Genomic DNA, 264,756 nt, shown 5'->3' on the forward strand with positions numbered 1-264,756 from the left:
CCAAATGCTTCATTGCACTTAGAGGCTAACTTCCCTTCTGTTGAATTACAGATTTGGCATAGGACATTTAATTATTGGCTCTGCCTAAATTTAAACCCCACTGGTCTACTACCACTAGTATCATAAGATTGTCATGAGAGTGCTTGGACTAAAATTGTCAACCAAAAGCTTTACTTTTCTGGTTTATCAGCAGTTATTAACACTGGGCTTCAGTAAAGCAGTAAAGCAAATAGTTTAATTAGACAGCGCCTATATGATATCGAGTGACAGAATAATCTGGCCACAAGAAGCAAATTTTGTCCATGGTATGATTATTTTTCACCTAGTCATTTTGACACTTTGGCACCCTACCTCAGGTTAAGTACTTAATTCGTTCCGGAGGTCCGTACTTAACCTGAAACTGTTCTTAACCTGAAGCACCACTTTAACCAATGGGGCCTCCTGCTGCCGCCGTGCCACCAGAGCATGATTTCTGTTCTCATCCTGAAGCAAAGTTCTTAACCCGAGGTACTATTTCTGGGTTAGCGGAGTCTGTAACCTGAAGTGTATGTAACCCGAGGTACAACTGTATTTGCAAAATTTAACAATTCCAAAATACAGAATGCTTTCACAAGATTGAATATACTGCCTTCAGCTGTACTTGAGGGTCAATTTCAAAAAAATTCACTGGAAACACGGTGATGTCCCTGTGGAGATAGCAGAATCGAGTCAGTGGCTCATGTGCTTCTGGCTTGCACTCTTTATAAAGATTTGAGGAGTGAGGTTATCACCCCTCTATTATTGTCCATGCCGGGTTGCTCAACCATTGCTACTGTGTCCTTTCTTCTAGCAGATCAAGATGATCAGATGACAGCAAAAACTGCAAGGTTTTTAGTGGGGGCAATGAGAATAAGATCTATTATTTGCTTATTGATGTAAACACCCAAAACATATTTTCTATAGTTAAGCTTTTACCTCTATCTTCAGTACATTTTATTTTATTGCTATGGCTAGTGGCTGATGCAAATAAAGATTCTTCTGATTCTGCACTGTAAGAAGGAGTCATTTCTTTTGCCTGCCTAGAATCTTGGGGCATTCAGCTTCATTAGATGGCCCTGAAAACTACTCTTATGGTGTGGGGGACTTCTCCCTATCCAACTTCTCCACACTACGCCTTCCATCTCCTCAGCCAGCCTTGGACACAGCTCTGCCTCCAGGCCAGTAGCCCTGCCAGGCTGGGGAAGGAATATCCTCAGATCAGATTATGACATGACCAAAGAGTGTGCTTTTGCCTGTTGGCTATTGCTCAGCTCACCTGTCTAGTCACCTGAAGGCAGGATAAAATGGACACAGTAAGGGAGAAATGTCCCTGCTACCCTGAGCTCTTGGAGAAAAGGTGGGATATAAATGTAAAAGTGGTTGACTGACTGAATAAAGGACCTGTGGGATAACTGACATATAAGAGCATAAGGCAAGCCCTGCTGGATCAGTGAGAGGGGACTCACCCTGTCCAGTACCCTGTCCCAGCAGTGGCCAACTAGGTGCTTCTGAAAGCCTGCAAACAGGACCTGAGTGCAATAGCAGCCCCCTCAACAGGTAGAGGTTGTGCATGGCCATCAGGACTAGTAGCCATTGAGAGTCTCATCCTTCCTGGACTGATCTCATTGCTTTTATCTTGTAGTCATCCCCCCACAGCCATTCTTTTTACAGTGGCATAGCCTCCCTCTACCTATTGTCAGGTGAACTATCCTTTGCAGTTTTGGAAGCAAAAGCATTTTTGTGTTCCAGGGTGTCTGTACCATCCTCTACACTGAACTCACATTATGCTGGGGAATTTGACTGATAACCTGGCAGGACTGTAAGACTCTCCAGGTCTGGGTCTTTTTTCAGAAGTCTCCTGCCAATGTGATGGCCTTGAATGGCCCCAATTAACCTGTGCTATTAGACCATTTAAGGCCATGGGTGTCTCCCTTAGGGAGCTTTTCATGCCATCTCCCTCCACAAACCCCATCATGTCTTCCTGTTGGGTGCTTCCCTCTCATCCTCCTTTCTTCCTAATAAGCTTCAAGTTTGGAGAAGCCTCAAGGAAAAGGGGACCCCCACCAAGCCACCCCAGTCTGTGGCCCACTTTCTGCTGTTCTGTTGTTATATAATACAGTCTCCCCTGATGTTTTATGGATTCTGGCTAGGATGCCCCACATTCACCCCCAACCCCTTTGCAGGTCCAGTTCTTTCCCAAGGGTGCTAGAGGACATCCTTCCAACTGGGAAAGGGAATTGGGAGTTGACACTTTCCCCCCAGCCATCAATCTCCTTCCTTCCTTCCTTCCTTCCTTCCTTCCTTCCTTCCTTCCTCACCTCCCTGCCTCTGACTCCCTCCAGTCAAGCGAGACACACGCAGCGGAACCTCTTCCAGCGGGGAAGGTTTAAATAAATGATCTTTCTCTCCCTCCCTCATTTTAAAAAATTGGTGTGTGTAGACGTGGTGACCTGCGAGATCCGTTTCCCCTTCAAACAGTGTCGCTCTCCCATTAAGGTTAATGAGGGAGGGGAGAAGGAGGAGGAGGAAGAGGAGGAGGGACTGAAGACCCCCCCCCCCGCTTCCCGCCTGGTAGGATCTCGGAGCACAAATCGCCCAGCCCGGGGAGGGCGGTGTGCTTTGGGCCGGGGACGCTGGCAGGCGAGTCCGGATTCGCCCGTGCCTGTCGTTAGGGCAGGGGGAGCGTCGGGGGCGCCTCCATCCTTTCTCTCGCTGCCTCCCCTGGATGGAGCTGCCTGGCTGATGGTGGAGGAGGCGGCCCACTGGCGGCACGTTTGCACTTTGCAGGGACCCAGCGGCTCCTCCAGCCACCGCCGCCGCCGCCACCAGCAGCACCATCAGGAGCGGGAACAGGAGCTGCTCGGCCGCGTCTCTCTGGCTTCTCCTCCGCGGAGCCGAGCTGCCTCACGCCGCCTCCCAGAAACTTTCTCCGGGCCCAGGAAGAGAGATCAGCCCGGCCTCGGGAGCCCCAAGTCGGCGCTGCCCTTCTGCTGCCGCCGAGAGAAGCCAGCCATGGACCGGGAAGCGGCGGCAGCGGCGGCGGCGCGGAGCTGTCCGTGGTGCTGAAATGTCCGCGCCGGGTCCGGGAGCCTGGCGGGGCTCCTCGGCGTCCCTCTGATCGGAGGCGGCCGCCAAGAGGAGCCGAAGGGGCACCCTCTTTCTCTCTCTCTCGCTCTTTGCCTGCCTCCCTCCCTCCCCATGTTGGATCGGGACCTCTGGGGCTGAAACAGCCATTCCCATGTGGATGCAGGATGGACCCGCTCTGGAGGATGGATCAACTGCTTCTCTACATCAATGCAGCCCTCCTGGTTTATTTCAGCTGTGCCGGCTTCTGTCTGGCGGATGCAGGTAAGCGGGGAAGCAGTTCCTTGGTGGGGTATTAAGAATGGGTACTGGTAGTAGGCACTCTTCCCTCCACACACCCCTCCTCCGTTCTCTGGGTTTGTGTGCTCCATTCCTTAAGGGTGTCATTCGCTTCTTGGAAAAGAAATCCTCCTCAACTTCCCAGACCTGTTGTATTCTCATGCAACGTTTGAACATCCCTTCATAAATGGCTTCACCATCCAATGACAGAAGAGTTGAGGAGGATCAACAAAGGAAAGGGGGGATGTGTGCTTAACATGTGGAACTCATTGTTACATGATTAAGGAAAGGTGAAGAAAGCACCTCTGAGAGTTCTGTTAAGATATTTGCTTTAAAGAGAGGGATCAGTGCAGGGCAGTGTAGTTTTTACTGGCTGTTAGTCACGCTCAGAGTCTCAAGGAGCCCCTACTTGTTGCAGTAAGATGGAATCATAGACTTGACCTCCAGCCTCCTATTCCTTTTGTCCAACTGTGCTTGAGAAAAAGGAGCCAGTAGGTAGCCGAAGTGACCTCCCTTTCTTATAATTCAAATGATTTGTGATGATCATATGGAACCAGCTCATGCGGCACCAGGCATGCGGCTTGTTACTCTTAGAATTTGATTCCTGAACTACATGGGCCTTGTTCTGTCCCATGTTTGGTTCTTCAGAGCCTTAGTTTGTGAGTCTTCTTATTTATGGGGGCAGGGGGAGAGACCTATGCAGGACTAGGGAGGGTCCTGAAATGTGTGGAGAGACAAGATGGAGAATTCCACATAATAGCTGCTTCTATTCAAAATTGCCCTCCTGTAAAGCATCCTTGATAGGTTAGTGTCCAGATACCATAGTAGACAAGGTAATATGGGGATCAGCCAAATCTGGCCACCAAAAACCACCAGCTGGATCCTCAACCCACAGATAGAAGAGCTATGCGTATGGAATATTGGCTGTGAAGATTGAACTTGTGAGAGAACCCATCTCAGAGTTGCTCTTCCCTAAGGCTAAGTTACTTTCTAGGAGAGAGGAGCAGACCATTAAACAAGCACAGTTTAATAGGTCTTGTGAAAAGAACAGGTATTTGACTTGTAATTTCATAGCTTGCCTCTGGCTTTAAGAAATTCTCCAATGGGAGAACATCAGGGCCTCGGAAGGGTGCTCAGCAGCAGCCTCACTAACAGATGCATAGACTGAGAAATGTTGTTGGAAAGACCTGAGCTGTCCTGTGGATGCTGATAGCTCATGTGATGATGCGTTGTAGACCACAAGGTCAAGTTTTCTGCTAACTCCATTATTTCTGGAGGACTACAAATTGTGACATCTCAGAAAAGGGAGCTTGTCAAATAACAGACCAAGAAAATTTCCAGCTTTGAAAATTTGGGGCTCTTGTTACTTTGTTTAGTGGATGTGTTTCTGTTACTCTTCTCCAGGTAAAAAATCTCTCCGTGGCTAACATTTTTGAAAAATGAAACAAAAACACAGTACTGTAACAACAATACTTAGCAGCAGCAACTAGGAACCAGATTAAAATGGTTTAAAGTGCTATATTTTTTAAATGGTCTTTCTCCAAATGCCATCCAGTTCAGTGCTTGGCGAGTCCTCCTGGAGAGAGTACATCCCAGAGCCAGGGACCCAAAGGTGACAAGAAGGCCCTCTCAGGCTGACCATGTACCTTGCCCCTGTAGGTGCAGAAACCTGAAGGAGATCCTTGAAGAAGATCTCAGTGCAAGTTTGTAAGGGATAGGGTGGCCTTTGAGGTAACCTGACCCCAAGTTCCATAGGACCATATTGGTTAAAATCAGCACCTTGTACTGAGCCTAGAAATGGCTTGCCTTATTATAGGCAGTTTTGTGTGTGCAGGCACACACACACTGACATTTGTATCCCACCTTTTTTCCATAATGAATCCAAGGAAGAGACGTTTCCCAGGCAGTCGTGCATTCAAGCGCTGACCAGCCCTAGACCTGCTTAGCTTCAGCAAGGTGGGAGCCTCCTGTGCCTTTATATGTGACCCCGGGACCAGAGGAATGGTCAGGTAGTGTGAAGGTTTGAGAAGACACTGTAGAGCAGGGATGGTCACTTGGTAGCCCACAATACAGATCTGGTCCCTGAGCCACAGTGGCCCTACTAAATTTTTGCCAAGGTTTGCTCCCAGCTTTGTTGATAAGGAAAATGAAACCTTGGAAAAGTTGTAAACAACAGTGATATTCCACAAGTTAATGCTCCATCTCTCATTTTGGCTGTGTACGTTCTGCTAAGGCAGGTGCTGTATTACTGCAGAGCCTCTCCTGCTCTCTGCTGCCAGAGTTGTTATGGAATCTGACCTCAATGAATGGATCTGTTTGTGGGGTAAAACACCATCCCAATCTCTGGTGTCAGAGCCCAGCAAGGCAAGCAGCTTGCATTGTCCATGGCAGGCAGAGGTCAAGTCCAAAAGTGGCACCTGAGACTCTGAAGAACCAGGGGCAGGTGAGCAAAGCTGATGGTTGACTTCCAGAGCAGCTGTGGCACTTGAAAAAGAATTCAGGGGTGGCAGTATGGAAGGGGGAAAGTATATTTCTAGGTGGGTGAGATACCATATGTTAATGACAGGATTTCAGAAATGCAGTATAAGCTCCTTATTGGGGGAGTGCCTGCCCCCCGTCGCCACCCCCATATTGCCTATGCTCCAGAGTAGGCAGACCAATCTCAGAGGCACAGAGGCAGATGATGCAGCTCCAGACAAGCACATAGCCTTTGGTTTCCGCAAGGCCCCAGAGCCTTTGCGGCTTCTTTAGTTACCAGGCCTGTCAGAGCCTACTGGAGCTACTGACAGTCACTGACATCACTTTCTCATTTTTCCTCCTTTTTCTATGCATTGGGCACACAGAAGCAAAGTAAAGCCCTGGCTGAGGCTTCAGACACCCACCAGCTGCATTTCTCCAGGATGCCATCTGGGCCATTCTGTCTCAGGGCCCAGATGCATTCTGGGGGAAAGAAGACGGTGAGTGGCTGCAGCCTTGGCCAGCAGTGAGCCTTCTGCAATCAAAGAAACATAGAGGGCCCACTGCTTCATTTACTTTACCTGGCAGCAGCCCCTGCCTATGAATGTTCTTGCAACAGAGCCCCTGTTGGTGTCTTGGGCCACCTGATTGCTTGGGGCTGATCAGCTGCAGTCTTCCTTCCTGCCACTATACAGGTAGTGCTCAGCCATTCCCTCTCCTTGCAAGCTGTCCTGGTGGTGCAGATAAGAGAGATCTGCTGTCAGAGTCCCTTGCACTGGGACGTTAAAACTGAACTGCTGTCAGGATACAGAAGTTCCCTGTCTTGGCATAGAGCACATCAGTGTCTCTGCCCAGGAGCACCCTTGTTACCTGGTACTTTAGGCAGGGCTGCAAGCTGGCCCATGGTGTGTGCTCTTCCTTTTATCCTGCAATGACCCTAAAGCTTGGAAGGTATTGTCATGGCTGGGTGATCTTTGGTGGATGAAAGCATCTAACTCAGGGGATCATGGATATCTGGATCAATTGGATTCTGTGAGCCGATACAGCAATGAACAGGCACAGGAATAATAGAATCATAGAACTGTAAAGTTGGAAGGGGCTGTGAGGGTCATCTAGTTCCCTGCAATGCAAGAATCTTTTTGCCCAAGGTGGGGCCTGAACCTGCAGATTAAGAGTCTCCTGCTCTACATAGAAAGCTGCCTGCCCTACTGAGCTAAACTCATTGGTCCATCTAGCTCAGTGTAGTCTACACTGACTGGCAGGGGCTCTCCAGAGTTTCTGGCAGGGGTCATTCTTAGACCTACCTGAAGATGCCAGGGATTAAACCTTGGACCTTCTTCACACAACGGAGGTGCTCTGCCAGTGAGCTGTGGACCTCTCCCCCACCCCCCAGCATGCCCACACAGCAAACTTGAGAGCAGTGTGACTAGGGTCTCCCAAGCATTACAACACAGTATTTCCATAAGGATCACTGGCAAAGAGTTCTTAGCCCCTTCCTGATTTGGAGGATGGGGATGGGGAAGGAATTCATGACATTCAAGTCAGTTTCAAAACTCCTGAAATTGGAAGTGCATTAAATAAGGTGCAGGTCTGTTTGCATCCCATGCCCATCACACCACAATGGAATCCAAAATTTTAACAGAAGAGTTTTGGGTCCTGGAATCTAAACAAATCACGTTCTCTAGCAAGTTTCTAGTCATCATAGATTCACTGAAAATATATTTTGCAATCAGAATAGTGAAGTTGTGTCATATAATTTTGCATAATATAGTATGCAAATGAACCATACTTCTATAACCACAAGTTAGAATTAGGGGGTGTTGGCACAAATTGGGGTGAGTTGGATGTCTCTGCTAACTGATTTTATGTCTGTGAGGATGTAACACATGGAGAGCTTCATGCAACTAGAACTTGCTTGAAGAAGTTGCCTCAGATACAGTCTCCATTCTGCATGTGACTGTTTCAGTTCCACAGTGAGGCCTATGAATGCAATTCCCCAAATATTCTGACTCAAGTTTAGTTCCTAAACAGACAGGTCACATGATCATTACACATTTTTTCCTGTGCTACCCTTCTCCCCAATTCTAGACAGGTGGCATCTGGTTCTTTAATCAGTATTAGGAAAAGCACTCTGCACATGCTTCCTCTTCTCTTATGTTGCTTCACACATTCCAGGTTCCGAAGCTAAACAGGGTCTCAAGCAGAATAAGTCCGGTTCTGATAAATGCTGCCCAGTGACCAGCAATTTCCTACCCAAAAGTCCAACCCAAAGGATTTTTCCTGTTCATGCAAAAATGCATTTTGCTCATGTTCTAACTGCAAAGAAATGGCAGCCTCAAAGCAATGCAGATGGCAAGCATGTCTCATGCTGCTGGATGCCGCCCCTAGTTTAATGGGGTGACATGCTCTCTCCAGGCAGAGCACATCCCCCCCACCCCCGGCAATGCCCATCTGCTTTGCTTCTTGCTGCCCATGCTGAAGTAGACGTAACAGACACACGGTTGTCCTTGACTGCTTCTGTTGTGAAGGAGCAAGGGACTCCGGAAGTCACTTTGTCTGGGAGGCACTGCTGGAGATTTATGAAGGTGTCCTTAAAATGGTGACTGTGGGTAAGATGTGGCACACACACCCTCTCCCAAAAGTCCTTTGTAATTCTAATAGCCACCCATTTCTCCTTTTTCATACCAACGCCATGGCCTCCTCCTCCTCCTCCTCTCACCTTATCCTTAGTTCACCTCAGATTCAAGCAGCTGAGATTGAATAAAGGAATGGGATGAAATAAAGGACTCAGTTTTTAGCTGATTTCCTCTTCTCCTCTGTGCCCTCCTGGACACACATACAAACCCTCCACAAACATTTTACTGTGTACATTATGAACTCATCCAAATGGCATTCTCTCCCCCGCCTGCCCCCTGCTTCCCAATTAACATGTAGCACAAGCCAGCAGGAACTTATCCCACATCAGCACCATTCATAGTGTGCAAAATCCATCCCTTCAGGATGGCTGCTCTCCTTCTGCCTAACCATAGGGCCACCTCCATGTGCCATTCAAAAATCCTGCTACCTAAGAGGGATAGGAATGTGGCTCTGTGCAGACACCCTTCTTCCAGCATGTCACCCTCATTCACCATTTTTTTAATAAAGCAGATAGGAACAAACCTTTCATAATGAAAGTTACCTCTGCCCATGTACCTCTCCCTCAGCACTGGGCAGCTACAGGGTAACCCTGCTCTCTTAGAATTCAGGAGCAAGATTTCAGTCCAAAGCACATGCCAAGGACTGAACCCCAGAACCTTTCTGTTTCTCAAAATTAAGCACTGCCCCCAACCTCCGATAACACTTGCACCCCACTATGCTGAGGGCAACCCGTTAGCCATCTGTTGTAGCCTGCCAGCCAGCCAGGTGCTTGACAATCCCCTTCTTTCTGCAGTTCCAGGACAGACAGCAAAACAGGAAGCTTATGGAGCTCCCAGTGGGCATTTAGCTGGGTGGGTGACACTGTGCAGCTCTACGATGGCATGCAAAGCCCAACGGCAGGGCTGAGAGTGTGTTCTATGAGTCTGTGGGGAGAGGGAAAGAACAAGGTGCAAAATTTGATATTGTGTTCAGAAACCAGCAAGCAGGTTCTTAGTCCTTACTGTTGTGAAGATGAGCCAGAAGTGACACGGGCAAAATCTTTTTAAATCCCAAGAGTTGGAAGAAGCTGAGTTCAATGGTCAGGGGTGTGGCTTTGGTGCTGTACGTGTAGATCCATGTCCCTTTCTTTCATTTCCATAATTTATACAGAACCCAGCTTTACTTTACAAATGTGTGTTAACTTGGGACAGAAATCCCAATGTTTTGAGGATGCCCATGTTTCCTCCTTCACAGAGGGCAGTCCTCTAATTTGAAAGTGCCCTCTGCATTTTGGGTGTGGGTGTCCAGTTTGGTCCAGTTTGGTCCAAGTCCATTTTATATATAAAGAAGCATAAGGGCAGGGGCCTTGAAGGAGAGAGAGCAGGGGAGGCCGTGAAGCTGTCTGCCAACAGTACTGACAGCAAACTGAACTGGACACAGACTTTCCCACTTGCATTTCTATCTAAATTGCAGATTATTATTTTCTTAATGTGCATATATTAACATATGCCCATTTTATGCAAATCTGTGTCCTTCTTCTGACAATTTATCTCCACTTCCTTGGTGATGTGTAAGTGGCCACCTTAAAGTGTTTTATTTCAAATCTTCCTTCCCAGCAGTTAATCAAGCCCAGGGATCATTGCCCAGGTTTCAGACATTGGTTGCTGACGGCAACAGTTACAGCCAACACAGTGCAAACCTGTTGTTGGCTTGAGTGATTTGTGCAAACACGGAAGGATGCAAATGGTCTTCATACGGATGGTCTACGATTTAGTTTCCCTGTGGTGACTTTAGCAATCTGGGTGCACAACGTGATCGCCTTCTTCCTCACTCCCCGAGGTGTTCATAACCCATCTTTTGGCAAATGGCACACGGCTAATTTGCACCACTTTATTGGCCCTATCCATAAGCTAAGATCAAAGAACAGAAGAGCAGGATTCATTTAACAAGGGGTGTGCAGATGCCAGAAGGGAATGAAAAAGTTAATTTGGCAGCTGGCTCCGTAGGGAAAAGACTCATCCTGCCAGAGAACTTGCAGGTTTTGACTGGAGCAGAAGCCTCATTGGAAAAGTCCTTCTCCCCACCTCCCCTAATTTCTATTGTCTGCTCAAGGCAATGGCCAAGATAATATTTAAGTCATTTTTACAGCTTGGAAATGTGATTTAGCTCTGTAATAACACCAGGCCTGAGGCCTCTGTGGTGAGCCCTGGCTTGGTCCCTTAAGCCGCTGTGGAAGTGCTGCCCATTACTCAGATGCTGATGAAAGAGGGAACTGAACTGTGCACAATCTTTAAAGGCTCTAGAGTAGTGGTGTAGCAAATGGGCCCTAGGGCAGGTAAAGTGAAATGGACTTATCCTTACAGCACAAAACATGTGCTTCCACCGGAGGTGATTAGCAGCAAGGCTTTCAGACCGTTATATTTTCACATGTGCCCACATCAGAGGCATTTTTGATTATGGTGCTATCCACAATTGTTATGGTCACAGAGATGTCACATTTGAACGGCAGTCAAGGGGAGGGGTGTCCTGCATTTGGGCTGTGAGTCTTTATTAAAGCTGAGTTTTAATGGAAATGTTTGGTCCCATTTTACCAAATCTCCAGTCTAAATCTCCAGATCTATTTGACTGTCATTGTTGAGGTTTGAAGACTTGCCCAAGGAAAGTTCAGCTGGCTAGAGACACTGAGATGGGGAGCCATGGAGGGGCTGAATTTGCGGGAGGTAGTTGGTACTCAGTTCAGATCTTACCTCAGCCATGGACTCACTAGCCACTCTCAGTTAGCCTCCTTCCCCCAATTTGTTGTTGTTTAGTCGTTTAGTTGTGTCCGACTCTTCGTGACCCCATGGACCAGAGCATGCCAGGCACTCCTGTCTTCCACTGCCTCCTGCAGCTTGGTCAAACTCATGCTGGTAGCTTCGAGAACACTATCCAACCATCTCGTCCTCTGTCGTCCCCTCCTCCTTGTGCCCTCCATCTTTCCCAACATCAGGGTCTTTTCCAGGGAGTCTTCTCTTCTCATGAGGTGGCCAAAGTATTGGAGCCTCAGCTTCACGATCTGTCCTTCCAGGGCTGATTTCCTTCAGAATGGATAGGTTTGATTTTCTTGCAGTCCATGGGACTCTCAAGAGTCTCCTCCAGCACCATAATTCAAAAGCACCAATTCTTTGGCGATCAGCCTTCTTTATGGTCCAGCTCTTACTTCCATACATCACTTCTGGGAAATCCATGGCTTTAACTATATGGACATTTGTTGGCAAGGTGATGTCTCTGCTTTTAAGGATGCTGTCTAGGTTTGTCATTGCTTTTCTCCCAAGAAGCAGGTGTCTTTTAATTTCCCCAATACTTTCCCCCAATACCTCATCCTAGATTATAAGAGTTGGGACTAAGGCCATTCCCTCCCTCCAGTGTCCCAGAGGTGAAGACAGGGACATTTTTTTTGAGGGCTTGTAACATCCTCACACCCGTTATCGCTTCCTGCCCCTTCGTTTCACATTCCTGACAAGATGGGCCCTGGATCTTTTTCTAAGCGCCCCAAATGTTTCTGGTGGACTATTGAGTGGGGAGGGGAATTGAACTGAGGAAACATTTGGGTTACCCAGTCGGATTGAATTTGGGGAAATAAATGAATTTTAGATGTTTTAATCTAGAGATGATTTGAAGGGTAACAGATATGGATAATTGAAGGGGAATTGAATTGATTTGAAATGGGATCTGTTGGGACCTTAACTGGGATAAATGAAATGAAGAAGAGCTGGTTTTTAGTGATTTGGGGCAAATTAACTGAGGGATTTATCTGGGAAGTTAGTTGCCTTATCTCAGTATCATTCCAGGGTAACTACACTTATGTACACTTCCTTTGCAGTAAGTCCCTCTGGACTGAGCAGGCTTGCTCCACCTTCAAAGGCAAAATAAAGACAATTGAATGAGGACATTAGTGTGGGAATGTTCAGGGTGGCAGGAGAGGATATATTGCTTATTAATATCCTTCCTAACTTGAGCTAGCAAGTTCCTTTACTTAGCGGAATGCATTCCCCTTTACACAGCAGAAAACTAGTTACAAACTCATGTGAGTTTCTTAAGACAATACACAATTCAATCTGGCCTTTAGCCATGGCCCCTTGAATGTTGCAAGACTATAGCTCCCAACAGTGCCAGCCAGCATGGCCAATGGCCAGGGATAATGGGAGTTGTAGTCTGAAAACATCTGGAGGGTGGTTTTGCTTGTGGAGACAGAAGAAAAAGAAGGCAATTTCTGCCTTTCCCAACCTGGTGCCCTCCAGATGTTTTGGACTACAACTCCAATCAGCTCCAGTCAGCTCTGGTAGCTGAGGCTGATGGAGGTCGGGGGGTCTAAAACATCTGGAGGACACCACATTGCCCAAAACTATTTTATTTAGTTATTCAGAGAGCCAGTGTGGTGTAGTGGTTAAGAGCGGTGGACTTGTAATCTGGGGAACCGGGTTCGCTTCCCCGCTCCTCCACATGCAGCTGCTGGGTGACCTTGGGCTAGTCACACTTCTCTGAAGTCTCTCAGCCCCACTCACCTCACAGAGTGTTTGTTGTGGGGGAGAAAGGGAAAGGAGAATGTTAGCCGCTTTGAGACTCCTTAAAGGGAGTGAAAGGCGGGATATCAAATCCAAACTCTTCTTCTTCTTCTTCTTACTCACTCTGAGATGAACCTGCTTAAGACTGGAGCAAATAGAAACAGGACAAGATTCATTAGCAGTGATTTCTCTTGTTCAGGAACAGGGATGATTGATTTTTAGTTCCTGGGCCAGAAAGTAGACATTCTAGTAAGAGAATCTATTTTATAAGTGCCATTTCAGACAAATTAGCAATTTTTTGCCAAATACTTTGTTAGAAGCTACTCCCCTGAGGGTGATGGACTGATTCCTTTAATTAGAGCTGAACATGCAAGCTGATGCAAAGCTTGTTAATGTGGGTGGAAAGCGGGCCTCTGAGCCAGCAGGCAACAGCCTCCCAACCAAAACAGAAGGACGTCAACAGTGAGTGGTGGGTGCAGAGTCCAAGAGTGGCACCCTGCTGGAAAAATGGCCCTTTGCAAAGTGACATGGGTAAACTGACAGATTGCTGCCCCGAGGACCTTGCAATCTGGAAATGTGACAGTGGAGGAGGCAATGAAGGAAGGCAAGCAAAGTCTGGGGGAAGCAGCAGCAACCGGGAGCTAGCGGAGTTACATGCAGAGGAAGGAGCTTTGTGCATACTGGGGAGGAGAGTTTAAAAGGAGGCATTTATTTTTTAAAAAAAGATATTTATTAAAATTTTCCAATTTAATACAAAAAGAAAAACAACAGACAAAAAAGCAAAAATACACAGTTAAAACAAAACAAAACAAATATAATTCCCATTTCTTATTTCCATTACTTTATATCCCGCACCTCCTCTCACCTCCCCCTTTTGTATTCCAATTCAAATTCTTAATTCAGCAAATCCTTATTATAACTTAATATAACTTATTTTAGCTTGTTGTTCAACCTTTACATTACAGCTGGTAACCATTTAATTTCTGTCCAACATCATTCTAACATTCGTTAATTTTGCAGTATTTCTGTAAATAGTCTTTAAATTTCCTCCAATCCTCTTCCGCCGACTCTTTTCCCTGGTCTCGGATTCTGCCGGTCATTTCTGCCAATCCCATGTAATCGATCATCTTCATCTGCCATTCCTCCAGAGTGGGTAAATCTTGTGTCTTCCAATATTTTGCGATAAGAATTCTTGCTGCAGTTGTCGCGTACATAAAGAAAGTTCTGTCCTTCTTTGGTAAAAGGAGGCATTTAAACGGCGTCTGTTCTGGGAAGAGCCGGCAGGATCACCAAAGGGAGCAGGGCATGGCTGGGTGCCTTAGAGGGGGAGAGGGGGGAGGTGGCAACACTGTGCCACAAATTGCCCTAAGCCAGGCAGTGGGGAAGGCAGACACTCTCATCAGGGTGCCTACCTATTTCTTCCTGCTCAGTGTGTGTGTGTGTGTGTGTGTGTGTGTGTGTAAACTGATATAGCATAAGGTGCTATCAGTCTCCAGCATGCACACTCGCTCTCCCCCTCTCTCAGAAATAGGGATGCATGAAAGCTGGTTTCTCTCGGGTTCTCATTTTTCTACCCTTTCACTTCAAGTCTCTGTATTTCCATATCAGTTTGCATTTTTTAAAAAAAATAAAATAAACAACCCTCATGAAAATCAACCAGCATTTTTTAGTGCCCATTTCCTCTGATATACACATTTTCCTATGCAATTTTGCATAATATACACAATTTTGCAAAGTGATTTCCTCTGAGAGAATCCATTTTTGAATCTTATTTTCTCTTACATTTTGAATGCACACTCTGTGCTGCTATATGCATTTTTGTCCACTTTGCTCAGCTGGAGAACGGCACCACAACATTTGGAGAAGTGCAAATTTCGAAGGGTGGCTGCATTTCAGTTTGCATATTGTTTGGGAAAGTGTGGATTAGGGTAGGTTCACCTTTAAATGTGAACTGCATCAAATTCCTCCACCAAACCTAGGGCTCAGAAGTAAAAGACAAGGCTGCTTCTACAATGCCCTACTCCCCCCCCCCCCCACGAACTCTGGAGCCTTTAAAATCTCTGTGCTTGGTGCTTTCCTCTTTTAGAAATCAACTTCTTGGGAAAGGGGTGGAGTGCGTTCTAAACCCCCCACCACCTTGGCTGCTGGCTCCAGCTACACCCACCCATGGCTTGCTGGAGGCCTAAGATTATGGTGCCCCTGGCCCCATTTGCTGCTCAGTGGTTTTCAGAGCAGTTTCCTCTGTCCTTTCGAGAACAAAAGGCCAGGCTGCCAGGGGGGCTTTGTCCTCTCAAAGTGGCAGGGGGACAAGGTGGTTCAGCATCCATCCCCATCCATCATTCCTTCCCACGGTCTCTGCATGACTCCAGGTCCAAATAAATGGCAGAGGTGGACCCAGGATTTTTGTGTGTACCTTTGTCACTAAGGCACTCTGGAGAGTGCTTTCAGTCCTTGCTAAAAAACCCATAAAGTTGGCACGCTATTATTCTCCATGTGGGAGCCCCACAGAGAGGAGTGCAAAAAAGAATTCTCTGAATAGCAAAGTGCACAAGGAAGGCGGGAAACCCTTTTATATCCACACCTCCACTTCCAAGAAGAAAACAAGGACCCCCACAGCCCTGAGAGGAGGAAAGAGAATGAGAGCAAGAGAGGGGTGGTCAGGTTCCAGCTCTTGAGCGAGTGAGCAAGTGAATAGAGATCAGAAAACTTAGCAACAGAACTGCAGGTCATGTTCTTACGCCTCTCATTTCTGCAGAAAAGGTCACAGCACAGGGAACAGAAAGCTGCCACGATGGCATCTTGACATTTAGAGCTTCCTGACAGGTTCCACTAAGCGATGCCTGGAAGTAGACAAAGGCAGCCCAGCCCAGTCCACTTAGCTATAGCTTCAAATGGCTGGAGGGACATCCAGGCCAGGGGCCCAGCCTAGAGGTGGTGGCACTTTGGCACAGGAGCTTGGTCTTTGCAGCCAAACTGGTGAAGAATCATCCCCACCTCGGTGTGGAATTGCCACCTGTTTCTTTGATAGCTCCAGAACTGGGCATCTCGCCATGTCTATGGAACATCTGTAAGCAGGCTCGTCGTTCAGATTGGGAAGTGGTAACTAGCAGGGCAGCAGGGCACCTCTGATTTGAGGTTCCTTTGGCTAATCTGTATTAAGCCATTGAAAAGTCCTCCCTGAATTTCCCCAGTTGGTAAGTGTGTGAGCTGATGCAGGATCCCTGGGTTCAAATCTCATCTTAAACTTCGGTGCCCTTATCTAAGGCCCTGTTTCCTCAAGTTCCCCCAGATCTGGACACTCTTCACCCTCACAGGTCTCTTGCAAGGATGACTACATATGGGAAGCACTTTGAACCCACAGCAAATGGTGTGTGTGTGTGTTCAAAATAAATGTAAGCTTTTAGGGTGCTTCCTATGGCTGCCTAGAACCATGAATGAATGCATAGTATGCCTGTTCATTTGCAGAAAAAAATGGAAAACAAAAGGCAGGAATCTGGAGACTGCAGGCTTTGAAACCTCCAAATCTCTTGGGTGGGAGGGCTTTTGACTTCTCTCTTGGACTGCGTGGGTGCTAGTGTGTGTTCGCATGAGTGTTGTGTGTTTGTATGAATAGAGTGTGTGGGAAGGTGAAGTGCAAATGGGCGCAACGCAAGTTCCACAATGAGTGCGCCACCATCCGTGACTCTCACTTGCTGCTAAAACGCTTTTAGTATCCCTTGACCTTTCTGGAAAGGCTCTGCAGTCTTTTAGCTTTTTACAATGTCGGGGGTGCACCCTGCAGAACGGGAACAAAGTGACCTACAAACTCCTCACTGCCTGGCCTTGATACAAATTCCGCTGTGCTCCCTTGCTGCTTTTACCGTAAGTGCAGCTTAGGAAGCCCCAGAGCTCAAAGGCTCTCAACTGCAGCCAGGAAGGTTGCTGCTTTTTGGCCCTTCAGAGCGGCCAGCGGGGATGGGAGCTGAGCTCCAGTGCTGGTTGCCCTTGGGAGAGCTCAGCTGCAACAGCAGGATGCAGCTGCAGTCATGCCGAGACTGCAAGACTGTGCCCGCTTGACCTGGGAGGAGTAAGCCCCGCTGAACTCATTGGGACTTACTCAGAGTAGGCATGTGCAGGATTGTGCTGTGAATCCCTTTTGTCTGCTTTTTGCATGCCAAAGGAGCAGCTGCTAAATTGGCACCCATCCATCTAGTGGCTGTTCAGAGAAGACTTAAGTTCTAATCCATGATTATTTATTTTTAAAAGTAATGCTTTAAAAGTAAAGCTTAAGGCAGTGATGAGACAGCTGTAGCAGAAATGGACATGCGCATCTTATAACTAGATATGTGCTTTCTTTTTTCTTTTTCTAAGAACCTTGTATTCCTCCCGAATCCCAAAGAGTAGCTATGATCAAAAACAGTGACAGGCTCTAGGTAAGCGAATGGGCCACTTGCTAATTTCTTGCTGGTCTCCTCACACCTGCTGGGAATCTTGCAGACCCTGTTAAGTAACAGGCTCCAAATTTACTGGCTTGCTTTTCACTTGGGATTGGGCTTTCCAATGGCAACTAAATATCTTGCTCCAGTATACGGTAATTTTGGAATTAGAGCAATGCAGTTAGTGAGAGAGAGGGGAAGAAGATACCTTCTTACTTGCTTCCCTTTGCCCACCCCCTCATGTGAGATTTCTCAAGAGAGTTTTCCTGTCTCCAGGCGAATTCACTTGTCTCTCTACATCTCAGCACCCACCCATATCTCATCCTTATGCATATTGTGAATCCCTTGTGCCTCCTTGCCCGTGTGACATTCTTATCCAGCTACTGCTGTCCCACACTTTCTCTTCACTAAATCCAGAGATCCCCTTTGCTTTGAAAATTCATATAGGAGAGCTGCATCAATTGCATATAGGGAATCTCTGGATATATGGAGGGGAAAGTTTGGGACAGTAACAGTTAGAGGGGAGCACCACATAGACGAAATCCACAGTAAGATGAGGTATGGAAAGCCCATAGTCTTACCTATTTCTTAGGACCATTGTGAGGCTAAATGTACACAAAACAGCCTTTGCCTGCATTCCCTCCTTTCCCTAGGGCATATTCTAATGTGTTAAACTAGTGTGTTTTTCCTAGCGCCTATCTGGTTAGGGGCTTATCTGTGCTGCATATGTAGATCCATGCACACACATGGCAGAGTCTTCATTACCATTATTCCTGCATAATTCTTCTTTTCATTCAAAGCATGCTGCCTACATTCTCCCAATCTTTTAAGGGTTGTTGTAAGACTGGGAGGGGTCTGTGCAGGAGAAGGCTAATGGATCCAGAGGTCTTGCTGGAGTGTCTCTTAACAGTCCTGGGCAAAGTTGCCAGATGCATTATTTATTAGGGAGACTACAGGTGATGTGTTTCCATGGGAGTTAATTGTTCAGTGATTGCTTCTTGATACAGATCCACTGCTACTGGCCAGAAGCATTGCAATGCATGGCCTCTGAATACAGTACTAAGGTTCCATTTAGCTGTAAGGGCTACTAGCTATCCAGACATGTTGCCTCCACAAATTTAACTTCTGCATTTATCCAAACCACCCCAGTATGAGCAACCATCAGCTCTTCTTCAGGTGGGAGTGAGTGCCTAATAATAATACTGCCCTTCAGCAAAGGAACACAGGGTGGTTTATAACATAAAAACACAAAAATGCTCAACATAGTAACAAAAAAAAGCAATAACCCCCCCGCAGTTTAAAAAGCCATAGATTGTTGTTATTATTTATTATGTTTTTTCTGTCAGTCAATTCCATTAGCTAATCATGTGTGGTGTGAATAAGTCCTTCCAGCTTCCTTCTCTCTTGCTAAGCATCTTCTCCATTCATGTGATGTGAATCTCCCTCTCCTTGCAGACAGCCCCTCCGCTCCAGTCAATGTCACAGTCAAGCTCCTGAAAGCCAACTCAGCTGTTGTGACCTGGGACGTCCTGGAAGAAGAGGTGGTCATAGGATTTGCCATCTCCCAGCAGGTAGGTGGCAAAGTCCCTTCCCGTAAAACTGGACTTTTTGCAAGATCAGAATGGAGGTTCAATAAACAGCCAGTGTTGTCTAACCTATCAGCAACTTTGTGCAGTTGAATCAGTAAAGAGGTTGTCTGGAAGCAACCTCAGATTCAGAATTGTTTCTTTGCATCTAGTCATCAGATCTTAAAATAAGAATTTAACAATGGAATCTACGTATCCTTATGAAAGTAGCACTAGTTGACAAAAAAATAAAATAAATAATATTCTGACTATCCCTGGCAAATCACAGCATTTGCTTTCAGTTCCTATTTTTAACAGATGTAAAAATAAAAGATATACACAAACCTAAATAAATTTATATGAAACCTGAACAAACTGTTACAGTAATTAAGAGGCTGATGCAACTCACTGCCTAAAGAATTTCCTTGTCAATCAAATTTCAGAAAGATGCAATGACTCTCTCTTCCCTCCTTCCATTCAGACATTCCCCTGTCATCAGAATTTAAAGGTCTTCTGACACCTTGTCCTGTGAGCAAAAACAAGTTATTTCAAAGCAGCAAGCAAATGATTGGGACCAGTGGCATAGGAAGGGGTGTGCGGTGGGGCGGTTCGCTCTGGGTGCCACAAATGAGGGAGCTGACAAACTGGAGAAAATAAGTATTTTTAAAATAAACTTATTGTAGCACCTCTCCGAGAGGTTGGCAGGGCTCCCCGGGTCCCAGATGCCTTGGGACCTTTGTCCAGCCCACAAACCAGCCGGCCAATTGGCTGTGGCTGGGGGCAGGGCAAAGGCAAGGAAAGGGCTGGTGCTGCCAAGGCCAGCTTCCTTAGCCTCCTGCCGGCAGCAGTTGGGTTTTTTGGGCCACTGCCGCGGCCTCCGCAGGCTGCTGCTTCATGTTTCAACCACCCTGATAAGAGGAGAGGAGAGTGATTAAAAGCAGTCACTAAACTGTGTCTCAGTGAGCTCTTGCAAAAACATGGGAACCAAAAGCAGCTGGGAGGCAGGTCCCTGAACCAGTGGCCTTAGCACCTGCCAACAGCGGTTGGGCTCTGGGGCGCGTGGGCACTGCAAACGACCTCCTGGGCCGCTAAGCCAAAGCTGTTTATGCTCACAATGTTTAGTAAATGAACCAGAAAATAACACTTGCGACTCTAAGTATCTTAATTTTCTTTCTTTTAATAATTTGAATGTGTGTGTGGTGGTGGGGGGGTTGATAAGGAATTTTCCGCACTGGGTGCCACCTGGCCTTGCTATGCCTCTGATTGGGACAGGCTCTGGTTTAAACCATGGGACCTCCTGCTGCCATTTCTCATTTGGCCCTTTGGAATATGTGGGTGTTTTGCTTTCTCCCCCTGCAGAAGAAGGATGTCAGGATGCTGCGCTTCATCCAGGAGGTGAACACCACCACCCGCTCGTGCTCCCTCTGGGACCTGGAAGAGGACACCGAGTACATTGTGCACGTCCAGTCCATCAGCATCCAAGGCCAGAGTCCAGCCAGCGAACCAGTCCACTTCAAGACCCCCCGGGAAGCGGAGAAACTAGCTTCCAAAAACAAAGGCAAGTCAGGAGGAGGCTGTGGGCCCCGGGAGGTGGGAGACAAGGGACACTGTTTGCAGGAGGGCAGCAAAGTGGAGCTGCAAGAAGTGGCAAAGGGACCCCACTGAGCCACTGCTGTCAGCTGGGATGGAGTACCAGAAGAAGGTAAGAGCCAGCAGGAGATAATTCTCATTTTGCGCACCCTGCCTCTTCCAGGGGGAGGGTGTCCACTGCTGTGGCCCCTTCCTCCAGGGCCCTCTAGCTGGTCAGATGAACATCCTTCTTTCAGCACAGCTGGGAAGTGGAAGCAAGCAGCTGGAAGGCCTAAACTGGGGCTGTGCAACATTTGCTGCTGCTGCCAACACCTCTGCCCAAGAGGGAATGCATCAGCCCTGCCTTGCGACCTGCCAGGCGCACGATACAGCCCTTGGGTTACTGGGCCTTTTCAAGCACCTGCCCAGCTGGAAGAAAAGGCGAATCTTCTGTGTGTGTATTGGGGGGTGGGCTCTGCATTGTGCGGATTTGTGCAAAAGGGCTAGGGAGGTATACACCCACATCAGGCACCACAGCAGCCTTTCCAGGTTTGCAAAAATCAGTTTAGTGGCTGGGAAAACAGCAGGGAGGAACAGAATAGTGGGGGGGCAGGGGTGGGGGGGGGGACAACAACGACTGACCTAGCACCCAGCAAGGCAGAAGGGGGTAGAAGTTGCTCATCACTCAAGTGTGAGAAAACCTTGAACATTCTGAAATCCTCTGGGTTGTACCAAAATGAGGTTTACTCAGTGCAGACCCAGTAAAATGAAAGGATATGACTGACGTAGGGCCAGTAAGGGGTCTACTCTGAGTTAGGACAGGATGACCACTTACACATCACTAAAAAAGAGGACACAGGTCTGCTTTTGTTTGTTTATACACATGTAGAAATAATAACTATGAATTAAATAGAAGCACAGCATATCTTCTCATAGCTGGGGAGACCTTGACCAGGTCCCTTGTGAGGGAGGGGCTGAGGGTGCCATGGTTTGTTTCTCCAAGCTGAGAGGTGTCTATCTAAAAAGCCTCTGCAATGCCACAGGATGCTGCTGCCTGGGGCTGATGGAAGGTGTGGTCCAAAATGCCTGGACACCACCAGGTTGGCAAAGGCTGCTATCAGAGACTCTGAGGTACATTGGGGGAAGCCACATGGTCCTCTCACCTAGGGATACCTTGCATACTTGAAAGCCGTGCTTCACAAGTCAACTCTTTGCCCAATTCTTTGCTTAGGGTAACAAAAATCTGTGAGGGTAAGTTTGGAATGGAGCTAAGGTCCGCCTGCCATCTCTCTCTCTCTCTCTCTCTCTTCCCCCATCCTGTGCAGATGAGGTGACGATGAAGGAGATGGGAGAGAAAAACCAGCAGCTGCGAGCCGGGGAGATCCTCATCATTGTCGTGGTCTTGTTCATGTGGGCAGGTCAGTAGGAGTCCCTTAAATGCATGCAAAATAAATGCATGTATTGGGGGTTTTTGGACAGAGAATTTTGTGCACACAAAAAGACCATGAAGACACATGCGCAGGTGGTCATAACTGGGCAGTTGTTTTCACAATATCCCCGCCTGTGTGAGTTGGATGCTTTAAAAAGTACAAGAGGAGAGGCTGCTGCCCCAATTATGTTTCCAAACCGAACACAGATCAACCAGCAGAGGAAAGAGGGCAGAGGGAGGAATGAATGTGGAAGAATATGCAGTTATTTGGGTTGCATGTGCTTGGGTTTGACTATAATCAAGTATGGAGATTATTAGAATTTTACCAACTTTAGCCCAGCTTGCACACATGTATGGTTGTTATCTTTCTAGATTTTGTTTTGTTTCCAATGTGCTCTTATCCAGCTTGTTTCCTGGGGTGGATCTAAACACAGGGGGGAAAACGCTATAAAAAAAGTCAGAAGTTAGATTGTTAAAACAAAAGTGTCAGAGCTGCCCAAGGTCCCAGCTCACAAAGGACCAAAGCCAGGTCGTCATTATATACAAAAGTCTTTATTGAAGTTCAGTTTCCATTCCAAAGCCGTAGCGCGCAGCTCTACATCTTAAACCTTAGACCGCCGAAGTTCCGTCTGAATCTCCTCCCCCCTGACACCAGTTTAAGATTCTCGCCCTGCTCTACCTCTTCCTCTGCTCTCTTCTCCTCTGGGTCCTCCTGTCCGCTGGGGCATTCCCCTTTCTGGACTCTTCTGACGCTGAGTCCCCTGACTCCTCCCCCTGTCTCCGGCGGGCTTTAGGACCCGGCTCCCAATCCTTGTTCTCTGCTGCCCCGCGCGCCTGTACTTTTGAACTTGGCTCTCGCGCCAACCCAGTGACCTTCCTCCTGACCGTTGCACTGCTTCTGTCACTGCTTCCCTCTTCCGGGATGCTAGCCGGACCTGACCTCCCCTCCGTTGCCTGACTCTCCGATGGAGGCGTGGTCAGCCCTGACTCCTCTTCTCTCCCTGCTGGGGGAGACGCTACCCCCGATACCTGGGACTCTTCCCCCCCACTATGCTCAGGTGGGGAAGCTGGTCCTGATCTCCAACTGCTGCTCTGGGAGTCCCCGCTGGTCCCTTGCTTCTGGAGTGTCCCCCTTGGGACCCCCCTTGCCCTGGCCACCGGCGCCCCCTTCTGTGAATCTTCCGATTCACTGGAGAGGCTCATGGAATCTCTCGGGCCACTGTCATCTTCTCCTACGCTGCCCTCAGATTCTTCCCCTTCGCTCTCCATCTCCCCTCTTCCCTTTGCTTCTGCTCCTGAGCCCCTGACAAAAAGAAAAAAATATCTATGGAAAATTGCGTTTTAAAATTTCCTGCTCTCTGTCGCCATCTGGTGCACATTCAAATAGCTATTTCTTTAGCTGAGAAACAGCTGAGTCCCTAGGGATGGGACTTGTTAGGAACTGAAATAACTTCAAAATAGCCACTCGCCTCCCTGGATAGTCCCCAGTGCCACAAGACTCTTTTGCCTTTATTTGTCCCATCAGAGGCTTGTAAATTGCCAGCCAGTCAAGATTTCTCACTATGTGCCTTCTCTGAAATTCTGAAGAAGTCTAAACAGACAAATCAAGTGTAAATTGTCACCCTGTGCCTGCCTTGCAATCCGCTCCTGTTTCTCTGTGTTATTAGTATTTTTTACTAGAGTGCCTGTTTAACTACCCCCTGTTAAAATGACAGAATTGTTAAAACAATAAATGGCCTGAAGCATTATTTGAGCATAAACCAGCAGAATGGCAGTAAGCCCCAATCCTCTTAAAATCTACTACCAGGAATCGAGGGGCAGGGCAGGCGTGGAGAGACAAAAAGAAAACTTTCCTGTAAGCAAAACTGCTCCCTCTGTGATAGAATCATAGAACTGTAGGTGTTGATGTGTGACCAGTTTATGAGGAAACAAGGATCCACACCGTACATTCACAGCACATCTAACACACATTTAAAACACAGAACATCCCACAAAGAACCATGGGAATTTGATAAGGAGGGAATCACAGGTCTGCAAGGGGGAACCACACTTCCCAGGTTTGAGGAAAGCGATGTGCTTTAAATGTGTGTTGAATCTAAGGTCTGCTTTTGGAATTAAGGTTAACCTGCAATACTGGGCTTTTCTTTTTAGACTTCTTAAGAGATGTCATAAGGAAAGACTACAGATGGAAGAGTTAGAGGGGCAACTCCCCACCATCCCATAATGGTTCCTGCTCTGTCAAAATAAATAAAAGTGTGCTAGTTTATAGTCTCCATAAATATTCAAGCCCCTTCTGCTATAATTCTGCAAGTTTGCCAGCGGGTTGTTGCCAGTGTGAGTCATTTGTAAAAACAGAAGGCTTGGACGTGCGTTGAACTCATATCCTCACATTTTTACGCCCTATAAACCCAGATGTGTGGTGTAGGTGAGGAAGCCTGTACTTTCTGCACATGCCCAGAGACTCCTGTTCTTTATTGTTTCTCTTCTTCCATCTATATCGACTGCTCTGTATATTTAGGTGTATTTGCACATATTGACATATAATTCCCCGAGCCAATGCAGAGTAGTGTCTAAGGCTGTTTCCCATACAGTCACTGTTTACTGGTGGGATTCAGTCACATCAGGCTGCACAATTAAAACTGATCTGGAGCTCTTGTGAAACAATACCTCTCCTCCACCTGGAAAGATTGGACGGGATAAGGAACATGATAGGAAATGCACTGGAAAGAGGAGGATAACAAGGTGGATTATCATTCAATAGCTGCCGCCGCCTAATCTCTCTGCACACAAGCCAGGCTGAATGCTCATTAAGCAGGTTGCATGGAACCGACTTAAGGGGGTGAGCGATAAGCCCCCAGTTTAAATACTGCCTTGGCCATGAACAAATTCGGTAGCCTCAGGCATCTCTCTCTCTCAACATCAGCCCACCTTCCATCTGCAGAATGGGCATAAATATAAGCAGTGCTTTTCTCCAGGGGATACTCAAAGGTACCGGCACTTTTCCCCATTGTTGTTAAAACGCGTGACACATACTGTAACAACTTCGTGGTGAGTACCAGCACCTATTTTTCTAGGGAAAAAGCACTGAATACCAGGCTGTTTTACCTCCTTAGCCAAAAATAAATAAATGTTCCCTGAGCAAAACAGCTTACAAAGATCAATCATAAAAAGTCCTATTATTATTATTATTATTATTATTATTATTATTATTATTATTTACATTTCTATCCCACCTTTCCTTCTAAGGAGCTCAAGGTGGTGGTGTCCATGGTTCTCCTTCTCCTCAATTAATTCCCACAACAACTTTGTGAGGTAGGTTAGGCCAAGAGGTGGTGACCAGCCTAAGGTCCCTAGTGAGCTTCATGGCTGAGTGGGGATTTGAACCCTGGCCAATCTCCAAGCAGCAAGAGACTCCAGGGGTGCCTGCACTTACCCAGGGTGCAATAAGGTCATTGGAGACTGCAGTGTCTTTAGGATATATGGTTTTATTTACATATATATACAACCTGAGTACAGTGGTACTTCAGGTTACATACGCTTCAGGTTACATATGCTTCAGGTTACAGACTCCGCTAACCCAGAAATATTACCTCAGGTTAAGAACTTTGCTTCAGGATGAGAACAGAAATCGTGCTCCGGCGGCGCGGGAGCAGCAGGAGGCCCCATTAGCTAAAGTGGTGCTTCAGGTTAAGAACAGTTTCAGGTTAAGTACAGACCTCCGGAACAAATTAAGTACTTAACCTGCGGTACCACTGTCAAAACAAAATAAAAAAATTCCTTCCAGTAGCACCTTAAAGACCAACTAAGTTAGTTCTTGGTATGAGCTTTCGTGTGCATTCCTGTAAGACCTATTGCAGTCGTTAAGAGTCGTCAACAGGCTCATCACAGCTATCTGCCAATCACCCAATCCCACCACCCTTCTGAGTAATACCCCTCCCCACCTTCTCACTATATAGAAGGGTCTGGTGACTTCTGTTTCAGTGTATCTGAAGAAGTGTACAGCTTCTGGGTCATGTGGCCAGCATGACTAAGCTGCTTCTGGCGAACCAGAGCAGTGCACGGAAACGCCGTTTACCTTCCCGCTGGAGTGGTACCTATTTATCTACTTGCACCTTGACGTGCTTTCAAACTGCTAGGTTGGCAGGAGCAGGGACCGAGCAACGGGAGCTCACCCCATCACAGGGATTCGAACCACCGACCTTCTGATCGGCAAGTCCTAGGCTCTGTGGTTTAACCCACAGCGCCACCTGCGTCCCTCTGTGGGTGATCTTGTGTATGAGAGACTAAAATCTCTAAGAGGAAACCTGTCAGACCAGTTTGTTTGTCAAGATGATGGCCTGGGCTGCTCAGCCAAGTGCCCATCATCTGTATCTCAACAATGAGCTCTGTTGCCATGGAGACAAGTGGGGGGCTTTCCCCTCCCTCACTGGGCTGGATGTCACATCACCCTAGGATGAGAGGGGTAGGGTTGCATGTAACAATAAATTGGTCAGCTCGGTAAGATAGTCCAATGTGATTATTTTCATCCTCTCCCCAGTATTGCAGAGGTTGAGGACAAGAGAGAGGAAGAGGTGTTTGGACCCACAGTGCTCTCACTCCCAGTTGTAGTACAGCAACCCAGCTCCCTGCTCGCTTCACCTGTCCCTGGCATTTTGAAAGCAAGCTCTGAAGTGGCTCCTCTTCATGCCGCTTCTGCATTGCCTTCTCCTGCCAGCTGGGACTTGCCAAGCACAAGCTAATGCAAAAGGCAGCTCAGGCTTGTTTGCTTTCTGTGCTCAGCCCCCTAGCTCCATCGACAGCTGCTTTTGCCCCTTCTGCAGTATGAAACATTTATGAAAAGCAGAAACACTCTGCCAGGGAGCTTTGCAATTGCTTTCGCTGGAAGCACGGGGGAAGGAGGGCCGTTTCAGGTGAAGCAAGCAGGCCAGCAAATCAATGAGACAGCAAACGGGATAATTTACGTCCTTCTCTGGGGACGAATTTTGCCTCTCCCTTCCTACTCTCCAGCTTCCTGGCCAAAGGACTTTCTGGTTTCTTGTAGACAAGATGTGCACAGAGGGGTACAAAACAAAGCTGTTGAACAGCCAGCCCTACAAAAGTAGCTTTGCAAGCTGACATATTCTGCAATAACTTATTAATTGCTTTATGTTGAGAGCTTAGGCAGAAGGAACAAATCTAAGGCTCCCCCTTCCATTCCTATCAGCCTTCCATTGATTTGGTATTATAGGGGTTTCCAAATCAGATGGTCTGGCTTCCAGGCCAGCTCGCCATCACTTCAATCCAGAGCTGATAGGCATCTGCATAAATTTCATGGGCGGGAACATGCTTATTGGAGTGGAATACTTCCTTGGATAGCTCAGCTGGTAGAACACAAGACTCTTAATCTCAGGGTTGTGGGTTTGAGCCCCATGTTGGGCAAAAAGACTCCTGCATTGCAGGGGTTGGACCAGATGACCCTCGTGGTCCCTTCCAATGTTAGGATTCTCTGATTCTCTGAACACAATACTCCACTTTTGCAGGGATGTTTTGAGCTGATCCTACACAGTCTTGGTGCAACCTGGTCTTGGACTACAGCTCCCATCTGTCCTAGCATCATGTGATGCCTGTTGGGACTGATGGGAATTGTAGGCCAAAACCTCTGACCTGATGCAGCAGGGTGAGGAAGGCTGCTCTATCACCTGAACTGAGTTGCAGGGCTGATGATTTGGCCATGTTAATCTCTCCAAAAAAGCCTTCCTCAAAGAGGAGAACCAGCACCAAGGCCTCGGTTACAAGCACAAGGCAGCATTTCCTCTTGAATCTAATCTTTACCAAGAGCGTAGAAATGTGTCCTCTTTTCGGAGCGTGTTACGGGGACAGAGATGGGTCATTTGCACTGCTGCCCTTTCCTGCTACAGCCGTCACATCGTGTTTGCAACGCGCAAGCAGAAAGCCTGCCAATTCAAGCACACTAAAGCACAGAGGCAGTTGTGGGAAATGCTGCCATCCCCTCCGTTTGTCACCGGTGCCCAGCCTGGATTCTGAGATGAAGGAATTTTCCACTGCCCTCCTCTTCCCCACCACCCTTGTGTGTGTGCCCTGCCAAACAAACACCTGCTTTTTGCTTGCTAGCAGACAGGGCTGCCTTCCAGCCCCTTCGCACAAGTGACGCTCCAAAACTACTTTGCTTAAAACAGAATTGTGTAATCTTTGAGGTCAGCCAGCCCACCCTTTGACTTGCCACCTGAAATAATTCCTCAGGAGGTTATAACGTATAACAGGTAGGCAGTGGACTACAACTCCCATCATTCCCAGAAAGCATGGCCTATAATCAGGGGTGGCTAGGAGGGCAAACATATTGGCTACTACTAGTCTATCCCGATGGGCAACTCACTGGTGCAAGCTGAGCAACTATAGGTAAAGGTAAAGGGACCCCTGACCATTAGGTCCAGTCGTGGCCGACTCTGGGGTTGTGGCACTCATCTCGCTTTATTGGCCGAGGGAACCGGCGTACAGCTTCCGGGTCATGTGGCCAGCATGACTAAGCCGCTTCTGGCGAACCAGAGCAGCACACGGAAATGCCGTTTACCTTCCCGCCGGAGCGGTACCTATTTATTTACTTGCACTTTGACGTGCTTTCGAACTGCTAGGTTAGCAGGAGCAGGGACCGAGCAATGGGAGCTCATGCCGTTGCGGGGATTCGAACTGCCGACCTTCTGATTGGCAAGTCCTAGGCTCTGTGGTTTAACCCACAGGCGCCACCTGAGCAACTATAGATATTAGTTATTTGGAGAGCCTTTGCTGTATTATCCTTGTGGCCATGAAGCCTCTGGTGCTATTGGTTGAGCTGCTGTGAGGCCATGGAACGTTCATATTTGCTGTGTTTTGGTTGGTTTTAATCTGCCAATAATTAACTTTATCAGAAATGTTGACAGAACCCTAAAGACTCCACAAAACATTTTTTTTTCCAAATAATATTTATTCAAATTAAAAAAAAAAAAATTACGAAAAGGAACACAGAATACAGAAACACAACATATCCAAAAGAAAAGTAAAATAAAAAGATAAAAAGCAAAAAACAGCCAAAAAGAAAAAAAGAAGAAGAAAATACAATCAAAAAAACCAACTTTAATATAGTTCCCTTTCTTAACTTATTTCCTTGACCTCCTCATACCCCCCCTCTTTGTATTCTACTTCAAATAGATATTTCAGCAAATCCTTCATCCTTGTTTTTATCCTTATAACTTATCTTAACATACTGTAATTTTCCATTCTGTCTTTTACCAATTAACCACTTTTACTTTATTTAATCTTATTTCTCATTTAAAACTTATATATCTGAACTTATTCTCTTAAGACGTTTCCCCTGAGATCATAGAAATTCCATTCCACGATTTTCCCATCTCTCATTAAAAGAAAAAAAGAAAGAAAAAAGATATACACTTTAGATTCCCAATTTTTCTTTCACCAACTCCCCTCCCCGGTCTCGGCCCCTACCAACAGTTCCATCAATAAAAGTCCATCAACCCAGAGATCTTAAGTCCGAGGCTCTTAGCTCTCTTTCATGTCCCCTCTGCCGATCTTTTTGATAGTCTTTGGTGTTAAAAGACAAATCTCGGGGGAGCTCCAACCCAACAGTAGTCATATTCCTTATTAGCAAGTTTGCCAGGCTTCCATAGTTGAAGGTAGGGCCCATAGAATATTCCGAATCTTGTTTCACACTCCTGCCAAATCCAAAGGCCCCAAAGACTCCAATCTCCACCTGGCTCAGATTCACATCCCAAAAGTTACCCGATCCCCACATAGGGTGATCTCTCCATCCCTCATTTTCCACCCCAAGCCAGGCTCTCACCTCCAAAGACTGGCTTCTCCAAAACAGCCTGAGATAGAGGGAGTGAATAGTTTCCCTCATATTCACTCCCTCTAATGCGGCTGATATTTTATAACACTTCCGTCACCATCATGCCTGTCCCAGTTATTTTGTTTTCAGTTGGCGGGGAGGAATAATGTTTGTTTCTTCAGTTGTGATATAAAAATATGTACAAATGCCAATAATAGACCTTGACAGAATAACACCAAAGAGACAGCCAGAGAAGGTCTAAAGCAGCCTTCGCCAACCTTGTGCCCTCCCAATGTTTTGGACTACAGTCCCCTTCAGCCCTAGCATCATATGGCTGTGCTGCTGTGGCTGCTGGGAGTTGTAGTTCAAAACATCTGGTGGGCACCAGGTTGGGGGAGATAGGTCTACATTTTTAATGAGGAGACAACTAAGGAGTGACATGGAGCATTCTGCACAAATACAGTTCCATGTAGTTAAACTTCATGTCGGATTGGGGTGAGATGGGAGCTGGCAGGCGCTACCTTTTTATTTCCAGCTGCACTCCCTTGCAGACCTTGGCCTGGTTAAGGGAGCTGAGTCAGCCACAGCTCCTTGGTCAGGGCCCCAGGCGGTTCACGGTTTGCCGCAGGAACAAATGGTGTTCAGGCGATACTCCTGGTTGCCCTTCTGGAAGGCAGAGGGACCTGTGATGCTTTTTCTCCCCCTCAGGGGTGATCGCCCTGTTCTGCAGGCAGTACGACATCATCAAAGACAACGAACCAAATAACAACAAGGAGAAAACCAAGAGCACCTCAGAAAACAGCACCCCCGAACACCAGAGCGGGGGCCTCCTGCGTAGCAAGGTGAGAAGGGCCAGGAATTGGGGAGGGAGAGGCAAGGCAACCAACCTCTCTAAAAGTAGCCTTTGCTTTGACTGGAGCTGAAAGTCCATGTTCTGCCTCTGAACACACAACCAGCCCAGTGACAGCCATGGGCACCATGGCAGCCTCAAAAAATACCCTGGTGGCTGCCAAGGTGCCATGCCCCTCCTGGTTTTTTTTATTTTAAATTGAGTTTAAAGTTTTACTTTTAAATTGAGATGTATGCGCCTTGGGTGTGTGTGTCTGCTTCCTACTTTTTTCTCTCTGTTTAATTTGCTTGGGGCGATAGTGGCACCATGTGAGATCTCAATATCTTGTGAGATTTCAGTGAGATCTCTCAAGATCTTTCTGGAAATCGACACCAATGTTGGCAGAGGTGGTGGAGCGAGCAGTGTGCCCACAGGGGAGCTGCTTCAGGGGTTTCTGCCACCCGAGGTGGCTCCTTTACCCTGCCTCATGGGTGAGCTGGACCTACCGTATTTTTCGCTCTATAACACGCACCCGACCATAACACGCACGTAGTTTTTAGAGGAGGAAAATCCGTAGGCATGCCGCCCGTAGGCATTCGCTCCATAACACGCACAGACATTTCCCCTTACTTTCTAGGAGGAAAAAAGTGAGTGTTATGGTGCAAAAAATACAGTAAGTCACAGCAAAACCTTACCAGGGAGTGATCCACCCATAACAACCAGGTGATAATCAACAGCCCCCCCCCAAAAAAAATCCTGTTGGATCCTTCTCCATCTCGCTAAAGTAAAAACCAGATTTAGAATATGACTTGCAATATGTCAAGTGCATGAGGGGTTGAGACAGCCCCCTGGTTGTCACAGCAGCCATCAAGTCCTGAGCTAGCCCAGACAAGGCAGTATTGACATGGATATTGAAGACCCCCAAAGCTAGTGTCCTGGGATTCTCCACACCACACCAGAGACCACCTCTGGCAGCTCAGTCAGGGAGGCAGCTGGGTGGACACCAGCAAGACCACTGTCCTGTCCCTGCAGCCCAACACAATATACAAACCCTCACATCCAGCTCCTAGGTGGACTGGCCAATATGTGCCAAGTCAGTTATCTCAGTTCAGTGCTTCTGTAGGCACTGGCCAGAACCCTGGAGGGGTTAACATTTCCCTGAGCAATCAGTTCAAAGGCTTCTGGCACCGTTTCCATTTTATTTCTGGAAAGAACAGAGCTAGAGAGACACTCAGGTTTTCAAAAACAGAAAGCGAGACTCAAGGAAGGAGCTTGGAATATCCACCAGGTAGGGTGGGGGATGCTGTCAAAGGCCAACTAAGGGTTAGGGTTTGCCTCTAATGGACCAAACTTCATAAAATCTTCTTCACCTCTACTAATTGTGGTGATGCTTCCAGCTTCCCTGTGCCGTAGCCATTTGCCCTTGCCAGCCATGACCCTGCATCAACTTTTGACAAACCTCCTTCATGTTCTGCTAACTCTGCTGTTGAAGGAATTATTCATGCCACAGTGACAGCCTCTTCAGTAGCAGAAAAAGTCACTTAAGGACACATAAGGGCCCCCCACCATGTTGGAAAACCTCAGTGTGTTAATCAAAGGGACAATGACAATTGCACAACTCCAGGTGTTTCCAAAGGAAGTCAGGAAGGGAGATACTTTCTCACGGCAGCTCCAAGGGGGGTCACATGAATGCCCCATTGACACAACTGGTGAGCTTCACCCAGTCTTTCTGGTCTGGTGCTAAAATGCTGAATCAAGAGTTTTTTTATTGATGGCATTTTGCTTTGGCTTGACTGTATGTTGTAAAGCTGCCCTGGGAAAGAAAAATCTTTAGAACAGAAGGGTATAAATCTATTAACAAATAACACTTATAAGCCTTTGGAAGAGTATCTCTCTCTCTCTCTCTCTCTCTCTCTCTCTCTCTCTCTCCCCCCCCCCCCCCCCCAAGAGAGAAATAGGGGAAATGCTCCTTCAAAGATGGTGCCTGCTGAGGTGCATGCAACATCCCAAAACAAAAGAAACACATTTTCTTCAGAATTATAGTTACTAACTATAGTGGCATTCTCCAGTTAATTTTGGACCACAACTTCCATCAGAATTGCTGGAGGGCACCAGGCTGGCAAACACTGATTTATACAGATTTAGTGTGAAAGGTGGATTGTATTTCAGATGGAAGTGAAATACACACCATCTGTTTAATCCTAGCTTCACCTCCAGCCCTCAGACTACAGATTCTCCATTTTCCCCAGGGTGTATTGACTTCACATTCCTGGGTACCTTATAATTCTCTCTTTTTCTCTCTTTCTCTCTCCTCTAGTTTCCAAAAAACAAGCCCTCAGTGAATATCATTGAAGCATGACAGCCTGATGGATGGACTCCGTTTCTCCTTCTCTGTCTCTTTCCCTCCCTCCCTCCAAGATTTGGCAACTGGGGAAGTGAAAGGTTTTCAGAGCTGTTTGAAAAGAGTTCTGTTCAGCTGCTGCAGACTGTAGCACAAGCCTTTCCTTCCATACCCTGGAGGAAAAAAACCAACAAGCCCATCTCCATGTGGGATAGAAAAGAAACTCGGTAATGTACTGAGCTACAGTGTACTTTGAACTAGGCTGTGTCCCACACACCAACAAATGGGCATTTGCTGGTGGGGCTAGGAGGAGCGTCATCTTTCACCTTGACCGTCTGTCTCTGTCTTGTCCTGAAACATTCGTCTCTTGGGAAATGCTCCAGCTCATTCCTGGTTTGCTTTCTTCTTACCACAGCTCAGTTTTTCAGTAGGAAATGCTATTCTGGATTCCAGACACGACTGCCTCCATCTCTTCGTGACAACGCTGGAGAACGCTCTGTCCCCTCTGACCACAGACCAAACCAATGACTTTGGCTAGAAATCCCACCCAGACGTCTTGCCATTTGTGCTTTAAGTAGAAACAACTGTTTGCAGGCATTCAATTTTGTGTCTTTAATACAGTCTCTGGCAATCTGGTGCCTACCAGCTATTTTGGACTACAAGTCCCATCAGTCCCAGCTAGCCAACAAAGTGAGCTGTCGTCCCAAACAGCTGGTGGGCATTAGGTTAGCGAAGGCTGCTTTAAACAAAGAGACAAAGAAACCAGAAGCACACATTTTTCCACCTGGACTCTCAGGACTCCGCTAGCTGCTTATTATAAGTTACTTTGAGCAGTTGTGAGTTTCTTATTTCCCCCCAAGTTTTGGTGTACGGTATATTTAATGTTGTTTCTCCAACTGGATAACCAACAGAGAATGCAAAAAAGAAAAAAAAACCACACACACACAAAAAAACCCCTAACCCCAAATCTTCCAGTTCTGTAGAACAGCAAAGAAATCTGACGACGACTATAGACAAGAATGGTGGAAACATCTGGTGTTTTTTCCCCAGGGTGAGCCCCATCTAGGCTGCAAACTTGTTTTGGTTTTATTCCACTTTATTGTCATGGCTTTTCCAAAGAATCCTGAGAATACTAGTTTGGTGAGGAGCTGGAGATTATACAAATTCAGAAGAACCTTGCTGAGCCAGGCCTGAGGTGTGGTCTTGGGAGTGGGGAACCTGTGGCCCTCTAGATGCTACTGACTACAACTCCCACCATCCCTGACGGATGGCCAGGCTGGCTGCAGGGGCTGATGGGATCTGCCATCAGCCAACAGGTCCCAAGTCCCTGGGCTACCTAGTTGGGAATTCATTTTCCAGTTGTGGGCAGCCCGGAGCCAATTAAGAAGCCCACAAGCAGGGCACAACTGTGGTGGTGGCCCTCCTCTCTTGCTGGCCCCTTGTAGCTAGTCCTGCCTGTGGACATGGGGGATTGATTTTATGCCTGTAAAGCTAATCACCAGTGACAGCTTGGCCCCTCCATGGATTCCCCCAGTCCTTAACTAAGGGGATGAAAGCTGGTGACCACCATTAGCAGATGCCTGGAGGGAATTATCCTCTGTGTGAAGAAGCCCTGCTTTCTTTCCCCTCTGCTAAAATCACTGTCACTTTTATTGGATGACCCTCTAGTTTTAGTGCAGGGAATTATCTGTTGCCGATGCCAAGGCCCATCATCACCAAAATTGATAGATGTCAACTACGATTCCCAGGGGTTCCCTGGAAAACAGGAAATGGCTGTGAAACCTGTTGTAATCTGCTCTTTGGATCTGTGCTTATCAAACCATTTCTTCTTAGCCAGGCCTGATGTAATCTGCCCACAGTGTGCCAAAGCAGCTACACTTCGATCCTTGAAAACAAACAAACACACCAATTTAATTCGCATTGTGCCAAGATTGCTTGATGCAAAGTCAAGCACCTTTGTATAGGGGAGCCTCGCACCAACATGGGATGGCTGCTCTGCAAGTCATCCCAGCAACTTTGTCAGTGCAGGGGTGGATTTGGGGCTCTCAAATTTCAGTGGCACCCTGTGCAATGCTAAAATTTGGCACACCCCCCCCCCCGCCTCTTGCACTCATTTCTATGGTACTGTTGTGGCATCCCTTGAAGTGCAGTGTCCAGGGCGACTGCACTGCTTTTCAGTGCATGAGAGGCCACAGAGGCCAAAGCCTCTCAGACAGGAGCTGAAATTGGTTGGAGAGGGGAAAACTCCATGTAGAAACTCACTCCAACTAGCCAGCAAAAGCTCAAGGTGGTTCATCCTCCTTTATGGATGCTGTTGGATTTAGGGGGTGGGCTGTGGTTGTTTTTAATGGGGCTGTAAATTATGAATTTTGTCATTACTTAGCATCACTGCCTTATTGTGTCTTATCAACGAGACTTACTTTTTTTAATCCCTTAAAAATGTCTTCTACAAAATCAAAATGTGAGAATCATCAATTTGGTTCAGTTACTTGAACCTGACCTTTCCTTTCTCAGAGCAATATTTTGGCCTCACAACAACCCTGTGAGGTAGGTTAAGCTGTGACACACCCAAGGCCTCCAAGTATCCTTCATTGCTGAGCAAGGATTTGAATGTGATATGCACCAGGAATATGTGCATGATCAATGCATGTAGCAGGGGGAGCTAGACTAAAAAAACCAGGCACAGTTCTTGTGTGTAGGAAGCCAGACGTGTTCACCAACTGGAATTTCAAAAAACTTGCCTCATTCTGAGTTGGAGTTCTGACCCCAAACCCATCTGGTGTGCTGTAGGGTAGTCATCTCACCCACAGTATAATAAGGGCAAGGCATATCCTAGATTCTCTTTTCCATTATTTCTTTCTTGCCCCTAGGGTTAATCAAATTGCCAGATTCCTGCCTTGGTCTTTCCAGACAGAAAGGTGGGAGAAGTGGTGGACAATTTTCGGCAATTAATAAGTTTTTCATGGCTGAAAGTGGACAGATCTGTGCATGTGGCAATGCTGTGGAAGGTGATAAGGGAGGAGCAGGAGGAAGATTCCCTTGTTGTGCTTCAGTATTAAGCCCTCTGCATGTTGCTCCAGGAAGCCTTGCATCCACGCTGGGAGAAGAGATGGGCTTCTGATTGCTCATTCAAAATGCCAAGTTGGCTTGGTCTGAGGTTTAATTCCTCCTCTGCTGAGCTCAATAACTGGCCTATCAGGGGAGTTCGGTTCCACGGTTGGCCTGGTTCACACATAACACTAAGCCACAATTTATTAAACTATACATTATTAACCATGGTTTTTGCTTGACCATCCTAATCTTGCCAAGCAACTTAATGATGGTCAACTACCAGCAAATCATGGGGGTTGGCTTACAAGCCTTGAATAGTTTTAACCATGGCTTTGGTGTTATGTGCATACTCAGGACCCGTCCTTAATCATGGTTTGCTTTGCCCCATCACTCAGACATGTGGCAAGTTACATGTGGCAAGTGGCAAGTTACAAAGGTGTGAGGCAAGAGCGGGTGGAAAACATACTAAACTTTGAAGAAACAAACAAAGGATTAGTGTTTTATGTGCAAACTAGCCGGGAGGGAGGGAGAAGGGCTTGTATGCATAGTGATTACCAGACAGAGCTGTGACTACAGGTTGGGATGCCACTGTCTTCCCTGACCCTGCTCCTGTGCATGTAACAATAACCCTGCCCACACTCCGCGTTCCCAAATTAATAAGGGATGTATTATTTCTTGGCACACTGATAAAGCCATGGAATCCATTCCACTTGCTAAATGTCTGCATGTCAGGCTCAAGGCACAGGAGACAAGGAAGAAGAAAGGAAGAAAAAGGAGTCAGTCAGACTCAGATCTCTGCTTCAGATTTTTCTTCAGTCACAAAACTCTGTGTCTGGCCTGAACAAGACACTAGCAGCTAGCTCACTATCCTTCCCCTCAACATCTAATTGGTTGCCTAGGGATAATACTGGCCTTTTAGTGGAGGATAAATCAGGAATCCCCATGTTGAGACTGTGTGCATCACTTAATGCCCGTTTGTCAGAGGAAAGAGAGAGAGGCTGTTCTGCTCATACCCTTCTTTGGGGCTTCTTTGGGGCCTTTTGCTGGCTCACAGTGAGAGTTAGGCTGCTGGCCTGGATGGACACACCCTGGAACCATCCAGCAAGGCTCTTCAAGCCCACTTTGCAGGGTTGCTGTAAGGACTGTGGAGATAACAAGTCTGACAAAGTGCTTTGGTCTCTCTAAAGCATGGTATCAATGCTAGGTAGTGTTCCTAGAGATGATGTATCCATGATGACATGACCGCCTCCTTTTTTGCATTGCTGTGTTTTTCCTGCTTCCAGGCCCTCCTCAGTCCCCCTCATCTCTGCCTTCACTGAGCTCAGGAAGGGCCTGCTCATCTGCAGGTGGAGAAGTCTAGTTGCTTCAGTTTCTGTCATAGTGTTAATGTGCCTCTTCAAAATTGTGTCTCTTCTCATCGGTGACTAAGTCAGCGCCTGCTCTAAAGCTTCCAACATCCACGCAAAGCCACTTGCAACCAGCCCCTCCCATCGACTTCCACACAAGGTGCCGGCAGATGGCATCCCGCACCATCCTGGTGCTTTCCAGAGGTTTTGGACTACAATTTCCATCATGCTGGCTGTAGAGTGCTGAGGATGCTGGGGACGCAGCTGGGCTGACAGGGGCTAATGGGAGTTGTTGTCCAGAACCACCTAATTAACAGCTACTCACAACGTGTTGCAAAACAGAGGAAAGGCCTAACTCCCCTCAGTTCTTGCCAAAACAATGGCCGAGAGCAGATTGTCTGCCTTGTTAGACACAGAAAGGTTGTTACCTGTGATAACAGTTTTGAGCAATAAACCATGTTTTTAAATGTACAGTGACAGGAACATCTCCTTTGAGTGTAAAGAGATCGATATTTCGAAAGGTCGCTGATCCTCAGTCTGGCCTTGTGAAAAACATGATATATTGGGGTTTGGGGTTTTTTGCATGGGGAGATGGGAGCTTTCTTAGCCAGATTTCGAAGGGTTCATTTTCTGAAATGGCAGATTCATGGGATGAGACTTTCCCAAAATAAGCACACAGTAACACCTTGTACAGGAGTTCTTCGGATCGTACAGTTTGAGTTAGCAAGTAGCAAGGGAGGCTTCCTGCAGTAAAACAAAAACAACTCCCTGCACATAGAAATGTAGCTTTTCAGGGCTAGCCTAGAACTTCGCTCTCTGATATGTTCACTTCCCACAGAGGCACAATTTTTGAGATGGGGAAGCATTTCAAACATACCCATAATCTGAACTCCATCCCGAGTGATTTATCTCCCCATGTAAGACATTCCCCACAGGTTTGATATTGCTCTAGTTATTAGGATACTACAGTTTGCTCCCATGATACTCAGCTGTTTCTCAGGCCCCACCCGCAGAGGGAGTGAAAGTAGTTTGGGACTGTGGTTTGATTTAGCACTCCATATTTGGCTGCCAAAGGAAAGCCTCCTTCCAGCTGGACTCCTGAGCAAGCAGTGGACATTCAACCAAATTTGGCTACTTCTCTGTGCTCTATTTGTGGTACCGAGTTTCCACTGGTGTGTGTGCCCCTTGTGTTCCAAGGGCTGCACAGCGACTTCCCCGATCACATCCTTTCATGGCCATTGCCAGGTGTTGGTTGGGTCAGACAGAGGCCAGTAGAGGGCCCGCCAACAGCCATCTTAATTTCCTGCTTGTCTGCCAAAAAGGCTGCGAGCAGGGCTACAAAGCAAGAGCTCACCTCTCACTTCCTCTACACCCCAAAGGGGAGCTGGAGAAAGGGGCACAGGGTTGTGACTTCACTCAGAGGCCCCAGAAGCTAGGAGTAGCACAAAAGAGACAAGACGCTGTCTCTGATCTTCCCAGTACCATGGCTTCCCCCCACCTCTTTTAGGACATACTGTGGAAGGGGGAGGGCAGGATCTCCCATGGCTCATTGGGAACAGGTGAAGGCAGGAGGGGGAGAAAATAAAGAGTGGCAAGGGGGATGCTGAGGCAAACCTGTGGTCCTCCAGGTGTCATTGGGCTACATCACCCATCAACCCCAGACAGCATGGCCAATGGTTAAGAATGATGGCATCTGGTCCTGCAACATCTGGTGGTCAAAGGTTAGCCACAGCAGCTAGGGCAGTGATGGCCAAACTTGGCCCTCCAGCTGTTTTGGGACTACAACTCCCAACATCCCTAGCTAACAGGACCAGTGGTCAGGGATGATGGGAACTGTAGTCCCAAAACAGCTGGAGGGCCAAGTTTGGCCATCACTGAGCTAGTGGGTCCACTGATGGGTCTTACTTCCAGACCTCCTAGAGTATGCCCTCCATATTACAGTGTTTCCGTCCCCCTGGACAGCATAGTATGGCTTGGGAAGTCCCAATCTGGCACATCATCCACCACATGCCTTTTGGACTTCTTGTCAGGACTTCTGCACAGGTCTGACACACCTTAAAGCAGTACAGCTTCCCCTCCCACAACTAGAACCTAAAGTGGGAAAATGGATGTCGAGACTCACCTACCCTTTCCACGTTCAGCATCCAAATTGGCATCCTGCGAGTGGTAAAGTGTTGGGGTGTGCATATTATCCCCTGTAATTGCAGCCTTTTAAAATGTGCGGCAATAAATGCCATTAGCGAGAGAAGAAACAAACACAGGCTGAAAGCAATTCCACGCTTCAGAGAGATGACTGTCAAGCGATCAAAAAGCACCCTCAGAGATCTTTAAAGCAGAGACGCAATCAGAACATGCTGTAGGATACAACAGAGCTGGCTGTATGTGGGGAGATTTCAGGAGGACAGAGATAAAATGCATTAAAATGAGATCCAAGGTGGTACTGCATTATTTGAGAAGAGTATGGACTGAACCACAGGAATGGTTTGTAAGGGATCATGGCAGAGGACTTGCACCATACGTGGAATGTCCCAGGTTCAGTCTCCAAGTAGAGTCTAAAGACCCCTGCCTCAAACCCTTGGGATCCGCTGTCGATTGTTGTTCGAATAAGGGTCTATGTACCAGATTGACTACAACATAACACTCCATGGAAAATGGTAATCTCTCTCCGCTGCCCCGCATTTGTTTCCAACAATTGCCAAGCTCCAGTTCAGAATGGACATCCAATTAAATGTCTTGGCAGGTGGAAAATCCAGATTTCAGCTGTGAGTGATTTTCTGTCCCAGTTCCAGCTGTAGTGCAAATTACATCATTAGAATTCGCCGCCTACTTCCAGCTTTAGGAGTGCATGTGAATGCAATGAAGGAGTGAACTCGCACAATACGGGGACTTCATTTGCAAGCTGGTGCCTCATTTACTGCTTTTAACCATCGGTTTGCAATAACTCAAAGATGCAAAGCTCAATTTTCCTGCCCAGAGAGCTGTGCTGACATGAAAGATAGACACCTCTTGTTAACCTGTGTAGGGCCCAGTGGTGGCCAAAATGCACTTAGGATGTACACAGGGGCATTCAGTATTGCAGGTGTTCTGTGGTTCTACTCTGGCACTCATATGTGGGGACCCAAATGCTTAATTATTGTTATTATTTTATTATTTATATGACGCCCATTTGACTAGGTTGCCCCAACCACTCTGGGCAACTCCCAGCAAAATATACTTAAGAGTACCCACACACCAAGAGTGGGCCCTGATGCACTCTCAATTGATTCAGGCTTTATGCAATTGATTCCAAAAGGACTCAAGAAGATGCTTTGCCATACAGCACAGTAATAGCTTCACAGACTGTTTGCAGGGAGCGGGGGGGGGGGGGGGGAGAGAGACTAATTTCTAGCAATTAGACTGTGACAGTTGCCCTAGAAATATCCCAAGGTGTTTGAAAACACACACAGTCCTCCTTAGAAGCTTTTTGTCAGAGGATGACTGAAGTTCAGCACCTCTGCCTTTGTTCCTTAAAAGGACAATTGACTTCCAGGTCTCCTCCTGCACAAGGCACTACTTGCAAAACTGTCACAGCAGTGGCAGTTTTGGGCAGAGCAACAAACTACTCTCTTTCACACTCCCTCATTGCAATTATTTTTTCCTGCTCCTTCATCCTGTACTTTAAAAAGTCACATTACCTTTTGATATTGGAGGTAGAAAAGTCAAAACACCTTCTCTGTCTCCCCCCTTCCTCATTATGAAGGGGCATTACTTGCAAAGCTATAGTGGCTATTAGCTACCATATTAGCTATTAGCTGTCCAGCACTTTTAAAAAACAAGCTTCAGAGTTGCTCAGTGATACAAAAGGCCAGCACACCGCACACACCTACAAAGTGTCCCATGAGTTGAACCTGAAACAAAATCTTGCAGGAGGTGCTTGTCTTCAGCGTTCAAGCCAGTCTGGAACAGTGATCTTGTTCAGGCCGAGGTGCGTGGGAGGGCATGAGTCTTGGGGATTGACAACTTTAGAAGCAGGGAAGGCAAAAGGGACATTTCCCCCCTTATACCTCCCATTCCCTGGTGACGATTTACCCTTCACTCGAAACCTGTACTTGCTGGAGAGAGGTGAGTCTCATCCAAAGCTCCCTGAAGCTCTGAAAAGGATGAAAACATGCATTTCTCCTACTCCAAAGCTTCCTGTATGACAGAAAAGATCCCATCTCTTCCTCTTGCTCCTTAGCAAGCAGAGAGGGGTACAGGGAGAGGTGGGATCTTGCCTCGAAGACCGGAGTAGCAGGAACACATGCGGTTTCTTTTTTTAGCTAAAATTATTGCACAAGTGAGAGTCTGCCTGAGAGTGGTGGCGGCATTCTCTTTCTGGGGGCAGCAAGCAGTCACACTGGTGTGGTAGTGAGCAGATAACTGATGCTTGCCTCCAAATGTACAGAAATCACTACCTTATTTTTGGGAGGCTCTGTTTTGCTTCCAAATTGATATGTGATAAACCACACAGGTTCCCTCTTTAAGGGAATGATGCAGCACTGAAGGACGTTGATTTGTTCTGAGCCCATCTGTAAGACCCATTTCACAGACAGGAAGAATAATACCTCTCATTCACCCCTAAAGGTCCTCTCCATCTCTCACTACTTGAGGTCTTGGCAACTGAATGTGTAAGCTGCCACGATTACAAAACTCTTGTGTGTAATGTGAAATGAATGCTTTGCCTGTAACCCTTCATGTCTTAATTCACCTCCAGACTTCTAAAAACGGTACAGAAACATATAACTGAGCTGCACATGCAAACCAGTCAATCACCCACTGGGAGGCAGGGAGGAAGAAAGAGAACACACTGCAAGATATTTCAAAGGCACAAGCATTTATAAATATTGCCACAGCATACAGTATCAAACTGCTTGGTGAAACATCAAAATGCCAAAAATATATAAAACATTTGGTAGAGGACAAGTTCAAGATGAACAAAAAATTCTAACAAAAACAAATTATAAACTGGCCTTAACTTAAAAACTGAAATTAATAATAATAATAATAATAATGAAGCTGACAATCAACTTTGAAGCGCAGATAAAAGACAACTTAATTTCAATGGTGAGACACTTCTAGCTTGGGATAGGGCTGCGCCTGAAGCGATCAGGGACACTCTCAAAACGACGGAGGTTGCGATTGTTCCTATCGACCCACTGGTCAAGGGAACATCTGTGGGCTGTATTCTTAGCTCGCTGTGCATAGTTCCTGCAGGTTAGGGGTAGAACAACAATAAGTATAAATCAATGTAAAGCAAGTGCAAATGCAAAGGAGGCACCCCATCCCACCCACCCTGAATCCCATCTGTCCTTTGGAAGATTTTCTTCTACTACACTTTGCTGAATCAGTCAGTATGTAGACCAGCACTGTTTCCGACAGAGGTAAGCCAGGGGCATCTGGGAAGCCCCCAACCAGGACACAAAAGCAATAGTCCTCCCCTGTTTCATACACCTACGACTGTGGTTGCAAATTACCATTCTGCATTTCTCTCCTATTTCAATGCTGTTTGACCCCAATGTTTGCTATTCCCACCCCCCAAACAGGTAACTGTGACTTAATGCATCTGAAGAGGACTCTAGTGCACAAAAGCTTCTAACAATTGCATCAGTCTTTAAAGTGCCACAAGACTCTTCGTTCAGCAGCTTTTTTACCTTATTGAAAACAGTTTTAAGCAAGTTATTCTGTTTCTTAAGGAGGTAAACCTGCCTCTGGGGTTCTGCTGCCCTTGCCTTCATGAAGAGTGACACAGTACCTTACAGTCAGGTCTGTTGGGTGCGCAAATCTGGGTTCCCCGTAGCGGTTTTCAGCAGTCACGGTCCACATCAGCTGCTGCAACTCATTGACTTCATCTGAAATTTGGCAGAGCAAGGCAATGCAACCCAGTGTGTTTGCATCAGGTACCACAGGGGTAGGTAATGCAATGCCCTCTAGATGTTGTTGGAATTCTGTTCCTATTAGCTCCAGCCACTATGGCCAATGGCTAGGGATGATGGAAGCTGCTGTAGAGGGTACCACATAGGCCACCCCTGAGGTTCAATAAAGTTAAAAGATGCATCTTTGGCACTAGCCACATTCTAGGTCAGCTTTCCCCAACTGGGTGCCCTCTGGCTCTCAACTCCAGACAGCTGAACCATGTATGGCTGAGGCTACTGGGTGCTGGTAGTCCAAAACACGTGGAGGACACCAGACTGGGGAACACTATGCTAGGCAGTATTACACAGAGGAAATCAAATATGTAAAGATCCTATGGTGATGGTCTAAACATGCATGTTGAGATTTGGGGAAGAAATGGCTACTGTGGAAGCACAAATTAAGTTTCCTATGAAATACTGAAACAAACTGTTATTTAGAATGGATCTTCCAAATAAGGATGAGTCATACCAACTCAGGATAAGGGAGGCCTCAGAAGTGTTCTGGACAGCAGGTTGTAGATGCACTGTTTGAAATGCCCCATTATGCTGCTAATGACCTGTAAAAGCTAATTTCCTGAGCGGAGAATTTCAGTCAGGGAAAGGCAGGAAGTAAGAAATCTTTCCACAAACCTATACCCTGCTCTTCCCTGGCTCACTGGAGCAAACAATATCTTCAACACCAGTGATGATTTAGTTGCCTAAAGGCTGTGCAGAAGCGGAGGGTGTCTAGTGTTACTTGCAAAGAGTTGCTAGCAACGGGAGTTTGCCTCCCCATCACAAGCTGGGATATTGAAATAGCTTCCAATGTTTACATTCACCAGCATTTAAAAAGCCCCATAACCGATTCAATGCACCCATGCATGAAGTAAGCCCTAACCTTTAATGTACCCATGTTTTAAAAACCAAGTCAAGGCTCAACTGGAAGACTGGTGAGGTCACTGCCACCCCCCTACTGTCCCCAGAAGCCAGTGAAAGCTGCATGCCCAGGGTAACAACAACAGGTTAACAGGCCCAGTCAGCCACAGTCAAGTCATTCTCTGGCTGCATTCCGGCTGTGCTCTACTTCCTCCACTGTGTTCTGGCACCACCTGCTGGCAAGAAGCAGGAATGACTTTGGCCTTGCATTGTGTTCTCACATATGTGGACACATACCATGGGAGAAGTGCAACATCTATGGTCATAACCCAACCCGCACATACAAGAGGCAATCCTTTGTCCTTGCTTATTTTCCCAGGCTCTCTGCCAGGAGAGCCACACAGCAGCCTAAGTTCTGACTTGTAAGAGGGGCCTCTTTTAGGAGTTAAACCCATCACTCAGCTGTTTTCTGCCTGTCCTTACCAGGCAGTGGCACAAGAAAGGGTCCCCCCTCCTAGTTCCCTCTCCCATTTAGCATTTACTGGTGCACTGTGCCACAGGGAAACTGCTCTCAAGCCATCTCCAGGCTCAAGTGCTTGGAGTGCCCCTGGACCTCCATGACAGATGCAGCCAGAAGATGGTTAAGGGTGCCTCAGGTGTTTGTTCTGCAGAGTGATCAAGGCAAAAATCACACACCAACATAAAGCCTACAGGAAAAATCAGAAGAATGTGGGACTGTTATAGCAAAACTCAGAGCTACTTAAAGAGTCCCCTTTTTGAGCAGCAGCCAAGAGCCTTGATTCCTGCTCTGGCCTAGGATTGCCTCTCCTTCCCATGCCATACCACCAATTCTATGCCTAAAGCTACCCAAGATAATACATGTTTGTGCTAATAAACAAACAGCTTGTGCACATTACACGAAGCATTCATGAGCAATTTTGGTGTGACGTGCCAGAACTCTGAATGTACACGTTGCATATTAATTTGAAAGGCACAGTGAAAAAAGAAAAATAGGATCCTAATTAGAGTTTTCCTTCTGCCCACGTGATTTGTCCTCAATCCATACACTGGAAGCAGCCCAGCATCTTGTTAGTATTGCATGTGCAGAGAGACAGACAGACAGACAGACTGAATGAGTTTGGGCAAGAAGCAGCATAACTGGTCTTCCTGAAAAGGTCTCTTCATTTGCCCCCGAAGAAACCAATAAATAAACCACCATTGGAAGATAGGGGGCAGAGGGGGCTGCCTTCCTCTTTACAACTCCAGGGAGAGTGTCTCGAAGAATCTAAAGGCCAACTAGAACAACCTGTGTCCTTCCCTTGACCTCCATCCTGCCCACCACTAATTTACAATGCAGTGCACACTGGCAGAAAGAACTGGCATCCAGCATCACAAAAGTGCTGCTGAACAAAATGGCCATATGATATTTTGGCAAGAAAGGCAAGTTGCCTGCCCCAGGAGAGTCAGGACACTGTAGCTAGAATTGGGGGGGACGGACTTATGGGATGTGGGTTCAAACCCTTGATCAGCCACAAAGACTTCTCAGACTTTCAGCTCGTTCTTAAGTAAAACTATCTCACAGAGTTTTTTGCAGTAATAAGATGAGTTAATCCCCTGAAAGCCAGGATAAGGGAAAGACATATAAATGCAATAAATAAATATGAGGGAAGGTCAGGTGAAAAACTCCTGTCTCATCCCAATTAGGTTGAGAGGCAGGTACAAAAGCAAAAATTACTGTATTTTTTGCCCTATAGGACACACTTTTTCTCCTCCAAAAATGAAGGGGAAATCTGTGTGCGTCCTATGGGGTGAATGCAGGCTTTCACTGGAGCCTGGAGAGCAAGAGGGGTCGGTGCACACCAACCCCTCTCACTCTCCAGGCTTCAGGAAGCTATCGGCAAGCCTGCAGAGCCCGGCAGGAACTCCCGCGGGCTCCGAAGGCTTGTGGAAAGCTGCCTGCAGCCCGAAGCCCGGGGAGCGCGGCACTGTGCACCCCGGGCTTAGGGCAGCTATCCGCAAGCCTGCAACACCCGGCGGGAGTTCCCACCAGGCACCGCGCTCCCCGGGCTTCGGATAGCAGCAAGCTCCAGGAGCGATGGCGAGGTTGAGCGCAACCTCGCCATCGCTCCCGGACCCCCAGCCCCGAGGCTAAAAACGAAGCCAAGACAGCGAGCGGGATCCATCCCGCTTGCTGTCATGGCTTCTTTGCTCTTTGGGGCTCAGGCGGGGGGGAAATAATTTTTTTCCTTTATTTCTCCCCCCCAAAATAAGTGCACCCTATGGGCCGGTGCGCCCTATAGGGCAAAAAATATGGTAATTGCACAAAATTCCATGCCACCAGGTCTTCAGCTCCAGCAGAGAGAGAAGGGGGGGGGGGAACACTTTCTGAATCAACCCTTACCCAATGGCAACATTTTACGCCAGCAGAAAAAAGGAACCCCAGAAAAAGTTTGATTCCACCTCCAGCTTACCTATGAGTTCAGCATTTTGAGCATGGGCAAGGACAGCATTGATGTATTTTTTCTTGCTGGACTCAAGTTTTGCCTCTTCAATGTATATCCGACTTCGGGGCCTTACAGGACTGGAGGATGGGGGAGAAAATGACAAAACTGCTAAGAATTGCAAAGCCATCTGCTAGACAAATATGATGTGTTACTGAGAGAATTTAAGCACACTAACACTAGAGGGCATGATTTTAGAGGTTGTTCCTTACACCTTGCAATAACTAAGGGGTACTTTCAATCCATAATTTAGCATAAATATACTTTTAGCTATTGATTTTATTCATCTGGCTTTTCATAAACTTGTTTTTAACATTAAATTTTGTTTACTATTTTAATGCATATCTTTTGGAGTCCATTTACAGGTTTAATTTACTGTTCAGCAGCACATACTTTTTAAATTGAACAAATGAAAAATTGTTCCAAGCTTGGGAGGGTATACTTTTTGAAAAATTAAATCTCCCACAATGGTTTTCACAAAAATTAAAAACCCCCATGTAAAGTTTGGTGAAAATCTGTTAAACAACAAAATTATGTGGGGAAGAGGCAATGCTTAGCTCATCTTCAAGAATAAAAAAATTATATCATAAATAAACTATTAAATAAGGCAGAATCAGTTTATACACAAGGCAGCATTACATGGATGCCATAATCTAAATAAGACACATTTCCACAACTCTCTCCATTTGCAAGATGTAAGGCATCATAAGACTGTAGGCATCATGTACCACCAAGATCTCTTGAGAATATTAAATTCCTGGTTTTGAGGAAAGGTTTCTAGCCCTCATTACTGTCAAAGATCTCAGCAAGTGGGCAACACCTTCCATGGTTTGGAATTCCATGTTTCTGCAGGAAAACTGGAAACAGAGCATTGCAGCAGAAGGAAGAAGGGAGAAAGGTGGAAATGGAAGAATATAAACAGAACAATCTGTGTGGTGAACAAGAAACAAGTTTGTCAAGCGGTTTCAGAACCACACTGGTTCTCCTGAAAACTTGGGACATATAAACAACACAAGAAACCCTTTCAGCAGTTAATTGTGTGCTTGCTACTATCTAGTGCAGGCATCCCCAAACTCGGACCTCCAGATGTTTTGGGACTACAACTCCCATCACCCCTAGCTAGCAGGACCAGTGGTCAGGGATGATGGGAATTGTAGTCCCAAAACATCTGGTGGGCCAAGTTTGGGGATGCCTGATCTAGTACAAGGCAAAGGGATACATTATTATTATTATTATTATTATTATTATTATTATAATAATTATAAATGACACATGAAAAGCCCCATCAGGCTTTAGTATTCTTGTGCACATACAAACATCAAACACAACCCCCTCCCACCTAGGGTGCAGAGCTGCACAACAGATGCAGAGGAGAAAGCAGAGCATAGCACACCAAGACTCAAGAAAGCAAGCCTAGCTGTAGACACCAGGAAAAGCGGTGCTGACCAATTTGGCTCTTTGATGCTGGGACCTTCCATATATGCCTTTCTTTGATCACCGATGGATGTGGAACAGGATGATGCAGCTTCTTCATGCAAGCCAGCAGAATCCAAATCTCCTTCAACCTCTTGAGGTAGGCTGTTTGCACTCTCTTCTCCTAGGTCATTTTGATTTAGGGAAGCCGGTTCCTTGCAGGGCCCTTCAGCTCTCTCAGGTTTTGCCATGAGCTGTCTCACTCTTTCCGAGTTATCGTCTACCACTGCCTGAGCAGCTTCTTTATCCAATATCCCAGACACATTGTCATCTTTTTGCAGATTCAAGGCAGCTGTTGCAACTGGCACAGCTTCTGGAAGAACAGAACTGTTTGAATCCAAACCAAATCCAGCTTGGTTTTGAGACCCTGTGCTCAAGTCACTCCCACTTTCTTCTGGACTTTCAGAGTCATTTCTGCAAGCACTTGAACAGACTAAAGGGTCAGCTGGAGACAGTGGCTCTGTTTTTCTAGACTCTAGATCTAGAGTACCAGAAGGTTTAGAAGATCCTAATGAACAAAAAATTCTAACATGTTCTGCATCTGGTTCAAATGCTACGGAATTCGAGGTCTCCGAGCAGCGTGGTTGACTATCTGACAAAAGTTCATCTTCAGCTTCAGAAGTGAGTCCAGTGGAAAAGTCTGAGAGCTCCCCATCTGAAGGATCCAGTAAGCTGTCATCTAGTATGTCATCTGTGTTGCTATTATCAGGCTGTCCATTGGTGGTCACAGAACACACTGCAGAAACTGCTATTCCATTGCTTGATGAGGAAGGATCTGCAAGTGCACCAAAAGGCAAGCAGGAGAGTTTGTGTCTCTTTGTGTCTGGTTGCTCCTCCTCTTGAAAATCTTCGAAGGACCGCTTGCTCCTGGAAACTAAATCATTTAAGAAAGTGACTTTTAGATTTAAACGGGAGCGGAAAGTGCTACTTGCCATGATGCTGTTTGCACTGATTCTTTCTTTCTTTCCTTTTTAAAAGTAACCCTTTGCTACCATGTTCACTCCAGACTAGAAGAAGCCAAGCAAGGGAAATCTATACTCAAGGCTTCCCTTCAGCCAAAGTGGTTCTCAGTTGCCTGTAAGAAAGAACAGGACAAAATAGAAGCTAGTTGAAGAAATCTCATGCTCTCCTTCCCCTGCAACTGCATCTGTGCTAGAAGAAATCTACTCCACTGCAATTGCTCTTCTCCTCTGAAGACTACACTACCTAACAAATGTCTCACTCAGATTCATTACAGCTGTTCTAATAAAACATTATTTAACTCACATACAAATAAGAAAAGCTGACTAAAAAATGAAACAAAGAATTTTTCATAGAGATAGTTAAATGGTATTTTTTTTTCTTACACATACTCCAAAGTTTACATTTTATAAATGTAAATTTAAGAGCCAACATGGGCCAGTGCTAAAGAGTTGGAGATGCTAGATCAGAGATGAGTTCAAAAAGAACTCTATTTTACAATCACCTGTAAATAGGAATACTAGTTATCTACCTTTACATGGTTCTTTGAACCCTTTGCAAAATTAAGGTTTCAGCTTTAAGTACATTTATTTGAAAGCAAGTGTTACTGCTCTCTATGAGGATTGCTTCCAAGTGAGGCAAAAAAACATTGTAAGCAACTGATCAGTCACCTTGCTCTTCCCCACTCCTGCATTATTGAGATCTAAGATACAGCTCACATCCAAACACGATTATATCGGAATTCTGGCTTGTGATTTGTTTGGAACTACTAAACCAATGTTCAGACACAACCCTAGTAGCTCCCAGTAGCACTGCAGGTGCAAGGAGGAGCAATGTTGCCTCATTTGTCTCCCTGTGCACTTGCAGACTGCATATTCACTTTTGTTTTAATACCTGATGTTAGCAGCCCTGAGCCCAGTCTTGGCCAGGGAGAGGGGGGTATAAATAAATTTTTTTATTATTATTAATTTATTATTATTAAAGTGCAAACAAGGCCACTGTCCAATAACAATCAAGTATTTTTAAAACATTAAATTGGAACAAGAAGAAAATTCAGTCACTTTCAGATTTGATACTTTTACAGTTTACAAACACACCAAGATACCGTATTTTTTGCTCTATAAGACTCACTTTTTCCCTCCTAAAAAGTAAGGGGAAATGTGTGTGCGTCTTATGGAGCAAATGCAGGCTGCGCAGCTATCCCAGAAGCCAGAACAGCAAGAGGGATTGCTGCTTTCACTGCGCAGCGATCCTTCTTGCTGTTCTGGCTTCTGAGATTCAGAATATTTTTTTTCTTGTTTTCCTTCTCCAAAAACTAGGTGCGTCTTGTGGTCTGGTGCATCTTATAGAGCGACAAATACGGTAACTTTTAACTTTGTTACAAAGGAACAGAGGAACCTGCCTTAAATGACCAGTTCAGCCAGTTTGTCCCTCAAGCTCAGTATTGTTTACTCTGGCTGGCAGAGACTCTCTAGGGAAGTCTACTTTGAGATTTAAAGTTTCCACAGCATGTACCAGGAAATCTGCACCTCACCAGCTTATGAACAAATGAGCTACTGTTACACTAATCTTTCATGTTACTTTGTATCTGTGGGCAAAACAAGATAGCAACTCTAGACTAAAATGAAGATGTGCTTTAGAATTCATTAAAGCCTGTTGGGGCAACACAACTCTGCTGAATTCTGCTATTTAGGTGATGGGAAATGACCATAATTCAGTGATAGAGCACCACCCCTTTTCTCAGCCTGGCACAGGGACCCCTTAAGGGGAGATGGAGCAAGCTTGTCTTCTGCTGCTCCAGAAGGCAGGACCCGAACCAACTGATTCTAATTGCAAGAAAGGAGATTCTGACTAAACGCTAAGAACTCGCGGATGGTAACAGCTGCTTGACATTGGAATGGACTGCCTGGGAAGCTGGTGGGTTTTCCTTCAATGGAGGTTTTTAAGCAGAGGTTGGGTGGCCATCCTTGCTGAGGGTTGGACTAGATCAGTGTTTCCCAACCTTGTGCCTCCAGCTGTTTTTGGACTACAATTCCCATCATCCCTTGCCACTGGTCTTGCTAGTCAGGGATGATGGGAGTTATAGTTCAAAAACAGCTGGAGGCACAAGGTGAAACACTGGAGTAGATGACCCTTGAGACCCCTGCCAACTCTACAGATCTATGGCCCTTTGTGGAGAGGGTGCAGCACCTGGAAAGACGGGCTAGGGGATAATTGGGGCGGCCGCCTTAGGCACACCAGAAGCGAATCACGTCCTGGGCTACAAAAACAAACCCAACTCCTGCCTCGTTTTTTGCAGTTTCTGCAAAGCGAGGGAGTCTCCCCGCCTCCCTTCCTCGGTGCCTCCCCGCCCCTGCTCCCCACTACGGGTCTCCCCTGCACTTGGCCAGGCCGCCTCGAACCTCCTTCCTTTCCCAGAGCAGTGGCTCAGAGCGCCTCCTTGCACCGCAAGTGCAGCGGGGAGGGAGCGGAAGCCCAGACCAGCCCCCTCCCCACTTAGTCCGCCCCCTCAAACCTTCCCAAAAGAAGAGGTCTGCATTCTACAACGTCACCCCCCAGCGGGGCCCCCTTTATTCCCGGTGAGAGGAGGGCGGCGGCGGCGGCGGAGGGAAAGAGCTGCTTCCCACACTCACCCGCCGCCATCTTGACTTCCCGCAATGAGCCGGATGCGGCGCCTAAGCTCCCTGCCGTCGCTTCTCCGCCTCCTCTACTTTGCACAAGGCTTCAAGGTCGCCGGCCGATTCATCCACCGGCCGCTCTTTCAAGCCCACTCGGAATGAGTCGAGTGAGCCAAAGGCGCAGCCGCAGTGGAAGCCCCGCCCCCTCCCTTCCAGTCTCGGGGCGGGGAAGAGGCCACCAGGCTGGCAAGCAGAGCGCCGAGAGCGAGGAAGCTGATGCAACGCGGAGGCAGACCCCGGCTGGCGTGTGTCAGAGAGAGATAGGAAAGGTGAGGGAGCGGAGGTAGGGAGGGGGGCATTGGGAGCCCCCCGGTGCCCAAGGAGGGGTAGGTGGGGGGAGGGGAGATAACGAGGGATGGCGTGGAAGGCCCCGAGTTAGTATATGGGACTCGCTGCCACCATATGGGCTGATGACTCTTTGAAGGGGATTTGAAGCGGGGTGGGGTGGGGGGGGGGACCCAGGGCCTGATTTTGCTGCTTCTTTTTCCATCTCCCTCCTCAGTTCTTTTTCCTTTCTTTCCGTTTCGTTCAGATTGCAACCCAGGGGTTAGGGCCTGCTAGCTGCCCTGAGAGACTTTTTTTTCTTTAGAGGAGAGCGGGATAAAAGCACTGCTTTACATAATAGAGGTGATACTAATAATAAATCAGACAAATTCATGGATGAGGGTGGCAAATGATCGTGGCATTTTCAGTTGCTTTAATCGTAAATCACCTTGAGACTGATCGGGATCTATCTATAGGCTTAATTGACGCTTTCAAAGAACTCTTAATAGATTCCCGAAATAGACTTACCCTTGCAGTAGCCATTCTGTTTTTGCTGGGTAATTTTATATTCAACAGTACTTTCTACCAGTGAGCCCAGAACGGAAATTTAACTAACTGGCCTGTCATTTCCAGGATCCCCCACCTTGTTTGTTTTTGGTTGTTGTTTTTTAAGCGTATTTGATTCAAGTGGGGATCAGCAGCCTCTGCTTTACACAGGCAATATGTATGAATTCCTAGGGATTCTCTTTTACCAAGACCACCCCATTAAATAGGGGGGGGGGGACCATGCACAAAGAGGCTTCTGGTTCAGCTGTTATGTGGTGCTTTCTGATTCCCTTCTCCTGCCTTGAGGGGACATGAAATTGTATCAGACTCTGCTGGCTTGTTCTCTTCCCCTAACCTTCTGCCATTGGGAGAGGAGAAATTTGGCTTGTGTTGGGAATGCCTGGTGAGGAAGCTGGAGACCTCCTTGATGCTTACTCCTGTTTTTCTTTGATTGCCTAACATGCATTTCTTTTTCCAATTTCAGCTCATAAGGGTGGGTGAGCAACTGCTGGCACAATGGGGCATGAACTGACAGCACAGGAGAAGTATCACTTGATCACCCGAAATTTGCAGGTACTTCTGTAGGAATGGTTGAAAATGAGGCTTTTTAAAAAATATTCCACATATGGGTGCAAAAGTAGTTTGAATAAGCATCAAAGGTTTGCCCCACTCTGTTCTTCAAAATAAGTTTTTTATTACACCCCCCCCCCCAATTATTTTCTTTTGTTATAAATAAACGTAAGGATTGGGAACATTTCCTTCCTGAAATAAGCCTTTTTCCACCCCAAATTATTCACACTGGGAGCCTCTCCCGTATGAAATGCCCTAGCCTCATATCTGGATGGAATTTCTCTGGGCAGAGAATTAGAAATTTCAAAACTTGAGTGCAGTTTGTGTGAAAACAAAGCTTTGGGCTGGGCACAACACTAAGATTTCTAGGGCAGTGTTTCCCAACCTTGGGCCTCCAGCTGTTTTTGAACTACAATTCCCATCATCCCAGACCACTGGTCTTGCTAGCTAGGGATGATGGGAGTTGTAGGCCAAAAACATCTGGAGGCCCAAGGTTGGGAAACACTGTTCTAGGGGACAGTCTTCTGGTGCTTGTTGCCTCCCCATTGGCACACTAGGCATATACAAATACAAAGCTATATCTGAGTTACTACAAATAAGGAATTCTGACAGCTGTGTGGGCTGGAGGACTTTTTGCTGTTGATAAAGGGGTCTGAATCCCATAGAATATCATCCAGCCATCTTTGAGTAGATCTTGATCTGCCACAGTACCTTATTCCTAATCTGGATTTTTTACATTGTACCTTGTTGACTCATATGTCTGGTAACTAAGGCTGAGCAATATCTGGTTTTCAGCATCATGATATATCACTAGCTAAACATCGCAATATACTGATATATCACGATTTCTGAAATCAGGATGGAGCTATGTAGAGGCATTGGTTGGCTTCATGGCTTCTCCCACATTGTGATTTTTTGCATAGCACACACATCATGATTCATGATATATTGTCAGATCAAAAATTATGAAACCGATACCACAATATGGACTTCAATCCAGTTTGGGACAATATATTGATATATCACCCAGCTCTACTGGTAACCTGAAAATTCTGGATGATTCATAGGTCCCATGTACAAATAAGGTTTTCCAGCAAATCACAGAAGTGCTTGTCTACACTAGAAGAACTGGGTTATTAATATCTTACTCCAGTCTTTGAAACATGTATGGTAATGAGGATTAGAAACCAGATGTCTTAACTGTTTCCTGTGGTTGTGGAGCTGGGTTGCTGTTTGACCTTGGTTTATTGCTTTTTCACTTGGGTTTGCCACTTGTGATGGTATCTCATGAGGTTTTAATGTGTTAGCAATAGGGCTTTCCCTGCAATTTGCACTGCTACATGTCTGCTCAATCTGAGCATTAAAAGAAAGAGAGGAATGCAGAACAGGTAATGGGAAAAGCCTGTCATTTTGTTAGGATCATCTGTAGAAGCAAGCTGTTGAGTCACACAAGACTCACTTTGTAACTCCTAATTGAAAGGACAAACATTACCCAACCATAACTGCAAACTTTCCTCTACTATAATGGATGACTCCCATATTTAAATCACTCATTGCCCAAAGCAATGCACCTGCCTCTCCTGAGAGCAAGTGATTGAATGACTGTGATACGCCCAATGTAGTGTTGGGGGCAGGATTATCTGTCCCCAGTAGAGGCTCATTGGAAGAGGCAGTGTCAGAGAATAAGCCATGCCTACTCTATTAGTGGATCTTTTGGGCTCTCAAGAGACTTTAATTATTTATGTTTCATGCTCTGCACTTTGAGAATTGCTGATCTAGTGCTTTACCTGCCCCCTATTGTTCAATATGATTTTATATTTTTCTACTGTGGGTGTTACAGTGGTACCTCTGGTTACATACGCTTCAGGTTACAGACTCCGCTAACCCAGAAATAATACCTCGGTTAAGAACTTTGCTTCAGGGTGAGAACAGAAATTGGGCGGCGGCAGCACAGCAGCAGTGGGAGGCCTCATTAGCTAAAGTGGTGCTTCAGGTCAAGAACAGTTTCAGGTTAAGAGCAGACCTCCAGAACGAATTAAGTACGTAACCAGAGGTACCACTGTATATTGATGTTTTGAGTTATTCTGGTTTTAATATATATCATTTATTATATTTTGTAAACCACCCTAGAATCTGATAATAAAAGGTGGAATATAAATGTTTTAAATAAAAATATATCCCCTTGCATCGCAGGGTTTTGGCTTCCCTAGCTCTCCCTTCTCGCTTGCTTCTTGCTTTTCCAGCTGAGATGCTGAACACATCTCTCGTTTGCTTGCAGGAAGTTCTCGGAGAGGATAAGCTGAAGGCCATCTTAAAAGAACGGGAGGTGAAGATATACTGGGGGACAGCAACGACGGGCAAGCCTCATATAGCCTATTTTGTACCCATGACCAAAATAGCGGACTTCCTCAAGGCTGGATGTGAGGTGAGACTGGGCTCTGCTTTAGATTTGGTCTGTTGGCTGCTTTCAAGTAGTAATGGGGCAGTCATCCCTAGTGGGGAGGATCTGCTGCCTTTCAAAGACCTCTGGAAGGCAATTTTCCCCTGAACGCCATTCATGCCTTCTCCAACCTGGCACCCAGCCAGCATGGCTGAATTATGTTGGGGTTGATGGGAGTTGTAGTCCAAAGTATTTAGACAGTTCAGGATTGGGGATGGTTGATCTAGGTGTGCAGGCATTGGGTCTGAGCTCCTGTTGGTTCTCAAAGTGCATATAGAGGAAGGGTTAGGGTTAAGGCCAAGGCACTCCTGCTTGATATGCCCCTTCTCTCTCAGGTAACAATTCTGTTTGCTGACCTCCATGGATACCTTGACAATATGAAGGCACCATGGGAGCTTCTGGAACTGCGCACCCAATATTATGAGAACGTGATCAAGGCAATGCTGGAGAGCATAGGTGTGCCTCTGGAAAAGCTCAAGTTCATCCGGGGGACTGACTATCAGCTCAGCAAGTAAGTTTCTCTTGAGGCAGTGTGGAGCTGCAGAACAACAAATGGGAACTTCCTTGGTCAGAGGGATTAGCATCCGTAAGAACTCCGCAGGTGGTTTTAAAGTTTTCACTTAGAAAAGTTCCTAAACCTGCTAAGGTTTAATTGGATGCCAGTTGGATGATTTGGAAGGGGAGATTTGCCAGAGTCCCATAGGTGGCTTAGGAGAAACTGAGGGTGCCGCACATTCTCTTTTAAAATGCCACATGTCTGCTGATTCTCTGAACTCATCAAGAGAGGCCCCGCTGCATATCCCACCACTATGTGGGGCTTATTTGGTGCCTTCTCTGTTGTGCTGTCTAGGATTAGGAATGCCTTCCCCAAGAAATACTCCATCTTGATATTTAGCTCTAGACTGAATATTTTATTTGTCTGGCAGTCCTTTGGCCAATTTAATGTTGGGATTTGGATGTAAAGCATTGGGCTTGTGTGGTCCCCACTCCTCTGGCACAGCCGCAAGGTGAAGATGGAGAGCTTTTGCTTCAGTTTTCAACTAACTGCCATAGTTAAGGCTAACCACAGTCTGACTGGGTTCAGGCATAAACTGTTCAGGTTAGTTAAAACAAAATGAGATTGTGGAAGCTCCCAAAGGGCCTCTGCATACTGAGTGAATGGGCAGCAGAACGTCCAATGCAGTTCAGTGCAAACTGGAGTAAAGTGATACACATTGGGGCAAAGAAATATTCATTTCATGTATGACTCATGATGCCAACCCAGCTGTGAAAAAGCTGTGAAATTCCATTCTAGGGATCATTATGAAGGGAACTGAAAACAAAACTGCCAATAGCATAATGCAATTATACAGATCAACGGTGTGGCCACATTTGGAATAATGTGTACCGTTCTCATTGTCTCACCTCATAAAGGATATTCTAGGGTTAGAAAACTTTCAGAAAATAATCAGGGTGACTCCCCTGTGAAGAAAAGTTGTGCCAGTAAAAGGAGACGGCATAGAGACATATAAAATTATGCATAAACGAGAGAGATGCATAGAGATTCCCCCCCCCCATCTCCACAGGGTGGGTAGAGGAGAGACAGAGACCAGATTCTCTCCCACAAGAGGCAGTCAGAGCTACCAACTTGATTAGTTTTAGGAAAGGACTGGACACATTCATGGAGGAGAAGACTGTCAGTGACTACTAACCCTGATGGCTGTGTTCTGCCCCCACTGTCGGAGGCAGCATGCCCCCTGAATGCCAGTTGCTGGGAAACATACACAGTGTTGCTGTGCTAGGTCCCTCTTCTGGGCTCCCCACTGGGGCCTCTGTCTGGCCACTGTGAGAACAGGAAGCTGGACTAGATGGGCCCCCTTCATCCTGATCCAGCAGCCAACCTCATATTATGTCCTTAACATTACATCTGATCCACCTGCAAGTGGTAAGGCTCCTAAGCTGCTTGTAGTTTTGGAAAGGGAAGGACATTCCACCATACTATCTCCCTGCCTTTTCTATTTAGAGAATACACGCTGGATGTTTACCGCCTGTCCTCTGTCGTCACCCAACATGATGCCAAGAAAGCTGGGGCAGAAGTAGTCAAGCAGGTGGAGCATCCGTTGCTCAGTGGCCTCCTCTATCCAGGACTGCAGGTACCTGTTTAACGTCATCATGGAGGAGGCGGGGGGAAGAGATGTGGGCTTCTTTTGCTCTTGGCTAACATAGCTCAAGGGACATGGGTGACGCTGTGGGTTAAACCACAGAGCCTAGGGCTTGCCAATCAGAAGGTCGGCAGTTTGAATCCCTGTGATGGGGTGAGCCCCCGTTGCTCAGTCCCTGCTCCTGCAAACCTATGAGTTTGAAAGCACATTGAAGTGCAAGTAGATAAATAGGTACCGCTCCGGCGGGAAGGTAAATGGCGTTTCCGTGTGCTGCTCTGGTTTGCCAGAAGCGGCTTAGTCATGCTGGCCACATGGCCCAGAAGCTGTACGCCGGCTCCCTCGGTCAATAAAGTGAGATGAGCGCCACAACCCCAAAGTCATCCTGAAGCACGTGAAATATAGTGGTACCCACTTAGGGTGAAACAAGGATCAGACAGACACAGCAATTTGGAAAAAAAGAAGGTGAGCAATAATGGACCCAGTTGGAATCCTTTCCAAAAGACTGGGACCCCGAAGCATACAAGTCCTGAGGTTATATACTTGAGCAAATCACAGATCATGAGACAATCATGAGACAGTCACGAACGCCAGCAAAAAATAACCAATAGCGTGCATCTCCCATGCTCCTGGCCCTATGCAGAGTTCACTCCCCAACTTCTGCTTTCCATTGTCTTGTACAATGATTTACAGTCTGACCTTTTCCCTACTTCTGACAGAACAAGAAAATGAGACTCAGGGAGAGAATCTCCTGGCGCTACCTCCCCCTATGCATTCTGCTTCATGTAGGGAGTTTTTGTGGTTTGGCCCTTCCTGTTTCGTGGACCATTTTGGCCTGGATTTGAGGGGGAGATTTGTACCAGTGCCTTCTGATTCATGGCTTCCCTTTTCCTCTAGGGTGCAAGGATGTTACTAGGTAAAAGGTCGGTTCTGGACTTGCGGTTCCAAGCAGTTTGCAGTTAGCTTAGGCAAAAGCTTTTCTTGATTCAAATGGATTTATAAAATTACTGTAAGCCCTGTTATGTGTGAGCATATGTGAATATATTGATTACTGATAACTGATTATATGAATAGCATAAGGGTAGCCCCCCTTTTCTTGCTTTAGTCCACGACTGGACCTAAGGGGTCCCTTTACCTACCATAGCTCAGAATGAATATCCTCACATGCCCAAGGCCATACAGTGGTACCTTGGTTTATGAACTTAATCCATTCCAGAAGTCTGTTCTTAAACCAAGGCGTGCTTTCCCGTAGCAGTGCGGGACTCAATTTACAAATGGAACACACTCAACAGGAAGCGAAACATGTTCTGCTTCCATGGTAAAGTTCACAAACCAAAACACCTACTTCCGGGTTTGCAGCATTCATAATCCAAGTTGTTCATAAACTAAGCTGTTCTTAAACCAAGATACCACTGTATGTGTGTTTCCATAAGTTGTACTATTCTTCCACTTATGAAAAGGGGTGGGGAGGAAGAAAGTAAAAGATCCAGTAAGTATGGATGGTTCTATTTGTGGAGATGCCATGCCTCATGAAGGTTGGGGTGCACCTGTTTGGTGGCAGGTATTTTTATGAACATAGTTCTGAAGTCTCTTGCTATGTGAAGTATCAATTTGCCAAGATCAATATGCTTCAGGACCAGACTAGTAGAGGACCTAAGAGGATCCCAGGTGCTTGCTTCACTCACCCTGAAGCCTGTGGAATAAAATCCTAATCTGGGAAATGGGTTGTGTTTGGACCAGAGGTGGAATTCTTGTTTTCTTCACAGTTTGTCTCTGGCTCCCTCAGCCACAAGAGATGCTAGTGCCCAGGGGTATCCCTGGGGCAGGAAAGAAGCAACCAGTCTGCCCAAATCAGTGGGGTCTGCAGGGAGTTATTGATGCTTGTGTGTCCCCGCAGGCACTGGATGAAGAATACCTCAAAGTCGATGCGCAGTTTGGAGGAGTGGATCAGAGGAAAATCTTCACTTTTGCAGAGAAGGTGAGAAGAATGAGACACTTGCCTGGCTGCCTCTTTGGAGCACTGTGCTATTGGTGCTGAAGGCCCCTGGATGGTTCAGCTAGCTAAACCTGTGTTCCCTTTGATCACATGCTGCGCCCCCAGGGTAAGCTAGGTGTGGATATTTTGGGTCTTGAGGTGGAAAATGCAAAAGGCACCTCCTTTCTCTCCCTGTTTCCCCCTGGCTGGTTAACATGTGGGCAGAACCTACTAGGATATGGAAAACGTGTTGTGTAAGAACACAGTGTAAACTGCAGTCCACAGAGAAGGTATTGGGTTTCAGGGAGGCAGATAATACACTTGAACATCCCACTTTCCCTCCATCTTCAGCCTTTGTTTTAAATCCCTGAATGTTTGTTTCTCTCTAGTACCTCCCCTCCTTGGGCTATGCCAAGCGCATCCACCTGATGAACCCCATGGTGCCAGGACTGACAGGCAGCAAGATGAGTTCTTCAGAAGAGGTGGGTTCTTCAGCTTGACTCTTGCCCTTGGCAGCCAAATCCTGCAAGGAGGAGTTCTTAAAATGTGCAGGGATGCCTTGCCGACAGTCCTCGTTGGCAGGGTTCTTTTTTCTAGTCTTTGAAATATTTCAGCATTACGGAAAGGAAATAGGAAATCGGATAAAACATCCAAAAGCAATATTCTGCCTTTGGTAGTAAAAGATTCAATTTGAAAATTAAGTAACTGGTGACCAGTTCGTCATAAAGAGATCCTAAAGCACCACCTAAGTTATTTCCTACTTGGCAGTTTTGAGCATCACACACTGGTTGGGAGCCCAGGGGTTAAGAGGGGTGGGGAGGGAGCAGCAGGCATCTGTGTTGAGGATGCCCTGCTTGAGAAAAAACTAGGAACAGGGTGGTGATACAATGACTGCTGCAATCCATGCAAGATAATATCACCAAGGCAGCTATCTGTAAACAAGCAATGAATGTCCATTAAAATGACAAAAGTAGTTTCTTATCTTAAACAATAGCAGACACAGTAAATAAAGTGTTCACTTGTAATATATCAGTGGTTCAGTGCTCATTTCCTCTCTTTCCAAAATAGTTTTTATCATGAACAATTACAAAAGCAGTAATAAAGAGTCCACTTGTGATATACAGTAGTTCAGTGCTCAGACGTTGTTCCTGTAATCCAGCGTTTTGTCGCTAAAGAGCGTAGTCATCGAGCTGTCAAAATCAATTGTAACAGAATTGCACTGAATTATCTAGTGTCAATTGAGAAAAAACTAGAACACAATATTCCAAGGTGATGTTCACGCTTCATGGTTTTCGCAAATCCGTCTTTGCCACCTTGGTGCCTTCTGCTCTTAGATGCTTGGGACTACAATTTCCATCAGCCCCAGCCAGCACATAGATGAGAGTTATTGTCTGAAGCATCTGGAGGGCACCAGATTGGTGAAGTCTGTTGCGTTTATGTAAAAATGGAAAACCTGCTGTTCAGTTAATCCAGTTAAATCCTTTAACTCAAAAGGATTTGCTCTAGCAGATAGGTGGGCTAAAACTTGTAGCTGTGGTCCCAGGCTCTTTCCATCTCAGGATTATTCCTCCATCTGTGAAAAACTGACTAGTCCCAGTTCACTTCTGTGGCCTGCTGTGCCTGGGAGCTAATTCATGGAGCATCCCCTCCCCTCCCTCATCCAGGAGTCCAAGATTGATCTCTTGGATCGAAAGGAGGATGTGAAGAAGAAGCTCAAGAAGGCATTTTGTGAGCCAGGGAATGTGGAGAACAATGGGGTCTTGTCCTTCATCAAGCATGTGCTCTTCCCACTCAGATCAGGTAAGTGTCTCCAAGCAGCAAGAAAGGGGAGGAGCTAGAGGATTTTATTATGGGGAGTAGCAGGCAACCTGATTGGCTGAAAGGTCAATCTAGAGGTGAAGGGCTGAGTCACATCCCTTCCTCTTCCACCTGTGTCCCCTCCCTGCTTACCTGAAGCCCCAAGTATGTAGCAGAGCCTGAATATTAGGGCGTTATTTTAGGGGCTGAAACTTTTTTTTTTTTTCAAATTTCTTCAATGAGGGATTTTAAAACTCTGTTCTTGGTATAAGGAATTCAAATCTATTCTTTTTAGCTTGGTAAGTACGTTTGACAAAGAAGCACTTAAACTGTTTTTGGAAAACCAAAGAATTTTTAATTTTACCTCCTGAAAACGTCAGGTAATGTTTAATAATAATAACAGCGAGTAGATTGGCCATCATTTTTAATGATTTCTATGCAATTTTACATACATTTTATGTACCAAGCAAAACTAAATTCTATTCATTTAACCAAAATATCTTTTGAATTCCCAAGTCGTGTTACAATATTTTAGCACCCTTCCTTTTAGCAAATTCCTTTTTTGAATTTGAAAGTTGAAAAATTCAGCATGCCCTGCTGTTTATGTCTGGCAGTTTCCCTTCTCTCCTGGCTGGGATGGAAAGGCTCCCTTTTAATCACTAAAAGGGCATTTTAGTGGCACCACAGAGGGTCTGTGTGGTGCTTGCATGCAGGCCAGTTCCTTTTCTGTGAAGGGAAGCCGTAGCATCACAGAGCTGGAGGGGACCGTGGATGCTAGCTAGTCCACTCCCCGCTCCATACCAGAATGTCCAAGCTAGACAGATGGCCGGCCCACTTCTGCCTGAAGACCTCTTGGCCAGGGAAATCCCACCCATCCCTCTCACTCATTGGCTCCATTGTCAAAATGCTCTTTATCCTAGCATGTTACCCAAACCCTCTCCTCCTGCAACATGAGCTCTGGCTTCTGGGCAGCAGCAAAGAACAGGCCTTTGCCTCTGCTCTGTATGTGTGAGAGAAATACACCGTAGGTGTTTGAAAGTGCTGTCGCATCCCCACTCAGTCTCCTCCAGGCTAAACATACCCAGGGTTTCTTTGCCCTTTCCTTGTAGGGCTTGTCTTCCCTGCCCATGACCATCTTCCCTACCCTCCTAAGAGCCCATACCAGTTTGTTTTCCTGAACATGAATCATCCAGAACTGGAACGTACATGAGGGTTACCAGTCCAGCCTGACGCTTGGGGCCTCAAACCCTTTCTAGACCCGCTTATACTTGGGAGTAAGTCAGCCAGACAGAGGATCCATTAACTTCACCATCAGCTCCTTTGAAATACCTTTTGTGGGCATGTGCCCAGGGAAGAACAGGGATTTGCCTTGCTGCTGCTACAGGGGAGGGCAGGGAAGGGAACATGACGCCCTTGGTCTTGGTCCTCCTTCGCCATCATCAGTGTATCCCCTGCAACCTGAAGGGCTTTGAAGCTTTTTTAAAAACTGACATTTTGAGGACCTTGGATACGAACCCCCCACACCTGCAGTGTTCTTGTGACTCCTCAAATGTACACCACTCTGTTAATGCGGATCTTCAAATCTTTCTTTTTCCCCGCTGCAGAGTTTGTGATTCTTCGAGATGAGAAGTGGGGAGGGAATAAAACTTACACCCACTACGGAGACCTCGAGAAAGACTTTGCTGACCAGGTGACACACTGGGATGCGGGTGGGGTAGGGAAGTGGCCAGCTGCCAGGGGTGGGGTGGGGGGCTCCTGGGGTCCTTGTTGTTGCTTTGTATGTGGGAAGAACCTCCTCGTGGAACGGCTCTGCTGGACTTGCATGAAGGGCTTGGGCTATCCTGCCAGGCAGACTCTGAGACCTGGCAGCAGTTGTGTGTTGATGGTGGGAGACCCTGACCTTTTGCTCTGCATGCCCACCTGGGGGGGGGGGTTGCATCAGAGGCCCGCAAGGGGAAGCTGAGTCACAGGGAGGGGCTCTAGACTGACAAAGAATTGTGTTGCACATCCCCTAAAGCAACAACTCTGCAGTCGTAATGATTGCAAACCAGACATTCTCACAGAATTTGCATAGGTCAGATGTACAGAAACACTGCTGTTCTGCATAAATCAGACTCTCTGCCCCTTTTAATTTCTGTCTTACCAGCTGAGCAATATGTGGAATGTTTTTCCAGTGAAGCCCCATTGGCTTTCATTTTACACCACTCATCCATTCCACTGCCTCCTGCCCACCAGATTGTGCTTTGTGATTTGCGCCCACTGTTAGGAACGGCGCTGGGGACTGATGGGAACCCTCTAGGGAGAGCAGGACTAACTGGGTCTCCATCTTCTTCCATGGGTGCAGGTTGTCCACCCTGGCGACTTGAAGAACTCTGTGGAGGTGGCCTTGAACAAGCTCCTTGAGCCCATCAGAGAGAAGTTCAACAGCTCACAAATGAAGAAACTGGCCAGCTCTGCGTATCCTGATCCTTCCAAAGCAAGTAAGGGCTGAAAGGCATCTGCTGTTGGTCCATCTAGTTCAGTACTGTTGACCCTGGCTGGCAGAGGCTTTCCAGGGTTTTAAGCAGGGGGCATTCCCAGCCCTTCCTGGAGGAGATGCTGCTTGGGATTGAACCTGGGACTTCTCCATGCAAAGCAGAGGCTCCACCCCTGAGGCTCCAGAGCTTCCCACAGATGCTCCTGCACTCTCTGAGACCAAGAGCCCTGCAAGTTCTTTCTGGCAGGCTGATGCAGATGCCGGTCTGCCCCCACAAGGCTCTGCCCGGGTCTGGAAGATCTGACTTGCCTCCTTCACTGTCTGCAAAGCAATTGGACCTGCTAAGCGCCTCCCCTGTGGTGTGGCTCCTTCCTGGGTTCACTTTGATTGGCCAGACCCCATGTCTGTCTTGGTCCTTTTTGGCATACGCAAACACTGGGCATGAGTCTGGGTTGTTCTCTCTGGGTTGTTCTCTCTGAGACTCCTGCTCAGTTACTTGGGTCGTTTGCACCACTCTGTTTCCCATGCCTTCCCGTTGCTTTAATTCTCCTCTCCATCCCATCCTCATCTCCTCTTGCTCATGCAAGAGAATACCAGCATCTTTTTTAAAAAATCAATTTTTATTGCAAGTTTCCCACATAAAATACAATAAAAGCCAAGCTAATCTAAAGAGAAAAGATTTTTTTAAAAAAAGACTAAGGAAGAAAATAAAGAGGTAAAAGTAAATAAAAAAGCCCTGTCACAACTGGATCCTACCCCATATTCTACCCACAAAAGAGTGAACCCTCCTAGGTCTGACCTGGGAGCTTCCCCCTCTTCTCCCAGCCTCACACACCAGGAGATCCTCTCTACCCTGCTTCTGTCACAGGGCCCTTCATTTCCCATCTATCAGTCTCCTGTCCAGCACCATTTTTGAGGCCTAGTCTCTCCAGGCTGCTGCCAGTCTTTGCAACTGCAGCTCTCCTAAAAACCTCCCTTCCCTGTCTGCAGAGCCTTCAGCGAAAGGCCCCACGAAGAACTCTGACCCGGAGGAAGTAGTGCCATCTCGGGTGGACCTTCGTGTTGGCAGAGTGCTCAGCGTGGAGAAGGTAAGCCTGCCAGGGGGCTTCCTAGAGGCAATTGGTTGACAGAAGGGTGCTGGCATCAGGACTCTTGAGAGCGTGTGCAGAGGTCTCCATCACACTCCCTGGGCCTCTGTACTGGGCTTGGGGTGCGTGGGAGATTGCAGGGTGCCTGCAACCCTGGAGGGGGCCATTCAACTTTTCACAACCGGGCTGTGACGCCGCCCTTCTCCCTTCGCAGCATCCTGATGCCAACACACTGTACGTGGAGAAGATTGATGTGGGGGAGCCTGAGCCGCGGACGGTGGTCAGTGGCCTGGTGGAGCACGTGCCCAAAGAGGAGCTGCAGGACAGGCTGGTGGTCTTGGTGTGCAACCTGAAGCCTCAGAAGATGCGGGGACTGGAGTCCCAGGCCATGGTGCTCTGCGCTTGCAGGTGTGTGCAGTGGAAGGTGGGGCAGGCAGACTTTGGCTCATGCAGAGGGGCTGCAAATGGATCCACTTATTGGGGGCATAAGCAGGCATTTGTTATCCCTTGGCTATGTTTTCCTGTTAGGCGAAGCGAGAGACCGACTGAAGCCTGCTTGCCGCTAACATGATTATCCTCTTCTTCCAGTGCTGGGGAGCCCTGCCAAATAGAGCCCCTGGACCCCCCGGCTGGCTCCTGCCCCGGTGAGCGGGTGTTTGTGGAGGGCTACGAAGAAGGCCAGCCTGATGAGGAGCTGAAACCCAAGAAGAAGGTCTTTGAGAAGCTGCAGGTGAGCGGGGAAGAGGCTCCTCCAAGTGGCAGGTGGCTCCATATTGGGCAGCTGAGCAACCGTGTGCCCTCCAGGTGTTTTGGGGACTACTCCTCCTGTTGGCCCCAACCAGCATGAGGCACACTGGCTTAAAGCAAAGCCAGACATTCCTTAGTCCAGGAATTGCTCTGCAATCCTAAGTGACTGCCCTTGCAGGAGGGCAGTTTCTGCCGCAGGGCAGGTAGAAAGGGCTTCAGAGCTGTGTGCTGCGCCTGCAGAGGGTCATCTCGTACTAGTAGAGAGCAGCAGATTCTGCAAAAAGGGCAAGTTGACCCTGATCTGCTTAAATATGGAGAACTGAGCCTCCCAACTGGTGCAAAATTTGGGGGCTCTGAATAAACCTATTCCTGCAACTTATTTTCGGAAAACAAAACACTCGTGCCCTATTAGGCATTTTTAAACTGGAGGGAGAATCTAATAAATTTTTTAAAATGTAAGAATAAAAGCAGTCCCAAGCAGTTAGTAAGGGAGAGGGTGGTGTGTTGGTTAGCTTGATAGAGTATGGTTGTATGTGACTAAGGTACACAAGCCTGTGTGAACCTGGTGCCCTCCAGTTGTTTTGAACTACAACTTCCCTCAGCTGCCTGGAACTGTTGTAGTCTGGAACATCTGAAGAGCAGCAGGCCAGCCAAAGCTGATGTCAACATAGGAGGCTGTTCCTGCTGCTGCTCCTATTGTATAAAAGATTTGGTCCATCCTACTCAGTATTGCCTATGCTGGCCTACAGCAGTTCTGCAGGATTTCTGATTAGAAGGTTTTTTTGAACCTGCCAGGGATTGAACCTGGGACCTTCTGCATTGTCAAGTATTCTGCCACAGAGCTGTGGCCTCTCAGCATGACAGGACTGGAGAAATCACCCTGCCTGTTCTTTCTCTTCTCAGGCAGACTTCCAGATTTCTGAGGCTTCTGTGGCCCAGTGGAAGGGGAAGAACTTAATGACCAAACTGGGGAACCTCACCTGCAAAACTCTGAAAAGCGGCAGCATCCGCTAGCTGCCTCTGCCTCGCACTTTCAGCTTATGCGTGCCAGTTATTGCCCGACAAACATCCTCCATACTTACATTGCACTCCCAGCCATGAGATTCCAACCCAGCTGGACCTGACCCATGAAAAAATTGACATGGCTTCCATCTTTTGACATGGACAGAATGGGGAAGGGCACCTAGAAGCAGGAGGCCAGTGCAGTGAGGCCCCTCTCTCCAGGCACGTCTTATTTATACTGAGGAGGAAAGAGCCAGTGGCCTCGCCCTTCTGACTTCTGGTGGTGACGGAAACCTCTCCAGATGTTGTAGAAGAGGAAATGCTGCTAGCACAGATCTGCCCTCTTATGATGGTTTGGTCCACATGCCTTCCAGGATGTTTGTCATACTCTGCTTAAAACAGAAGGTCTATGATGTTGAGCTCGGACTCAGGCTGGCAAAATTTGGAGAGGATCTCTTACCAGATTGGTAACGGTTAGGTCCATCAGGCATAAACACTGAATTCCAAATCATCTGTCATTTCCCCAAATAAAATGGTCACACCATCTGGTTCCTGGTGCTTTTCTGTGGTAGCTGCATTCAGCCCAAGATGACTGCTTTCTAACATGCTTGGTAACAGATCAAATAGTTCTTTCTTTTTCACAGGGAAATGGCACAACATAGTAAAAACCCCATGTAGTTCCAGTTACTGGTTATTTAACTAGCAGAGGGATGTGCATGTTTTCTGGCTAAGAGTCTTGTAGTACTTTAAATCAGACTCCCCCATCCTGGTGCCTCTAGATGTTTTAGACAATTTTGATTGGGCTGATGGGTGTTGTAGGTTAGAATATCTGCAGGTTACCAGGTTGACGAAGGCTGATAGCGTGTGTGAGAGAAGGACGTGAGGAGCTGGAGCAGCTGCCATAAAAAGCAAACCAGGAACACTTTTTTCCTGGTAGAAGTGTCCAAACTCAAGACCATCTGTCTCTACCTTTTACCATTAATCCTTGCACAAGGGGAACATTTTGTGCATGTAGGTTATAGAAGCTTATTCCATAAGAAATATTTACTGTGGTAGCACTCGGAGACTTTGCTTTTATTGTGAGTGAGCCTGTACATGCTTAATGAGAGGGATTTGAGCAAACCTCCGTTTGCTGTAACTGGCACACTTGTATTTTTTATGCTTACGGAGGTTTGTTCTGGACTACAACCACCATTAGCTCCAGCCTGCATGATGTGCACTCATGCACTCAGCTGCAAAGTCTGTTCCCTTGGGTGGGGTAACATTGCTTGGACTGGAATAGGCTGCAAAGCCGCCTTCCCATCCCCACCAGATGGAAGACAGAGAAACTTCTGCTTGATCAGGCAGGATGGCCGGCAAGTGGGTTGATCACTTGCGGATGGTTGCACACACTTACTGCATCTCCTCTGCCTCAGGCCTCTGGAGGGTGTGATGGTTAGACTAAGGTTACCAGGCATTCCCCTTTCCTGGGGACAGTCCCTGGATTTACACATCAGTCCCCTGACAAAATCCATCTATTTAGTAGGAAGTTGAAAAGTGTCCTCAGATTCACTGGGTGGGGGGGGGGGAATCTGGTAACCTTAGGTTAGACCTCACTTGCCCTGGCTGCTCTTGGGATTCCTCCATTGGACCCCAGCACCTTCCGCACCCACACACTCCAGACTCTTCCCTTTTTCTTGTCGGTAATAAAATCTCTCATCCTCCCACAGCAAATATATTCACACCACAGCGAAAAGGTAAGAGAGACAGCAAGCAAGCAAGCAAGCTTTAATTTATCTTTACAAAGACAGTCTTTAAAAATGTATTTCACCATCTTTCCCCCCCCCCTCTCATCCCTTTCTCAAAGGTAGCTCCCTCCCCCACTCCTGTTTTACAATCATGAGGGAAAAAATCAAAAGCAAATGACCCAGGATTTTCTTCTTCTTCAAAAGTCTATATAAATCATTTGTCTAATGTTCCTAAAGAATAGAAAACAAAGGCATTGAGGATGGGGGACAAATTCAGGTGCTTGGTGTCATTTCTAAATGCTGTACCCAGCCCCACTGGGGCACCCCCACCCCCACCAAACTCCCCTTCTGATTTGTCTGTTCTCCTGCCTTCAAAGTGCTGTGTTGGCTCTTGGCAGAACAATCTGGGAGGAGACTGCAGCCTTGGGGTAAAAGTAACTTGAGGTTCAGAGGGAAATTACGATATTCCCACCCCCACATCCCTCTTGAGGGGTGAGAAGGAAAGCCTCTTAGCTAGGCGTGAGCTCCTGACAGCTGATGTAGCCTGGAGAAGATGTTCAGGGGAGGGGGGGTCTCCAGCAGAGGAAAAGAGTGACTCCTGGGAGAGGCTCACTGCTGGGGTTTATAACATCAGGCACACATGGTCGTAAGTACAGCACCAGGAAAAGGAGGCAGGTTGGTGGGGGCAGGAGGGGGGGTTTCGGTATGGTGGCAACACACAGCTGAGTCTCCCAGTCAGGGTGCCACCTTGCCACCTAATAATGGCCCTAGGCTTCGGGGGGTGCAAAATGAATGAACAGCCAGAAGTTTGGGGTGCCTAAAAACCATCACCTGCCATTACATTTCAGACCAGGGCTTTTCAAACACAGGCAACTATTTCAGACCATGTTGCCTGGCCAGCTCAGTGCTCTATTCCAGCCCTTTCCTAACTCATATTCTGGGTGTTTTGGATGACGATTCCCAGCAGCAGAAGCTGTTGCTCTGGCAGGGGCTGGTGGGAGTTGCCATTCCTGAACATCTGGAAGGAAGCAACTTGGCAAAGATGGCTCGGTCTACCCTGGCCAGCAACAACCATCCAATGCCCTTTTGCCATCAGAGATTATGTGCACTCAGAGCACTTACGTCACCCTACAAACCCTTTGAATGAATTATTGTGTTCCTCAGAGGTTTAGTAGTGACCCTGGGATGCCCAGCCCTTCTTGGTAGCTTCATGTAGCAACTGGGAGTAGAGGGGTTCTGCCCTGCCCCTTGCACCGCTTGCAGTTTGCACCTTTCCGTGGCCAACATCAGGGCAACATGCCACCGACGACGAGAGGGAGGCAACCATATCCACTTCAACACACTATTTGCCTGCAGCAGGCGGTGTGCCTTGGGTGAAGCTGGACTCTGCAAGCCAGTGGGCTTCTAGCAAGGGATGCACACACACCCCTGACCCAGGCTGGCTCTCAAAGCTGCCTTAATACTTACCTGATGACCTCCTGCCATCCCTTCCCCTCCAGGAAGTTTCAAATTCACCAAAGAAAATGATACTGCCAAAGCCAGAATCACACCACATCCACCATGCTGAATGGGAAGGAGGAGGAGAGCTTTGCTTGCCGAATGGAAGAGCCTTTGCCCACCCTACCCCACCCCGAATCACCCATTCAATCCCCTTGCTCCAAGGTAGGATGCTCTAGGCCTGGAATGTTTTGCTGCAAAATGCCCCGGACCTTTAGCGTTTTGGCAGTGAAGAACTAAGCTCCAAGGGGCTCTGGCTGCCCCTCCCGCCAAGTCTCCCCCCCACCCCAAGCTGTTTGCTAAAGGCACCAACCAGCTAGCCCAGCACACACCTCTTGCACATGCCCTGCTAGGCAATTCAGGTCTTATGAGCCTCTCAAAAGGTTTCTCGTACCTGGACCCTCAAGGAGACGACCCGCCCTTGGGGGACAGTTCTAGGCACAAAGAAGGTAACATAAGTGGCGTCTGAAAAAGGAGAAAGAGTAGAACAATTATGTGTCCCTATTTGTGCTATGGTGGAATTATACTAGGTCCCCTCCTAGCTGTCTCCCACAGGAAGGGTGCAGCTCACCCTCCACCCAGAATCAGCTGTTGCCTGATAGGGACCAGTTTGCACCAAGGAACCCTACCTGGGCTAGCCAGGTACATCACCACATGGCCCGTCACTACAACAGCAAGGCTAACTTGCAGGGTCCCTTCAGTGCAATCTCTTCGCAGGAGCACACAGGAGAGAAGCAGAAAGGATCTGGGCCCCAGCAGCATTTGGGAAGCCTACGCAGCTCTCCATAAACAGCCGTCCTTGCAGTCTCCAGCCTCGATTTGAGAAAGTGCTTGTTTTGTACAATTCCAGGGGTGCAAAAGCAGGCGATGCTCCCAACCCCACCACAAAAAGAAAAGAAGGGAGGGGGCTCTTCTGGGACGGGGACACACACACACACACACACACACACACACACACACACACACACAGAGCCTAGGTTGGTTCGACTCTGCTGGCTTCTCCTTGGGATGGGGCAGGGGGAGCAAGAAGCGCAAACTGTCCTCATTGTCCATTGTTCTTAAAAGCCATTTTCCTTATGCACAAAAAAACAACCACCCCACAATGGGAAAAGTAAAACCCCAGCTGAGAAAAGCTGCCCCATTGAGGGAGGAGGCGGCAGCAAGGAAGGGTGTTGTGCTACTTTTGTCTCTGTATGTAAAATAAAGCCGTATTACTGAAGAAAAAGTGAAACCAACACAATTTTTGCATAAATATCAAGGCCATCAGAGGCTAAGGCTGTTTTGTTTTCCTTTTCGTCGCATCCAGGACCTCCTCTGGCCTGCTCAGGTCCCTGAGATTTTTTTTTCCTGTGTATGTTAATTATTTTCAATTCCTGTATTTCAGGGGCAACCACGCTGCAGGGTCTCCCTTCACGCCATCTCCTCCTGTAAATCTGCAAGGAGAAAAGCAGAGGCAATGGGTTTCAGAGCTGGAATCCAGCGCCTTGCGACGGGACTGCCCACCCCCCAAGCCTACAACCCTCCCTCAACCCTCAGTTCCTCAGCTATGGAGAAAGGAAGCAAGAGAGCTATGTAGAATCAACACCAGAGACAAAAACTTAAAAGCTCTCTGCCTTGTTTGGGGGTAGGGGTAAATGCTACTAGGTGTGTTGTTTTACATATATGCGCCACCCCCAGAACATAACCCCTGTGCAAGATGAAATTGTACTATATTTTAAGATGGATAACACTGTAACAAACAGCAGTAATGCTGCACTTACATCACTGGGCAACTGTAAAACAAAATACATAATTAGATTTTTTTTAAATTCTCCAGCATAGCATTCTTTTTCCTATTACTAGGAGCCCCCAAGCAGGGCAAGATGGCAACCCACCCCCTCCTGTTATTGCCCAGAAATAAGCTGGAGACATAGTCAACATGACTGGCAGAGAAAGGGCAAGAAATCAGGGCCTGCATTGGTCAAATGGTGTGAGTGTAAAGCACCATGGTCAGTCAATAACGGTTGCCCAACAACCCCCAGGACAGACCTTCCAATATCAAGTGTGTTGCCACAGCTGAAACGGGACCATTCAATCCCCACCCTGCTCAGCCCCTTACCTTGTGCTGGGGGGCTCTGCAGTGGTGTTGCAGGCCCTGCCGGGGGGCTGTCACTGCTATCCCCAAAGAGAGCGGCCTGGTGACCAGACCCCTCACTCGTAGTCCTGTCCCCAGCCACTGGCAGGGTGGAGCTCAACTCCTCAGCTCCTGCTGGCTTGGGGCTCCGGGGAGATGGCAGCTGGCCTGGCCCTAGCGAGGGCTTCCTGGCTATGGGCGGAGGGATCTTCCGGGCCTGGGGCTTTCCTGAGCCCTGCTGGGGGAGCCCCAGGGCTGCCGTGGACCGCTGACCAGAGACGTTCATCAGTTCCGCAACCAGGTTCTTCTTCAGGTTGGCCTGGGCCTCTGGGGAGGCTGAGGTGTCGATGACCAGCTTCTTGGGGCTCTTGGCGAAGATGAAGCTGGCCGTCGAAGCCGGGGACTTGTGGTGGGGGGACACTTGGTCCTCTTTCGCCTCGCCGGTGGGAGCAGCTGCTGCAGTGGGGAAAGCCGGCAGTGTCAGCCGGTGGCCAGCCTTCCTCTCAGCCCCTCTGAGGCCTGGCGCGTCTCTGGAAGACAGTGTGGAGGCCTTCAGGCGCACGGCATCGTGCAGGGGGTTTGAAGATGTACTGCTGTCCTTCGGGGCCCTCAAGGAGAGCGACTTGCGGACAGGCTTCTGTGGGGCAGGCTGCCCCAGCTTCCCGCTGACCCCAGTGCTTGGCCCGTTCTGCTCCGCCACGGGGTTGGCTTCCGCTGGGCTCGCAGCAGGGGCGTGGGTGTCCATGTGGACCGAGCGCAGGCGGACCATCTGCAGCAGGGAAGGGGTTACAATGGGGAGGCTGGCGTCCTCCTTTGGCGTGGAGTTGCTCTTGCTGCGAGACGCCGGCTCTTTCTTAAGCTCGGGGTGGGCGCTGGCGGCAGGCTTCTTAAGGCTGGGCTGGGCTTGGAGGCTGGAGGTTGTTGCCGCTGGGCCAGTGGGCTTCCAGTGGAGGGAAGTTTCTCCTGCCACGGGGAACTTGGGAGGTGGTGGCGGCTCTGCTTGAGGAGCTGGCAGTGGTGCGGCGTCCAGCGCCCCCTGCTGCTGGATCTTGGAGGACACTCTTGTGGAGAAGGAGGGCGAAGAGGCAGGCGCTTGGCCCTCCTCTGCAAGGGCTGCTCTTTGGTTGGCCGGCTGCTCCTTCTCCGCAGGAGCTGCCACAGTGACTTGAAGGGAGGGTGTCCCCACAGCCTGCAGCTGGGGCTCTGGCAGGGGCGGCACAAAGTAGGCCTCGTCCGGGGGAGGAAAGTCGGCCATGGAGAGGTCATGAGCGTCAGGCACGGGTGGGGGCGGAGGGGGCCACAGAGGATCCGCAGGAGCGTCCGGCACGGTCTCAGAAGGTGTAGGGGCAGCTGGGGCCTCCGGAATGGAACTGGCCTTCTTCGCTGGGGGTGGTGGCGGGTGGTAGGCTGGAGGGGGAGACGGAGGAGGCGACCCGCGACTAGCTTTCAAAAGGACAGCGGGCTGTTGGTGAGGTTGGCCCGCGGGGGCCAGGGCACTGGCAGGTTTGGGTTCCGCTAGTTGGCCCTGGGTAGGTGGAGGGGAGAAAGGAGCTGGCACCTTGGGGTGAGGAGGGATAAGGAACCTGTCCATTTTATTCAGAGTGGGGGCAGCGTTGGCAGAGGGTCCTGCTGAAGGCGGGGCCGTCCCCTCCACAGCGGCTGGATCCGAGGCAGAGGAGGACAAGGATGTCAGGGAGGAGGAGACGGAGGGCCCCGGGGATTGCAGGGAGCAGACCCGCTCCGGCTTCTTTGGTTGGGGCCTCTTCTTCCCGGAGGGCGAGGCGTGGGCCACGAGGCCCTTGGTATGGAGGGTGGGCGTGCCGCTCTGACTTGAGTACCCGCTGGAGGGCGACATTGTGCGGCCAAAGTGGTCGGGGGAGCTGTGCTTCGAGGGGACTTCCGAAGTCTCATCCACTTGCCCCTCCTCTCGGATGGTCGGGCTCCGGTGAGAGATGTTGGGAGAGCAGGCCAGGCTGTCAGAACGGAGGCTGCTGGTCTCGCTCTGCGAGGAGGGGGAGAACACTTCGTCGTCCCCGGTTAGGCTGGGGCTCCCTAGCCGCCCCGCAGCCCACGCCTCGCTGCCTTCCCGTGGGGGCCTGCGCTCTGGCATGGGGGGCAGGCCCATCGCTCTGGGTGCCCCCTCGGCCTCCAGCTGCTGAGCCTTCTTGTGCAGGGAGTACGTCCTGCGCGGGGGTGCGGGGGCTCTCTTCATCTTCCTGAGGGAGACGCTGCGGGTGGAGGAACGGTCGCTCCGCACACTCATGCTGTCTGAGCCCTCTGCTGCACTGCCGGTGCTGTAGGCGGGGGAGGCCCGCCCGCTGCTTCCGGGGGGCCGCACCCCAAGGAGGTGGGGGGAGGCAGGGGCGGCCTTGCCGCCGTGGCAGTTTGAGCTGGTGCCGCTCATGGAGCTGAAGGTACTGAGCTGGTCCAAGTCAGGTCTAGCCGCCACCCGGACCTGTCCGTCGGGCCTGGCCTCGCCTTTCCTGCTATCAGTGCCCCCGTGTGAGGAGATGGTGGAGGTGTTCGAAACGATGGTTTCCGTGGACTGGGAATGGCTCCAGTTGTCACTGGAGGAGGAGTGCTCGCGGCTGCGGGGGCCAGAAGGGAAGCGTCCCACCGAGCGCACAGAAGCTGGGCTGGCAGTCGAGAGGCTGCAGCGGCTCAGCGTGCGCACCTTGTTACGCGAGAGGGCGATGACGTCCACCATGGGAGGCATGACGGCGTTGGGGATGATCTTCGACAGGTAGGTACCCTGCGGAGAGATGGACATGACGGGGCCCAGCAGCTCGGGGGAGCCTGGCTGGGTGGTCATCCAGGGCACAGCCAGAGACTTGGGCCTGGCCAAGGGGGACAGCTTCGCCGCCGTCTTGCGCCCCAGGAGTGAGTCGTCGTAGTAGACGCAGTTGATGTGGCGCTGGAGGGAGCTGTCGGCCTCCAGGGCCTCCAGGGCCTGCAGGGAGACGCGGGCACCACCCTTGGGGATGGCGGTGGGCCGTAGTTTCCCATCAACGGTGGGGATGTGGATGGCATTGCCGTGGACCTCGCCACCATTCGAGAGGGCCGGAGGGGTCGCATCAGGTCGAACGGCAATGCTGCCCGGGCGTTTCTTTGCCTCATATCCGTTGCTCAGGCCTGAAGCAGATAACACAAAGGAGATAAGGAATGAGGGGCCAGTGGGAAAAAACTATATAGCGCAAGCAGAAGAAATGAACTTCAGTGCTCTCAAGTCCCATAAATGCTTCTCAGTCACCTTATTGGGTAACTGATAAGATGGAGAAGGAAGTCCCAGCGGTTGGACACCAAAACTGCATGCTGAAGCTCCTGGGTCCCACCAGCCAGGAGAAGAGAATGGGAGGAAAAGGAAGGGTCTGTCCTGGTGCTGGAAGGGTCCCAGCACCAAGTGAGCCATCAGCTCAGTGGATGACCAGGAACATGACAACTCCCTCTCAACTTCCAGTCTCCACCTTGCAAAATATAGCATGGTGGCATCTTATGCGCAGTTAACGTGTGTCATTTAAACCTTGCACAGTTGAAGGCAGGCCGGTTCAAAATGCACATGTTAAATGCATGCAATGCAGAGAGCTTAAAAGCTCTATTGTGCCTCATTTTCACAGCACTGGAAGGGCTTTTAAGCTCTCAGCCTTGCTTGGAAGTCAAGGCCTGCTCAGCGCACAGGCTCTGGAAGGGATGCTGACACAGGAGCAGTTCCAAGTGTTTTGAGCATACACATTTTCAGAACCCTTGGAAGCAAACCCCCGCAGTTACTAACTCACATAGTTGTGCTGCTGAGGTTTAATATTTTAACTCATTTTGCATGTTAAGAGTACAAAACATATGCTTTGCATATATTTAACCAGACATCTGTGTTTCTCGTTAGACTTCTGCCCCAAAACAGCATCCAGCTTCCTGAGTCTCTCCCTGCTCCCACATCTCATCCCACCTCAAGTGTGCACAAATCACTTTTCCACACCCAGCCAAGCCTAACAATCCACAAGTTTGGCCAAAGCAGTTTCCCAGCTTACACTGCCAGACTCAAGTGTGCACTTAAGTCCATGCATACTTATCCAGTTTCCATCAGTCACCCAGATTCCCGCCCCCCCCCCCCCGCCGCCATTGCAGCCAGACTGTTTTTACATTTTAAGTTGCCAAGCTGACTGGGCTTACCCAGCTCTTTCTGCACATGTTGAGGGAGACCCAGAACAGTAGTCCTCCGCTCTTTCTTCCTCTTCTCGCCCTTTGCTGAGGATTTGGGGAACGAATCATGTGGCCGAAAGGTGGAGCCTAAAATGGAGGGGGAGAATGAATTAAAGGAAGCAAAAGAGACCTTATATCCAACCCTGCATGCTCGGTCAAATGGCTCACGTCTGCCAATGTGGAGGGCCTTAATGTGCAAAGTTTATCATCTCTGCTTGTTCCCAACACAGGCATATTTCAGAGCTCAACTTTGCATTTGACCCTTCCTTCAAGCAGACCCTCTGAAATTTTGCAGGGGTAGTGGTGGTCTCTGAAAAAAGCAGCTGCAGTTTCCCTCCCTGCACCAAGCCCAGCTCCTGAACCCTTTGGGTCAGCAAGCAGCCCCCCTGCCTCCAGCCCCAAGGCTTCTGGTGGTAGTACCTTTCCTCTGGATCATCTCTGAGCGGACCGAGAGGGCATCCTCGGAGGTGCTTTCCGTGGCACATGATGGGGTCTGACTCCGGATCGAGAGGTCATCACCCTCTGTGGATGAGCGGGAAGACTGCATGTCGAGAGGGGAGGAAATGAAGGCAAGAGGGTGAATTTCCCACCAAGTCCTATTCACCCATAGAAGGTCCCCCCCTTGGAGCCCAGAGATGGGTCTCACAGGCATGGACATCCAACCTACCCAGGATCCTTCCAAGGGCAAGGAGGCGGCAGCCCCCAAGAGTCTGCCTGCTGTGCCCCACTCTTGCCTCCGTAAAAAAACAGAAGCATTAATTGCTCAGTCAGTAAAGCATGAGACTCTTATAATCTCAGTGCTGTGGGTTCAAGCCCCACATTGGGCAAAAGATTCCTGCATTGCAGGGAGTTGGACCAGATGACCCTTGATGGTCTCTTACAACTCTACAGTTCTCTGATTCTATGAAATGAGCGAGGGAGCAAGTTGCAGACAGGACCATCCTTCCTGTCCACCAGGTGGCGCTGCTTGACAGAAGCCAAGCCATTGGGCCGGCCTTGGCATTGCTTTCAAGGGCACAAACTCCTTTCTGATTAAAGGACCATGAAATCAGTGTAAAAGGGCACATCAGAAGTTGCCTTGGTTTTGCACATTTGTAAAAACAGTCGGTGAAGCTCCAACCGCAGGCATGCTCTCCGACAATGACAAGGCCTGGGTGCTTGTTTCCCACTTAGCCAGTATTCCTCAGCTATATGATCAGGACATCGTAAGCCCTGCCATTCCATGTAAACAAATGATGTGGCACGGGGCACAACATGAAACTAAGAGTCTCAAGTGCCCTTTTTAAAGTTTCTAGGCCTTGTGGCTGTGTGGAAATGCTTGACAGTGCTCTGGAAAGCCTGCTGAAATCTCAAAAGCCAGAGGAATGGGGGCTGAGCACAATGGGAGACTTCAGAGCCCTGCAGAACCCAAGAGGAGGAGATGCAATCGGATGCACATTTGCTTCCCTTACATACTTCATGCAGATTGCAGAATTTGGTTTGTTTGTTTGTTTGTTTTACTGTCAGGTTACAGAATTTCAATTTAGCACCAGCTGTTTGCTTGAACACTGAAGTGGCCAGAACATGCAGGAGATTGTTTGCTGCTTCAAATTCCTTTGCACAACCAAATATATTTTTGAGAAGAAAAAGGGATATTCCAATATGGTTTGCCAATCAGCCAGAACACTGTTTCTTTAAAAAAAAAAAAAAAAAAAAAGATTTAAAGCTTTTGCTGATTAATAATCGCAGATTTGGTACTGCTGTGTGCAACACAGAGAGAGGTGTTTCTCACCCATTCTGCATAACCTTAAACATGAGGAACAAAGAGGTCAGAAGAGTCTTCTCTGCTGAAGTCTGGCTTCCTCTTTCTGGCCTGTCTGGTTTTATTCCCTGAACTCCAAAAAGGCTACATGAGCAAGAAGCAAACACTCCTTCAGGAAGGGTCATCTGCGAGGAAAGGAGAGCTGAAGGGGCTGCAGGGCAAAGGCAGGATTTGTGGGAATCAGCAGCCAGGAAGAGGGAAGTGCAGCTGCAGGGAAGTGCGGTGCAAAGTCCACCAGGTTGCAGCCAAGATAAACAGAAGAGAAGAGGCCAGCTTTCACCCCACCCGAGTTCAGTGCTGGTGGAGGCTCCGCATTTGCTGGCTCCTTCCACAAGAAGACCTTCCCGAGCCCTCCCAGGTCCCACTCCAGTGTCCATCAGCTGCCAGACTCCCTCATGTACCTCTGGGCAATTTCAAGAAGGCACAAGATCAGCTCTTGATCTCATATTGTGCAAAATCAGGATCATTTTATAAAGAGGAAACAGCGGCTGGAGGGACACAGCACAAATGCTTTTCTGTTTGCAGCAGAGGGAAGAGGCGTATGGGAAAACAACCCCAAGGCTTCCTGGGTATCTTATCCTCAGGGCGGCAGGTGTGGTGGTGGAGACACTGCAAGTTAGCACAACACAGGCCAATGGAAAATACACAACGGCACTGCAAGGGTGTGACACGCACGTGGGGGTTGTGGAGGAAAGGGGGCAACACAAGCTGCTGCCTGACATGCAACCGGCTTACCTGGATGCTGCTGGTGTCGCTGTGGTCCCAGACCCTCTTGCTCTGCTTGTGTTTCTCTGAAAGACAACAGCAGAAAAAACATCGTCTGCCAGCCCAGGGAGGGCTGGAGGCCACTAAGCGCTGATCCAGGGTGCCGGCAGCCAGGAGCAGAGAAGAGAACACAGGAAGGAATAGTCTCCCACCTGCTTGCCTCTCCTGCTGCCCTGGGAGGGAAGGGGCTTCTCAAGCACCCTCCTGGAGATCCTGCTCATGACCCAGCCTCAGAGGAAGAGAGCAGGCAGCCGCTCTCCCTGGCAGGCAGGCCACTGGCCTCACAGGCACTGGACTCTGCTCTGAGACGGCAACCTGCCCATCCGGCACTGCGCAGCTGCAACCGCCTTTCCATGCTTGGCAGGTGCTGTTTGATCTCCAGCGTGGGCAGAACCACAATCAGGGGCAGAGGGAGGAACCCCACCCAGTAGTATAAGGAGGCAGATGGGACTCCTCACAGCCACAGTTCTAAACAAGATGTACCATGCCTGGAGCAGAGGGAGCTCTTCCCATTGACTCAGGTGTGCTCATGGAGGGTGCAGTTCTTCAGCAGTTACGGAAATGTACTTTGCATGTACACAGAGGTGGTTGCTTTCTATAAATGAGCTCAGGGCACAAAGCTTGATTCAGATTCAGCTGGGACAGGATGATTATCCCATTTTGAGAAGCCCACACAAAGCTATTCTGCACCACTCAAACTTTCAAGTTACACAGTAGGCCAAATGGTTGCTAGTTTGTATTTAATTAAAAAAGGGAGAGGTATCTGTATTAAGAGATTTCTTATCTTTCCCCCTTGTATTCCACCACACACACACACACACACACACACACACACACACAGCCTGTGGTAGAGTTCTGTGCATGGTCAATATTGAGGGATGATGGGATTTGTAGTCTAGCAACACCTGGCGGCCACTACATTGGTGACCCTGCTCTACAGTTTGCATGCTGCATTTTGAGCCAGGCACAATTTTAATTGTCTCTGCAGTTTTTCTCCTATCAGGCCAACACAGCTACTTGTTTCTGACCGAACTAAGCTGTGGTTCCGCAACAGCCCAGTCCCAGGCTGTTCTGAACATGAGTACCATTTAACGTGAGGGAGGGCTGATGCTATAGTTTATCATCCCAAGTGACAACAGAGAGCAAAGAAGCAACTGCTCCCACCCAGAGGACCCTGAGCCAGGGAGGTTTTGTGCCAAGAGTATTATGAAAGGAAAACAGAGCAAATGGCTCAATCAGTAGAGCATGAGACTCTTAATCTCATGGGTCCGAGCCTCACGTTGGACCAATGATTTCTGCACTGCAAGAGGTTGAATGAGACGACCCTTGTGGTCCCTTCCAACTCTATGATTTTATGAGAGCTCAGAGGGCTCAGAGACAAAATGGCCTAAGTGTCCATCCTAACACATCCGTCCCCATTCACTCCCTCCTGCCGACCCCACAACCCAGTACCTTGGTTCTGCAAAGACTTGAGCCCAGCCTGGGCCTGGATATGTAGCTCCTCAAGGTGTGGAGGTCGGTTGCTGGGAAAGAAAACATTGTCAGGCCGCTCATCCCTTGCCTTGTACTGGACACTCAGATGCTTCTCATTTTCAGCCTTGGCAGCCCCTGGAAAGAGAAAGGGGAGAATCCTGGAATCCCTGATGTAACAAGAACAATGGGTGGATTTCTGTTCCACCAAGATCTGCCACCACAACACAATTCAAAAAGGAGGTGTACACTCATCAGGCTGGGCTATTTGCCCACAGAGTCCTGCATGGCTCGCTCTAAGTGGCAATGGTTCTCCATGGCATCAGGCAGTCTTGCCCATCAACTGCAAGCTGAGTCTCTTAGCCAGCGGTGCCAGGAAGTCAAACCTTCTGGGACCTTCTGCATGCAAGGCAGGTGTGCTACCACTGAGATCTGGTTCTATCAACTGAAACCTTCCCAGGCTAGAAACTAAACCCAGGCACTGGAAGTGCCAAATCCTGAGCACCAGAAAGAAAGGCTTTCCATTTTAGATGCATCTGCAACCTATTACACACACACCATGCACTTCATCACTGCTGGCGGAGCACCCTGTCCATAAAACAGGGGCAAGTCTTAGACTCAGCTGCCCCACAGTAAAATGTGGATAGCCATGATCCCAGAAAGGCAAGGAATGGTGCCGCTAACCCATAGACATGGGAATGCGGACATCTAATCTTTTTATCAATACATAATCATTGTCACAATGATTACACTGTCACAACACCACAGTTATGTCATAACACCAAAGTTATAAACAGCTAATTACTATCAGCTGTCACAGCTTCTACAATTATGGTTGAGACCATTGTCATCACTACCAAGACAGTATCAGCCACTGTTCGTCTAACTCTTTTGTATTTTAATGCCTGAGCTATGCATAATTAGTGACATGTATTTTAACCAAGCACATATAAGCCGAGGGCTGGGGAGTTTTGCAAAAACATCAGGAGTGGTACCTGTGCTGATTGTGGGCCCCCCCCCCCGCCTTGTCCCAGCCATTGCATGGAACTCTTGCGAGGGTCAAGGGCTCAAGAACAGCCAGTCAAGCAGACACCAGCTTTGCAGAGCTTTACTGTGCATTACTCAGAAGCAAGTCCAACAGAGTTCAGAGAGACTTACTCCCAAGTAAATGTGCACTCAGGATTGTAGCCATTGGCCTCTTGCTCTTGTCACGCATGATTTCACTGATCTATTGTGGATGTTTACGTTCCAGTGATGAGCCACTTTGCCTAGTGGAGAAGCAGGATAAACTGGAGGGATATTTTAGGCAATACAGTGATACCTCGGGTTGAAGTTGCTTCAGGTTGAGCATTTTCGGGTTGCGCTCTGTGGTGACCCAGAAGTAACGGAACACGTTACTTCCGGGTTTCGGCGCTCGCGCATGTGCAGGGGCGCAAAATGACGTCATGCGCATGCGCAGAAGTGGCGAGTCGCAACCTGCACAGACGCGGGTTGTATTCGCTTCAGGATGTGAATGGGGCTCCGGTACCACTGTACCTCAATACTTTGCTGGGAGGAATCACTAGTGACTCCTGCATCTCTGCTGCAGGAGAGCCACCCCCTGCCCAGTGTAACCATGACAGCCCCTGGGATCTCTTTACAACCCTTCTCCACTGACAGAGGTGATCTGACACCAGCACTCACTGCCCTTGCTCTCAGCAGTGGGAGGCTGCAGGCTCTGCATGTCCAAAGCCTGAGCCTTTAAAGCCAGTGCTCTGAATAAGCGAAAGCACCCCAGGGCAGGATCACATGACTGATACCAGAAATATCTGTGCACCTTGCACACGCGCGCACACACACAGCACCAGCGAGGCAGTCCCGCTTAAAGGGGCAGTGCTCAGCACATTTTGCCACACACCAAAACAACAGCAGCTACCTTCCAGAAGAAGGGGGGGGGGTGAGTTCAGAGGGATGGAAGGACAGAGAACCAGATATCGGGTGTATTCCCGAACAAGCCTATTGAAAGAGGAACAGTTTGCTCCTGTGTGCCAGTCACCATAGGAACACAGGATGCTGCCTTATTTGGAGTCAGCCCATTGGTCCATCAAACACAGAACCATCTACATTGATTCGCAGCAGCTCTTGGGAATTTCAGGGAGGGGTCTTCCCCAGCCCTACCTGAAGATGCCAGGGATTAAAGCTGGGACCTGCATGGAAAATGTTTCCCCGGGGTTTGAGTAGGGGATTAAGCTGCTGGTGGTTCTCTCTGTTTTTTATTTCCTGGCCTGCCTCCTGGGAAAGGAACTGCACGCAGGCATAAAAACAGCCCCCCTGCCCTTTCTGCCCAGGCAAAAGTTACTCTCCCAAACCACCCAGATTGTTTCTTTAGTCCAATTGAGGCAAAAATCACGACTTTTAAGTCTGGACAACCACTGACTAGTCAGAACCCCACAACCTGGGATTCTTTTAGAAATAAAGCAACTATATTATTATTGGCCAGCTAGAAAGCAGGATGCCACAAAGGGAACAACTTTGTCTTTTTAGACTATAGTATGATGCCAAGAATATCAGCTGCTGATCTTTTACCAAAATAAAAGCAAGTATCTAGTTTTAATGGGTGAGTATTCCCCACGACTCTTTTATTGAACACACAACTCTGTTCCTGTACAGAGAACTTACTTACAGCCTAGGACACACTGGCCAAAAGTTGTGTGTGGAAGAGCCAAAAGCAGGAGGTGGAATAGCTCGTTAAAAAGGCATATTTAGGAAGAGGTATGGTAGGGAGAACTGACAGCAGGCACCATCATTTAGACAGGAGAGGCCGACTGGAAAGGAAGCTGTTTCCTTTCACAGGTTGGTTGGTGAGAACAACACACTCCTTACCGGCAGTTTGGGGATTAAATGGAATATCCTACACCAGGACAGAATGAAGCCGTGCAAAAAGTCCTGCCTTTCCATTTACTATTAGAAAGACAGACAGTATGTTCCACTCTAGTCTTAACCTTTTGTATGAAAATGGTTTGAAAGACAGAAACACCATTACCCTGCCTGAGTCTTCAGAGTGGGGGGGGCGGGGGGGGGGGCGGAATCTAGCTGCCAAGGGAAACTGTGCCAAGAGGAAAGCCCTCGTGCAAAACTCTTCACTGTCTCCAAACAATTATAGGAGGCTTTTGCATGCCTCTACCCTGGCAAGTCAAAACACACCCCGGGAACTCCCCAGGCATTTCTGCCCACCCACTCAGCTCTTAACAGGTATTTAGATAGTTATATATAACCCAACTTGCTGGCTGATACTCTGGGAACGCCTAACTAGAGCCCAGCCATCACCTGGCTGATAGGAACTGTCATCCGAATATCTGGTGGGCACCAGAATGACAACGGCCACACAGCTTGCATAGGGGAGGTATTGCAAAACATGGAGATATATGGAAAAACGTGCAGCACCTCAACAACATCCCCCAACTCAGTCTGCCACTCTAGTCTCTGTGCATCTAGGCCCATCACAAAGGGTGGTGAGTTGTAAACCAACACAATTTCCCTCTCTGGCTAATACCAGCTCCAAGGGAGGCAGATTTAGACCGGGGGCCTCTGATTAGACCCCTCCTCCAAATCAGGGCCCTTCACAACTGCTTTTACAAAAATATTAATTATTTTCAGTGTGCCAAACATGGAACTCCAACACAGCATACAGCTTGGCGTTTAAACAGAGGGCAACCAGGTAAGGGGCCTGTCCCAAGGGGAGATGAACCAGATTATCAGGTTGCCCTTTGGTGGAAGCGACTATTTCTCTCTTCCAACACCTGTTTGTACACTTGCTACACCTTTTTTCCACACTTAGGGCTGCCTGAAAAAGGTGCAGTTGGGACTATCCTAGAAGAGCTATGTGTGGTGTTAGGCACCTTGAAACCACCTTACAAATTGGACCACTTGTCTAAGTAACCCAATCCCGTTTATTCCTGCCCAAGGTCCCAGGTAGAGAGAAGCAGCGTTGCTATGTACTTAAAGAGATTGGAGGCACTTGCATAAGACATGCATGTGCTCATTGATACGTACAGATTTCCATTTGTCGTAGAATGAAAACCAAACAATTTCCTATGCAAATCACCCCAAATAAATTCATTTGCACCTCATCCCAAGCCATCCAAATCAAGTCCAATTCAATTAACTTACCCAGTTAATTTCCCCACCAGATCTTGCTACAAATCTACTCAACAGTCCCTATCTATCGCTCCCTAGATAAATTTATCTGACTTTTTGAGGAACAAATATCCCACCGAGTAACCCAGATCATGCATACGCATTCAATTTCTCCCCAAGTTCATTACCCACAAGAACCACTTGGGCCATTCAGAAAAAGATTTGTGGCCCATCTCCCCACCCCCGCCGTAGCCCACACCTGGCAATATCCCAGAAGGGAAGTCTTTCCCAGCTCGCACCCCCAATATCCTTTCATATTTGGGATGCTGAAGACTGAACCTCTAAACATGGCAGCAATTATGTGCCTCTCAAGCGCTAAGCATCAATCAGAAACAAACACAAAGCTAGCAATTATGCTACTTAACATTCCTCTGCGCCTTGATGATGAGAGGTTCAACCTTAACGCAGAAAGTTCATTCCAAGCCCACAGGAAAGAGACTGCTTCATTGCTGGAGAGCCTGAAGTCATCAGGAGAGACAACAAGCAGAAAAGTGCCTGCCGGATATGAGCTACCAGGATCTGCCCCTTGGCTAAGGACTCAGTGGACTGGGCTATGGAATGGGAGCAGGGAACTCCACACACCAACCCCTAAAAGACTACCAACATCACAAGATTTCAACAGGAACTAAGAAAAGCTTTGAGCACCTGTGGCCCTTCGGGAGTTGCTCCCACCACCCCTGCCCACTGGTCATGTCAGAGGATGGAGTCCAACAACATCTGGAGGGCCACAGCTTCCTCATCCCCGACACACAGAAAACCCAGACAAAATAAAGAATGGGAGAATCTCCCTGCCTGGACAAGGCCCCCAGCTCCATGCCGAGATGAGAGAGAAGTGAACCGTTTTTCTCCAAGGTCACCTCGATCCCTGCAGGCCTGGAGATGCTGACTCTGCACTGGATTTGGTTCTGCCACTCGCCCCCCCCCCCCAGCTCCATCTTTGTTCTCTGTGTTAAGAGCAAGATCAATACTGATGGAGCCTCTTTGCTAAAGTATTGCTCATACATCCATTCTCTTCCCTGGGCAAATGCAAAGCAAAGCAAATAAAGCAGGTTCTCCGCACCAACCTCTCTCTGGAAAGCAAAAGGAACCTGTCTAGGGTGTCTGACCCACGGAGAACCACACAGCTGGGGAACAGAATGGGGAGGGGCTCTGAGGTCAAAAGGATACCAGAGACAGGATGCCAAACAGCAACCGGGAACTGCACAGGACTTGATCTCATTATCTAAACTGGGACTTAGCAGCGCTGTAGTGTTCTATGAGCGCAGATATGGGCAGCAGGTGAATCAGGATCTGCCCATCAAAGCACATAAAAGCATGCAAAGGTCTAATATGTGCCTAAACCTCCTTATTCAGTGAAGCCCTTAGAAGCTGGGGTTGTTCCAAGGCTGTTCAGATTGCTGTGGCGATGCTTCATCAAAAATGGTTTCAGTTTCAAGAGAGGCATGGGCGTAGCCAGAGGGGGGGCAGGGAGGGGCAGCTGCCCCCCCCCAATCAATAAAAATACACAGTGGATGTTCTGCCCCCCCCCCACAAACAAAAGGCCTGTCCCCCCAACAAAAATCCTGGCTATGCCCATGAAGAGAGGCACTCCTCACTTCTAAGTAATGCTCTTAGTTCGCAAAAGTCCCTCCAATCTTTTGGTAAATGTTGCCTCACATTACAATGAGAAGAACTTCTGAACCCAGGTCAACTGGATTCCTGCAACTTTCTCCCACAAGTAGAATATTTGGTGCTTTAAAACGTTTGATCTTCTCCAAGCTGGTGCCCCTCCAGCTGTTTTGAACTATAACTCATGCTGGCTGGGGCTAATGGGAGTTGTAGTCTCAAAAACCCTCGAAACAGTAGATTGGGGTGGGGAAGATGAATATAAATTATTTCTGTGTCTCTTCAAACAGCCACATATTTAATGTACGGCCAGCATTGTGATAAAGAAAAGCCATGTGGAACTGGGAGACCACACTAGGTTACACCTGCACTAACCACTGGACTAGGCTGCTTCTCAAAGTGCACCTTGAGATGCTTCAGGAACGCTACGTTGACCTTGCAATTTCTACCCCTCGCCAGCGAGAGGGAAAAAAGTGCAAAGGGAGGGGAGCTCCCGCCACCGCCGCCACATGCGCAACTGTTCAGTTCCTGCCGAATCAGATTTAACTCATCCTCCTCTCTTGCTTCCAGCATCCAAAGAGGAGAAAAACAAAATCTGAGCGGAGAAAGGTGGGGGGAGAGGCAGGAGGCTGCAGAAGCGCTGCAGAGATGGGCAAACAAGCCCTGCTTCCTAAAAGCTTGGATGCTGCTGGCTTCAACAAGGCGAGGAAGGCAGCTGAGAACAACCGGGGGGGCGGGGGGGGGAAAACCTCCACCCTGTTGCAAAAGAACACAGGAGAGACACGCTGGCTGGGGGGATGCTGTTTCCAGTCACCCCCCCCCCCTTCCTCCATCACCACGCAGATTCCCCACCGCTGGCTGGGGCAGACGCAGGCAGCGGATCCCAAGGACGCCGTGCAGAGGGGCCTCGGGTGGCACATACCTTCCCCCCCCCCGGCCCCCTCCCCGAAGCTCCACAGACTCAAGTCCCCTTTGCAAAGCCAACCCCGGGCCGAACATCCCGACGGTGACAAAGGGCAAGCTCCGCAGCCCAGAGTTTCCGGTCTTTCAGCTGCACCCCTCCTCGAGTTTACCCCCCACCCCAAAGTCCCGATTCCAAAGCAGCGCGTGGGGCTTACTTCCGAGTAGACCCGTAAGTATTGCACTGCAGGGCTGCGATCCTAAGCGCGCGCGCAGCGGGTGGTGGTGAGACTTACTCTCGAGTAAATCTACACCCCCTTGCGCGGGGGTGGGGGCCGGGGGCTTAATGGGAAATCCCCGGGCAAGCCCGATTCGGCGCTGGGCGGCAGCCCCCGAAGAAGTTCACCAAGACTGAGGAGGGTGGGGGCCACGGGCTGGCTCGCTCGCTTCCCTCCCTGCCCCGGCTGCGCCCGGCTCACCCTTCTTCTTGAAGAGCTTCAGCAGCGACGGGAGGTTCCTCCCGAGGAAGACCACCATCCCGACCCCCGGCCCGCTCCGCTCCGGGCGGCTGCTGCAGCTGCTCCGGCGGCGTCCTCTTCCTCTTCAGCCAGCCCTCGACGGTGAGGCGAGGCGCCTCTTCGTCCCTTTCTCCTTCAGCATCCCTCGTCGGCCGCCTCCCTCGCCGGGGCGGGACCAGCGCAGCCGCTGCCGCCGCTTCGCCCCGGGAGGGTTTGGGCGCCGAAGGAAAGAGAGCGCCGCTCCTGCTGCTGCCGCCAGCGCCGTCGGGGTCCTCAGAAGCAACAATGGAGGGGGCGGGGGGGGGGACTTCTCCGCTTCCCAGCCCCTCCCTCCGCAATATCTGGGCGGGAGGAAGGGACGCGGACCCTCCAGGCTTAGAGCCGAGTCTTGCAGGCCCAATTCCCTCCTCCCAGGGTACCCCATTCAAAACCGCTTTTACTTGAGGCTGCGCAAGCACTCGGGAAACCGCTCACCTGCAAAGGCTTGCCTTTTGGAGCATAATAACAAAAAGGCTTTGAGAATAGGTTTGGAAATGTAAAAACAGTAACAACTAGTGAGTAGCGAACACGTGAACTGTACCCAACTTGGGCAGCTTTGCAGGAGCACCCATTCCTCACCTGTTGACTGGAGGTGGGGGACAAAAGGACCACAGTAAGAGGGGGCATTGTCTCAGGCAGCCCCCTCACAGTGGCCTCACTCCAGGCTCAGCAGCAGCAGCCAGAAAGTGAGGAAGCAGCTGCAAATGTGCACACATGAATCCCATCTGGGAGCCTTAGGAAGACTGGCTTAGAAAGTTAGGCTTTCTTCTTTGCATCCAGAAGGTCCCAGAGTCAATCGCTGGCATCTCTGGGTACAGATGCCTGCTGGAAACCCTGGAGAGATGCTTGCTGCCAGTCAGTGTAGACCACTGGTCTTCAACAGATGGGTGGGACAGGGCCTGATTCAAGGTGGGTTGCAACAGGAGCACTATGCAAACATAAGGTAAAATATTTTAAAAAATGGGTTCCCAAATGCACATTTGGGTTAAAACCAGGTCTGAAAAGGTTGAAGTCCCCTGACATACACAACACAGAGCAGGATGGACCAGTGAGTCCAAATCAGTACAAGGCAGCTTCCTATGTTCCTCTTGCTACAAGTTGGAAGTGCTGCGACTCTCTCTCCCCTCCCCGTTCCTCTTTGCCATGTGTGAACATTGCATTGTGCCTGGACTCCACTGCACTAACACTCGTCCCCCACACCCGTAGCAAGGTGCAGCTTCCTCACACAGGAGAGGTCCTCATCCCCATGTGCAGCTGAGGGCGTGCAGAGTAAATTTTCCCCACAGACAGATTTCAGGCACCAGGATTGAAGAGCCAGAAGTTCCAAATGCAGAAATGTGTGCCATCAATGCAAGCTCCTTTCTCTGCAGTTTTCTCCAGCTGGGGATGCCTGCCTCTCCCAGACTCTCTGTTTCTTAAACTCCACTCAGCCTCAGCTCTTCCTCTTACTTTCTTTTCAGAGAAAATTAAGTCCTTTCATTGCCAGCTGTCAGGGTCCTCTTTTCACCCTTCTGGAGAACCTCACCTCCCCCCCCCCACACAGCTGAATATTCATCAGGCCACTTAGAAAGAGAGGAGACCCTGGCAGGTCAGGCCCACGCCATCTGGCAGGCGGCAAGGCACTCAGGCAAGGGGCGCTCCAAGCATACAGGGCCGGGAGAGAGAAGAGGTGCTGCTGGCTCATTCTCCAGGAGCAACAGCCATTGTCATCTGGCACTTGGGTGACCAAATGGGGAGCTAAGACAGGGATGGGGGGAAAGGATGGAGAGGGACCCTACTCAAGCCAACAAAGTGATCCATTAGAAATGCCTGCCCCGGTGCCATGCTTTGGACTACATCTCCCATCAGCCCCTGCTGAGGCTGATGGGAGTTATAGTCCAAAACATATAGAGAGCACTGAGTTGGGGGTGGGAGGCAGGGGCAGTAAGGTGTATGACCTGGGGAGAGTTCCTGGGGGCGAGGACTTATCAGTGCTCACCCCCAACTGAACCCAACCCTGAGGAGCCATCTAGGTGGAATTACAGACATTCCTCTCTTCGGCCTTGCCTTCTCTCTGTCTACTTGCGACTGTAATTTCCTTCAGGCAGGAGCTTTTTACTTAGGTTTGTATTGCTCCAAAAATATGTAACTTGATGGCATCACAAAACAACCACCTCAGACACCAGCCAAGCTAATCATCTATTTAAGGTGGCTGCGTCCAGCCCAGGGCTTCTGAGGCAGATACAGAGACTCCTGCATTCTTTCTGGGCCTTCCCCTTCTCCCTCATCATTACCCATGAATCTCTGGGTCTCCATCCTGAGATTGCTCCTTAGGGTGCAGCTCAAGGAAATGCAGCCAGGACCGGGACTCTGCTAGGCAAATGCCACCTTCTACTTCAAGGGTGGGGAACCTCAGGCTTTTGAGTGGTGAATGATTTGGCCCTCTGGGCCTCTTTGTCCAGCTGTTGGGACTCCCCTCAAAGCTGCACCCTTCCCCAGTCCTGCTCCGTGCCCTCAAGTGCTTTTGCCTAGTCAGGATGTGTGCTTGCTTTTTCTTTGCAGCAGTGGATGGGTTGTATGGGCAGAGCCACTCAATGCACATGGCTCTCTCCCCCCCCCCAACTTTAGCTTTCCCGCTCACAGAGTGGCAATTCCCAGCACCCCAAACAAACTACAGTTCCCAGAATTCTTTTGGGGAAAGTCATGCACTTTAAATGTGTGTTGGACATGCTGTAACTGTATGGTGTGGCTCTGTAATGCAGCCTTACTGTACAAAGTTAATAGCCACATCCATTGCAACCCAGTCAAATGGGTGGGGTATAAATGTTGTTGTTGTTGCTGTCATCACCTGCCCCTAGACGGCTCCTGGAAGGTTCCCCACGAGAGAAGGCAGCCTGTGGGCTGAAAGAGATCCCCTACGCCTGCTCTACAGTACTTCTTTATCAGCCTGTGTGAACTTATTAAAGGGCAAAAAATAGAAAATAAAAACCATATAGCAACCCAGGTCCAGGCAGTCTCTGTTTACCTGCTGATTAGGGCTGGGTCTCTGAGCCCAAGTCCAGGGCTCTTTAGCCCAGCCCCCACTGCCTCAAAATGACCACCCAGAGAGGGCGGCACAAGCATAGCAGAACTGGCACTGGTTGCTATTGCAGCACGTTCATGGTTTGTTTGTTCTTTTCCATATATATATATATATATATATATATATATATATATATATATTCCTTTTCTGCATCAGAAGAGTACTTATTCACAAGTAAATGTGTTTAGCCTCAAGGCAGAGAATCAAACTCCATTTCATTCCTATAGTCACTGGGCCTCACTTGGTTCTGCCTCAATCAAGCGCATATGCCATATACAAATTCCCTTAATATACCAAAGTATAAAAAAGCAATTTCATTCACTCATTTTATTGTTTCATCCTCCAAAATCTTAGATTTGCCAGAGTTCCCTTCAAGGGCAGATGCCGTCTTTGTAACTGTTTGGAGATTCAAACAGTCTCTCATCCACTGTAGATTTTTATCAAGAGGTTAGAGAACTCATAACTTATCCTATTACCAGGCGGCGGCTCCCTTTGTTACAGACCCTACTGAGCATCTTCCTTAAGGGGACTTAATAAATCTATCCCAGAACAGTGAGCAATAAGTCAGAATGCTGTCCTACCTCTCAGACTTGCTAGCTTGCCAGTGTTAATAATTAGTAATGGGCTCCATGGAGGCTGTGATTTTGTAGTTGTACTTTGTTTATGGGTCAACAGAGCATAACAAAAACACTCTGTTTTGATTGACTGATTGATTGATTACTCCTGTTGTGCTGTGCTTCAAAAGTGTAACTGCACCTGCTCAGAGAATTTCTTTTCTTTTTTAAAAAATCAGGCTTCTTAAGTTGCTTTTTTGTTTGTTTGTTGCTCTAACATGTCAGGAACGCAGAAGCAGTTGCAAAGCAGGGAATGGCAGTGGGGAGGATCTGAAATGTGGCGCTTCACAATGGAAGTAATGCACATGGCTACCTAAAGTCCAGGGCATAAGATGACCAAGCCACACCACCATCAAGGCAGAAATAAACATTCATATGCCATTAGCAAAAGGGGTGGGAAAGAATATTTCCAAAGAAAGAAAGAAAGAAAGAAAGAAAGAAAGAAAGAAAGAAAGAAAAGTTGTTCCTGGTGCTCTGGACAATGCAGCTCTTAAGATGACTCTGAAGAAGTAGGGCAGCTTTTGCCAACTTGGTGCTTGCCCTCCAGATGTTTTGGACAATTCCAGCCAGAATGCCTGGGGTGATGGTCTGTTTCAGTACAAAGCACCTGTAGGGCAAAGGATGCAGAAAACCAGAGTAGTCTTTAACGTGCCACGTGCCCCTTTGACTCTTAGCCTTGTGTAATTAGGAGCTTCTTGGCTTCTGAAGCATTATCACCCGCCCCGCCCTGCACCAAACTGCAGTTCCCAAGATTCTTTGGGGGAAGCTGCAGCGGTTGAACCGAATTAAAACAGAAACATCTGAAGTGCAGGTAACTGTTGCACACCTGCCTTGCTCTTCTCCCAAGGAGCAAAATGGTTTCACTGCAACCCGCTCCCCTCACTCACCCCAAGCTCCTTGTCTCTTGTGATTCTCTCCCAGACTGATTGGGCACTAGAATATCAAAAGAAAGAGGCTAAACAGGGAGAGAAGCCCTCCCAGGCTTTCCAGAAATAGCTGCTGATTTCCTGCTGAATTTGACTTTCATTTGCAGCCTCTTGTTCTGCCAGCAACATGCCCAGACAGAGCCAGTGGCTCATCTCAAATCAGACTTGCTCATCGGTCTTGAACCTCTGGCATAAATGAGGCACCTTTAGATTGTTGTACTGTGTGATGCTGGGGCAGCACAGGAAAGACTGTGAACCAGGATGTCCCTGGTTCAAATGACTCACTGAACTCCTTAAGGGTGTCTACACAGGCCTTCTGGTCTAAAACTGAACTGGCTTTCCCCTCTGTTCTTCAGTGTAAGGTATACAGGGCAGCCTTTGCCAGCCTGGTGCCCTCCAGAGGTTTGGGACTACAGTTCCCATCAGCCCCAGCTAGAGCACTTGGTTGATAAAGGCTGATTTAACCCTTTCACAACAGAGATGCCAAGGAGGACAATCCACAGTCCTTGGCCCTCTGCAAACTCAGTCCTTCCCCCTGCAGTCCTCTGGATGGAGAGAAAAGAGGGTGGCCTCCCTATCAGCATGCAGCCTCCCCCTTGGCAGATTATCCCCTTGAGAAAGTAGCTCTTGAGAGACAAAGGGTTGCCCAACCCAGCCTACAGTGACACCACTTTGCATCCACAGGCAATCATACCAACAGGGCCTTTCAGGCCACACCGCTGAAGTTACAGCCCCAGCAATACTAGACACCCTTGCAAGGCTCTTACTGAGAGAATGGATGTGGAGCACTTTGTGCCCTGTGTTCTGGGGGAGAAGGCCAATGTAGAAAAGCAAGTGCATTTTGGACTATTGATGATATGGCACAGCCACACTAGGGGTTGCAGTATAAAACATCCCCACTGCGAACTTTCAGGCATCTCTTGGGAGGCCTTTTTATGCTAACAGGCCTATTTAATCGTTTACATTTTTAAAAGATGAGCCAGTCATTTCTGGATACCCATGAGTTCTAGTGTTATTAGACAGGGAGGAAAACTTTCCTCTGCTCACTTTCTCCGTGTCACCTCTTACTCACCTTTTCTTTAAAGAGAAACTAAACTAAACTAAACAAAATCCCAAACATGCAATGTTGTGGTTGTCATGTAACAAGACATACAAGTGTGATCCAGCCAGCTGTTTGACGTTGCCGATTGGTGTCCCAAAGTCAACATTGTCCTACAGAACAAGCTCACACACATGCAACCACCATTCCAGTGGAAAATCCCACTGCATTCAGTAAAATTCACTGTCAGGGTAGGGACATGTGTGACCCACCCCTATAATTCAGAGTTCCAAATCACTTTCTTTCTTGCACCAATAATATATTTCTTGTCGGCCCTCCCACCTCATTTTCTCTGCTTTTACTTCAGTTATAGTTTATTATTTCCTGTCCATTCTGTACCCTGCATGGTGAACAACACTTTTGAAACCCTTGTCCAGAGGGTTTTGCACAGGCTATGAAGTCGCAAGATCATCCCTAATATACATGCTGCTCCTCTGCAAATGAAAGCAGACCCCTTGATTGTTCAAGGGAAGGTCTTTAGTTCCAATAAGCACTGGCATAAAGAATTTTTTTGCACATGCTTCTTTCTTACATTCCCATTTGCTCAAGTGTGTGTCACCAAAATGAAGAATAACATGCATGTTGCCGCCTGAACTCTGTAACCCCAGCTCTGTCACTCTCCCCAAACACATTCCAATTTTCATACATCACAAAACTCAGGCCCGGCTTGGAGCAGCAGCAGGAGATTCCCGGGGCCAAATTCGTCATGTGCGAGGAAAGCAGCAAGCATGAGGAGGAAACAGCCAGCAGGAGACAACTGAGCATAGATGAGATCATAGCTATGGACTTCCGCGCATGCCAAAAAGTGCTCTAGAAAATGATTTATGAATAATGGCATCAAGAGGTCCAGGGTTGGTTTTGAGGCATGGATGTCCATGCATTGCAAAGAGAGAGGAATGGTTCTCTGAGGTTCCCACATGACACCCAAAATGCTACAATTGCCACAAACATCCTGAAGATGCAAAGTTCAGATGACCTCTGTAGATGGCTTCAGCGCCCACGGAAGCCAAGCAGGTTGCACCATGGAATATAATAATTATATCCACTTTGATCTCAGTTTCTCCTCCTGCTTTGTGCCCAGCCTCTTTTCTTATACCACAACAGTAATTTTCCCTGCCTTTCTTTCTCCCAGAAGTACAGTGGTACCTCAGGTTACATACGCTTCATGTTACAGACTCCACTAACCCAGAAATAGTGCATCAGGTTAAGAACTTTGCTTCAGGATGAGAACAGAAATCGTGCAGCGGCGGCACAACGACAGCAGGAGGCCCCATTAGCTAAAGTGGTGCTTCAGGTTAAGAAAGTTTCAGGTTAAGTATGGACCTCTGGAACGAATTAAGTACTTAACCTGAGGTACCACTGTAATCCTGTAAATTCATATCTGTTGGCATTCACTTTGCATACTTATTTTAATCACTTTCTGTTTCATAATACATACAAACCGGAGGTTTGTACTACAAACCCCCCTGTTGACTACAATGAATGGCTTCTTTCAAGCCTAATTTCAGCCAGAGAGGGGGAGGCTTTGGGCACCACCAGGGAACACACTCATGGGCACTGCACTGGCACTTCGCAACTGCAAAGAGAGCCAGAGAATGGGGTGGTTTTCTTGATGTGCCACAATGCACAACAAGGGCAGCACACCCCCACGCCCTGGAGAGTTCAGGCAGAATGTGCTTTTGGGCCTTGGCTAAAGGAGAGCTGGGCACTATAGCATTAGCACCTGCATGGCAGCCTGCCACATCATCACCCCCTGCTCCTCCCTGGGTCAGCCCGTAGGCCTCCCTGCCTTCCCCTCCATTCTTAGAAAAGCTACCAAACAGGTTTATGTCTAAACGCAGACTTCCCAGGTTGAACAGGAAGAGCCGGAGAGACAGCAAAAGGCAGGAGGTTGCCTGCCTGCCTGCCTGCCTTCATGCTGCGAGGCCACTTGAGAAGGCAGGCTAGGCCACAGAAGGGCGGCATCCAAGGAGAAGGAACCTCAGGAGCAACACAGCATGTGGAACTCTTCCTGCTGCAGGAACTGAGCCTGTTCATGCAGCAGCCCAGGGCCAGATGATATTTCCTGGGCAGATGGGAAGCAGAGGTCACCATCTGAGAGGGAAAGGATGTCCCAGTCCCTTCTCGGTCTTCCCATGCCACACAAGCTCAATTTCAGGCAGGACAAGTGATCTCCTTTCCCTACCAGGGAGTCACAGAATCATAGAAATTAAATAAACAATAATACTGGCGGGGGGGGGGGGTATGGTTTTTGTCTATTACTATGGTATGCATTTTTGTGTTTCTCTATTGTAAACCGCCCTGTAATCCTCAATTTAATAATGGAACTGTTGAGTTGGAAGAGACCCAAAGGGTTATCGAGTGCAATCCACTCCAGTGTAGGAATCAGCTAAATCACACTCTGCTGTGGGATTTCCATAGGCAGTGTATCGTGTTCACAGCAAAACTCAAAGAAATGCTGTTGTGCAGCCTTCCTCAACCGGAGGCTTTCCAGGTGTTTTGGACTACAATTCCCATCAGTCCCTGCATGATACTGCTGGAATGATGGGAACTGGAGGTCACCAGCTTGGTTGCTCTTGGATATATTCAGGATTAAACTGCAACAATATATATATCTCTCTCTCTCTCTCTCTCTCTATATATATATATATATAATGAATATATTCAATGGCAAATTCCAGATAGATAGATAGATAGATAGATAGATAGATAGATGATAGAAAGATAGACAGACTGACAGATATCACATTCAGACCACACATCACTCAGGGAGCTATGGGAAGGGGCTGCATCACAACTGCCTCTCCTAAACTAGATATGCAAGAGTCCCAAGGAACAAAAAGCCTAGAACACAACTGATGCTTTGGTAATACAGTGGTACCTCGGGTTACATACACTTCAGGTTACAGACTCCACTAACCCAGAAATATTACCTCGGGTTAAGAACTTTGCTTCAGGATGAGAACAGAAATCGTGCAGCAGCGGCGCGGCAGCAACAGGAGGCCCCATTAGCTAAAGTGGTGCTTCAGGTTAAGAACAGTTTCAGGTTAAGAACAGACCTCCAGAATGAATTAAGTTCTTAACCCGAGGTATCACTGTAGCTCTGTTTGAGTGTTATTGGAGCGGAGCAGAATCTAAAAGGTACAGGCGCTCTAGGGTCCCTTACAACGTCACAAATAGGGCAATGGGGTGCAATTCTGCCACATGGAGGTACCCTGTGTCGAGTCAGCCCACTGAGGCATTTAGCTCACTAGTCAGCCTTTGCCAACCTGGTGCCCCTGGCAACTGGCATGCACAATTTATGCCTTGGATGACACAGCTGTGCTGGCAGCTGCTGATGGGAGTTGTAGTTCTAAATATATGGAGGGCACTGTGTTGGAGAAGGGCTGGCTCTACCTCAGCTATCAGCCCCTTAATGGAACCCTCCTCCTCCCCACAGAGGTAGGTGCAGGCGGCAGCTTTCGGGGAATGCCGAAGATGCACTGTTTCCACCCTGTCCTTTGACACGTGAGATGTATGTTTTCAAGGCTCACCCTATTCCAGTGGCTGCAATTTGTTTTAATTGTTTTTAATTCTGACTTTTAAATGGCTATGAGCTGCCCTAGGACCTGCTGGTGAAGGGCAAGTAAAAAAATTAACAACAACAGCAACAAACAATAACAGGAACTGCCTTTCCCAGCCTTGCTACCCTTTTGACCGGAGATGCCACTGGCTTGACCTTGGGACATTTTACCTGCCAAGCAGGTGCTGTTCTGCTCCCCATCAGCTGGGACTCTTCCTCTCAAACTGCACACCTCTCTTCTCATTCTGGAAACTGGCTTAGATGGAAAAAAGAAGTTCCTTCTGCACACACCCCCCCTTCTAAATCAAAGAGGATTAACAGCGGAGGAGACAGAGAGGGGATATGATAGCCTCCTTCAAATATTTGAAGGGCTGTCACATGGAAGACTGAGCAAGCTTGCTTTCTGCTGCTCCAGAAGGGATGATCCAAACCAATGGATTCAAATGACAAGAATGGAGATTCCAACTAAATCCTAATAATAACTTTCTGGTGGTAAGAGTGGAAGGAACTCACTAGGAAGGTGGTGGACGCTCCTTCAGTGGAGGTTTTTAAGCAGAGTTTGGATGGCCATCTGTCAGGGATTCTTTGGCAGCGATTCCTGCACTGCAGGGAGCTGGACTAGACACCTCTACAGTCCTGTGAATTTGCCTGGGTAGGACTACACGTTTGAATGGCACAATAGTGATGGCTCTCCCAAAAAATTGCCCAGTGGTGCATCTCTGTGCCTGCGAAGGGGCATGGTGGAAGTCACCTTCAAAGGTCCTGGAGGAAGCAGTCCAAAGGGGTTGGTGGCTTTCAGGTGGGGTCAGTCAATCTACTCCCCAAACCCTACACTATCCCCTCGAAGCACTTCCAGACAGGGACTCCCAGACAGGGAAACCCCACCCCCTCTGTGCTTCAAGTCACATAAGCATACAGGATGCTGCCTTGCCACAAGTTAGACCCAGTGGTCCACAGGATTCAACACTCTCTATACCGACTGGCAGCAGGCCTCTAGGTTCCAGGCAAGGGATATTCCGAACCCTACTTGGAGATGCCATCTGATCAGGGATTGAACCTGGCACCTTCTGGATGCTCTGAGCAGCAGCCCTTCCTGTAAACCAGATGTTTCCCCCCCACACACACACACCTTGTTCCCAATGGGTGGCATCTGGCCACAGGCTGCATTCCACCAGGATGACTCAGTGGCATGCCTGGTGTGCCCATCCCCCACCAGGGCGTGATCCTGCTCTCCTATCTCCATAGCCTCCAAGGTCTTCCTAGCAGGGGTTCCAGCTAATGTGGTAGCAGAAGTCAAAAGGGGCAGGAGGGAGCTACATCCCAGCTCAGCATGGGCAACAAAAGTTCCTAAAGGCAACTGGGCAGTTTCCAAGGCAATGCACTGCAGTGCAATATTTGGGGCACCAAACCAGGGTGGTATTGAAAGGGGAACTGAGCATTGAAGGGCTAAGACTTGAGCCCAACCTGAAATCTCATTTTAGTTACATGAAAACACACACATACACCCCCTGATTAACTCTCCAAATTAATTCTGGGCTTAACTTGTGCCAGGGCTCAGTCTATGAATAATTTTTTTAAAAGAGTGCCACAAGGCCTGCGCAGAGTGCCTTTCCGTCGTTACTAAATAACTGAACCAGGTCCCTCAATCTTAAGGATTAGGAGTCAAAACGATGCCTAGTCATGGCATGCTAGTCATGGCAGAACCAAAATATTCAGTGGGTGTTTGCTTGAATACCACCCCCACCCCTCGGTTCAGAGTTTTCTTCTGCCCCCTTCTGGCCACCTAGAGGAGATGCAGCAGCCAAAGGCATAGAGGAAGACCTCTTGGACCATCGCTCAGATCAAAGGCTGCTTAATGCATCCAAGCACCTAATTGCTAAGGTCCTGGTATGAGGAAGAAGAAACATTGCAAGCTTCCTGGAGCAGAGGAAAGGAAAAACCAGCTGGGCAAATGAACAACCCTACAGTCTGCATTCAGTGCCAGGGCTCAGCCAACAAAACAAAGAAGGGAACACCGCTAAACATGTGCAGAGTGCACCAGCCTGTCCAGTGACATTTCCTGGTGAAATCTATTGTTTTGAACATTACACAATTTCACAGTTGATTGGGGGGCGAGGGAATCAAATATAACTTATTTAATGCATTTTAATGTAATATTTCCTCCAAAATGGCTCTAACCCTCCCGCTACCCACATTTTTTATTCCCACAATAGTCCTACACATATAAGCCCTACACACGAGGAACCAAGGCACGGTCATGGGCATTGAGCACATGCACACACACACCTCTACTTGCTCTCCCTCATTTCACGGATGCCCTGGTGGATTGTATCCCACGGTGACAACACCTTCCCCAATTAATTCACTGTTTTGAGGCAACTACTTCTCCTGCCCACTTTTCGGCCAAGACTCTCCCATTTCTCAGAGACTGGAAGTACAGGGAGCCAACCGCACCACTGCCCTTCCTTTTTTTGCGACACATGGAGAATTGGGGGGCCCCCAGGCAGCCTTAGACTGTCCTGCAGGGCCCCCACCAATCGATCCCAGCTGAGCGCCTGAAAAACCGCTGAAGCAACACAATGCACATTCTTTTGCTCTGCGGCCTCCGATGATCGGTTGCTATGGCGCTAGGACTGAGAACAGACCAAAACGCGCTCCACGTTTTCCAGACAAACGCCTGCCCCACCGCCGCCACTCCCTGCTATCGCCCTCTCTCTGTTCACACATGTGGCCGACTCTTCTGCCACAATATGCCTTATCAGCAGAGGCCCCGTCTCCTCCTTTGTCAGAGGATGAATGTGGCATTCAAAGGAAGGGCCTCCGTCTGGCCTTGCCCACATCTCGCTGGATTGCTATGGGGACTGACAACACACAGGCCTACCTGAGATAAAAGACTGCTCTCTTCTGAGGCACTGGCAATATTTAAACTTCTCTTTCTTACCCTAACCCCAGGAACGGTTTAAGTACAGTGCTGTGGCCCCATGCCCTCATGTTCTATCTTGACAGCAAACCCCTGCTGTAAGCAAATGGCAGTCTTGAACTTATTCAGCTGTGAGGAGATTTGCTTGGTTTTTTTTTTAAGGGGGGTGCTGTTTGCCACCCTGGGCTCCTTTAGGGAAACAGAAACAACAGCAACAATAACAATTATCATCATTATCATCATCATTATTGTCTGGGATCATGCCACTCATCCCTTTCTATACAGGATGTGAAATGCTTTAGTACAGCCTTGTTGGCTGGCTGGGGCTGATGGGAGTTGTTGTCCAACAACATCTGGAGGGTACCAGGTTGGCAAAGTCTGCTTTAGGAACACAGGAAGCTGTTGCCTTATGACCATTGGTCCACTTAGCTCAGAATTGTCTATGCCAGATGTTCTTGAACTCAAATTCCCATCAGACTCAACCAGCATGCTCAATAGGCAGGGATGATGGGAGCTGGAGTCCAGCAGCATCTCATGAGCAACAAGTTCAACATGAAAAGTGATGGCCACACCAACTTGGATGGGTTTAAAAGAGGATTGGGCTGATTAATGGAGGGCAAGGCTATCAACAGCTAATGCTCTGCTTTCACAGCTGGGGGCCATAATGCTTCTGAATCCCAGTCTCTGGAAGCCACAACACAATAAGCAGGAAAGTTTTCCAATTGCTGCATTTGTTTGCGGAATTCCTGCTTGTTGCTGTGCTGCTTAATGCACAGGCTAACCCCAGATGAAGTCCCTCTTGTTTAAAAAATGACATTTTAAAATTATTTCCCTCCCCTTTCTTCTGCCCAGCATCTGCATGCACAAGCTTCCTAGGTCACCTCTAAACTGTGTGGATTCCCTGTATGTCCTGGAGAGTGTTCTGAACCTGGGCCCACTGTGTATACCTTGTAAGCCACTTTAGCAACCAACCTCAGCTTCGGCCATGCACTACAAGACATTTACAGTCAACCCTGAGAAATCAGAAGGAAGGCGTTGGGACAAGCAACAAGCTGAGCCCAATGCAAACCTCAAACCATCTGCTGCGGAGCAGTCTCGCACACTTCACAGAGTATCGCGAAGGTCAGGGTCAAAGGACTCCACATACTAGACATGACACCATTCATGCAATTAGCAATTTGTGGATGGTATTGGCTTGTCTGTACTAAACTGCAGATTAGGATGCTGCTGGAAGCAGGGGAAGGGGGCCTTTAACACTTTGCCAGATCCACCCTCCTGCATTCCCAATCCCAATGCCGTATCTGCTATTCATTTTTTAAAATATAAGAAAGCACTTGCACAATTGCTCATTGCTCAGATGGTGTCATGTCTAGTTTGGCCCTCAGCCTGTACCTTTATGTAATTGTAGTTCCAAAATGGGGAAATTTTGCAGACTGCACATGTGGAATGGGAAGGGCAGGCGGTTTAACAGGAGCACAGAATAGGGATTTCTGCAGGCACCTGTTTGTCTCAAGTCCCTGCAAGACAAGAAAGGCCACTTCTGCCCAGATTCCTTTTTTAATGGAAAGTACAAAAGTTCAGCTCTCCTCCTTGGCATCGGATCACCCAAAGAGCAGTGTCAAGGGTACTCCTGCAATGCCAACTTTGCGGGATGACTCAGCCGCCACTCCATCCATCCATGCCCAGGGCTTATTCCCTCTCTTCAGCAAGACCTGGTACAGTGCCAAGAGCCAAAACATTGGCATTGCAATAGGTGTTCTTCCACCACTATTACGGCTACACGTGTCACACAGTGTTTTTCCAACGACATCTTGCAAAATACCTTGCCTGGAAAGTCTGACGCATCAGCAGGCAAATAAGCAGGGCTGTCTTGGCCAAGGTCACGTCACAGAAGGGTTTCAGAAATCAGCCCAGGAAGCCTGCAAAATCCATGTCTGACTCTCAGCAACCTTTCTTCTGCCAAGACATCGGGCCAAGTCAGGTGCCATCTCATATCCCAAATCAAACTCATAAAGGTGCTTCTCATACTTGGCTACAAGTGGCAACTCTGAGTTAGGGCCGCCAACTATTTTTATTGGTCCTGCTCCCCCTGGGCCTTTCACTGGAGCCTCGCATGCAGAAATCAATCAAACAAGTTGCGGAGGAAGTTTCACTTGCTAGGTTTTTGCATGTCAGGTGGCTTTTAGAGGCACATGACCAGGTGACCACACAGCTTTGAATACAGCCAGGAAAGCAGGACTTAATCTGAGTCAATCATGCTCAAGCCAACCCTGGGCTGTGCTATTGGTGCTAAGGCTCAGCATGGGAAGCGGAAGATTTTATTATTTTAAAAACCCAGTGCTTCTGCCTTTCCATCACCAACAAGCAACTCACAAACTTAAGAGTCTCACATTTTAGAGATGAATTACAATTTATTCATACTAAAAGGGTGGGTGAAGAACGAGGCAAGCTCCTTTTCCTAGCACAGATTTAATGAACATTAAAAAGTTTCATTTCTCAGTTCTTCAGTACAGTTTATCTTAGCAGGCAGATTGATCAGGAACCCAAGGGCGCCTGGAGGGGAAAAAACATCATCCCTGTACAATAACATCATCAGGGAAGATCCTCTAACATTTGCCTGTTTTGTTTATGGGGAAATGCATTTGCAACAACCTGTCTTCTAAAAAAACAGTAAGCTTTGTTGTTAAACAGAGAAGGGGAGAGGGGGCTTTAGTGCAGGGGAATAAACTAACAGCACCGTACGGTAAAAAATTAAGGAACTGAACTTTCCTGTTTACAGGGATTATCACCCCGTTTGTGTCAAGGTTTTCATTTGGAAAAAAAAACCCATCAGCTAAACAGAAATTCCTGTTTTGTGGGGGTGGAGGTAAGAGGCCTTGGCTTCCCTGAATCAGCAGCAACACCAAAAACAAAAACTCAGGAGTCCTGACCTCCCCCATCACATGCTATAACCACAAGCGCATCAACAGACTGAAAAATAAAGTGAACTTTTGAGTCCCTAATCCAGCGGCTGTTAATTAGGCAAACAACATTATACTACCAGCCTGCTAGGGGGGAAAAGTACAAAGTGTATTCACAGCCACAGTCTCTCCTTATGCTCCAAAAGACCAGCGCTCAGCACACTCAAGGACACCTGAGCACCAATTAGCTGCTTCTTAATATCCTTGAAACAAGCAGGGGATTTTTTATCCCGTCTTTCTACACACAGGAGTACCCAAGGCGGCATTAAAAAAATGTATCAAGATATTAACATAAAATTATTATTATTGTAATCCATCAGTGTAACTGACACTTTGCAAGGTGGCATAGGGAAATAAGAGGGGTGTCAGCTGCTCTGCATGTTTAATCTATACTTTGACAATGGGGCGGGAAACTAAGAGGTGGGACAAGGAGAATGAGCAACGAATAAAGCAGCCGTCCTCAACCTGGGTACCCTCTAGTTGTTTTGGACCACAACTCCCATTAGCACCAGCCAGGAGGGCATTCAGATTGGGGGAGGCTGAAACACAGAGAAACAGCTCGATGAAAATATAAATGTCTGCTGGCAGAGGTGGTTTTAGGGTTCGGCCACACGGGGCGCCACACTGCAAGGGGCACCACATTAATGCTGTAGAATGGAGCATGACAGGTGGGGGGCAGGGTGACGAATTTTTGCATCACACAGGGCACTGCTGAAATTTGAGAGTCCAGTGTCCACCACTGCTGCTGGATCAGGCCAATAGCCCATCTAGCCCAGTGGCCAACCAGCTACCCATGGGAAGAACGCACGCAGGACCTGAGCACAGCAGCAATGTCCCCTCCTGCAGTTTCCAGCAACTGGTATTCAGAAATTTACTCCCTCTGACAGCAGTGGCAGGGCACAGCTATCATGGCGAAGAGCGATGGATAGTTTTCTCCTCCATGAATCTGTCCATTCCGCTTTTAAAGCCATCCAACTCGGTGGCCATCACTGCCTCCCGCAGGAGGGAACTCCACAGTTAACTATGTGCTACATGAAGAAATACTTTCTTAATATCTGTCCCGAATCTTCACATTTGGCTTCAATGAATGTCCACAAGTTCTAGTGTTATGAGAGGGGGAGGGAAACTTTCCTCTCTCCACTTTCTCCTTGCCACGCATCATTTTATGAACTTTTATCATGTCACCTCTTATTTGCCCTTTCCTCTGAATTAAAAAAATCCCAAATGTTGCAACCTTTCCTCATAGAGGAGTTGCTCCATTCCCTTGAATGTTTTGGTTGCCTTTTTCTGAATCGACTCTGCAATGTCCTTTTGGAGGTGAGGTGACCAGAACTGAAACAGTACTCCAAGTGCAGTCAAACCTGGATTTGTACAATGGCATTGGGATATTGGCTGGTAATATTGGATGTGAATGAGAAGGTGGGGTTACAAGCTGACCTGGGTGGGGTGGGGGAGCCCTGCTCCTTTGCCTTTAATATCAGAATAATCTGCAGAAACCTATAGACTGAGCTCTTCACACCATGGAGATATGCTTTCTATTCTGCTAATACCTGTAAGGCTTCTTTTAGAGGTTCAGGCACAGAGGATGGAAAAACAGTTGGCAACCTTAGTTTTGGGGATGGCATTCACACACCAAGTAGTAAAAGGGTGGAAGGCTCTAAAAGATTTTAAGCAAGAGGAAGAGCTTGCGTTTCCCTGGCCTTCTGATTTTTTCCTAGTGGATGAAGATGATATTCTAATCCAGGCCACTGACTCTGCAGAAGAACAGTCCTTCCAGATTAGTTAGGCTGATTCCAGGGGAGTGATCTCCTCTGTGGGGTGATTATATTAGCAAAGCACCAGCCCTAGAAACCCACAAAGCAGCCTCAGGGCTGTTTGCAACACCAGAGATAGCCCAAGGACAGCCCCCAGGTTTCTCAGAACATGGCAGGGAAGCAGCTCTTTTGAAACAGCAAAGGAGCTCCAACAAGGAGAAACCACAACAACAACCCAAAGTTTGCCATTCAATGCACAATCAAACCAAAAGCCACAGCCCAACCTGGCTCTCTGTTCAGTGTTCCTATATGACACGTATGTTTGCAAATGCACGATTGTTATGCTCATCATTTTTAAAAATTATTTCTGGATCTTTTCTGGTGCTTTCGTAGCTGCCTTACAAATCTGTCAACGGACAAGTGTTATGCAGGTCTTGTGATAAATAAAATAAAAACTGAGCCCTGGTTTAATTTCAGATTTGGTTCCTTCAGGACTGCAGAACACCTTCGCAAATTGTTTTTTCAATGAAACCGGGAGACAGTCTCCCTGGCGTTTTGACGTGCGGATCTTGCAATGGTGAAGTGTATTTCCCAGCTGCAATTTCCTAGCTGGGTCCCCAAGCAAGAGGCGCCAGGAACTCTGGGACAGCAGGGTAAAGAGCCAGGTGCGGAAGAGCATCTCTGGACCTCAGATTTCAGAACCACCAGAGCAATGAGAGCTCCAATTCAACCCTAGAATCTGGCTCCATAGCTAGGCCACGGCTCCGTGTTTTGGACTACAACTCCCAGCAGCCACAGGAAGCTGCTCTGGAGCATGTGAAGACAGGAATGCCTCTGAGCACATGCCAGGTTAGGTCCCCCTCATACCTGAGAAAAGCCAGAGTCCGCCCCCACCGTATCTGCCACTTTGAGGAGGGATGAACCTGGAAGTTAAGGGCCCACGGAGGAGTTTTGTTGTCTGGAGATGTGGGCAGGGGCGGGGGTAAGTCATGAGGAATTTGCCCCTTTCAGTCCCTTCCCCAAAGTGGCTGCCCCACAGCGACTCCCCAGCCACACCCTCCCTGCCAGGCCTCCCGCAGGCTCCCCACCTGACAAGCCCGTACCTGTCTTCAGCCCTGCGGAACGGCCAAAGTTCCAGAGAGACCAGCCCTTGGCGTTTGGGGGGCTCCACTTGTGGTACGAGTTGCCCATGGTGCCCGTAGGTGCAACAGGCACCTTTCCCCGTCTCTTCCTCCTCACCCTGCCCCACCCACCCCCTTGTTGCTGGGGGGAGGAGGAGGAGGAGGAGGAACAGGGTGCTTACATGACTGAGCCAGGCAAGCCTTCTTTCTCCTTGGCTGGGTTTCCGTGGCACAGAGAGAGAGAGAGAGAGAGAGAGAGAGAGAGAGAGAGAGAGAGAGGCGCACAGGGCTCAGATCTGCCTTCCCATCCCTGTGTCTCTGGGCCGCTGCCTGCTTTCAGCACCCACTCGCTCCCTCCCTTGCTTGGTCACGGAGCCAATCGCAGCAGGCAAAGGGGAGGGGCGCGTGGGGTGGGGGTTGGCCTCTTGTCTTCTTCCTGCCCTGACAGCTTTGCTGCCTCCTAGCTCCATCTCTCGATCTCACTCCTCCACTGTCACCAGAAGGGTTTTGTTTCCAAAAAGTGAGGGGTGACCCAGCTAAAAGTTTGCCTGAATATTGCACCCCTCTGACTTGGGGGTGCTCACTGGAGCAGGAAAGAGATATTGCACATGCTCCAAAGCCCTCTTCCTGATTTACATGTTTTGGGGCCATGCCCGGGCACAGGTGGGCGCTTTGGCTGACAGAGTCCACAAGGCGGCAGCATTTTAGGGGGAGGACAAAAAAGTGACTCAGAATCTAGCTATCCTTCACTATACCTGTGGAAGTCATTTAACAGTCAAAAGCATTATAATTTTACTTGTCTGAAGCTTATCTATCTATCCATCCATCCATCCATCCACCTCAATTCCCTCCTTCACCCATGCACATTCATTTTTTCTCTTTCCCCAACATTCTGTCCCGTTTTAATTTTCTGTCACCTTTTGATTTCCTTGGCGATTTCCCCACGCAACTGCCAAACTGCTAAGGCACAAAGCAAGAGCAGCTGGGAAACAAAACAGACTTTGGAGAAACAAGCTATGGTTTGGTTGATTGTCGCTGGGACAACTCATGGTTTCTTCAACCACAGTTTAATGTAATGTGCAAACCCGGCCATTATTTATCACCTATGACAAAGAGTTCTGATAAGTTTGCACATTCTGGCCCATGCAAGTGCCAGTGCCTTGCATAAGAGGGCCTTAGGTAAGCTGTCCTCTGCCGCGACCTTCCCCACAAAATGAAAATGGTGGCAGCTGCTTCATTCAGCCCATCTCTGGTGGACACCAGGTTAAATATCCCCCCATTTGCAGCCGCCTTCGCTTAAGTTTACAGTGAAGGTGTAGCAACATCCACCAGAGAACCCCCTGAGCATAAGAGTGGAACTGGTATGGTTGCAAGTGCCTCATAATCTTCACTCTGCAGTTGTAATATATCAATCTTTTAGTGTGGCAGCACCTACACTTTGGAACTCCCTGCCTATTGATATGAGGCAGGCAAGCACCTTCACTTCTTTTCAGTGCCTACTAAAAACATTTCTTTTCAGGCAAACTTGCCCATATATGTAGAATGCTGACTTGTGTTTTAATCAGTTTTTAGCTTATTGTTTAATTATCTTTTGAACGTTTTAAACAGCTGCTTTACCCGTTTTTATTGACAATTTTATTGTTTTATTCTTTTGCGAACTGCTCTGAGGTTTTTTCCTCACAATCTAGCAGTACATACATTTTATGGCATGACTTAACATTTGCTCACAGTTTGGAGCAAGGCTGAAGATCCTGGTGTGATTAGGGGTTCCCCAATATATCCCATGGTCTTCTGTGGTACTAGGCCAGGGGTTTCCAGATGTTGATGGACTCAAACTCCCATCAGCCCTGACCACTAACTATACTGCCTACCAGAGGCGTACCTAGGGGTTGGTGAAACCAAACTCTGCTGGAACACAGGCCTGGGATGAGTTTGGGTGCAAAAAATCACCTATCAGACTATGGAGTGCATGGTGTAAATGTGTGTGCTGACGCGACGCCCCTGTCACAGCAAGTTGAAATGTGGGAGAAACTTCCCATTCTTCTCACAGCATAAAGACATGCACTTTTATTTTTATTTTTTGCCCTTTGCCCTCACACTCATTCTGAATGCTTCGAGTATTTGGGTCAAGTAAAATGTAGTCATTTCTAATGTGGCTATTGCGGTAAAGTGTTTTGGGGGGGTTGGCTGGGGGGGTGCCAATACAGCTCCTTGCCAAGGGCACAAGAGAACCCAGTCTGCCAACTACAGATGATTTGCTGAACATCTGGAGGACACCACATTATCTATCCCTAATCGAGGCAGATTGGCAGGTGGAAAATACTCAAATTACATATCACATCACAAGTGCTTTTAAAGAAATGTCAGAATCCAGGAAGGGCCTTCGGCAAGTCTTTCAGAGAATACAGGAAACTGCCTTGTACTACTGAGCCAGGCCTAGCATCAGGCCAACAGTGGGACTGTAAGGTCTCAGAAAAATGGGGGGGGGGGGGCGCAGTATTTATTTCCTAGCAGCCCTATTCAAAAAATTATTTTAAAATGCCATAGATTCTAATCTTTGGGCTTTCGGCATGCCAAGAAGGGGTGCAATCTTCTGACTACCTCAAGAAATTCCCTACCCCAAACCCCAACTTGCTCCTTAATCTTGACTAGAAGTGAGGTCCCCTGTTCTGCTACAAATACAAGGAAATCTCACAAATTATATTATTATGCGTACAATACTATACACAAGTTATAAAGCAGAAAGTAACCAGGACATATGCAGATGCTTACAACAATGCATATTACTTTATAAAACTCATAAGTACTAATATACTGGTAACATTCTTCTGTACAAAATACTGTACAGCGTAGGGCTTGACTGTTGTATATACATTTATATGTATAATCTATGTTTTTAAAAATGAGTCATTTTCTGTGTAATTAGTCAGGCTTACAAAAAAAAAGAAAAAAGAAAAGAAGGAAGGAAGGAAGGAAGGAAGGAAGGAAGGAAGGAAGGAAGGACACCAGACATTGCACAGGCAGATGGCATATAAGCAGGTCCTGAATATGAGTGGCAATCCATTGCAAGCGAAGCCCAATTGGATTGGACCCAGCAAAATCCACGTGTAAATCTATTTCAAATGGATTTCTCCTTCACCCAAATGCAAATTCTGCTCTACCATTACTGACCTACGGCCCCAAACAATGGTCATAGGACACCCCTGTAGCTGTTATTCTTTGCCCCATGGCCCACCCTGTCCTTTAAGATGCCATGAAAGGGAGTGGGTGGCACTGTGGTTTAAACCAATGAGTCTCTTGGGCTTGCCAATCAGAAGGTTGGTGATTCGAATCCACATGATGGGGTGAGCTCTCTTTGCTCTGTCCCAGCCGTTCAAAAGCATACCAATACAAGTAGATAAATAGGTGCCACTGCAGTGGGAAGGTGCCAGTAAATGGCATTTCCGTGTGCTGCTCTGGCACTCGTCACTGTGTCCCGTTGCACCAGAAGCAGTTTAGTCATGCTGGCTACATGACCCAGAAAGCTGTCTGCGGACAAACGCTGGCTCCCTCGGCCTGAAGCGAGATGAGCTCCACACCCCATAGTCAAATTCGACTGGACTTAACGGTCCAGGGGTCCTTTACCTTTGCCTAAGATGCCATGGCAGCATCTGTCCTGCCCCTTGCCAATAATTCAAAATTCAAAGAAAACAGAATGTATGAAAAGCAGATGTATGCAAACTGGCAGCCTTGCACTGCCCTAAAAATGGGCACCAAATCTGGAATTTATTTCAGCAGGACACCCCCTCCCTGCCAAGGGCTGAAATCTGTAAAAGGGAATGGAAGGAAAGCTTAATGAGTAAAGCTGATTAAATGAAACTCCTGAGTATGTTATGGGTCATTGGGGGTTAGCGGGTGAAACCAAGTTTTGGGAGAGTCTAAGCAGTTTACAGAAAGGCACTTGAGTTTCTGGGTCCCTCAAGAAGGAAACAAAAACCCTTCTGAGTGAAAACAAAAGCCTAACACCAAAAAGCCTAAGTTAAGATCTGAAATCATTAACAGAAATAAGCTAAACGTTTGCCAGCTATTTCCTGCTGAGACCTGATTTCTGTCCCTGCGGCTTGTGCCTTCCTCCTGCTGAAACCAAGATCCAAATCGATGGAAAGAAATGTCTCCCATTCCACCTGCTCCCGTGCAGTGAGCTCACTGGGTTCCATGGGACTTGCACCCAGGTAAGGGTGCCTAAGATGGCAGCCCTCACTGAATTGCCCCTGACTTCCTCACCTGAAGCTGGAGAAATACAGAAACTCAAAGGCACCTACACCGGTTTGACAAGTCAAATCCGTTCTAATTCATATTTGTTCAGCTCTTCACCTTCATTTCTCACCCTCTCCTGTGCCAGAGACCATGTCAATGATCATATTGTCTTATGAAAGAGCACGTTCCTCATACACAGAAATCTGACTCCAAAACAATTTGGTGAGTTTTAAAAATCAGATCTCAGATTATGCTGTTTGCAAAAGCATTTCTTGCACTTTCCCCTCCCCTCCAGGTGGAAGAGGCACACCTCTCTTTGTTCAGTCTGAGAAGCTCACCCTGGTTTCCAGCTCAAACCAGACACTGGATTCCTGTTGCCCACATTTTCAGAAATTTCACTCTTGGCCTTCTGCGCCCTGCAGATTAACAAAATTATTTCACAAACACTTGGAAACTATTTAAGCAATTAAGGTTGAGGCCAGCAACAGTGTGATTACTAACAGCTGAAGGAACCAGGAAGCCTTTCTAGCACAGCATGCAATTGAACCCTACGAAATAAATGGCATATTGTCACACATCACCTTGTTACTAACATCTCACATCTCTGCATTCTTCCTATGAGTCCTGGTTGCTTAATAGACTGATGCAGCTAGAGACAGTGCCAGGTAGGAGTGCAGTCTCCATTACAGGCCCATCTCAGCCTCATTGGGTGGTTTCATTTGGGAAAGCCACTGCTATCTTAGGAATTTAGCAAGCTGTCTTATGCCTAGCCAAGCCAATGGTCCCTCTGAACCCAGAATTGTTCTCTACCTCTGAGCCAGGATCCCTTTAGCATTGTTACCTGAGGACCAAGTTAGATGTGACTTAATTGGGCAATTAATGACTTAGTAGTGCAATTAACATGCACTACTGAGTTTTTTTTACAGAAAAGTAAACAGCAGCCAAGCAATGGAGGGTGGGAGAAGAAATTGCAGCATCCGGCCCTTGCAAATTAGGGAGAGTTAAACCCTTTCTACTTGAAACAGTCTCAGTGAAAATGCTCCCTTTCCACATTTTCCAACTTAATGCTAAAAGATACAACTCTTTTCCCCAGCCTTTGACAGCTAAAATATTCTGTTTTGTGGGACTCACCTATTTTTGCACAATGTATACTCTTCTGTTCATCTGGAATGGTTTTCCTTCTTTTTTATCATTGTAATGGTTTTATAGTAACTATTTTTTGAACTGCAAGTTATATTGTTGTGACCAACCCTGCAGCTTCATTGCAGGTAAGAAATCTGATAGATGATTGATAGATAGATAGATAGATAGATAGATAGATAGATAGATGATAGATATAGATAGATGCTGATTTATTATATCCTGCTCTCACCTGCTGTTTCATGTTCACTTGAAGCCACAGCTGGCCCAAGACATTTTGCCGCACTTTGCCTAACGACCAGGCTGGCTCTGCTTCAGGCTGCCTTGGAATGAAGTGGAGCACTGATCCATCTGGCGTTCCCTGCTCCACTTAGGGAAGACTCTCTAGGCTCCTTAGCAGGACTCTTCCCCTTTCCCAGGGGACTCTGCCACTGAGCTGTGCCCTCTACCACTTTGTGCCCAGCTCTGATGGATTTTTCCCAGCCCTGCTGCTAGGCATCATTTGGTCTGGGAATGGCCTGGAAACCAGGCCAAGTGTGCTGTGCTGCTCCCCCACCCCACTGATATTACACAGTAAAGCAAGGGGTCCACAACTGATGCAGGTGGTGCCACTGTGCCAGGCAGATCAAGAAGCAGGAGCCTACCTAGAAAAAATGAAAAAAGAGCCCTAGTAGATTAAGGGGGCAGGTATCTAGTTCAGCATCTTGCTCTTTCAGTGGTCAACCAGATGCCCTAATGGGAAGCCGAAAAGCAGGACTTGAGAGCAAGGGTACTCTCCCAACTTGTGCATCTCAGCAACTGGCATTCAGAAGCATGCTGCCTCCAAAAGAACTATCATCAGCACTCGAAATTCACCAGGCACCTGGTGCATTTTGCACCTGGCTATTGGCCACTTGCGACCAAGTGAAGATGTTCGATTGCCAGGATGGCGCCTGACGTCTCCACCATCTGGAGGTGCATGCCTGGGGATCCTTGGATCTTGACTGTTTTCAGATACTGACAACACATCCTGTAGAATTCTATTTGTTATATTTGATCAGAAAGAATTTCAGGAGCCAAAAAGTCATATTGAGAAATACGACTTTCGAGATGTCTGGCCCAAAAATGACAACTAGGTATTCCGTTTTGGCGACTGTAACCCTGGTTTAATGAGCCATTTGGTGTCTAGCTAATATATCTGAATGTCTAACACTGGGTAGCTTGGTCAGTGTTCCTCTGAAGAGGAACTGTATGGAAGCAGAATGGCCCTTTTCTCTAGAGTACTTGCTTGCTTGAGTCATCTGGATCTAGTCGCTTTGCAGATGCCTTGGTATGCCATTTGTGGCCTGGATTATGGGAGTCAAATCTTGGGGTGGAGGGGGTGATGTTGATGCCCATAGGCATCCTGCCTTTGGACCAAGCTTACAGGTCTCTTTCATCCCTTGTGATTCAACAAAGTAAATTTCACACCCACTCAAATTCCCAGGTATTCCTAGTACAGGAAAAGAGACATGAGCTTCAAACTAGCACTGCTCTGTGATGAAAATGAAGTGCACACAAGAACATGTATTTCAACGCTTGCAGGTTTTGCAGCAATGCAATGTCAGATCCTGTGTGTGTAAATGCACAGCTGGGGTCGGAGGAGAAGGAGAATAATCCCATTTGTTGGGAAAGTAATTTTTCAAAGTTGGCTGAATTTTCACTTCCGGGTTGTGTAACCCGTCATTCATGAAAGGGTTAAGCGGACTGTACCCTTCCTTTTTGAGGAGCCAAGAGATGGCAAGGATACTATTTATTAACAGAAGAGAGGAACTCAGCCAGGTAGCTGTAGGGAAAAATGCAGTTTAAAAGCAGCAGTTGGTATGGATGTTTGTATAAACAGGGAGGGTCCCCGACTGTTTCAGACTTTTAAAAATGAAAGTTACCAGGAGCCTGCCTAAAGGAGGGAAGGGAAGATACTTCAACAGCACAGTGTTATGCATTCTCTCATCTTGTGCACACCATATGAGACACACACTCAAACCACAGGGATCCCACAAAAGAACCCCGGGAAATAAAGTTTGCAAAGTGTGTTGGGAATTGTAACTCTGAGCAGAAACTACAGTTCTCTGGATTCTGTTATGGAAGCTTTCTGCTTACTTGTTTCCAGGTAAGGATGTCCAGGCCAAGGAAGGAATGGGGGGAAAAGCAGGGAGCAGCTTTTCTTCCCACCAACTGACTTGTGGAACTCCTTGCCACAAAATAACAGCCAAGCCAAGAGCTCCGCTTGCTTTTAAAACAAAAAGAACCCGAACACAGATATAAGCACCAACAGCCTCTGGGCTCCCTATTATAACCCAGGGTTGAGCTGTGGAAGGAAGAAGCATCTGTGCGCACACATGTTTTCTGTTTATTAAAACAGACCAACTCTTCCTTGCAATTGCAGCCCGCGAGGACAAATAAATATGCAGTTGCAAGCTGCTAAAACAACAAAAACCACAGTGAAGACTTTGGGAAATATTAACAATCGCTCTTCTCTTTGGTCACAGAAGCCCAATTCTAACTGACAGGCACAAAGAGGAACTCCTTCATGGACAAGTTTGTTTCATTATGACAACTCTGCACTGCACAAATGCAGACTGCTTTTTCTTTTCTGACAGCTGGCACCTGTGTGAATTCCTTAGCTGGTCTCCAGAGCACAGAGAAATCAGATATAGTTTGAGGCAGTCACGCAGAAATCTTTTTTTTTAAATTGCCCCTGTCCTTGGCAACCCAGCACCCTCCAAATGTTGTTGGACTACAACTCTCATCAGCCCCAGGTCAGCACACCAGCTTGCAGTCCAACAACACCTGGAGGGTGCCAGGTTGGCAGAGGCTGCTTTCACACTCTGTGCAACATGACGGCGAGGAATTTTTTAAAGGAGTTTTCCAGCTCTGGCCTTCCCCCAATCTCAGCTCGCAGCGGGTAGAGAGGTCAAGAAAAGATTCTGTAATCAGCATGGCCTTTAATCAATGGCATCTATATAAATATACAAATTACAAAATTACAGCGAAGGTGCCTTTTAAACTATCAGTTGACAAATTGCACCAATTATTTTGTTAAAGCTTGCAGGCACAGGCAGAGTGGATGGATGTGTGGATAACACAGGATGCTGGAGCAATCATTAAGGAGGAGGGGGCAATTCAAGAGCCCTCGTATGGTGGTAGGGAGAAGACTTAATGCAGCCTTTCAGATGCTTTTGGACTACAACTCCCATTAGTCCCAGCCAGCCATTAGTAAAGGCTGTTTTAACATAGGAAGCAAGGGAGATGTCTGTGTGAGGCTCTGGGGGTCCTACTGCAGTAGATAAAGGTAAAGGGACCCCTGACCATTAGGTCCAGTCGTGACCGACTCTGGGGTTGTGCCGCTCCGGCGTACAGCTTCCGGGTCATGTGGCCAGCATGACTAAGCCACTAAGTGCTTTCGAACTGCTAGGTTGGCAGGAGCAGGGACTGAGCAACGGGAGCTCACCCCGTCACGGGGATTCGAACTGCCGACCTTCTGATTAGCAAGTCCTAGGCTCTGTGGTTTAACCCACAGCGCCACCCACGTCCCTACTGCAGTAGATAGGTGGGAACAAACTGGTCCCAGGAAATCACCTGGCCCAGCACTTGAGAGTTTTCTTCTTAAGAAAAAAGAAAGAACACAAGCACCAGACAAAAATTCACCAAGCACTTCATGCGTGAACACGCCCTGCGAGTCTTCAGAATGGGCAGCTTAGCCAAGAAATCCTGTTTCATGCCTGGCTTGTGGGCAGACGGCCTTGCTGGGATATTTTTGTGGCTCTGCGCCACATACCTGCACTTACCCCCCTGCCTGCTGTATTCATTAGTCCAGAATAGGAGGCACTGCACAGCCAAGGAGAGTGGGCTGCCCTTCAACTGGACGCCAAGCCCCACCAAGCCAGGAAGCTCAGGAAGAGATAAAGAATTACCTGTCATTCAGAAGACATCTTAAGGCAGCCCTGTTCAGGGAAGTTTTTAATATGTAATGCTGTATTGTTTTTAACACTGATTGGGAGCCGCCCAGAGTGGCTGGGGAAACTCAGCCAGATGGGCGGGGTATAAATAATAAATTATTATTATTATTATTATTATTACTGGGTGACTTCAGCCCCCCTCTCCCCCTGCCTAAGCCTACTCCATGGAGTAGATGTGAGGAGGATACAATAAGGTAAGCCCAAGTATGTTGGAAAAGCGAGAGAGGATTCTTTCACCGGCTTCGGCTAGTATCCCAACTATGTCCATTCCTTGACCACATGCACTGCTAATATCAAAGCTGGATTACTGCAAGGCACTCTATGTGGGGCTGCCCTTAAGGTGGGTCCAGAGGCTGCAGCTGCTGCAGATTGCTTAACGCAGCACCCTAAGCCCCAACATGTAATGCCTTTGCTAAACAAATTGCACTGGCTCCCAGTATGCCACTGGACCGAGTTTAATTATTTGCTTTTGGTATGCAAAACCTCTATTGCCACAGTACATATTTTAAGCCCTTGGGAAACGCCTTAACTGCCCTGAATCTCAGCCAGGGAACTATAGTTCTAGGCCAGCCTTCCCCAACCTGGCGCTCTCCAGATGGACTGGACTACAACTCCCATCAGCCTCAGCCAAGGCTGGGGGAGGCTGTTCAGTGCAGAGGGTCCTGTCCTGGTGGCCTGAGTGGGGGATTGAACCTGTGCACCAGCAGTACAGCTCCAGGCAGTGCCCTCCCCTTCCTGCACAAAGCTGAGCATAACGCCAGTACATGTGGTGGAGGGAGGGAGGTGTGACATCTAAATCGCTTTCAAACTGGTTTGAATTTCAGCATAGAGGCCCTTTACATATTTGTGGAGCCAAGGCCCTTTGCAATGATCCCTCTTGGGTGCCTAGAGCAACAGGTGTCTGGTCTTGGCTGACCCACAGTGGTAGGGTCTAGTTCACAAAGGGAAACAAACAAACAAAAATGGCCCTTGAGAGTTGAGCGTAGATTTTTCAACACCTGGAAGGCCCAGCTCCATCAGGTAAAATCCACACCCCAGCCTGTAAAAAAGGAGCAAGAGGGTCATGCCTTGTAGAGTATCCTGCAAATTAGATGCAATATACAGAAAGGAGGAACAGAAGCAATTAAAAGGGGCAAAGCAGCTGCCCTTTCCTTAGCAGTGCTGGTGACAAGCTGAATTGTGTGTAAGGATCTGAGTCCAGTTCAAGGTTGAGCAGCAAACCAAGGTTGTGTCAGCAAGCTCAGCCAGACCGTCACTCTGCAAACAGGCAAAGTTGTTGCCTGGGGAAGCAGCACATGGCAACATCAGTGGCATTGGGTTTCTGCAGATTGTTGTTGTTGTGAGCTTAAGGGCGGGCTTTCCTTGGGAAAGGAGCAGAGCAAGGGGAACACCACTCAGACCCATGCTTTCTAGGCATAGAACAAGAGGAAGTGTTGATAACACGCTCTCATTAAATGTATATCCTGGGAAGGGATGCTACTTTTGCATGGAGTCAATCCTAGGTCCATTCCATCCATAGGCTTTTTGGGGATTGAAAACATTTACACATACTTCTTCCCCTAAAATATGTATTTTGTACTATTTCCCCCCACCCACCCATATGAAATAGGCATTTTTATGCACTTTTGAACTGGAACTACAAAATTCAGAGAAGGGTGTAATCCAATGGACAGCTGTGTTCAAGACTAGCATATTAGGTTGGTTTGCTTCAAAATGTGGGCCAAATTGATTTCTCTTCCATTTCCTACATTTCAGACGCATCTCTTAGTGTGGATACATACCTAGTGCCTGTCTTGCCAGACAGAAGACTGAGAACAGAAGAGATATCAAATCAAGGAGCGGGAACATAAATGTACACACCAGCATCATTTCAAGAGCAGAAAAGTCAGCATGGAGCCGAAATTCTCTCTCTGCCAACCTTTCCCAACCTGGTTCCCTCCAGATGTTTCGGACTCCCATCACCCTCACCCAACACAGTCATAAAATGCTGGGGGCTTGTGGGAGTTGTAGTCTGAAAGATCTGGAGGGCACCAGGTTGGGGAAGGCTGGTCTACACCCTCAGCTGGAAACTTTATGGTCCTCTTGCCATCTGAGCCATCAGCTGCATCCTGCTGTAACTGCTGGCAGTGGCCAACCTGACCGCCATCCACATGCGGCGGATCCAGTCCCCACCTGAGCATAGGCAGCTTCAGCCACGCTGCCCAATAGTGGAATGCGCTGCAGCACCCCAAATTACATGAAAGAAACTAGTAAAAACCTAATAATAACCATCTCAATTTTTATAGGTCTTTCACTCTACTGTCAGAAGGCGCTATAAACCAGTCCCCAAGTTCCTGCCCAGCTGGAACTGCACCGGAAGGCCTTGCCACCCACCACAACACAGAACGTGACCAACCCAAGGCCACGTGGCCGGCAGTCACCATTGCCCTGGGAAGATCATCTCCTAACTAGGCCATGGCAGCTTCTGAGCCTTGCCTGGTAGGAGGTGAGCGGCTTCAGCAGCCGGAGCTGAAAGGGTTGAACAGGGTGTGGCTCTTCCACGTTATGTTTCTTGAAACCAGAGAGTATGTTGTGATGACAGACTTTGGTGATTTCATCCAGCAGCAGCAGCTCATGGGAATCGTAACAAGCCATCTTGCGTGGGTGAAAGAGGGCAAGGAAAGAACCCCAATGGCTGTTTCCCTCTCTCCTACGTAATCCTAAATATTTCCACCGGCAGATCCTTCTGCCCACATGTTTCAAGCACTTTTGGTTGTTCAGGAGGCACCCAGTTTGAACCTTGTTTTCAAGCAGTTGTCCCTCTTTATTTTTCATCTAACAGATTTGTAGACCACTTTTCAGGAATCCACCCCTCCCCCCACACACAAAATGGCTTGTGAAGAAATATAAGCCAAAATAAAATAAAAAATACAATACTAAAATCAACTAAAACCAACATTTGTTTCAGGGCACTACTAAAAGCAACTTCGGCGTTTTGCTTTTTTTTTTTTTTTTTTTTTTGCATTTCCTTGCCAAGAGGTCCAACAGTTCTAGAGACTATTTGTGGTCATTTTGACCTTAAAAACCCCTCTAAGCCTGGGATCTGTAGGATCCCCTACTTTCACATGTGCCACTGAGCCAGTAAATAACAGCTTCAGGATCCCAGCCTAGAGTTCCATCACTTCAGGAGGCCAGGTCAGTCTCAGGAAGCCTTTCTTCCAGTGGCCTCAGGGCTTTTGAATGGTCTCCCAGAGGCAGGATGTATAGAAAGGTACATATTTTGAGAAACTAGTGTGGTTATTTTCCCCCACCTAGAACAGCCATGATTCTGAATTTGTGGCCTGTGCAACACACAGCCCTGCTTCCCATTGCAAAGCTATGCTCCAGTCACTTACTCTATCCAAACCAACAGTCTGACCACTGGAGCAGCATCCCTCTGTCCCACCAAAGAGGTATGCTTACATCTTCAAAGATGCAAGAAGAGCCTGGATGAGGCCGCAGCCCAGGCATGGGCAAACTCAGCCCTCCAGATGTTTTGAGACTACAACTCCCATCATCCCTAGCTAACAGGTCATGGATGATGGGAGTTGTAGTCTCAAAACATCTGGAGGGCCGAGTTTGCCTATGCCTGCCCTAGCCCTATCCAGCCCAGCATCCTTTTTCCACCGTGGCCAACCAGATGCTTCTGCTTTTATAAAGGAACTGATTGATAAGTAATCCCTGAATCTGCAGGATATTCTGGCTTCACTTCTAAGCATTAGGCAGGTGGCGTATTGCCTTTCTTTTTTACCAACAGTCTGCATTTAAATAAACCAAAGTGTCAATAGCACTCTCCTCTCCCCCAGAATCTGAGAAACAAAACTTGCCCTGCACAAAAGCTGCTCCAACTTGTGATTGCCTGCTAGAGATACCCATGCGAAGCAGAGTGCACATCAAATTATAAATTGCAATATAAGGGTTATAGTAAGCCTAGTCCTTACGCTGCAGGGAGGAGGCAGGCAGGCAGGCAGGGGGCTGGATGCCTTAAGTCATAGAATCATAGCTGGAAAGGTTCTATGAACCCTGAGGGTCAAAGAATCATAGACTCATAGAATTGTAGAACTGGAAGGGATCCTGAGGATCTAGTCCAACCCCTTGCAATGCAGGAATCCTGCCCACAGCTACCCCTGGGTGGACTCGAACCACCAACCTACGGGCCCACAAGCAGAGACATAAGCTGTTTTCCCTAGTATTAGACCAATCTGATCCCTCCAGATGTTTTGGATTACAGCCCACATAGGCTGTGGCTGATAAAAATGAAACATCTGGAGGGCACCAGGTTGGGGAAGGCGGGATTAGACTCAGGATCAGAGTGAAATTCATGGGTCCCTCTTAAGGGTAGGACTCAGAGGGGCGATGTTTTCTGAACTGACTGGACAGTGAGCCCCTTCAGCATGCTTCCCTGTAACTCTAAGCCCTCCAGTGCCCATGTACAAATATTGAAGAGGGCACCAGCAGTAAAGAAATGAGAGGTCTGTACATCTGCATTTGCCATCATGCAATAGCACTGAATCTTAAGGGCTGTGACTTCTCTGGCCTTTTCTTGGGGGAAGCTCTAGCAAAAGTGCTGAGAATTGATATTTGGAAATTGTGCCTGTAAGAGGGTAGAGAAGCAGAACTCAGAAGAAGAGGCAGAGGCAGGAATTGTGCGGATGGGTGGTGAACTCCCATAGGAAGCGAGAACTGCAGCCAACTCACTTTGAGGTTTCTAAGCTGATCCAAAGAAAAGTACGCCTGTCTTGAGAAGGTCAAACGCACATCAGGGCAAGTCTGCACATCATGGTAAGCCCTGGTGTATGGCTTATTGGGCTCAAGCAGGTGGATGGTGTCCACTGCCCAAACCCTCCTTCCAATCACAAGCAAGAGCAACAGGCAGGAAGTCTTGGTGTGGTGTTACTTCCCAACAGAGTGAGACTGTGGTTTGCATCTCCCTAAAGCAGCTTTCTTGGGACCCCAGATGTTGCTGGACTTCAACTCCCATAAAATTATCTTATCTATTTTTTATTTAACAAAATTTATATACTGACTGATCATAATAAAACCTCTGAGGGGTCCTAGTCTGACACTCTAACCACTACACTACCACGCAGCTCATTCCCAAAACACCAAAAGCCAAGGTACGTTCTTAAGGCAGCAGCCCCTCGCTGAAGTTTATCAGGTCTAGGACTGGTCAGTGCCGGGATGGGAGACTGCCTGGGAACCTCATGTACATATCAAGATAAGCTCTGCGGTGGGAGAAAGGCAGGATATGCATTTTAAGAAAAATAAATACTTGCAGTATTGCTATATTCAAATGAGGCCATTCATTCCCACCATGCTCACTGCCCACGAGCAGGTCTGGCTTTCAAGAGGGTCTGTCAGAATGGCCTCCTCAAGAGAGCTCTTGGGAGCTGATGGAGACGTGTCAGAGGAAGCTGCTGCTCACCTGTGTTACTGTCCTGGAAGGTTTTTACTCTTTGATTTACAAGGATCTGATGTGTGCTGTTTTTATATATTGTAGTGAGTCGCCTCAAGCACAAGAGAGACAGGAGCCATAAAAAGATAAATTTAAGGCACTTAAAGTGACTATCTGCCTTTTCTAGGGGATGTTCACAAAAGTATCTCATTTCAGACTTTTCCTCAGTAAAGCCTCACGGATCCCACACACAAATGTCAGATTCCCAACTTCTTGCAAATACAATCCCAGCCCTGCGTACAGATCCACAACCAGAAGACAAGGGAATAAACTGAACCTGGTCCTCTCAAGGTAACCCATTGTGTATTTTGAAAACAGGCTCCTCTCAAGAGACTTCTATTCTTCAAACTGAAGCAGCAACTGGGGTCCTAGGTGCTGAGCCAAAACAGCAAAGGGTGCCCATCACTTGTAAGCTTCCTGGGGCAGGGAGGAAGGGGGCATCTGGCTGCCCACTGCTGGGAACATAAAGCTGCACTAGCTGGACTTTTGGCCTGACCTAGCAAGCCATCGCTTCTGCACTGCAGCCTTTCCCCATATTCTCCAGACCTCTGGTCACGGTAGATGTTCTTCTTTGGATTCTTTCCAGCTTCTCTCATGCCATTCTTGAGAGTTCAACAACCAGTATTCAGCTCAGTTCTGCATTCAGAGTTGAACATGGTACCCTGGTGCCAAGTGGAGGGGGGCCAGGAGAGGACTTCCATGTCTCATTCATGTTCCACACCAAGATGGTGCCTGTTTGCTTTGGAAAGGTGCTACAGTGCTGGTTCGTGATCACCTTGTCCCTTGGGCTTTTTGTCTGCCCTGCCAGGGTTGAAAAGCACAAGCGCACCTGGACAAGGGGACAAAGGAGCAAGCAGCTCAAGGGCCAAGGCAGGTTGGACTCCTGCATTTTAGGGGGTTGGACTAGATGCCCCTTGGGGGACTCTTCCAAGTTCCAACTCTACAATTCTATGATTCTGTGAAAAGACTGGCATCTGCAGCAGCTCTCCAGGGGCTGGAAGCCAACAGACACATGGCAGGGGATGGGCAGCGCTGGAAGGGAATGGGCAGATAATAGTGCAAGTTCACACTGAGAGCACATCGTAGGTCTCTTAACATGAGCAGGCTGCCACTACAAGAAAAGAAGTGGGTGGGGCTGAGTAAAACAAAGGACCACCCAGACAAGGCCAGAGTTCCTCTGAACCAAGCCGGTACCAAGAGAAGCTTCTGGGTTGATGGGTCTGAAAAGTAGCTGCCCATCCCTCTTTGGCCAAGAGGCTTCCTGAGCTCTTTAGAATGCCAAATGCCACATCTGCCAAAGTGCCAGGACAAAAACAACATCCAGCTGCTTATGATGTCATGGACACAGGGCTATCAGCATGCAGAGTTTGGCAATGTCACAATTAAGCATGCCTCCCTGGGTCAGCACCACAGGTACACACCCATTTCCCAAAAGGTTTTCTTCTGATTCTAAAGGGTGGCAATGGCAGCAGCCCAGAGGATGCCCCCCCTCCCCCCATCCTCAGAACAGTGGTTTAACTTGGCCAGAGTAGGAGGAGTCTCCTTTCACTTGCTTAAATGCTCCATTGGGACATTGCTCTAGGTTTATCAGTGTAGTTATTATTACTGTTTATGCCACTTGTGGCATCTGTGACATAGATTGGCTACCCGGGAGTCTGCTTCACTCCAACTCAGCACAGGCATGTTCACAAAGACCAACCATGCCAACACATTGTGTGGAGTTTTTCTGCACCTCTTCACTCCACATCAAAGTAAATTGGGGAGGAGGCGCTTCCAACACAGTACAGCAGCCTCCTTCCTTTTTTTCCCACCAACCTGGGTGTACATCACAGTGTGCACAGGGGAGAAACCGTTTGGATGTATGGAGAGAGCAAAGAGCTTCACCGATAGTGGAAACCTTAGAAAACATCAACAACATGCACAGGGGAGAAACTATGTTGAGATTCCTGCATTGCAAGGAGTTGGACTAGATGACCCTTCCAACTCTGCAATTCTATTATTCTAAAAAAAACTAAAAAAAACCCATAGTGGAGACAGGCTCAGGGTGGGGCCAGAGCCGCAGTTCAGCTTGTGCAAAACAGCCGTGCGGACTGGGGAAGCATCTGGAGCTGCTCCAGATTTCTCTCAGGATCTCTGACCTCATGAGTCAGAGGGAGAAGGAACATGCCCACTGAACCAGCAACAGCCTTGGGTAGAAATGGAATTTGCAATGGGGGGGGGGGGGTAGATGGGGGCGGGTAGGAAGGAGAGGCCCACACCTCATGCTGCTAGAAAGAGCGAGCTGGCTGCAATTGCCCAGCCCCCAGAAGAACCAAATGCAGTTCTCTCCCTGCAAATACACACACAGGTTACCCAAAACTAGGACCTGCTACACTCCGTACTGACAGAAAGACACTTTTGCTGCTGAAGAGGAAAGTCAAAATGATGACCCACAGCTCCAAACAGGCACTCTTTAAAATAAAAAGATGGAGATGGGGACAGGAAAATCCCCCTGGGAGGTAGCACAGGGGGCCACGTCTCAGACTGTTTTGTGCCATGCTGCAGATTCCATGCCCCTTTCCTCCTTCTTCTGAACTTAAAAACACACACATTTTCTCTCAGTCGTGGTGGTGAGTGCCATGCAGGTGAGAGCCCAGCCACTGGCCATCTTAACTTGCCCAGGGGCACTCTGCACATTTATGCAACTTTGTGCCCTGAGCCTGTGCCCCAGTCCTCGAAGCGCCACCCACACCTGTTTCAAGCAAGGCGAGGAGGGAATGGGTTAAGTTGGCATGAGGAAGTAAGTCAAAGAATGGCGGAAGGCTGGTCAGAATGGCATTATAAAGGCTTGCCTGGGAATTTGTTGGCAGCCCACTCAGCCATGGGCTATAACTGGGGCCTGGTTTCAGTAAGGTGGGGCAGAGTCATGGATCATGTGAAGGATTGATAAAGCAGGACAAATGTCTCAGGAAGGGAAAGCAACTTTAGGCAACTTGGGCTTCACCTTGGAATCAACTTTCAGTTACAAGGAGCAGACTTGGAATGGGCGACATATTCACTGTAACATTGTTCACGTGCAGATCTAAAGCAGTTGAACCCAGCTCTATTCTCTAAGTACAACCTTTGGCAAAAATTCAGAGCTTCGTCTAGGCCAGGAAATCACAGGGGCCGAGTCCAAGTTAGCACGCGATTTCCGTCCCACGGCGTATCCCTTGAGCATGCGGAAATATTCATAAAACCGAGTCTAGCTAACCATGTGCAGAGCGCCTTCCCGCCGCCACCGTGGAAACACGACCAGCCCCAGGCCAGGGCTTGGCTCGGGCTGGCACTCGCCCCAGCTCCACCCTGGCAAGTGTGAAGCAAGACCACGGGAAGACCCGTTAAGCATGTGCAGAGCGCTCTTCAGACCCCTCCCGCCCCGCAGCTGGGATCCGGCTAGCGACCCGCGCTGTCGCCGCGCCTTACCTTTGCCCTTGTGGCGCTCGTCGTGCTTCTTGCCCTCCGCAGGGGGCGCGCCAGGAGGGCCCTTCGGCTTCTTCTTCCGCCTGCCCCGCAGCCAGCTGAAGGCCCTGCGCAGGCTAGACGAGCCGGACTTGGGCTTCTTCTTCTTGGGGGGTGAGGCGGCGGGGGAGCCGCCTCCCTTCTCCGCGGGGATCCAGGTGTCCTCGGCGAGCGCCGCCGCAGGTGCGCTCTTGCCGGACATCTCCCTGGCGGGCGGCCAAACGTGGAGAGGACGCGGGGGGTGCAAGACGGCCCCGCCGCAGCCGCCGCTTGCTTTCCGGGGGTCACAGGCGGCGGGGAGCCGGTGCCGCCGCCGGGCTGGCCATGGGAGGCCCCCGCTTCGCTACACAGGACGCCCTGCCTCTTTCTCGCCTCCGGAGGGGGGCCCAGCGGCTGCGCCCCGCGCTCCCGCGCCAAAGTTTCCCCGACGCGCCGCTTCTCCCGCTCTCGGGCCCCGGGGAGCCTCTCCCGGCTCCGCCGCGCCCCGATGCCCGCCCCTCGTGCGCGCGTCCACCGCTCGGCAAGGCGCAAAGGCAGCCGCCGCCGGGGAAAGTTTCTCCCGGACGGGAGGGCGTGTGGGGTGGCCGGGCGGGGCCTGCCGAGCGCGCCGGGGTGTGGAGAGGCTCCCCCCCTCCTCCGACACTCCGCCTCCGCGCCGCGCTCGTTGCAGCTCGCCGCCGCCGCTCCAGTCTCCAGCTCGGGGACACGCGCGCCTTGGCGAGGATGGGGGCCCTCCCTTGTCTAGGTGAGTAAGAGAGGGAGACCCGAGAGGTTTGGACCTGGCAAAGGGCGTGGGGTATGCGGGGGGCTGGCCGGGCTTCTGCCTGAAAGGAGATCCCACGCTTCCATTCAGTCCCGGGACCTATTTTCCATACCAGTCTTAGCCTCTGCCTATGAGGAGTTTCCACGCCATTCAGCCCCGGAGTCTATTTTCCATACCAGAGTCCGGCTCTTAGATTCTGTAGGAATCAAGACGAAAGTGCAGTTGAGCATGTGCAGAGGTAAGCCTTGAGTTTTCACCGCAGTTCTAAAGATCTCTGTCGTCTTAGACTAAAAGTTCTACTTTTTTGGCCTGTACTGTAATTAGCATACTGGGCACCCTCCATGGAAACTCTCTCTAATCCTGCACACACACACACCTCTGATGCAGCCAATTTGCGGCAAATCCCATGCTAGATGTCTGTAGCACCATCACAAAATAAAGGGGGGATTTCACAAAGTAATATTTCTGGTGATCACCAATGACCCTGGGACCCTTAAGACACCCCAAGAGGAAATGATCCAAACTCTGCCTGCTCTGTTGCTGTGCCATTTGACTCTCATGTGTTCTAATTCCTCCATCAAAATGGTTGGATCCAGAAACATCTTATCTAGGGACACATAATGGGCCCACCTTGTGCTAGTGGAAGCCACTTGTCCTCCTCATGCTTCCAACTACCATGCCAATTCTTTCTGGGTATGAAAGAAAAGCTCAGATAGCCAGTGACTAGCAGAAGACTGCAGCTACTACAGCCAATGTCTGTTCACCAGAAGAGAATAATGTGTGCCTGCCAGGGCCAGGCGTGCAGAAATGGCATCGTAGCCCATGAGGAGTCAACCTGTGGCACAGAGAGTGTCAAGGGGCACCAGCCTGGCTGGGACATAGTCTTTCCAGTCCTGTACTGCTGGTGCCTGTTTCTCATCTGGTCAAGATGCAGGGGGGGGGGGGGATGCCTGTGTGCTGTGGGGAGCACTCTGTCTCCATCCTATGGGCAAGACTGGTAAAAAGACTGGCCACTGTGGAGCAGAGCTGGTCGTCTTAATCACAGGCAGCTGCACATACCTTCAGTTGCAAAAGCTAAAGGGGCCATGAGTTACACTGTTATGGCTCCAGCCAAGGTGTCCTTAGGCTTGTGATCCTGACTCAAGCAGGGAGGTGGGCTAGATGGTCTACCATACCCAAAAAAACCTTGATGATTCTGTTATCTTTAACAAAGAATTCCTACCACCCTCAGCAAGCAACAACTCTCTAGGTTCTTTGAAGAAAACCATGGACTTTGGACCACTCCTTTAGTTGTCTACAGTCGACATGCCCTCTGTTTCCCACTCCTGTTCTTTGTCTAATCATTCAGGATAAAAAAATAAAATGGAACAGCTTCATTAAGCCAACTGGGTTCTCTGTCTTTTTCGTGAACCCATCTATGGGGCTCACCACTCCTATCCTATCCTAAATCCACATTTCCAGGTCAGACTTGCAGCTGCTCTTATCATGCTAACCACACTGTGTGTTACACTTGCCTGATTCCAAACCAGGCCATTGGTCTGCCTAGGTCAGTATTGTCATTTTATTGACACTGGCTGGCAGTGGCTTTCATTCCGGAGTCTCAGGCATGGCTCCTTCCCACCCTATTTGGAGATACAAGGGAATGAATCTGGGAGCTTCTACATGCAGAGCCTGTGCTCTGCCACTGAGCAATGGCTGTTCCTGAAGGCAGGGCCAGCCCAAGGCATTTTGGCACCTGAGGCAAACCACAAAAAAGCACCTCCCTCCCAGCCAAGGAAGAAGGGATGAGCAAAGTTCTGCATCAGGAACACGGGGGGGGGGGGGGAAATAAGCATCTGCATCGGGGTCTGCTGCCCCCATGTACCCTGCCACCTGAGGCTGTGGCCTCACCTTGCCTCTTGGGTGAGCCGGCCCTGCCTGAAGGAAAACAGCAAGGACAGAGTAACAAGCATAATTGTGTAGAGTCAAAATATTGCAGAGTTGTGCAGAATGCAGTGAAAAACAACAGACAAAAGTGATATTGTTTGTTTATTTATAAATAACTTTTATGCCATTTTCATTGCTCTAGGGGTTCATGTGCTTTTGTCGGCTGCTTTTTCATATCTTTGGGGACCTTCTCCTTTGTTTCAGAATGCAACAATAAAGACCTGGTTCAGTAGGCCAGGCTATGGTATAGTGAGAACAGCCAGACTCCCTGAAAGGAACTTGCAGTCACTTTGCTCTTCCCCAGCCTGTTTTTCTGCCGCTGTGCCAAGATGTGGCTTAGCATGTTGTCCAAACCAGGACTTGTGGGTTAAGCTCTCTCCTCGCTAACCATGAGCTGTAGCCAAGTACAAACCTTAACTACCAGTCCCAGTTCAGATGACTCACAAAGCAGCAAAAAGTAGCAGGCAGGACTCTGGGCACCTGCCTGTTTGTGCAATCTTGCCAAGTCATAGTTTGGCTTGCCATGTTGCATGAGCCAGCTTGGTCCTTCTATAGGGGGGAAGTCTGCCCTCTGGTTTTGGTGTCTTAACGCAACCTATAGAAGCAGGAACCTCTTCCAGTGCAAGCAAATCTAAGCATGTGGACTGTGGCATAAGGTGGAATTTCTGCAAGACAGATTCATAGTTTCTCAAGTGTATCAAGACATTTGCTAACAAACAGGCAAATTGCAAGCTGGCTGAGGAAGGCTGCCAAGAAGGGCTAGGAATGAGAGCTGTGTGTATATGACTCAGCTTCTCTGAGCGTGTGGTTTGCTTCTTTGATGCATCCTAAAGATGCTGTGATGCATCCTATTATTACTGTTTTAAACTGTTTTTAATGTATTTCATATTGCTGCAACCTGTCCTGGGACCTTTTGGTGAAGGGTGAGTAGCAATAATAATTACTAACAATAATAACTGGTGCACAGCAGTTCTTTTGTTTTTTTCACCCTACATTATTTTTTCTGTTTCTGGAACTGTTGCAATAAATCTCTGTAGCAGGAAGTGGAGAAGAAACCAAAGGCTACTGCTTACATATGCACACACCACCAGACAACAAATGAGGTTCCCCAATAATGCTCCGTGTTAAAAGAGTGCACCATGTATGTATGTTTGGATGCATGCACAACATTCCCCTCACTTTTGAACTCCAAGACATGTGTATAGGAAGCACCCCTGGAATGAACGCATGTACTTACCATATAAGCACTATGTGAGGCACACAGTCTAGATCTTTTTTTAAGCAAAAGCCTTTTATAGAGAAATCGCTGTTTCTGTACATGCATAAAGCTCCTTTGTCCATTCCTTAATTGAGCAGGATGTTTGGGCTCTTCTTGAAAACAAAGCCATGTTTCTGAGGACTGACACAGCAGCCTGCCTAAATTACTGCAAACCCTTTGGTAAGTTCAAGGAATGGCCACAAAGTATTGTGTTTTAGAGGAGGCACTTTGGAAGAGGGACTTCAAGCATCGTCCCATGTCCTTCTGCAGAGAGATGCTATTTGCAGCAACTGTCCTTCCTCCAACCTCACCTGTACAGAGTGTTGTGATAACAAACCAAACAGAGCATGCAAACCTTTTAAGCCTGTTTCACAGACTTCTGGAAAGGCACACTTCTGCCATTTGTCTCCAGTGCTCAGTGTGGGGCACTGTTGGACATAACTGAGACAGGCTTAAATTTCCCACTTAATTGTTTACCTCCCACTTTGAGCATCATCGGCCTTGGCTTCCCTGGCCCAAATCTCGCCCATCACCAACCACCTGTTCACTACAGTCACATATGAACATTTGAAGCTGCCTTATACCACCATTGGTCCTAGCCAGCATTGCCTTCTCTGGTTAGCAGTGATTCTTCAGGTCTTTCCCAAGACCTAAGTGCATAAGGACCAGGGCCCAGCTTTGGGCCAAAACAGCTCCACATCAGCATAGTACACCAGGGCTGAAAGGTCTGCACTGAGCGCGCAGCCACACTTAACCTTAGTTCCATACTTTCTAGATACAGGCCTGTGCTTTAAAACTCCATGTCTCTCACTTACGCTCTCTCTCTCTTTAGCCATGGTGCTTTCCCCATGAAAACCCGCTCTTTACTGCTGAATCAGAACAAACAACAATTCGGGTTTTTCACAGGTGGCCATTTGCTAAAAGAGTGCTTGGACACGGAGCTTTAAAGTGTGGACCTGTGCTTAAAAATCCAGCAGAAAAGGAAGTCTGGATGAGACCAGGTTGTCAGTACATTGTTATGGCTGTGGGGGTTGTCTTAAGGAGCACCTGCACTTCAGAACTGACCACAACACCTTCCCAGAAGTACACATACAGAACCATAATTAGGTACCAAACAGAAAAATAAGAAAAATCAGCTGTACTTTGAGCTCACTTCTTTGGGGTGGGGGAGCAGGATGGGAGGGTCTCGACACTCCCACAAATACAATGAGTGTCCTTTGGTGAGGAGCGGGCACACAGCTCACCTAGTTGCCTCCCTGTCCTTGGGAGTCTCTCCTTCCCTGGAATTTTATCTTCTTCTCTTCCTCCCACCAACCTATGGAATGCTTGTTTTATAGATCAAGGACCCTATTCAAAATACCTAAACTGAAGTATGATTCACAGTAAAAGAGTGAGCAGCATTTTTTGAGGCTTCTGCCAAAGTGATCAATGGCCTCTTGTAGGCCCTTCCAAAACACTGGGGAGAATTTTCCTGGGTGATAAGATTTGGATGTCCAGCATGCAGGCAGGCAGCTTTGTATGCAGAATGGCAATGCTCACAAACTTTCCCTACCCCATCATGGAAACTGAAAGCAGAGTGGAAAGAGGCTCCGTGTCACTTTCCAGTGCCCAAAGTTATAGTCTTTTTTCCCTCCTTCTCTCCAACCCCCAACCCCCAACCCCCACCCCTTGCAAGTCACCAATCCAGCCACTCCAAAGATCAAAACTGGGAAAGGCTATTATTCAATGACTCTCAATTTCCACATGAGGATGAGGAGGACAGAGCCAAGTTTCATTTCACATTTGCACTTTGAGCCAGCTTTAGTCCATTTTTAAGCCTCAGGCTCAAAGGCTTCTTGCTCTTAAGATGGCACAGCAGGAACAAGACAGGGAACTAGTTTTCTTCAGGAGCTCAGAAGGTGCTGTTCAGCTCATTTTCAGCTTCTCTGATAAACACTTTGCCAATGCTGTTTTTCTCAGGTAGAAACTCACACTGGAATTTGGGTGGGAGGGAAGTGCTGGTGAGGATCTCAGTGTTCACTTCCATGAGAAAATTGTGTCACTCCTCTCGATCATTTTTGCTTGCACTCTTAGCGTACAGATGCCTCTCTTGGTCCCCTCACAAAATACCTCTGTGAGGTAGACCACTGTTTTGACATGTTACAGATGAAGCAGAGAGAGAGAGACTGAGACTTGCTCACAGTCCAGGCAGTAAATAAGCTATGGCAGCCTTCACCAACCAGGACTTTTGGACTACAACTCCCATCAGCCTCAGCCAGCACAGCCTGGGACCTCCTATAGCTTCCTATATAGTACTGTCTGGCTGTTTGCTGCTTCAGATAGGTCTGCTTTGTGATTCTGGAACTTTCCAGAGAGGTGAAACACACAGAGCTTATCCTCATTACTCATTAACACTCACTTTGTGCTTTAGCTTGAGGGCAAGGCCTTTGCTGGAATTTTCTCTAGCCTGGACAGTCACACCTCTGCTAACCTGCACTTGACATCGCTGCTTTCCTTCTCTCTGGTCACAGCAAACAACACCTTTCAGCTGTAATTTATGAGCTCCTGTTAGAGGGAGAGCCTTGAGGAGCTGGAAAAAAACCCTCCCCAAGGTTTCTGTTAATTTTTACCTCAACGGTGAGTGTGTCAAAGGCACTGCTCAATTTGTCTCTTGCCTGGGCACGTCCTGGCTCCCTCCTGGCTGGAGCAACTGCCTCAACATGGCGGCGGAATTGGTGGTGGTGCTTCTGTGCTTTTGTGAGCCACGCTGTGACTTATGGCCACTAATAAATAACAGCATTTGATATTGTGTGAAGCACCTTGTTTGCTCCAAGTTCAGTGGGCACAAAGCAAAATGGCAACCCTGAGCATGGTGACTAGCAGTAAATCTCAGGACTAGATGGACTTATTTCTTCACCAATAGCTCCACCAATCCCAAGCCTCTATAATCATGAGGAAACTCCATTTGACTCTGTTGGAATTGCTTCTGACCATCAGCGAATCAGCTCTGGTTCCATGTCTGCTTCTGCACCAAAATAACAATGAACAGTTTCCACAAGGAGTCCTGAGCATTGCAGTTCTGTGTTGGGACAGAGTTAAGAGAATCCTAAAAGTGCGTCACATCATATCAGCTCTTGCAGGCCTGATTTTTGCAGCAGGTTTTGTGGTGTGTGCATATGTTCTAATTGCCATTTTAAATTGAGGTATGACAGATTGCACCTCCAGGTGCAAGTAGATAAATAGGGACCGCTTACCAGCGGGAAGGTAAACGGCGTTTCCGTGTGCGGCTCTGGCTCGCCAGAGCAGCGATGTCACGCTGGCCACGTGACCCGGAAGTGTCTCCGGACAGCGCTGGCCCCTGGCCTCTTGAGTGAGATGGGCGCACAACCCCAGAGTCTGTCAAGACTGGCCCGTACGGGCAGGGGTACCTTTACCTTTACCTTTATGACAGATTAGTTTGCCCACAGCATCACTCATAATAAGTAGGAAATGGATTTTAAAGTTGTAAGAAACAGAAGGAAGCACTTCAGTGTCATCCCATCTCTTTGGGGAGTTGTGCATATGTAACAGCACTTATTTCCGTGCAGTGCTGTTCTTGAGCTCTTGCATTCTCGTTGTTATGAAGTCTTTGCTGCTTAGTGATGCTCATCAGGAAGAATGCTCATTTCTCAAGCTAAGGGGTTTACAGCCTCCCTGCCCCCCAGTTGCTGCCTGAAGAATAGGGTGGCCCCTGAGAACACCAAAGGAAGCTGTTTCCGTGTGAATGCACCAGTACCAACCGCTACCCTTCAAGGTCAACTTTTTGGCATCTGTCTGTCTCTGTAGACAACGGAGGAGTGTTCCTTCGGTTTGAGGTCAAACCATTGGAGAGTTACAGCACCTGCTGTGGCTGTAGAGACCAATACGGGACAGACATGTCTTGTCGCCGCTGTGGCAGATAAAGGTGTCCGGTTGTGTTGCTACAGGTGCACCATGGTGTTTCTTCTCTCTGTGCTCCTCCCAGTGGTCATTCCTCCTCTGGTCATTTCTCATTTCAATATTCCATTTCTTTTCTGACACCAACACTGTAGCCAATGCAACCCTTACATTATCTATCAGGGGATGCGGGTGGCCCTGTGGGCTTCCCGATTGGAAGGTCGGCAATTTGAATCCGCTCAATGGTAGTGAGCTCCCATTGTTCTGTCCTTGCTTCTGCCAGTCTAGCAGTTTGAAAGCATGCCAGTTCAAGTAGATAAATAGGTACTGTTATGGTGGGAAGGTAAAGAGCATTTCTGTGTGCTCTGGTTTCCATCACGGTGTTCCGTTGCGCCAGAAGCGGTTTAGTCATGCTGACCGCATGACCCGGAAGGCTGTCTGTGGACAAACACCAGCTTCCTCGGCCTGAAGCAAGATGAGTGCCGCACTCCCATAGTTGCCTTTGACTGGACTTCACCATCCAGGGGTTGTTTACTTTTTATCTTTTTACCTTACATTATCTATCAATTAAACACAGCGCATATGTTCAGTTGTACTTGCAATGTCTAAAATCTGCATTCTCTATTTTGAGAGTTGATGAACTGCAAAGGCCTTTTGCTCAGCACATTAGTCTAATGTCTAAACTCGAAATGGTTGAAATGGGTTGACATGCTCTTGCACAGCTCTGTGTGACTTCAATGAGGCTTACAGAGAACTTGCTGCTGGGTTATATTGCCCATAAGAATTTGTCCCCCTCATGCCTTTGTCAAAGGAGAACTGAGCTCTTTGCTTTATTGACTCATGTGACTAAGAAACCCCATATCAGTGTTACAAATCCTATTACTTCCTCTCCCTACTTCCAGCAATTACTCTGGGATGGGAATGTGTCCATGGACAGCCTCCCCTCTCTAATCAGCCCGCTCCATTCAGCGAGGAGCGATACACAAATCCAGGCCTGCTAGTGTCCCAGTTTATCACTGTGTAAGTGATTTTGTATTATCCTAGCTACTGAATACCCCAACCAGCAGTCTGAATCGCCAGCTCAGACAGATTTGAAAGGAGGTGACTTGCATCTTTGTGCTTCAAAAAGGCATCACAAGAAATTTGCCTCCCTCCCTGCCCCCCCAAAAAGGTGACTGCCGCTCCTGCTGAGGTGATGCTGAGCAACTCCAGCATCCACCAAACTCACAGAAATAGATCAGTCTGCTTTTTTCCCCTTAGAGATGTTTAAGGCCGATCCCTCTCAACAAGAGATTTTGAAATACAGTAGATGAATTGCTGTAGATTCCACAATATAAATCAGCCTTGCCATAACTGGTGCCCTCCAGATGTTTTAGGCTATGGCTGCCATCAACCTCAGCCAGCACAGCTGTGCCGGCAAGAGTTGCATTCCAAAACATCTTGAGGGCACCAGGTTGGGGAAGGCTGCCTTAAACTGAGTATAACATGTGGTGTATGCTCATTCAAGGATACACCTGTAGGTTCTGTACCAGAACAAATAATCAATTGTTCCACAAGCTTCAAGCCACACACTTCTGTTTGTCTCGTGATTTCTAGGCATGGGTCTGAGAGGTTTTTCCTTCGTCCTGCCACTTTCCCCAGAAAATCCCACTGTTTACTACTGAATGGGGGGGGGGCATTGTTACTGTATTGTTGCTTCTGTTTTGAGTATTAATTTGTGCATTTATTTTGTTAACCACCTTGAGATCTTTTGATGAACGGTGGTATATAAAATCTTAACAACAAGAGTTGCAATTTCTCTGGATTGTCATTGGTTCTTATTCAGTGGTAAGCAGTGGGTTTTCCCATGGAAGGCAACGAGACGAGAGGAAAGCCTCTCAAACCCATTCCCAGAAATCAAAGAACAAAGGGAAGGAAACATGGGGCAAACAGACGTGAGGATGAGCCTTAAGGCAGCAAACCTGTGCACACTTTCCTGGGAGTAAGCGCCACTGAACCCAGTTGGATTGATTCCTAAGAAAGCGACAGCATCGTTAGGCTGCATTTTAATGCACACTTCCTTCATTGAACTCAGTGGCCCTTAATCTCTCATAAGCAAGTGTGTGTGTGTGTGTGTGTGTGTGTGTGTGGTGCAAAAGCGAGAGCTAAGCTTTTATCATGCTTCTTGCTCCCCTCCCCCTGCATAATACCAATGTTCAAATGAATAAATGAAAATAAAATATATGTACAGTGCTGGTGTTACTTTTTTTATTGTCTGTAAATAACTCACTTTCGCAAATGGGAGGTTTCCCAGGCATTCCCCCATCCCGGCATGCAAAGCACAGTGATATCTCACTGGTCGCCCTGGAATTCAAAGGGCCAGGAATTGATAAGGGTGGCTGCTCTGTTTGCATGTGAAACAGCACTGAACTTTCTTAAGAGTTTATAGCTATCTTGAAACTGGGTGGAGATGCAGATTGCAGGGAAAAGTAGTGGATTGCATTGCCCAGCTCAATCTCTAAACTGACCTTCAATGTGCTAAAAGGCTTAGGTGCCCTTAGGGTTGACACTACCTTTACTGCTCCTGCTGCCTGGCAGGTAGAAAGGTAGGGGGTGGATCTTTTCCCGGAATGGAGATCAAGGTGACAGCCTGGAAAATCTTCATTGCTTAATTTCGGCAAATCAGACTCCTATTAATGGCTCAAGAGAATGGCCAGTAGAAAAGCGGGGGAGTGCCAGCCCTACTTCCAGGAAACATTTCACTTTTGTATCTCATTCTCCATTTTACTGTGACCATCAAAACATTTATGCACGTGCAAAACAGGAAAAGTGAAAGCCTGAAATGGGGTGACCTTGGATATGAATTTATGTGACATGAGTTCATTGGGAAGCCTACAAGATATACCATGACACACTCAACACTGGGATTCAGACAAACCAAGACCCCTCAATGAAGAAATATGCAGGAAAATACTGGAAATGCGAGAAAAAGATTGAAGCAGACCTGATTCTAGACACTTGAGTTCTAAGAAAATGAACCAGACACTCTGCAGGTCAAGGGCCTTGGGGAGCAGGCAGGGTCTCCTGCAATCAGTGCTGAAGATCCCATGGAATTGTTCTTGGAGAAGGAGGTGGAGCCACCACTCAATCCTCAAGAACAGTGTCACCTTAAGGCCCAGGCCAAAGAGAAACAGCATAGCATGCATTGACGGACCAGATCGGCTCATGATTATGCAATCCCTGAAATGCCTTTACTACCAGCAGTAGTAGTATACTCTGGTCTAGGAAACCAGAGTGTATAAGGTCTCCTCCTTGACCCTTCCAATTTCTGGAAACAATGTAGGTCTGGCTGCTGTCACTCCTGAGTCTCATACACTTCTGTGTTGTATCTTATGTGAACTCCTCTGCTATTGACCTTGTACCACTGCCTGACTTTGTCCCTGGATGATGCTTTGAACCTGGACTGATTCTCTGTGCTTGACCTTGCTTTGCATGGTCTGGGCTGCACCTTATCCCAATGCTCTCCTTCGTGAGCATTTACTGCTAAGAGGCTTATACCTCCTGGGACCAAGACCCTGGCTGCTGAGGGGATTCCTTGGAGCATGTTACTTTTTATATATATCTCACTTTATGGAAATGATGAAGAGAGGGTCCCTAAACGGAGTCCCAAACCCGTTTACAAGACAATAGCATAAAAGTACAGTAGATTCTATTATATATTGTGGGGTTTTTTTGTATTTTACAGTCTAGTAAAGCACTTTGTACAGAAGGTTCATTAAAATAATGCAGGGGCTGATATATTGAAAGTGTTAATCCAAAATAATTACCTAATACCCTAAAATAGCCACCAACATCCAACGCAAGAACCAACACCAGACTAGCCACCAAAAGTCAGTCCATTCATGCTGCCCCAATGCCTGCAGGAATAATAAGGTCTTCACTGGGTGGGGAATAGATAGCCACTTTGGCCCCAGACAATCTTCCCTGGGGAGGGCATTCCATAAGGGGGTGAGGTGGGGCTACCATGGGAGAGACCTCCCATTGTTGCCCTCCAAGCATCTCTCAGATGGGACACAGAGCAGGACCCTATATCTTGATCTTGGGGTCCAGGAGGAAGCCAAGAACACTCTAGGCTGCTAGGCCAACACCTGACTTTGACACCTGGGTGCCCAGGTGTTACAAGCAGCATTTTATTATGTCTCTCTCACTGGCAGCAGAGAAACATGAAAAAATATTTTAATAAGGCATGCTATCCATACTGGGGTTTCGCACAGTCACAGTGGCTGAATATGTTTTCCAGAAATGTAGCAATGAGCGGGGGTGGAGGAGATAAATAGATTTAATGGGGCACTTTTAATGGGGCAAAAGTGAAACTGGTTACTGAAGCAATTGCAAAAGCACTATTCTTTAACCCAAAAAGCAAAAATAAAAATGTTACCAACATGTTAGCATAAACACATGGAGTAAAGACTTAAAAGTAAGTTTGTAGTGTTGCTTATTGAGATCTTCAGTATGTGATGACCAACATAGTGTGAGCATGCTCAGAGGATGACCTCCAAACCATCCTAAATATCTTTGCAGAAGCTTACGAAAAGCCTGGCCTATCACTCAACATCCAAAAAACCAAAGTGCTGCACCAACAAGTACAAAATAACCCCTCTGCAGTGCCACAAATCCAACTCAGTGGTGTAACGTTGGAAATTGTCAATGACTTCTCCTACCTAGGCAGTTCTCTTTCTACAAGGGCCAACACTGATGCTGAAATCCAGCATCGCCTGAGCTCTGCAAGTGCGGCTTTCTCCCGATTGAAGTGCAGAGTGTTTGAGGACCGGGACGTACGTAGGGAAACCAAAATGCTTGTTTACAAAGCTATTGTACTACCAACCTTACTATATGCTTGTGAAACAGGTTCCACTTATAAACACCATCTCCAACTACTCAAAAGATTCCATCAATGGTGTCTCCAAAAAAATTTACACATCACTTGGGAAGACAGGCGAACTAATATCAGTGTACTGGAAGAAGCGAAGATCACCAGTGTTGAAGCAATGATTCTTCAACATCAACTTCGTTGGACTGGTCATGTTGTGCAGATGCCTGATGATCGTCTTCCAAAGCAACTACTCTAGACTTCCAGGTCGGCGCCATCGCCGAATGGCGGACTCCCTCCGAGCTCCGGAGGGAGTCGGCTGGGTAGGGGTCGGGTCCTGCCGTGCCGGCGACGCGGGGACCCTCAAAAACCATGGGCGGAGATGCCCATGGACTTGGTGACTCGGCGGGCACCGTTTGCGCCCCCCCGACCCACGAAGGAGCCTTTTTAAAGGCTGCGGAGTGGGTGACGGGGGGGTGTGGTGCTGTGAGTCCAATGCTTCCCCTGCCCAGCGAAGCCGCATGCCATTCGGCGGAGAGCAACGACTTCTTCTTTGAAAATTTCGGATTTGGACTAAAAGGAACAACCCGTGAGTAAATTGATTGGACTTAAAAGGGAAATTTGATCTTTGAATTTGGAGCGAGCGGGGGGAGTGCAAAAAGGAAGTCCGCCCCCCCCCCCGTTGTAGATGGCTCAACGCAAGGATTTGACAACTAAGATCGAGAGATGAACTTGTTTACCTGAAAAAAATTTTTAACTTCATGAAGGGAAATTACAATAATTGTGCTGGAGGAGAAGACTGATTTGTGGGAACTAAAATGCAACCCCCCCGGGAACCGGGAACGATCCGCTATGCGAGACTGGTGAAGAGACACAGAAACTTTGACAGCTGTCAAAGTAGCTGTCAAAGCAGGAAAATAAAAGAGAACTTTGTTACGATGGCTTTGCTGGTTAGATTTGTTACAATTTGGACACAAATTATTGGAAATAAAGGCAACAAGTTATTTGACTTTTGGGTCTGATTTTGAAAGAAATTAAGTTACCATATTCCCTCTAGAGGAAGGCTGGGACATTGCAACAGTAGCAGCAAGTGGAAAAATACTATGAATTTGAGCAGGATCTGTTATCTCTTGGGAAAGCTGCAAAAACGAAGCATTATTTTGTCTACAGAGGTTTCTATACTAAAGGAGACAATGGATTTATCTATTGAAGAAAGGAAGGGACTTGACGCAAGTTATGTTCCTGAATAACAAAAGCCTCTGTGGAGAACAAGAAGTTTCTGAATTAGAAGGTTTCTGCAGCAGAACAGGAAAAAGCAACCTGAGGAATAAGAGCTGGACCAAATTTGAAGCCGGAGTATTTGGAACATCCAGACTTTAAAAGGACCAAGAAATAGAATTTAAGTTAGACTCTTAAACTTAGAGGTCTGGATGGAAGAACAATGACTTTTTCTGAGAGTTTTTTCGAGATTGGACTTTCTGAAATTTAAAGCTATCAAAAGACAGCAAAGTGGAGTTGAGATATAGACGTGGATACACCAGGCTGGCAGTAGACAATGGATGAACTTTGGGGATTGGAACCGGGGAATGGGGGGGGAGAGATTTTGAATCCAAAGGCTGTAAAATTATATATTATTTCTTTCTTTTCTTTTTTCATGTTTGTTGTTTGAAAATAGGGGAATTCGTGGAAGGGAAATGGGGTCGATCTTAGGGAATTATATAAAATATAAGGAGAAATGGTTCATTAAGATAAATAAGATAAATTAATTTGGAATAAATGGGTTATTTAAAATTACAAATAAGGTTTTAAAATTTGGGGTAAGAATCTGTGGAATCAATTTAAGGGAAATGGAATACAAGAGGGGGAGGGGGGGGAAGTCCGGGAAAGATGCCACTGAAACCAAGTGTAAATCATATTTGTTTTTTCTTTCTTGCTTGCTATCTTTCCTTTTTATTCTGGAAATTTTTTAATAAATATTATTAAAAAAAAAAAAAAACAAAGCAACTACTCTATTCCAAACTTTAAAATGGAAAGTGTAATGCTGGAGGTCAACAAAAGAGGTTTAAAGACTGTCTCAAGGCAAATCTTTAAAAATATAGTGGAAACACTGGCCTGCGAGCGCTCCAGTTGGAGAACAGTCTTTACCAAAGGTGTCATGGGCTTTGAAGACACTTGAACTCAGGACGCAAGGGAGAAACGTGCTAGGAGGAAGGCACGCTTGGCAAATCCACACCATGATCAGCTCCCACCCAGAGACCAATGTCCCCATTGTGGAAGGACGTGCGGATCCAGAATTGGCCTCCACAGTCACTTATTAAAACCGTGTTTATGGAAGACAATCTTACTCGGTTACGAGTGATCGCCAAAGAAGAAGAATTGAGACGTTTGTGCAGTAGCGGGAGAGAGCAACTCAGAACAAGGTATTCTCAGTAGTTGTACAGAGTTCAATAAATGGTTACAGCCTAAGAGACAAGAGATAAAGATTTAAGCTCAAAAGCAGCCCTTTTCAGACAACCCCAAACAACTGAACAGGGGATGGCGCCAGCTAGCTTTGTCTCCAGTGTCACCCAACGCTTGCACATTTGTTGAACATGGGAGAGGCGACTCCAGGGTTTGTGCAGCTGTGTGCACATGGGGGTTACCAAACATTAGGAATCCTGTGCAATTAAGGTTGCTGACCAGGTAGAAGTCCAAACATCTGGTTGTGGGTCCAAATATGCTTACTGTCAGAGCACCTCTTCTGCAAATGAATTCTGCAAATGTTCTGAAACCCAAGATTCTGTTCAGGAAGGTAATCTATAACTACCTAAGTTGGATTGATGTTACTTTGCAAAGTCTGGTGTGCAATTGTTGCCTTCCCTTCTTCCCCAATAAATTTATATTTTGGCATTTGGCTTCAGTGGTTTTAAAAGACTATTCTCTAGAATTTCCTCGCTAAAAGCTTTCCCCTGTGCTAAGATTGCATGACTAAGCTACATTTTTGTGTTCTAAAAATAGTCCACAAGATTATTTGGGGTGGGAGGTGAGTAAGTAAATCCAGAGTCTCCTTGTTTTTAACTTTCCCCCCTAGAGCTGGACTCCTGGGAAATGGGGCTAAGAAACGCCAAGCAGCTGGACAGACTTTGAGGGCTGGCTACTAAGGAAAAGCCCCCTGCCCTTCCCAGTCTGTCTGTATGTAGTGCTGAGACCAGGTGGTAATCATTGGCAAGACTATATCTGAAACAAAAAATTGCAGTGTTTCCTCTTTATCCCCTAACAGGTGCCACACTCTCCTCCAGGGTATGAAGAACTGAAAGGGGACTAAAGCAGGCCAATTCACTCCCTCACCTCCAGTTTTCTGCTTTTCACTTCCAAATGATGCTCAGCGTTATGTCGCTTCAAGCAGCACAGGTTACTCACTCCTCAATAGGCTTTTTTGAGATGGGGAGGGAGTCCTCCTTCTAGGGCTTGGGGGCTGTACTTCTGCACACCTCAGAGTTCACACAACTCATGGCAAAATAGTGAATGAAGTGGAGCAGAAAGGAGTGTGGGCCAAAGCCTGAAAAAGAGTAACAGAGAAGAAGAAGCTTTTGGGTAAGTGGCCAATCCTGCTCACTGCTCAGAGCCTCTGCCTTATCCTGACCAGGGATCTGATACATGTGTGTCTTCTCCAGTTACATGCAGCACACACCCACACACACACCCCACAGATTCTTTGTTGATCCATCTTCATCCCACGCCATCTTTGAACTTGGCTGTTTCCAATGGAAGAAGAAACCTCTTTAATGTGCCTTTGTCCTTCAGATCCAGAGCAGACCGACACCCCCCCCCACCCCCCACCCTGCATGCTCTGTGTGTGCCACAGTCTCTCATAGTGACTCCATTGTCTGGAGAAATCTTTTCCTCCAGGACATGGGAAGCAGTGGGTGGGTGGCACCCTCTGGCCTCTGCTTTTTCATCTTTCTCCGCTGACACAGGGAGGATTCCTCCACCCACCCTCCAGACCCGTTTCTCTTTCCTCTTCCTGCCTTCCCCAACATCTCCAATTCCACATCCCTTCCCATAAAAGCTGCTGATGCAGGATGCATCCCTTCCCTGTCCCACATACTGGACCCCCAGGACAGCAAAGAAAACCTCTGAGAGATCAGTACTGACCGAGGGACTCATCCTAGCCAGCAGAACCAAGGTTGCACTGGATGTTTGGCATAATTTGCAACAGCTGCTGGAAAGGAGTTCGGTGGTTAAATTGGGTGTGTGTGTGTGTGTGTGTGTGTGTGTGTGTGTGTGTGTAGAATTCCTTCCCCAGAGCAGATGGGAGGGAGAGCTCCTATAGCCTTTGCCGTCAAGACTCTGTTGTTACATACATGTAACACTGTGTGCGTGTGTGTTTTCCTGTTCCACACAAATGCAGAAAAACCTTGCAGAATATAGAGCCAGGCACATAATGCAGCTTTCCATAAACCTCAGCTCTCCTGCTGCTCAGTAACTCTAACCATTGCAAAGCAGGTTTCTAGTTCCTGTGGATGTGAAGCCTATGAGCCAACTCCTAGGGGCCAAGGTCCCTTCACACACACACACACACACACACACACACGCAAACACACCCATCATAAAATATTTGAGGAAGCTGAGCCCCCCCACTCATTCATGGGTTTTGCCATTTAAATGGTGTGTATGTGCCTCATATTGTGATCAATTATGTGGGCTAGGGTTTACCTGTCCCTCTGTATTTTATTCAATTGGGCACCCCTGAGTGAGAAAAGATTCTGAAATCACAGAAGCTGAGGGTGGGGTTTCAGTGCCCTTCCCTCATTCCGTGCATAGTAACAAAGAAGCAGTATAAAGAAGGCAACAGAAGCACAAATATGCAAATATGTTTGATTTGCAAAGTTTGTACAGCTTGGCTCAGAATGTGGCTTCTTTCAGGAAAGAGTACCCACCAATGCCTTGCCTGTTGCTAGAATAGCTCTACATGCCAGGAAGACCAGGAGATCTTGCCATACATACTGTTATAAGTTTGTGGGGTGCCTGGACTCCCCTTCTACTTACTGAGTGCCATACACTGGATTTGGCATGTTAAAATACAAGCCAGTAGCTTGCCTGGTAATGGCCCACAAAAGATGAGACTTTAGGAAGACAAATGGAGTGGCTCTGTGCCCCTCCCTTCAACTCAGAATTAGAAAGCCAAAACCTTTGAAGTGGGGTTTAAGAGTTGGAAGGAGAGTGATTGTCTTTAGGATTGCAGCTGGAGGGAAAATAGTTGCAGTCGGTTAAACGCAGCAAGTTGAGCAGAGGGGCAGGGGGCCAAAGCTGATTTCTGCCGGCATCCAAGACGGTGGCCATGGGAGAAGCAAGAACCTCTTGGAGTGTTAACGTTGTGAGTCTCTCCATTTTAAGCTCAGGTTGTATATATGTGAAAATAAACTATATATCATAAAGACACCACAGTCTCTGCTGTGCCTCCTTTCCTAAAGGAAACAAGGAACCCAGAACCCTGGAATCTCACACTCGGGTGGTGTGTAACACAGAATAGTTCTCTATACCAGAAGGACCAGGGGATCTTGTCATACATATTAATTCACCAGCTTCTCTTAGAATGCACCATTTCAGGCTATTAGATGGGGAGGGCACAATGAATGTTTAAAGGTTCAATCATGAATAACTCTGCACATAGGAGAATGCCATATTAGAGTCAGGCTGAACATTTCTCACTGCCATGCCAACTGTTAGATGAGGAGGCCAACTGTACAAGCCGGTCAGGAAGAAACTGAAGCATGGGGGCCCACTAAGACCAGAGGAGTCCTTGACTCTGGGCTTCTCTGAACAAAGAACAGAAACTATGGATGAGCCACTTCTTACAGAGTAAATGGTGGCACTTCACACCACAAGAGAAGAGCTTCATGATCAGTGAGGGGTTGTACCGCCCCAACACCCCCCGGGGGGGGGGGGATATGCTTCCCCAAAGTCTAGTCTGTGGCATTGTCTTAAGCAGCCCTTCGTCTCTCTTGAAGCAGTCAGACTCCGGATCTGTGTTATTTTAAATCTGCATTTTAATCCCCCAGTGCTGCAAATAACCTGAAATCAAAGGCAACTGAAGAAGAAAATAATACCCATCTCATATAAACACACACAAGCTTGCAGATGGATGACTCTGGAAGTAATGAGGCTGGGAAAGACATAATGTCAGACTCCTCCCCTCCAGCATTCAGCCACAGTATCTAAAGGCTTGCAACTTCCTGCAGGATCCAGGACTCAGTTCTTTGGATTCATGATAAAAGCCTCAGTCATGACACAGCAAGCATAGGGAGCACTGTCATTCCAGCTTTGTAGGAACCCTGATGTGAGCTCTCTTCTGAGTGGTTTCCAAGAGGGTTACTGTGCTCATCTGTTGCCAAAAAAAGCCCCCCAACAACCCTGAACTGATGACGTAGACCTTCATGGTGGTTGACATACTGTATGTTCAAATTTCTCTTTGGTTATATGTACATGTGTTGCAAAGCCAGGAGGAAATACATCCAAATGGGAGGTGTAGGGTGTAATTTTTAATATTCCCCCACGTTAAAAGACAGGTACACAAAACATCTCCTGGCAAAGTAGGAAATAAGCCTAGTGGATAGATGGAGAGCTGGAAACTCCTTTTTACTGTGCTAGTTTTCTTCCTCAGGTGTGGGAGCATTTAAATTGGCACTCCATCTAGCTGTCCATCTAGATCTATCTTGTCTACACTGACTGGCAGTGACTCCCTGGGATTTTAGGCAAGAGACATTCCCAGTCCTACCTGGAGATGCCAGAGATTGAACGCAAGACTTTCTGAATGTAAAGCCGATGCTCTTCCCTGAACTACGGCTCTTCAGCTTCAGGCCACACTTCAATGCTGTTCACCTCAACCCTCTGCCACCTTACTCTGAAGTACGTTCCATTGTGTTCAGTGGGGCTTACTGCCAAATAAGTGTACATTAAATCACAGCTCTTGTCTAGTTAGAGACAGAGCCTGCAACCTCATATTTACCCACTTATTTGCATGGCCCATTATATATATATATTTTCCAGTGTGCTTGCGAACTGTGACTATATTTATCCAGCTCTAGGAAAGGAGCAGGGGGTGGTGGTGGGAAGGGGCAGCAGGTGCCCCTGGGAGGGGAGAGTAGATTATTCATAACAGGCTCTGGGAAGCTGAGTTTAGTTTCTTGTCCTTGCCAGAACTTTGTTGTTGCTAGTCAGACTGAACACGTATATTTACATGTATGTTTAGAACCAGCAGATCCCATTTATAGATTTGTAGTTCTCTGGAATATTTCAGAGTTAGCAGAAAGGACTCATGCCTGTAAATCTAAGCACATACTGCAGCACATTGGCTGGAGAATTCTGGGCCGCTGTCCATACACAATCACCCTTACTTGTCCCTTACCCTTGTTCCACTTTCTAAAAATTCTCTGGGGGAAATGTGTGTTTTTTTCTTCAGAAAAGAACATAACCCTGCCAGTGAAAAGGCATTTCAGGGCTTGGACCAATCCAAATTGACTTAGCACTCATCTGCTCGTCCCATGCCTAAAAAGCACAGCTCTGAGTGGCTTTCTGCTTCTTCCATGCTTTCTAGGCACGTGTCCAAGCAGTTTTGTTTGCCCCACAACTTCCCCCTGGAAAACCCGCTCTTTAGTGCTGAATCAGAGCAAACATAAATCTACAGGAAACCCAATTGACATTTGGTCCAATTCAGCAGTAAAGATTGAGTTTGGATGAGCCCTCACCCTTTTCTCCGGCTAGCAAAGGCCCAAGACCAGTGATGGCCAAACTTGGCCCTCCAGCTATTTTGGGACTACAACTCCCATCATCCCTAGCTAACAGGACCAGTGGTCAGGGGTGATGGGAATTGTAGTCCCAAAACAGCCAGAGGGCCAGTTTGGCCATCACTGCCCAAGATAGTTCACCTTGGCACATTAACTTCCATCTTTTTTCTGTAATAATTTTTATCAAATTTTCTGTTTTACAATTTCAAACTAACATTTTACAAACTTTAAATAGCCAATGACTTTCCTTCTCTATCCATGGTTCATTTTACATATCATACATCCCTGCATATTTTACTATAACCATCCCCTGCCACAGCCACCACAGCACACCCATCTCCACTGCTTACAGTGTCTGCTGTGATGTCCCAGTGATATTTGTTATTTAAATCTTGCACTGGCCAACCCACAGCCGAGGCTCTCAAAACCGTCTTACAGGAGAAAACAATAAACTAGTACACTGTAAGACAAACCACAGTGGAGCAGGATAAAATGTCAGCATAAGACCCAATCAGATTCAGACCAATAATCCGAAAAGGGCAACTGAGCAAGGTGTCACCAGACACTGGATAGAGAACAGGGGCAATGCATGGCAGATCTCCCTGGGGTAGGAATCCTCAAATGGGGTGTCCCAAAAGGCTGCACCCTCTGGAAGACAGCTGCCTTTCTTCTATTTTTTTTTTTAATAATTTTTATTAACTGGCCAATCACATCAAATTAAATCACATCATATAAATTCCGAATTACAAAGCCAAATTTTTAAATTTTGTTAAATTTTGTTGGGGGAACCCATACTTCAAGATCCAAAGGGGAATTCAGATCATCTTCTTATTACTGCGTTAATGTCCAAATCAGTCCCAATCAGTCCAAACAAAGTTCATAATTCTATCCAGTCTTATCTTGGTGTTGCCACATCATATCTTGTTCGTATAATTTCTCTTTTTCCTTTACAATCTCTTCTGTTAGTCTCCTTAAGCCGATAGCAAGTGTAATAATCCTGTGTGGATTTCCCGTTCCTCCACTAAGTCCAGATGGTTTCCATATATCTCCTTCGTAGATAACATCACTTTTTCCATCGTAAATTTTGGCATTTGTCGCTCTTAAGTCCCACCGAGGAGTTGATTCACGATATGTAAACAACTCTATTTCTCTCTTTCTCCTCCCAGACCCAAGAGCTCCCACAATGCCTCACAAAATGGCGAACAGCATTTTTTCCTGACTGCGTCACTCCAAAACTCTTAGCTTTCCAGCTTCATCTTGAAACATTGCTTTGGATCGAAAGTTTATCTCCACAAAGCCTTAAATCCACAGCTTAAGTCCTTAATTTCTGACTCATTAGGGGAGGGGGATTCTTGTTAAGTCACATAAAAAGGTAGAGGCAGGTTTTTCCCCCCCTCCCCCCTCAGTCATTACCGTATCTTGACGTTCTTCTCGTATTTTATTGTTGTCTTGTTATCAGAGATCTCTTCTGTCAGCAGTATTTACTCCCCTTTTTCCTTGATGTATGTGCAATTAATCATGTCCAAATTATTTCTTTTAAAGATCATTGCAACCAGCGGCGCGAATCGGGAACGGCGTCGAGGAGTGCCGAAAATCCCACAGGAGGGCTTTGTGCCTAGTGCCCCCACCCCCACAAATTCGGGGGTGGTATAGGGCACAGCAGGCAAGGGCCGTCCCCCCCATAATCCTGGGGGGGTTAAGGAGGCTAATTACCCCCATCATAGCCTCCAAATTACCTCGTGTGGGTCGGAGAGATGTTATTGTCAGCCATCTTCCAATGCGCCACCTAGTGGCCCCCCGACAGCTGCCTTTCTTCTAAAAGGCCTCCTGGGTTGATCCCCAAGGCAGGTACAAGTAAGGAAATGCTTCAGGAGCCACTAAACATCACAAGGAAGCTTAACAGGCAGTCTGAGCAACAAGTTCACATCCCAGATGTGGGAGGGGGATCTTTTGGATGGGAAGCCAGGAAGCAGGGCTGGCCTGCCTCACCGCTGGAGGGGCATGAATAGAGGAGAGGAACAGGGGAAGGGAGGGAAGTATGCAAGCCAAGCTACAGAACAGGGCATTGAGCAGCCTCAGTCTCCACTAGATGTGTCCAGAGAGGGAGAAGCACAAGTGGCAAAATGAATGAGCCTGGAGTAAGCTCAGCCAGAGCTCTTCCATTCCCCGTTGCTTCCTCCCCAGTCAGCAGAGCGGATGTTGGATGATTGCACAGCAAAAATCCCTCTGATGCCAAGACAAAAAAACAAAACAAAAACCCTTGTATGAGAACAAAGAGAGCAAATGGTGCCACACCCTGAAATTATAAGAACAAGGGCTGTTCTGAGTCATATCACTCATCCGCTCCCCACCCCCTACCCCCACCCCAGGAGACCGTGGATGATCCAGGAGGCTTTGGGCATCTGGGTGGGAGGCCCACACACAGAGCCAGAGCCTTGGAGAGAGAGAGAGAGAGCGTACACGTACACACACACACACACACACACACACACACACAAAATCATAGAAACACCCAAGGCAAGAGTCATGGAAACAATACATACACAGGCAGGCAGGCAGGATCAGAAGGAGAACATCTGGGAGATATATAGACAGGAAAATGCTGGCCTAGAGAACAGCAAGGCAAATTTCTATACAGAATGTACGACATGGAAGGGAACAGGCTGTGTCCAAATACAAACACTCACTGCTGCACAAAGCCTTTCCCAGATTCTCAGGTTTTTATTTACAAATGTGCAGTTGTTATGACATTTGAAGGATCCAGGTGCCTTTTATTCCCCCTCCCCCCACAAGCCCTCAATTTAGAGAACGAACCACAAGTAGCAGTATGCTGATTCATATGGCATGGGTGAGTTTTTCCAACTACCATTACTTTTGTTCATTTGCTTCTCTGTCCGTGTCTTGTAGAGAAAACCAAAGAAGAAAACTGAAGCCTGGAGAAAGACGCTTGTTTCCAAAGAGCTGAAAGAGTCATTGTTGATTGTGGTGTGTACATTTCTCTGTAGAGTCTAGCAGGTTTGGAATTGCTTCAAAACTCCACAAAACCTGTTTGATGAGAGGTGGCAGAGGGATAAGGGAAATGTGTGTAAACCATGGGAAGCACCTCTCTGAAGAACCATTGTCTGCCTGTGGCCTTCAGTGCTACCCTAAATCATGTTTACTCAGACGTAAGTTTCACTGTGTTCAGTGGGGCTTCCTCCCTAGTAGGGAAGATGGCTACCTTCCCATCCTAAACACTGATGGGCATAACGAAAAAAGAGAAAATGCATCATCAAAAAAGATGGCAGACATTTGTTTGTATAAAATTCCCATATGCTATTTTATGTGTAAATTTAGAAACAATTTATATAATTTAAATATACAGTACATTTCACCAAGTGGGAAAGACTGACTAGGAGGCCAACTCAGTCTGCTGTCCAATGCTCTTGATAGACAGCTGGATGAAAAGAAGGAAGTTTTAGGCCCTTTGGAAGCCCATGGTGACCTGTTTGCAAAGCACTTTGAGGATAAAGTCACTTGCCTCCATAGAAATCTTAATGCCACAGGGAAAGGCATAGTATCAAATTTTTGCAAACTTATTATTCATCTGATACTATTATTCATTTGATACTGTATTGTTTGGGATTGTGGGTCCCAAATTGTTGCAAAATAATGATCAATAATTATCCAAACCGAAAAGAAATCTCAATGCCACATTTATTGCAGTTTCCTCCAGTGCCATGTCCATCACAATATCTGCTGATTCAGTTTATGCAGCCTGATGATGTGCACCTGGTGCTTCCAATGATGTGTCCAGTGACATGCTCCCTTCACCCTTGCACCTCTGGGCTTAATAAACCACTTGGTGGGATATGACAGGTGTGGCCAACACATCTTTGCGAGAGGGACTGGTTCCGGCACACTTGAAAGAAGTGATGATCCAACCACTCCTGAAAATGCCCACCCTGGACCAATTTTCACCCTGTTAAAGGTAAAGGTACCCCTGCCCGTACGGGTCAGTCTTGACAGACTCTAGGGTTGTGCGCTCATCTCACTCTAGAGGCCGGGAGCCAGCGCTGTCCGCAGACACTTCCGGGTCACGTGGCCAGCGTGACAAGCTGCATCTGGCGAGCCAGCGCAGCACACGGAACACCGTTTACCTTCCTGCTGGTAAGCGGTCCCTATTTATCTACTTGCACCCGGGGGTGCTTTTGAACTGCTAGGTTGGCAGGCGCTGGGACCGAACAATGGGAGCGCACCCCGCCGTGGGGATTCGAACCACCGACCATGCGATCGGCAAGTCCTAGGCGCTGAGGTTTTACCCACAGCGCCACCCGCGTCCCTTGCACCCTGTTGCTTGGGTGCAAATACCCGATTTGGGGAGGTGATGCCCAGTATCCAAAATGATTAGCATTAATCCACATGTAATCAGGGCCATACAAAAGCAGCAGACAACAGTGCCCATAATTAGCAACAAAGTAAAAAAGGGAGGCGTACATCTTTAACATTTCCATCGGCAGTGACTACAGCAGTGAGGAAGAGAGAAATGAATCAGAATTTCCTGCTTTGAATCCAACCACTGCTATACAGTGGTACCTCAGGTTAAGTACTTAATTTGTTCCAGAGGTCCGTTCTTAACCTGAAACTGTACTTAACCTGAAGCACCACTTTAGCTAATGGGGCCTCCTGCTGCTGCGCTGCCGGAGCACGAGTTCTGTTCTCATCCTGAAGCAAAGTTCTTAACCTGAAGCACTATTTCTGGGTTAGCAGAGTCTGTAACCTGAAGTGTATGTAACCCAAGGTACCACTGTAGTCCCACTGGTGGGTCTTAGGCAAGCACCTCTTGCTCAGCCTCAGCTTCCCATCTGCAGTATTTAGTTAAAATTATTTATTATTACTGCCTTTCCTCCAAAGAATTCAAGGTGGTATACAGTACATAGTTACCCCACTATCCCCATGTGTGGGAAGGTTAGGTTGAGAGATTATTACTGATGTAAGGGCAGCTTCATGGCTGAGTAGGAATTTGAACCCAGGTCTCCCAGGTCCTACCTAGACCAACACTCTAACTCAGGCTTCCTCAACCTCAGCCCTCCAGATGTTTTTGGCCTACAACTCCCATGATCCCTAGCTAGCAGGACCAGTGGTCAGGGATGCTGGGAAATGTAGTCTCAAAACATCTGGAGGGCCGAGGTTGAGGAAGCCTGCTCTAACCACTACACCACACTGGTTCTGATTACACACTGCCTTGATTACTCAACGCAGGGTGGTGGTCTTGATGTGGAGGCTGCTTTGCACTGTTGGGCCATTAACTCAGTGATGCCTTCCTTGGCTCACTGGGATCTGGGGTAGGAAAGGATCTTTCCCTGTCCTGGTCCCTAGAATCCTTTTGATTGGAGATACCAGGGGCAGATGCCCAGGGGCTTCTGCTCACAAAGAGGGTGCTGCACCCCTGAGTTAAGACACCTCCACCTAGCTGCCAAGCCCTCCTCACTGGCCTGATTACAAATCCACACACCACAACTTGTTATTTTCCAAAACAGGGCTAGCAAAATAGGAAACCACATAACTTCTACAGATAGACAGACAGACAATTAGATGGATAATCCATTGGTGAGTTGTCTCCCTTCCTTATAGGGTCATTTTCTGCACTCACAAAGTTGCAGGCAAAAGGTTTGTTCTTTTTGAGCTCAGTTACAGTACAAAATCCAGTTCTTGAGGTGCTTTTAATGGTGGCATTTATAAAAGAGGGAGGGGAGAATTAAGTGCTCAAAATGGTGTAGGCACAGGGGGAAGAATATTGTCTCTCTCGTTGTCGTTTAGTCGTGTCCGACTCTTTGTGACCCCATGGACCAGAGCATGCCAGGCACTCCTGTCTTCCACTGCCTCCCGCAGTTTGGTCAGACTCATGTTTGTAGCTTCAAGAACACTGTCCAACCATCTCGTCCTCTGTCGTCCCCTTCTCCTTGTGCCCTCCATCTTTCCCAGCATCAGGGTCTTTTCCAGGGAGTCTTCTCTTCTCATGAGGTGGCCAAAGTATTGGAGCCTCAGCTTCACGATCTGTCCTTCCAGTGAGCACTCAGGGCTAATTTCCTTAAGAATGGATGCATTTGATCTTCTTGCAGTCCATGAGACTCTCAAGAGTCTCCTCCAGCACCATAATTCAAAAGCATCAATTCTTCGGCGATCAGCCTTCTTTACGGTCCAGCTCTCACTTCCATACATCACTAATTGTCTCTCTAGCTGTGGCTAATTGGCAAACCTGTCTGGTACTTTCACCAAACCGGCATCATCAAGGGGCCCATACTGAAAAGGCGATTGGGCTCCCACACGAGTAGCCACGTGGAAGACGCAGTTTTAGTAGGTGCAGTCTGCATGACAAAGAACAACTGCCGACATTGCATTTCCTGCACTTCTCAAGGTGCAGGAGAGCCTGTCGTCTTTCCTACACCTGTCCACGGCCCCTGTCAGGATGAAGCTGCACATCAGGCTGGCTGCTCCTAGACCTATCCCACCTCATTGGTTGTTCTCTGGTCCCCTCCCGCACTGCCCTCCCTGCTGCTTGGATATCCAGCCCAGGTCACTCTGAGACGCCTTTGTTCTTGATGACTTCCTGCCTACTCAGTTGAAGTCCCCTCCCCATCCGTGCTCTGCCTTGCAGCCAATTGCATGCTCACCTGTTGCCCAATATCCTTGAATGGGTTCCAAGGCAGGTAAGAAAGGCGGGGGAGGAGGGATGAGTGGAAAATATTCTTGCCACACCCAGCCTGATAAGAACTTGCAGCTGTGGCTGTTGACATGGCAACACTTTCTTCGGAGTTTTGTTTTTGCATTATATATGTTTTTAACCTGGTGCATGATGCAGGTTGTTGTTGTTTAGTCGTTTAGTCATGTCCGACTCTTCATGACTGCATGGACACCCAAAGAAAAGGGCAGAGAGCAAAATTTTGACATGCTAGCATTCACTTTATCTGTTTGGGCCACTGACCTGTTTCTCACCCTTTATTTATTGCGTTTTTTAATCCCACTTTTTTTCCAAGGAATTCAGAGTGGTGCACATGAGCCATCCTTCTCCGTATTTTATCATCATAAAGATCCTGTGAGGTAGGCTAGGATTAGAGAGGGAAACTGGTCCAAGGCCAAGGGGTGAGCATACAGAATTTATTCACACTGTTGACAAAGTAAGAGATAAATTTGAGGGAATGTATGATAAGCAGCTGGTTTAGGTAGAGAATTGGGAGATCTACTGACCAGCGAGTATTGCCTTGCAACCTTTATTTCCACTGCACTGTATTTACTTGTTATGTGTGAGCCAAACACACACAGAAAAATCTCACCACTGATATCTGTATCTGTAGCGGCCTCTTGTGGCCAAAGAGGTGCCTCGACCTCCCGAAAGGGTCACCAAAATCCTCATCGCAAGCCCATGTTTTGTTTCTGAGCCTTTCTTGCCAGCAGCATCAGCCTCTGGAGGGGAGGGGCAGAGCCAGGTCCCAGGGGAGAGGAGGAGACCGGGAGGGGGAAGGGCGACTCTTGCAACTCTGGACATGATGCAAAACTGAGACCACTCTCCGAGCAAATCTTCCCTTCTTTGGAAAATCATCACCAACAGCTGCAGCAAATGTGGTGATTCAGATTTTCCCCAGGAGAACATGATCCAAATGTTCTCTGCACCCTCTTCTCTCAGGAACGGGCAGAGGGAGAAATTCATGATTCCAGGGCATCTCCTGGGCCTGCAGCATTCAGATGAGATAGGAAAGCTGGCTAAAGGCAGCTGAGCAAAGCATTTCCCCTAGTGGGAAAGGGACCAATCATCCATGTCTGCGGTACCCTCCTAACTGAGAACTGAGACCCCAGGCAGCTGACTCTCCTGCCTTTGGGCACTTTCCCAGCCCTTCCCTTCATTTCTGTGTAGGATGACCAGAGGAAGATGAGGCCAGGGCCCTTTGGACATTGGCCATGCAAGCAGCTGACCCTGCCAAAATCCCTTCTTCTACTACACAACCCTTAAGGGCCCAGGGAGCCTATCCTAGCCTTCCTCTGACCACTCTGTTTGTAGGGCAAGAAAAGTCCCCCTTGTGGAATTCCTTTACGAACCCTCAACATGAAGTCACAGGAAGAGCTCTGCTAGAACAAAATCATTCTAATGCTCTCTCTATGGATCATGATGGCTGGGGCTGGTGGTATTGTACCCCAAATCATCTGGAGGGCACCAGGTTGGGGAAGCTTGTAGTACCATAGTGGAAGCAGCCTTGGACCAGTCACTACCTGCATCCTAACCTACCTCACAGGGTTGTTATGAGAATAAAATGGGGGTGGAGGACCATGCATGCTTCTTGGAGGAAAGATGGTATACTATTGTTATAAGTGTTTCAAGTAAATATGAGACTATTTATGTCGCATTTTTGAAGAAGAAAAAATATTGTTGCAGCATAAATCACTTTATAAGCATTGACAGTGGAACAGACGCCCTTGGGAAGTTTTGGACTCTCCTTCCTTGCAGGTTTTAAAGCTTCTTCTTCTTTGGCGATCACTCATAGACGAGTAAGATTGTCTTCCATGAACACAGTCTTAGCGGTGAGTCCATAGGTGACTGTGGAGGCCAATTCTGGATCCACACATCCTTCCACAGTGGAGACATAGGTTTCCAGGCAGGAGTTGATCATGGTGAGGATTTGCCAAACATGCCTTCCTCTTAGCTTGTTTTGTCCTGAGATTTAAAGCAGAGGTTGGATGGCCATCTATCCTGTATGATCTAATTGAGATTCCTGCATTGCCGGGGGTTGGACTAGATGATCCTCGGGGTCCCCTCCAACTCTCCAATTCTATGAGTCCTTACAACAACCCTGTTTGGTAGGCCAGTACTAATTTGTTTGCTGAGTATTGGGCGGGGGGTTTGTGTGCTGAGGCTGAGAGAAAGCCATTTGACTAACTCTTGGCAATGAGTGCCTGTCAAGGGATGGTTTGCTGTTATGCTGAACCTGTTCTCAGGATGCCTCTTGATATGACTTTCCCTTTTCACTTAGTCTGTGGATGCCAACCCTGAGCCTTAAGTGCTTCTGCAATTACATAAATAACAACTGTTCTGTAATGGATGGGCTGGGCTTCCCCTGCAGCAGAAGCAAAAAGCTCAAGGGTGAATAATGGCAGGACTTAAAGTTCCGCCTGAAAAACTGGAGAAGATCCAAGCCCCATTTTCTGCCTGCACCTCCCAGCAGCCAGCGGCAGTAAAAACAGCACACAGAAAATGAGGGAAACAATCACTGAAGAGCTCTAATGGAATCAGGAAAGGGAGACAGCAAAGAAGAAGGAACACTAAAGGGGGAGATCTCTACACCTGGGGTAAAAGAGTGAAAGAGCTCCGTTTAAATGAAAAGGTTGCTTCCAGACAACCTGCTCATTCAGCATTCACCCTGATATTTGCAGGGAGTTTATATTACGCCGGCTGTTCATTGAGCATTCATTCCAATTTGCTCATCTGGAGGCTATGCAATGTTGCATCAAACAACTGTCATGAGACACCTTCCCATGCATTTCCCCATTACTTTCATTATTGCAAAAAGTCCAGTTTAGAGCAGGAAACAGATTTCTTCTGCAAGGACGCCAAATCAACTTTAACTGCACTACCTGAATTTGCTGGTACAGTGGTACCTCGGGTTAAGAACTTAATTCGTTCTGGAGGTCCATTCTTAACCTGAAACTGTTCTTAACCTGAAGCACCACTTTTCCTAATGGGGCCTTCTGCTGCCGCCGCACCGCCGGAGCATGATTTTTGTTCTCATCCTGAAGCCGAGGTACTATTTCTGGGTTAGTGGAGTCTGTAACCTGAAGTGTATGTAACCTGAAGCATATGTAACCTGAGGTACCACTGTATGTGATTACATCCCACCTGAAAATAGCAGCCATGCCCCAGGAGCTGTGCCATAGCAGGGTCACCGCTGGGTAAACCAATGGAGTGCTAAGATACAAATAACCCAGAATTGGATAGTAACTTTATCAGTACCAACTAAAAGGTCACAAATATGTGTCAGGTTTTTGCAGAAGTTTTCATCAGGCAAGATGCTATGCAAGGCAAGGGGCAGGGGGATGAGGAAAACTAAAAATCAAACCAGAAATAACAACCACCACCACCACCACAACAACAACAACAACAAGGTTGGATGTTATTGCCATGAAGTTCCAAGATGGAGACTGCAGACTAACTTCTCTACTATACTGTAAATGTGTGTGTGATTCTGCCTTATTTTGGCAGGCGATATGGGAGAAGGGACGGAGAGAGAGAGAGAGAACAAGACAAAAGACAAAAGAGCAAGGATTTGGACAGAAAGAGGCAAGCTTTGTGTTCTCTCTTTTTAATGGTTGTGGAAGTCAGTCTGAAGAAAATGAAGCAATTAAATCAGCGGATCTTGATTTGCCAATGGAGCGTGGTTTGCACACAAACCTCCTTGTGGAGGAGGAGCTGGAGGTGGGGAATCTCTAGCTAGCAGTGAGCCACAGAGATTGCTAAATACAAATCGATTTTGCTTAATGACTTGGAAGGCTGAAAATGCAGTTGGCTAATGATGGAAGGAAGAGAAGGAAGAAGAAGGGAGATACAGGGAAGAGGCGCAGAACAACCAACAGAATGAATGCTTCTGCTGGGCTTGAGGAAAGGGTGTGGAGGAGGTGGAACAAAACCTCATTTGTGCCAAATGTGCTTAAGTGGCTGGTCACCTGAGAAAAGGATATTATAGGCCATTCTCCGAAAGAGTTGCTGACTAGATAATTGGAAATTTGGATAAAGGAATGCAGTTTAAGACTCTTCCTTATACAGTCATACCTCGGGTTACAGACGCTTCAGGTTGCGCATGCGCAGAAGTGCCGAATCGCAACCCGTGCATGCGCAGACACAGTGCTGCGGGTTGCGAACGTGCCTCCTGCACGGATCACATTCGCAACCCAAGCACCCACTGTACCAGCAACTCCCCATGGCACCACCTCTCTCTCCTCAGACCCTTCAGACTGTCAGTATTTTGCAGGAAACTAAGAAGAGATGTGATAGCCATCTTCAAATATCTAAAGGGCTGTCACAGGGAAAAAGGAGCTAGCTTGTTTCCTGCTGCTCCAGAGGGCCGGGTCTGAACCAATGGATTCAAATGACAATAAATGAGATTCCAACTAAATGTTAGGAAGACCTTTCTGACAGTAAGAGCTGTTTGACAGTAGAACAGTGGAATCTCCTTCACTGGAGGTTTTAAAACAGAGGGTGGCTGGCTGTCATGGATGCTTTAGCTGAGATTCCTGCATGGCAGGGTTGGACTAGATGACCACCGGAGTCCCTTCCAAGACTACAATTCTATGAAAGCACAACTTAGGTCAGTGCAATGCAAGCAGCAGATTCACTACAGGAGGAACAACGTGGCCATGGTATCGTTTTCAGGAGCACACACATTTGCTGATTTGTACTAAGCCATAGTTTGGCTTAATGTTACATGTGAATGAGATCATTGCATTCCAGCTGGGCTGTTCATTAATTGTACCAATGACTGCTAAAGTGTTGCTATCACCCAGCACGGCCAATGATCAGGGATAACAAGTGTTGTAACCCAACATTTGGAGGGCCACAAGTTGCCCCCCTGCTCTGCCCTAAAATAACAGGTCTGAAGCTTTGGGGTGCTTGTTAACCCACCTTTGTCATTAGGGGCACATGGCCTCTGAGGCTTGGAGCACCCAGAGCCTTAGACTGCTGCACCAGCTACAGTTCTACCTGGACAGAATGCGGCTTCATGCCCTGATAATCTCCTGTTGTTGTATGTGGGGCTACTTTTGAAAACAACCCAGGAACTTTAGTTGGTAGAAATTATCGCTGCCTGGGTGCTAATGAGGACTGGGTAGGTTGTTACGGAAATATTATGCTTATCACCTTCACTGACTCCTAGTCAGTCTCCAGGCTCAATTTATACTGCTGGTTTTGACTGCTGAAGCTATTCATGGCCTGTGCCCTTGGTACCTGAAGTACTGCCTCATCTCACATGCTCCTGGACCCTGAGGTCATCACCTGGGGCTCCTTTGTGTGTTGATGCCAGGTGAGATACAACCAGGTGAGGAACTTTTCAGCAGTGGTCCCTTAGTTGTGGAACACCATCCCAAAAAGTCTACTTTAATATCATTCCAGCACCAGGCAGATGCCTTTTTTACATACCCAGTTTTCTAAAACAATGTTATGATTTACACTGTTTTAGCTCTGTGGATTTTTATTCCTCTGCTCTCCATTTCAAATTGGCTTGTTGTAGCAACATTCCTTTCTCTCTGCAATGTGTGTAGTTAAACTAATGTGTTACTTTATAGTGGTGGGTGTTATATTGGCTGTACCTTGTTTGTTTGTTTACAACTTTGCTTCCATATAACTTATCCTCACTGAAAGCATTGATTCCTACCCTGTTAGATAGTTATACATGAAAATTTTGTTTTCATTAGCTATGTGCATGCAGATTTTCTTTAATGCTGCCAAATAAGGAAAATATGGCTTTCCTATGAAGGGATGTGCAGTTGTCAGTATTAAAGAATTCTTAAACATCTATGCACTGACTTCAGCTAGTTTACATGAAGCAAAAACACATCACACACAGAGCAGAAAGGTACTGTGAATGTTGTCACTGATAGAAAATGTCAGTGGGTGGGTGATAAAATCTATTCCGTCCTAATAGTGCATGGTCTGATTGTTGCATACTTTCCAAGAGCAGGATAAATGGATAAAAAATTGATGTAGGAACTGTCTGTTATGCACCAAACTTTCATCCATTTATCCAGCTCTTTGAAAGTATGTAACAACCAGACCATGCACTATTAGATCAAATATCAGGGCTCTGGGAGCTAGTTTTTCTTGCTTAAGAAGAACCTGAGTAACAAGATTTATTCTATCTACATTTGTGCTATCTAATTTGCATCTTTTCCATGATGCTCTCACAAATTATTTCAGCACATTGCAGATCTCTTGCAGTCATTCTGAACTCATGAAGGCCCAAATTGGGTAAAAAGTGTGGAAGTTACTGCACCAAACTCCTATATACTGACTAGGTACAAAAGTACGTATATTATAGGGGTGTTCCTTTAAATGTGGCTTAGTGGGGAAATACTACAGAGAGTGTTTAAAGTAGGGTCTGAAGGAGACTTGTCTATTACTGATATTACCTAGTCCCCTAGCGGGTAGGGTTGCCACTAAACTAATTTTCTAAGTACAGTACTTCCCTTCCTGCCCCAATTCACCTAAATGCCACTCTGCTGTCCAAAATTTACTACTACATTTTGCCCCATATCTCTGCTTCTGGAGCACAGCACGTTCTGAATCTGCCATAAATTGCATTGTCCTTGGAAATGGTCATCGCCACAGGCATTATCATCTGCTTACCCCCTTCCCCTGCAGATGACACACCACCATCTGGTTGCCTAGCTATGTCCACAAACAGAGAGCAGCAGGGCTAACTCAAGGCATCTGATTGCAACCCACAACAGTTCCCATGTCCCTCTGTTCCCCTTCCCCAAACAGGTTATTTCTAGGATAAACTAGAAAGAGGTGTCTAGGCTTGCCATTTCACAAGTAGACTCCTTTTTTGTTATTTTTATGCCATAGAAGGCTCTTTTCTACCAGTCCAGCTGGCCCTCACTGGTAACCTTGCTGGCAGTTTTAACATTAGATAGATTTAGGTGGGTATTTATACTCACACGAAACATTGTTCAAGTTAACAGCATTCCTACGCTATTGAGTCAAACGCCTCCACAAATAGAGGGGAGAGACATGCGGCTTGCACTACTCGGTGTTTTATTATTATTTTAAAAAATAACCCTTTATTCCTCTTAAATATGCTTCTTGTAGTTAGCCAAGAGAGGCATGGGTTCACAGTGCAACTGCACTTCTGACCTGAAATTCAAAGCCAACAAGGGAGCAAGCCAGGGCAAGTAACCTTATCCCTGGACAAGGAAGCTGAAGAAAGCTGAGTGAGGAGGACTGAGCAGCAGCAGGGTGGGCTTATTGCCCGTGGGTGTTGAATGATGCATTTTGCTGCCTGGACAATTGTCCTCCAGGCAGGAAGAGCTCAGTTAGCAAGTAGGACTTGGGGGAGCTACATAAGGCCAAATGCCTTTTGCAGGGATGATGCCATATTAATGTACAGTAATACTAGGACTGTCCCCCTGCCACTCCTCTGTGATGCCTTCTGCGCCTTCAAACCCCTCATATTTTGCCAGTCACCCTTTAGGGCTTGCTACCTTAGTCATCTTTGCCTAATTAAAGTTCATTCTTAACCTGCAATCCTATTACAGTGGTACCTCTGGTTAGGAACTTAATTTGTCTGTTCTTAACCTGAAACTGTTCTTAACCTAAGGTACCACTTTAGCTAATGTGGCCTCCCACTGCCGCCGTGCAATTTTTGTTCTCATCCTGAAGCAAAGTTCTTAACCCGAGGTACTATTTCTGGGTTAGCGGAGTCTGTAACCTGAAGCGTCTGTAACCTGAAGCATCTGAAACCCGAGGTACCACTGTACATGCCTACCTAAGAAGCAGCCCTACAGAATGCAGTGGGACTGAGCTGTCATACAAAAGATTGTGCAGCAAGTCTATGCATTTCCTAACACCCACCCATTACTACTCTGGTCTCATCTTTGCCTCCTCTCTCCCTCTCCCATCACAAAACCAGACATTTAGTCTTCCCACCTTGGGGACATAGTAGCAGCAGCAAGTACTGGAAAGCACACGTCCATGACCCTCAGCATGCACAAGTGTCTCCTCAGTTTCTAGACATTCCTGTATTTCATGTAAGCATTCACATGTGGCTGCCAACATACATGCAAAGGAGGGGGGGGGAGAGGTGATGGAAAGAGAGAGGGTTAAAGAGGCTTGCTCCTTCCCAGCCCCTCCCAACACAGCCTTCCTCTTGCCGCTGCTGAAAGTTCAGACAGAGCCAAGCGCCAACCACTCTGCCTCTGGCACTGGGAGGCGAGTGGAGAGGCCTGCCAGCCGGCCGCCTCCTCTCCCCCGCCTCCTCCCCCACCCCACTCCGTAGGCAGGGATCTGGTGTCAGCCTTTCCACTAGAATTGCACAGCCGTTTCCAGAGAGACTGAGGTGGGGGTGGCCCCGGGGGCTCCGGTTTCTTGCAGTGTTTATTAATAACCTCACACCCACCCCATGCCAAAAGCCTGTCCGGCCGGGGGCACAAGGAACTTGGTTCCTGGAGAGAAAGGTAAGAAGAGCTAAATTGCTACCATTCATTGGTGAGCGTGGGCTCTCTTTTCTGTTCTAGTAGCTGGAAAGGAGATGCTCCAAGCTAAAAAGAACTAGGCTCATTTAAGGGGGAGAGGGGAGCAACCTAACGGTTTTGGAAACGGGGTGTGGTTGGTGAATAATTCAGATTGGAAAGCATCAGGTTTATTAAGGGTGGGCTCAATTGGGTTGCCTGCCAGACCATTTGTGGCCAGCGCAGGCCTGACTGGAAAAAGGAAGAAAGGTACAGTACCTTCACCCGCTGCTGGACCACTGAGAAAGAGGCTGTCTTCCCTGGCTTTGTACGTGTTTTTCTTTGCCCAAGTAAGAAATATCAGCCTGGATGCACAACATCCTGCTACAGAGAGGAGGGGGGAGAAGCAGGGACTGTCTGAATCTGCCTGGGTGGAAAGCGAGACCATTTGCCTGTGAAAAAATCTTCACAAGGAAGGAATCGTGCTGCTGCTAGATAGATGATTGGTGACAGATTCCGGTCCTAATTCAGAAGTTGAAACCAAAGAGCTTTGCACCAATCCTCACCTAAGCTTTCTGTATCCAACTACTAAGAAATAGCAAGCCTGGAAGTGAAGGCTGCTTCACTTTGCTGTTTTCACAAGGGTGGAAAAATGCCTTATTTGGGAAAAGAGAAGGTTTATCTCTGAAAATAATCTCCAGTGGTGCTCAGAGCTGAAGTAGAACATGCAAATGGCACTCCCTTCCCCAACAACGTAACAGGGGGTAGGGTACCATCTGCCATAAAGCTCTCATGTACCAACCTTACTGAAATGTCTATGGGCCTCTGGAGGGCAGGGGGCTGGTGCCCCTGGATGTGTCCTTTGTCTCCTCCTCTGACATCCTGGTAGCAGGGCCACCCTGCAGGTGCTCTCCCATTAAATATCCCATGGAAGTTTCCCTGCTCCCCTTGTTAAAGTGCATGTTACTCAACTGGCCCTTCAATGTACTGCTCAGCCCCACCCCATCAGGTATTTCACTGTGAGTGTCTGAGGGCCCTGCTCTTGCCACTTACCATCTGGCCTGGGGCGGGGCCTGAAGCCTCAAAAGGACTGCTCTGCTGCCCAGGAGGACTCCCCTGTGAGTGCCTGAGGGCCCTGCTCTTGCCACTTCCACCTGGCCCAGGTGGGGCCTCACAGGAACGGTTGTTGCCACTGATGCTGCTACTGCCCAGGAGGACCCGGAGGGGTGCAGAGTTCTTTTTAACATGTTTTAAAATGTTCCTTTCCCTTTAGATTTTTATATATGGGGGTGGGATGGATGTTTGGGTGGGCTTGGGAATTTGTTAGATTTTGATGAATTTGTAATTTTTGCAGTTTTTATTTGTATTGTTTTATTGTTTTCTGGGTTGCTTTTGTTTTTTGTTTTTATTGTTTTAAGGTTTTATTGTTTTAGGCTGCGAAAGAATAACATTAATTGCCATCAATGGAGGCTACTATGAGGCTTGGGATTGCTACCGTGGAGGGACGAGGGAGGTATGGCGGTGGGGGCAGATGTTATAGGCGAAGGCGATCGAGATATGGATATGCTCATACCCCTCCAATCTGCGCTTCATTCCGAGGGACGAGGGTAGGGTGAGCAAGGATTACTCACCTCCGTCACTGGTGCTGTGCAATGCCAGGTCTATAGGCAACAAAACCGCCACCCTGCGAGATTTCTTTATCTCGCAGGGGGTCGACCTGGCTTGTGTGACGGAGACCTGGGTGCGCAAAGGGGCAACAGTTACCTTACGAGAGATGGCGCCCCCGGGTTTCTCCATCCTCCACCAGTCCCTGACTGTGGGCCGGGGGGGGAGGGGTGGCATTATTAATCCGGGAAGATTGTCCTTTCAGGGCTCTACCATCACCATCAATCGCCGGCATTGAATGTGTTGGCCTAGTGTGGGGCTTCGAGGAGAGCTTGGCTGTCTGGCTGGTGTACCGGCCACCTAGCGCACCAGCAGCCACCCTGTCAGGCCTATTGGAGGTGGTGGCCGGCTGGGCCTTGGAGTTCCCTAGCCTATTGGTATTGGGGGACTTCAACATCCATGCTGATGCCACTCCCTCCTCACAGGCTCTGGACCTAGTGTCTTCCATGGCTCTCCCAGTTTGTTTCGGGCCCCACACATCAAGCAGGCCACACGCTGGATTTGATCTTTGGCGTAGGTATAGATGTGATCATGTCTCCTTCAATGAAGGTACCATGGTCTGATCACTACGCTCTGAAAGCCAGGATTGACTTTCCACCCCCACCCTGCTTAGGTGGCGAGCCGATTTGGGCTCGCCCGCAGAGGCTGATGGACCCTGATAGATTCCGCCAAGCCTTGCAGGACCTTGCTCCCCCTGGCGACTCATTGACTGAGCTTGTTGAGGGCTGGAATATCCAGCTCCTGGCAACCATTGATGAGATCGCACCGAAGCGCCCTCTGCGACTCCACAGAAACCGGGCTCCCTGGTTTACCAAGGAGCTCCGGAAAATGAAGCGGGACCTCAGACGGCTAGAGCGAGTATGGCGGGGTGCCTGTGACGGAGACTCAAGAACATCTTATAGGGCTTTTATGAAAACCTACGAGATGGCGGTGAAGGCTGCTAAGAAGTCTTACTTCTCGGCCTCCATTGCATCCGCTAGCTCTCGCCCGGCGCAATTATTTAGTATAATCAGGTCTTTAACGTCCCTTGAGGGACAGCCAAATTTAAATAACAATTTGTCATACAGCTGTGAAGCATTTGCGAGCTTTTTTGCGGAGAAGGTCTTGTTGCTCCGCCATGACCTCCCTGCCAATTTGGATACAATAAAGGAACTGGAGGCCCCTCGACTGTCCTTGGGTCCAGTATTGGACCACTTCAACCGGATATCCCCAGCCGATGTGGACAGACTCCTCCGAGCTGGAAAGCCCACCACCTGTCCTCTCGACCCGTGCCCGTCTTGGCTGATTAGAGCGTGTCCAGACGAGGTGCGGGCCCTCCTGGGGGATATCATCAATTTGTCCCTTGGCACAGGGACATTCCCAGGGGAACTGAAGGAGGCAGTGGTGCGCCCGCTCTTAAAGAAAACATCATTAGATCCTTTAGATCTATCCAATTACCGCCCGGTTTCGAATCTTCCATTCCTGGGTAAGGTGATCGAGAGAGCGGTTGCTGAACAGCTTGGTGGGTTTCTGGATGAAACATCGGCTCTGGATCCATTCCAGTCCGGTTTCCGCGCTGGTCATGGGACCGAGACGGCTCTGGTTGCCCTAACAGATGATCTTCGTAGACAGCTGGATCGAGGCGGGTCGGGGCTGCTGATTCTTCTAGATCTGTCAGCAGCTTTCGACATGGTCGATCATGAACTTCTGGACCACCGCCTTGCCGACGTGGGGATCCAGGGCACAATCCTTCAATGGCTGCGCTCATTTCTCTCTGGTCGGGGACAGAGATTGTCATCGCGCCACTCCTTGGTGTGTGGAGTACCTCAGGGTGCGATACTCTCACCAATGCTTTTCAACATCTTTGTGCGCCCCCTCGCCCAGCTTGTCCGGAGTTTTGGGCTGGGTTGCCATCAGTATGCTGATGACACCCAACTCTATCTGTTGATGGATGGCCATCCTGACTCGGCCCCAGACACCCTGACCAGATGTCTGGAAGCTGTGGCTGGATGGTTACGTGGGAGCCGGTTGAAGCTAAATCCTTCGAAGACAGAGGTCCTGTGGCTGGGACGGGACGATATGGGATTGGGGGGGGGCAACTCCTATCTCTTGCGGGGGTGCAATTAGTGCCAGCACCATCCGTTAAGAGTTTGGGTGTAATCTTTGACACCTCCCTTTCCATGGAGGCGCAGATTGCAGCTATAACAAAGGCGGCATTTTTCCATCTCCGCCAAGCTAAGCAGTTTGCTCCTTACCTCTCTCGCCCTGACCTAGCCACTGTGATCCACGCAACGGTCACCTCCAGACTGGATTATTGTAACTCGCTCTACGTGGGGCTGCCCTTGAGACTGACCCAGAAACTCCAGCGGGTGCAGAATACCGCAGCGAGACTCCTTACGGGGTCTTCGCTTAGAGATCACATTCACCCGGTGCTATACCAGCTGCACTGGCTCCCGGTGGAGTACAGGATTAGGTTTAAGGTGCTGGTTTTAACCTTTAAAGCCCTATACAGCCTAGGACCCTCGTACCTAAGGGACCGCCTCTCCTGGTATGCCCCACAGAGAAACTTACGGTCTTCAAATAAAAACATCTTGAAGGTCCCAGGCCACAGAGAAGTTAGGCTGGCCTCAACTAGAGCCAGGGCTTTTTCGGCTGTGGCTCCGACCTGGTGGAACACTCTGTCACAAGAGACTAGGGCCCTGCGAGACTTGACATCTTTCCGCAGGGCCTGCAAGACAGAGCTGTTCCGCCAGGCCTTTGGCCAGGGCACAGCCTGACTCCCTCCCTCGGCAATCTTTGCGGAGCTCTGGCCCAATGGTGGCCAGTGGCTTGAATTTAATTAATTTTATAATGAATGATTTTAGAGTGTTGTTTGTGTTGTACTTTTGTACTGTTTTATTGTTGTTAGCCGCCCTGAGCCTGGCTTCGGCTGGGGAGGGTGGGATATAAATAAAATTTATTATTATTATTACTATTATTATTATTATTACAGCTGGTTCTATTTCAGAACATTTACCTCTTTAAGTTGTTCAGGCGTTCCACATTCTTAAGGACAGTGGATTAAACACCTCCTTCTCTGCCATTTAGACACAGTGCACATTCACCCAAGCCTTATCTTGTGAAGAGGTCTTTCATCTGTGGACAGCTGCTGCACACACCCTCTTTCTTCAGGGGATGACTCTACTCTACAATGCTTGCTTGCTTGGAAACCAGGGCCCCTTGCCTGCTGTGATATTTTGATCCATCCTCAGCCATCTTGCAGAGCGTGCATGCAAGCTCATTTGGGCACTCTCTTCTGTACATCTGAGGCTGCGTCAGCATTTTCAATTAAAATAAAAAAGCTGCCCTCTTTTCAGTAATCAATGACTTAAAGCAACACAGATCCCCCTCCAACTGACTCCTTGGTACTTAAGTAGCCTGGCAAAAAACAAAACAAAACAAAAAACCCACCTCTCAGCTCATTTGCTCCCCATTTGTCAATGCAGTGCAACACATGCTTAAAGTATATTTATTTATTCACTTAATATAGCTGTTCTGGTCAGTGTATTTCCGTCAGGGTTCCCCTACCACCGATCTTTTCTTAGAACCAGCCATTACTTGTTATTTATATTTTATACCCATTTTTGTATCTATCTTTTTATCCATATACATGGCACTTTATAAAGAGTAAGAGAATAAGTCTCTGCCCCATATTGGTTACAGTCTAGAAAACGGTGTGAGGGAAATGGAGGTGGGTTGGGGGAAGAATGATGGCAGCTGTATTTACTTAGGCTTAGTTACAGCATGGCATGGGGGCAAGGAAGGGGTGACCAAAGCTTCATGGAAAAGCTGAGTTTTGAGGAGAACTTGAAGGAAGTAATGATATGCAGCATCACAGATGCATATGTTAAACAAACACGTTGCAACACAGTTTAAATTTAAGCAGGCTTAAATTCATTAAAACCCAGGGAGTTAGGGTTAAGCTATCACTAAGGTGATCCCATTGGGTAGCAGATCTGGAGCATCATTAATGAGCAGACCACCTGACATTTTTAAAATTATTGTCATATTTTTACTGCCAAGGTAGAAAACAGATTTTGATTCCAAAATTTATTCAGCCATACCTAGTTTACCACATTCAACTCAACATATAGAGGCTTGTTCAACAAGGTTACATGTTGTCTCTAAACATGTAGAATTGGAACAACAATTGTATACTACTTCCTTAAGAGCACATTTAAAAAGCCTTTGTGGTTTTTTTAATGATCCTGATATTTTTATTAGATAACTGTTGTGCCTGGATTTTTCCCCTGATGCACCAAGAGAATTATGGGTTCTGCCCATACAGGGTATACAGGAAAATCATGTATACCCAAACTCTTGGAGCTATCCCTGCAGCTTGCGAGTGATGGGGAGAAAAAGAAAAAAAAATTCCCCGGACTCCCAGAGCTCGTGTAACAAGTAGATCTTAAAAGCCCTTTTTGCGCCAGGTACAGTAACCCCAAATGGGCCTGGTGCAAAAATAGCTTCTAAGCAATCCACCTTGATTGGATTTAAGTTGTATAATTTCAACCAGCCTGCCTTCAACCTTGCTGAAATTGCTCAAATTAAAAGTTTGTAAGATGTTATCATACTGCATTAATAGAAAGATAGGTAAAGGGACCCCTGACCATTAGGTCCAGTCGTGGCCAACTCTGGGGTTGCAGCACTCATCTCGCTTTATTGGCCGAGGGAGCCGGCGTACAGCTTCCGGGTCATGTGGCCAGCATGACTAAGCCGCTGCTAGTGAACCAGAGCAGCGCACGGAAACGCCGTTTACCTTCCTGCCGCAGCGGTACCTATTTATCTACTTGCACTGCTGGGTTGGCAGGAGCAGGGACCGAGCAACGGGAGCTCAAGCCGTCGCGGGGATTCGAACCGCCGACCTTCTGATCGGCAAGTCCTAGGCTCTGTGGTTTAACCCACAGCCCCACCCATGTCCCTTAATAGAAAGATAAGGTATTTGAAATACGGGGTATTATTATTATTATTATTATTATTATTAATGTTCAAGGGCAGTGTTTCCCAAATTTACAATAACCGCGCACCCCTTTTGAGAGTTTAGTCTTACCAGCATACCCAGTCTTGGAAAAAGATAAATTGGGGGGTAGTTTTAATACAGCACACCATTCTCATACTAAATTCTAATAAATTGTTTTCTGCAGCTAAAAAAAACCTAAAAAGCAAAATAAAAATGTATGCCATGTACCCTTTGAAACCCTTTTGTGTACCACTGCGGGTACATTTACCACACTTTGAGAAACATTGTTCTAGGGGAACCAGCTGGGGTATATGGTGAGAAGTTGGGGGAGGAAGCTAACTTCTTGGCCTTGGTAACAAAGCATCAAATTCTTCAAAGCTTTCTGCAGTTGCAGGATTCTCAGCTGAGGGATGGCGCATCTATTTCTTCACAAATGCCTACCTATGCTCAATGAGCTCCGTTGTTCAGCCATTTGTAGGTCTGATTCCATGATTGCTTTTTATTTCCAGGGAAGTGATGGCAGACTCCGAGCCTGCTCTGGATTCAGACAACGCAGAAGCCTTCTCAGAGCTAGGTGCTGGGGTTCCAGGAGCACTCTTAGAGCTTGATGGAGAAGACACCCCTGAGATGCTGTATATGGATCCCATCAACATGCCATTCCTTCAAGACACAGAAAGCATAGGCTCTCCAGTGGTGCTGCAGGAAGACATGGAAGACGAGGAAGTATATTATGATGCAGAAGACATAAGCATTGAGGATCTCGGAAAGCATTTTCAGGAGTGCATTGAAGCAGTGGAAGAGCTGGAGAGGGAGAGGGACCAGCTTATTCGGGAACTGATGCTCCTACGGGAACCAGCTCTTGAGGAAATCAGACAAGCCCATGAAGAGATCCTCGAAGCCTACAGGCTGCATGCCAAGGTGGAGCTTGAAAGGGACAGTCTGCGGGATGAAATTCGGCAAGTGAAACAGAAGCTTTTTAGGGTGACTCGGGAATGTGTGGCGTGCCAGTACCAACTGGAAAACAGGAGGCACGACGTGGCCCAGTTTGCTGTCTACCGGGAAGAACTGGAAAGCAGGGTCAGCCAGCTTTCAGAGGAGCTATCCCAACTGAGAGAGACTTGTGAGAAAGAGAAGGAGCAGTTGAGAGAACAGCTGAAGGCTCCGAGGAGGCGAAGGAGCAGCTGCTACCTGCAGGCAAGCAGGCGGCTTTCCATGGAGTTTGAGAGCTTTGTGGCGGAGAGCCGTCAGGGCCTGGAAGAACAGTATGAGCCTAAGCTGATGCGCCTCTTAGAAAGGAGAGAAGCCAGCAGAAAGGCTTTGCAAAAGACACAGGGCGAGATTCACAAATTAAAGGAAACTCTGAGACCACTGCATGGAGAGGTCAGCAAGTTATTGCTGCAGAACAAAAACCTGGAGCAACAGATCCTGCTCATTAAGCAAAAACGGGACGAAGAAGTTCTTCAGTACAAGGTATGCCTTATGGCAGCCTTTCCCAGCATGGTACCCTCCAGATGATTTGGACTCCAGCTCACATTAGCCAATGGGGAAGGAGGATGGAAGTCACTGTCCAAAACCCCTGGAGGGCACCAGTTGGAAAAGGCTACCTAACAGCCTTGCAGCCTCCCCTGCTCTAAAGCTAATTGCCAAGCAGGTCGATGTTGCACCTGCCTATCTGATGAAATGCCGCCTGCCATGACACAGACTCCAGAATATCTGAGCTCACATACACTATTGGGAGAATGAGATGCCACTCCTGTCAGGCTGTACCAGGGAAATTTCTGTCTGACTGGTCCTTTATAGAGGTATATCTTAGCTATCAGCTCAAAGAGAGAGAAATAGTGAAGGAGCAGGTTAAACATCTTCCTTCCTGTAAACAGAACTAGCACGTCAGGTAGAAGACTATATTAATACTGTGCGTGCAAGATTTTTTCATACAAGGGAGCCCCTCAAAGAGACATCACAATTTGGCTTGGAAAAGAACCTATTGGGAGCAAATAGGAGGGGCTTTGAAGTCAACCAGCCCGCAGCATCCTCTCTTCCTTAAGACTGCAATCAGGAAAGCTTATCTCCCAAGCCTAAATCCAGAATGGGGGGCAGAGAGAGATTTTCAGCAGGATGGATTGCATCTAGAGTGGCCTTAATCCCTTCTTCCCCAGCTGATACTATCCCAAAATACCTCCTGATGTGTTTTTTATTATTATTACAAATTTTATTGATTTTTTTAAAAACAATTACTGAGCATAAAGTATTGCCTTCCAGGAAAATGCATGTACAGAGTCTTAGATGTACCTCACACATTTAACACATATTAAAATGTCACATTAACACATAATTTATATTGAATTAATACAGGGGTCATGGCTCAGTGACACAGCACCTATAGACGGTCCCAGATGCAATCTGTGGCATCTCCAGGTAGGACTGGGAAAGACTGATGTCACTCAGTGTTAGACAATTATGAGCTAGATGAACCGACTTTCTATGTTCCATACTTGAAAGGCACTATTTTAGATGAATTAGACAAATGCCTGGAGGACAGACATGTCAGTGGTTCTCAGCCATGTCGCTAAATGACGCCTCCGCATTCAGAGGCAGTGTACTTCAGAATATCAGCATCTGGTAATGACACAACAGAGAAATCACTATGGCCTTAAATCCCTGTTTCTGAACTTTCAGAGGCATGCAGTTGGCCACTGTGGAAACAGAACCATGGACTAGGTAGACCTTTCACTTAATGCACTGACAAAGTAATACCAAAGGCTGATGTGTAAATGCTATTTCTTTAAAAATAAGAACTACTTCTAAATGGAACAGGCAGGAGACTAGCCTGGCCAGCATCCATATCTGGATTTTACCAAACCATCAACAGCTCCTAAGAGGCCTTCCTTGACTCAAGTTTATTTACAGATGGTAGGAAATGCTGTATATCAAAAGGTTTAGCGTTTTCTAAGGTCCAAGGAAGTTTACAGGAATTGAGTGAGACACATTCCTTGCTATGCAAATGTGACTGCTCTTTTCCACCCCTTCTAGTCACATATGCAAGCTCCTCCAAAGGCTGGGTTCTACAGGGTGAGTCCTTTAAACGAGGCTCCGTGGATACAGACTAAACATGTTCCATGGGGCCTCTTTTAAAAGAATCACCCTGTATAATCCCTCCCATAATCCCTGCAGAGGTTTTAGCAGCTTTTCACCAAGGTGCATGCGAAAACAGATGCCGCAGGACCTTTTACTTAAACTTCCTTTTAACATTCCTTATTCTGTTTAGAAGCTGAAGGAAGAGCAACACCCTGATCGCTCTTGGTTTTTTCATTTCCTCTTCTTACACTGAACATATTGAAAAACTGGGCTCCAATCATTTTTCTATTTACTTCTTTTTTGAGTGTTACAAGGGGTGACTAACCCCCATTTCAGGGGCCAGATCCGACGCCCTACTTCCCTGCCCTCTCCTAGATGTCACTTTGGGCAATGCCAAATTTTATTTACATATACACATATTTATATACACACAGCACTGAAATGGGTGGAACAGAGCTCAAATCACTCTCTCACTGGTTGCTTAATGAGTGGAGAGGGGGCAATAACCTCCTCTCAGCTATTTAGGATCAGCTGGGGAAGGAGGGCTGTGCCCGTGTGGGCACTTTTGGCCACACCCACTGGTGGCATGTGGGCTCAGCCTAAAGAAGGTTAACCACCCCTGCTTCAAACCATGTGATTAGATCCTTCTCTGGAACCACACAAATAGCCACCTATTTTTGTGGCAAGGCAGGCAAGAAGCATTCAATGGGTAGGAATGGCCTATGACACATTCAGCCAAGTTGAATTCTGAGAGCAACTGAGTCTTATGTAACATCAGGAATCTCAGCAGTGCTTTATTCGTACCAAGGGCTCAGCTTTAGAACCAGGCCTGACTACTGCAATACGGGAAGTGTAAGGAAAATGCCTTTGAAATAATGCATGGCTTGCCACTGTGACTCCATCCTTGCCGCCATCTGTGTAGACACCCTGCACCCCCGCTAATGGTTGAAGACTAAGGCCCTGTCTTGATTAGGGGATGGCTGAAAATTCAACATGGGCTAGCTGTCAATTCTGGAAATGTCAAAGCTGAAGTATAAGATAACATGCAGGTAGTTTAAAAATACAAATCTTCAATCCATTGAGGAAAGTAACTCCAATAAAAATAGGAATAATTTAGACTTCCGGGCTCAAACACGGAGCCTTCTAACAAATTTGTCCTGAGCAGTAGCTGTGGTATATTTTTGCATGGCTGAAATAATCCCACAAACCAGTCTAGCATTCAGCATATATTCTGCATTTTGCATTGCAAGTATCATGAGATTCTCTCTCCACCAGCAAGTTGCTAGACTTCACAGTGATACAAGGGGGGTGGAAACTGTTGCAGAGATCGGATGTAGTACGAGCAGGCATCCATTAGGACAATGAGGCTTCTCCATCCTTCCTCCACTGTCCCCAAAATCTGCTCTGGAGGAATCCTCCCAAGATTTCACACAATACTTACCGTATTTATCTGAACTGCACCAACTTCACGAATCTTTGAGTTCTTATGCTGCCAGTTTTAGCTAGTGCAAATCAGCATAGTTGCTGTTTGGCTGGCATTATCTCAGTCAGCTGGGGGCAAGGGCACCCCTGCAAAAGTACCATGCCATCAGTAATGAGTCGGACTCTGCTTTCAGTTAGTTTCTGAGCAATACGTTGTGCTTACATTGTGAAGACAACTCCTTCCTTCTTCAGTCCTACTTCAAGTTATGCACAACTGGAAAATTGAGAATATTTTATTTTTATTCTGCCTTTCAACCAAGGAGCTACAAGGCAAATTATATAACAGTGGTACCTCAGGTTAAGTACTTAATTCGTTCCAGAGGTCCGTTCTTAACCTGAAACTGTTCTTAACCTGAAGCACCACTTTAACTAATGGGGCCTCCTGCTGCCACCACACCGCCAGAGCATGATTTCTGTTCTCATCCTGAAGCAAAGTTCTTAACCTGAAGCACTATTTCTGGGTTAGCGGAGTCTGTAACCCGAAGCGTATGTAACCTGAAGCGTATGTAACCTGAGGTACCACTGTAATACAAAAACTGTGGCTCCATCCACACATTGCATTCTTCTGCAGAGCCACTTACGTGAGGTGGATAATCTTTATAAAGTTTAAAGATGAGTAAACTTAATTTCAGTCTGACAGCTTTATGAAAGATGAGAATTCTACTTGAAGGCTGCAAAAAAGAAAAAGAAAATCCAGACCACCTAAGAAAAAGCATAGAGTTCACTCTCTCAAGAACCAAAGATGTCTCCTTTTTAATATATAAAAAAAGACATTTTTAGTTTTCAGGCTACAGAGATGGGTCTGAAAGTTTACAAGCAACATCAGGTGAAACCTGCAGTCAAAGGAAGGCTTAGCAAGAGTTTTTCCTGGTTCCCAGCCATGCACATGACTAACAGAACAAGTTAGTCAAATTAACTTGCATAATTTATATAAGCCACTGGCACTTTTATTATCTTAATAACAATTTTTTATTTTAAGCATATAATTCACAAAAGGGAATGAACAATTTAAACTGATCAATTCTGATAGAATGCTGTGGTTTTCCTCCTTCTGATGTGAAATGTGTTTGGACAGCAAAATGTGGTGCCCTCTAGAATAATTAAGTTATCAGCCATATGCTGGCCCTGATTACAACAGGTACAAAACACTACATGATGAATTTAAAATGCAGGCTACATTCCTTTCTGAAACATTTCAATGCTTTTCCATCCACAGGACCAGGTGGAAGAGATGGAAGAAAGGCTGAGGGAGCTGAAGAATGGAGTCCAACTTCAGCAGAAGAAGAACCAAGAATTGGAAGAGCTGAGGGCCAGCTTACACCAGGAACTATCAATTTACAAGTAGGTTTTACTATCTTTCTTGAAACACTATCCACATGAAAGCAAAGCCTGCAAGAAAATCTGAAAGCAGCAGTGAGAAAGGAGTGACAAATTCTCACTATAGGTCCTTCCAGTTACCATACTTGCTCTAGGTATCTCTCTGTATTCTGCAGACTAGCCCTTTGTGTTTGGGAAACAGGATGTTCTAGAATATGACTGACCTGGGACATATATCTCAAATATAGTAGGGAACTGCTTCCCAATGAGGGCCTAGCTCTATTCTGGCAGACAGGCTCCTGTCACTTTGGTAGGGCTGGCCTAGAAATCAGTCCCTATCCAAAACATGCAGGAGAATGGCATGAACAACTTCAGTCCTCATGGTCTGGGTAGAGAAATTCCTTTGTAAGGGGTTCAGAGCAACAAACACAAGATCAGCTTCTTAATAAATAGAGGTTATTAAGCAGGTGTAACAAATGAGAATAGTTAGGTGTGAAGGAGGAGGGAAATATGATGTTGCCATTTCTGGGGATTTAAAGGTAGAAGAGTATGAGAGAATTGTGTGGCCTTTATAAACTTCCCTTCCCTATGCTCAGTCTAAAACACAGGAGAAGAACACAAGTATTCTCAGTGGCAGAGTAAAATCCAAAGAAAGTGAAAAGTCTGCCCTAGGCCACAGCAAGACTTAATGGATAGAGTCTAGGGTTCCAAAGGTATAAGAGGCACCCAGTCAGGAATTCAAAAATTAAGAGTGTTGGGCAGTAGTTTATATAACCATGTAAAATTTCATGATCCAAGATGCTTCAACTCACAAGTGTACAGGTTGGTCATGGTGTGTTTTCCAGGTGAACAAAGATTTACAATCTTAATTCTGCTTAACAAGAGGTGGTCTAGACTTTGTAGTAGAATGTGAAATTCTTGTTGGATAGGCCATTCAAAAGCTCCTTTCTTTGCAACAGACAACACTATATAACCTAGGATAGTTTAGGTATGGAGAAGGCTGAACTTTTTAATTCTAGACAGTGTGTAGAGGATGTGGACATTTCCCTGTCCATTTAACAAAGGTTTTCAGAGAAAGCTTTCAAGCACAAGCCTGCTTTTTCGCACTCACTTTCTCAAACAAAATGTAGCCTTTTTAACTGAAGTGATTGTGAGAGACACCCAAAATGGCACAGTAGTGCTTGCCAGCAAAAGAGCCTCTAGATTTCTGAAAGCATTCCAAAATTACTTGTTTTTTGGAACCATATAGAATGTAAATTCTGTCTTTGTACAGCATCTTTCTGGTCTCCTCCTCTGAGAGTAGTGCTGGTGCTTATCATTTATTTTAATAAATGTAAACATATGCAGTAATGCTCTGTCTGTGTAAGTTTTAAACTTTTAAAAGGTTACTGCTTTAAAATGTGCCCAGCACCACAAAAGGCAAATGTCCTGCTGGAACCATTGTCTTCTCCATCTCCTTAGAAAAATGCAAAAATGCATATTGTGACCAATATTGCTCAATGTTCAGCAAAAAGACCCTAAACAGCATGTATAGCCAGAAAACACACTAACACCACAAGCACAAGGTGCGCAGGTAAGGATCAGCTAGTTTGCAATCTCTCTGTTTAGCAAAACAAAAAAGAGAGGTGGTAAGAAAATAAAGAGGGGAAAGTGCCTCCACAAGAAAATGAGCCAGTGTCATAAGGACAAGGCAGATAAAGGGCCTGCCAGCTCTAGCATCCACTTAGCAAAAAGAGAAAAGGGGGGTGAAGGGCCTCTGTAGGCAGAGTGCCTGCTACCACAAGGTAGATGGAAGTGAGCAGCAAATGCCCTATTGATTCAAGCACACACACGCCCTGCCCCTCAGGTCAACAACCTGATCTACCTATTTGTAGTCAGCTGCTTCTTCCAGTCAGTGTGTTGTTCCCTCTCCTATTTTCTTGTAGGGACCAGAAAGGGAAGGGAAGGTGACTGAATGGGCAAAAGGGGGTGTGCTCAGGTCAAGAAACAGAGGCAAAGATGAACCACTTTAAGAGCAAGTGCAATCATACACACACAACAGCAGCACTACTGGGCAAACTGATGCCACAAGCAATAGGTTCGCAACCACCATTGTATACCACTCTGCAACAGACTGAGCCAGGAGGCAAAAGTGAAAAGTGTCAAAAGAAAAAGTCAAGGGTTCATGTCTAATCAGTAGGGTAGATGGTGACAAATGAAAATGAGGTCACATGTCATAGGATATAGTGCAGTTAGAAATACTGCTGAAACATTCAGGCAGCAATATCAGAGAGGCTGTTGGAAAGGTAGGATTGGATTGGATGGAGGGCAAAAGATGTGGGGTGTCATGAGCACAGGTCTCCCACTCGACCTCTGAAATAAGCTGAGTGGAACGATGAGAGTCCCACAAGGGAAAGAACAGCAAAGAAATCTGATTTCCTTGTGAAATGTTATTTCACTGAGCAACTGGTTACTCAATTTCAATCCCTACAGAGACTGCTTAGAAATCTATGGACAACTCTGCAAGTCTGAAGCGAAACAAGACCAAGATTGAATCATGGATTTATAAGCATGGACATCCTTCCCCTTCCTTACTTACTTGCTGTGTCTTTAGTGGGAATGATAGTACATCCTCTCCATCTGACAACACAGCCAATAAGGAAAACTATGATGGTTTGCATCTTTATTATTATAAAAAGGGCTGCAAATGGTCTGAAACCTGGTAGTTACACTGGACAGATGTCACATCAGCAGGATACCAGATGTGCATTATGCACAACTTCAAAGTTTAAGGTTTGTGTAAAGCTGACGTGTCAGTACATTAATCAGCCTTTCTTTAATGTTATAATTCTGTACAAAACCTGTTTGAGAACAGGATTGTTTAGTTATTTTAGGCAACAGTTTGTAATTTTGACATGTTATGAATAGGAAGCAGAAGTCCTAATTAAATGCTTTTTTATACGCACATAGAGCATTTTGCTATTAAAATCAGTGTTGTTTTGATAACATAGCAACAGGGTTAAACAGACTGAAAATCCACTTGACTGGTCAATAGTCATCCCTATTCTACCCCAATGGCAAACCAACCAGCTTTGTCTTCATTTTCTTTCCATTACCCTCACCTGAGTAAAAATTCTACAAATAAGAGTGTTTTCCAGTTTCAAGGTTAACATCTTCAAGAACAGTTCTACACTTAGGATAAAAGGACCTGCAACATACACTAGTGGAGTGCTATTGACTGTTATGTGTAAAACCTGTACAAGGTAACAACCATGATGTGAACCACTGGGGCCAAAGTAACTGCATTACTTCCATTCTCCCACTGACACAGCATCCAAGCCAAAGTACAAAGTTAGGCCTACAGTGTCGGGAGATTTGGGCACAAGCCTTCCTTCTGCATCTCAACAGTATCAGGTAGGTGGAAAAAAATGACAAGGTTACTGAATGCCTTCAAGCAAGAACTGCTGGGTGGGAATGAAAACTGAGAGGTTCTGACATCCAGCCCAGGGTGGAGGGTATTTCAGACAGAGTTGAGCTGGCAAAGGAAATCCAGTTTGAAAAAAGAACCAGAGAGACCTGTAGGAATAAACTTTAAACTGGAAAGGAGTTACCTAAACATCTCCAGCCTCAAACTACTAAATGATACATACCCACCAGTGCTTTCCGGTGGCCAGCTTACTGTATTATTTTAGCAGATCATATCAAATAGGTTCTTTCAACAGGTAGCTCACCACTCTCAACCCTCCTCAAAACACAGGCAGCAGCAAGTTCTGCCATTTTACACCATACTCTCATTGCCAGTTGCAAAGTGATTTCCACGTATTTCAAGATTTCAACTTCATAATATATCATTCCGTTCCATTCTTTAGCATAACTGTACTTCATTAACAATTTAGAAGCCACACAATTAAGCCGCCACTTTGGTTCCAGAAAACTTAAAAGTGTTGATTTTTTTAAAAAGAAAAGACAATCACATCCCACATAGAAAACCAAATTTATTTAATCTGAAGCACTTGTATGGTTCATGGAAAGTTAAATGGGCTGCTGGTGGAACAGTTCACCCTCACAGGAGATGTGCTGATACAAGGTGAAATATCATGTAATCATTCTTTATATCAGTCTTTATTACATATATCAGCTGAAAACAAACACTTTCATAACTTGGTGGTCCCCCCAGTTAAAAAAAAAAACCACAGAAAGGAAAGATAATAGAACACAGTTCAAGAAACACACAAGAGGGCAAAGTAATGTGCAGTTATAGGTGACTACCATATTCATATCCACATCCTAAGTTGCCCCATCAGAAAAGGATAGAAGGACCAAAGTATTATGAAGAAAACTCAGGCATTATCTGGACAGACCGACTTCCTCTAATCAAGGACAGCAGCTAGAAACAAAGTTAAGAATAGGTGACCCTGCACTGGATTTATCTGTATCTGAAACAAGACTAGAGCTAAAGCTCTAAACATATTCTTTTATCAGGAGGGACCAATAAAAATAAAATAGAGAGAAGCTTCTACTCTAAAATTCCCCTCAGTAGAAAACATTCAGATCTTACCAACGCTTGTACTGAAACAATTCAGGCATAGTTTATATTAAAATTTCTTGTAGCAGGCTGTGTACACCAGCTCTCAATCAATGAGTTTTTAGGTGAAAAATTGTCAACCAAGAAGCCACTGTGTGATGCTAGCTCAAGTCAGGTTCAACTTTCAACAGCAACAGTTCACTTTCTGAGTTAGAAGCAAGGCTGATGGATAATATCTACAGATGAGCTGTTGAATGCACAGTGCATGTGTTTGTCTCTCGCAAAACGGCACAGCTGACAATCTCAAGAAACTTAGGAGAACAGGGCAGGGAGAGGACAACAACAGGAAACAAACAGCAAGGATTGAAGGGGTCAAGTATCTAAGAGCCTTGCCCTTCTGGATCCACACTTCCTTCAGGATCTTCATCATTATATATGTTCTCTGCCTATACAGAGAGAGAGGAATGAAGAATTAGACAGAAGTATCAATCTGACAGTTAAGCAAATTCCTATTCTAAGGGCACAATCTAAACACTACAATGACAAACTTTACCCTAAGTAACTTCCAGCACATAGCAAATTCAATACCTTTGTCAGACACAAGGATTCAGTCATTATTCTGCCAAATATTTATTAAGAAGACAGACTTTCTTCTACAGTTTGAAATTACCATAAATTCCAGAGTATAAGACGACTTTTTAACCTGGAAAAAGAGGTTAAAAAAATCAGGGGTTGTCTTATACGCCGGGTATCCGCCCCTGGCTGCTGCGGCGGCGGCCGCTCCGCTCCGGGAGAGAGCCATCTGGCACGGAGCCTGCCCACTGCTGCTTCGGAAGCAGCGGGCGGCTGGCTCGGCTCCGCGCCGGGCGACTTTCTCCTGGCACGGAGCTGCCCAGCGTGTTAGGCAACTGGGCTTATAAGATGAACCCCCAAATTGCAGCTGCCAATTTGGGGGGTCGTCTAATATGCCCAGTCGCCTAATACGCCGGAATCTACGGTATATGCATCTTATGGGTGCTCTGTGCACAGAGTTTTGGATTCACTTTCCCATCAAATAATCAACCAAATACTTACCATTTGCCAGACCTGCATGATATTGTCTTCTGATACTGAACAAATTACCCAGGGTTCATTTGGATTCCAGGAGAAGTCAGATATCTTTGCAGTGTGACCACCATGAATAAACTAACATTGAGAATAAGACAGTTATTTAAGTACACAACTGCAATACAGAATACATATTTCAAGAACAGGGTTACAATTCTTATGTGTGAATCATATCATACTCACAGTAGATTACCAACATAAAACCCCCCAATCTTCAATAAAGGCTGGACTATCAGTAAGGCAAAATTTAAAATAAAAATCCAAAACTAGGTCTAAAATACAATGAAGTATTAACTCCACAATTGAGCTAATCCGTTTTTATTTCTATTTTTTCCCCTCCCCCTCTCAACTGCAGGGCTTAATTCATCCACAGCTGGGGGGAGGGGGTTTGAGATGGAAGAAGAGTCACAGAAAGTATCCTGGACTCAGAAAGCATCTCATTCACACATCAGCTGGGAGTGTCAGGAAGAAGCTGCCACTCAGGAAGCTGAAAAATAGTTCATGGAAGGAAGAGTACATGCAAAGCAGAATGAAACACCACATTAGGACTACTCAACTCTGATCAAGGATGGTATACACAAGTGCCAGCCTCTCACCAGCTGACCAAGCCCAAACAAAGGCATAAAACCTCATTTTTTCTTGGGAAGTGGGGGAAGAATTGGTGGCAACACCAATACTCTCACTTACCAACAGCTCAGGTGGGCCATCCTCTGCATCTTCGGGAGACTGCTCTTCTCCAATTTTACTGAAAAAGAAGACAGTAATTAGACACACACAAAAAGCAATTCTGGTGAACTCAGCATTTCCACAACACTACACACATCTGAGGCTTACCTTAAATCCCAGACATTCAGTCTGCGATCGGTACCACTGGAAGCCAGAATGGTTTCATTATGTGGTGACCACTGAACCTGCATCAATTAGGATGAGATGGAACATTTTGCCTTAGTATCTATCACAGTTTTGATGCAATTTTTATTGTTCTTACACAGTATATCAAACAATAACTGTTCATTTATGCCAGCCAACCACTTTAATATCCCTATTTATTATTCTGCTCTTGAAAACTGCTCACAGTTAAAATATGCTACACAATTAGATGAGCAGAGGAGGGATACTATCAATCACAATGACCAGAAAGCTAAACACGCTTTAATTATTTGAAAATGTTTAACCCACTCTTTCATAAAATATAACAAGGCAACATATAAAATGCAATTAAATCAATCTATAAAACATAATTTAAAAACTCAGTAGATACTGGTTGGTTTAAAGAAAAATACAGTATCATATTGTGACGGTCTGTTTCGACAGCAGTTTTCAGAAAATGTCTGAAAGAAGGCAGGGATGGGTCCTGCTGAATATCTACAGGTAGGGAGTTTCACAGGGCAGGGCAAGGCCTGCCACATTTAAGGCTCAGTCCCTATTGGAAGCCAATGGAACCTCAAAGGCTTGGGGAATCTGCATACATGCCGCATCAGAGGATCTGAGGTGGAGAACAAAAGATCAGATAGTCCTTAAGGTACTCTGGGCCAAAGCTGTTTAGGGCTTTGTGAATTAACACAAGAATCTTGAACCTGGTCTGGCAGTAAATCAGCACCAGTGCACCTTTCTCAACAGCAGACTAACAGGCTGCCAGCATTCTGCTCCTTTGAGCAGTCTGTATTTGGAAACCAAATTATGGAGAGGCAGCCCCCATTTATGTGTGTTCAATATGTACATGACTGTGCATACACGCCAAACCTGGAAGTGACCCGAAAAGCCACAAAAAGGGCAGAAAAGTATGAGGAGTTTGCCGGCTTTTTCAATGGTGTTTCAAAGATACACGATTTCACTGACACAAGTGGTGCCTCAGAACACAACCCCCACGTAAATAGTGGGTTGCCTGTACTTTAAATTCTAGAAGCACCTCATAAAGCTAGTATATCATGAAACCACCCAAGTCTTTAAGATGTATCACCAGACCTATTAGTTATATTTTCCACCCCTGGGAATAAGTGCAATGCATCAAATGGGATGCATTTAGGGAAATAAAAAAGTCTCCAAATGTCTTTATTAGTCATTACTTGCACACTTTACTGATGCATACTTTATCACCATAACAAATGAAGAAAATTAGTACTCTGAGTCATCAAATAAGTAACCTTGTCCTACACTTATTCTGGTATTCTAACCCTCTCTTTGTAACTGCCAATGTTTTTTTCTGTCAGCCAAGTCAGTCACTTAAACCTCACTGCCCGAATATTCCATTCCAATTTTTTAAATCTGCTGCTTAAGGATCAGAAACATGTTTTTTCCACAAGCAGAAAAATCAACATATCTGCTGTAAGTTTTCTAACTGAACTAACACAGAGATGAGCAAACCTGTCAATAGTTGGTCTGAAACTTTAATAGTAAGGCCAATTCTGAGAAAGAAAAATCAAAGACCCTTTTAAGAGCAGCCATGTTGTCAAATGATCAGAAAATGATGTCACATGATATTATGTGAGCTTACCTGGAATATTTCATCTTTGTGTGACTCAAAGGAGTGCAACTTCAGTTTCAGGTTTCGCAGATCCCATAATGCAACAGTCTGGCCAGGAAAACCAGAGCATAATTAATAAATAAGAATATTCCTTTATTGTACTGTACACAGCCCACAGCCCCACAGACTAGGACCATTCAACACAACACATACTCTTCTACAGTATAACAATCCCCTTAATTCTGCAACTATGGATTAGGCAATGTTTTCTGTGAATTCTGGACAGACACCTTATCAGCTGATCCCGTGGCCAAGATGAACTCGCTATAAGGATTGAAAGACAGACAGTTCACTTCAGCAGTGTGAGCATCCACCGAATGGCTTGGCTTGGAAGTGTTGTTTGACCGGGTGTCCCAACTGTAAAAAACGAAATTTAAGATAAGAAACACCTTTGATGGACCAATTAACACACTAATTGCAAGTGTAACTATTAATAAGAGCCTATCCCTCCAACTTTTAAAGAGAATTCAAGGAAAAATAATTCAATGTGAACAAAATATATAACTTTGCTTACATCATAAGTTTCTGATCATCAGCAACAGATCCAAAGAGAGATTCATGCAGCAAATGCCAGGAAACGTCTTCCACCACAGCTGTATGGCCTGTAAAGATAGTCTTCGCATCCACCACTTTCCCTTCCTTTGGAACAGCACTTATGTCCCACAAGCAAATGGTCTTAAAGAGATAAAATGGGAAAATACATTAACATAAGAAACATTCATTTGGCAGATATGTACATTATGTATACCTCGACTAACTAAGCATACAATACTCACATGATCATCAGATGCACTAAGCAGATGACCACTAAGGTTTGGATTCCAAGACAAACCATAGCCTTCTTTTTGATGCCCACGAAGACGTAGATCTGGATTACACTCACCAGAAGGGTCTGCAAAGGAGATAGGGTTATTGCTTGTGTTATTCATGCAGTATTATAAAATAGCAAACAAAGATAAATTAATCACTTAAAACATATGGTCAGATCTTCTCCTTGGCTTATAGTAGAAATGGCACCACAGGGGCCGCTTTACAGCAGTCCTTAATAGTACTTTTTAAAGTCTCCACCATCCTCTTCTTTCATTTAAAGGAGATTGGGGTAGGATGATTCAAAAAGCACTCTGGCGAAAGACTTCTTTGTTCTGCTTTCAAGTTTTTCAAACTATGCTTGTCCATCACAAATCTTAATAAATTATCTGAAAACATGACTCTTAAATTCTGTTCCAGCATGAAACCTCACTTGAAAGTGTCTTGCTTTCGGAGGCAGTTCTGAGACCAGCAACTGTGGTAAACAACTAAAGAGCAGTCTCTGTATCCTGAACACCATTAATTTTCCTGCTATACATTCCTAGCCTAGATTCAACCAACAAAACTAAATTAAATGGCAGTAAACAAAGCATACATTAATATACAACAAATGAGAAAAAAAGCAGCTTCCCACACTTTAAAAATAATCTCCTCAGTACAATACTTGGAATCAACAAGGCCTGTCAATTTATTTTATCCCCAAAGTACATATATAAAAGGAGCAAGGTTCAGATATGACAACAGGCAAATACCTGGTTTAGATGGATGCTTGGTATAATCAAAAACAAGTACATCACTGGATGGAGTCTTTGTGGCAATAATGCAAGGATTCTGGGGCATGTAGCGTGCTCTATTCACTTCTCCTTCATGGTTAATTTTTATTTCAATTTCAATTTTCCCACTAACAGAGCCAAATCCTCCAAACTCTGAAAATAAAGAAGGCATTTCTATAATAGCTACATGTTTCAAGTCAATCATACTAGAAAATAAACCAATTAAAACCAAGAATCTATGCCATATGGACATTATGGAACTAAAAAAAGACATTTTTTGAATACAGTATGTCTTTGTTTACATTTGGAAAACAATATCCCAAAGTATCTTTAAGCAATATGATTTTAGAAAGCTTTATATATCAATCAAGATATATTTAAATCGGTACAACACTGCTGACATATCATATTAACACTCTGTAACATGTTATATCACCCATTAAGCAAAAAAGTTCAAGACAGCAGTAAGCCAACATATTGCTAATCAACCAGATGTTGAAACATAATTCCTGTAACAGCAAGACTTCAATTTCAGATAAGTACTTCATCTACTAAGTTGCACTGTTTAATGTATATCCAATTTTCTGGACATAAAATACATCCTGGAAACCAAAGTGTCACTGGGCCATTTATTGGTTTAGTTTTTTATCTTAGCCTAACACCAACAGTCCTCCCCAAGATCTGTGCCTTGTTGACCTAATAAGATAAAACATCAGGAAGATTCAGGAAGAAACCCACTCTTCTTTCCCATTTTGTTCTTACCTCCTTTCTCACTATCATAGTGTGAGGCATCAAACTGTGCATCATCATTAGGGAGCTGCACGCTGGCTATCACAAGGTGATTTTGTTCATCAGAGGTATGGGTCCCAAGAACTAGCCGGTGAATACTGAAGTCTTTGCCTTCAGGTCTACAATGCCATAAAAAAACAATGGAACAATGAGGTCAAAGGGTGTTTGTTTACTTGGACTGACTCCTCGTTGGGGTCACTGGCATGAATGTTAGGAACACCGATAGAGTCAATGTGAATTTCCCTTTCTACTACTACAGAAACTGTTACTAGAGTTGCTGGTTTTCCTTACCCAACAATATGAAACATTGCAAGCAGGAAAACAATGTAGCAATTAGAGTTACAATAGATGTTAAAATATTTATTGCCTTTCTGGGACACTCAAATTCAAAGCTAACAAGTTGGCTGCATTCCATCATGCATCTGTTTATCAGTCAGAAATGCTCAACTTCTTTGCTCCTCCCTCTGCCACAACTAAACCAGTACATCCAATTAACTATAGTTTCCAGCTTCAGAAGCCAGTATACTAAACCGGGGTTTGAAGTTGATATATTATGGCTTGTTCCAGAGCTGTTAACCAGTTTCTTAGATTGAACAAGACAAGAAGCTACAGTTATAAATTTCCTGATTTAATGTTGGTGTGCACAAACTGGCCCTTACTTAGTTTAACAAACTTGTTCATATACTAAAGAAATGCAGGCATAGTCCTATGGATGTTTACTCAAAAGTAAGCCTCTATGTTGCATAGGCCTTAATCAACTAAATGAGTGTTTATGCTGCAGTCATGTGTGTTACCTGGTTACATCAGGAAGCCATTGAGCAGTCAAGCTGGGCCATTCCAAAGCATGGGTCATTACAAGATCATAGAGAAATGGAGTGTTCTTTTTCCAGATTTTATATTCTTCATTGATCACTCGCTCCTCCACAGCATCATCAAAGGCAGCTGATAATTATAAGAAAATAATGCATTAATTAATGCTGGTAAATAAACCTAAAAACTTTATGGGCACATACCATAGCTCTCCAGTAAAATATATTTAGAATTTAGGGTAGAGAGGAAGATATTCACATCTTCTGTACTCAGGAATTTATTCCATGCCCCAAACTGTGTCACCCTGATTAATCACTGAGGGAGCATAGCAGGCCAGCAAGATCACCCATGGCTGCAACCTTATGCTTACTTCCTTGGCACAAATGAACTTACTTCTACATAAGCATGCACTGTTAAACATGGTATTGTTTTTCTATGCCAGCAGCAATCATTTTCACTAAGTAAGTCATGTTTGTCAGTTGCATCATAACATAGTTTACAAGTAAACTCATGCAATGCTGCATTCACTTTCCTTCAAACAGGATAGAAAAAAGCTTTCTCCTAAAGAGCATCAGAGCTACTATTCTACTGTGCTTTAGTTTTTTTTCAAACTAACATCTGAACAGCAACAAGAAGTTAAATTCTATTGCAAAGCAGCAGTTATGCAAGACCTCAGATAGGAAATCTGTGATTCAAAATTAGGCAGGAATTCTCTAAGCAGCATTTATCAGCCCCCAACTTGTAATATGCAGCTAAGAGATAACTCCTACTGTGTGGCTGTAAGGATTGCTGAACTGTAAGTTGTACACCTCTTTCTGGCAACTCCTGCAGCCAAGTTGATGCCAAACATATTGCTCGGATTTCCTTTGGACCACATCAGCAAGGCCAGGACAGGGATCTTGACCTCTGGGCAGCCCAGGACCTCCATACACACTGCACAGGTTTGCACCCCTCAATGTTTGACTTCACCCCTGGAGACACACTCCACTGTGTCTCTAGAAAGACTGATGCCAACACATTGGGAACCATCTCCACACAAAGTTCATTTATAATATCATTAAGTCAATTGATGGCTTTAGACAAACTACTGTATTCTCAACCTCCCACCTGCAAAGAGGAGCAAGATCTACTTTACAGGGCTTTTGTACTGATTACTTAGGTAACAGAATTGAGGCAATTTGAACACTGCTAAAACAAGGCTAAACAGAAAATAGAGGAGTGACCTCTGGACAATTTGCAGCAAGCACTTCTTACTCTCAAAATCTGAGCAATGACAAGAATGAAAAAGGTTCCCCTCACTAAATGGCACTATTAAACAAAAGAAGTTGGGGGCTGGGTAGGCAGTGGCTTGCTGAAGGACGCAAGCTTAACTTCTGTTACTGAAACGAATCCCTGGATTATGCATGTTCTTATTTAACTGTGCATTGTGCCTCTTTCCCCCTAGACACTAGCCTGAATCTGGCTTCAGGTGTATCTCACAGTTCTAGTTTAAAAAACAAAAAATCAGTAACGTGGAAATCTGCTCACTCCCTTCTCTAAAGAAGAGCACTTCTTAAAAACAGAACAACCCATCTAGGCTGTTTGGAACACAAAGAAGAAGTGTGTAAAGAAATGGCATCGTTCTCTTTCTTTTCTAGGGCTCTGTGCCTTTAAGACACACTCTTCCCCCCCCCCCCTCTCGCCAACCTAATGTACCTCACAGGTTGCTGAGAATCTAAAGCGAGGGCGGGGGAAGAGGCGAGGGGAAGGAAGCCATGTACGCAGCCCTGGGCCCCGTGGAGAAAAAGGAACATTCTACACATGATGCTACATAACCACCACCCCAGAAGCAGAAATTTACGAGGCGGTGGAACCCCTCCCGCGCCCCAATTCTTCTCCTCCTCCTCCGCCGCGCGAGCGTCTCCCTCCCCGGCTGGAGAAGCGGCGCCAGCGGAACCGCCGCAGTTTGTTCGAGGCCCATGGGGGGGAGGGGGGTTGAGAGGCCGGCGAGCCGCCCTTGCGAAAAGCCCACCTGAGCCATCCTGCAGCCCTCCCCGCCTCATTACAAAGCAGCTCCACGCAAAGAACCCGAGAACCACGAAGGAGGCGAGGGAAGAGGAGGGGGCGGGAGGGAAGGTGCCAGGAAAGGAGGGAGGAGCGCCCCATTGGGCGGCTCCCACGGAAAGGGGGCAGGGCCGGGGAAGCAGGCGCGGGGATTGGACGAGGCGCTTTTCTGCCAGGGCCCGCGCAGAGGCCGGAAAGGGAGGGGAAGGGGGGGAGTGAGGCCTAGTCGAGTCTCCCGCCTCAGCAGCGCCCGCTCCGCTCACCTTCCTTATCCGCCATGATTCCGACTCTCTTCGGGAGCGCCGGCGACGTCGCGGCCTTCCTAGTTTACCTCAGGACTCAGCCCGCCCTTCTCTAGGCGCCTCGTGCTACCCGCGCTGGGCTGCTGAGCGCTCCTCTATTGTTTCCTGAGTCGTCGTAGTTCTCCTTTCCCCCCCTTCACAATTCACTTCAGAACGGCAGTGGCGCGCGAGACGGGTTCGCGCCAACTCTGTCCAATCGCAGACCCAGCCGCCGCGATCTTCTCGGCGAATCACGACGGCGGGAATGGGGGAGAAGGGGCGGGGCCGAGTGGGCGTGCTCGCTGAGGGGAGGATGGCGCACGCGCTCTCTCCACCCCTCCCTTCTCCCGTTTCGTCGTTGCGGAAGAAGGGCAGTGGCTTGCCGAAGCTTCCGTAGGGGCCGCCATTTTGTTTTTGGTTAGGCGGCCTGAGAGTTGCTAGGCCGCTCTTGCGAAACGGGTGGTTGTACGAGTCTATTGGAGAAGCAAACATTGCCTTTTGGGCTGAGATTAGGGAAATGTGATAGCTGAAAAAATCTACTGAATGTTATTGGCTTTTGAGGTACATGTGGCTGCTTCCGCACTCCCACCTGTAAAATGGGAGTAACAATCAAAATAATAATAATACATTTTTATTTGTATCCCGCCCTCCCCGGCCAAGGCTGGGCTCAAAGCGGCTAACATCATAAAATGCCCAACTTCACAAGTGCTTTGGCACATAGAAACAAAATAAATGTCGGGTGCTTTGTGTATTTATCCCTGCCCTTTATATGCCAACACAAAAGCAAAGTGGTCTAATTGTATTTGTTACATTATATATAATTGGGTGTGAGTAAGTACAGTAAGTAAACACTTATATGCACATCATCCAGGGAGTAAGGCCCATTGCATACTGTGGGGCTTGTTATAATCACCTCAAAACAGATGAAATACTTCCAATATGAGATTAACCGAAAGAGTAAGAAGAACATGATTTGCCTAAAGCATGTAGCATATTTCTTAATATATTTTTATTTATTAAAAAAAACGAGTGATCATCCATTGTGCACTGCTTTGTTCCAGCAGTTAGTGTCAAACAAGCCTTTCGCAGCTGTATAAGGCCAGGCAGATATCCAGCAGGTGAAGCTTTCGCTGCCCTTGCATTGGCATATATGCCAGGAAAAGCTTCTCCTAATGAATTTCTGCTTGACAGGATTCAGCTGTTGAAGGACACACAGGAGCCCTGGTTTGAATGTTTCGTTTAAAAACAGCAAGTATAGCTCAGGAAAAAGGAGCATCTTGTTTAATTGTCTTTTTGCCAGGTCCATGTGTAGGTCTAAGAATTAAAAGCACAAAATTTCAAATGCCGCTTTTCAGGGGAGGGGGAAGTACTAATAAAGCAGCATGGATACAGATATACAAATATGATACAGATAGATCTATAATGAAGGGAGCTGTTCCTTTAAATGCGGGCTTGGCTGCGGCTGACATGCTTTAGGCAGGAAGGAGGCCATCTTTCGTCTCTTCTGTCCTAAGAGGAGGAAGTGAATTGAATTTTGCATGGCAAAAGCAGCAAGCCATGGCAGATAACTACCGGGACTACAACTTGACAGAGGACCAGAAAATCCTTAAGAAGAAGTACCCGCCTCTCAATAAGAAGTATGAATGTGAGTGTATTCCTGAGAGGTCTTAGTCTGTGCGTGGATTTATAGTTCTTTGGTGGAAATGCAGCGCTGGGCTCAGCTCCAGAGTTTCCACAAACCGAGTGCCTGTACATCTTGAACCGGGGCAGGGAAGAGGGTGCCGGGTACAGGCTGCAGGGCGTTGCTGGGTGGGATTGCGCTCCGGAGAGAGAAGTGGGGGGGGCGGATTGGAGCAACAGCGTTGGCTCCGCACACCCATAAACAGCGTGGCTCTGTTGGGTCGGTAGGAGAAAAAAAAAACCAAAATCTTTAGCAAGGCAATGCTATTTATTTGGAGCCAGAATATCACTTTGGGGTTTGTCCAGCATGCTGAAGGTTTTGCCCTCCTGTAAAGCGTTGCTGTTTCCTAGGCTAGGAGAGCGTGTTGAAACTTGGCAGACAAGGCGAAGTTTTGCTCTCGAAAATAAAATCTGAGACTGCTTGCTGTGGAGGGCTTAATATACTTCTGTGCAGTTCACTTTGTCTTAACTTTCTTTTTGGTGACACGAACCTGCTACACCCCCTGACCTCACTCTAGAAGGGTCAGCTTCTTGCGATGTATTGTTATGCTGTACGTGTAAATGAATTTACTGTGCTTGGAATATTCGTGTTCTGACTGCTTATTCTCCCTATCTTGGTCTTTTACATCTGTTTTTTTCTTTTTTCTTTTTTTAATTGAATAAACTATTTTAAGTTGCCCCAGGTAGCTTCATATTTTTTCATATTTTTAATCCCTATTTAGATCTGGATCATACTGCTGATGTGCAGTAAGTATTTATTTATAAGCTTACAATCTAACAGGGACAATGAGAAGGCAAAAAAAAAGCAAAATGACCCAAATAATCTTTTAAGGGGGAAATATTCCTCAGTTGCATAATGCATGTACTTTCCCACCCTGCTAATACCATATTTCACCAGTTATTCTCCCCATTGCTGATGTTACCATATCTGACCTTTTCTGTATAAACAAGCACAAGTGTGCTGCTTAGATAAAATCTGCCCAGGTACATGGAACAGGGTTAGCTGTCCTCTGCTGAGTCAGATTTTTGGTCCATTAAGCTAAGGTGCATCTACGATTACTGACTGGCAGCAGCTCTCCAGGGTTTCAGAGAAAGACTTTTCCTGGCTTTCCCAAGAGGTGCCAGGAATTGAAATCTGGACCTTTTCTGTGCAAAGCAGACGTTCTACCTCTTGAATCAACAGCTTTTCTTCAAAGGTATCTGGCATTATCCCAATAGATGGGGTTATATGAGAAAACCCAAAAGCCTCAGGGATTTCAATGGGGGAACAGTGTTGTCAGTATTTTCAATTTGTATATTGCCTCTCCATATAATCATATAACCAACATCCAGTTCATCAAAAGTGCCAAGAGCTGGGAAGTATGGCAACATATATAATTAATTCATGAGTTGTGTGTGTGCGTTACGGTACCTCTTTACACAGTTCTTGTCTGCTACAGAGTGAAGTAGGTTGGATGGTGTGCCATCTATAACTCCTCTAAACGAGATGTATGCCTAGAGTTTTGTTGTTATGTCTTCTTGTCATGGCTTCTGTATTTCAGCACAAGGCTGTTTTGGATTTTTGCTATCACTCTATGGTAATAAGAAAAAACACCCAAAAAAGTGCCAAGTGCAAGAAATGGCAAGCCAGATTTCTTAGAACCTGCAGCAGATTACCTCTCACAGGCCCCCCATTCCCACAATGCTCATATTTTAGCACAATTCTTGAAAGCTCCAACAGCAACAAATATGGGGGAGCGGGGATTGATGCTGCACACCTTCTATTGTGTGCTGGATGTTCCTGCTGCTCTATTTTCCACCTACAAAGAAAGTTCCTAGTTGTGCAGAGGATGGAGCTAGGAATTCATAAATTCCAAGTACAAAGTTTTCAAGGGTGACTACTATATGCGGAGAATGGACGATTCTTAAACTGCAAATAGTGAACTTGTTAGAAGTGGAGCCAACTGGTCTTTCCTACATTAAGTGCAAGTTTCTCCTTTGTACATTCTCATCTTTTGCTTATAACTACTGCCCTGTAATGTGTGTGTGTGTGTTTTTAGGTTGCATGCCTGGGGAGATACCTTGGAAGAAGCATTTGAACAATGCGCCATGGCCATGTTTGGGTACATGACGGATACAGAGACGGTTGAACCTCTGGACACAGTAGAGGTGGAAGCAGAGGGTAAGGTGATACTTTGAGAACTACAGCAGTACAGATTAATAAACACAGTGGCAAATGATTGTCTTTACTATTTTGCCAGCATAACTGCCACTTGCTGTTTCCCAAACACATTTATAACAGAGTAACACCCTATAGTTTGAGGCCTGTGCTTATTCAGGATTCACTGAAATTGGACTGCTTAAACTTAGCATAGCAGGCCTGTAAGTATAAATGGTGATGCTTTTGCAAGCAGGAAACAGGCAAGCAGAAAGTTCAGCTTCAAATCATAGAATTTGAATTATAGAGTCATAGAGTTGGAAGGGACCCTCGGGACCATTTAGTCCAACTCCCCTGCAATGCAAGAATATGCACCTGTCCCTTACGGGGATCAAACCTGCAGCCTTGGCATTATCAGCATACGCTTTAACTAACTGAGCTATCCAGATGATGTTCAGTCTCAGAGGCAAGCAGAGCAACAAAAAACCCCATGACATTTATTTTTTTATTTTTTTTTTTATTAAATTTGTGTACCACCCTTCATCCAAAGATCACAGGGCAGTTCACTGCATAAAAATACAAAATTAGAACACAAAATACATAATAAAAACAAAAGCAAACCAATAACGTGCGCACCCCTTCCACAAACACATTAAAAAAGACATAGAATGTTAATTGGCCCAAGCTGAAGGCCTGGTTATAGAAAAACATTTTTGCCTGACGCCTAAAGATACAGTTCATGGTTCGTGAGGTGTCCTATCGGTCCCCACACAAGGGTTGGCTCTCTGATCTCTTGCTGAGCCATGATCTGTGGTGCAAGGGGAATTGAGTGGGAGTTTGAGCCTACACTGGCATCTGTCTGTCATTAGGAAGGCTTGCCACACATACTGGGTTGGAGGGAGTCCTGCACCTTAAAGCTCCCAATATGTCTCCACCCCCCACCCCCACCCACTTCTCTCCAACAGGACATGACATGCTGTCTCTTCTCTTCCACTTTCTGGATGAGTGGCTTTATAAATTCAGCGCCAATGAGTTTTTTATTCCCAGGGTGAGTGTTTGCTTTCTTCCTCCTTACAGTGTTGAGATATTTCTCAATTATTGGAATGTGTTCTGCACAGTGTCACAGTTTGGTCACATGTTGTTGCATTGCCAAGGTATTGAATCCATTCTGCCTGAATACATTAATTTCTGAGGTAGCATCAATAAACTAAGGAGAAAATCTAAAGAGGAACATTACTGTACTGTCCTTATTAGCATCAACTGTAATCATAAAGCAGGGAGCCAGCATTCAACTTTCACAGAAGTCTTCTCCAGGCTTGATAGCCAACAACAGAAAAGAAGGGACAATGATGTTCCTCAAAGTTCCTCTGCAATGTGCTTACAGTTTATGGATCGAAGTTCTGGAAATTCTTTGCAAAACTAGTTGGATTATAGGAGAAGTTGAAGATGCTAGAATGGGGAGAAAGAAATTGTTATACAGACTGAAAGAGAAGCTCCTTTGACTTCTGAAATGTATTGCTTTTCATATGCCTTGAGGTTGTGTGGATGGTTGGGATTTATTTTTATGCAAGGAACTGAAATACCTGGTACCTTTTCCAGTTATTACTAGAGCTATGTGAAAGTCTTTAATTGTTTGAAATCAACTAATTATATGTTTGTTCCCCTCCCCCATTTTGTAGGAAGTTAAAGTGCTCCACATTGACCGAATAAGATTCAGAATAAGATCTATTGGGTGAGTTAAGTGGAATCATGCCATTTAAAAATGTTGATGGAAATGCCAGAGAGTCAAGACATGTTGGCTCTGTGTGAAAGTTTCCATAGAGTGTGTACCAGGTGTCCGTTTGCAAGTGCCAGGAGCTTTTTTAGTTCCCCACTGACTCTCACCATGGGCTCCTCCAGGATCCTTCTTGGATGGAGACAGCGAAGAGTTTTCTTTCTTTAAAGAGAATGCATGTTTCCACTTCACCAATGTTGCTTTGCTGTAAGGGCTCAAACTAATCCCTGGTTCTGAAGAAGAAATGGAGGCCTTTGAAGATGCCAGGAGCTGTCTTGGCCTTCTTAATTCCTGATTCACACTTCAGCATGTGGGACAGTGTTTCTCCAGTGGATCCCTGCACTGTCTCCTGGGTATGGACCATTTGGGAACTGGAGTTGAGAGCCTTGTATGCCATAGCTCTCTAGGTTCTTGGGTGGGAAATCATTTTGGCTGCTAGGGGTGCCAGAATGGCCTCCTCTTTTCCTCAACATTCATCATTGTTCCGCGTGTCTTTCATAAAATGACCAGAGGGGTTTCCTGCACTGTGACATAATTCAGTAACCTTGTAATAATCATTACCCTTTTTCCCTCTTTAAGGTGGGGAGAAGAGTTCTCTTTGCCCAAGCATCCCCAGGTATGTTATGAATGTTGTCATTTTCCTTCCTGAGTACTAGAGGCCCAGAAATAAATCAGGCTTAACTAACAAATCACCCCTTCCATTCATGTATTCTTAGACCTACCAGAGATTCTGCCTATCATTGTGCAGCTGAGCTCCTAGACTCCTGTTCATAGACTCAAATTTTCTTTTTTCTTCCCTTGCAGGGCACAGAGGTCAAAGCTATAACCTATTCAGCAATGCAGATTCATGAGGATGAAACGCCCGAGGTCTTTGTCATTATTGATATCTAAACAAAGTACCACAAAAAACTGCATCACCCTGGTTTATCTACCAGAAGTGCTGTACATCCTAATCGAAGTGTTTGTCCTCCTGGAAATGAATCGGCAGAGGGCTAAATGAACCAAAGTGGTGAGGAGCATCAGGTTGGATGTAGCAGCTTAAATAGAAAACTCCCGAGGAATGTCCAGCTCTGGTGTGTTACTGAGGCTGATGCATCAAGCAGGAAACATTGAAAAGATGGTGTGCATGTGTTGATTACTAGCCCAAGCATGATCTGGTACTGCAGCCTATAATGTGGTTTTTAAATGCTGGATTCTAATTCCTTATCTACTCTGGTGGGAGACTAATATTCTTTAGTGACAGGAAATACAGGGATTTAAGACTATTCACTCTCGTCTGTCTTAATAATACTACCTCTTCTATTGCTTCTTTTGTCATTTATAGCCCATTGTAAAATACCCACCATAAAATGCTGCTTTCCTCCAGTGAGAAGTTGCCTGGAAATTAGCCTAAATCCTCTCCCCTTACAAAGCCATTTGAAACAGTAGTCTGATGCTGTCACAATGTTCCCAGTCACCTTCAACCACGGTTAGGAGATGACAGAAGCCTGCCTCTCAGGCTTCCTCTTCTCCTGTTCATGTGTTAGTTCCCACCAACAACAGTATGGTTTGCCCTAGCAGATAGGTTGTTCCAGAACAGGGTTACAAAAGAAATCCTGGTTAGCGTTCCTGATTAATGCTGCTTCAGACATTACACTACACCAGGCACCCCCAAACTTGGCCCTCCAGATGTTTTGGAACTACAATTCCCATCATCCCTGACCACTGGTCCTGTTAGCTAGGGATGATGGGAGTTGTAGTCCCAAAACATCTGGAGGGCCGAGTTTGGGGGTGCCTGCACTACCCTATGGTTAGAGCTGTAGTGGCTGGTGAGGCACTTTTGCTTGGCTGGCTTCCTAACAGCAGGTTGCTGGTGCTTATCAAAGGGTGAGGTGTGGGGAGATTGATCTGGTGTGGCACATGGCAGTGGATCCAAGCTCCCTGTGCCTCAGTCCTCCCCTCTCCACAGCGACCTGCTGTGTTGGCAGGCCAGGAGAACCAAGATACCCCACCTGCACTGCCTCACCAACTGCTGCTGGTTAAACTAAACCATGGGATGGAGAAGGGAATTCATGCATGCTGGGGAAAAGGGAGCCTCACAGTCGATGCCACACTCCCAATGCCTTAACCACAGTTAAAGATCAGAGCTATTATGTCTCCACTGAAAGGAAAGAGGAAAGGAAAGGAACAGAGCACACAAACAATTGCCCGCCCCCCTCCCCCGAAGAGCAGCATTTGTTTTTGACAATCTATATGAACACACACACATAACTTGAATTGCAGACTTAACACACACACACCTTGGGATTGAAGCAACGGGTCCCAGTTCCTATAAGCAGCATTTGTTTCATGGGGCTCGCAGAGGAGCATAGCTTGGTGGCAGGTGTTTTACACTGGGCCATCCCTTTGCACCATGATACAAATCCAGCATTTTTTGTCAGGAGAGGGTACAAAATATTTCTAGACAGCAGCCTTCATCAATGCCCATCAGTCTCAGCTAGCATGGCCTTGCAGGCTAAGGCTGATAGGCCTTGTAGTTCAAAACAGCTGGTGGGCATTAGGCTGATGATGGCTGCATATAAGAAGAGAAGGCATCATAAGAGGTGTAGACAGAATGCTACTCTATGTTAATTTGTGTGTGATTTCAGTTTTGATGTGTTCCACTTAGCTCTACAATTGTGTGAGGTCATTGGGGTATTGATTGAAGTAGGCCCCCATCTATTTACGTAAATGACAGAAAAATAAGAATATTGGTTTTAATTTAAAAGAACTATTTTTAAAAATAAAATCCATTTTACAAAACGTAAGTTCATACTTGTGTGCATATAGTAGTTTTATTGGTTGGCAATATTATTGCATTAGAAGTAATGAATAGAAACTTCCAACAAGAGACCTGCAGGTATAGGGTGGAATATAAATTTAATTAATAATAATAATAATAATAATAATAATAATAATAATAATAATAAATAATGGTTACATGGCTAGCTGGGCTCCTGAAAAGGAGCACTGTGCTGCAACATTATCTTGCAGGTCCCACATACCCCCCCCCCACCAAAAATCACACACACACCCCTTTCTGATTGGGTTCAATTGGCATCCATGTTTTATTGCAAGGGCTTCGTGTATAACAAATAGCCGCTGATTTGGGACATGTCCTTTGCCATTTCAGCTGCACGCCCCCAGGGTGAGCTTGTCAAAGAGGTGCTCTCCCAAGCCATCCTGGGGCACTCCCAAGCGCCTCAAGTTAGATAGATGGTCTGCCAACTGCTTGATGGCCTCCACTTGTTCCTCCAAAAACTGAGACTTTAGAAAGTGACACAGCTACACAGGGAAGGCAAGCAAGGGGGGAGAAGAATTGCTCAGGGCTTGCGCTTCCTTTTTCTTTTGAAACAGTCACTGGTGGTGAGTCCCAACCCAGATCATCCTCATCACATCTGGGATCTGCTAGCTCAGAAAAAAAGGAGATTTTGAATGATCAAAGGCTTTGATACTAGATAAGACGAGTGCTGTGAGCAGAGGGCTCATAGCTCAGGGGTGAAGCACCTGCTTTAAAAGGCTCAAGGGCCCAGGGCCCAAGTTCAGTCATGAATGTGATCTTGTGTATTATCATAGTGTGGCTGGGAAAGGCTTCTGCCTGAGCTGTCATTGGCTCAAGCCAATATTTGAGAATATGAAATGGTCTTTCCAAGGGGGCTGCCTGTCTCTGAATGTTGGGCCAGCTCCTGGTCTACATGTTTTGTTTAGAGATTCTAGTGTAGCCTTCCCCCACCCTCCAGTTGGTTTGGGCTGCAACTCCCATCAGCCCAGACTTGCATGGCAATGCTGGCTGGAGGCTGGTGGAAGTTGTACTCCAAAAATCCAGAGGGCACCAGGTGACTAGAATGAGCTTTTTAGTGCCTTTTCAGGGTCCTCCATTCTCCCCAAATGTCTACCCATTTTTTAATTTTAATTTTGCTCACTAACCACGGGTGACATACATGAGGATCCTCCTTCTCCAGAGCCAGCTTGTGTAAGTCCAGGAGACCTTGGTTCACCTTTCCTTCCAGCCGCAGGGCACTCTGGAAGGCTTCAAGGCTGGACTGCCACTCATCCTGCTCCGGCTTCTGTTAAGGAGAGGCCGAAGAAGAATTGGGTTAGCAAGACAGGCCTTGCCCTAATTTCCTATCGGAGTTCTTTGGGAGTATCAACAAGCATATAGATAGACATCATCCATCTTTGGTGGTGCCGTGACAAGGTGTTCTGCTTTTGGTCAGCAGTCTTTGAAGAAATCAGATTAATCTGTAATATAAATCCAACGCCTTTATTAGCCTTGCTAGGAATAATAAATGAATCAAATCAATATTTATCTCATTGGGCGATGTTGCCACTGTTGTTGGTAGCCGCTTATTTAGAAATAGCTAAATTTTGGTGCTCTGCAAAAGGCCTGACAATAGACTCATGGTATGTGCTCAGGTGTAGTCTGTAACCAGGACAAGGGCAATATAAGATCCTCATCCTTCTACAACATATAGAATCCATCCATCTCCCATTTGAGATGTAACCATCAGTCAAGACAATCTGCCCAGCCCCACAGAAACATCTGGAAAGACCTAGTGGATTAGAGTCTTTAAATACATTATGAATGGGTTCTAAGTAGTGGTTCCAGCTTCAAGCTGCTGTTACACCTTTTTCCAAGGAACAAGAGATTTGCTGATGCTGTCTTAGTTTATTGTATTTTAAAGTATGTTTATTCCATGTAAAAAGACTTATTTTTTTAATTTTAAAAAGCAAAATAAAATAAAAGATACAAGCATATAGATAGACATCCTGACACTGGTAAACCAAACAGAGGCGGATGTCCTGATTGTGGCACCACAGGGAATGGACTAGTTTGCCTCAATTGCTGACTACTTTAATCAAGAAAGCAGACACCACACACCTGAATGTCTTGAAGAACAATGCACCCCCCTCGCTTGTTCTGGTATTTCAATAACATCTCTGCATATCCCCTCTTCTTGAGTGATTCCTCTTTCAAGAATGTAGCTACATGCTTGAGGGCAACATCATCACGGCTGAAGTAGTAGTACTGAGGTCAGGGAGGGGGAGAAAAACAAAAAAGTCCAGTCATCCATTAAGCGGACTATGCAGCAATTTAGCTGCTGTTTCAACCATCTGTGGATCAGGTTTAGGCAAAGGTGCCTGGCGGCTTTCTTAGTTCTTTGCTGCTAAAACATGGAAGGGAGCATGAAATTTGACCATTCATTGAGAACACTCCATTGGCAAGTGTTAGAATTTTCTGACAATTCCAGCCGGTCTCTTAAAATCTTAAGAATTATAAATCAATGTCAATATTGGCAAAACTGTTCAGTCTTTATTATGATGCATCTGTTGTTGTTAACAAGGCTGTTATGCTAAAGCAGCCCAGGGAAATGCCTCAGCCTTTACACTTTGACCTGACCCGTGACAGGAAATAGGGGACACTAATTGCCATACCCGGGACCAACAGTAGCTTTGCTTAAAATGTTGGGAGTTGCAAATATGATTCATGGGGGAAACAGTGTTTGGATTTCAGGCAGGGCCAACACCAACGTTGAGGAGATTCTCCAACTCTTGCTGGACCCGCCCCCCACTCAACATGCCCCCTGCCACCATGTGCTTACAGTCAATGCCAGTGAGAGGGTAGCTGCATGATGACTACAGTGGCCCTGATTTCATATATCTTTGTTGCTCCAGGTAATCACTGCCTGTCTGCAGGCTCTCTTCTGTGCCTTCCTGTGTGACCAGATCCAACCAGCTATCATGCCAGTGGAATCTGGTCCATGGGGGTGAATGCAGCACTGCCACGCCAACTTCGGTCTGCTCTCAGACTACCCACACCTTCCTGCCTTCTGACATGGAACCAGTCCAGGGTGTGGCACTGCTTGCCAGCTTCCTCCTCCTCCTCCTCGCCCTTGTAGAACTCAACAGGGAGGAGAAGGGTAGGGACAAAACTAGTGTTTGTTGGCTTTGCTTGACATTCGCTCTAGCGCCACCTGCTGCTGACCTCCCTGCTTTCCACCCCACCAAGCACCAGCCACTGCTGAGTGATGCTGTTGGCACCAGCCCCATGAAATGTTCACTTAAAACAGACTTGGGTGACACAACTCTCAGCCCCCTGCAACGGCACACATGAGGCCATTTGACATGCATAAGGCAAAGGGGCTTCTCTCTGGTAATGCTCCCTCAAAGCACAAGAGAGATAAAAAAGCAAGCAGGTACCATGGAAAGATAGACGTAACTGGCATGGAGCTCCAGGTTCACCATATGGTTAACAGCAGCTTCACAGTCCACATGGTAGTTCTGCTGCACCTGGGAATTCATATCTATTGCTCAACACTAAACTGGCAAGTAGAATACTTCCCTCTTAAAGGGCTGATCCAGCTCCTACACCCTGAAAGTTTCCACAATAACTGGCCAGCCACCATAGCTGGCCTTTCAACTCAAAGCAAGAAGGTCAGGACACAGGAAGAAACCATTCAGCAAGGAAGACAGAGGTCCTCTGTCGCTCAGGTCTTTAATGACCTTTCTGCAGGCAAGAGCATGACTCTGCAGCGTGGCACAAGGGTTGCCATGACACCTGGGAAGGTAGGCTGATGCCAGGGAAACAGCAAAGCAATACCCCAGGGTGCTGATCCTGCAAGCACTTGGTGTAAGTTTTCACCAGCATTTCATCAAACAACCACACATGGAAGCCCTTCTTGGTCCTCCTCCTCCGGTGACCTTGCCCTGGCCTCCCCTGGCTGCCAGCCACACAGCAGGGAAAACACTCCTGGAGAACCATCTTGCCCTTCAAGGGGAGGAGAGGAGAAGCAGAAGCAGTTTGGTAAGTCCCTGCCACCCAGTTCCTGGTAGCCCCTCCCACAAAGCTGAAAAGCCACCTGGCTCCCCTGAGAAGGTAGTCCATGAGTCAGGACAACCATATGGTTGGCATCCTTCTTTCCTGGGAAACAATGGAGGAGTGTGCCCTTGGGGGTAAAGTCAAACCCTTGGACAGTTGCAGTGCCTGCTGTGGCTGTAGAAATCAATACTGCAGAGATGTATTATTGCAGGTGGGGCAGTTTTTTGCCATTTTTTTTGCACCCCACATTATAGACAACATGTTGTATAGTCTGGCTTTTGAAGTGTTTGTGTTAAATTGATGCAGACATTGTTTGTATGGACTATGTTGCAGACTTGAGCTAAGTGATGGTGATGGTTGTTTTTTCCTTTTTTTTAAAAAAAATGTTTCTTTATTTTTTAAAAAGTGGCCCATGGCCCCCTTTGTGATATCTGAATGACCTATTTTGCAGTGTTAAGCCTCTGACATTAGAGGTACACAGTCTAATGGAGTCTGGTCCAAGGGGGCTGATGGGACCCTGCCCCACCTCTCTGCCTTCTTATTTGCAACTAGTCCAGAAGGGGGCACTGCCAGCCAGCTTCCTCCCTCTCCTTAGTCTGAGTGCTGCCTTTGCAAAACTCAGCAGGGAGGAGGAGAGAGACAAAACTAGAATGAATTGGCTCTGCTTGTCATTGGCTCTGGCGCCACCTACTGTTGGGCTCCCTGCCTTCTGCCCTACGGGTCCCAATGGGCAGCAGCCATCCTGGCTAGTAGATGTTGAATTACCGGGTGTTTGAGGGAGGGAGGCCAGGTGGCCGGGCAATGTTCCGGTCCATCACCAACACTAGGTGCTGCCAGCCACACAGCTGGGTCCTCTAGAATCAGCCACGACAGGGCAAGTGGCAGGTAGGGTTGGCAGGAAAGACCCTCTTCGCTCTTCCCCTCGGGGCCTCCTCCGAGGGCGCCGGTGCTGTCGGCCAAAGAACCCAATGACAGTCCCTTTTTTGCAGGAAAGAGAAACGGTGCGTGGCGGTTCTCAATCTCCAGGGGCTCAGAATGAGATCGATTCCTTCCTGGGGTGGACACAGGCTGGGAGGTTGAGCCGCGGGGACGATACGCGTGGCAAAAGCTCAGCTGGTTTTGGACTGGAAGACAGCCAGGAAAGCCCCCCCCCCCTCCACGGAAGGAGCGTGGGAGAGAAATGTCCGAAACCAAGACACTGCAACCACCAGCCTTACAGGGGCCGATCGCTTGCAGCAGGGAGCCTTGTTCTTTCTTCGTGGGTCGTGGTAGGGGGTGTCTCCCAACGCGGATGTGGGCGTCGGAGTGAGAGGTGCAGGGGCGGCGTTTAAAGGGGCAACGCGCCCCATTAAGACATAGTCCCCTCTCCCCGCTGCGCTTCAGCCTCGCCTACTGACCCCCGCGATTCCCCCCCCCCCCGATGCTACGGAGAAAACGACGCCAAGGTCCAGGCTGCCTTCCCTGCCTTAGCACCGTTGCGGGGTAGGTTGGATTTAAAGCTGTGGGGAGAAAGAGGAGCTGGAGGAGAAACACCCTCCACCCCAAAATGCTCAGTCTTGGGTTGAGCTACTTGCGTTTACAGCTGCGGCTTGTTAGGTTTTAACTGCATTTTGTTTCGTTGGTTGGTTTTGTTTTTAGGGTGCATTCGGTCATGGTTTGAGGTTACATCGTTCATCTCTTATTCGGCACCTTTTTCGTTCCGCCTTTCGTGTGCTGTTGCAGAAAGGCGAGGTATATAAATTAATGAATGGAGCGTAAACAGTCCACGCCTAATTCTGCTCCTCTCCTCCCTTCCACACTTGCAACTTCAGATGTTCGGGGCTGCCTGCAAGTGCGCCAAGGGAGCCTGTCTGGAATAAGTGCTACAAGCCTCCCTGACCATCAAATAGGACAGGCATAGGCAAACTTGGCCCGCTAGATGTTTTGGGACTACAACTCCCACCATCCCTGACCACTGGTCCTGTTAGCTAGGGATGATGGGAGTTGTAATCCCAAAACATTTGGAGGGCCAAGTTTGCCTATGCCTGCTATAGGAGCTTCCCTGTCATACAGCCCAGGAATCAGAGCCCCCAGCAGCCGCATTTCAAGAGGAAAATAAGTGTGCCCAGGAGATTCACCTGCTTCCCACATTCTGCTTATAGCTTGATTCTGGAATACCATGTTGCTTACTCAATATGCTCTCTTTAGGGTGCTTCTAGGCAATGCTGTAATTGGGTTATTCAGATATCATAAACGTGGCACTAGCAACAGTGGTTTTTTTAAAAAATAACTTACAGTACCTGATTTTTCCTAGAAAGGGTAAATCTCGACTACAAAAAATGCTGCAAAACAATAAAAAGAAATGCATGTGGAGCACCCATCGTGCAGCAAACACCCATCTGGAAGCACCCTTTGACTCAAGACTCCCTTCTGTAAATGAACCAATTACAGCGATTTATTTAAAAGGGTCACACTGTGAGATGAACTGATAGAACATTGGTACTCGTTTCAAATTTAGTGATAGTGCAGGTTTAAAATATCCAGTTTGAAAAATGGGTGGGCAAAGATGGGTACGCCCAAAGAACTTCAAGGAAACATTTGAATTGCCACAACGTGTTTTGGTTCTGCATTTGAAAATAGTGAATGCTGCTTGCAAGACATAAAAAAACTGGCTTTTCAAAGATTTTGAAATCAAGAGACTTGGTTCTGAAAGGCTGAATCACCCTAATGTTTCTCAGTAAATAATCATCTGAAGGAAGTTGTGGATTTTGGGGAAGGATTATACAGTGTTCTCCACTCAAATTTCCTTTGGAAGAATGGGGGATGGGAGCGATGTGCCAGGTTAGAGCAAGGCAACAACTCACATAGCTGAGTGATCTAGTAATATTTGCAGTTCTATGCATTTTATGTACATTCACCTGGGAAAAGGCTCCATTGAACTTGCTTACTTCTGAGTAGACATGCATAGGATTGCAGTGTGTGTGACTGCGTATATTAAATATAAATTATCATTGCACCTTTTTATGCTTGTGGTTTTTAAAAAACAAAACCCTCACGCTGTCAAAAGCTTTAATAGAGTAACTTACAATGAAGCTGTTAACTTTATTTTGAAGTGCTCCCCAACATTGAAAAAGGTTTGAGAAGAGATCCATTTTATTCTATCAAAAGTTATCACTGTCGCACTTCAGCAGGTAATTGTTCATACATGGTACCATCTCAGGATGGATGCTTGCTTATGGAACAAAATATTGATACCCTTGAGTAACTAAATTCAATATAGACACAATGGCATGTCCATAAATGCATGCAAGTTTAGCCCAAGTCATAGAAAGCCTATATAATAGATTGTATGTTAACCACAGGCTGGTTGGGAGTCAATGGTCAAAACAAAGGAATGACAACATAAAGGGGGAACTTTTATTTAACATCCATTCCATTCATAACTACCTAATGTTTGGTTTTATATCTTTTTCCTCAGCTTCATCATCGCTATCATCCACTTGCTGGATGACCAAATCGGTAGACCCGTCCTCTACAATTTCCACATCGGATCTGTTGTCTTCACCGTAATTCCAGTTAGAATCCTTGTCCTCTTCTAGCGGGAACTCAGGTGGTGGCTCAGTGTCCAAATCAATGCGGATGCTGTCTATGCCAGCTTCGGAGAGGCACTCATTGCAAAGTCTGTAGCGCCTCGTCCCTTCTTGGACCACTTGCCCCGTCATCTCAGTCACGTGACGCTTGCATTTTCTGCAAATGGGCTTGCAAGCTTGATGGATCTGTGAAGATTGAAAGGGAGAATGCTGATCACTGCTCAAAAGGGAAATAGAAAAATGATTTGTTCCCCTTCCATACAGCAATGCTCTCAGTATAGAGAGGCTGCTACTAAAATTTAACCCAGGCAGCCTAGTGTGGTGAAAAGGAAGAATTCCAGGATACGAAAAATAATTTCGGTTCAAGATATGGCTATTCAAAATTAATTCATGGTCCCCAAGGCACAGAAACTGTGAGCTAAGGTAACTTCCTGCCTTAACATCCACAGTGTGTAGTGGTAAACTCATTGTATCACTTCACCTACTGTGCTCTCTTACAAATTACTCCCTTGTGTACCCATATTTAATTAATTATTAAATTTGTGTATCGCCCTATAACCGTAGGTGAAGCTGTTCCCATAATTGTATTTCCATACTAGAAAATGTTTAACTTGCCTACAGCACAACTGTTAAAGGCAGAAGAATACTGAATTCTCCCAATGCCCAGCCTACACCAAAGCCTAGGCTGCAATACTGTACCCACTAACCAGTGGGTTTGCTCAGTTAAACACAAAGAGGCTTTCAGGAGACCAGAACACTGCTGTACTGCAAGTTACACTGGATTCTTAGTGAGTTCTTAAGTCTTCAGCTCTGCTGCCTATGCCTCGTTGCAAAGGCTTCACATCTTACATGTCATTGGGGGGGGGGTGTTTAACATCCACACACAGTTATTGTACAGTCGTATTTACAGAAAATAACATCTAGGGAGTATCTGATCTCAGACAAGCCCTCCACAGGAAATAGACACTATGGTTGCTAGAGAAAAAAGGAAAGAGCACTGGAATATAAGAAAAAAACAAGAAAAGTCCACTAAAGGAAAACAGCAGCTCTTTAGAGTCCTATAGCCTGGTGTCCCAACAACAAACTCATCAATTCCAGCTCTGACTTTACTCACTGAAAGGCAGGAGCAGCCAGGCTGGCACATCTCACAGATATCACTTATAAGGATACCTGCACATTTTGCTTTAAAACATTATTTCTAGAAGGGCTAGAGACTTACTTTTTTAATGAATGCTCTGGGGCTCCTGCTGACTATGGGGCCCAGTGCATTAGTACCCCCTGTGCCACCTATCAGCAGCCCTACATGATTATGTCTATTCACTCAAGGTTTTTTTTAATATGATAATTTCAGTAATCCACAATAAGCATCTATTACAACAGGAACAAGAAAGGGGGAAGGTATTAAGTGATTAACTGAGCAATAAATTCCATAGAATATGTACTTGTTTATTTTGTATTTCTTTAAATCACTGAAAGTGAAAATATTCTGGATGGTGGTGGAGAAATGGTTGCTTAGATTAAGGTAGGCAGAAAAGAAATGATACAATGTTTTATATAGTGCAATTTTACTCATCATATCACATTCATGTTACAAGGCATTTTACTTACGCATTTTTATCATCATGTTAGGATTTTCTGCCTTTAGCTCTCAAGACAGGGCACTTTAGAAATTCAGTAGAAACAATATAGGGCATGATCCAGCTGAAGTTGACCACATAAGAAGAGCCTTGCTGCTGAATTAGGCCAGTGGCCCATCTAGGCCAGCATCCTGTTCTCACAGTGGCCAACCAAATGCCTATGGAAACCCATGAGAAGGACCAGAGCCCTAGAGCCCTCTGGCCTCCTATGGCTTCCAGGAACATTGCTGTCTCTGACTGTGGAGGCAGAGCATAAGCATCATGGCTAGTAGCTATCGAGAGCCCTCTCCTCCATGCATTTGTCTAATCCTCTTTTAAAGCCATCCAAGTTGGTGGTCACCACTGCCTCCTGTGAGAGTGAGTTCCAGAGTTTGATGTTCTATTGGCTTCAGTGGGAGACACCCAGCATATGGTGAACTCTCCCACTGGAATTAATGGGGAATCAAAGTGATTTACTGTGGCTGAATCACACCAATATTAACATTTTTTTGTTTAGGTCCTGCCCCATTGGGATTAAGATTCGAGGTATAGTGAGAAATAGGTGTTCCTAGGAAATTAGAAATGTAGACAAGCCCAGCGTCAGAATAAAGCAAGTTTCCTAAAAACAGACAGATGCAAGTCAATGCATCTCTATATTAAGTAGTTACTGGGGGTGTATCATCTCAAAATACAATATGTGCCAACGTACTGTTCGGAAATGGCTGCTCAGGTGATCCAGCCTGCTGAATCTCTTTCCACATGCTTCACACGGATACGGCCGTTCTCCCGTATGGCAGCGAAGGTGGCGCTTCAGGTCTGCTTTCCGCTTTACCACGTGAGTGCAGAAGGGGCATTTGAACCTCATTCTAGGCAGATCATCTGTGAGTACCAAGCAATGCTTTTAAAATGCTGCAAAAATTGTAACACGCCTATCACAGTGACACTTTTAATCAAAATAAAGTAACTGACTTCAAGACTGCAGACTGTATTATTATTATTTTTTAGAAAGTTCTGCAATTGGTATAAATGATGCAATTTTACTTAATCTGCCCAATCTTGCTGCTGCAAGTTATAAGAAGCTGTAGTGAACTCTGTCGGGTCCTGCCCCAACACCGTGCAACCACAAGAAACCAGCAACACTCTGGATTCTGAGACCCAAACACTTTCACCTTTTTAGGATTTTCAGGATGCTGAATTTAGTACAAGAAGCTGCCTTATGTAGAGTTAGACCAGTCAATCTAGCTCAGTATTGTCTACAGGCCAGCAGCTCTCCAGGGTTTCAGGTGGAAATCTTTCCCAGCTCTAAAGGGAGACACCAAGGATCAAACCTGGGGCTTCATGCATGCAGGGCATGTGCTTTACACCCACTGAGCTACAGCCCTTCTGTTTTGCACCCAATACGGCATTCTGCTCTTGCACATTGCAGTCACCGGAACACACAGAGCCCTCTTGAAGGGGCTTTATGAATCTCCTTGCCAGGGGCAGTTCCCCTGCTCCATCATGGCTGGCCTTACCATACAGCAAAGGCTATACAATTTAGGGGAACAGATGGAACTAAAATCTGAATGGTCAAGCAAAACTTTTAAAGCACTAGTCCAAGCGGTGGTGTTGGTGGGAGGCATTTGGTCATCTGATTCAGACAGCAATACTCCTTGGGGCTACACCAAGCCCTCTTTTGCAGAGTGGGAAAAGCCTTCCCCACTCTGCACTCTCTCTGCAAAAGTGGTGTAAGAGATGTATTTTTCCCCGCCTCCCATAACAGCCCCAGTGGAAATTAAGCAAGACCCAGTCTTCCTTGCCACCAATGCAGAAAGCACAAAGCAAAAGAGCTGGGTTGCAGATATGCTTTATTTTTTTTAAAAAAAAACACAATCCTAGGAAGCACTGCTAAGAAATTATGATCTTACTGAGGAGGGTGGCACCACAACTGGCCCTGCCAGGCAGCGGGGAGAAGATGCATCTTGCTACAGGTGGCAGTATGATGGGGGAAGAGATGAAGGGAAGAACAGGTGCCGCAGTGGTACAGCAAGACTTTTTAAAAAGTGCAGGCCCTTGGATGCGGGGAGAGGGGGGAGGAAATTTGCTTCAGGTACCACAAGCCCAAACATAAAAATGAGGGATTTCAGTGGGTGCAAGAAGCAGTTTTATTTTTCATTTCGTCAAAACCGTATCCCACAAAACTTGACCTCTACCTTGAGTAAGCTGAACAGAAAAAGGAGACTGCTCAACACACAATGAGGTCATTATTGCAATTATGATAGCTGGATCCATTTGAATCATTCTCCTTGCATGCAAAATTTAGTTCACCTCCAATAAATGACACTCATTTTAAAAAGGTAAAATAATAAACTTTTATGCAGCCAAGGGCCAAGAAGGCAACTAACTGTATGCTAAATGAATATCCTTACCATCCGCCCAGTTCCCCATCACACCCAATACCGAGGGCATGCTAGGGTATGGCTCATCCCCTTTAGAAGATTTTGACTTGCCAGCAGGGTGTGGAGAATCATGCTCTTGCTGTGACACAGCCGAGCCTCTCGGGACGGTGTCGGATCCCTGGCCGTACTGGTAGCTGGAATGGCCAGAGTCACCTTCTGAATCAATTTGGACGTCCTCTTCAGATGGAGAAGTGTGGCTTATAGGCTCTGAAACTCGCTCTTCCAGTTTACTTGCCTTATAGTGAGGGACATCGGAGGGTTGTGGCAGCCCTATATGTCTACTGGTTTTCTTCGTGGGTTCTTGCCTTTGGTCATGCTTGGACAGCTGTTGGGCATTTCTCTGAGTGGCTGGGTAATAATTGAAATTGGTCCAAGAATTTCCACCCACTATGCATGTCCCTTGATCTGGGCTTAAGTGCGAATGAGGGGGACTGCTCTCCGTTCTCCACCCAGTCCCATACAGGCATAAACGCTCCACACCATTCGAGTTCACTTCCTTGTCTGAGAGACTAAAATAGCGATCTTTTTCCTTCTCGCTGATGTCCAAGGAAGATTTAATGAATGTCTTGCAAACACTAATAACGTCAGTCATTTGCAGATAGCTGGCAGCTGACATGACCTCAATCACATTCTGGCCAGTGAGGGAGAGTTTGCCTGAATACACAAAATCCAGGATCACGGAAAATGTTTCGGGAGAAAATGCCTGGAAAGTTGCGGTTGTTGGTTGACTGGTTTCCTTTGAGCACTGTGAAAGGAGCATTTTGAAGTAGCCACTACTGGCAAACAGCACATTCCGGTGGGCTTTGAAGACCTTCCCCTCAACCAAAATGCTGCAGTCACAAAATAAGTCTTGCCTGCGCTGTTCGTTTAATTGTTGCAGGAGATGAAACTGATGGGAAGAAATCTCCATTCTCAAACAGGGTTGTGTTGCTCTAAAAAAAAAAAAAGAATAAACAGGTCTCTGTTTGCTACATATAAACCGCAACTGCAAGATTATCAGTCATTCACAGAGACGTGGTGAAGCACAAGACGGTCAGTGACAGAATGCAATCTTCAAGGGCCAAACTGGATGTGAGCATTGGGAAGGTGCCACTGGGAGGTCAGACCATTAGACAACTTAACTCAAGTCTTGTCTGCAATGAGTAGAGAATGGGAGCCTTTCCCAGCCCAACTTGGAGATGCCAAGGAGTGAACCAGGGACTTTCTGTATGCAAAGCACATGCTCCACCACTGACCAGCACACTTTCCAAGAGCTGTCCACTACTGGTTGGTCTATTTTTTAGCTTTAGTGGGGCAGGGCAGGGAGAGCAACATGCCAAATATGTCTGGGACAGCAGCAATTCCTATGGGCCATTTCCCCCAACCAAAATCTTCCCAACTACTTTTCTCCCTTCGGGGGAAAATATTTGTAGAGCCTCTCTCTCTGCCCCCTGGGTGGCAAAGCAGCCTGGGGTAAAAATTTTATCAGAAAAATGGCCCATTTGGAAAGGGCTAATCTGCCCCCGGCCATGGTCTCAAACATAGTTACCAACACGGTCATTTCTGCAACTGAATTCAAGTAAAAATAAATACAAATCAGTGTTGTGTACTGGTTGGAGTGCTGGGGTGCAGCTTGGGAGACCCAGGTTCAAAAATCCCCAACTGGTCATGAAGCTTACTGGGAGCTGGAGCTGGTCACTTTCTCTGTCAGCTAACCTACCTCACAGGGTTGTTATGAGGATAAAATGGGGGGTATGCTTGCTTAGGCTTTTTAGAACTAAGGGAGAAGATAAAACATGTAAATGCAGAATAATACTGTACTGAGAGGCACTTCACATCACACCTAGTCTGAACCAGAGTCCCCCTGAAACTCTTAAGTACTTCTGAGTGAGGTGTGGGGGATATGCAGCCCGCCAGATGTTGCTGGACTACAGTTCCCATCATCCCCGATGACTGGGGCTGATGGGATTTGGAGTCCATCAACATCCAGAGGGGCCAGGAAAGGGGTGCTCAGTACACAGCATTTTCTCTCGCACCTGTAGCAGCTTCCTAACTTGTGTATCCAGAGCCAATAGCTGCACCATAAGGGCACGGTTGTACACCAGCATCTTTGCCTCTGTGGAGCTGAGCATGATGGAAGCAGCCAGTGTCCTTCACCTCAGTTATGATGAGCTGGACATTTTGGCCACATATAAGAGACTGAATCTCTCTGGGTGATGACTGTGGGATGGATACTCCTTAAGCAGGCACATTTCAATTGCTTGTTTGAATTTTCCAGATAAAAGAAGAGGAGGTTAAGGGGTGATATGATAGCCATGTTCAAATATATAAAAGGATGTCACATAGAGGAGGGAGAAAGGTTGTTTTCTGCTGCTCCAGAGAAGCGGACACGGAGCAATGGATCCAAACTACAAGAAAGAAGATTCCACCTAAACATTAGGAAGAACTTCCTGACAGTAAGAGCTGTTCGACAGTGGAATTTGCTGCCAAGGAGTGTGGTGGAGTCTCCTTCTTTGGAGGTCTTTAAGCAGAGGCTTGACAACCATATGTCAGGAGTGCTCTGATGGTGTTTCCTGCTTGGCAGGGGGTTGGACTCGATGGCCCTTGTGGTCTCTTCCAACTCTATGATTCTATGATTCTATGAAAATATGGCATCAAAATGGCAGTCTGTATTCCTCCCACCCACTTTAATCTGGATTTACGCATTCTGGGGGAAATCCAATAAACTGGGGGGGGGGGGAGAGAGAAACCCTGCTGTCAACAACCAGTTTGCAAATTAAGCCCCTGTCTGGAAGCCCCCAGACTCACAACATCTGCCTACATGAAACCCCAGAGCAGTAAGGTCACTTGGTTTAAATGCCAATAGGTTTGCATCCCCTCACACAGCTTGTGAAACTGGAATCACATGCAAGGCCAGTTTGCCTAACACTGCAAGCTGTCATTATTTAGAGGTCCAGCAAGCTCAACCCACCATTCCTAAGCAATCACTACTTTCTTCCCATCATCAAACTGTCACATGGAAGTTGTCCCTCACCCCATGCCCTAATTGCATGTCCCGTTTTTGTCGTGGGGGGGGGGAGGGGGCCGGCGCTTGCTTCTCAGTCCCGACAGTAGTCAGCTGGATCGCTAGTCCCAAGGCAGCCGATCTGGGCTTAACCTGCAAGGGGCACGCCAGTTGGGTTGGGCTGCTGCTTTCCAAGCCCGCAGCTAGCAGCGCGACGCCTTGTCACACCACTCAGAGCCCCAGCCCTTCGCACCGCGGGGCTCCGCGACTCTAGCGCAGAGGTCAGCAACTGGAGACTCCGCTCGCCAAATCCGGGCCCCCGAGACGACAGGCGTCCTTCCAGCCTGGAGGCGAAAAGTGGGGAAACGGGACTTGCTGGCATGCCAAGTGTGTGGCGTGGAGGGGCCGGCGAGGGGTCGAGGAGCCACTGGTCCCGCCGCCTCCCTCTTGTCCCAGCCCCGCAACCACCAGCAGGGCTGCCCCTCTGCTCGCCAGGTGCGCCGCGCTCGCCGCCAGAAAGGGCGCCCAGGCGGCGGCGCGGACGCTGCAATCAGAGGAGCTGCCTCCGAGCAGGCGGCCGACACCGCGGCAGCGCCGGTCCTCCCCTAGCCCTGCCCGGCAGCACAAGGGGCGCCGGCGCCGCACATTGGCAGAGGGCGCCGTCAGTCTCTCGCCCGCCCACCCCGAGCTGGAGGCTCGGCCATCGGGAGCCAGGGACGCCCGACGGCGCTGGAGGCGCGCCCGCCAAGTCACCAGGGACCGATCCCCGGCGTCGCCTCCAGAGGGGGACCGGTCCGCGCGCCCTCCGGGAGGAGGACCACCGCCACCACCACCCAACCCGCCCGCCTTTCCTGGGAAGGGCGCCGGGAGGCGATGCGGAATTCCCAGCCGTCGCCGCAGCCGGGCTGCCTAGCTCGGCCTTTCCCGCTGCCGCCGCCGCCACTCGATGCCCGGGCGCAGAAGGTGCCCCTGCCCGGCTCGGAGCTCGGCACGCGCGGCAGGGAGGACTCTGTCGGTCCCTCGCCAGCCCTTTGTTGCGAGCCGAACGCCGCGCCCGGGGCGGCATCGGCAGCAAATGGCGCCCGCCTGACGGGGCTGGCCGGGCGCTGCCCGACTGGGGCGCCGCGCAGGAGGAGGGAGAGGCGGCGCGGCCGGACATCCTCCGCTAGCCGGGGAAGCAGAGGCGCGCCCGGCTCACCCTAGAGCCGCCTCAGCCCGGAGGACGCCCTGCTCGGCCTGCTGGCGCTGCCGCGGAGGCGTCGCTGACTTACCGCTCGGCAGAGGCGCGGGCTGGGCGGCGGCGGCGGCGGCGGCGGCGGTGCGGGCGTTCGAGGGGCGGCGGGGCTCTGCAAGCGGCGCTGGCTCGGGGTTCGACGGGTGAGGGCGCGAAACCTCGCCGGGCGCCGCCGCCCCAAAGCGCTGAGCAGCCCGGCCGGGAGAGAAACAAAAGGTAGTTGCTGACGTGGGCGTTGGAGAGAGACGCCCGAGGGCTGGGGACACAATTAAAGGGGCAACGCAGCGAGCGCGGCAGGGGCCAGGCGCGCACGCCGCTCTGCGCCTGCCGACGGCGCGGGCGCCTCCCCCTCCCCTCCGCCGCCGCCTCCTCCTCCGCCGCCTCGCCTTGCCAGCCCCAGCTGGGCGCCCGGCTGCCCCCCGCTTCTCCAGCGGGCGCAAGCGCGCTCGCCTCCCCGGGGTCTCGAGGGCGGCTCCAGGCGGGCTAGCCTCTCGAAGCCCAAACGAGCCACGCGAAATGGGCACTTGCTGGAGGAGCCCCTCTAGACGGGCCTCCCTCGCCGGGCTCTGTTCTGCTCAAAAGGTCAACGGCCGCTGCTGTTGCAGCTTCGAGCCGCCTTGGTTTGAATGGTGCGGCTCCTTTCTCGCCCTCAGAGCTGGAACGTGAGGGCTTAGCTGGATAATAGGCAAGCCCCGAGGCGGAGTTGGGCCAAGACACGGTGTGCTGCGTGGATCTGGCTGGAAACCCAGAGAGCCATCCGGGGCTGCTGAACACGAAACACTTGGTCTCGGTGTACTGGAACTCTTGAATGGTTAAACGCCTTTGGTTAACGAATAAACTCTACCGACCTCCTGCCCTTTCACGGTGCTCTTAAATCTGTCCCCTCACTTAGCTGGAAGGGTAGAGGCAGTTCCTCCTGGATCAAGGGAAATGGTTTGGGGACCTAAAACCGACAAACCTCCCAGCAGGAAAAGAAAATGGGCATGCAAATGACTTTGAAAATTGTAACACTTTTTATTTTTTTAAAAAAAGAGAACGCTTTTAGGATTATTCATATCCACCACCTTTTGATCCATTCTGAGCTCTTGGAAAGATTGGCTTTGAAACAGCCACCAATAGCTGACAGCATGTTTCTATGAAGGGATTTCCCCTAGAAAAAAATAAATCCAGAAAAAGGGCTTGTACTGGTGACTGCATGCTGCACCCTTTGGGTGAGTGTTCCACTGGTTTCTATTTATGGGTCAGGACAGCAGCTCATTAGCAGTGCATCTGCTTTGCATGCAGGTCTTTGATTCAATCTCCAGCACCTCCACTACCAGACAATACTGAGCTAGATGGATCCACCGTTTGACATGGTATAAGGCAGCTTCTCATGGCAATCTCTCTAATCCAAGTTTGGTGGCAGGGAGAGGGGGAAAGTCAAACAACTTTTGTGTCCAGATTTTCACTGTTTGAAATATGGCTACCACTCAATATGCCAGCAAGTTTGGAAAACCCAGCAGTGGCCAGAAGATTGGAGAAGATCAGTCTACATCCCAATCCCAAAGAAGGGCAGTGCCAAAGAATGCTCCAACTATCGCACAATTGTACTAATTTCTCACGCTAGCAAGGTTATGCTTAAAATTCTACAAGGAAGGCTCAAGCAGTATGTGGACCGAGAACTCCCAGAAGTGCAAGCTGGATTTAGAAGAGGCAGAGGAACCAGAGACCAAATTGCAAACATGCGCTGGATTATGGAGAAAGCTAGAGAGTTCCAGAAAGACATTTACTTCTGCTTCATTGACTATGCAAAAGCCTTTGACTGTGTCGACCATGGCAAACTATGGCAAGTTCTTAAAGAAATGGGAGTGCCTGATCACCTCATCTGTCTCCTGAGAAATCTCTATGTGGGACAAGAAGCTACAGTTAGAACTGGATATGGAACAACTGACTGGTTCAAAATTGGGAAAGGAGTACGACAAGGCTGCATTTTGTCTCCCTGCTTATTTAACTTATATGCAGAATTCATCATGCGAAAGGCTGGGCTGGATGAATCCCTAGCCGGAATTAAGATTGCCGGAAGAAATATCAACAACCTTAGATATGCAGATGACACAACCTTGATGGCAGAAAGTGAGGAGGAATTAAAGAACCTTTTATTGAGGGTGAAAGAGGAGAGTGCAAAATATGGTCTGAAGCTCAACATCAAAAAAAACGAAGATCATGGCTACTGGTCCCATCACCTCCTGGCAAATAGAAGGGGAAGAAATGGAGGCAGTGAGAGATTTTACTTTCTTGGGCTCCATGATCACTGCAGATGGTGACAGCAGCCACGAAATTAAAAGACGCCTGCTTCTTGGGAGAAGGGCAATGACAGGCCTAGACAGCATCTTGAGAAGTAGAGACATCACCTTGCCAACAAAGGTCCGTATAGTTAAAGCTATGGTTTTCCCAGTAGTGATGTATGGAAGTGAGAGCTGGACCATAAAGAAGGCTGATCGCCGAAGAATTGATGCTTTTGAATTATGGTGCTGGAGGAGACTCTTGAGAGTCCCATGGACTGCAAGAAGATCAAACCTCTCCATTCTGAAGGAAATCAGCCCTGAGTGCTCACTGGAAGGACAGATTGTGAAGCTGAGGCTCCAGTACTTTGGCCACCTCATGAGAAGAGAAGAATCCCTGGAGAAGACCCTGATGTTAGGAAAGATGGAGGGCACAAGGAGAAGGGGGCGACAGAGGACGAGATGGTTGGATAGTGTTTTCGAGGTTACCAGCATGAGTTTGACCAAGCTGCGGGGGGCAGTGGAGGACAGGAGTGCCTGGCGTTCTCTGGTCCATGGGGTCACGAAGAGTCGGACACGACTAAACGACTAAACAACAACAAAGATGGTACAATTTATACACATATCCAAGCAACTCAAGATAGCATATGAGACTTACCCATTTTAGCCTACCTTGATGAGGCTAAGAGTTAGTGGTTAGGCTGACTGGCGATTTGAACCCTGTTCTCCCCGTTCCCAGAAAGGTTTGTCTGGCACCTTCATTATACATCTTTAGGTGCCATATAAATAATTTTCTTTTTGGCCTTTGGCCGATTAATATTCTACAGCCTTTAAAATGTGTTTGTGGAAGGGGGGTTATTGTTTAGTTTAGTTCTTGTATTATCAATTTATTTTGTACTTTTATCCTGTACTTTAATAAATAATAATAATAATAATATTCCTAGTCTGATACTCCAGCCACAGGAGCACCAGGCAAATGCTCAGTTCCAAGTCTACATCTGAAGTGGGTGGGTTGGAAAACCACCCTACTATTTGTGCACCCCAAAGTACCTTCTTACACAGTTGAGTACCTTACATACAAATAGAAGGCGGCACCGTTATTTCAATGTTTTTTTGATATTTATTTTTTCACATTTTCAGCTATAAAAGTACTGGACTACAGTTATATAAACATGTATAGTACATAAACAGTTTAAACATACAAGACTTGATAATGCACCACTGCAGAAACAAAATTACAAAAGCACTTCATATTTGTTTCTCCCGCCTCCCCGGGAAGAAAAAGACAAAATAAAAATAGCTGCTATAGTGGTGGTCTCTGCAGATTCTCAACTTTGGTTTATTTCTGATCTACCCTGACACAAGTCAAACATCAGGAAGGAGACACCAGAAATTAGGCAGGCAGTGATGGCACTTCAGTACTACTTTCCCTTTAGGGACCCACAGATAAACACACAGTTCTGATTAGTCTCTTGAGCCCTGGTATGTTAAGAAAGCAATCAGATCAGGTCGTTTCCCTGCATACCACCAAGACCACTTTAATTCTTACGCCTTTGGCCCCCTTACTATTTATTATTTATATAACCACTTATATGCCAAAATGGCTTCCAAGTCCAAGTTATAATTTACAGGTCAAATGGGCCATATCCCAGTCCAAAGCTCCACAGGCACATAGAACTCAAGTTTGGGGAATATTCCCTGTAATATCAGTTGTAGCTCCATGCAGGCAGTGGAAATGTATACACAGAGCTGTGCTGACTGCATTAAACAAAAGACCCCCAGCTCTTTGGTGCACACACACATCAGAACTACATGTGCAAAAAACACCTGCTGCCATATGACTTAAGTTATGTGCAAGCTCTTACCTGACCAACTAAGAATGCGGCATCTTTCTTTGAGATGTTCAGGGAAACTTTTTTAAAGAGCTTTGTACTCGAGCTGTAATCATGGCATTAGTCACTCCCAAGCCTTATCTCTCCCTACGCTTGCTCTTGTTCTATGTAGGATTTTGAAAGCTCATTGGGAGCACAGAGCAGCTTTTACAAATATTTTCCTTACGAAGCTATATAAAGTAACCTGTAAACTGATGGTGTACTTCTTCCCACAGGACACAGTTAAAACTATAGTAATAGTCACAGGCATGGGTGGTTTTAAAAGAGGATTAGACAAACTCATGCAGCCATGAATGGCTGTGTACCACCTTCCAGGACAGTTTGCCTCTGAATACCAATTGCTGGAAATCACAAGTGGGGAGAGCTGCTCTTGCACTTGGCTCCTCTCTGTGGGATTTCCAAGGGCATCTGGTTGACTGCTGAGAGAACAGGGTGTTGGATGCTGGATGGACTTTTGGCCTGATCCAGCAGGGCTCTTCTATGTTGCTGTGTCAGTACATCCACTTACAGCAAATCCAAACTGTGATATGACTGCACTTTCAGAAATTCACACACAATCCATTGTTGCATTGGTCCAATTGATTTCAATAGGTTGCCTGCAGAACAGAATCAAGTTAACACAGACGACAGGAAGAGTCATATCATATGCAGTATGTGAGAACATTGAGCTGTCTGCTTGAAATTCAGCCAATATCTTTTCTGTTTACTTACAGTAATTTGTTTTTTGGTTCCATTTACCTTGCAGTCCTTGATTAAAACTTCATAAATTAAAGGAATTATTTCCCTAAAGAGTCATAATTTCTAATATATGTTTATATTCTTAGATTGGTCCTAATCGCAACATTTCATTTGTAAAAAAAAAAAAAATGTTTAAAAAGGGCTATGGCTATAAAGTTACCATTCACTGCTAACAAAATCAAGTATATAAATTTCTGAAAGGCAGACACCGTAAATGCTTAAAAAGCAACTTCCACTGAAATCAATGGGATTTAATTCCAAGTATGAACATTTAGGACAGGAGTAAGATTGCAAGATGAAGAAGTTTACCTAGCAGTACAATGTGCCATTAATATACCAACTGCATATTTATGTAGGGGGAGGAGGAAACTAGGGAAATTACACTTGGGGGGGAAGAAACTCCCTCTGCAAAATTAGTTATGGCAAGCTCAGGTGGCTTTCAATTTCTTCTTTAAGCACCATGAAATTGTCTCTTAGAACTGCAGTATCTCTTTTGCTTGCACACTTTTAATGGAGGGTTCCAAGGACACGTCATGGAACTGAGCTAGAATCACAGCATGTACTACACTTACAAAACACCTGCTACAGATGAGCAAGTCAAGTGCATCATTTTCAATTAAACACAAGATTACACGGGATCCACTTGAAAACAATTAGAAATCTTATTTTGGCAGTCTCCTAACAGAAATGAGATTGGAATCTGTTCCACTCCAACTCCCATAACACAAAAATGTCAACAGATTCATTCTTTACTCACAAGGTACACAAGAAAACCTCTAAGGATCAAAAGAAGCAGCCAAAAAAGGAATCTTCATCTCTCAAATCTAGAAGGGTGGTCCATTTCCTCCTAGTTCTGCTTATGCACCTCCAGGACGCACTGTGTGAAAAGCCACTCATATCAGTTTTAGCATACAAGCCATTACAAATCTTGGGCATCACAAGTCTTCAGTGTTTTCTAAAGAACTCAAAACAAAGTGATAAGCCATCCGAATGAGGACAGAAAGGAGCAAGTATCCCAAATGTTCTGAGCTAATGGGTTAAGAATAGCCTTCACCAACCTGGGGCTCTCCAAATGTTGCAATACAGCTAGCCTCAGCCAACACACTGTGCTATACATGCTGAGTTGCAGTTCAACATCTGGAGGGCACCAGGTTGGCAAAGCCTGAGTTAGGAGCACTAATTGTGTCCCTAACCTGCATTCAATGAGCAACTCCATTCGTTAGAGGTTCAAGAGCACCTTCAACTGCTTTGTAAACTCCAGGCTCCCTTGTGCTCAGCTTTGGGGAAAGCCAACTGCTAATTTTCAGGGCTGAACCTTTCAAAATGTTTCTCAAGACCAATTTTCTGAAAGATCAGATTACACCCCCCCCCTCACTGTGTTTTCCAATAACTATGCAAGTCTCACCTATTCAGAAAGACACCTCACAAAAGTGGTGTCAGGACTTTGCACTTCAGAGCCTTGGTTCTTTTAAGGAAAAAGGGAGCCTATTGTAAATATCATTTTTTCTTTTTTCTTTTGCTATACAGTTACAACTTTTTTTTTTTTAAAAAAGAAAGATTATTGCTTCTTTCCTTGCCTTGTTTCATCCTGCACAATCTCATGATGATATAAAAATGCTACATTTATGACATCATAACCCCTTCTACAGTAGTGTTTTATGAACGCACAAGAAAATTTACACCTTCATTTCAAGAAGAAGCAGGTGGGAGAAACCTGCATGTTAAAAGTTAATATAATCCATCAAGCATCACAAATTAGACAGAATGCTGTTTGCAAGACAGTCCATATCAGAGCTGCCCAACATAGAACAGGAACACCAGCCTCATTAAGGCAGACCTGTAAGACTGGTGGCCAACCTGAGTGTGCCATTGTCATTCAGGTAAGCAGGTTTAGGTATAATCCCAAATCTTTCAAATGACCAAGATGGCTAGGAACTGCCATTACAGTTATGCACCTTGATTTTAACTGAATTGTTTTGGTATCTTCATTATCTTATGTCTACAGACATTTCACAGTTTTCCAGCCAGTTTAATAGCCTAGAGAAATTCAGCACTAGAAAAGTAAAACAAGTAACCTCACATCCTTCAAGAAGCCAAATTCCTGCCATTCAACAGGAAAAGGGTGGAACCCAAGCTGAATTTTTTAACAAGGAATAGTACTCAAGACCAATTCATGAGACAGTACAAATGTAGAAACCACAATGATCAACAAATACGACCAACTGACTGTACAAGTAGCAGGAACATATACAGGGGGTGGGTGAGGGTTTGTAGGACACCCAGAGCACAGGGGATACGTCAGAGAAGTCGTATAAGCAGAAGAGCGGCCAGCTACCTTGCTTATTCACATTTTTTACAATAATTGCATGAGTATAGTTATTTGAGAAGGGGGCAATTCATGCCATCTACAATGACCAGAACTCTGGTGTTCTTGTAGCCTTGGAGTAGTTTGTTGCTTATATGAGGGGGAGGAAACTGAGGTTCTTGCAATTCCAACAAGCATCTGTATGGCCAGCTCTCAGGCATTTCATGAGATCCTCTTCAGGATTTTATATTTATCCCTCTCACATTTCCCGTCATTGTGAGGGACTTCCTGCTGCTGCCATGTCTGCTCTCCTGGTGCTTAAGAGATATAAGCAGGTGCGATTTTGCAAATCCATTAAAGGCACGCAGGCATGCTGGTTTTGTTTTGTTTTTTTCTTAAGGAAAAAAATGGGCCTGCACAATGAGAAGAACATCTTCAGTAATTACTTAAATAAATGTTTAGCAGATTGTGTGCTGGACCTGTCTCCAGACAGATCAGAAACAAAAATACTCTAATTCATAGGAAGGTATCTCCACCTAGCCCATTATTTTCTATGCTGATTTGTGACAGCAGCAGCAGTTCCTCTCCAGGGTGGGGCCTCAGGCAGTGACTTCTTTTCCTACTGCCTGCTGCTACCTGATCCTTCTAGCTGGTGATGTTGCCAGGATCCTACCTGGGACTTTCTGTACCACTGAGTTATGGTCCCACTTCAAAACATGTCAAAAGTTTGCAGCTCGTAGTAGATATATGGCCTAACCCTGAAAGGCCTTTTACGGTTCAAGTATTACAAAAAACGGTCAGTGCCTGGTTGAATGGCTCAGACCCTCAAGAAGGTTGCCACAGAAATCTGCATACTGTTTATCTGCTGCCTGACTAGATACCTTCCTCGCAAGTTTCTTGAGGATGAACAGAAGTGTCAGTATTTACTTTTTATAAACGTACAGTATAAAATAAAATACTGTATAAAAAGAGCCATTTCTAGATTTATGTATACACAACTGTTGATTCTTGGATATGCTTTAATGGTGGTGGACTTTTAGCCTTGTTTGCATTGATCAAGTCCTCATCTACATTTCTAAGGTAGAATTAAAAGTCCAGGAAAGAGAGCAGCAGCTCAGAATTAAGTTTGAGAGCCAGATCCTGAGAGGAGAGGGAGAGGGAGAGGCAGAAACTGGGGGGGGGGGGGAGGCAAGATCACAGGAACATGGAAGATTACTGGCCATAAAGGGACAAAGCCTGGCCTTATATCCAAAGGGTGGAAGAAGGTCTGCAAGGAACATAGCCTCTGCTCATCCTGGACACACAATTCCTTTCAAAGGTGTAGCGCACAGCACTAACAAGTTAAAAAGACATTTCAGAATTTTAAAAGTCCAGTTGTTCCTACCTGTTCTAGGAAATGGAATTTATTCATATATAAAACCCCCACAAACTTCACAACTTGGGATAAATATGCAGTTTTCCGGCTGTCAAGATGACAAATCAAATAAGAAAAAGAATTTACATCTCCCCACCCTCTTTTTGTTGCTACATAAGTGCTTCTCGATGGAGATCCGGCTTGTCGTCAGGATCAGGGTCAGCATCATCATCTTCAGGGGGGTCGTTTTCATCACCAGATTCCACATAGATGGGCCAATCGTTGTCTGGGTCGCTCTTTTCTTGGCCTTCAGACGAAGGTTCCATCAGACTGAGGTTAATGGGCATCGAATCCTCGTGCGTAGTCGTGACACAAGTGCAGCTGTCGCACAATCCAAAGCGACGCAAGCCTTGGGACAGGCTGCTTGTAAACGTTCTCCTGCAGCCCTTGCAGATGATTGGCTTGTTTGACCGATGGACCTAGAGCATCGTGACACAAAGCAGGAAGGGTCAGTGGCTGGCACAAGAATGACAGGTTGAACTGGATCTGGCCTTCTGGCCAGGCTCTGCACTCCCCACAGATCAGTTTTGACAGGTCAGCAGCCCCAACCACCTATCAAGGTTCAGAAGGGATCCATCTAACTGCTGATCAGGGCAAAAGTCCATTTCCAGGGGCGGTTTGAATCCAAACCCCACCTGAAAATGGACAAAGTGGACGTCAAAATGGTTGCCACATACAATGCCAGGTGTGGAGCAGGTGGCTATCAGTTTGGGGAAAATCATCTCCTGGGCAAAAGTCAGCGCCATGCCAGGCCCAATTATACTGGGGGGTGGGGGCAGAGGTTCCTACAAGTGGTTTGAAGTCTGCTTTTTTAATAAAAGGCGAAAGATTTATACGATCTGAAGAGAAACCAGAGTTGTTTTTTTAGAGACTTCCGGGTTGGCACCTCTGACAATGGCAGAATTCCTCTGATCGGGAGGAATTTGCTCCGTGGAAATCAGGGTCTGGCCGCCACGGCGAAGGCGGCGACTCACTAAAAATCACAGGCGGGAGAAGCCTGTGAACGTGGGATTCGGCTGGCACCTTTTGTGCCTCCCCTACTCACGGGGAGACCCGGTTTCGGGGATCCGGAGCGACGTGGGGTGAGTGGCGCGGTGCTTCGAATTGACTGCTTCTTTCACTGAGTGAAGCCGCACTGCTGTTGCCGGAGAGCGCTGACTTTTTCCTGTGGACAATTTGATCCTAAACAACTACCCGTGAGTAGAACGGTAACTGGATTTTTAAATGTCTTAATTTGGCACCGAAACGGGGAGGTTTCAAACAGGAAGTCCGCCTCCCCCTTTTGTAAATAGATTGAAGCAAAGAGCTTGCAAGCTAAAGTCTTGGAAAGCCCTCTGTAAAGGATTAAATTTCCATCGGCTAAAATCATTAAACCCCCCTTGGAAGCAGGAGAAGAGGGGGGGAAATTTGGGATCGCGTAAGCCTGCAGGAGAGAGTGAAGAAAGTTAAATTACCACCGCTCTGAACCTGGAAACGGGCTGCTAGTAAGACTGACGTTTTGGGAAAGTTCATTGACTGTGAATAAAACGTATCTTGACAGCTAGTTAAATAAGAGAAATACATTGTTTCCATTGTCTCCTTCTGCATTTAAAAAGGAGTAAAAGTAACTGAAAATTGAAACTAATTTTATTGCTTGAACTGTGCTTAAAAGGATTGATACAAATAGAAATTGTTTCCCTCTAGAGGGAGCCTTTGAAACTGTTACAAGAGTTGAGCTGGTGGAATCTCCAGCTGCAAGATAAAAAACCGTGAGAACCAGGGATTGACCTTGGATAGGTTAAGAATGTCGACAGAAGAAGCCTTAGTGATTGCATCATGTAAGATAAGTGATTCATTGGAACAGCTCCACAAGAAGACGGATTTGATGACTATTAAAATTGATAACTTGGGACAAAAAGTGACTAATTTGGGACAAAGAGTGAACATCTATACAGAAGCCGTTCAGGAATCGATGCAGGAATCTACTTTGGCGTGGCAGGCTGTGGAGAAGGCGAGGGAGAAAGTTGTTGTTGTTGAACCTAAAGTAATACGGGTGGAGAGGGAGAGAGCCCCAGCCTTACAGAGGCAATTTGATGACTATAAGTTGTTGCCTTCTATGATTGAATTCAGAGAAGATCAGATTTTGAGGATTGGAGCCCTGCTTGGACTGGAGAAGGAAAGTTGGATAGATCACATGCAGGGATTTACTGACCTTTGGGACCTGGACCTGGGTCAGGAGGAGATTGGAGTTGTGGGGACTTTCAGATTTGGATGGATTTTGAAACACGTCCTGAAATATCTTTTGGATTTTAGTTTTAATTATGGAGATTTGGCTGACCTGTCGAGAAGGAATGAAAACATTGCTAGGTTGGAGCTTCCCCGAGATCTACTCTTCAGCATCAAAGGAAGGAAATTAAGAACAAGATCAGCAGAAGACAAAGTAAAGTGCATGTATAAATATGAAGAAGACCTGCAGAAGGGACTTGGAAAAGAGTTAAGAGCCTCGGACAGAAGATCACCAGGTTGATGAACTATATGGTATTGACGGAAATGACTGGCAGAATCCGAGACCAGGGAGAAGAGACGGTGGAAGAAGATTGGAAAAAGTTTAAAGTCTATTTATAGAAATACTGTAAAATTAATGAGTGTCAGAAAAATGTTGGAATGAAATTATAAGGCTTTAGTAGAAATGTTATAAGGAGTTAAGCATAAATAAGTATCATAGTATTAATGGAAAATAAGGTTAAAATAAGTTAAGATAATTATATGACAGAAAATATAGAAAGATGGAAAGGAATTGCTGAAACAATTAATAGAAGTTGAATACAAAAAGGGAGGTGAGAGGAGGTCGATGAAACAAGGGAATGAAAGATAAGGCACTGAAATGGTATGATGTATGTTTTTAAATTGTTTTTGCTTTGTTTTGTTTAGTCTAATGTGTTAATGTTGCGTTGTGTACTGTTTATATATTGTATCGTATTGTTTTTTTTCTTTCTTTTGCTTCTTCTTTTTTCCCATTCTTTTTCTTCTTTATTGTAAGGTTTAAAAGTAATAAATATTATTTTAAAAAAATGAAGTCTGCTTTTTTAAAACATATTTTTAATTAAAGATTTATTGGTTTACAAAAGTATGTGCAATGTCTCTTTTTTCAAGTTACATTTTCTACAGATCAGTTTCATTTGTTGAGACATTAGTGTTACATTAGGATGAAAAGGTGGGAAAAGGTGGAGGGGGCCATGGTGAGTGGGGGTGGAGTTGGGTGGCGATGTTTCTATTTTACTTAATGTATGTGTGGGGTTTTGTGTCAGCGTTGCTTGGGCGGGTTCTCTTTACTATTTGCTTGTGTTCCTTTGGTGGTGAGAGAGGTTTAGGTTGGCCTAGGGTGTGGTTATTCATTTGTGGTTGGCTGTGGTGGTCTTTATTTTCATGTGTGAGTGGGGTGGGTGCGTGTTTTTGAATCAAGTTAGCCAAACTGATTCGTATGCTGTTGGTGGATTCTTGTCATTGTCTTGTTGGGCTGTGTATGTGATAAAGGGGAGCCATACCGGGGTGAAGGCGACTTCTTCTATTTGTCCCCGTGTCAGTTTCAGTTTATTGATTAGTTTTTCTAATAGGGCTGTTTCCCATACTATTTGGTACTATTGGTCCATGCTTACTCCTGACAGGTCTCTCCAGTGTCTGGATATGATGTTTCTGGCTGCTCAAAGTAAGTGGGTTATGAGCTCTTTATGATGTAGTGGGCATTATTATCTTGGAAGATGTTTAGTAGGGCGAGTTCTGGGGTGACTTCTAATACTTGCTTAGTTATTTTGAATATTTCTCGTATGGTTGTTGTCCAGAATAGTTGGATTTTGGAACATTCCCACCACATGTGGAGGTATGTGCCTGTGGAGGTGCATCCTCTCCAGCATTTTGGTGAGGTTCCTGGGCGTATTAGCACTAGTTGAAGTCTGCTTTTTAAAATCAACGGGTGTTAAGGATTCTGCTGTCAGAGTCCTGGGAGTGACAGCAGCACCAGCCACCCCACAATTTAGCTTACTCTTTAACTCGCCTCTTGTTGCACATCTCTGACTTACACTCAGAGCATGACTCCGGAGGTGCTCCTGCCGTGTGAAGCGCTTGCCGCATATCTCGCATGGGTAGGGCCTCTCGCCCGTGTGCGAACGGATGTGCCGCTTCAGGATCCCTTTCTGTTTGGCCGTGTATGGGCAGAATGGGCACTTGTGCAGCTTGATCGGCACCACCAGCACATCACCTTTGGAAAGAGAAGCATTTCAGAGGCGTCAACTCACTGTTTTTGAAGTGGGGTCAGAATTTAAAATGCTGGTAACTGAAGAAAAGCACAAATTTTTGTGGTTTAGAATACATGAGGGAGAAAGAGGAGATTGTTTTGCTGTGTATTATTAGCCATGTCGCACACATGCCACACAACACTACTGCTACAGCTGACACAGCATCAAGGTGTGGTGGGGATTCCCTTAGTGCAGCCTTCCTCCAACCTGGTGGCCTTCAAATGTTTTGGACTACAACTCCCATCAACCCCAACCAAGAAGTTATAGTCCAAAAAAACTGGAGGGTGCTGGGTCAAGAAGAAACTAAGGAAATGTAATCTCCTTGCAAAAGGAGGGATTTCCCCTGCTTTCTTTGGGGGAAATGCATCCAAATTCCACACAGAAACATAGCAACTCTTGTCCTGGGAAAATGCATTTTCATGATTTTTTTACTAGCCTGCCCAGCCTCAACATACTACTGCAAACCATTTTTCTGCACATCAACAGCAGAAAATAAATGCTACAAAATTTGCTTTTTATTCATAAGGATGTTTGTGCCTGCTCACCCAAGGCTTGATATTTCAAGCTTGTTATAAACAGTGCTTATTTGTACCAAAAGTCTGCAGTCCAGCAATTTCCTGCTGCAATTAATTCTATGGGACTTACTTTGGAGTAAACTCGAATAGGAATACTCTATTAACCTTCCAGGAGAGAAATCTTCAAACTGAAAGAAAAAAGGTATTTTACGACCTGAAGCTAGAACATTGGGGGAGGGGGGCATTAGGCTATATATGCCCTCCAACCTTGAAGTGATGCCACCTATTTTGGCTTTGAATTACTGTTTAGTGTATCATCTAAAATTATTCTCCATCTTTGCTAACAAAAAGACCACAATGGAATTCTTAACCTGCTTACAAAAGACCCCTGCATTCCATTTGGTGCTGGAGACAGACCCAGGGAACTGTTTGAGGCTTTTAAAATATATATAAAGGGACAAATAGTAATTGCTTCTTTTTTCCCAACAGTCCTCAGTACCACCTGAAATCTGTTTTGCACCAAGCAAAGTCTCAGCTAATTCAGTCTAGTTAACAGACTTCTGCTCTCAGGTTTAAGACTGTTACGTGCTGTAGATTTGTAGGCTTGTATATTGTACCCTCTTCCTTTTCTCTCCTGCAGCCCCTTGCCCACCCCACCCCTTTTTGCCCAATATCCAGCCCGTTCTGACTTGCTCATGATTTTGTGACATTCTGGTTGGCCCGAATGAAAGTGAACTCTTGGTACTGTGCACTACCAAGGCAATGTTACAAGTCATCAAAACAGGGTGTATGTTTATTCTTTGCTGTCTTTCCCCCACTCCCCCTTGCAGGTATAACTATCTACAGTTTCATCCAGAAAGCTATCCCCGGCAACAGAGGAATCTCATCCAGCCTCATGGGATCTGATCTCACCTGCATCCTCTCCATACCAGTCATTGTGAATGTCCACCACGGAACTCATGGGCACTCCTGCATCCTCTGGCCTACCCTCAAACCCACGGACAAAATGATGGACCACATCGTCCTTCCTCTGGGCTGCACTGTTGCGCAGCAGAGCTTCTAAAAACTGCTTCATGTGATAGTTGTTGCATGCCAGGTCCATGGCCTGGCCACTATGGAGCCCCTCCTCTATCTGCTCAATCGTCAGCGGTGTTGGGTACTGCTGTAGTCGCTCGCCAACTTCCACTTCCACTTCGTCTGCATCAAACTCTACTTTGGGTTCTACCACTTTGGGCAGTGAAGAATTTGTGTCATCTGGAGAGTCACTGCTTACAGGGTCCCGCACTACAAGCTGAATGGGGTGGCAGCTACAACATTCCCCGCAGGGAGGGTCTCGCTGGCAATCTGGAACCCTCTCTTTCTCCTGAAGAGATGAAACTGACGCTGAGCACTGGCTCTTTGCCCCATACGACGTGCCCTCTCGAGCAGAACTAGAGCTCCCACTGTCAGCCTGATAAAAGGCAGCTTCTCTCTCTATTTTCCTGCAGATGTCCAGTGACGACCTGATGTATGTCTTGCAGAAGTTGACAACATCAGTCATCTGCAGGTAACTGGCTGCAGACATAACTTCAATCACGTTTTCCCCACAAAGATCCAACTTCCCTGAATAAAGGAAGTCCAGGATAATTGAGAAGGCCTCTGATGTAACAATGTCCAGGGAAGCAGTGCTGTGTCGGCCACTGTCTTGGATGTAGTGGATCAGCAAAGCTCTGAAGTAACCACTGTTGGCAAACAGAATGTTTTTGTGGGCTTTGAAAATCCTCCCCTCCACAATGATGCTACAGTCACAAAAGAAGTCCCTCTTCCGCTGCTCATTGAGCTCTCCCAAGAGTTTGGTGTAGTAAGATTGCATCTCCATTGCTCATACAGCAAAGAACTACCTCTTGACTCTGAAAGAAAATGCAGGAACAGAACATCAGCACAGAAATGCCTTTCCTTCCGTGCACAGAGATCAAGTCCCTCCCCACAGCAGTGTATCTCCCCACCCCTCCAAGGCACGCAGAAATGAATCTGGAAAACTTGAGGACCAGAGAAAAATCCCAGCCAGAACAGCTGATGCATACGCTGGCAATAAACCTTTGAAAACCCAGTAATCTGAATACTCAATCTACATTGGCCTATATTGAACACATCACCTCAACCAGAAGCTGAGCACACTAGGGCGCTTTCAGACTACTGCTATTTTCGGGTGAGATTCAAATATTGGCAAATTCAGGAAGTGCATTTGAAGTTGCTCTGGAGCTCTTCAACAACAAACCCACTTTGAACTTTTTGTGTGAAGTGATGAGGAAATCGTGTGAGATAACATTTGCTTGATGCAACATCATCTAATCTCCCCACAGACAAATTAGCATGAGATTGTCTGAAAATGACTTGACTTAGGAGAATTGTATCCATTCAGGGGTTTGCCAGCATTTATTACCAATTCACACATTATGCTAAAAGTTGCTTTCAATTATCTATTAATGTATGGAACTGCCCAATTACAAGTTGGACAACTGGTTCATCTCTAGCTCACTCCTGTCTGGTCCAAAAGATGCTCTCCACAGTTGCGGGCAGAAAAATGCATTTCCCAGTCTGGCTATCAACTCCTTCACCATTTAACATATTTTAGGAGCCCTTAAGTTGCCACAAAAGGCAGATAGGCCTGAATCTGAACTGGTGTCAAATTCATCAGCACAAATCACTGCAAATCCTTTGCATGGCAGAAATTCTGGTACCCACCCCACCTCACAACTTTGGTACTCAAAGCTGAACAACATATTTATTTCTGGCATAAGACACTAAAGACAAAGATGGACTGATAAACAACATTCTTACAACAACACTGTATCTTTCTGGCACATTCATTGAGTACTCTCACCACCACCGAGCTCACAAGGGTGCCATCACTGAACCAGGCCATAATTTGCGAGAGTTGGCAATGCTGTCACAGGTGCTGAGGGTGCAGGTTGTGGTGGTATTCTGCTCTTCACAACTTTTGTGCTGAACATGCGCAGGAACCCAATTAAGTGCCAGCAGTGTTCAGGGGTGTTAAGCAGCCAGCTGGCGTACCACAATTATAGGACTGATTTGTCCATATATGAGTTCTTAAAATGCACAAGTGGAATGGAGAAGCAAAGAGAAAAACCTGTGCTTTTTAATGAGCTATCTAATTACTGTGCCTGAAGGAGAGGAGAAAGTGGGAACAGGAATGCAGCTTCTCTCGCTACATTCCTCTTGCGAGAGTCCAAAACTATGCAAGGTCACCCTTCTACAGAGAGGGCATTAGGACCCAAGCAGACTCTTCTTCCTCCTCAACCATGTGGCTTGTGTAGCATAACCCTCCAGGGGAAGCCAGTCAGTCCTAGGAACAAAGAATTTTCAGCACAGCCAGCAAGGAAAACACACACCAAAAACTGGAGCATCCGGGAGATCACTCAGCCTTTTCACCCCTGAAATACTTGCATGCTTTTGTCAGTTCTGAGCTACCACATCTCCTTCAGTGCCCCTCACCTCCGCTCTTCCAGTCTAACTCTCCTTAATAATCTCCAGAAATCTCACTTTCCACACTTTTTTTGCCATAACTATTCCAAACCTATTTTCCTTCACAAATTGGCTGCAGACAGAAGAAAACAGTCCTCACTACAGAGGTTAAGAATAAATGGCAGGGGGAAAATCACATTTATTGTGTGACTGACACAATGGTAGCCTTCTTTCTTTGCTATTACTAGAATAAAAATGAGTGAAACACAGTTGGGATGAGGCACCCATTTTGCAGGCAAGAGAATCAAGGCATGCAACTATAAATTCCTTTTGAGATTATAGATGAGTTTCATCCCTGAAACCACCACATTAGTGTTGCTGCAGTCAGTACAGTGGTACCTTGGTTGTTGAATGGCTTGGCTCCCAAACAAATCGGCTCCCAAACACCACAAACCCGGAAGTAAGTGTTCTGGTTTGCGAACATTTTTTGGAAGCCAAACATCCAATGCGGCTTCTGATTGAGTGCAGGAAGCTCCGGCAGCCAATCAGAAGCCGCACCTTGGTTTTCGAACGGTTCCAGGAGTCCAATGGACTCCCAGAATGGATTAACCAAGGTACCACTGTACAGGGTTGTATGGGATATTAGGGGTGGGGCAATACCTCAGCTGGGGGACACATCATGCTTTTCTAGGGTGGTCTGTCCACCTTTAGTCCCTACCCTGAACTCAGCTCTCAGCTATCGCTCCTAGAAACTGTCAGCATGTGACAACAGCCACTACCTGGGAACAGCTTCCACTGGCCAGCTAAACCAGGTGATGGTAGCTGATGGGCCTCAAACCCTCCATGAGTTAGGGACTGCCCTGCATGTGAAGACAGGCTCTGGAGGATCGAGCGAACAAGACCAATACTGGGTCCAACAGTGAAGAAGGTGGTTTCTGCATAAGTTGTAGAGGGAAGCCAGCGACAGATGGGAGAAGGAAATTCTGATCCTAAACCTCCACTGCCTTGCAGGATATTTTTGGAAGAAGGACTAAACCCTACACAAATCCAGATATTAGTCCCTAAGTTGGATGGCACCTTATATGCCTCCTTCTGGCAAGTCCTGCAACCAAGCTGGTGCCCATTGTTTTCCTCTGGACATCAGTTAGGCTCAGAGGTGGAGGGGTTATTGTTGTCTGGGCTGCCCAGGTCCTCCATACACATTGCCCAGGCTTGCACCCCAGGGAGGTCACTTAAGTGCTGCTAACACAGTGGTTTGACTTCCCTCCCAGAGGAGCAGTCCTTTGTCCCTTGAGACAAATGGATGCCAACCAAGGCAGCACATAGAATAAGATCTCATTTTCTTCTAAATTTGAGAGCATGCAAGTATAAGTGAGGACTGCAGCATGTGTTGGCAAGAAGGTAGCCTTGACAATCCAGGGGACCAAACTTATCACACTATCCCAGGCATAGGCAAACTCGGCCCTCCAGATGTTTTGAGCCTACAATTCCCATCATCTCTGACCACTTGTCCTGTTAGCTAGGGATGGTGGGAGTTGTAGTTCCAAAACATCTGGAGGGCCAAGTTTGCCTATGCCTCTATCCTCTGTCCCACCCTCACTGTGTGCAAACAGTGCATTTTACAAAAATGCCAGTACAGCCACAGACCAAACCAAAATGATGAATACAGAACACACTTTTGGAAATGCAAGGACTTAAGAGAAGTAAAATAAAGAGCCCCAAAGCATGTACAGTGCTACCGCGGGTTACATACGCTTCAGGTTACAGACTCCGCTAACCCAGAAATAATACCTCAGGCTAAGAACTTTGCTTCAGGATGAGAACAGAAATTGTGTTCTGGCGGCGCAGCGGGAGCAGGAGGCCCCATTCAGTAAAGTGGTGCTTCAGGTTAAGAATAGTCTCAGGTTAAGAACGGACCTCCGGAATGAATTAAGTACTTAACCCGAGGTACCACTGTACAGAGTGTATTCCCCTTACCATCAAGGTACCCACAAGCTGCCCACACATATTTGTTCCTAGAAATTTAGCACTAGAGAATTCCCTTCATAGGCAACACAAGATCACAGCTCTGTAAAGCTCAGGGACACCAAGTCCATCACTTTGAGCATGGATCTTTCAACCTGCAAAATAAGTGCCATCCAGCTCCCACTTCAAATGTCTCAAATTGGTCCAGTGCCACTAAGCAACAGGGACAGTGCCTCTGAGCTTGTACAGATTGCCCTTCCCTAATGAGCACCCAGAATCTGCCTACAGTGGGAAATTCCAGGTGACTGCACACATGCTTGCCACAGAGTCTCAACCCCAGCGGGTCTCCTTTTAAGTAGCAAGTCCCAAAGACACACACGAAAGCACACTTCAGCGTCATTCAAGACTCAGCCCTGGCAACTGTTTTCGATATAAGATCTCAACCTTGGTGCATTGGACGTAAGAGCAGCCAGGGTACGGGTGCTTCCACTACCTCTCCCAGAACTACAAGGACAAGGAGGAAATGTGCAGTTCTCATACAAAGCTGGCTCCAATGTCTTTCTAGCACTGCCAACTTTCCCCACCCCCTTTTTGCTCCGTTACCCCAGCAAACAGCACCTTTGCCTGGAGACACACACACACACACACGCTCACAGGTGACAAAAAGGTTTCTCTCTCTGCTGTTATAGCCTTCACCTCCTTCTGATTTCTACAGAAGATGAAATATCACAGGTACAGGAGAAACTCAGGATAGGCTTCTTGGGCCAATGCTTCCCCCCTCCCCATTAAGCCTGTAATGGGGGGAAATGGGAGGGGGGAGAAGAGGCGGGTACCACCCAGGTCCAGCAGTCTCCGGAGGAGGGGAAGGGCAGTGGCCCTTTCTGGCAGCGCCCACCTATGCTCACGCACGGCTAGCCAGGAAAGGCTTCCTCCTCTTCTCCCTCAATCCAAAGGCGGAGCAGCGACACCAAAAGCCGCAGTAGCAGCCGCTTCCATTCTCCCTGTGCTGCTCACCTTCCAGCCGGTCCCTTGCCTTGCACGGCTCTACCTAGCCTGACACACACACATAGACACACGCTTCGCAGGAGCCGCCCAAACTCCCCGAGCATCGCCAGCCGCCAATCGCAGCTTCAGCCGCAAGCGAAAGAAGGCGGAGCTAGCCCAGCATGTTCAGCTGCGCCTGTGCGGCGGTTTCATCGCCCCCTACCCTTCCCCTCCCACAGAGCATGCGCCGTGCCTATGGCCTGATGGGGATTGTAGTTCCCTCATCTTGAGGCGCTGTGATAAAGCGGGCGCGGGGTGGGTTAGTGTCAATGGGAAGGAAATATTTCTGTGTATTGTTTTAAAGGTTTGCTTGCTTGCTCTGGTTATTATATCTCCATAATCGTGAACCTCTAAGCTGCTAGCAAAATAATGCACATAGCCTCAGATCGGGGACAACTGAGGCCACTCTGCTTTTCTTAATAGGGCCAAAGGGGTCTTAAGGGGAGGATGGAAGTCTACCCAGCAAGCCAGAATAAATTCCTTTATAGTTCGTTAATAGACACTCTCATTACATACTAATGCAGCTTTCATATTATTTCTATCACAAATTACTTCCTTTAAAGCATCTTGGAGAAATTTCACAATACCATAAAAAAATCTGTAAAACAGTTAAAACAACTGCATGTACAAAAATAGTTAAAATCATTTACATTATAATGAGTAATAAATTAATCGCCTTCTAAACCGTCGTCTCGAGGTGAGTTTACACATAAGATATTTAAAAGCACAAGAACAACAAATACATTTAAAACAAGACTCGTAGTACATTTATCCAGCTAGGGAATGGCCATCGGAACAAAAATGCCTTCAGTTGTTTCTGGAAAGTGCAGATAGTGGGTGCCCGGCAGAACTGGACAGGTATGCTCTTCCACAAAAGAGTCAACCACACAAAAGCCCTGTTCCGAGTTTCTGTGGAAGGGGCTTCCGAGTTTTTTGGAACATGCAGGTTAAACTCTCCTGCAGACCATGGTGGCCTGTTGGATGCAAAATAGGCAGCCTCTCAAGTAACCTGGTTCTCAGCTATGTGGGGACTTAAATGTTAGTATCCCAGTTTGAACTTTGTTTGGTAACAGACTGGCAGTAAGTGCAAATCCCAGAAGCAGGGTGCTGCTATATGTTGGTGGTAGTTTCCCCAATACAAGCAACCTAGCCGCCACATTCTGCACCAGTTGCACCCTCTGGACCAACCCCAAGAGTAATATTAAAAGAATTACAAATATAAAAACAATTTCAAATCCAGTATGGATACTGGCTGAAATAATCATCTCCACTCAGAAGGGTTGTTGAAAGAGACCCTCACTGAAGATAAGAGCAGGGAAACATGACCAATTTCCAATTTTCTGAGTTAATAGATAAAAACTCCCTGTTATTAATGCATAAGAGGTCTCGAATAGCTATTTGTCGTAGCGTTTATGATCAAACAGCAGCTAGGTATTGTACTTCTGCCCAGTGTCCACTCAATCCTCAGAGGTTCAAAGGATGAGGAGGCACTTCTGGAATAAAACTGAAATGTTTATTTAATTACACTCTCTCTAGATTTCGAGCTTGATGGTTTCACAAATTAGGCACAAAACACCAGAGTTCATCAAGTCACCCACACCTCTGTTTTCCCCATATGCTTTCCATGGTTTATTGCTGAATCGGAACAAGTGGCAAGGTCAGTGCTTTTTTTTCTGGGGGGACACGGGTACGCATACCCATAACATTTTGTGAATGTAAGTTTGGCCTCATTGAGAGGCAGTATTTCAATATGAGTAGGAAAATGAGAGTACCCCTAAACATTTTTTTAGAAAAAAAATGCACTGGGCATGGTAGGCTTTTCCCATCTGCTCAGCCTCTTCTAGGAACGCAGTGGATGTAGCCTACCTTGATTTCAGCAAGGCATTTCACAAGGTGCCCCATGATATTCTTGTAAAGAAGCTGGTAAAATGCGGACTTGACTATGCTACCACTCAGTGGATTTGTAACTGGCTGACTGACCGAACCCAAAGGGTGCTCATCAATGGTTCCTCTTCATCCTGGAGAAGAGTGACTAGTGGGGTGCCACAGGGTTCTGTCTTGGGCCCGGTCTTATTCAACATCTTTATCAACGACTTAGATGATGGACTCAAGGGCATCCTGATCAAATTTGCAGATGACACCAAACTGGGAGGGGTGGCTAACACCCCAGAAGACAGGAGCACACTTCAAAACGACCTTGACAGATTAGAGAACTGGGGCAAAACAAACAAGATGAATTTTAACAGGGAGAAATGTAAAGTATTGCACTTGGGCAAAAAAAATGAGAGGCACAAATACAAGATGGGTGACACCTGGCTTGAGAGCAGTACATGTGAAAAGGATCTAGGAGTCTTGGTTGACCACAAACTTGACATGAGCCAACAGTGTGACGCGGCAGCTAAAAAAGCCAATGCAATTCTGGGCTGCATCAATAGGAGTATAGCATCTAGATCAAGGGAAGTAATAGTGCCACTGTATTCTGCTCTGGTCAGACCTCACCTGGAGTACTGTGTCCAGTTCTGGGCACCACAGTTCAAGAAGGACACTGACAAACTGGAACGTGTCCAGAGGAGGGCAACGAAAATGGTCAAAGGCCTGGAAACGATGCCTTATGAGGAACGGCTAAGGGAGCTGGGCATGTTTAGCCTGGAGAAGAGGAGGTTAAGGGGTGATATGATAGCCATGTTCAAATATATAAAAGGATGTCACATAGAGGAGGGAGAAAGGTTGTTTTCTGCTGCTCCAGAGAAGCGGACACAGAGCAATGGTTCCAAACTACAAGAAAGAAGATTCCACCTAAACATTAGGAAGAACTTCCTGACAGTAAGAGCTGTTTGACAGTGGAATTTTCTGCCAAGGAGTGTGGTGGAGTCTTCTTTGGAGGTCTTTAAGCAGAGGCTTGACAACCATATGTCAGGAGTGCTCTGATGGTGTTTCCTGCTTGGCAGGGGGTTGGACTCGATGGCCCTTGTGGTCTCTTCCAACTCTATGATTCTATGATTCTATGATTTAATATTCCCTGAAGGAATCAAAAGTGGGTTGCCCAGTTAACCGAACTCAGATAGTCCAAACCCCAACTGCCCACACTGACAGTCACTGTCTACCCTTACATATAGTCCCTCTCTCCTACCTGATGGTTAAACTGTCACCTCACTTAAACTCCCCACTCTCTGTTCAGATTGAGTGATGGTCCTACCAGCTCCCATTGGTCTCTGGGTCACCTGGAGGCAGACCCAGGGCCTGTCCATCACAGAAGCAAGTCTTCAACAGATTCCAACAAGACAGTAGAGATGGGGCCCATCTGATATGTAATGGAATTAAGTTCCAAAGGGTAGGAGGTGCCACCACACTAGAAGTCCAATTCTGACATCACACAAAATGAGCCTTTGCTGAGGTGATATCAGTAGGATGCCCTCTCCTGCAAGTACCATAGCTGTCAATTTTCAGATTTGAAAATAAGGGATCAGCAGCCTCACCTGTCCCGGGGACAGTCTACAGGATATCTAACAATCCGGGATAGCAGCGGGAAGCAGCGAGAAACGGCGCTGGAATAAGGGAATTTCCCGCAAAAAAGGGGAAGGTTGACAGCTATGGCAAGTACAATAGTTGGTAAGGTATTCAAGAGAGGTGATAATATTTTAGGTAACCTGGTCCCAGGTTGTATAGGGCTTTGTATACCACTACCACCAGCACCTTGAATGTTGCCCAGTGGCTAATTGGCAGCCAAGGGGTTGAACATGTGGCCTTCTGAATAAGAAGAATGTACTTACTGCTGAGTTATGAACCTTCCCTATAGCAAGCTTCAAGGCTGATAAAATATTTGAACAAAACCAAATTAAGAGATAAATATACCTGTTGTTGTTTAGTCGTGTCTGACTCTTCGTGACCCCATGGACCAGAGCACGCCAGGTACTCCTGTCTTCCACTGCCTCCCGCAGCTTGGTCAAACTCATGTTGGTAGCTTCAAGAACACTGTCCAACCATCTCGTCCTCTATCGTCCCCTTCTCCTTGTGCCCTCCATCTTTCCCAACATCAAGGTCTTTTCCAGGGAGTCTTCTCTTCTTATGAGGTGGCCAAAGTATTGGAGCCTCAGCTTTAGGATCTGTTCTTCCAGTGAGGACTCAGGGCTAATTTCCTGAAGAATGGATAGATTTGATCGTCTAGCAGTCCATGGGACTCTCAAGAGTCTCCTCCAGCATCATAATTCAAAAGCATAAATTTTTCGGCGATCAGCCTTCTTTATGGTCCATATTTATTTAATAAACTTCTATGCCTAAGAAGAGCCCTGCTGGATCAGACCCAAGACCTGTATCGATACTCAGTCACATCACTGATCCATCTAGCTTAGTTTTGTATTCACTTCTAGGGCAATGACTTGAAGAGTTCCAAAACAAGGCCCAAACAAGGCCATCCTCCTCCCCTTGCATGGAGGATCTCTACACACATACCTCAGTGTACATATATACACTGATGGAATGGCACCAGTGTGGAGGGCCACTGGGTGCATCAGCAGCATGGGTGGGGCTTATTCCACTTTTCCAGCTGATGCGCATGGACCACAAGGGGCTCATAATGCAGTTTCTTGAAATAATTTTAAACAACTGTTGTATTGTGAATAGAACACACCCCCTAGGTTGGGAACAAACTGATATTGGGCATAACATGCTAGGTGGACACTTTCAGTTGACATTCCAAAGGATTTTTGCTGAATGGAATTCACTTGTGAGTAAACATTACAGAAGCATCTTGGCCATAAGAGAGAGCATTGCATGGGAAACATGTTTTAATTTTGCTTTCTGTTGATTGAGAAAATGTGATGCCTTAACAGTATGAAGGCTCTAGCACAGTTTTTGCCCTCCTGGTGTCCTGAACCCCTAGTGCACCTGGCAGCAAGTCTCCACTGGTACATACAGTCCCCAAAAGTAGTCCTGTAGAGCTCCTAGAACATCCAAACCAAGGTCCATCAATGTGGGAAGCTGAGCAGACCTCCTCACCTCCTACTTCATTTTTATACCATGAATGTTGACTGCAGGATCTGGGTTTAACAAAGCATGTGACCCTACCTTTCCTGAGCTTACTCCAGTTGAGGACTCACATACCTCCTTCCAGAGCTAAGAAGCCTCTACCTGGCCAGCTACCCCCCGCTGCTTCCTATGCCTCCAAGCCTGCTGTGTTCATGGACACAGGGGACCCTCTGACTCTGGGGACAAGTCCTGCTCCTCTGGTTCCTGTGTACTGACCCCCATCCCCTCGCTATCCTCTGTTGCCCTTGAGTACTTTCTATGCCCCCCAACCTCTCCTTCTCCACCCCCAGTTTGCCCCAGTGTGTACCAGTCACGGCTACACATCTTGCTGGGTTGTCCTCTCTCCTCATTGTCCTGCCAGTTCATGACACCTGGTGTTCTTCAGATGTTTTGGGCTGCAAATCCCATCAGTCTGTCACTGTACATATGTGAAATGTTTTGACTCCTCTAAACCCCTATCATATATTCTTTATTTAGAGCATCTGTACCCTGCTTTTCAGCCAAAAAGGCTCCCAGAGAGGTTTACATACTACCAAAACAGGCAATCCCTAGCCTACAGGTTTATAATCTAGAAAAGAAAAACATGGCACACAAGGGAAAAGGGGGGCTTATTTGTGGTTACATTCTGGTGTCAGGTGAAGACTTTGTAAAAATTCCCCTAGGGTTGTTTTTTTTTTAAAAAATCTTTGGCTTTGGTTTTGTGCATGTGTGATTTTTTCAGACACCTGGTTTTATGCTTTCTGCTGGAATTTTGTAGGCAGAAACTTGTTTGATTTTGTTATTTTTATTGTATGTGAACATTTTATGTTGTGAGCTTATACAAATATGGTTCTACAAATGTAGTTAAGTAATTAATAATCTAAAGTGAGGGCAGCTGCAAAACAACTGTCAAAGGTAGCAGCTGGAAGAAGGCAGACAAAAAGCCCCTCTGTGTCCTCTACTCCTTGGATCCCACCTGGGCTTGCTGCGTTTCTTGGCAGTTGCCCCAGAAAGACTCCAAATGGAGGGAGGGAGAGGAGGAAGGGAGAATTTGTGGCCAGGGAGAGGGGTGCTTTAAACAAAGAGATGTGCTACTACAAATTTATGTTTTGTGATCAGGATCTATGGAGATGTAAAATAACAGAAGCCTACACTCTGGATGAAAAGAATTTTCATAGGATACAAGCAACAGCATCACAGGCACAACCCCTAGTTTGCAGACTAGGTGGTACTCAGCATTTCCCCAGTCTACAATCTACACCCCCTACAGCTCCAAATCTACTCCGAGCTAGTACATATATGTGTGTGTACTGCATTAAGCATTCTTTCTGAAATATAGGTATGTATATGGTAGCCTCATGCTAGAATAACTGGACCCACCAACTTGTGTGAAGCCGACTCTCAGAGAGTCACTGATTGAAAGCAGATGGCATGAATTCACTGGCTGCTTTATCAGCCAAGCGTATTTCCTCTGGAAATTCCCTGTGGAGCAAGGGAGCGGAGGAATAGATAGATGAGAAAGAAAGAGAAAAAAGAGGAATATCCATCCTACTCTATAAATAGCACAAGCTATATAGGAGCACAAGAGTGGCCTTGCTAAGATAGGCGTAGGCTAAATTTCAACACACACTAAAGACTAAATGGCTTAAATGTATTTATTTCTTTTCAACAAATTGTGTACTGCCTTTCTTCTACAAATAAGAACAATTTGCCATTATGTACAATTATTACTATTATTATTTATTGCTTACTACTAAAAATTGTCTCAAAACAAATTAGTCTTTAGTTAGTAGTGCAACTAACAAGAGAAGCAAGAACTCCCTAGGGTGGCAGTTAAAAATATTTTTTAAATGATGGTGGTGGTGACCCACAACCAGTAATTAAAATTACCCACCAAAGACCTGAGTGAATAAGATAGGGTTTATGTGGTATGTAAGATAACAACCAATGTGCCAGGCAAGTCTCCCTGGGGATGGCAAGCACTCCTTGGAGGAAGGATAGGATTAAAATGAGATAAACAGTTTAGGCCTAGTTGCCTCCCCTTTCACTGCCGTCTCTCTTGTGTAGTTTTCAAGGATCTATTCTTTGTAAAGTGTCATGTGCACAGATGGCAATATAAAGCTAATGATTATAGCTGGACAAGAGGAGTTCAGGTGAAATTATCTGGAAACTTGAGTTTCTTAGCTACTATGGCAGCCTTCCCAAAACTGGTGCCCTTCAGGTGCTTTGAACTACAATTCCCAGCAGCTCCCATAGCACCAGCACAATACAGCTGTGCTGGCTGGGGCTGATTGAAGCTCAAAGCAAATGAAGGGCACCAGCTCTTTTTGTTTGTATAGCATATAATAGGAGCGTCCTTCATTAACAAAAGCCCTCCGGTTTTATTTGTATATAAATGGTGGGGAGAACAAGCAGGAGCCTTGAGGTGCCGTGGACCCTCTGGGGTCCACGGACCAACAGTTGGTAACCACTGCACTAGTCTTTCCATGCCCATTGCCCAGGCTTGCGCCCCAGGAGAGTCACTTTGGTGCTGCCTACGCAGCGGTTTGACTTCACCCCTGGAGGAATGCTCCATGGTCTCTCGGGACAGACGGATGCCAACAAACATGTTGAGATCGGGTGAGGAGGGATGAGAGTTTTAAAATGCAAATGATATATGCATGCATGCATACATATGTATCTATTAGATTATATTTTAAATGCGTTATTGTGAAATACCGGTAAGTGTAAGAGCTGCGGGTGATTGCAGAATGCTAAATTCAACGGGGCTACGGAATTTCCTTCGTAAGATCCAGGGAGGGGAAAGGGGAGGACCTTTCTCCCGGCTCCGCCTCGATGCTGCAGAGAGAAGGGAGGAAAACGCTGAACGTGCTTCGCACGAACATTTTTGGCCCTCGGCGGTTGCCGTATCCACAGAGGCCGACCAAACCAAGGAGAAGCATACAGATTAAAAAGAGAGTGAGAGAAGACGCTCCCCACTCCAGCCCTCACTTCCGGGTTCCTTTTGACAGCCGTCCGTGTGAGGAGCATAATGCGAAAACAACGGCATCGCCAAAAGGCTTTTCTACTTCGATGTGTAACCCTAGGGAAGCCACTCTACCTAGAGCTCTCTATCGTGGAAGCCGGAAGTGTTTCTATGGTAACACTGAAGTTGTGACAGCCCGATTGAGAGAAAGTGGGGGATCCCCCGGAAGTAGTGGCGGTTGCTGCGTCAAAAGGGCGGGGCTTCTGCTGGGTGTCAAAGGTCAGTAAATATTGGTGACGTCAGACGGCCAAGATGGCGGAAGGGTGAGCGTAACTGGTATCGCTGGGAGTGGTGCCTTTGAGATTGGGGTGGGGGAGACCTGGGGGCGAATGAGGAGGAGGGGCGGGAGGTTGTGCCGGAGCTCCGCCTCGGGACCCCTGGACTGATTAGGCAGGAAAGAGTACCGCTGGTAATGCATAGAGTGCGTTCCTTTGGCCCTGAGTTAGTGTTGTTAGCCCCGCCCCCTCCCTCTTGAGTCTGGGCACTCTTGTTTTGTAGAGGCAGCCCTGGCGGTGGTCGCGAAGCCAGAAGATGAAGTGTGGGTTTTTCAGGGGATCAGGTTGCGGAGGAGAAAGGTAGGATTGTACTGTATGGTATGGGGGGGCAGTTTAGGATTGCTTGGGGGTAGGGCAGCGTTGGCTGTTTTGGGAAGAGATCTAGGAATTCGGGGATAATAGTGCGGTGAGGCCTCAGAATTGTCAAAGTGGGCATATCTGGGGACAACTGAAAAAGAGGGTCCTGAAAAACATCTGCTTTGTTACAGCACCTCAAATGATGTGTTTGGATGTGTGGGACTTGGGTTCAGACTCTCTGGCAGCCTTGGGTAAGCCACTGTGTTGCAGTCTGACCCATTTTGTAGGTCTGTTGTTAATATATGAGATTATTCATCACTGACTCGCTTTACCTTTCTTGCCATGTGCATCTGTTGAGTTGAGCTGCCGTGTAAGGTAGTACCTTAGTGTGACAGATGGTGGGGGCATTTAGATTGAAGTGCAGTTGATTGCTATGCAGGGGGTTTAATGGTTTGAGGAAGGCTTTGAATCAAAGGTTGCTTGGCCAAGCCCTGCTCCTAGACCACTTGTATAGTCATTTATATACAGAACTCTAAAGTAGCACTAGAATATGATTGTGGTTATAGTGTGTTCCATGATGATGTATTAATTGTGGCAAACTAGAAAAACTGTGTGTGGGAGGAGGGAACCAGTAAATCCACATTCTTTCACTACTCCCCAAAACTAAATTATATGATTTAAACAGGTGGCACAGGAGCCTCTAATTCACTTGTATGTCTTTGAGGCTGTGTGCTGTAAAAGCCTGAGTGATTATTTTGTTCATACCCTTTTTTCATAGATTTCTAGTAAATACTGTAGGAGGCTTAAGTTTGTATTACATTTTTTGCATCGTTCACATCATGTTGTAGGAGTTCAATAATATTCCCTTAAACTTAAATAAGTATTTAAATACCTGCTAATTTGTTAAAGTGCTTTCTAGCTTGGTTGTAATTGGTTCTTTTGGGAGGTAATGTTGAGAAAGGGCAAAAGAGAGAGAAGGAAGAAGATAATGTGTAACAATTCATGAGAAAAATGGGAGCCGTGGTCTGCAGTAGTGCTTGAAAGTGTCGCACAAGTTTTGAAATCTTTGGAACGTGTGCCTAAGAATTTAAATAATTATTCTACTTGTGGCAGGAGGAGGCCAAGCCAAGGACACAAGTGTAGTACCATACTGATTTTAAGGTGTTTCTGCATTGGCTCTTGAAAGGGAAGGTCCTGAATTGGGGTTGGAAAAAGATTCTGTTAACATTTCATAGAAATAAAGGCTGCCGTTGTAGGATTTGCTGCAGTAGCTGACTGTTCTGCATTCTTTGTCTTGAGTTTATTATGTAAAATTCCCAATTTCAGCTTCATATGTTTGTCCTGTAATAGGGAAGATGGAGGCTGGTGGAGGAGCTGGCTACAGCAAAGCCTTCAGACAGTCAAAGATAAGGTAGGTGGGTCTGCTTTTTATCCACTGGTAAACTAGAGAGAGAGAGGGTGTCAAAAAGACACAGCTCAAACTCTAATATTTGGCCATGCTGCCTGGGGCTGGTGGGAGTCCATCATGGTCTGGGGGCATCAAGTTGGCTACTTCTGAATTAATGACTGATGACTCTCTTTGTAAGAAAAACCTCTTTGCTTATTATACTACTTAGTATTAGGTGCCAAGGAAAGGCCCCAGCTTATGAGCCGTTCTCAGGCACCTGCTTGCTAGCTGTGGGAAATGAAATACTTAACTAGTCCTGCCTTCCCCAACCTGGTATTATCCAACTGTTTTGGACTACAGCTCAGTCCCACACAGCATGGCTGTAGGATCTTGAGGATGATGGGAGTTGTAGTTAAAAGCAGCTGGAGGACCCCAGATTGGGGAAGGCTGAACTAGATGGATCCACCTTGGCCTGATCTGCCAGGGTAATACTTTGGTTCATTGGAGTAGCATTCGCATCTCACAGTCACGTTTCATGTATCTGTTATTGGAATTAAAAATGCTTGTTTTGGGATCAGTTGTGAACATGCTGCTGAAACCACGTGAGGTGATTGGAACAAAAGCTGTCAGGTGCTTATTGTTTTGGATGTATGAATTCTGTTTTCTCCTCCTGATGGCCACACTCTTAGATTGATAAACACTTGGTGTTCTTTGATTGTTAACCCCCAACCCAGGCTAACTACCACACTCCTTGGAAATTCAGCCACAGTGTACCCAACAATAAGTACATTCTCCTCTCACTCTGTTGCAGTCCACAGAGGCCTTGGAGTTCATGAAACGTGACCTGACCGAGTTCACGCAAGTGGTCCAGCATGACACAGCCTGCACCATTGCTGCCACTGCCAGTGTGGTCAAGGAGAAGCTGGCTGTGAGTGGGCATCGGAAACTAAAATGGAGGGAGAGGCAGGGGCAGGAATGCATGTCATTGGGAAGGGCTGGCAGGTTTTCATTTGTGTTTGCCATTTCCCTCTCCCCACAACTTTTTCATTATTTTCTTTGTTGATTTAGTGTATCAAGCCCATAGCAATGCTAGGCTTTGTGGGATACTGCCTACTCTGGTTCCTCTGCCTTAGATTAGTTTTCATTGTGAATTTCTTTGTTTTTGTGAAGACGGAAAGTTCCTCCGGTGCGACAGAGAAAGTGAGAAAAGGGCTCTCCAACTTCCTGGGTGTTATCTCCGACACATTTGCACCTTCACCAGATATGACCATTGACTGTGACGTCATAACCCTGATGGCGACCCCTTCTGGAACAACAGAGTTATACGACAGTGCCAAGGTGCCTCCAGCCTCTACCCCCAAAAAGTGGCTTCTGTCCCCTCCATTAATGTCTTGTGCTCATATGCTTCTCCCTGTCTGTCCTCTTCCAGGCTCGGCTGTACAGCCTTCAGTCTGACCCAGCCACCTATTGCAATGAACCTGATGGTAAGTTGGGAGCTGATTTGGACTGAAAAACCGCACAGTCAGGGAAGTGTTTGGGTGAACTATCTACCTGGAGGGTGACTGAAGTCCACAACATGCTGTTTGCTTTCATAAAGCAAAACCTGATGGGAAGGCCCAGATTTTGAAATGCAGGCCTTACTAAAAGAAAAAGTAACTTCTAGGTTTGGGTGCTGCAGTAGAAAGGTCCGAAGAAGGTAGGGTGACAGGTTGGGGATTGGTGCATGATGCAGTGGAAGCGTTATGCTTCATCATGGGAGGCTATTCTCAGAATTCCTGCTCAGCCTCTGGCAAGTGGGATTTTTTGCAAATAATGAGGAAGGGTTGCAAGGCACCTGCTTCTCATGAAAAGCCAAGTTGCACCTCCCCTCCCCTCTCCTGCTGCTTTCCCCCACCCTCTGCCACTCCCCCTATCCTCACAGTCTTCTGTACCAGACTGGCAAGGGTGAAGCTACCCTGCCACCTTCTTGGTCTGGAGAGGCAACCAGGATAGTTTTGCACTCCACTTTCCAGCCATTAGTGGCTGCATACACATGCTGGTCTTTTAAGGTCAGAAGAGTCAGTTCTGGCAGGCTGAGATCCTGCCTGGAAAATAGGTGTGTGGGCAGAAACCATGGAAACTTGAGCCTAAGAACAGTGTAATGCAGGAGTGTAGAAGCTTTTGAGGCTAGCTAACCCATATCCTTATCACCCCAGCCCTGGAGGGCCAACTTGAACCCCCTAGCTGGACAAGATTGGCCCACAGTCCAGAGGTTTTACATCCATGGCATAGCCTGACCTCTGCCATCTGCAGAGTGCCTTAAGAAAGGGCACAAACTGTAAACAAATGTGTGGGAAGTCTCCTGGTGGATGCCTGCCTGCCAAACCTGCTTTGGGGATGCCAGCTTGGAATGTTAAATCTACATACTGGTGGAGGGTGGGGAGGCATTTTGTGAAATTAGTTGAATCTATGTATTGTTGTTGTTTCATTTGTTCCTTGTCTTAGCCAAAAAATCTCAAGATGATTAATAATAAAGGATACAGTACAAATTCCAAAATTATATAGGAGATTCAAAGCACTGAAAGTGATCATACCTAATAATTTAAAATATAGAGGATTTAAATAATCTTGGAAGAATATAGATACATTATTTCTACCATATGTTTATGTTTTATACCTATGCTATTATTTTTTTCCTATTAGTTTATGTATGACTGTAACCTAGTATGTGTTGAAGATGAGATATAGCAGCAAAGCATGCATATATATGTGTGTGTGTGTGTGTGTGTGTCTGATATATATATATGTGTGTGTGTGTGTGTGTGTGTGTGTGTGTGTGTGTAATATGTGTGTGTGTGTGTGTATACATGTATATGTATATGTATATATAAATAAAATGGCCAGAGCAGCAAGAAAAGGAGAGGGGGAAAATAATCATTATATATTTGGGAAAAGAGGCAAGTCTTTAACTGGTGCCAATATTATGTTGATGTATGTGCCAGGCAAGTTTCTTTGGGAAGAGAATTCTGCTGAAGAGGCCCCTTCGTGCCTACCATTTCTTTGTTTTTCTTGTATCATTTACACACACACACACACATACACACACCCAGCCGAATACTATCTTGGTGATGCAATGTCATTGTACTGGAGTAATTTCCCTGTGTGGCTATTAATTTTATTTAAAAAAGAATGACAGAGCAAAGACATGATAATGGTTAGGAAAATCACCCCTCTTCTTTCTATAACACTATAATTTGGGATGACCCAATTTGATTTGGTGGTAGGTTCAGGAAAGGTAAAAGGAATCAGCAGTTTTACACAAGGCATAATTAACTTTTGAGATTTACTGTCGCCAAACATGGGGTACCTATATTGTAAAGGGCTTTAAAGAAAAGGATTGAACAGATTCGTGGCATGATCTCTCAACAGCATTGAGGCCAAATGAACATAGTTAAAGGAACTTTTCGTGTGCAGAGGCGCTGCTTATATTATGGGGATGAGGCCAAAGGGGGGCTTCCCCTTTTACTTTTTGTCATGGCAACCTTAGGTACTGTCTTTAGAAAGTATATTCCATTAAAGCCAGGAAGGTGTGGATGTGTCAATGTCCAGACATTGAGAATTTCAATGTGTCTAATCTTCCAACCCCCATCCACCATTTGAGCTCTCTGTAATATATCTCTGTCTATAAGCCTCTCAAATAGCAGACATACTGAAATCAAGGCTTCTCATCCACGGCTATAGTTCCACAGTTAAGCAGGCTGTGCTTTATCTCTTAAAGTCCATGTCACTTTGTTTACACTGCCAAAGTAGCTTTATCTCAGAAGCAGCAGTGTGGCAGGAATCCCGTTGTCATAATCACAAACAGCACAGCATACATTACAGGAAAAACAAGTTAACGTAATTTTCACCACTGCCTCCTTGAGCAACTGCAGTCTGTCATGGTGTAGTGATGGTTTTGGTTTGTTGTCCAACAAACTTTGGCCATTTAAGAACATAAGAGCCTGCTGGATCAGGCCAGTTGCCCATCTGATGCGGCATATTGTTCTCACAGTGACAAAACAGATGGCTGTAGGAAGCATACAAGCAAGACAGACTTGAGTGCAAGAGCACTCTCCCCTCCAGTGTTTTCCAGTATGGTATTCAGAAGTATACTGCCTTCAGCCATGGAGGTAGAGCATGGCCATCTTGGTTAGTAGCTGTTGTGGGCTTTATCCATGAATTTGTGTGATCCTCTTTTAAAGCCATCCAAGAGCCATCACTGCCTCTTGGGGGAGCGAATTTTATATATGCTTTTTGGAAAAGTACTTTTGTTTGTCCTGAATCTTCTAACATTCAGCTTCATCGAAGGTCCCTGAGTTCTAGTGTTATGAGATAGAGTCAGAAACCTTTCTCTGTCCACTTTCTGCGCACCATGCATAATTTTGTTTATTTATTAGGTTTGTGTACGGTCCTTCCTCTGAAGGTCACAGGGCAGTTCATAACACGATACAAAGTGAAAACGCAAAATACATAATGCAACCAACAAACACATTTAAAAAGTCATAGAATTATAATCAGCCAAATGCCTAGTTGAAGACAAATGTTTTTACCTGGCACCTAAGGATAATGTAATGAAGGTGCCAGGCAAGCCTCCTTGGAGAGGGCATTCCAGAAACAGGGAGCCATGACAGTAAGGCCTATGCTCATGTTGCCACCTTCCAGGTTTCTTTAACAATACTTTCCACCAGTCTTCCTGGGAAAGATGTTAAGCTAACCAGACTGCAATTTTCCAGGATCCCCCTTGGTTCCCATTTCAGAAATTGGTGTTACGTTGGTCACTTTCTAGTCCTCAGGTATGGAAGCTGATTGTACCACTTCCACTGTGATATGGTGGTGTTTCTTCTATCCTCTGCAGGACCCTCTCAGCTCTTTGAAGCCTGGCTATTGCACTTCAACCTAGAGGAGAAGAAAGGGGAGATCTCGGAGCTGCTGGTGAACAGCCCTTCCATCCGCTCTCTCTACTCCAAGATGGTAAGGTGGTGCAGTGTGGCTTAGTCCCTTGATCTTCTGGGTCTTGTTTTCAAACAGTTGCTCTAGAAGTTAGTTGCTCACATTTATCTGTGGGGTGGTGCTGTTCTCTATTCTGAAGGAAGAGGCAGGGCTCCAGAACATGTCCATTGCAATCCCTGTGTAATGCTTTTGAATGCAAAAAATTTGGTTCCTAACAGAAGATTCTAGGGAGCAGCAGTGTCTTAAAATCCTAGGGGGTTCTTCTCTTACCTCTTACAGACGTAATCTCTCCACCCATAATTCCCTACACACATTCAGCCATGCAGTCTGTCTTATTAGAGTCCCCCCAGTGTGGAGGAGTCTCTGTATATGCATGCAGGGCCTGTCTCACACTTGGTGTTGATGGGGCTATGGAGTGCAACCCCACAACAGCCTTGCTCTCCTGGGTGAACCTATGAGGGGGTTGTGTGTACTCCCCTAATGTGATTCTGGTTTAAGACAACTGTATCCACTGCATACCTGTTCATCCTTCTGTTTCCTTCTATTGACATCAGGTGCCAGTGGCTGTGTCCCATTCTGAATTCTGGCAACGCTACTTCTACAAAGTCCATCAGCTGGAGCAGGTGAGTTTGTAGAGGTTATCTCTGGGAGCGACTGAGACAGAGTCAGTTTTTCTCCATTGCACGATGCAGTAAGGGGCAACACAAGGGTGTTTGAAGGAGGGTGCAACAGTGTCTTTCCAGGACAGTCTTCTAAGTCACATTTCCAGAGAGAGGCTTAGGGAAAGATGCTTATAGGTCTTTCTCATGTGCACCTGTGGACACACAGAGTGGCTCCTACCTCATCCCTTAATGCAGCTTGCTTGCCAAGCCCTTCCTGTCTTTTTTCCTGAAGCAGACAGTGTGTCACTTAGCATTCAGTTGCACTGTGGAACAGCAGAACCCTTGGAAATGTCCTAGGCTTGTAGAATTCTTTGAGATTCTGGCCTACTCAGTTTGGGGGGTGGTAAGTGGTAAGAGAGTGCCGCTGCTTCAGACTACAGGAATCATGCCCTTATGAAGAGACTGGAGCAGTTGGAAGAATCAAGCATGCAAGTGGTAAGGCGGCATATGTGGTCACATTTCAAATGACTTGGAAGTCTAGATGCAAAGTGCAGCTTGAACTAAGGAGAAGTGGAAGGAGTGGCTGTTTTGTATGGTGAGGGATTGTTTGTTAGCAGGAAACTCTTTGCTTGTGCCAATACATTTTAAAGTCAAGCCTTTGTTAGCCCAAGTCTTGTCAGCCTGCCAGAATCATGAGTAATGAACACCAACTGGTAAACCTGCAGATGAGGGTTTACACTCAGGCCTCTGGGGTTCCTGTTGATCTGTTCTGATGCTCAGGTGAGGACTTTCCATTGTACCTTCCAGGGGATTGAGGGTTTGCCTTGAGGCCTGACCCCAGAAACTTCTGTCCTACTCTTGGGCATGTCCCTTTGGTTTAGCTCTATAAGTATTTTCTCTCTTCCCCTTGCTTGCCACCTTCCTTCCCATGTTCAGCTGTCAGAAATCTTTTCTCACCCAGGAGTATGAGCTCTTGAACTCTACCTGCAGGGGTAGTCTTGTGCCCTCTCCCTGGTCAGCAGGTGAGCAACTTCTGACAGCCATCTGAATTCCTTTCTGTCCCAGGAGGAGGTCCGGAGAGAGGTTTTGAAGCAGCGGGCAGAACAAAGTGTTCATTCAGAGGAGCCAGGCTGGGAAGAGGAAGAAGGTTAGTGAAAAGAAATTGCTTCCCAGCTGGGCAAGATGCCTGGAGGGGTCTTCTGGCCCTTTTGTTTATAGTTTCCTGCACTTTATGCACAATTTATTTATTGAAAAGATGCCTACTGCATCTTTCCACTAATACCTTTTGGGGCAACTTCCATGCCAAATTAAAACCATGCAAGGATAAAATACAAAATAAAACTCAGATCAACATCAGAAGAGCATCTGCCTTGAGAACAAATACAATGACTAAACCACTCATGCTTTTTATCTCCAGAAATTGGGACAATAGAGAAGAATTCACTTGGTGCCTAAAAGAATAGTAAAGGGGAAGGGCCTTCCATCATTTTGGTGCAATGGTAGAAAAGGTCTTGTCTTTGGTAGCCACCTGTCTAACCCCTGAAGGTGGAGTTAATTGAAGCAAGGCCTCAGCTGATGAATTCAGGACATGAGCAGATCTATTTGTCAGGTGACAGTTCTTCAGGTAACTAGTTCCCAGGTCATTCAGGCCTCCACATAGTTGAGAACCAGCATTTTGAAATCTTCTTGGAGACAGATTTGGACTTGGTGTGTCTTCATTAGGCTGAAATTTGCAATATTGGCTGCCTCCTTAGCAGCTGGGCTTGTTTAAACATGGCGAGGACCACTGTTTGCCCCTTTCCTGATGGAGTCTGCAAACATGCTCTAGCCCCCTAAAGTTTTGCTCTGGGTTGCAGTGCAAGAGTGGGTTTTTCTAGGCAAGTTGCCCATCCTCCTCTAACTGTTTCTGTTTGGGGATTCCCAGCTTAGTCTGCCTTGATGGTTAACGTAGCCTTATTGGTGTACAGAGTAACATAAGCCACACATATATATATAAAGATGGGGCCCTCATCTGAAATTTCACTAATGGATGCAGATGAAGTTTTTGCTTGTCTTATTGCACAAAAAAATCTTAGAAGCTGTTTTGCTTAGCAGTGTTACAATTTTTGGACATTTTTAAAGCTTGGGAGAAATGGAGAAAAAAATCGCAGGCATCCTGGCAGGGGGAAATTAAATGGCTTATTTCTTGGTAGTGCCCTCATTGCTAAGAAATAACATGTCAGGAAGTACAAAAGAGAAGGGCAGGGGAGAGAAACCTTCTCTTTGTAGGGAAACTTTGTAGGCATTATTAGTATTCAGAAGGCTGTAAGGAAAACTTCCTGATCAGTCTTTCCCTTACCAAGTCAGAGGGAAAAGCAAGAATTTCCCCCTGCTTGTTTCCCACTGCTCATTTTCCCCTGCTTATGAATGTCATCAGTGACACATTTTCTCACCCGTTTTGCCTCACTCTCTCGCCTCTTCTACCACAGAGGAATTCCTTGGGTCATCCTCCTCCCAGTCTAACATCTGCTCGCAATCTCCCCAAGAGGTGAAGCCAGCTCCCCCCACCTCTGCAGCAGTGCTCACTCCGACTCTAGAGGCATCGGTGGAAAGCTGGGCTATGCTGAGCACTGCCCCGGCAGAGGTGACTCCATCTGAAAGCAGCGAAAGCATCTCTTTGGTGACTCAGGTTGCAAACCCTGCTGCTGCTGCTGCTGCACCTGCTGCTGCTGCTGCTGCACCTGCTGTGCCCTTACAGACTGGAGCCCAGCTCTCTGGGGCAGGGGACATCTCTCAGAGGCTGCAGGAAGCTACTGCAGAGGAGCAGACCTCACTCACAAAGCCAGCGGAGCCTGCACATCCTTCCCCAGCTGCTCCAGAGGCAAAGCCTTCCCCAGAGCAACCCAAGGAACAAGCGGAGGCCAAGCCAGTGAGCAGGACAGAGACTCTGCGAGAGGACGGGCCAATGGATCTGCGACTCTTTGAACTCAACTCCGACAGCGGGAAATCCACTCCCTCCAACAATGGGAAGAAAGGTGGGTAGCCTGGACAGTGCTCAGGGAGCCAAACCTCAGCCCTCTGTAAATGTGCATTAGCATGTGGAAAGTTACCCATTTGCAAGCCCCTCTTGACCCTTGACAGCTCTGGAACAACACCCATTTCTATGTTGGTGTGGTCTGGCTACAGAGGTGTGGATGCCGCACAGCCTTGAGTGCATTTGTTGTTGTTTAGTGATTTACTTCCTGCTGTGGCATTTGTGGTACATCAGAAGCCTTGAGCAGGGGACGCCTCTGTTGTTCTTTTCATTTCAGGCTCTAGCACAGATATTAGTGAGGATTGGGAAAAGGACTTTGACCTGGACATGACTGAAGAAGAGGTGCAGTTGGCCCTCTCCAAGGTGGACATCTCTGGGGAGGTGAGTCCTTGTAGGCAGCCAGGTCCAGAAGACCGTCCCTGGGGTTATTGGGGTGGTGGCAGAACATATTACAAAGGCCTGTTGAAAAAAGGCTGTTGTTTGGTCACTGGCTTACTCTCAGGAAAGGGTTGTAGGGTTGCAGCCTTAAGAGGGCTTTCAGAAGAGACAATGAGGACCTTATTTTTCTTTATTTTGTTGCTCACACCTTTGTGACACTAACATGTACATGACTTGTGTTGGACACAGGCATGTCTTTGTGCTTCAGAAAAAAATGCCACGCCTGCTCTTTTGTAGAAGAGGAGCAGCCAGGCACTGAGGAGGAGGAAGACTATCTTAATGCTTTAGTTCTCTCTCTGGCAAAACTGCTGACTGGGATCCAATGACTTGTATCTTCAAGGCCACATCTATTTTAGTTGAATTTGGGGAAACCACTTGAAGCATCCATTGGGTTGAGCTATTTCAATTGTATTTGTTTGATTTCCTCATTGCCAACAGCTGAAAGTCTGTAAAATTTTGATAATAAACCTGATTTGCAATGGGGGTTGAATAATTTTGATTGCAACTGTATATATGGCTTCGGGTCTCAGGTTTTAATAATGTTTCAGCAGCACATAGACTGGATTGCTTGGTTGGTTCTTTGCAAGTCAAAGGATCAATCAACTTAAAATGCTTTAATTTGCTGGCAGCTCTTGGTCTAATCCTGTGCACAATCATTGTGTGACCTCGGTCAGTGCTTGCTCTTTGTCCCTTTGTAACATCCTACCTTAAAACACCTTTCTTCTTGCGCTCCCTCCCTCTCCTACTGCAGATGGAAGATGAAGAATGGGAAGACTGGGAATAACATGGGGCCGTCACTTCCGTGGTGCATCTTGGTATCTTCCCCCACCCCCTTCCCCCCTCTGCACCATCCAATGTGAATTAAACCACAGAGCAACCGGTTCCTTTTTCCTGTGTAAATGTGTTCCGGGCTGGCTGCATCTCATCTCTGCTGAAATCCTGTTGGGGACCTTGGACCATAACCCACACTTGGATCCTGGTGGTGGCTGGTATCACGTGGGGCTGCCGAAGAGGCTCGGCAGAGGGAGTGGGGCACAGGGATAGGTGCATCTTCCCAGTAGGTCCTCTGGACTATTGCTTCTCTCAGAGCTGTCTCAGTGTGGATTTATTTTCCTTTGGGGAGGGCACGGTTTGAGGTGGGTGTCAGTTGATGGTGGTTTGGGGTGGGTGTGGGGTGAGTCTGACTGGGCTCTAGAAGATAATTAGGATTATTATGCCTGTTCTTCACTAGGCTGGCCACTTCCTAGCTGTGCCTCCTCCTGTGTGAGTGTTTTCATGAAACCCAATAAGCTTTTAGAGAAGGAGAAGACAACCCCTCTAGCATGGTGTCTGATTGCTCATACCTATTTCCCTTAGCATCTTGCACTGCCTGATAGGAAGCCAGGACATTGAAAAGCTGAGAGAGTCCTCTCATCCCTACCTATCCCTCCTGAACTGCTCCTTCTCTGCTTTTCTGGGACTTGAAGCACTTTTTAAAAAATAAAAATGAAATCTTAAGCTGAATCCTTGCTTAGCAGCACGTGTCACTAGCGGGAGCATCTACAGCACAAGCTCCCCTGAATTGAACGCAAGTGGAAGGAGATGTTCCTGCTGGATTGTGCTGCTAAGACCTTCTTTGAAAAGGGCTGGGTGTGAGTTTCTGTGGAGCTGCTGAATGGCACAAGTGCAGCTCCTCTGCTGGTAGCCTTGCTATTAGTCATCCCTGAGAAGAACTGACTGTCAGTGTTGAAGGACCAGCATTTGCCAAAGCCTCATGCCCCTCTTTCCCGCCCCCACTTGGGCTGATGCATTTGTCAATCTCTGTCTATGGCAGCCTTCGCCAACCTAGTGAAGGCTAGTATGTAGCAAGCCTCTGGAAAAACCCCATCCCCGGGGAGAGGTCTCTCATGCTCCCCAACCTTGCCAAGAGCTACAACTGCCTACAAGACTGTGTTCCTTCCTTGCCCGCATCCCTCTGACCTTCTCTAGGCATATCTGTTTCCTTTTGGTGCGATCCCCCCCTTCTCCTGATATGCTCCTTGCCACAACATAGTTGAGTCGAAAGCGCATGTAAGTACTTGAGCATCTCTGACCTCAGAACTGATTAGCTCTGTTCATGCTTTTCTAAAATGGGTCCAAAATGGAAATGGGCTTCCTCTCCATTAGGAAGCTCTCGTGCACAAACTCCGTTGACGCAAATGGGAGTTGTGTGGAGGTTCAGCATCTCTCTGATGCGTACAGCTGTGACAGGAAATGTGCTTATGTTCCTCCCCAATGATGCAATATACCTTAGGCTGGTTTCATACCAGAGCCCCTGTGGTTGAGCCTTCAGAAGCATCTGATATTTGTCAGAGCCATCCAAAGGCGACTCCCTTCCAGCCTTCTCACAGTGCTGCTGCTCATACATTCATCTTCTCAATAGTGCCTGGCTTCTTAAGAGTACCAGACAGGAATAAGAAAGTCCCTGCTACTTATTTCTCTTTCCTGCTCCCATTGGAAGCCAAACACTGCCAAAAGGAGAGTAAGCAAGTAAGCACGTAGCAGTACTGTGCGAGAGCTGGAAGGAGGCTCTCCATGGGTCGCTTAGTAGCTGTCAGAATTTATAGCTCCTACAGTCACCTCTCCTAGAGGCTTCTGATGGTGTGGAGGCATGTTTGCAGGGTCCTGTATGAGCCAGCCCATGTAAATGAACCCCCATTTGGGGGAAACTAGCAACAGAGTCAGCCCTAAAAGCAGATTAACGAGAGTGAAGCACCCAAGTTTCTTGGTTGCTTTGTTCACAGTATTTCTTCTTGTGTTTGTCCTCGGTCCACATGAGCTGCTGCTTCTGAAATGGGGATCAGTGGTGGAGCACATACATTCATGCTGCATCCCTGTCTCAGTCCTTGCCATCTCCCTTTAGAAAGATCATGTAGCAGCAGGAGGTGGGTTTGGCCTTCTGCTCAAGTTGCTGGTATAAGGCCACTTCTATTCCTGTGATCTAAAACAGGATAGTTTTTTGGGGGGCAGGGTAGCGTGTGCCCCACTGCCCTTCTCCAGCATAGTGCAAAAATGAATGTTTCCTGCATTTGCAGGTACGAGCTCCATCACAGTCTTGAGGGGACTGCTTTTGGATGTGTCTTAATCATCCATATGAGGGCCTGGCTAAGCCACGGGACACGAAGATAGTTTAGAAAATGAGCTATATTCTATATCCCCTTGAAGACTGGATCTCATTGAGTTTAGCAGAGCATAGGGGGGCCAGGAATCAGTGGTGTGACATCTGCCTAGAAGAGCCCAAATCCAAGTGTCTGAGAAGGATGGTAGTTGTCAAGGGACATCTGTGGCTCCTGGGTCAGCTTGCTTTTTTAGATGTGTCTGTGTGATGATGGGGCAAAGCATGGTAGTAGAGAGCCAGATTCTGTTTCAAGGAGGTAGCCTGCCAAGGGGACGAGGTTCATTCCCAGTTGGGGTTGGGGAAAAGCACTGAGGCTCTGATTTCATCCTAATTCTCCATAGTTGATTTTCTTCTCTCTTGGTTGTGCAATATTCTCTCATTTTTAAATTATACTGCAACTCCCTGGACTGTTTTCTAGCTGGGGTGAAGAAGTGACTCTAACAGCTGTTTAGTTTTGTAATGACGACTTTCTCCTGAACCTTTTACAGACTTGCCGTTAACAGCAATTAAAAGAGTTCTACAGAAATGACCTGGTGATATTGGTTTCTTGACTCCCCCCCCCCCCCGCCGCCAACCCTGTTGTGTAAGTAGGTGTAGCAGCCATAGTTTGGGAAGTGTGTGTTTTTTCAAATTCAGTTCAGATTCAAAGTCTTAGGAAGAACTTTCTGACGCTGATAACTGTTTGACAGTGGAATCGACAACTTCGGAAGGTGGTGGTTTTTCAACCGAGGTTGGCTGCCCACCTGCCAGAGATTCGTTAGCTTTGATTCCTGCATTGTAGGGGGTTGGACTAGATGACCCTTGGGGTCTCTTCCAACTCTGCCATTCCATGATTCTCTTCCTTTCAGAGATGCCAAATAACACACTACTGTCTTAGAGGGGATGAGCAACAAGACAGGCTGTATTGCCAGAATAGGGGTTACAACTAGCTGCTATACTCTTGGAAGATATGGTGGGATGGGAGGGTGAAGGATCTGTATCCTCTAGTCTGAAGGGCAAGGTGTTTAGGGGTGGCTGAAGAGGAGAGAGAATGTGGGAGTGGCAGTGGGATCCCTCCCTCCCCCCCGCCCCAGCTCTAGGTCCACCATGACAAAAATAAAAGCAGCTGCTTCCTTCAGATTCTGTTTGGAAAGTTCCTTCTTTGGGGCCTTCATGAGAAAGGAGAAAGAGCGCTCTTGGGAGCAAGTAATCCACAGCCCCTGCTTGCTCTCTGGCTGCAAGGGCTCTAGGGTGTCTTTCCTACCCTATCAGTTGCCTCATTTTGCTCTTTGCCCAAAGAGATTGCAGAAGCTTGTTAGATATATCTGCCAGCTATGGAAGGACGGGCTGTCACTCAGCAGATCCTGTGCTCTACATGCCTGAGGCCTCCAGTTAAAATGCTCGAGGTACCAGCCTGGGAAAAACCTCCCTGTCAGAGCAGACCAGTCTCTGCCAACCTGCTGCCCTGCATTTTTTTAGTCTAAAACATCTTCACAGCACCAAGTAGGTGTAGGCTGGAGCTTTTTACCTCTTCTTTTAGGCTGGAGCTGAAAATGCTGAGCTAGATGGATTGATGGGTCAGTACAAGACAGCTTCTTAGGGTTTTATATTTGACATGGGGGAATATTTTTTGCAAAGTAGCAAGTACTCCTGCGGGATGCCCACTGAAACACTGCTTTTAAGAGGCAGCTGGAGAGGAGCCAATCACCCTCCTTAAGAGTCATCACGCATGCCCTTGGTCTGTATTGGAATGCTTCTTAGAGGCAGCTTTGGATGGCAGAGAGAGAGAGAGAGAGAGACTGGCAAGGGAAGATACACCTCTCTGCTCTTGTTCATATATCTCTGGAGGCCGGGGCCACTTCAAATTTGCCCAGTGAGAGGGGGAAGTGTGCAAAGAATTGGGCAAGGATAGACCAGAAACTGAGCATAACGTTAAAATATATGTGAGCATTTTGGAAACAGCCTGTCCCCTTTTATTTGGGGAGAGTTTTTGACACGGTCCTTTTCTCAGGAGCTTGCTAACCATGGGTGCCAACTCACTTCTTCGATGGAAGGTCTCAGGATCATGTCCGGTTCCAACAGGCTTTTGAGGAGGTCCTGGCATTCCTCAGAAATCCCCAAGTGGCCAGGAATGGAGACCCCCTTCTGCTGGTGGCACAGCATCTTGGGGATATCCGTGTCGTCAAAGGGCAGGTTTGCACAGAGCATGACGTAGAGAACCACGCCCATGCTCCAAATGTCACCTTTCCGGCTGTCGTGGGGCACGCCCTGCAACACCTCGGGGGCTGCGTAGGCTGTGCTGCCACAGAACGTCTGGCTCAGCTCCTTCCGGTTTTTGGGGAGCAGCTTGGCAAATCCGAAATCGGTCAGTTTCAGGTTGAAACCCTGCAGGAGCGCATTCTCACATTTGAGGTCACGGTGCGCCACGCCACAGCTGTGGCAGTAGCGGATTGCCTCCACCAGCTGGCGGAAGAGCGATTTGGCCCGGCTCTCAGGCAAGGGCCCCCCTTGCAGGACACAGTCAAACACGTCTCCATCCTCTGCTAGTTCCATCACCAGGTAGATCTTCCCATCCATTGACTCCAGCATCTCGTACACTCGGATGATGTTCTTGTGGTCCAAGCGCTTGACGATCTGGAGCTCTCTGGGCAGGAATCTCTCGATAAACTCTGCAGAGGGAAATGACAGAGTAAGCAAAGATGCATCGGGGGCTAACTAGCAACTAAGCTGGCTGGAGAAGAGCTTATTTACACATTCCTGGTAAAACTAAAGAGTCCCTCCAGGGAAATTATGTGATTCTATTAATGACCATGTTGGTACCGGGGAAGTTCTCAAACAAGACGTGATGACAGTATACATAGTCCATCACCAATTACAGCTCACTGTCAAACAAAGACATAAAATAAAGCCATAATAAATAAACCACAGGTATGTGAATGTGTGGAAGGTAGCGACTGGAACTATTTACAGCATAGATGTAATGGTTAAAAAAAGAGAGTTACAAAACATATGCCCTACTATAAGCAGGTGTAGTAGCAAGTCTTTATTATGCAAATCTTTATCACCCTCGACAAATATAAATAAAAGGGCTAATTGAGAAGTTGGGATAAAGTGGTAGTTTAAAATCTTATCAATTTCTCTGAATACCATTGCCCAAAATTCTTGCACTCTAGTACAACCGCACCATAGGCAGAGGAATGATTCAATTGAAGCATTTATATGCTTTCAATATGCTAAAACAGTACACTAGAAATGAATGTTTAAAACAATCTAGTTTTGAAAAGCTTGATAAAATAAATAGGGGTTTGCCTGGTGCCTAAAAGACCTCTAAGCAGGTACTGGGCAGGCAAGCTTCCTTGGGAGAAGAGGGGTTACAACCAAAAAAGTCCTCTTCCTAATTGCTACTCAGCAGCCTTCAGACAAGGGAGTGAGGAAAACCTTCAGAGATTTTGGGGCTTGGACTGGTCAATGTTGGAATGTTCCATCAGGTGCCCAGATCATAAGCCAGGGATTGAAAACTTAGCACCTAGAATTGCACTTGAAAACACACCAGGAGCTAGTGGAGACCATTATTGGTGAAATGTGTTTCCAATACCTGATCCTAGTCAGGAAGCTTGCATCTGTGTCTGGAACTAGCTGTCCTTCCCAAGCAATCTTCAAAGCTGGTCCACACACAACCCATTGTACTAACTAGGAGAATGCCAGACCATGGATAACTATGGTCAGGCTCTATGTGCCAAGAAAAAGCCACAGCTAGTGTACCAGTTTTAGCTGGTTGGAAACTGCTCTGTGCCACTTGGCCCTCCAGCAAAAAGCTGGAGCTGTGATACACCCCCCTTCCCAACTGTCCACAACAGGCCGAATAGCAATGCCACCTCCATGGGCAAGGGACTAACCTCAGACGTCTTCCCATGGGGAGCTTCCTTTGTTGGTTGCTGCATAATCAGCCCTGCTGTTTTGGTGGTTCCTTTTACCACTTACATAAAAGCAATTTGGACAAAACTAGAGTAATGTTTAAAGGGGCCCCGTATTTCCAGACAAGATAGAGGAGTAGGCTGTTCCTGCTTGCTCTTAGGGATCTTTAGTTCACTGTCCTTACCTCCTATTCTCCCCACCCCACCCCAAATGTTCTGGTGAAGCACCTGCAGAAAGGACAAATCCTGCAAAGCAGTAAGCAGTTTGCTACGTTGTAGTAGAACAATCTAGTGAGCCACATCGGCAAAGACAGCCCAGTCTCCATTCAGAGGAATGGCAATGCTTTTGCAGAATGTTTCAATGACAATTGCAGGCAATTGTACCACAGAAATCCAGCTCCCTGGAGGAAAATACAACCTACTGGGCCTATTCGTTCTTCAATTTAGGTGTGTGAACTAGCAGAACCTTATCTGTCTTGTGCTTAATGCTTTTTCCTGGCTCTTACCTTCTGGTCCTCCCATTTTGTCTATAATTTTCACGGCCACTTTTCGTTGGTGTTTTTTTGAAAAAGCTTCCTTGACCTTTGAATATGTCCCTTCTCCAATGGTTTTACCCATCTGGTAACCATGGGAGAGAAGAAACTCCTCCATTGTGTCTTTAACGTGCTCATCTGTCATTCTCAGGACATCATGTCATCACAAAGTATATACATCGCCGTCCTTTGCCTCCCAGACCAGGGTCTGCATTGGTTGCAGCCCAGGATGCTAGATCATTTTTCCTGCCCAGACAAGGTCCTTTGATGAGGGGTGAAACTGAGGTTGGACATCCTGAAACTTTGAGCCCCCATTGTGATGCAACCTTGTGTTACCTGAGGACCCCGGGCTGGAGGTAGTAGTTTTGCACCAATGGGAGGAAAGCAGACATGCTTCCTTGGAGAGCCTGCATTGCCCAAACCCTCAGCTTCCTCCAGTGCCCTCCAGGGGGGTGATGGGTTAACCTGCCAAGAGGCCTACAGCTTTGAGGCCTTGGGTAAGAGATGAATATAGTCCATACTGTAGTGTAGTGAACCTCTTTATTTGTCCAGGGTGAACATGGACAATTAAGTTAGTCTCCTTTTCCCCATCATGGAAGTCTGCTGGCTTGAGGCTACTTGGCAGGATTTGGGTCTAACTACGTCAGGCAACTCTTAAGAGTAAGTATTCTAATTCCCTCAACCATTTTCTTATTCAGTGAGATGATTTCCTTAAGATAAGAGTTTGTCATTGGACACATCTGCAAACCAGATAATCTGTTGTGGGTGCCACACACAACGCAACATGTTCATTCAAACCAAATTTCAAGTACAGAGAAGGGAACCTGTGGGCACTGCGGGAGGGGGGCTTTGTATGTGCTTCTATATCTGTGAACACCACAGTTGCACCTGTGGCTGCTGGAATTGCTGGGGATCAGTCCATGGTCTACTTCAAATCACTCATCTATGATATATAATGGGACTTATCAGCACAGAGAGAGCCAGTGTGGTACAGTAGCCTCGTGGGTTGCGTCTGGGCACAGGGAGAGAGGCCCTAGAGGCATTTGCAGCCAGAAGCCAAGCAGGGGCTTTGCTCCAAATAACTTGCTCTCTCACTCATCAAGACCCCCAAGGAAGAACTATCCAAACAGAAACTGAAGGATGCAGCTGCTTTTATTCCTGTCCTTGAAGACCTACAGCAGGCTGGTGGGCCTCCAATGCCATTCCCACGGCCTCTCCTCTATTCCCTCACTCCTCAATATCCTACCCTTTTGGCCAGATAGCATGCCCTCCAACATTTCTTAGAAAATAGGGACATTCTATTCTACACCAATAGAATGTCCCTATTTGCTGAGGAATGTTGGAGCGTATGGCAGCTCCTTCACCCTCCCACTCACTGTATTTTCCAAGAGGATAGTGGCTAGTGCTAGCCCCTATTTTGGCAATGTATCCAGTCTCGTTGCCCATCCCCTCTAAGACAGCAGTGTTTCATCTGGAACCTCTGAAAGGAAGAGAACACACACACTTCCCAAACTTATGACTGCACACCTATTTGTGTGCACAACAGAGAGCTTCCAGAATTTGCAAAAATATTCTGTCAAAATGAACCCCAAAACTAATTTTAACCCCAGTAGGGCACCTAGCTGAGCATTATGCCTTCTGAAGGGCCATTCAGGTTTATCAGAGAAATTTAACAGCAGGGTCTGATGGGGTTTTTTCCTTCTTGTTTTTCTCCATCTGTTAACTAGAGAACCTCTCACAATTCCCATTTTTTTATAAGCTAAAAGGTCCCAGCAGTTCAAGCAGATCTTTATAAAGAAGATGATCAGATTCTGAAAGAAAATACAACAGTAATTTTGTTCTTTGGACTTCTGTAATAATGGCTGCCTGATAGCACTTTGGGCTTTGATGTTGGTGCTTTTGGGGAAACTGAAGACCACCATCTTGTATGTTGGTAGCAAGACCTGGAACTATGCAGCTATGATGTTAAATGTATGAATAACTCAAGAACTGAGGGGTTGAGATGACATAACTTGGAGTTTGGAAACAAATATATCCATTGTAAGTGGTTTTTCAAAAGAAATCTTCAAGGCCCATGTTGTACACTAGAAAGTTAGAAACCAAAATTAAACTGATCCCTCCCTTACCCATTAGGTAAAGACTGGTGTTTCTCTTTCTAAACCAGAGATGGGGAACTTGTGGCCCAACAGACGTTGGTAGACTCCAGCTCCCCTTAGCTCCAGTTAGCATGGACAAAGGGAACTGTAGCCCAAGGACATCTAGAGAGCCACAGGTTCCTCATCCCTGCTCTAAACAGACCCATGGTGGTGGAGTCCCAACTTCTGCTTGGCATCTTTAAGGCACTGTGGGCATTTTCATACTGTGCCACACATTAAGGAAGACAAGAGAGACAGGTTTTCTAGCATCACCTTTGTGCCTCAGGAGGACCTGAACGCCACATCACTAGAGAGGCTGGAGGATGAGGAGGGTTTGTTAAAGGGAAAATTCCTAGGAGCTGAGCAACACTGAACCCTTGGAGGTATCATATAAACCTGTCAGCTGATATGAATAAAGAAGCTCTTACCTGGGGGTAATAGAAGACACTGGTGCTACAATAGGGGCAAAGCATATAGGGTTGGCTGGTTTGCGAATGTAAATGAGATTGTCCTCTCACAAACATCCCAGATTTGGATGCCATTATGGATGGATATTGTCAGAGAGCAAGAAGTGACTCTTGAGTTCCTTGTCTGCAAGGCTAGGAAGGGAATGGGCCAGGCTGGCTTGGGCTGAGCTTTCAGCCTAGGATTCCCTGCCCTGGAGACCATCAGCAGAGAGAAGGCCAGGATGCATTATGATGCAAGCATAGCCCTTCTGAGTCACAATGCCACTGAGCCGCTGCCTCCCTCTGGGCTCCGTCCCAGCCTGCCCTTTGCAATAGGCGCTTCAACCTGCCCAGTAGACTCTTAGGGAGCACTCCTCCGCCTTTGATAGGTAAGGCTGGGATGGAGGAGCCAAGGGCAAGGCAGAAGAATGGGCCGGCCCAGGATGCCAGACTCCAGGCATCCCATGGTGGGGCCACCCAAACAATACTCAACCAAAGCAGGAGTGGAACCAGTCGGCCCTGTCATGAGGCAGAGTGGAGCGACCACCTCAGGTGGTAGATTCTGGGGGGCAGTGGCAATAGCAGTGGTCCCTCAGCTGCTGCTCCTTAACATCCCAAGCTGTTCCCCTTGGTTGGAGTTGTTCATGCTATGTGGTCTGCCCTGCCCCCCCAAACTAACCTGGGACCTTGGGTGCAGCAGAGGACACCACCCTGTTGCTTGTGATTCACTTGCAAGCCCAGCAACTCTCCTCTGCAGGATGGGTAGCAGCTGTCCTCTTACCCTTTGCCTTGGGAGAAGTGAAATGTATTGGGCTGGGCTGGCCTGCAGTCCGTTTAGAGGGCCTGGGGCGAACTTTTCTCCACACCAGGAAAAGGCCTCCCCTGAGCAATTTCTGTGTCAGGTTTCGGTTGAAGGTACAAGGTGAAGTTGTTTTAAATAATGTTGCAGCCATACTGTGGTGTGTGTGGGGCGGGGGGACAGGAGCAGGAAGACAGACACTTACCTTCCTAGCAGCTGAAGTATGGGGTTGGCTGGGGCTTCCAGGCAGCTTCTGGCACCCCTCTGAGTTCTTTCATACATGGTCAGAAATGTAGAACTATTGGATGTTTAGCGATGCACAAACACATGGGATCCACTCCCCCTTGTGAACACACTATTGCTGCATTTCCAATCACATAAACCAGATTCTCTCTTGCTCCCTTGCCTTTCTGTGACTCGCATATCAATGTATTATCTAAGCAGGCAGCATACACAAAAACACTGTAGACATTAAGAGTATTTTTCAAAAGATCACAACCCTAAAACGAACCAATGGAGTAAAGAATTCATTGGTATTGGCAGATATGTCTTCTGAACAGCCACTTGTGAGGCCTGAGAGTGGGGCAGGGGACCCTCAGAAGAACCAGGAGCTTCCTAGGCTGGTGTGTGATGCTCCTTGAGTTGCTTACCCAGCTGGCATTTTGGAGTAGGTGGATGGGCCTGGGGCAGGGGCAGGTGGCAGAGGCAGAGGGATGTCCCACTGAACCCTTCTCTTCCATAGACAGGTCTGGGGCTCGGACATGAGCTCCCAAGAGACCCCACAAGCTCGGAGATTTCCAATAGAGGCAGGAGATTCTCCCAGCCTGGCGACTGCCCCCGAAACACAGGAGCCAGTTGCCCCTGAGCGCACTGCAACAAGGTAAGGAAACGTTTCACAGCGGGACAGGCAGGATTCAACCCTGGCACCACAGCTGAAGGAGAAGGGGCATGGTGGCTCAGTTGGCAGATCATTTCCTTTGCACACAGAAGGTCCCAGTTTTAGTCTCTGCTATAGCCAAGCAGGCCTGGAAACTGCCCTTGCCTCAGTCCCTGGAGAGCCACTGCCAGTCAGCATAGATGATAATGGGCTAGATGGACTTCAAAAATGGCAGGTTCCTGTTTCCCTAAACTGCCACTCCCCCTCTTTCTGTGGAGAGCAGGTGCTAAGCCATCTTCTACTGCATCGAGCAGGCAAGTGTATGAGGGAATCTGCCTCTGAAAATATGGGTGGACAGAACTAGTTACAGTGGTACCTTGGGTTACATACGCTTCAGGTTACAGATGCTTCAGGTTACAGACTCCGCTAACCCAGAAACAGTACCTCGGGTTAAGAACTTTGCTTCAGGATGAGAACAGAAATCGTGCTCCGGTAGCGCGGCTGCAGTGGGAGACCCCCATTAGCTAATCCATTCATAGAATCATAGAATCATAGAGTTGGAAGAGACCACAAGGGCCATCGAGTCCAACCCACTGCCAAGCAGGAAACACCATCAGAGCACTCCTGATGGTGAGCTAAAGTGCTAAAGTGGTGCTTCAGGTTAAGAACAGTTTCAGGTTAAGAACGGACCTCTGGAACGAATTAAGTACTTAACCCAAGGTACCACTGTACACCCAAACCATCAGGCAGCGCAGAAGAAATGACACTAAACTTGCTCTGGATGGTCTTTTGGTAATTTAGCAGCAAATTACCTCTAGTCATATGCAAACCTCACAGGGCTCAGTCAACAGTTGTCAGTTGCCAGCCTGACTGCGGCTTATGCAGAGACCAAATGAAGGGCTGTTAGAATAAATTAGCTGATGAGGGATAGAAATGGTCAAGAAAATATGTGTGGAGTGGATAAAATATATTATTTTCCTGGTGGTAGGGAAACTAACAGGCAATAGATGTCTACAAAATATATAAGACTATGACCAGGGAGACCAGGGGTCAAATCCCCTCTCAGCCATAAAGCTCACTAGGTGACCTTGGACCAGTCACTCACTTTCAGCCTAACCTAACTCACAAGGTTGTTGTGAGGATAAAATGGGAGTGGAGAACCATGTAAGCCACCTTGATCTCTTGGGAGGAAACGTGGGATACAAATATAAATAGTAATGATTAACAACAACAACAACAACAACAACTGTACTGTGCTTTGTCATGCTCTTTGTGCAGCATTTTGAAGGTAGATGGGAAAATTTGGAATTGACGTTCCCCTGGCCCACAATGTTTTGATGCTTGAAGTGGCAAATCCATATCTATATCTCCCCCCACCCTGCCATGTGCTAATTAATATATTTTATTTAGTCCAGTGGGGCTTGTGCAGGCAAATATCCAGCTGTCCTCAGCTTGGTTCCCTCCTGATCTTTTGGACTACAACTGTAGCTGTAGTCCAAAACATGAAGAGGGGGACCGGGGTAGGGGGGAAAGGTTGTGTTAAATAGCACTTCCCACTCTGCTGCTCCTAGTGGTTTCCTAAATGTGTCCCCATTGGTGCAACAATGATAACTAGAGGAATCTGTCCTTGTCTTGAGCACCTCCTATCATGGGTCCTGGTGAGTTGCACCCACTTACTAGCTCCACAGGGATGCGGGTGGAACTGTGGGTTAAACCGCAGAGCCTAGGACTTGTTGATCAGAAGGTCGGCGGTTCGAATCCCCGCAACGGGGTGAGCTCCCGTTGCTCAATCCCTGCTCCTGCCAACCTAGCAGTTCAAAAGCACATCAAGTGCAAGTAGATAAATAGGTACCACTCTGGTGGGAAGGTAAACGGTGTTTCTGTGCGCTGCTCTGGTTTGCCAGAAGCGGTTTAGTCATGCTGGCCACATGACCCGGAAGCTGTACGCTGGCTCTCTCGGCCAATAAAGCGAGATGAGCGCCGCAGCCCCAGAGTCGGTCACGACTGGACCTAATGGTCAGGGGTACCTTTACCTTTACCATACTAGCTCCACACATGGAAATGATTGCCTGAGTTAGTAAAGCGCAGCACCTAAGTAGTTCTGTTTGAAATTGGAACTTGGATTTTATTTTATTTTAAATAGAATGACATTCTGAGACACATTCCATTTTGCACAGTACATATGAATATGCAGCTCCTAACAAATGCAGGGATCAACTCTCTCTGTCTTTTGGGCAGGCAGCTGCGAAGATGTCCAGGGTGCCACTGCCTGACCCTGCCCAACGTCCCCATTGACGTCTACATTGCCATGGGTGGGAGCCACAGGCCACGAACCACCTGAAGGCTCCCCTAGGTCGGGCTCGAGTGCTGAGGCCACAGCGGCTGTCCCAGGAAACACACTGACAGCCGGACAACAGCAAAGCAAGCCACACAGAACAGTGACGCACATTTTAATAAAAGGACACCTTAAAATGTTTCTGTGGGTGTCCTTCCTGGAGTTCTGCTTCGTTTCTCTCTGTTGCTGCTCCCCTCCCCTCCTCTCCCCATATCAACCCTGCAGTGGGGAGTGGAATCAGCCCTGGGACATGCAGGTAATAAAAGGGTGCAACTGGACCTTTCCCTCCTTGATGCGTAAGCCCAGCCAGCTGCCGTGACCACCCTGTCCCCAAACCCTTGCTGGGATTTGGAGGGACAGCTTCTCTGTCAGAGAGCTTTATTTGCATGGAAGCTCAAGCACTTATTCTCTCTTAAAAAATTAATTCCGCCCGTGCTGCTAACACTCAGTTCTGCTATGCCTTGGAGGCTGTGAAAGCACTAAAGCAGCGTCCGGGGTCAGTAATGGATGACAGCTAATAAACAGGCTCCATCCTAAGAGGATGGCAGTGTTGTTGGTGGATGGCTCATCTGAGTGGAAAAGCTTGCGTTGGATGAGATTGTGCATACAAACACACCTGAGGCAGGTTCACAGCCTGAGTGGCACAATGGGTCAATGGGTGTGGCTGTTAACCAAAAGGTTGGTGGTTTGAGCCCACCCAGGGATAGCTGCAAGTAGGATTTTTGCATTGTGGGGCAGGGGGAGGGGATTGAACTGGATGACCCTCAGGGGGTCCCTTCTAAACCTACAATTCTGCAGTTCCTTTAAAAGCTCTTCGTGCATCCAATATTGCTACTGGATTTTTAATTTACTTGATAAAGTTCTACTTCATTAAAGACAATCCAAGTAGCACATCTGACATAAAATGATCCCCATCTAACCTGCCCCACTCTGCAACAGAAATAATCTGAGCCATGTTTGTCTACACTATTAACCTCCAGGCTAGACTACTGCAGTGTATTACATAACGGGCTGTCTTTGCAGACTTCTGAGAAACTTCCGCCAGTTCCAAATACAGTAGTGAGGTTAATAACTTGGCCCAGCTGAAATGAACTTTTTAAACTTGTTCTCAAGCAGCTCTACTGGGTGCCAGTTCGTTGTGAGCACCATTTAATTGGTATCTAAAAGGCCACACAGGAGACTGCCTAAATGCTGCAACCATTTGCTGAGACCCCCCTGGTGGGTGGCAGGTGGCTTTGCATTCATAGCCTTTCACATGTGCAACACTCCCCACCCCGTTTTTAAATAGATGCTCTGTTTTGTATTCTGTTTTTGGGTACCAAAGGTGGGCACAAAATGTTCTAATAAAGGAAGGAGCTAGTGCCCAACTGAATACTGCACTATTTAGCTGTTTTTTACTTCATTTCAAAAGAGGCACTTCAAAAAAAATTTAGATTCTATGTGTGCAGTCTTCATCTTAGAAGAGGTGGTTCATCCTGCACAGGAGAAACAGGTATGTCTCTTTTTAGGTGACAAAGAGTGGTAACTTGAAAGGGTAAATGATTTGTTGTGGCACAAGATTTCATGACCTACGGTCAACTTCATCTAATGCATAATGTTCTGACCTATAATTCAGAGTAACACAAAAGGTTATACCATAATAAATTTGTTAGCTTTTAGGTGCCACAAGACTCTTTGTGCTGCAAGAAGCTAACAGGACTATATTGCTGGAAATTATTTTGTGATGG

General features: G+C 46.8%; 13 protein-coding genes and 2 long non-coding RNA genes across 34 annotated transcripts; 7 read left to right on the top strand and 8 right to left on the bottom strand.

Moving 5' to 3' along the window:
• The first annotated feature begins 3,171 nt into the window (after positions 1–3,171).
• FNDC5 (fibronectin type III domain containing 5) lies at positions 3,172–33,567 on the top strand. Its single transcript, XM_079988040.1, has 6 exons — positions 3,172–3,366; positions 18,869–18,984; positions 20,338–20,536; positions 21,873–21,965; positions 30,504–30,637; positions 32,942–33,567. The coding sequence occupies exons 1-6, from the start codon at positions 3,270–3,272 to the stop codon at positions 32,981–32,983; spliced, it is 681 nt and encodes a 226-aa protein (XP_079844166.1). The 5' UTR covers positions 3,172–3,269; the 3' UTR covers positions 32,984–33,567.
• LOC307222635 lies at positions 18,630–19,657 on the bottom strand. The gene is made up of 2 exons (XR_013841823.1): positions 19,388–19,657; positions 18,630–18,942 (listed from the first exon to the last, which is right to left on the bottom strand). It is a non-coding gene; the product is annotated as an uncharacterized lncRNA (long non-coding RNA).
• Positions 33,568–42,195: 8,628 nt separating the features above from the next.
• Positions 42,196–51,863, bottom strand: S100PBP (S100P binding protein). 3 transcript variants are annotated; one of them, XM_079989103.1, is made up of 5 exons: positions 51,715–51,859; positions 48,095–49,196; positions 46,619–46,728; positions 43,133–43,229; positions 42,196–42,588 (listed from the first exon to the last, which is right to left on the bottom strand). In XM_079989103.1, the coding sequence occupies exons 2-5, from the start codon at positions 49,054–49,056 to the stop codon at positions 42,456–42,458; spliced, it is 1,302 nt and encodes a 433-aa protein (XP_079845229.1). In that variant the 5' UTR covers positions 49,057–49,196; positions 51,715–51,859; the 3' UTR covers positions 42,196–42,455. The 3 variants fall into 3 exon arrangements, with proteins under 3 accessions (XP_079845229.1, XP_079845230.1, XP_079845231.1); XM_079989104.1 differs by lacking the exon at positions 51,715–51,859 and adding an exon at positions 50,143–50,188; XM_079989105.1 differs by lacking the exon at positions 43,133–43,229 and having other exon boundaries at positions 51,715–51,863.
• A 55-nt stretch (positions 51,864–51,918) lies between these two features.
• Positions 51,919–67,350, top strand: YARS1 (tyrosyl-tRNA synthetase 1). Its single transcript, XM_079989097.1, has 14 exons — positions 51,919–52,028; positions 53,054–53,142; positions 55,418–55,564; positions 55,915–56,090; positions 57,582–57,711; positions 59,615–59,695; positions 60,082–60,174; positions 61,357–61,492; positions 63,094–63,179; positions 63,834–63,969; positions 64,956–65,053; positions 65,268–65,461; positions 65,642–65,783; positions 66,704–67,350. Exons 2-14 carry the CDS (start codon positions 53,086–53,088, stop codon positions 66,812–66,814), a joined length of 1,587 nt encoding a protein of 528 aa, XP_079845223.1. The 5' UTR covers positions 51,919–52,028; positions 53,054–53,085; the 3' UTR covers positions 66,815–67,350.
• Positions 67,351–68,539: 1,189 nt separating this feature from the next.
• On the bottom strand, positions 68,540–124,268 carry NHSL3 (NHS like 3). Of its 4 annotated transcripts, XR_013842038.1 has the most exons (8): positions 123,895–124,268; positions 80,352–80,507; positions 78,870–78,925; positions 76,754–76,874; positions 76,304–76,420; positions 72,125–75,271; positions 70,965–71,459; positions 68,540–70,934 (listed from the first exon to the last, which is right to left on the bottom strand). XR_013842038.1 is itself a non-coding variant. In XM_079989087.1 (7 exons), exons 1-7 carry the CDS (start codon positions 124,130–124,132, stop codon positions 71,437–71,439), a joined length of 3,858 nt encoding a protein of 1,285 aa, XP_079845213.1. In that variant the 5' UTR covers positions 124,133–124,268; the 3' UTR covers positions 68,540–71,436. The 4 variants fall into 4 exon arrangements, 3 of the variants coding, with proteins under 3 accessions (XP_079845213.1, XP_079845214.1, XP_079845215.1); XM_079989087.1 differs by having other exon boundaries at positions 68,540–71,459; XM_079989088.1 differs by lacking the exon at positions 123,895–124,268 and adding an exon at positions 105,607–105,767 and having other exon boundaries at positions 68,540–71,459.
• Positions 124,269–124,588: 320 nt separating this feature from the next.
• On the top strand, positions 124,589–142,041 carry LOC307223243. The gene is made up of 2 exons (XR_013842045.1): positions 124,589–124,675; positions 139,880–142,041. It is a non-coding gene; the product is annotated as an uncharacterized lncRNA (long non-coding RNA).
• Positions 142,042–159,357: 17,316 nt separating this feature from the next.
• On the top strand, positions 159,358–176,267 carry SYNC (syncoilin, intermediate filament protein; the record flags this gene model as incomplete). 3 transcript variants are annotated; one of them, XM_079989108.1, is made up of 4 exons in its annotated part: positions 159,359–159,578; positions 166,725–167,685; positions 171,989–172,113; positions 174,562–176,267. In XM_079989108.1, exons 2-4 carry the CDS (start codon positions 166,732–166,734, stop codon positions 174,620–174,622), a joined length of 1,140 nt encoding a protein of 379 aa, XP_079845234.1. In that variant the 5' UTR covers positions 159,359–159,578; positions 166,725–166,731. The 3 variants fall into 3 exon arrangements, with proteins under 3 accessions (XP_079845235.1, XP_079845234.1, XP_079845236.1); XM_079989110.1 differs by lacking the exon at positions 159,359–159,578 and adding an exon at positions 159,814–159,900; XM_079989109.1 differs by lacking the exon at positions 174,562–176,267 and having other exon boundaries at positions 159,358–159,578; positions 171,989–172,117.
• RBBP4 (RB binding protein 4, chromatin remodeling factor) lies at positions 176,051–185,984 on the bottom strand. Of its 2 annotated transcripts, none has more exons than XM_079989107.1 (12): positions 185,710–185,984; positions 183,388–183,535; positions 182,567–182,712; positions 181,784–181,957; positions 181,001–181,116; positions 180,739–180,899; positions 180,455–180,581; positions 180,195–180,272; positions 178,535–178,611; positions 178,388–178,445; positions 177,668–177,778; positions 176,051–177,039 (listed from the first exon to the last, which is right to left on the bottom strand). In XM_079989107.1, exons 1-12 carry the CDS (start codon positions 185,723–185,725, stop codon positions 176,974–176,976), a joined length of 1,278 nt encoding a protein of 425 aa, XP_079845233.1. In that variant the 5' UTR covers positions 185,726–185,984; the 3' UTR covers positions 176,051–176,973. The 2 variants fall into 2 exon arrangements, with proteins under 2 accessions (XP_079845233.1, XP_079845232.1); XM_079989106.1 differs by lacking the exon at positions 185,710–185,984 and adding an exon at positions 185,415–185,570.
• A 938-nt stretch (positions 185,985–186,922) lies between these two features.
• On the top strand, positions 186,923–194,104 carry ZBTB8OS (zinc finger and BTB domain containing 8 opposite strand). Of its 3 annotated transcripts, XM_079989117.1 has the most exons (7): positions 186,929–187,372; positions 188,130–188,154; positions 189,447–189,568; positions 190,510–190,592; positions 191,224–191,276; positions 191,898–191,934; positions 192,123–194,104. In XM_079989117.1, exons 1-7 carry the CDS (start codon positions 187,285–187,287, stop codon positions 192,207–192,209), a joined length of 495 nt encoding a protein of 164 aa, XP_079845243.1. In that variant the 5' UTR covers positions 186,929–187,284; the 3' UTR covers positions 192,210–194,104. The 3 variants fall into 3 exon arrangements, with proteins under 3 accessions (XP_079845244.1, XP_079845243.1, XP_079845245.1); XM_079989118.1 differs by lacking the exon at positions 188,130–188,154 and having other exon boundaries at positions 186,923–187,372; XM_079989119.1 differs by lacking the exons at positions 186,929–187,372; positions 188,130–188,154 and adding an exon at positions 188,176–188,603.
• A 269-nt stretch (positions 194,105–194,373) lies between these two features.
• Positions 194,374–197,817, bottom strand: LOC307223239 (ferritin heavy chain A-like). 2 transcript variants are annotated; one of them, XM_079989115.1, is made up of 4 exons: positions 197,538–197,814; positions 196,219–196,365; positions 195,278–195,403; positions 194,374–194,621 (listed from the first exon to the last, which is right to left on the bottom strand). In XM_079989115.1, the coding sequence occupies exons 1-4, from the start codon at positions 197,637–197,639 to the stop codon at positions 194,466–194,468; spliced, it is 531 nt and encodes a 176-aa protein (XP_079845241.1). In that variant the 5' UTR covers positions 197,640–197,814; the 3' UTR covers positions 194,374–194,465. The 2 variants fall into 2 exon arrangements, with proteins under 2 accessions (XP_079845241.1, XP_079845242.1); XM_079989116.1 differs by having other exon boundaries at positions 194,611–194,744; positions 197,538–197,817.
• A 3,373-nt stretch (positions 197,818–201,190) lies between these two features.
• On the bottom strand, positions 201,191–206,689 carry ZBTB8A (zinc finger and BTB domain containing 8A; the record flags this gene model as incomplete). Its single annotated transcript, XM_079989098.1, has 3 exons — positions 201,191–201,911; positions 204,051–204,220; positions 205,750–206,689. 3 exons carry the CDS (start codon positions 206,687–206,689, stop codon positions 201,579–201,581), a joined length of 1,443 nt encoding a protein of 480 aa, XP_079845224.1. The 3' UTR covers positions 201,191–201,578.
• On the bottom strand, positions 206,610–229,951 carry ZBTB8B (zinc finger and BTB domain containing 8B). Of its 4 annotated transcripts, none has more exons than XM_079989102.1 (5): positions 229,718–229,909; positions 224,305–225,281; positions 222,662–222,840; positions 218,704–219,025; positions 206,610–206,711 (listed from the first exon to the last, which is right to left on the bottom strand). In XM_079989102.1, exons 2-4 carry the CDS (start codon positions 225,248–225,250, stop codon positions 218,717–218,719), a joined length of 1,434 nt encoding a protein of 477 aa, XP_079845228.1. In that variant the 5' UTR covers positions 225,251–225,281; positions 229,718–229,909; the 3' UTR covers positions 206,610–206,711; positions 218,704–218,716. The 4 variants fall into 4 exon arrangements, with proteins under 4 accessions (XP_079845228.1, XP_079845227.1, XP_079845226.1 ...); XM_079989101.1 differs by lacking the exon at positions 206,610–206,711 and adding an exon at positions 213,355–214,745; XM_079989100.1 differs by lacking the exon at positions 206,610–206,711 and having other exon boundaries at positions 213,355–219,025; positions 229,837–229,951.
• Positions 229,952–238,106: 8,155 nt separating this feature from the next.
• BSDC1 (BSD domain containing 1) lies at positions 238,107–252,537 on the top strand. 6 transcript variants are annotated; one of them, XM_079988199.1, is made up of 12 exons: positions 238,133–238,158; positions 238,659–238,718; positions 239,818–239,878; positions 240,666–240,782; positions 241,025–241,192; positions 241,284–241,338; positions 244,728–244,843; positions 245,377–245,445; positions 246,490–246,571; positions 247,893–248,438; positions 248,715–248,818; positions 249,627–252,537. In XM_079988199.1, the coding sequence occupies exons 1-12, from the start codon at positions 238,148–238,150 to the stop codon at positions 249,657–249,659; spliced, it is 1,422 nt and encodes a 473-aa protein (XP_079844325.1). In that variant the 5' UTR covers positions 238,133–238,147; the 3' UTR covers positions 249,660–252,537. The 6 variants fall into 6 exon arrangements, with proteins under 6 accessions (XP_079844329.1, XP_079844328.1, XP_079844325.1 ...); XM_079988198.1 differs by lacking the exon at positions 238,133–238,158 and adding an exon at positions 238,379–238,470; XM_079988203.1 differs by lacking the exon at positions 238,659–238,718 and having other exon boundaries at positions 238,107–238,158.
• Positions 252,538–253,930: 1,393 nt separating this feature from the next.
• TSSK3 (testis specific serine kinase 3) lies at positions 253,931–256,755 on the bottom strand. The gene is made up of 2 exons (XM_079989111.1): positions 256,411–256,755; positions 253,931–254,659 (listed from the first exon to the last, which is right to left on the bottom strand). Exons 1-2 carry the CDS (start codon positions 256,580–256,582, stop codon positions 253,998–254,000), a joined length of 834 nt encoding a protein of 277 aa, XP_079845237.1. The 5' UTR covers positions 256,583–256,755; the 3' UTR covers positions 253,931–253,997.
• A 2,896-nt stretch (positions 256,756–259,651) lies between these two features.
• FAM229A (family with sequence similarity 229 member A) lies at positions 259,652–263,170 on the top strand. Its single transcript, XM_079989120.1, has 3 exons — positions 259,652–259,940; positions 260,560–260,697; positions 262,933–263,170. Exons 1-3 carry the CDS (start codon positions 259,663–259,665, stop codon positions 263,033–263,035), a joined length of 519 nt encoding a protein of 172 aa, XP_079845246.1. The 5' UTR covers positions 259,652–259,662; the 3' UTR covers positions 263,036–263,170.
• The last annotated feature ends 1,586 nt before the right edge of the window (positions 263,171–264,756 follow it).

Source organism: Podarcis cretensis, assembly GCF_951804945.1.
Source record: "Podarcis cretensis genome assembly, chromosome: 8".
Lineage (NCBI taxonomy): Eukaryota > Metazoa > Chordata > Lepidosauria > Squamata > Lacertidae > Podarcis > Podarcis cretensis.

Bases quoted from the DNA above. Each gene is read 5' to 3' on its own strand.
- FNDC5 (XM_079988040.1), top strand. From the start codon at position 3,270: ATGGACCCGCTCTGGAGGATGGATCAACTGCTTCTCTACATCAATGCA. The intron at 18,985-20,337 runs GTAGGTGGCAAA...CTCCCCCTGCAG, and splicing joins GATTTGCCATCTCCCAGCAG to AAGAAGGATGTCAGGATGCT. The intron at 30,638-32,941 runs GTGAGAAGGGCC...TCTCTCCTCTAG, and splicing joins GGGGCCTCCTGCGTAGCAAG to TTTCCAAAAAACAAGCCCTC.
- ZBTB8B (XM_079989102.1), bottom strand. From the start codon at position 225,250: ATGGAGATGCAATCTTACTACACCAAACTCTTGGGAGAGCTCAATGAG. The intron at 222,841-224,304 runs GTGAGATCAGAT...CTCTTTCCAAAG, and splicing joins CTGGTATGGAGAGGATGCAG to GTGATGTGCTGGTGGTGCCG. The intron at 219,026-222,661 runs GTAAGTCAGAGA...ACGATGCTCTAG, and splicing joins TCCGGAGTCATGCTCTGAGT to GTCCATCGGTCAAACAAGCC.
- BSDC1 (XM_079988198.1), top strand. From the start codon at position 238,427: ATGAAGTGTGGGTTTTTCAGGGGATCAGGTTGCGGAGGAGAAAG. The intron at 239,879-240,665 runs GTAGGTGGGTCT...ACTCTGTTGCAG, and splicing joins TTCAGACAGTCAAAGATAAG to TCCACAGAGGCCTTGGAGTT. The intron at 240,783-241,024 runs GTGAGTGGGCAT...GTTTTTGTGAAG, and splicing joins TGGTCAAGGAGAAGCTGGCT to ACGGAAAGTTCCTCCGGTGC.
- S100PBP (XM_079989103.1), bottom strand. From the start codon at position 49,056: ATGGCAAGTAGCACTTTCCGCTCCCGTTTAAATCTAAAAGTCACTTTC. The intron at 43,230-46,618 runs GTAAGCTGGAGG...GCCAAATTTCAG, and splicing joins TCAAAATGCTGAACTCATAG to ATGAAGTCAATGAGTTGCAG. The intron at 42,589-43,132 runs GTACTGTGTCAC...CCTAACCTGCAG, and splicing joins CCAACAGACCTGACTGTAAG to GAACTATGCACAGCGAGCTA.
- YARS1 (XM_079989097.1), top strand. From the start codon at position 53,086: ATGGGGCATGAACTGACAGCACAGGAGAAGTATCACTTGATCACCCGA. The intron at 57,712-59,614 runs GTACCTGTTTAA...GTGTCCCCGCAG, and splicing joins TCCTCTATCCAGGACTGCAG to GCACTGGATGAAGAATACCT. The intron at 63,180-63,833 runs GTGACACACTGG...CCATGGGTGCAG, and splicing joins AGAAAGACTTTGCTGACCAG to GTTGTCCACCCTGGCGACTT.
- NHSL3 (XM_079989087.1), bottom strand. From the start codon at position 124,132: ATGTCCGGCAAGAGCGCACCTGCGGCGGCGCTCGCCGAGGACACCTGG. The intron at 76,875-78,869 runs GTAAGCCGGTTG...CTCGACATGCAG, and splicing joins GCGACACCAGCAGCATCCAG to TCTTCCCGCTCATCCACAGA. The intron at 75,272-76,303 runs GTAAGCCCAGTC...TATCTGCTTCAG, and splicing joins ACATGTGCAGAAAGAGCTGG to GCCTGAGCAACGGATATGAG.
- TSSK3 (XM_079989111.1), bottom strand. From the start codon at position 256,582: ATGACAGATGAGCACGTTAAAGACACAATGGAGGAGTTTCTTCTCTCC. The intron at 254,660-256,410 runs GTAAGAGCCAGG...TTCCCTCTGCAG, and splicing joins CAAAATGGGAGGACCAGAAG to AGTTTATCGAGAGATTCCTG.
- FAM229A (XM_079989120.1), top strand. From the start codon at position 259,663: ATGCTATGTGGTCTGCCCTGCCCCCCCAAACTAACCTGGGACCTTGGG. The intron at 259,941-260,559 runs GTGAAGTTGTTT...TCTCTTCCATAG, and splicing joins GTTTCGGTTGAAGGTACAAG to ACAGGTCTGGGGCTCGGACA. The intron at 260,698-262,932 runs GTAAGGAAACGT...TCTTTTGGGCAG, and splicing joins CCTGAGCGCACTGCAACAAG to GCAGCTGCGAAGATGTCCAG.
- ZBTB8OS (XM_079989117.1), top strand. From the start codon at position 187,285: ATGGCAGATAACTACCGGGACTACAACTTGACAGAGGACCAGAAAATC. The intron at 189,569-190,509 runs GTAAGGTGATAC...TCTCTCCAACAG, and splicing joins AGTAGAGGTGGAAGCAGAGG to GACATGACATGCTGTCTCTT. The intron at 191,935-192,122 runs GTATGTTATGAA...CTTCCCTTGCAG, and splicing joins CTTTGCCCAAGCATCCCCAG to GGCACAGAGGTCAAAGCTAT.
- RBBP4 (XM_079989106.1), bottom strand. From the start codon at position 185,445: ATGAGGCGGGGAGGGCTGCAGGATGGCTCAG. The intron at 181,958-182,566 runs GTAAGAACAAAA...CTTTATTTTCAG, and splicing joins CTATGATAGTGAGAAAGGAG to AGTTTGGAGGATTTGGCTCT. The intron at 181,117-181,783 runs GTATTTGCCTGT...TCTCCTTTGCAG, and splicing joins CAAGCATCCATCTAAACCAG to ACCCTTCTGGTGAGTGTAAT.
- LOC307223239 (XM_079989115.1), bottom strand. From the start codon at position 197,639: ATGAATTCCCAGGTGCAGCAGAACTACCATGTGGACTGTGAAGCTGCT. The intron at 196,366-197,537 runs GTACCTGCTTGC...CCCTGACCTCAG, and splicing joins GTTACGTCTATCTTTCCATG to TACTACTACTTCAGCCGTGA. The intron at 194,622-195,277 runs GTATGTCACCCG...TTCCCTGTGTAG, and splicing joins TGGAGAAGGAGGATCCTCAT to CTGTGTCACTTTCTAAAGTC.